The sequence below is a fragment of the Podarcis pityusensis genome (assembly GCF_964106645.2).
Source record: "Podarcis pityusensis genome assembly, chromosome: 4".
Classification (NCBI taxonomy): Eukaryota; Metazoa; Chordata; class Lepidosauria; order Squamata; family Lacertidae; genus Podarcis; species Podarcis pityusensis.
Genome location: NC_138027.1, coordinates 99,427,099 through 99,670,891, shown reverse-complemented (window position 1 = coordinate 99,670,891; position 243,793 = coordinate 99,427,099). Strand labels below are relative to the sequence as shown.

The 243,793-nt window shown below is 43.2% G+C and overlaps 1 protein-coding gene across 1 annotated transcript; it reads left to right on the top strand.

Annotated features, from left to right (window-relative positions):
- The first annotated feature begins 2,232 nt into the window (after window positions 1–2,232).
- Window positions 2,233–172,373, top strand: LOC308475815 (uncharacterized protein). The gene is made up of 2 exons (XM_081003231.1): window positions 2,233–3,322; window positions 172,349–172,373. Exon 1 carries the CDS (start codon window positions 2,268–2,270, stop codon window positions 3,312–3,314), a length of 1,047 nt encoding a protein of 348 aa, XP_080859357.1. The 5' UTR covers window positions 2,233–2,267; the 3' UTR covers window positions 3,315–3,322; window positions 172,349–172,373.
- Window positions 172,374–243,793: the final 71,420 nt, after the last annotated feature.

Below are 243,793 nucleotides of genomic sequence, written 5' to 3'. Positions count from 1 at the left end.
GCGGGGAGGTCGACAGGAATATCTGCCGGTGCCTACGCTTGTGGCACATTCCTCTGACCCAGGCAGAATTCCAACAGTGGCAGCCTTCGGATGGTTGCGATTCATCGGACATCTGCATGAGAGGCTGATGGATTGTCCTCCTCTGCTCCAAGGAGGAAGAAAAGCGTCTGAGAAAAGCCAGAGGCTCCACAGACAGCTGGTGGAAAGAAGAGGTGTTTTCCAGAGCAACAAAGTTCAAGGTATGCTGCATTTCGGGCTAAAAGAGTGAACGCAGGAAGATTAATTCCCTGGTTCACGGAGCTGCGTTTCAAAGAAAACAAAAGCTCCGGGAGAAGAGGCCTGCATTCCACAAATTTTTGTGGTAGATAAGATGTCCTCTTGAAATGCATTGTTGCTAGGTAACGGAAAGTTACTGGCAAAGGGGCTGGACTCTGAGTGTAAGCCTGGGAAAGCGAAACAAAACCAGAGAATGTTTTGGCTACAAGTTTACGAGCTCTTGGAAGGGACTTTTCAATAGCAGCCTGAGTTTAGCTGCCAGGTGCAAAGAGCGTAAACAATTTGCAGTTTGCTGCGTGAGAAAGAAAAAAACAGCTGTTGGATTTTGCAGCTTGTTTGGAGGTGAGAGAGGCTTGGCTTCAAGATGGATGCCAAGAAAGGAGCTTTGCCTTGCCCACCTCCCTTGACCAATAACAATTATGCATCTTGGTCTGTAAAGATGAAGGCCCTGCTGCAGAATCAGAGGCTTTTTGATGTAATTGAAAACCCCATCCCTGCAGCACCAACCAGAGGTTGGGAGTCACGGAATGTAAGGGCCAGGACTGCTATAATTCTGTGTGTCTCAGATGATCAGTTGGTGCATGTTCAGCATTTAGAAAATGCGAAAGAGGTATGGGACACGCTGCGTACAACGCATCAGAGAGATGCTGGTTCTTCAGCGTTGCTGTATTTTGAGAAATTGACCAATCTGAGACTTGCGCCTGATGGAGATGTTCAAGCGCACCTGACAGAAATGAAGTTTCTGCGTCAACAGATGGTGGAACGCAATTTCCGTCTTCAGGAGGAAGTGTTTTGCTTCATGATGATAAACAGCCTTAGCCGCACCTACAAGGTTGTTGCCAGTCAGCTTGGTTCCCTACCGGCCGCGCAGCTGACCGCGGAGAGAGTTTGTGCTGTGGTCCTGAATGAACACGACAGACTTGCTGCACTGGAAGAAAAAGACAGGGGGAGGGAAGAACAGAGTTCTAATTCCCCCACTGCTGATGCTACTGGAGAGCATGGTGTAGCATTGAGTGCTGTCCGATGCTACAATTGTGGACAGACTGGGCATCTACAGCGAAACTGTAAGAAGCCGCGCCAGTCAAGAGGAGCAAAGAGCAGCTCTACGAAGCCTCAGGCGTCAGGCAAAAGCCGTACCAAGTGCCAGGTGAAACCTGCAAAGGCTATGATGGCGAAAGGAACCACGCCAGATGTTGGGAACTCGTTCATAATTGACACGGGCGCCACGGTTCATATGTGCCCGCACAGAGGACTATTTTCGACGTTGAAGAAGCAAAGCTTCACTGTGAAACAGGCCAACGGTCAGGAGTTGGAAGCGACTGGAATTGGGACTGTGTATCTTGAGAGTCTGAACTTGACTATAAGCAATGTTTACCTGGTTCCAGAACTGAGATTTAATCTGCTGAGCGTGTCGCAGATTGCAAAGAAAGGACTGAAACTGTCCTATGATGCTAAAAGCTGCAAGATCTACAAAGATGGAGAACTGTTTCTTACTGCCAAAGAGAAAGATGGACTGTATTTGTTGACTTTTGATCAAAGTGATTACATGAAATGTAATTCTTCTGATGTTTCTAACGAAATCTCTCTCGCAGGTGTGACCAGTGTGAGCACCAGGAAGGTGACTAAGACGAAGAAGGTCGACAGAGCATTTCAGCGGGTGTATGCTGATGTGATTGGTCCTCTAGAACCATCTAGAGGCAGTGCACGATTTTACCTTTTGTGTGTGGATTGTTTCACTAATTATTCTTGGGTTTATATGATGGAGAAACCACAAGAAACTTTAGAAAAGTTTCAGGAGTTTTGTGACAAGGTTAAAAGTATGCATGATGCTAACATTGATTGTCTTTTCACAGATGACAAACAAGTTTTTCTGTTACAGAAGTTTCAGAAGTTCCTGGATGGAAAAGGGATAAACCACAAAGTGGCAGTTTCGCAAGAAGCGTGGAACAGGGGGGGTCTGTGTAAAAGTGAACAAAGAATTGCAAAAGGGGATGAATGCGCAATTGCTGAGTTCACATTTGCCACATGAATATTGGGCTGAATCGCTAGCGTCCTATCTTCATGTGTGGCTGAGAAAAGTCTCAACAGAGTTGGGATGTTCTCCTTTTGAGAAGCTGTTCAATAGAAAACCTTCTGTTGCCTATTTTAAGGTTTTCGGGTCTCCTGTGAGAACAGAAGCTCCAGGTGGAGTAAAGAATGCCAGAGGCATTTTTGTGGGATATGAAAAAGGTCTCTACAGAGTAATTTTGTCTGAATCTGGTCAGGTGATTCTCACAAAGTTCCTAGAGAGTGCTCCAAAGCAAGAGCGGATAGTACAGACATTTCCCACAGGAAACGATTCTGATGATGATGATGATGAGTTTGATCTTATTGAGTTCAGTAGTACTGATGATGACAGCGATAGCTCAGACAGCTCAGTTGTCACAGTCATTGAGAGGAAATCTCACACAATGGATAGACCTTCACAGGTGAAGGAAGAACCACTGATTGCTACTGGTTCTCAACAGAGTCCAAAGGGTGAACCAGTGAGCACAGAGGATCAGAACCTCATACGTAGGTCTGAGAGAGCAACGAAGGGTGTACCACCCAAGAGGTATTCAAAGGAGTTTGCTAACCTTGCATATGTTGCTATTGTAAACGACCAAGGACAGATTGAAGCTGTGTCTAAGTCAGAGACAAAGACACAACAGAGGGTAGCTAGCCAAGGTAATGCAGAAGCACTCATTCCTTGGAAGCCAGACAACCAGAGAGGTACATTGGTTAAACCAGTGGCGGGTAGTTCCAAGGGTGGAACTGAAACAACAGGGGAATGTTATAAATATAACAACTGTTTGTTTTCTTCTCTGGATGACGCTTTGCTCGCAGCACACATTGATACTTTAGGGGGAGTATGTTACCATAAAGCACCAATGCTGCAGCAAGCAAAGGCTTTAGCAGCTCAGCCAGCTGCTTGTGGCTGGAAAGCCAGACAGGATGTTTGTGACTGTTGCCATGGGAACAAAGGGGCAGTCCATTCTGTACTGAGCACCGGATGTTAGCTCAGTGTGTGTGTGTGTCATATGACCCGTACTGGAAGTACTTGGGAGGAGTTTCTCCTTGCTGTTGTTGAGTGCAGACATGATTCTCTGTACTGATGTAAGAGGCAGAAATAAATGATGTAAATAGTTTTCTGTCTGCTTCTTTCCCCTCCCTGGGGACACCAAAGGGGAGAGAGGAAGAACGGTGTGTTCCTCTCATACATCTGAGAAGAATCGCCGGACCTCGCCTGCTTATCAGCAGAGGTTGGGAGACGCGGGGAGGTCGACAGGAATATCTGCCGGTGCCTACGCTTGTGGCACATTCCTCTGACCCAGGCAGAATTCCAACAGAATGTTGTCGCAGTTCTTTTGAAATTTATAGACAAGTTTTGATATAGTAATAGTATTAGGAAGAAATCTGTAGCCTACTTTAATCCAGTTATTGCATCGGTCTCATCATTGCCCCCACAGACTCTCTTTCCTGAAACCCTGGAGACCTTCTGCTGCCTTTCGGTGTAGACAACACTGAGATCAACAGACCAGTGGACAGGACTGGTATAAGGCAGGTTCCCACGTTCTTGATTGTGGGCTAGATTTTGCTTGAAGTGAAATCATAAAGATGATGTGGAACTTTTTGATTGTGCAAAACATCTGAGTGGCTTCAAGAGAGGTGGTGGGTGGTGAGTTGCTGCAAGGTTTCACTTAGGACAGAATTTCAAGGGCAATTTGCACGTTCCTGCTCAGGCAAAATGTCGAAGGACTTCTGGGAGGAAGAATAAAGAGCTTGTGTAAGATTACCTAAGATTACAAAAAATACTCAGGGGGCTTCTTCCTATTCCTTGTCTGAATTTAAATCTGTGTATAAATATCTGAGGATCAGCTGCTATATGCAATAAAATTATATGGACATTTTGCAACGCTTACAGCTGTCTATTAAATTGCACCTTTTTTTCTTTGCACCTTTTCTCTTGGACCTTTTCCATTATTAAACATACTAGTGCAAATGGGAAACATTTGGCACATGTGGGGTTGTGAAATCTAGGGACTTATTTATTTATTTATTTTACAGTTGAAAGATGTTCGTTGCACATTTGTTGTTCAAGTTTGAGGTCGTACAGTTTGCCTGTCAAATTGACATTCACCAGGAAATTACCCAGGTTGGAGGTCAGGAAATGTTTAATGGGGCCTCAGTCCTGCATTTACTATGCAGTAAGTAAATACCTTGCTCAGGACTAGGCTGTAATAAGTACCTTGTAATTGTTCCTTCCACTGCCTGCCATGTCAGAGCCACAGGAATGGCAGGAACAGTCACAACCTCGGAGTCAACTGGCCTCGGCAGGCGTGGAAGTCATTGAAAATGTCTGGGACTTCATCAGGGCAATCGTACTTGAGGAATCATTAGTCTCCATCTGAGCTCTCTCCGATTGCTGCCAGTGCACTGGGAGTTCATAGTGAAAGGAAGGGAAAGGATGAAAGGGATATAGAATAACAAAGTCTTTGGCTGTAACAATCCACCCAAAATAAAATGAGAATTGAAATGGTAACTTAATGCTCGGGGAAGGTGACTTTCAGAGTCTGATGCAGATGTTTTATTGTCCTTCAGCATGACTCACACACAATGTTGGTTTATTTATAACAGCATTGCCATGTTCTGTGGTAATGTAAATCCTTATAATAAAAGAGAGGGGTCGGGTGGAGGAATGAAGCAGAGCTGGCTCCACTCTTCCACACATTTCTTTAATAAGGCGGATGGGGAGGGTGGCTTGGGATGTCGTAACTGCGCCAGTGACTGGCGACGGGGTACGGAGGAGCACAATTAGACAAACTACTTTTCAAATGCTGAGTGACATCCAAAACAACAACAACTTAACACTTGAATGATGAGAAAAAAGATTTGTATAGTGATTAAGTGCTTCAAAAGGCCACTGGGAAAGTACCAGCCTTGTAGTATTTCTAAGCTCTCCTTAAAAAGGAAAAGGGAAAAAAGATGGACACATGAAAGAAAATGGGGAAAATATGTGTGTTTTATACAATCCAGAGAGAAGAGGACAAACATAAGGATAGAGTTTTGATAAATATGGCTTGTGTGCCCGTAACCTCCAGGAGAAATATTTGGGGGCAGAGGTTCTAATTCCCTCCATTTTAAATACGCCTAGCATTTCATGTCACGTCAAGAGCCAAAATCTACTTTTTAAAATGCTGGTGCTAAAACAACAATTTGACCTTAATATTCTGAATGTACTTGTGGGGAAGGGTGGGTGAGTAAAGCTGAAGGGATTGTATGCCTCTGGATATTTTTGAGTAGTTCATTTTTATGTCATGGAGTTCAGCAACTGGAGGTCATTGGCAGAGGATACTTATTTCAGGCATCCCAAGCGAAGTAAGCAGTTAGGCCGTGCTTTTTAGCACTTGTAGGAATATGAGCTTCACTTGGCTGAGGGCCACCACATAGGCCACCCCATCTGCTGATCTTTCACCAAAAGTGACCTCCTGTTGTCATATTCCCATTATCAGAATTAAGACGTGGCAGCCCCAGCAACCTGGCTGAGGTGTTGAGGAGATACAAGGGCCACCCCATATCACTCTTGTAGCCCAACACCTGTTAATTTCTCATTACCAATATAGAATTGAATTGAATTGAATTTACTTTATTACGGTCACAGACAGCAGAAGCAAAACATCTCAATAAATAGCATAGTATGAATCTAAGCGGATAATTGTTAAATAAATGGGAGCAGGAACCAAATGTAAATTAAAACATATACATAGAATACTTGATTAAGCATAAATAATGGATGGGTAAAAAATGATAAGAAAAAATTTAAAAAAGACCAGTTAAAACAGCTATGTGGGGTGGGGCTTAAGAAGTGTGGATCTAACAAAATGGGCCTTCAATTTAGGACTGATTGGTAGCATAGACCATCCTTCAACAAATATCTATCATGGCAGCACAAAATCTGGCGACTGAATATGTGACTACTGGGCTTTCGTCTTGTAGTAATATGGAGATGTTGTGTTGTGCTGAACTCCCAGGAACTTATATAGGATGGGCTGGATAAACCTGGCTCAAATAATGGCAATGAAGAAGGGCATGCTCCATTGTTTCCTGCTGCCCTTTGCCAATATATTTGGCTCACAGTTTGTAGATAAGAGACAACTGTAGATAAGCACAACTGAAGCAACTTTTCAACAGTTCCTTCATCCAGGGCAGACTTCAAAGACTCAGTAATCACCCAAAATACAAAGGATTTGGGAGTATCAAAAGACAACACCACAGTAAAAAATGAATGGAGTATATCCAGGCAAGGCTGCTCAAAGAATTTAGACCAGTTTTCAGATGAAGAGCAGCACCAGCAACACATTTTGGTGCACAAAAATACATTTTATGTAAAGTATGTTTATAAAATGCATTGATAAGCATTAACAGGTACATATTTTATGTAAAAAGTATGTACAACATATGTGCAATTTAAATATGGACTTTTGTAAAATCAAGTCAGCTTATGCTGAACAACTGGGCTCACAACCTTGAAATGTTAGATTTAATTCCTTCCTTTAACATTTTAGTCCTACATTTTGAAACTCACAAAGAGAGTCATGGGAGAGATTGTTTCCAGCTATGGCCAAATTTAAATTTTTGGTGAAGGGTCTTGGGGGCTCTTAGAGGGATCACTCTGAGAAAGAAGGTGTCTGTTTGCTCATCCCTAATTATCCTGCGCCTAAGCTGAAATGTGACCATTTGGAAGAAATGAGTCAGTAGGGAAGAGCATTACTGATACCTGGCAATAGCTCTTAGGAGTTAAAATGGTTCTTAGAAGTGTCACTGAATGGAAGAGAAATTGCAGTGCAAACTACACAAAGCAGAATAGCATATTGTGTTGCATTTATAGCTCTCTTTTGTGCAATGACCTTCCACACTGATTAACTGAACGATTCTGTCATTGTCACTTTGTGGCCCAGAGTGCAACATCTATGATGCTATTTAATAAGACGGATAACCTTCTTGCCTGCTTGTTCTTGTTGCTACTGTTGCATGGAGGGGGTACATACAGATCATGATGACTATGCAACTGGATCAGGTCAAAGGAAATAGGCACTCCAAAATACTTTTACTGCTAGACAAAAACAGTGTTACACTCGCTCCAGTTTACGAAGTACTTAGAAGTTCCATCAGTACAGTGCTTATGTTGATTTGATTCTTCCTTATGTGGAATTCCAGAAGTAACACAAAGGATGTGTGGAAGCTCTGTGAGAAATTCAGCTAGATTTCTTACTAACTGTCCAAATTCACTTTGAATTTCATTTTAGGCAAAATCTGATGCATCCATCCAAAAGAAATATTACTAAATTTTACCCCAAGTTATCTGTGTTTCCTTGCAAATCCTCAGATTTGTTGTTTAAGGAGGCATCCCCAAATTTGATTATTGCCCATATTCACCAAAAAAGCCAAAAGTCCTTTAACAAAAAAAAAGATTACACCATCAGATAACTGTAAATCCTCTAGTAGCAGCAATCTATGTCCTGAGGAAGTTTCTAATAGGCTTGGTAGCAGCATAGTAACTGGTTGAAAGGGAAGAAGTTTGGGGTACCTTGAGCACCTGTGTCCTGCTCAGCTGTATTGACCACTTGCTCTCCTGCCCTCAGATTAAATTGCAGGGGGGAGAAATGGCTCCTCTTAGGTCTCTTGCTCTTTGCTCACTGCTCATTTGCAAAAAACAAACATTTGCCATGAAGACATAACTGCCAATTTAGCCTAACGAAGACAAATGGGATAATGAGACGGATGGCAGCTCAGAGTTGAGAAATCCATCAGAATGCCCAGTGCTAAGTGGAAAGCTTCCCTGCCAGAAGGTCTATATGCTAATGCTTACTTGATTTGCCAGCCTTGGCCCCACAATGTTAGACAGAATAGCCGAGCATCCCAGTGCGTTACTGATGTGACAGTAATTTGGACGTAAACCAGAACTAGATCCAAAGATCTGGTTCAACAGAGCATAATTTGAAGTGGGATAGAAAATGACATGATGTCTTCCAAAAATCCCACTGGGGACTATGATTCAGTAAGGTCCTCAAACACGCACCTGAGGTTGTGTAAGAGTGTGTCCCTTGCTATTGTGGCTCCAGTGGTGCTCCTTAGTTTCCTTCATCCCTCCTCTGGCTTGTAAACTGTAGTTAGAAATCCCATTTGGCTTGTGATTTCTCAGAGTGTCCAGATACAAAAGCCATCCACACTATCCCTAGCATACATGTAACAGGCTTGAAATGTCATGGCCAGGAGATCTAGGGCAGGTAGATTCAAGAGCAGCAACGGAAGGGAATAGCAGTAGACAATAACAACCCCCGCTCCCCTATTTCATTGTCCAGGTTTATTTTATTGTTTATATTACATCACAAATATTATAAACATGTTTTCTTTATTGCAACTGTATTTGCCAGCCTTTGTGCAGCTCAGATTAATAGGCCTGTTCTGGCTGAAACAAGCTTCCTTTGTCCTGTATAATAGTTGTGATATATAACATACATGGGCAAAGCGATCCAAACTATCGGAAGCCAACGTGATTTATGGTAGGGTAATTTATGCTGGTGTAATTTACCCCTATTCCAAACTCCATTCAGGCTGCTTTTCTATAGTAGGTGATAATGCAGCTTTTGAACAGGAGTCGAGCTCAGCCCCCATCCACTTTGGCTGTCTGCCATTTTAAGTTTGCCAGCATGTAATGGTGTGGCCCATAGATCTACGAAACTTGTTGGCTATAGAACTATGAACTCTATCAGTTTCAAAATCTGCATGCCAATGCATTGCTTATTGAGTAACTGGGTGATCAGCACAAATGGAAGTCAGCTTACCTTCCATTCAAAAATTCCACCACTGTCCACCACAGAAGCATGTCTGGGTTCTTGGTGAAGGCAGTAAGTAGTACGGCTGCCAAAGCAGTGCTGGTCTCAAGAGAAAACAAGTGGTGGCTGTAGATTGTTCTGGCCACAAGGATAAGGTTACCAGATTTTTTTCAATGAATCTGAGGACACTTTTCAACTTCAATGGATTTTGTATGGGGATTGGTTTGTAAATCCAGGGACTGTCCCTGGGAAACGGGGACATCTGGTAACCTTACACAAGGAGGGCTAGGTCCTCCCCAGATGGGGGGTGTCACTGGCACCATGCCAAGGGCCTCCTAGTCTGGCCCTGGGCTAAGGCTAGCCTCTTCTTGTCCTGTACCCATCTCTCTTCCACATTCATCAGTTAAACTATTAACCAGCAACAGTAAACACTACCAGATCAGTTTAATTTATTCTGAGAGCAATTCAGCTATTGTCTCAGTGCAGAATATCTGCACTCTTCAAAAGTCTAAAGTCATCAGTCTGTGGCTGGCTCAGTAGCATCAAAGATGCTATTGCATCAGGATGTATGTTGCTTTGGAACAATTTATGAGTTATTACACCAGTTATGGTTGCCGGTTGTAACCACTTATGGCAGTGTAGTTCCTCTAGAGCTGTCACCAGATTTTGCCATGGAAGAATTCAAGGTCATTTGGAATGTGTCGCTTGAGGAAGGCATGTAGGAAATTTGAATTTCAGTAGCATGAATGAAGTACCTTAGGAGGGTTTCAGACATCTGTGTGGACCATTAGCTCTAAGCATTATTGGGAAAGACAGTACATAGGCATTAAGTGAGAGAGACAGAAAGAGACAGAGGCACAGAGAGAGAGAAATGTAGATTGGGAGAGGGTATAACAAAACGTTGGGTAAAAAAGAAAAAGGGAAAATAGAATTACCATATTGGCCTGAATATAAGCCACACTCCCCCCCCCCCCAATTTTGACCATGAAAAGTTAAAGTGTGGCTTATACTCGAGACCTTACGGTATGCAGCCAGGAGCATGGGGAAACAGTGGCAGGAGTGCGGCAAAGCGGCGCCTGTCCCATGCGTAATCCCCCGTCCTCTCCTCCAAGGCCGGGAAGGGAGAGAGCGAGGAAGGGGAAAGGCCAGCGGCAATGCAGCAAGGTGCCCCCCCCCCCCCAGTATTCATCCAGGAGCAGCGAGGAATGGAGTGGCTTATATTCGGGTATTTTTTTCTTTTTTTCACCCCCCCCCCTAAATTTGAAAGGTGCAGCTTATATTCAGGCCAATACAGTACGGCACACGTTTCTGGAGGAGGATGACCTGGCAATGCCACATGGCTCTTTATAACTTAAACTCTATAATTCTTTACATTCAGGCAAAACTTGAGAACTGATCATAGGACAAACTAAACCTGTGCTTTTGGTAGTGTTTTACACAAGTCAAACAAGGGTAACTGTCACAGAAATGAGCTGGGGAAACACCAAATGATGTCTTTTGAACAGGGGTAGCACCTGGGGATAAAGCCCATGCTATGTCCTTGATGGTATAGTTCATGTGAGATAATTCAAGATCTGCTTAGATAGCTGGAGACTGAACAAATAACTCTAATAGCAATGGGCACATTGCTGTTGAAAGCATCGTATGGATTTAAAAGGATGTCAGAAAAGGAATTCCAAAATAAGTGCACTAGCTAAAATGGGGGACAAAATGCTTTTGCTTTAATGTTGTTTCCATAGAGATTGTATAAAGAATTAATTCTCCTTACTATTCTGATGCTCTATTGGCAGTACCTTGATGTTGCTTCTGATGTGCCAGTGTAACACATTAAAAGTAGCACACAAGGCCACATTCATAATGAAGCGACAGACTTGTAGTCAGAAATGGTGTGCTGAGATACATGGCGGGGAAAGGGATAAATCAGGACAGCCTAGTATCTTATTTACTTGTGTGATCATTAACAGAAAATCATGCTATAACAATTAAAAAATAAGTGCCTGTTGTTTGTCATTTATCCCAGTGTCTATGTACTCACTGTTCAGAGGATTTTGCTTCTTACTAAAGTAGAGCCAAAATCTCCACCCCACATATTTCACTGTCCCATTTATGGGAGGCAAAATGGGGACGTTATTTCCAATGATTTTTCAGTGCCAGGACCATTTGCCATTAGTCTCACTGATTCTAGCCCTCTTCATATGTTAACCATTTAAAGAGGTACTGTGCGTGTAAAGGGAAGCAGGGCTGATGTGTTGTTTTCACACACTTGATACCCACGCAGAGTCCAAAAAGAAGAAGCCTTTGTGGATAGAGTTCTGCTTGCATAGTCTTCTGGTGTGAGTTGGAAGCTAGGGGTAGAGGGATAACAACAAATCTTTATTACAGTCATAGACCAGCATCAGGCGGAGGGAGAAGCCTATTTCTGGACCATGTTACTTATGTTCAGTCCCATATTCACACTGATTCTATGGTGTGTGTTTTTCTTTCTTAAAAAAATTCTGCATGAAAATCCATATTTAGATAGTATTTTCGATAATCACAAAATACTGTTTAAATAATTTTAGGGGACATGGGTGGTACTGTGGTCTAAACCACTGAGCCTAGGGCTTGCCGATTGGAAGGTTGGCGGTTCAAATCCCCATGACAGGTGAGCTCCCATTGCTCTGTCCCAGCTCCTGCCAACCTAGCAGTTTGAAAGCATGAAGTGCAAGTAGATAAATAGGTACCGCTCCGGCGGGAAGGTAAAACAGCGTTTCCGTGTGCTGCTCTGGTTTTGCCAAAAGTGGCTTAGTCATGCTGGCCACATGACCCGGAAAAACTGTCTGCAGACAAACATCGGCTCCCTCGGCCAGTAAAGCGAGATGAGCGCCGCAACCCCAGATGCGTCCGCGACTGGACTTAACTGTCAGGACTTAGCTTTACCTTTATGCATTTGTAAATGCATCTTATCTTAAAATATGCATTTTAATGCATTTCTTGAGGCAAGAACTGCATTGTGAAATTTGGAGATAGGGAAAATCCAATGGCTGTTCCAATCCATGTATCAGTCTGGATTGTTTCACTTGTAAGTGTTCCATTTTTCATGGATGCCTATGCATGTAGTGGGCATTCATGCTCAGTGAATGAATGTCAGAGAAGTGGCGGACAGAGAAGCTGCCAAACATGTCAGGGTGCATTTGTGGAACTTGCAGCATGTCCTACTTCTTGTTAATTGTGTGGAGCTCACTGCTTACAATTAATGTGTACGCGGAAGGGCCACAGCTCATTTTTAGAGCATTTAGGTCTCAGGTTCAGGCTCCAGCTTTTCCAGGTTCACACATTTTGCTAGAACAGAATCCTGTAAACTTGCTCCAAACTTAGGGGAAAATATGTGATAACTTAAGACATGTACAGGTTGCATAATGGTGATTCTACTGCATAACAGGTGTTGATTATTTTTCCTGTTATACATTACAGGATGTTCTTTTCTAATGTGGATTAGGGGAAAATTACTGTACTTATTCTACTGCTCATTCTTAAAGAAATATCCAGATTATTTCTAGTATGAAGGCAATTTTTATCTGTCAAGTAAATTAGCAAGAATACATGGGCTTTCTTTTGTGAAGGCATCATTTTAATGTCAAGCAACTACATGTGACCAATCAGCTGAAATATATTTCAACTGTAGAACATTTGAAAATTACTCTAAAAACACTGTATTTTTAGATGTATGCACATGAGTCACTATTTTAAAATATAACCTCTACAAAAAGGAGATTATACCAAGATCAAAGTCATAATTAAAAATGACATGAACATACAATAATCATAAATATTGGTCCGAATATTTTATGAATGTGTGCTTATTTCATATAATGTATATACTGCTTGATTGTAAAAAAACCCAACAACCTCAAAGCAGTTTACAAAAAAATAATAAAGCAATAAAACCAGTAAAAACAACTCTTTAAAACAGGCAAAGAATAATTAAAATCAGCAATATAGCAGACACGGAAAAGATTTTGAACACTGCCACAAGTGTGCAACCAGCACTCTCCAAATGCTACTCTCTGGATTCAGAACCAAAGGTAGGATTAGAACAACTGTAACACAATGTCCCCCAATCTGTGTTCCCTGGAGCAGACCCAGAAGCATACCATGGTCAATCATATCAAAAGCCAGAGACAGATCAAGAAGCAGGAGCAAAATCACACTCCCTCTGCCCTGCCAGGCCTGAACCCAGATTGGAATGTATCTAAATAACCTTGTGCTCCAAGAATGCTTGCAGCTGCCTCACCACAATCCTCTCCACTACCTTCTCCAAGAAGGAGGTATTGACAACTGGTCAATAGTTGTTCCAACTTAAGGAGTCCAGGGCCTGTTTCTCTAGGAGCTGTCACGCCATTTTCCCTTTCAAGGCAGCAGGCACACTCCCCTCACACTGTGAAGCCTTCACCAAGCTCTGGACCCAGCTGCTCAGACCCCCTCTGATAGATTAAGTAAGCCAAGAAGGACAGTCAAGAGAGTATGTATGGACACCAGGACCTTGGACACATCAGCTGACTTCAAAGCAGAAACAGATCCCACAACACGTCCTCAATTCTAGCACTGAGTACTTCAGCTAGGGCTCCAACAAGTGCAGAGTCAAGATCACTCCAAAGATGAGCGACTTTATCCTCAAAGTGTGTAGCTAGTTAGTTGGTGATGGCAGCTCCAGAGGCCACCACCACCACCAGTGGCAGTGAGCAACATTCGGACCACCCAAAATAACTCCAGTGGCCACCTACTAGAAGATGCAAAGCAAGGTACAAAAGAAGCCTTTTTTTGTAGCCCACACTGCCACATGGTAGGCATAATATGTGCCCCAGTCAGTGTTTGGTCAGCTTCAGAGTGAGACTTGTGCTGCTTTGTCGGGCTTATTTCACAGCCCACTGCTCCCCAGAATACCAAGGGGCCGCTCAGACAGGGTTCCATCCAACATTGCTGACCCACTGCTGTATCAGACTTTCACCAGAATAATGGAAATTCTCCCTCCTCTCCTCTCCCCTGCATACCCTCAAAACCTTCTCCAGAGTGTTGCAAGGTTCTCTGGGGCAGGTTTTGGGGGCCTGTGGGTAGAGGAATGGAAGGGGAAGTCCTATTCCATGTGTGGATCTCAAAAATTAGGGTCAAACTATGAGAGTTAGGGCCCACAGGGATGCAGATGCATAGATGGTAGTTGTGTTGCAAGCACTAGGCAGGAAGAAGAGGCTGCTGCTGCTGCTATAATCTGTTGCTATCAGTGTGGAGGAAAAGGGTGGAGAGAGAGAGAGAGAGAGAGAGAGAGAGAGAGAGAGAGAAATTAATTGCTGGAACAACACCTGCTTCAGGTTAGGGGTCTGGGAGTTCCAAGCTTACCTGCTGTCAGGTAAGGGATCTGGAATGGGTGCTCACAAATTGAGCTCCTCAGTATAGAACTCTCTGGAAAAGGGGCTATTTTTTCAAACTTTGCCTATGTTCACTTTTAATTTCCAGTCCCAGTCTGATTCAAACCTGGAGGAATCACTGTGTGGCTGGGTCTCCATGCCACTGGCAAGTCTCCCTGGGCATCTGTATAGAAGGGCTTATAACCACCCCTTTCACACTGGTCTTACCTAATGCAAGGATGTCACCCCATGTTCCTTCACAAAAATTGTGGTGTCTATAATCCCAATTGCTGGTGTCTGCCTCTTCATTCCTCCCAGTAAAGGCAGACATTTTAAAAATGAACACATTGAGGAAGACAAAGTCATTCGTGCCAAGCAACAAAGGTGAGCAGAGCAGACCAATACAGTGGTACCTCAGGTTACATACGCTTCAGGTTACAGACTCCGCTAACCCAGAAATAATACCTCGGGTTAAGAACTTTGCTTCAGGATGAGAATAGAAATCGTGCTCCGGCGGCGTGGCAGTAGCAGGAGGCCCCATTAGCTAAAGTGGTGCTTCAGGTTAAGAACAGTTTCAGGTTAAGAACAGACCTCCGGAACAAATTAAGTTCTTAACCCGAGGTACCACTGTACAGTGGAACAGATGACTATGCAAAGATGAGAAACTGGAAGCTTTGAAGGAAGTGCAGTGCAATAGTTAAAGCATTAGCGGAATGTTTGAAACCACTTTATGACACACACGATTAGTCATCTGGTTTATTGATTCTTGAAATATTGGGCAGTTACCCAAAGATGGAAGGTAAGCTAGGAATTGATCTGTCTATCACATGTGAATTAGTTATCCCTTTTCACTTGTGGCTATAATTTAAAACAAACATGTTACCATACCTAAAGTCTTCAGTATGAAATGTAATTATTTGTATGAACTCGGCCAGTGAGACTTGTTCTTGGAAGCCTTCAATTTCAGACTTACCATTCTCCCCCCGTCCCCCGCTACTTTTAGCCTAAATCCTCAAGAAAGTTGAATCAAATATGTCTGATCTTTATAGGCTAAAGACAGCTAAGACTGGAGACAGAAATTTATTTCAGAAAGTGGAAGGCAAGAGACACCCATGCTGTGGTATATATAGTTGCATTACCATTGTCTCTGAGAAACACAATTTGCAGATTTTTGTACAGCTTCAGAAGCCTGGAAAACCTGTTTGACCGGAGGCAATCAAAGGTAACTGTGCCTCTGTCATATCACTTTTGTCTCTCCTAAAAACTATTGTCTGTTGTTATTATTTCTAGAGTAACTGGCTGCAGTACATTACTGTAAATAAAGCCACAATTCCATAGCTCAAAGCCCTGCTGTCTAAAAGACACGCACAAAAAGGGGAGGGAGAAAGACAGAGAATGGAGAACAGTTTGTAAATGTCCGAGTAAGGATATGTGGTTCACCCCACTAAATGGGCATTTATTTTCTTTATTATATTTGCCAATTTCCTCCTGCAATAGGCCCAGGGCAACCTGCAATAAGCCATATTAAAACATCTGAACACGACCAAATACAAAGAATAAATGAATAAAACAAAACAGCTCGCCTGGGGTTGATCTGCTTGCCTGTCGGTGTTTTTGCTAGGGTACAGAGGTGGTGCTTGGGGGCAGATTGCGCTTTCCCTTGCATCTCAACAGGACAGCTGACAGTTGAGGCAGATTTCTCCCTGCGCCTTCCACCAGCTGTTGACCCTCTGGCTGATGGCTAGGACCAAGCGGAGGGCGAGAATATGCCTGCATTTGGTCTCTCTTGGTGCGACTGTAGAAATGCAATGGAATGAATATGAAAGCTGCCACAGTCATTCGTTCTGAAGCACAGATGCACTCCCAGCACTTCATTGTGGTCTATGTTGTCAACAGCCTTTAGCAAACAGCCACAAACTGTTCAGATGTTTTTGCTGTTGCCAGTGTAATCTGTACCTAACAAGATCTGGCTATACTTCTGGCACCACATATGCTTTGTATGTATGTAAAATATGCCACCACGCTGCTCTTCGATGTGCATATGCTTTCTGATGTTTCTGCTTTGGTGGCAAATGAATTTCCACTTTTCTGCGGGTGCCCATAGTGGGGAGCTATGTCTGGGGAGAGTTTGTGGAATTTAGTTAGTCATTTAGTTTTTATTCCACCACCACCCCTTCCTCCCCAAGGAGCTCAGGGTGCCAAACAATGAGTGATAAAAATAAATAAATATTAAAATAAAACCCAATACAAATGCAGAACCTTTCAGCTGATGAACTGTGCAAACAACAACATCTGACGGGGATATGAAAATGTTCACAATAAGGACAATCCAGTGGTTGAGACTTTCTTCGTACAATTATGGCAAGGAACTGCTAGTGCGTTTGAATGATTTCATGTAGTCTCCAGGGAGTCAAAGTAAATGTGTAGACTGGGCCATTCATGTCTACTCAAATGTAAGTCATAATGATTTCAATGGAGCTTGTCCCATATAAATTATTATTATTAAATTTCTATACTGCCCTTTGTCTGAGGATCACAGGGTGGTTTACAATATAAAAGTGCAAACATGCATATCATAGTAACAAACAAAAACAATAACTGCCCCCCACTAGTTTAAAAGGCCATAGATTGTTTAATCAGCCAAATGCCTGTGAATGTTTTTCCTGGCATCTGAAGATACGCAATGAGGGTACCAGGTGAGCCACCCTGGGGAGAGCATTCCACAAATGGGGAGCTACAGCAGAAAAGGCCTGTTCTCATGTGGCCACCCTCCAGTCCTCTCATGGAGGAGGCTCATGAAGAAGGGCCTCAGATGACGTTTGCAGGGTCCAGGTTGGTTCATATAGGGAGAGGCGGTCCTTGAGGTACTGCGGTCCTGAGCCACTTAAGACTTTTTGAATTGGGCCAGGAAATTAATTGGTAGCCAGTGTAGTTGGGCCAGGAAACCCACTTTGAAGGCTCCACAGAGCTGAAGAGCACTCTTGAAGCATCACCCTCTGGAAACAACCATCCAAGAAGGACCAAAACCACCCACTTGTAACTCGGACAGCCTCTCCAGGAGGATACCATGGTTGATGGCACTGAAAGCACTGAGAGGTTGAGGAGAATTAACATTTCCCTTCTCTCCCAACAGAGGTCATAATACAGGGTGACCATAGCAGTTTCTGTGTCAAAAGCAGGCCTAAACCCCAATTGAAATGGATCTAGAAAAAAGGGCATAGAGGATTGTGAATATTCATAACTTTTTCCATTCTGAAACTGTAGGGATGGATGTATCTTTGCTTGTTTTCATTGTTGTTGATAATATACATGCTGACTATTTTAATTATTCACTCTGTTTGTATTTGTGTTTTAAATTATTGCTTTGGATAGTATGTCCAAGCCAATGCACGCAGTGATGAACTTCTAAGGCATCTAATAGCCTTAGACAAAAGAGAAAATGCACTCTGGCATCCAAACAGTTAAGCTGGTTTGTATGATGTGAAAAGAGCAGAGAAAAGTGCTTAAATAAAACATCAGCATTGTCTTTTTTAATTATCTTCCTCCTTTGATCGTACCATTTGGAGACTTTTTATCCAAGCAGAAAAAAGTCACACAAAGCCTGAACTGTAGACTTTGCGCAAAATAAATATGAATATTTTAAAACAGCTTTGTACAAAGATACTTTCTGATTGGTTCTTCTGATTCTGAAAGTATAAATTAATTTTAGTAAATATCTTTCCTGGAGCAATCTGAAGTGTCAGCTCACACGGATCTGAGTTATTTGCTTTAAATAATTTATCTGTATGTAATGGTGGCATAAAGTTTAGACTAGCAATTAGCATAACAGAATTGCAGTAGTGAAATACTGCCATTGTTGGTAGTGTTGGATATGCTCACTTGAGATCTGTTGAGCCGTGCAACACTGCTGCACAGAGCAAGAATGCAGCCGGTGTGCCAGGGATTCACTGGCATTAGGTCTTGCAGTAGTTTGAATACCAGTGTTCAAATTCCCACTCCCCTATGTAGTTCCCTGAGTGAACGTGGACTAGGCACCATCTCACAGTCTAACATACTTCACACAGTTGTGAGGATAAAATGGGGAGGAGAACGTTTTATTAAATTAAAGATTGGGATTAAAAAAGTGGAAAAGAAACTGCTGGACAAACAATGTAGATTGGAATACAAAAGAGGGAGGTTTGAGGAAGTCCAGAAAATAAGTAATTTAAAATTGGAAATGGAAAAGAGAGTTTGTTTTTAATTGTTATGTTTTGTGTTTTTATTGTTAAGTTTTGTATTGTGTGTGTTGTTTTTCTTTTTTTGTTTGTTTAAAAATTTAATAAAAAATTATTGGAAAAAAAAATGGGGAGGAGAACTACATACACTATCTTGAGCTCCTTTGAAGAAAGATGTGACATAAATGTAATAACAACGCATGCACCACCTGAATTCTCTACACTGGGGGTTGTTTCATACATATTTGTGAGAAAGAGAAAGAGAAAGAGAAGCACATCCAAGCTCAAATGGCTACCAGTTGAATGTGTGTAAATGGATTCCTCTGCAAATCCTTGCACTGGTGGTGATGGAGGAGACATGAAAATTCTTCTTGGACCAACTGCATACTCACACCTGAAAATCATAATTTGATGCTGTGGTGATTTATCATGGTCTTACATGGTTTAGTGAGCCCTTAACATAGGTTGTTCCATAGAATGTTTTGGTGAAAACCATCAAAGATGACCAGTAAGCATTTATTTGAATCATCATCATTTTCAACATCAAAAATTAGAATTTGCCTTTTCCCCCTCTAACTCCTCCCCTATAACTTGAAATTTTGATTTTTTTTTTGGCTACATTAACCAACATTCAAACATAACTGCTAATTAGCCAGTTTCAGAAAGGGAAGAAACTCTTTCTTGGGTGTTCAAGAGTCTGAATGTAGAGTTGGATGCCAAAGTTTCTTGGGCCTTAGTCACTCTCTTACAACGCGGCATTTCTTGTTGTCTAGAAACATGCGGGTAAAAGACTATGATGGGGAACCAGAGGTAGGAAAGCTTTATAGGTTCAATGGAATTTTCATGAGGATTTTTTAAAATTGAAAATAGCTGCAGAAATGTGGAGAACTGAATTTACTGGAAAAAGGAGAAACTGAGAGAACCAAAACGGACAGAGCCTTCCATCCCCAGAAAGGAGAGTTACCGTAACATGATCCGAATGCAGAATTGGATAGAAAGCTAGACTGGGGACTGGGCTTCACATGGTCTGAATGCTGAGAGGTGAATGATTTCGGCAGCAAACTTCATAAACGTGCCTCTCTTATTCCTGCTAGTAGGTAAATTCAAAACAATTACACCGTGGATTTCTCTCTGTCTAATCCAAACGCAGACGCAACTGGCTGCCTGGGCCAGGCCCCCTGCCTCACATTCTAATTCAAATTTTCAAAAGCTCCACACAACAACAGCATGCAAACTGTGTCCAATGCTGCATATCTGATTTGTGTGCAAGAGATGCCAATTAGGGACTGTAGCTTTAGAAATTCTCCCCTTTGCTAAATTAGCTACAGAAGACAGCAGAAATGTACAACGTTATTCAGATCTGCTGGCTAATGACACACTTTTCATTATTTGCATTAGCATCAAAATGCATTACGTTTCCCTACTTGTGCTTCCTTCACATTCATGGTTCACTATAATATTTTTTATTTTATTTTATTTTGCATAATTTGGCTCATGGTGTGAACAAACATTACGTCTCTCTTACCAGGTGAATGCTGTCAGCTGCAGGTACAGCAGTTACTTTCATGGCCGCAAGTGATATTCAGTTTATTTCTTTCCGTTAGACATTTATTTGTCTAATATTTTTGATATATTTATCATTAGACATTTACTTGTCTAATGTCATTAATATATTTATGACTCTAATCTTTTTGCTGTATCTATATGCTGATAACTTTGGAATGCCCAATTTATTTGTTTAGTTGTTTAGTCGTGTCCGACTCTTCGTGACCCCATGGACCAGAGCACACCAGGCACTCCTGTCTTCCACTGCCTTCTGTGCCTGATTTATAGATTAACTTAATATGTGCTTGGGGGCTGGACCAGGGTGGGGTGGGGTGGGGAGAACCATGTTACTATGCCCCCTGCCATCACCACACTTGTAAGAACAAAAGACAATTCCTCCTGGATTATATAAAAGGTCCATTTAGTGCAGCCATTTTTTTTTCTCACAGTAGTCAACCAGACACCTATAGGAGCCCACAAGCAGGGTCTTAGCAGAACCACATTCTTCCCAAGTATATGCTTGAGAAACTGGTATTCCAATACCAGAGACAGTATATATGCATACTATCCAACATTTCTCAGATGAAAATAGGGACTTCCTATTCTACAACAGAAAGCTTTTCCTGTGTTTCATCTTGCCATAAGTATTTGCATCATATGCACATCTACATCAATTACCTTGAGCCAATTACAACCTCTCCACTGAACCTCCATTGCAGAAGTGTTGTAAAGGGGGGAAAAATGTATGAGAGAAGGGATCGTGTCCAACACCTTCCGCAGATAAATGGAAAGAAATAAAATGTCCACGGTAAGCTTCATTGAGTCCCTGTCAGGGAAAGAGGCAGGATATAGTAGTAGTAGTTAATAATAATGGAAACAGTGAGAATAATTAGGAACATAAAGGTAAAGGTACCCCTGACCATTAGGTCCAGTTGCGGATGACACTGCGGTTGCGGCATTCATCTCGCTCTATAGGCCGAGGGAGCTGGTGTTTGTCCGCAGACAGCTTCCGGGTCATGTGGCCAGCATGACTAAGCCGCTTCTGGCAAAACCAGAGCAGCGCACAGAAATGCCGTTTACCTTCCCGCCGGAGCAGTACCTATTTATCAACTTGCACTTTGATGTGCTTTCGAACTGCTAGGTTGGCAGGAGCAGGGGATGAGCAACAGGAGTTCACCCTGTCATGGGGATTCGAACTGCCGACCTTCTGATTGGCAAGCCCTAGGCTCTGTGGTTTAGACCACAGCACCGCCCGTATCCCTAATCAGGAACATACAAGAGAGTAAATCCTATTGAACTCAGTGGGACTTAGTTCTGAGCAAAAATGCTTAGGATTGCAGTGAAAGGCTGCCCAGTCTGTACCCAGTTACCTGGGAGTAAGCTCCATTGAATACAGTGGGATTTACTTCTCAGTAGATGGCTCAAGTTCCATTTACAAGAAAGGAATCAACACTCCACGTGTTTCCTAAGAAATGGCTGGCTGCTGAAGCATTGCAATGAAAGAATTTAAAGCAGATTGGTGACCTTTTCCTTATAGGAAGGGCTTTGTATGCCAGCTTCATCATTTCCTTAATTTGGTGCAGGAATATTATTTCGAGTATAAACAGGACTCCAGTTTTGCACCTCCACACACGCGTTCACACACATCACTTTTAATTCTTTTCTAAGAGGAGAATAAAGGAGAACCAGGAACTCAGCTACATTACTCATGTTCCAATGCTATAACTGTTATAAACATGCGACACCAGATGCTACTATAGAGCCCAAAACTTTGTCTATGAGATTTTATACAGAGTTGTTTTTGTTTTGGGATTTTTGTTATAATGATTTCATTTCTGACATATTTCTAGCAGGGTTTTTTTTTCTATGTGTAGATCCAGCCTGGGACATACTGGGATCAAATTAGAAACCGGGATGGCTTCTGTAATTCTGGGACTGTCCTTGGATAATTGATATATCCCCATCATACTTAATGAGAGCTGGAGGTATATGGAAACTTTCACATGTCTGGACATGGCAAAAGGAGATGGCTGGCAATTATGGTCTTCTAAGGCTCATGGACTTCCTAGGGCCACAAAGTTTGCCCCATGGGAGGATTAAGTGTGGGACTAATTGCTTAGTGATTGCAAAACAACAACGACATGCCCCAATTTTAAAAAATAGTATAATGTTATTGTGTCATTGTACATTTTATTGATTTTGTTGTAAGCTGCCCTAAGGTCTTTTTAGAAAGTTGTATGGTAGCAGTGGGATTATAAATAAATAAACCAAGCATATTTCTGCCAGGACCCATCAGGGAAGCAAAGGAGGGAGGGTTAGTGGTGTTAAGAGACACAGTCCTTTGGGGTTATGAGATTCTGGTGGTGTTGTGACATCAGCCCTGTTTCTGACTGCCCCCAGGTGAGGGCTGGTTATCAGTGTTCATTTGCAAAACAGGAAGTGACTGTGACTAGGAGAAAAGGGTTAAACTTCATCCAAAGGCTTTTGATATACATAGCCCTACAAGGTAAACTACCTTCGCTTCTATCTAATTTCTTCCAGGCCAGCCACTCACCTTTTTTATATCTCCCCAAATTCACCTGTGGGCAAACAGGATAAGAAGCACTCCGACTGACCCCATTACTGGCAAGGTATTAAATCACACATTATTAGCTTTATCAACACTTTAACACAATGCAGCAGGGCAGGAAGCAAAATATTTTGGATTAGCTACCTGTCAACCTCTCCCACTGCACCGGAGAACAGTTCTGTCTATTCACAAAAGCAAACCTGAGAACGGGGGCATAGAGCAGGGTGGCAGGCGGCAGTACTCTGCTGGCAGAACGTCTTCCCCCTGGGACGTTTTTAATGATGCAGAGTCAGTCCTTATGCTATGGGAAGGCAATGATGGGCTTTTTCCTGTGGTTTGTCCCATGATGCCCCAATAAGGTATGAGTGTACTGTATATATCACAGGAAGGAACCAGGAAGGTGTTAAACACGAAACGCTATTTGAGGCTAGAGTAGGAAGATCAGTGGTGTTTTTCTAGCTACACAGTTGCTCCACGCTCCACACGTAAATGACTCCTGCACAAACAAATCACAACATTTGAAAGATCTCACATTAGATACCACATTACAATGCCATATACTCCAACTTTTTCTACCCACAATCTGGGACAAAGCACCCTCCCCCATGCCGCTCCTCCTGCTGACTGCCGCTTTACCTTTACCGGGTCTCTCTCCACCTCCTTCTCCAAGGCTGTCGAGAGGCCTCTGAGGCCTGCAAGGCTGCCACGTCTTCTGCTGCTTACTGTTGCCGTGGCAGCAATGCCTGGCCGGCCTTTGCCACCACTTCTGCCACCAGCAGAACATGAGGACATGGGCTAAAAACCAGAAGTCGGCCATTCTGGATCCAGAATTCAAATCTCCAGGGCCAGATGAACTGCATCCAAGAGTATTAAAAGAACTGGAAGATGTGATCTCAGAACCACTGGCAGTCATCTTTGAGAATTCCTGGAGAACAGGCGAAGTCCCGGCAGACTGGAGGAGGGCAAATGTTGTCCCTATTTTCAAAAAGGGGGAAAGAGAGGACCCGCCCAGTCAGTCTGACATCAATACCAGAGAAGATTCTGGAGCAGATCATTAAGCAAACAGTCTGTGAGCACCTAGAAAGGAATGCTGTGATCACCAATAGTCAGCATGGATTTCTGAAAAATAAGTCATGTCAGACTAACCTGATCTCGTTTTTTGACAGAATTACAACCCTGGTAGATGAAGGGAACGCAGTGGATGTAGCCTACCTTGATTTCAGCAAGGCATTTGACAAGGTGCCCCATGATATTCTTGTAAAGAAGCTGGTAAAATGCGGTCTTGACTATGCTACCACTCAGTGGATTTGTAACTGGCTGACTGACCGAACCCAAAGGGTGCTCATCAATGGTTCCTCTTCATCCTGGAGAAGAGTGACTAGTGGGGTGCCACAGGGTTCTGTCTTGGGCCCGGTCTTATTCAACATCTTTATCAACGACTTGGATGATGGACTCAAGGGCATCCTGATCAAATTTGCAGATGACACCAAACTGGGAGTGGTGGCTAACACCCCAGAGGACAGGATCATACTTCAAAACGACCTTGACAGATTAGAGAACTGGGCCAAAACAAACAAGATGAATTTTAACAGGGAGAAATGTAAAGTATTGCACTTGGGCAAAAAAAATGAGAGGCACAAATACAACATGGGTGACACCTGGCTTGAGAACAGTACATGAGAAAAGGATCTAGGAGTCTTGGTTGACCACAAACTTGACATGAGCCAACAGTGTGACGCGGCAGCTAAAAAAGCCAATGCAATTCTGGGCCTCATCAATAGGAGTATAGCATCTAGATCAAGGGAAGTATTAGTGCCACTGTATTCTGCTCTGGTCAGACCTCACCTGGAGTACTGTGTCCAGTTCTGGGCACCACAGTTCAAGAAGGACACTGACAAACTGGAACGTGTCCAGAGGAGGGCAACCAAAATGGTCAAAGGCCTGGAAACGATGCCTTATGAGGAACGGCTAAGGGAGCTGGGCATGTTTAGCCTGGAGAAGAGGAGGTTAAGGGGTGATATGATAGCCATGTTCAAATATATCAAAGGATGTCACATAGAGGAGGGAGAAAGGTTGTTTTCTGCTGCTCCAGAGAAGCGGACACGGAGCAATGGATCCAAACTACAAGAAAGAAGATTCCACCTAAACATTAGGAAGAACTTCCTGACAGTAAGAGCTGTTCGACAGTGGAATTTGCTGCCAAGGAGTGTGGTGGAGTCTCCTTCTTTGGAGATCTTTAAGCAGAGGCTTGACAACCATATGTTACGAGTGCTCTGATGGTGTTTCCTGCTTGGCAGGGGGTTGGACTCGATGGCCCTTGTGGTCTCTTCCAACTCTATGATTCTATGATTCAGTTAGCAGAGACAGTGTGAATGCAGAGTCATGGAAGATGCCTGGATGGTTTTGCTATAGGAGCAGGCCCTTTCAAGAGAACAAAATGTACTACTATTATTGTATTTATTTATTTTTTATTGAATTTACATAGCGCCCTATACCCGGAGGTCTCAGGGCAGCTCAGAGAACAAACTACTACAAACTTTGTTGTCATTGTCATGTTGGTTGGTGGCAGGGTCAGCCGAAGACATTTTGGAATGTCTGAAGTGAAGCACAAAATGGTCTCCCCTACCCTGGCCAACCTACACTTGGAGCAATGTGTCCAGTTCTGGGTACCACAATTTAAGAAGACTGTTGACAAGCTGGAACATGTGCAGAGGAGGGCGACCAAGATGATCAGGGGTCTGGTCACCAAGCCTTATGAAAAACAGTGGAATGAATGTGGTATGCTTAGTCTGCTAAAGAGGAGACAGAGAGGAGATATGATAGCCATCTTCAAATATCTCAAGGGCTGTCACATGGAAGCTGGAATAAGCTTGTTTTCTCCTGCTTTGGAGGGTAGAAGAAGAAGAAGAGAAGAGTTTGGATTTGATATCCCGCCTTTCACTCCCCTTCAGGAGTCTCAAAGCGGCTAACATTCTCCTTTCCCTTCCTCCCCCACAACAAACACTCTGTGAGGTGAGTGGGGCTGAGAGACTTCAAAGAAGTGTGACTAGCCCAAGGTCACCCAGCAGCTGCATGTAGAGGAGCGGAGACGCGAACCCGGTTCCCCAGATTACGTGACTACCGCTCTTAACCACTACACCACACTGGGTAGGACTCAAACCAATGGCTTCCAGTTACAAGAAAGGAGATTCCGACTAAACATCAGGATGAACATTCTGCTTGACAGTGGAATGGACTCTGGAGGTTGTGGACTCTCCTCCCTTGGAGGTTTGTAAGCAGAGGTTGGAAGGCCTTCTATAATGTATGATCGAGCTGAGATTCTTGCATTTCAGGGGGTTGGACTAGATGATGCTCAGGGTACCTTCCATCTCTACAATTCTACGATTCTATGAAAAGAAGGATCTGGATGTGAGAGTCCTAGAATTGTGTATTGAACATATGCACCAGATTATATTTCATTGTCTCAATGTTGATGCAAGGCAACACATTACATGGAAGGAAACACATATTGCCCAATAGGCCAGTCAAAATAAAGCCCCTTTTGCCACTGGGCCAGTTACTGGAACAACTCTGAGGGAGTGGCAGCCATGCCATTCTGATAATGTAAAAGCAGCCCAAACTTTCCAGACATGGCACTGACTTCTCCGTTCCATTAAAAATAGAAGTTGCTTGTTCTTCCTGTAATTTCTAGCATATTGTCCTTGACATTTTCACTTAAAGAGTGGTGCTTTTGGGTTTTCTTTACTTAGCTTCTAAGCCAACAAAAAGCAGCAGCAGGCATCACTTACAGACAGGAAAGAACATGAATCATTCATAATTAACTACTTAGTGCTTTGTATGTCCCATATGATGTACAGCAAAGTACCGCATGTGCAATTCCTTTTCTGTGACTCAAGGCTATAGAGAACAGGCACCGTTCAAATGGAGGAGCGTTTTCCTCTGCTAGCTTATGTAAATGGAGGCTCCTGAGTCTATATTTCCCCCCTATTTATTTTCATGGAACAAAACTCTAGGAAGCACTGGGTACTTTGATCATGTGCTTCTGACAGGCAGCTTTTGTTTCTGTTTCCCTTGGAGCGAACACATTCTGTTGTGATATGTCACTACTGCTTGCATCAATCACAAGGCTCTGCCGTGCAGCAAGAAATGAAACGGGGCGGGGGACACCAAGCAGAAGAGCAGTTTAAAAGTTCAGTGTAAAACAGGAGGCTTTATTCCGCAGAAGAATGGCAGGTTACACTTCAACCCAGATGGGCTGATTTGAAATATCTCTCGCATATAGAGTAAGGCTGCATTTGAAATTCAAATGCTGTTGTTAGCACCCATTAGTGGAGGCAGATGTTGTAGCTGTAAAGTTGCGTTCACATCTGCCCTGCTCAGTGTGGGTCAAGGTGCTGGGAAAATATTTCACTCAGAGCTCCCGGAGAGCAACAGTAAACCACTTGTACAGACACGAACACCAAGACTAGGAAAAAGCCTTCCCTTCTGTTCAGGGACCGACTTGCATAAGAGCTCACCCTCCATGCCATAAAATGAAGTAGCAGGAAACATCCCAGTGTCTCTGCTGCGATATTGAGTCTCCTGTGCAAAAGAAATCAGGACTGGTAATGGGAAAGGGGGTGAGGAAAGAAACTGGTTGGATTGGCATAATCTGGCCACATTACCCCAGGTGGTCCCAGCACATCTGGCCTCAGTTCCGCTTGGGTAAGAGCTTTGGAAAGCCACCAGGCATGGCTTCTTCCAGTACGTTCTCTCCAAAGGCCACAGGCTTGATTCAACCATGAACAGTGTCTACCACCTGCAGCTCACGTGACTAGATATAACCCTCCCTAGGAACACAAGATCAAACGTATCCATTCTTAAGGAAATCAGCCCTGAGTGCTCACTGGAAGGACAGATCGTGAAGTTGAGACTCCAATACTTTGGCCACCTCATGAGAAGAGAAGACTCCCTGGAAAAGACCCTGATGTTGGGAAAGATGGAGGGCACAAGGAGAAGGGGACGACAGAGGATGAGATGGTTGGGCAGTGTTCTCGAAGCTACAAACATGAGCCTGACCAAACTGCGGGAGGCGGTGGAAGACAGGAGTGCCTGGCGTGCTCTGGTCCATGGGGTCATGAAGAGTCGGACATGACTAAACGACTAAACAACAAAGGAACACAAGGTCTTCTCCTAACTGCATCACAGCCTGGTTCAAGGCCCCGGAGGCTAGTTGCAAGTGTGGACAGTAATGCACATCTACTTCATAGACCCCAATGAAGGGGTCATTGAGATTAGGTTTCTGTATGTCTATAAATATTCTGCAGATGGTCTCTGAGATGTGAGGAAGTCTCTTATAGCAGCTTGCAGACAGAGAGCATGAAATTGAGAGTATGCTCCAAGGAAGCTAGCACATGAATATACCTGCCTCTTGAACTCATATGGACCTTGAGGAAGATACCTGTCGGAAACATATTGAACAAATTATATGTAATAATATTATTACTGTTCTCGAGTACCAACTTAAAGCTCCGCCTCCACATTTCCGTCAAACTTGGCCCCACTGCATTCAATTATTTCTAAGTAGACATGTATGGGACTGCGCCATTAGGTTGAAATCCTATGCAGTCAGTAAAGCCACTGAATACAGAGGAATGTGCCCCTGAACAAACATGCACAAGATTGCATTAAAAGGCAATAAAATGACCGTGTTCTCCTCCCCAACCCCCAATCCCACAATTTTTGAAACTCATGAACTTTGAGGGTGCCCCAAGTAACTCATCCAGCATTGATTCACTGTAAACTTGGACGAGGTGACAGTAAATTTTTGAATTGTCTCTGCAGTGCATTTTCTTGTTTCGGGGGCTGAATAGAATGTAGGTAGTAGCAGTAGTACATCACCAGAATTAGTTTCCTGGGATTAGCATAATGTTATTCTATGAATCCTCTTTTCCGTTTTACTGTTTCTGTATAGCTGTTTGCTTATAGAAAACCCTATCAATCATCTGGGTTCATTAAAGGACTGCCTAAACAGCAGAGTTCTGTATAATTTTTTTTTTAGCATCGTTTTTAAAACTCTTCATGGGAAAACCTGACCCAATGCAATTTTTTATTCAGTGTAACACTCTTATTTGAGAGGTAGAGTGGATTTACACTAAGACGGATTATACCAAGTTATGATCCAGTAGCCATAAAAATGTGGGGAAACAGCCACACTTTTCATTAGAAAGGAACATTTTGATACAGAAGAGTTGTTTTGGTATAGGGCAGCAAGACAATATTTTGCCAAAGTGATGTCAATTTAATGATATTCAAGTACCTTTTAACAACCCATTTCGATATGAACCTCTGGAAGGGTAATATATCAGGAAAGCTGGCTTCTTTATCTGTCATGTTAACAGGGCAGCACCAGGCTGCTACGAATAAAGCAGGACCCATTGAAGAAAGCAGCCTCTCCATCCAAGTAATTGAATTCATGATTTTCACCTGTTGTGCACCAGTTCCCATTAAATTCTGGCCTCTTACTAAAGCTATTCACTTATCTCTTTGATTTCCAAATTAGCATGTCTTTGAGGTCTAGGGTACTTTGGGGGGGGGGGGGGACTTGTAAAAAACTACCTAGTGACTTCTTTTATCAGTATGCTGTTAACATTGTCATTGAGTTATTATGGAGAAATATGTCTCCAGTCATTTGATTGTTCAGAATTTCTGCCTGTTCTAGGAGCAACATGTAGGCAGCTTCAAGGAACTCCCAAGTTGCAGTCTGGAACTACATCTACCCAGACACCTACCTGGCTCAACCCTGTAGTTATGCAAAACAATGCTTGGCATTGGGGGGGGGGCATCTTTGTTTATTTACTTCTCTGTGAAACTGGTGTGACCCTTTTAGAAGCCCCCTGTTTCTGCATTCATTGCATTACCAATGCAGCCGCTGGGAGAGATCATCAGGGGGTTTGGGCTGGGTGTTCATCAGTATGCAGATGACACCCAGCTCTACCTCTTTTTCAAATCAGAACCAGTGAAGGCGGTGAAGGTCCTGTGTGAGTGTCTGGAGGTGGTTTGAGGATGGATGGCAGCTAACAGATTGAGGTTGAATCCTGACAAGACAGAAGTACTGTTTTTGGGGGACAGGAGGTGGGCAGGTATGGAGGACTCCCTGGTCTTGAATGGGGTAACTGTGCCCCTGAAAGACCAGGTGCACAGCCTGGGAGTCATTTTGGACTCACAAGCAGTCCATGGAGGCTCAGGTCAATTCTGTGTCCAGGGCAGCTGTTTATCAGCTCCATCTGGTACACAGGCTGAAACCCTACCTGCCCACAGACTGTCTCGCCAGAATGGTGCATGCTATAGTTATCTCTCGCTTGCAATGCGCTCTATGTGGGGCTTTCTTTGAAGGTGACCCGGAAACTACAACTAATCCAGAATGTGGCAGCTAGACTGGTGACTGAGAGCGGCCGCTGAGACCACATAACACCGGTGTTGAAAGACTTACACTGGCTCCCAGTATGTTTCTGAGTGCAATTTAAAGTGTTGGTGCTGACCTTTAAAGCCCTAAACGGCTTCGGTCCAGTATACCTGAAGGAGCGTCTCCACCCCCATTGATCTGCCTGGACACTGAGGTCTAGTGCAGAGGGCCTTCTGGCGGTTCCCTCATTACGAGAAGCAAAGGCAGAGGGCTTTCTCGGTAGTGGCACCTGCCCTGTGGAACGCCCTCCGACCAGATGTCAAAGAGGAAAACAACTACCAGACTTTTAGAAGATATCTGAAGGCAGCCCTGTTTAGGGAAGCTTTTAATGTTTAATAGACTACTGTATTTTATTATTCTGTTGAAAGCCACCCAGAGTGGCTGGGGAAACCTAGCCAGAATGGTGGGGTATGTATAAATAAATAAATAAATAAATAAATAAATAAAATTATTATTATTATTATTATTATTATTATTATTATTATTATTTATTATACCAAACTTAGTTGGTGACATAAACAGCCTAATCCCTTGCATTATCCCCATGGAAATCTATATGTAAATTACAGAACAACAGCACACAACCTGCAGTTTTGTGTGTATACATGCATTATTTACATGGTTTTTCATATAAGTTCTGGTCTCTATCTTTTTGAGATTCCTGCATTGCAGGGGGTTGGACTAGATGACCCTTGAGATCCCTTCCATCTCTACAATTCTATGATTCTATGACACTCATTTTGTCACTCTTCCCAGTCTGCCACATGGTACAAGAAGTCTTATTGTGGCACCAATCCTGATGGCACATGAGTAGAACAGAGAGGAAAAAAATCTCTTTTTAACAAACATGAGAGAAAAAAAGTTAACTATTTTTTCTAAATCTACAAATACTCCTGAATATACACTTGTTCTATATGATAATTGTAAAATGACATTTTGTTTTATCCCCCCATTTCTGGTGTTGAATTCTTCTCGCCTTCTTGATTGTAAAGAAAGATTCAAATGACTTGTCCGCCGTCCAGAATTTTTAGTGTTGGCTGTAATTTGCTAGCATTATGTACCATCAAGGCAGTCAGAATGAAAATCCCAAACAACCATTAAAAGCCACTGAATGAACGTGAGAGATTAAGAGTTCAGAGATGCTCCCCATTAAAGAGTAGCTTCCCAGTTGAAAGTGCCTGCCTGCCTGCCTGCCTTTGTAACTGCTCCATTAAATGGGTCCATTGTAATGAGGCATTGCATAATAAGAAAAAGTCTTTGGATTCTTCTTCTTCTTCTTCTTCTTCTTTTGCGATCACTCATAGCCGAGTAAGATTGTCTTCCATAAACACGGTTTTAACAATGAGCCCGTAACTGACTGAGGAGGCCAATTCTGGATCCACATGTCCTTCCACAGTGGGGACATTGGTTTCCGGGTGGGAGTTGATCATGGTGCGGATTTGTCAAACATGCCTTCCTCTTCACACGTTTCTCCCGTGTGTCCTGAGTTCAAGTGTCTTCAAAGCCCATTACACCTTTGGTAAAGGCTGTTGTCCAACTGGAGCGCTCGCAGGCCAGTGTTTATACAACATTTTTTAAGATTTGCCTTGAGACAGTCTTTAAACCTCTTTTGTTGACCACCAGCATTACACTTTCCATTTTTAAGTTCAGAATAGAGTAGTTGCTTTGGAAGACAATAATCAGGCATCCGCACAACATGACCAGTCCAACGAAGCTGATTTTGAAGAATCATTGCTTCAGCACTGGTGATCTTTGCGTCTTCCAGTACACTGGTATTAGTTCGCCTGTCTTCCCAAGTGATGTGCAAAAATTTTGAGAGACACTGTTGATGGAATCTTCCAAGGAGCTGGAGATGGCATTTATAAGTGGTCCATGTTTCACAAGCATATAGTAAGGTTGGTAGTACAATGGCTTTGTAAACAAGCATTTCGGAACGAATTAAGTACTTAACCCAAGGTACCACTGTACATTATTTTAAATGTTTAACAAAAATATAATTTTGGATTCCCTTAATGTTTCTCAGGTGTTTCACCACAGGAATAAGGAATATCCAGTTTGGTTTAGGAGAAATTTTCGTGGCAACTCTTATAGTTGTCAGCAGTTGGTTATAATTAGCTAAATTAAATCCCACTGGAACTGACATGAAGGGATGAAGCCAGGATTTCTTTTGTGTGTTCATAAAAGTGAGCAGAAAATGGAGGAAGGGCCCTGTGCAACTCATGTACTGCTGTACTTTTAATTGTAAAATATATCTTTGGATATTTCTCTACATGTTTTAAAAATGCAAATAATTAAATGAACTTAAATGCAATGACTCATCATTTTGCATTATTCTACAGGAAGCTGGCTAACATGAGACATGCTTATACAATTCCAAAATCTGATTTTAGTAGACATTTAATATTTATACTGTTTGTTCCAGATCAACCAGGTCAGATTTCTTCTTTAGCATGTTTCTGTTTGTTGTGGTGAATTGTTTTTCACTCAATAAGATTGGAATTAAAAAGAGATACAGTACAACTTCTAAAAATGGTGTTTACTTTAAAAATAGCACACACAAATGAGAGAAGATAAGTAACATAGTGTATGCTTTGAAAGGTCTTGATCCCCTTTTATTAACTTTTAGAAACTAAAATAGAGATATAAAATAAGTTGTTTTCATCCTGTTGCACCCTGATAGGCAAATAAAGAGGCAGACACATAAGCTGCGGCTGAACTAGGCCACTTTTATTTAGACCCTACCTTAAAACCAGAAGAGGGGGATGACTATGGGGCAGGAACTAACTTAAATGGATAACTGTAGTCACTGGGTGACCTGCCCTTGCCTAAGGAATTGCAGCATGGCTCCCTATTCCTGGACCACACCGTGAAGGTGAGAAGGGAGGCCTTGCCTCATCACTACCACCCAGGACCGCAGAACCTCAAGTGGAAAAGGGAGTTTGACCTCAAGAAGACCCCTATCTCACCCCTGAACCGCAGAGGCTGAGATGTGAGCCTTGGGGCTGACCCATCTCCTGAAAGGTGCCTAAAGGGCATCACCAAGCTGAACCAAACTACTTCTTTTCCTGCACCTAAACTGCCACTGAAAGGGGGCAAATCTCTGTTTAGGCCTGTTTCTCCACCCCCACAAGGTACTCTTGCAGCCCCCTCTGCAGGTTGGTAGGAAGCATTGTTGGCTATTTGCAGTATAGTAACGCTGCAGAGAGCTTGCTGGGGAGACCATGCATTAAAAAGGGACTCAAAAATAGCTTAAACAAGGTTTTAATTACAAAAATAAAAACTCCTTATACACTAAATACATCAACAAACCAGACCCAACCACCAACCCATCCCCCAGGGTAATGGGAGAGCTAGGTGCTGCTCCTTATATACTACACCCAATTGCTGACACAGCTGAAGCAATACAACTCAGCAGCACCTGCTATGTTTCACAGCTGTAATGCTGGGTCTCGTTATTTTGCTCTGGCCCTTGCTTTGGCCCCTTAAAGACATACACATCAGGTGGAACAATGATGAACCTTTACATTTAAAGAAACCATTCAACAAGCATGAGTCTGAGAGTGAGTGGAGAGGGGCATCTCTGAATGCAATCCCAAAACTTCAAAAAGGTCTAGGAAAGTTTGAGGTAAATTTCACTCTTCAGTTATTCAATTAAATTTTGTTGAGCTGATCATCTTCTGGCCCTGTGCTTTTAGCAAGGAGGATTGTACTGCAGAAGCAACACACATGAAGGGGATAAATTACCGTATTTTTCGTCCTATAGGACGCTCCATCCCATAGGACGCACCTAGTTTTTTGGGGGGGAAATAAAGGAATTTTTCCCCCTTTATTTTCCCCCCAAAACCAGGTCGGGGAAACCGAACCAGGTCGAGGAACAGCGGGATGGCGGCGCTGCGCCTCCCTGCTGTCCCCCGAGCTTGTGGGGCTGGCCGATGTCTGCCCGGCGCGCGGGGCGCTCTGCTGCAGCGTGCCCTGCCCGCCGGGCGGCAGGCTGCTATCCGCAGCATGGGGAGCCCTGAGGGGAACTCCTGCAGGGCTCCCCACGCTGCGGATGTCTGCCTGGCGCGAGGGGCGCTCTGCTTCAGGGCGCCTCTCACGCCGGGTGGCAGGCTGCTATCCGCAGCGAGGGGAGCCCTGCGGGGAACACCTGCAGGGCTCCCCATGCTGCGGATGTCTGCCCGGCGCGAGGGGTGCTCTGCTTCAGGGCGCCTCTCGCGCCGGGCGGCAGGCTGCTATCCGCAGCGAGGGGAGCCCTGCGGGGAACTCCTGCAGGGCTCCCCACGCCGCGGATGTCTGCCTGGCGCGAGGGGCGCTCTGCTTCAGGGCGCTCCTCGCGCCGGGCGGCAGGCTGCTATTCACAGCCTAGACAGCCCTGCGGGAACTCCCGCAGGACTGCCTAGGCTGCGGATGTGTTCCCGAAGCACCGGGTGCTCTGGGAAGCAAGCTGCTATCCGCAGCCTAGACAGCCCTGCAGGAACTCCCGCAGGGCTACCTAGGCTGCAGATGTCTTCCTGAAGCCTGGAGAGCGAGAGGGGTCGGTGCGCACCGACCCCTCTCGCTCTCCAAGATTCAGCGAAAGCCTGCATTCACCCCATAGGACACACCCAGATTTCCCCTTCATTTTTGGAGGGTGAAAAGTGCGTCCTATAGGGCGAAAAATACGGTAACTAGTCTGTATTCTTTTCTTTAAAAAAAAATATGTAAAGGGAACATAGGAAAATCCAAAATCCCACCAAATGGTAGGGGGAGAAATTTATGGTGACATACATGAGAAATGACTGTGCTTTTAATCAGGCTAGTAAAAGAAATATTTTATGAATGATAACACATTTAATGAGCAAAATGGCATATTGGAAGAGCAAAGCTATTCTAGGAGTGAACAGTAAATTGGTCTTTTCAAAGGAGACTTGCAGGCATATTATTTATTTTCTGGTAATGAGGCCAATGTCTACAGAAGTGTCCAAATCATTCCATGCACCCAAGATGGACGTAGCTTTTGAGAAGGATAGCGCTTTTCCCAGGGTGCACAGAACATACATTTGAAAATGAAGGGAGCAGTAAAATTTATTCATTATGTGATTGAGTGGTCTGTTTATAAGTTTGGTTGTTGTTTTTTAAGCTGAAAATCACAAGCTTGTGGATCTGAAGTAGCTGTAAGGTAAAGGTACCCATGACCGTAAGGTCCAGTCGCAGACAACTCTGGGGTTGCACGCTCATCTCGCTCTATAGGCCGAGGGAGCCGGCGTTTGTCTGCAGACAGCATTTGGCCAGCATGACTAAGCCGCTTCTGGCGAACCAGAGCAGTGCACGGAAACGCTGTTTACTTTCCCGCTGCAGCAGTACCTGTTTATCTACTTGCACTTTGACGTGCTTTCAAACTGCTAGGTTGGCAGGAGCAGGTACCGAACAACGGGAGCTCACCCTGTCGTGGGGATTCAAACCGCTGACCTTCTTATTGGCAAGCCCTAGGCTCTGTGGTTTAGACCACAGCGCCACTCACGTCCCATGAAGTAGCTGCATCAAGCCACAAAAGATATTGTGGTTAGGATACAAAGCTTATGGATAATGTCTGGTCAGTGGCAGAACGTGTGCTCAACCCCTCTGACAGTTTTCCCACCAAACAACTGGTTGGTGGAATTAAAAACCTTTGGAAAGATCAACTGCTCTGCTTTTGACCATGTTATTAGGATACAGTATACAGTTCTGGTTGCCCCCCCCCCTTAATGTCACCTAGAGCAAAAACAGACACATAAAAGTAGCATTGGAGGCTCTGTGAGGCCTAGGACGCCACTTCTAAGGCCCCCCATGGCCTTGGATGGGACCCAGAAGTTGTGGCCAAGGCCCCCACAGAGTGGGTGCTGAGCACCCACAACAATTTTTTTGTGGGTGCCTGGGCAGCCAGGGCCCCCTGGAGTTGGTGCCAGTGCCATGCACCAACTCTGCTTCACATTGTCCTCAAGTGCTTTTGCCTGACTGGAAGGTGCCTTTGAATTGTGATCGCGTCTCTTGCTTGCCTTGATATACAGTAGTTAAGAGAGATGAGCATGACTGTGCGGTAATATGTGATTTTTTGCATGACTAGTTGTAGACTACTGTTAAGTCTGTTACTTTGCCCACTTTTGACTCTGGCCACATCCATTTGCCCTCTGGACACCTCTGACCCCACAGCCCCCGAAATTTTACCCGCAAGGGCATGAGGCAAGAAAGAATGATCTTACAGATAAATATGGACAGACGAATGTGGACTTTATGTAAACCTTCAGCACTTGGGCTTTACTGCAGTTTGCTACGTCCTCTGCCACAAGAAAGCTTCTACCCTTCCAGTTTTGCTGAAGTCATGCTCTGTGTACTCTTCTGCACTCTGGTCCCATATCCCATGTCATGTTCAAAATATCCCAAACTTGTTCTTGAATTTCCTTATCAATACTAGTTTCTTCTTCTTTTTTCTTTTTTCTTTTAGCAAAATGCAAGTCCACAGATGGCAAATTCAAGAGGGTTGTTGCCTTGTGGCTGCTTGTGAGCATTTGCAGATATCTGCTTGACCAGTGTCAGAAACAGAATGCTGTGCTAGATGAGGAAGAGGAGGATTTTATTATTTATTTATACCCCACCCATCAGACCTTGGTCTGATCCACCAAGGCTTTTCTTATTTGAACCAGTGGAGCTCCTTCAACTTCACTGTAATAGACTATCATCATGATTATTCTCAAGGCTCAACATAAAACACAATGAGATATAACCTGGAGAAGATAACAAAATGATTCAATTTAGGTTTAGAACACTGTATTTTAGGTCTGCACTGCATATTTTATACTTTGGTGTGAAAAATTTGTTTCGGGGAAACAAATATTTCCCCCTAACTCTTGTACTTCCAAGAACATTCAACTTATTTTAATCTTGCTTGGTGCTTCTGGTTACTACTTCTTTATTCTTCCTGGGTCAGATCCTGCCTACCATGGATCATGCAGTAAGGAGGATGACACTACTATATTAAATGGCCCATCTGATTTTGAATAAAGGATGCCACTTGGGGCAGATGATGCCATTTTAAGAGCATTTTAAGAAATTAAGAGCAAGGGAGTTAATGTGAATGAATGCACTTTTTATTGTTGTTGCAAATATCACTGAAAAATAATAAAGAGGGTATTTTTGACACTGCCAAATATTCCTGCAAGAGAGAATAATTTTTAACTTGATCGTAAACTTCTTCCCCTATTCAAACAAAAGCCTGTTTTTTTCTTCTTCTTTTACACACTGCATTTATTAGGCTTATTATTACTCTGCCGTACTGCTCCCAAATACTTTGCACATGACCTTTTATGACCTTTTTTTTAAAATAGGGAAATATTAGAGGGGAGCAAACCCTCCTACAGAGCTTTGACTCCTGGGTATTTTAAAGAATATTTGCAGAGTTGGCTTTTAGGATCATCTTTAGTCCTCTGGGTTTATTACATAATACGATGTCTCTCCACTTCTTCTCTGTATTGCTAATTTTAAAAGGAGTGCCATAGAGAGAAAAGTGCAGTTAACAAGCAATGGAAATCAGAAATAATTATGCACTCTGTAACTGCTGTATCTAAAGGTGTTCCTGCTGCCAACATGACCCTATCCATATGTCAGAGTTGAGCTCAGTAGCTCCAGAACACCTTAGCAATTATCTTTTACCACACAGTTATTTTAAGAGATGATACAGTATGACTTATGACTCAGGCATCCCATTTGATTACTTATTATTTTTTACCAGTGCTACTGGAGGCTTTTCTTCACCCAAAGAGTCCAATAAACATTGTTTACAGAGCCACATGCAGCCCTGTAAGTCGGATAATAGCCAAATGATTCATACCATAAGAGAATATGAAATGTGGTTGTGACTTAAAGAGGAGAAAGAATCATAGTATGCCCAAGTTAAAATTATGAGAAAGTAGATAACAGTATATTCAAATGAGATACCATGTTTAATTATTGGCATGAGATAGTGGTTAGGACAACGGAAGTGAAATACATAAACTTTTTATCTTCTTGACCATAAATTTGCCCTCAAAGTTTCTTTTGAAAAGCATAGACTGCCCTAAAGTCAGGACTGCTGCAGTTCTGCAGAAATAAAGGCAAGGGAACATTTAGAATAACATTGAGCGCAGGGTTAAACTTCTTATGTATCTCAGTTTTTTTGGGTTTTTTTGTTTTAAAAAAGGTTTTTAATGCTTGTGATTGAAAGTACTCATGCAATGAAATCTTAGAAGCCATTTTTAGCGACTGAAACTGCAATAACTTTGCTTCACTCCTTGACCTCCTGTATGATTAACTCAGAATGAAATATGAAAAATAGTAAAAACTTTTGAGTAAATTATTTGCAACAGTACAAATTATGCAATCTGTTCAATTCACGTGATTTATGCAGGCCACACAGCCTTGCCCTTGGGGCATATCAAGTCCACAAACTTCACTAAACGTTTGATTCATCTTGCATGGCTACGCTTCCTCATCTCCCATGATGAGGGCCCGGTCTTATTCAACATCTTTATCAACAACTTGGATGATGGACTCAAGGGCATCCTGATCAAATTTGCAGATGACACCAAATTGGGAGGGGTGGCTAACACCCCAGAGGACAGGATCACACTTCAAAACGACCTTGACAGATTAGAGAACTGGGCCAAAACAAACAAGATGAATTTTAACAGGGAGAAATGTAAAGTATTGCACTTGGGCAAAAAAAATGAGAGGCACAAATACAACATGGGTGACACCTGGCTTGAGAACAGTACATGAGAAAAGGATCTAGGAGTCTTGGTTGACCACAAACTTGACATGAGCCAACAGTGTGACGCGGCAGCTAAAAAAGCCAATGCAATTCTGGGCTGCATCAATAGGAGTATAGCATCTAGATCAAGGGAAGTAATAGTGCCACTGTATTCTGCTCTGGTCAGACCTCACCTGGAGTACTGTGTCCAGTTCTGGGCACCACAGTTCAAGAAGGACACTGACAAACTGGAACGTGTCCAGAGGAGGGCAACCAAAATGGTCAAAGGCCTGGAAACGATGCCTTATGAGGAACGGCTAAGGGAGCTGGGCATGTTTAGCCTGGAGAAGAGGAGGTTAAGGGGTGATATGATAGCCATGTTCAAATATATCAAAGGATGTCACATAGAGGAGGGAGAAAGGTTGTTTTCTGCTGCTCCAGAGAAGCGGACACGGAGCAATGGATCCAAACTACAAGAAAGAAGATTCCACCTAAACATTAGGAAGAACTTCCTGACAGTAAGAGCTGTTCGACATTGGAATTTGCTGCCAAGGAGTGTGGTGGAGTCTCCTTCTTTGGAGATCTTTAAGCAGAGGCTTGACAACCATATGTCAGGAGTGCTCTGATGGTGTTTCCTGCTTGGCAGGGGGTTGGACTCGATGGCCCTTGTGGTCTCTTCCAACTCTATGATTCTATGATTCTATGAGAATACGAAGAACTTTCAGTTGCACATCTCTTGAACCCCTCACAGAAACCTGGAGTTTCTAGACTTCCCTTGGGAGGGGGAATAATTATTACACCACCTTGAGGCTGTGATGTGTATGTAGAACACAAGCGTATTGATTTCTTATCTACTTATTTCACTGTATATGCCCATCATCGCATATTTATTTATTTTTAAGACTGTAATGCTTCGTAAGTCCTGCACTGCTACTTCACACTGGAACCTATATAATGAATCACTCTGGAGGTGAACCAGGAAGATTGATTTGCCATAGGACTATTGAAGGTCATATCTTTTGTGGCGTGAAATGCAGTAACAGACAGCACAAAACAATAAATCGGCACTACAGGGTTAAAATGCAAGGCACTAGGCATCACAGTAGGATTCAACTTTTGTAATAATGTTCTAGCTGTTTGCACACAGTTCCATCCGCCTGTTGGCCATCTACCTTCCCATCCTACTCTTCCTGATTTGCTTTACCTGTGCAAGGTTGGGTAAGGAAGAGAGGTTCTGCTAGAAAACTGGAGAGGGGGAGGAAGTGATCTACTAAGGGAAGAGAGAGAGAGAGAGAGAGAGAGAGAGAGAGAGAGAGAGAGAGAGAGAGAGAGATTATGCTTGAAATTTGGGGATGGCTGCTCCCACCTATCATGGCCCGCCTTCCTCCCCAATGAGCCACCATGAGGCAACTGCTGACATAGCAATTTTAAAGAAGTTTTAGCCTTTTGAGTCTGGGTATAGAAGGGCTGCTTAGGGATATTGCTAAAATACCTGTTGATGTACTTTATGCTCACTTAATCTTCCTTTGATGAACTTTAATGAATAGTTAATTAGCACTACATCATAGTGATAATTTCTATTATGTATTATGGTTATTGAACTATTCTGTTTATTTTTGGTTAACTCAGTGGTTCTCAAACTTTTTTCTCTGAGTCCCACTCTCAGAACTAAAATTTGCTTCTGCCATACTGACTTTTTTGTTGATAAGAAATACACTGGAAAGCAAAACAACAACAACAAGCACTACTTGATTTATAACATAGAACACAACTACTTTATAATATGGTCATGAGACATCCAGAAACTGCACAACAATGCAGCTAACTAAGAACATGAATCATTCCCAAAATATAATTATAATAAGCCTCTTACGTATGTACCTTAAATATGTACACACATTCAATGAGAGGCGTGAGCTTACTTTTGCTATGTAATTTCATTTATAATGGGTCTAATTTGAGACAAACAAACTCTCATCCCCTCATCAACACAAAGAAGCCTCTCTCTTTTCTGATCTTCCATATCTGTCAAAGTTGAAAATCTCTGTTCACAACAATATGTCGTGGCTAACCAGAAGATCAGACAATGCTCTAGCTAAAAAATAAAAATAAAAATAGTACTATACTATACTACACTGAAATGTTTAAATGTTTCTTTGATTGCCCTTAATTTTTTCCACCACACTTGTCATCCTCTCCTTCCACACCAGGATGGTGTACTACAGCCTTTAAGAATGACTGGGTTAACTGTTTTGAGCACAAATGTCTCTATGGAAAATGTGGTATATAAATAAACCAATTACAGCTATGAGTTGAACCTGGAACCTGGAACCTTTCACCTGGGAGACACACCCTCCAAATGCCCTGTCCAATAAGAAGCATGCAACAGCAGCAGCCAATAGACCAAACACCTATGTTTGATGTATTTCCATGTACAAAAATACTGAGCCAATGGTGGGATTAATAAAAGTGACTGATGTCCAAGAACCACTGCATTTCCGCTAAATACCACTGGCCTAGGAATCAGATACAGCAGAATAGGAATGAAGGGAAGAGGTGCAAGAGACAAGAGTTGTCTTCAGGAGTTTGCCTGAACACACGGAGGGTTAAACTGGGAACAAGGGTGCACACACAAGCCCCATCACTTCTGCTCACATCAGAAGAGTGTTTTTAAGCAATTTCCCTGCCATTGGAAATCCTGATAAACTAGAATTCTTGCTTCTGACAAGTTTTCTAAGCATGTTCAGTTGAATACATTGACCCCCCACTTTTTAGACCTTCACGCTAATCATGCAAAGTTCTGAAGAGCACCTCGGGGATGTTATCCCACTCCAGTTTAACCTTTTGCATGTTGCGGCAAATGCCTGAACAACACAGCTAAGGAGATGGAGATCAGTATGAATGAACAGAGGACAAAAACAGGAGTCAATGGAAAGAAAGGTGAGATGAAACTTTTTCAGAATGGGCAGTGACTCATGATACATTGCTCAAAGTGTGTGAATAGAATGGTCATAGTCACAGATTGCCTTTCCTGTGAAGTTGCCTCTGATCTAGATACTATGGGCTTTTGTTGCACATTCCTGTCCCTTAAGAAGATGCTTCGTTATTTCTGAATTCTGTCATTTTTGGAGCAATCTATGAAAAGAACATCAAGCTTAATGATGACCAGTAATGATGAATCACCCCAGTGTCAATTTCAGTGTCACACAGGTGGCTTATCTGATTAATTTCATCAGAGCAGTGGCCTGAGGCGATAATGCATTACTCAGAGGGAGGTAATTATTTTTAAAGAGAAGAATGAGCTTCAGTCAAAGTTTTATAATCAAATATTTAATTAGATATTCTGCAGTGTCATAGGATTTTTTTGGTGGAGGGATTTGTCCAATAAAAGTGAAGTTTTCCAAAAGTGAACAAACGTTCTTGAATTGCAGGCCATGTTTGTCTTGAGCAAAATCCAGGTGTTGACCCTGGTATATGCTCAGTGTCACTTAGTGAATAAGCTGCAGAAAGCGGCTTCCAGATTGGAGATGGGACCAGTGTGAGCTGTCAGTTTGCCAGCTCAGATGTGGAACAATCTCTCAGCTGCAAGAAAAACAAAGTGATCTGAATCTCTCCAAAAGGAAAGCTTGCATATTTGCTTACCTAAATATTTCACAATCCTTTTTGTAAAGAAACCAAGTACTTTTCTTTTTAAGTCATTTGGAACCTTTTTTCATCTTTGTTTTACTGCCAGCAGATGGATACTTGTTTGCTTTAACTTCTGGAAACTATGAGTAATACATTATCTTATTTACAAAACTAAGTCTCTGTGATTTATTCTAACCTAAGTATTTTTGTGGAGAACGTTTGTTTAAAGGTAGATGAGGGCAGATGTAAATCTAACCATGATTTAATGCACTTTGAGCAATCTCCATTGTGCTTAACTCTGCTACGAGAGAGTAAATATCTCTCTTCCAAACCTCTCTCTCCAACATCATTAACTGCAGACAAAATTTCATCACAGTAACCAGGTGCACCATATATCGGGCCAACACGTAATTCATCTTCTAATCTCCTATGCTTGCACAAGATCATTATTCCACAATACTAGACATTAAATAAATAACTAAAAAGAATCAAGAGGACGATCCTTGTGTGAATGCTCATAACTACAATGTTTCCTGGCTGGAGAAACACCAGGGTACATTAGAGGTATGACTACAGCCATGCAACTTTTCTCAGTTTGGACACAACTCACTATTAGTGGGGATAGGAAAACCCTACATGCACTCTCTAATAAGAGCAACATGTGAGAAAAGATGCAGACAAGCAGCTACAAATTCACTCTTGAAGACATCAGATCAAGCAGCAACTATACCACCATAGAAGGTAAGGGTGGAGAGGCCCTTGATCTCTGCCTGCTTCTAATGCACCTGGGCTAATCAACTCTCCTAGGTCCTGGAACTCTACCGGAAACCTGAGCTTCACATATGCAAAGGAAAAACAGGAAAAAATTACATGTTTGCGGTAAGGCAAATGATGAAGCATCCAAATGATGGAAAACATTACAAGGCGGAAAGTTAATCATTTGTTTATTCACATAGAGTTGACTCCAACAATGATTAAAAAAAAAAAAAGTTTGGCTTGATATAATGCCACTGTCTCTTCCTTCTTGTATCAAATTTAGACTGCTGCTTTTGTAAACTTTTATTTATTATGACAAGCCTTGTCAGTGACTGACTGACAGGTCATAACATTGGTTTGTTTTCCGCTGTGAGCCATGACTTGCTTGATGGAAGGAAGTGTGCAAATATACACTTCCTTCATGCAGTTGCAGCTGTGTGTTAGCACTCTGCAGTGGTGGTATTTACTACGACTGCTGCCTATAAAGCAGCTACAATTTTCTAAGCACTGCATAATATACTACTACTAATAAAATAATAATTAAAAAACAAGACTGTCCAGGCCCACAGACTCATGGGTCCTTTTGGACCTGGAAGAGGGTGGAGGGACATAGAGGGGAGGGGGATGCTTAAACATGCTGTGCTGACACACATGGGGTCCGGGAACAGAACCCCCCCCCCATGAAATGGTGGCCACCTGTAAATTACAGAATAGTATGTTTCTAAGAAGAAGGCCAGCAACATCCAGCTCTTCTCCCACTTGCCCTTGTTTGTATGTTCTTAGTAGAATGCACACTTCCTCCATCTACAGACACCTCTGTGGTCTCTTTACTTTTTACTTCCATGGATAAATCAGATAATCTTATTGTCTCTGGAGTGATATATGTGGGAGTATCTGAATATAAATTAATAAAACAATCATTAATAAAATGTTGATGACAAAGCGATGAATTCAGGGCTCCTGGCACTTCAGTTTTATCCGAAAAAGAGAACAATCTTACAAAGGCAATCAAGCAAGGACAATGAATAGGCTTAGAGAGGGCAAAATGATACTTTATCATTGTCATTTACATAAAAATTACACTACGGATGGATTTTCCATGTTCACACAACAAGCAATAATTTCATAGTCCAAGGTTTCTTTAGAATTTACCTAAATAGTCTGGATGGCTTGCAATGTAAAGGCTGCTTGACATTTTTGTTTTAGAGAGACCTGTTGGTTTCTTCCTCTTCTGATCCATATTTAAAAAGTGCTCAGATCTATCATTATGCTTGTTTTCATGAGAAGCAATCCATAGGACTAAAATGGTCATCATGATCATGCAAGTAGCAGGTGCTGCATTGTTGGCACCTGCGTTTCTCGAGAGACAATGGAGTATCCCTCTGGGGGTACTGCTGCTCCTAGATGGGCAACCTTCCCAGGTTGACAAGCCTCATGTGCTCCTCAGTTCCCTTTACAGCATGTGCAGAAACACTCAATCCACTGGAGCCTGTCTTTGCATGCAGGTGAAGTCCCTAACTCTCTGAGGGTTTAAGGCCCACCTGCAACAGGTATATACACCATAAGTACTGTATACACACCATTCATATGTAGATGCTTGTTTGTACAAGCACATCGGTATGGAAGTGAGAGATGGACCACAAAGAAGGCTGATCGCCGGAGAATTGATGCTTTTGAATTCTGGTGCTGGAGGAGACTCTTGAGAGTCCCATGGACTGCAAGAAGATCAAACCTATCAATTCTGAAGGAAATCAGCCCTGAGTGCTCACTGGAAGGACAGATCCTGAAGCTGAGGCTCCAATACTTTGGCCACCTCATGAGAAGAGAAGACTCTCTGGAAAAAACCTCTGATGTTGGGTAAGATGGAGGGCACAAGGAGAAGGGACAACAGAGGATGAGATGATTGGACAGTGTTATAGAAGCGACCAACATGAATTTGATGAAATTCCAGGAGGCAGTGGAAGGTTGGAGTGCCTGGCGTGCTCTGGTCCATGGGGTCACGAAGAGTCAGACACGACTAATTGACTAAACAACAACAACAACATTGGTTGAGTTTTGGCAACTGCATGTTGAATGCGGAACTGACTTGACCCCACAGACATTGTATTTATATTGACATTAAAAGATATGTATCCTGGCCCTCACAGCTCAGTTTTGGCCAAAGTATTTCATATGTAAATCAGAGGGGCACATAGGCAAGGCACAGGTTACAGCACACAACAGGTGTGCAAGAGGATTAGGTACATGGCTAGGCACAAGAAACGACATACCCCTTGTCCTTTCCGTTTGAAGGATAGGGAGGGGACAGTACTTAGCTCAGCAAGCGGCAGGCGGGGCTTGTGAGGTCTGTGTGTGCCGATGTTGGCATCTCCATGCTCTGGGAGACAGAGGTACCAACCTCCTATTTATTTTCTGTCACTTCTCCCAAAGGAGAGGACTCTGCACTGGCAAGAGGAGGCACCAGAGGCAACTCTGACTAGAGGTGTCTGATGTCACAGGGGTGGAACACTTCTCTGCCACTAATAATAATTTTATTATTTATATCCCGGCATCTGGCCACTCTGCTAGGTCCCTCAATAAGGTTCCAGCACTTCATTACTCAGGTTACTGCCCCCTTTCCCAGGCCCAGACACTTTCCCCAACCTGCTAGGACTTTCTCCAGGGTCATCCAGCTCATTGAACTCCTCCCAATTCTCCTCAGGATCTGACCATCCCCTCCATGACATCTCCACAGGGCTCATGACAATATGGAATGTTTGCTGCATGTTAGAACTCTGGTGGAATTTGCACATGCAAGTCACCACTGTAGACAACTAGAGAGGCACATGGATGTCTCCACCAGCCCTTAGGCTCTTCAAAATTCTGTTGACTTCAAAAAGTAGTATTTTAGTAGCCTCACAGTACTTAGGTTTAAACACCATTTGATTTTCAAACACTTAAAAAGCAAAGTGGTATTATACACTGAGCTAATGGAACTGTTGAAGTTACTTGAAACAAATAATCCCTTAGCACATAAATATTTTGCAATGAAAAGGCTTAATTGTTTGCAATGAACCCAACATGTGGTAACTTGTCAGTATGAGATTTGTGTATTCTCTGGAGCTCAGCTCCATAATTCTAAAGTAACTGCCCACAATGCAGACTTTCAAATGATTTAAAATGATTAAAAGATTTTCAACCCAAGGGTTAGATGTTAGGCTCTTCATAACTCAAGATTCACCGTTGAAAGGATTTCAGACAAATATCAGAGTTGTCACAAAGCTTTAATCCAGAGCTATTGTGATTGGGGGAGAAGGTTCAAATGTTCTAGAAACATTGCCTTCTGAATTAATTTAACTTCATGCATCTTTCTTTTCCCCATTTCCCCTCAAATATCTAAAGTAGATCCTTCTTTCCTACTGATCCTTACTAAACTGATCAACAGAAATGTTACAGTGCTATATTTTAATGTCCCTGTCTAATTATTTGTATTAATAGCAAAACATTGTTCTCCAAGAGCTGTGATTACATATATTACCAAAACGATTACCGTCTTCATCTTCTGAGCTACCTGACATTTAGCTTTTGTAGCTGCAGTGACTTCAGCTCCATATTCACCCAGGAATAATTGTTATCTGTCAAGAGCACAATGTATTTCTAATCATATTCCATCAATGACATGCATTTTAGATTGTTAAATCATTTTGGCTTGGGGAAGAAAAAAACCAGAGGCTAGAATGGAATATAAAAAGCGCATTCTTTCAGCTCCTTTGCATTATTCATAAATGCAGTACCTTGTCAGCACTTAGAGTGTAATCAAACTTTAAATGATGTAAGAATATTTTGTGTTCAAACTGCATGTAAGATGTTCCAGGGCTTCATAACACATTGTGTTGTTCTTCTTAACTGTACTATCTATTTTTTTGAGGGGTGGGAACAGTGTAAAATGTTAATTCTGCCTGCTGCAGCTTCTGTCAGGGTGAGAAATTCAAATACTTCTGCTTTGCTTTCCAATCTGAAGCAATCAGTCAATGTTTGTGTGTGTGTGTGTGTGTGTGTGAAGATAAAGACTCTATTATTTACCGTCTGTCTAATTCTCGGTATTATTCCATTAATGTCATTCCTTGGTATCATTTCTAGACTCATGTTGTTACTTTATAAAGTGACAAAGTAGTCTAAGACATTTGGAGATAAATAATATTATGAATAAATACATAACAGCATGACAGGATTCCCCCCCCCCCCTTCTTCTCTAGAAAGATTGGAAGGATTATAAAACATGACTTCTGGAACAGCTCAGAATCTCTGCCTCTGAATTAGAAGCAGCAATGAAACAAATCTCAAATGCAGCAGAAACTGGGAAGATTAAACAAGATTGCAATTAGTGCATATTTACATTTACACAGAAATTCAAATAGAATGTGGGGTTGGGATAATTGTCCCACCAGTGGACTTCTAATATTTGCTTTGGAAATCAAACATGTTGGATTATCGCAGCATCTCTAATTAAAACTCTTTGTGCTTCGTTCAGAATTTCCTTACATGTTTCACCTAGGAAGGGACCCCCTAAATGTACACCTCATTTTGCTTTCAATTAAATACAGTGACAACTAGTACTATAGAAAAAATGGTTAGGCTTTCCTTGAAATACCTTGGATGTTTTGCCTTTGGTGGGACATCATAAAGTTAAGGCAGCTTTAATGACAAGTAGCTACAATTAAAAAGGGAGATAGATAGTTGTATAGGTAAGGTAGCAATCTCACAGATAGCCATAGCTTTCAATGCCCGCTTTTAAAACTAAACAGGTGTGTGTCCTGCGCAGGCAGCCAGCTTGTAGATGCTATTGTCTGATCAGTGAGAATAAAGGAGCTGCTCAGGTTTTTGTTTTGTTTTTTAAAAAAGGAAAATGTTTCATTTCCCTCTTGCTGTTTCTGATGGCAGGAAAATCACATATATCAGCTCCAGGGCTGTTGCCCGTTTCCCCCAATTCTAGGCATGAGTGTTAGAGACCTGCTGCACAATATGCCTCTTTTGTGCCGTAATTGATATAAGCTTTGACATCAGTGGGCAAAAGTTGCAGAGGTCAGATCTCCTCATCCAAGGTCGGATTTTTCTCTCCACACTCAGGAGCAAGGTGGGTGGAGTGATACGAAACTTCCTATGGCTCCTGGAACACCTTCCTGGGTTTGCAGGGTCAGTGTACAAACAGTACAGAATGAAGCCAGTTATCCAATATCTGATGTGCAATATTGATTCAGATGTGTGTTAATTTACCCCTTTTAGCATGAGGGCTGTGATGCACAGTTGAAACCAATGATTTTGCAACCTGCGGGAGAATCAGCCTCATATAACCAACATGCTGAAGTCTAATTAGTGCATGAAGGGGTTATTGCTATAGAGTAAGCTGACCTGCCAGGCTCAGCTAGGTAGTCACCCTGGGAAGAAGGTAGTCAAGCCTTTTGTTCCCCTATCTGAGTTTAGCGTGTAAAGAGGTCTGAGCTGGTTGCTCCAAGCTCAGACTGAATGGCTCTTACAAGCCATTACTATGTTCCCATAACAATAATTGAGGAAATTTCACCATTGTAACTAAGCCAAATTTTAATGCCTGTGCAACCTTCCCTGACTGCTGTATGGGAAAACGCATGAATCTGACCTTTGGAGATTCTATAAGTAAATCAATTTTTAATTTACCAAAGATGTGGTCTTTGTCTATGCTGCAGTAAGTGGGGAATTTTGGAAGGAACTTAGAAGGGCTCATTTTAAAAGTCTAAGAGCCTATATTTCCATGCTTTACTTTGCTGCATATTTTGTGATTTTAAATCTCTGCTGGAGTACTCACCAAAGAGTACTTGCCCCAAACCTGGATCTTGGCACCCAGGAAATCTCCTTTTATATACCTATTTTTCCTAGCCACCAATACAACCAAGATGCAGTGACATGTAAAGACTAAATATGCTTTTGAATAGAAAGTACAACATGGAGTTTGGAAGATTATGCATGTGACGTGGATGACTCAGGTACACTTTCTGAAAATTTCATAACCATTTTTTTTCTAGGCAGCTATCCAAAAGGTACAATGTCCCAGTGTTGAAAGGTGTAAATATCCATATTTATATCTATAGCTGTATATATCTGAAGGGGCAGGATTTACACATCTCTAAGGCTAGAAAGCTAGCCAAGAACACTCAAAATCCAAGGCTTGGCACTTTGCTTTCTCACTACATGCCCTCCATTTGCAGAGGTTGTAGAAATGCAGTTTCTTGGGATAGACAAGTTGCTTCCCTACAGTTGTTGTTGTTGTTTGCTTTATTTGTGCTTACGCACCAACAAAATGCAAAAAAAGAAAGTATTTACGTCATTTGTTACAAATTACACCATTAACCAAAAAAGATAAATTTATATAATTGACAGTAAATCTTCTTGTAATTCATTGACTTCCCGTCTTCTCCATCTTCATTTCTAGTTTACTGACTTTTGCATAAACCTATCTATTCATTTTACATTAAAATATCATTTCTCCTGTATCTTTCTTTCTTTCTTGGTACAACTACAGAGGTAATTCAAAAGCAGCAACCAAGTTTAGACTTCCACAGTTGTTTTTAAGATATGCTTTAAGAGGTTCCCATTTTGTAATAAATACTTGTTTGAACTTATCTTCCATTCTTTCAGTTAACTTGGCTAATTCTGCATATTTGACTAGTTTCTGTAGCCATTCTGACCTCGAAGGGGCTTTATCACTTTTATCAGTTTCCCTACAGTTGTTGTGAACAAGTCCCATCATTCCTGACCATTGGCCATGCTGCCTGGTGAAATCCAATAGCATCTGGAGAGCAGCACATTGGCTGGCCCTGCTTTTGGTTTTCTCCATTATTTGATATTTCCCACCTCCTCCTGGAGTGATCCTCCACTAATTATTTGCCTCCTCTTAAAAGGCTGGAAAGAGAATGTGTGGGAGTTAGTATTGCCCTTCAAATGACAATTAGATACAAATGTAACTTCTCTACAGGAAGCCTGAAAGTAAAATTTGGACAAATTAGGTGGGCAAAGAGGATTATAACTAATTACAGAATTAGAAGAATAAGAAAGAATAAGATGTGTGTGCCCACATAACAAACTAATTTTGGTTGAGGAAAAAGTACAAATATTTAATTAGATACTACGGGAGCAAACTTGAAACCCTGAATGCTAACTTGTAGCTTTCAAAACCCCCTATTTTCAGATTTATGCTAAAAGCCAAGTTCTCCCTTTCTCTCACATACACAAAAACAACTGTTCCTGAACGTCAGTGCTCCAGATTCAGATGGAAGTTCATGTGGCTGAATGTTCCTCTTTAAATAAATCTTTGCACAAAGAAAACCGGCATGTTATGGAGGAGGGTTCTAGCTTGGCTCCCCCCCCCCATCCAGGCATTAGCATCAAGTGTAAGGAAAATATGGTGGGGGACGAGGATGAGACCCTATTATCTCTGCTGCCTTCCACCATCATTCCCATCACCCTTAACTCATGGAGCGAAATTGTGTGAGGTGCGGGTACCTTTTGGATCTGTGAAAGCTCCCGGCTTCACACAGTTGCCCTCAGTGAGTTGTGAATCATAGAAAACAAGACAAAGGAGATGGTGCTAGCATGCTCACCCCTGCTTCCTCCCCTCATGTGTTTCCCTCACAGGTAAAGATAAAAAGGTAAAGGACCCCTGACAGTTAAGTCCAGTCATGAACGACTCTGGGGTAGCGGTGTTCATTTCGCTTTACTGGCCGAGAGAGCCGACGTTTGTCCGCAGACAGTTTTTCAGGGTAATGTGGCCAGCATGACTAAGCCGCTTCTGGCAAAGCCAGAGCAGTGCACGGAAACGCTGTTTACCTTCCCGCCGGAGCAGTACCTATTTATCTCCTTGCACTTTGACGTGCTTTTCAACTGCTAGGTTGGCAAGAGCTGGGACCGAGCGACAGGAGCTCACCCCATTGCGGGGATTCAAACTGGCAACCATTTGATTGGCAAGCCCTAGGCTCTGTGGTTTACACCACAGTGCCACCCACATCTCATTTCCCTCACACGTGATGGTAATGCCAGAAGAGGGCACCTCATATGCTTCTTTTCTCATTTGTGTGGGGTTTTGCATGTGGAAGAGGATCCTATCCCCTCACCCCCTTGCAGCCTGAGGTTCTAAAGTCCAGAAAGAGGTTTACCTCTTCACCTGCTTTTTGCGAGAGCTAGGCCCAAGTGAATAGGTTGTGAAGGGTAGAGAGATTTGTATTCCATGTAAGCAGGCCTGTGCAAGCAGTGACCTGGTACGTCAGGCGTATATCCAGCAAACTGGGGAGCAAACAAAGACTAAGATTTGGGGTGGGGTAGCCAATGGTTCTTTCTTTGCCCAGGCAGGCACATTATGTGACCCATGAAAGTAGCAAATAACCAGACTGTACAATGCTGATGGGATAAAATCAGGCTGAATATTTCTTGACTGCAGCGGCCAGGGCAAGGGTTGGCATGGCATTGGGGCCAACATCAGCTCACTATTGGGCATGTAATGAGGCTTCTTTACATACAAACCAAAAAAACCCTTTGCTGTCAAGAGGACATTCATCTCCCTTGCCCCCAAAGTATTTGCAGTGCTTGTTACAGAAAGGCAGCCATGTCGCTGTGGACTAGGAAGGCTCTGCTTTTATTGGCAGAATGGGGGTGGGGGGAGGTAGGTTTTCAGCCACCTCATCTTGAAGACCACCCTCCAGTATTCATGGGTAATTTTTATCCCACTCCTTTGAACCTTACAATAATTGTTTTGAACCATCAGTAGCTGAAGCATCGGTATCCATGGTTGTTGGTTGGTTGGCGAGCCTGTCTTAGGGATAAAGACATTTCATACATTCTGAGATTGAAAACAGGATAATGTCTGTAATGTTGTGACTATATTCAATATGGGGAGGGGAGAGAAATTAACACTGCAAAGCACACACAATTGGGTGTTATGTTACATTTTTATGTTTGCAGTGTCTTATCATCCATTCCTTATTTTGCTAGTGAAATAATGTAATTTGCAATTATTTTCCTTGTATCTACCCCTCCCCCCATACCTGCAAACCGCAATAGTAATACTAAACCTTGTGTATGTTGGAATAATAGGATACGGTCTCTTCTTGATAGGTTATCTTTTAACAATGCATCACCTATAACTTTCACAGCAAGGGGCTGCTGACTGGTTATTTTTATAGATAGTGTGTTATTTCTGAAAACTGATTTGTATTGGATAGGATCAAGCTATATACACTGGAATTCAACACATCTAGCTTGTTTTTCCAGTATATTTAAAGAAAAAAGTTATACATAATTCATTGGGGGTGAAGAAGCACGTGCCTTTATGCATGTTTAGTACATGGATAGATAATTAGATTCCGTCAGTTTTTATGCATATATTATTTAACATAAGTCATAACAGCAACATGGAAATATACATTTGAACAGTTGCTGACTGTACAAAGCTTTGTTGATAATAATAACTTTAGGAGTAGGACTATGTCCCTTGAGATTCTGTGGATATATTGTGATCCAAGAACTCCTACTCACATCCCTCATTTTGAAGGAAAATATGAGAAACTGGGAGTGAGGGGGAGAAGAGGTTTCTCTTTTTTTCTTTTAATTTTACAGATAGCCAATTCAACTGTGTATGTTCATCATTGATTTTATATGACATTTAATTTAGCTTCCTTAGTGGCGTGTGGTCAGCTGCTTTGTGCTCCTAGTCTTGTGCTTGCTAGTTCGAATCCCTTTAGAGCTGCTGCCCATAGGGATGAGAGAGGCCTTCAATGTTTTAAGGGAAGGGCCGTGACTCAGTCTCAGAGCACATGCATAAGAAAATGGGAAGAGCTTCCTCAAACAGGACAGGGACCCATCTAGTCTAGTCTCCTGTTCTCACAGTGGCCAACCAGATGCCTCTCCTGGTATGTCCCACAGAGGACCCTAAGGTCCATGAATAATAATAGCTTAAAAGTCCCAGGCCCTAAGGAAGCCAGACTATCCCCCACCAGGGCCAAGGCTTTTTCAGTGACGGCTCCAACCTGGTGGAATGCTCTGTCCCAAAAGACTAGGGCCCTGCAGGACTTGATCTCCTTCCACGGAACCTGTAAGACAGAGCTATTCCGCCTGACCTTCAATTTGAATTAGCCTGATCCTCTATTCCCTTCTCCCTTTCCTCTTCTATGAAGAAACCCTTTCTGGGACCCCACATTTAAATTCTTCCCTGGTCTCCTTGCTGGCCCTTGTAGGACCAACTTGGCCAGTTAGCCCTGGTGATCATTTGATGTCTACTGACTGGGTTCCCCCCCCCCCCAAAAAAAAGACCCCTGAATTTTAGAATTTTATTGATATTGATGCTGCATTTTATGTTGTATTTTATGCTGTTTTTAAGTCACATTTTAATCAATGTTTTATATTTGCTGTTAGCCGCCCTGAGCCCAGTTTTTAAACTGGGAAGGGCGGGGTATTAATAATAATAATAATAATAATAATAATAATAATAATAATAATAATTTAACAGCACTCCCCTCCTGTGGTTTCCAGCAACTGATATTGAGAAGCATCCTACACCCTTGTGCAAATTAAATGAAACAAGCCCAGGGTGCTGTGTACCTGAATAAAGGTTGAATTCACATTTAATCACACACCCTTTTCAGATGTGCAAATCACCCTCAATTATGAAGACTAAGTAACTTGAGGTATTTCAGTTCAGTTTTGGGTTTTCTCAGGAGACTCCTCCACCACAAGATGGTGATTCAAAATTACCTCAACAGATAATTGGGAGAACTGGGCCCAAACCAAGAAAATGAATTTCAATAGGGGCAAATGCAAGGTTCAACACTGAGGCAAGAATAACCAGCTGCACAAATTTAAGATGGGGAAAATTGTTTCCCCTGTTGGTGGGGTGGCCATGTTTGTTACTTTTCAGAGGTGAATCCCCTCTTTGAAGAATAAAATATTTGAGGGCATCCGCTATTGGAAGGGCTACCCAGTCTTAAGTCCAGTCTAAATTTAAATAATTAGAAGGAGGGGCTTCAGAGACCTTGAATTTGCTCATCAATCCTGAGACGCACCAGCAGGACAGTAGATGCAGCAGGGACATAGGTCAGCCAGTCATGCCTGATCCCCACTATGGTGAAATATATTGGGTTTTTTCCCATTTAATTGTTACAATTATTTATAAATTAAATCTGTAGAAATAAATTATCACATGCAAATTTTATGCAAATCTGTATAATCTTTTTTTGTGATGCATCTCCTTTTTGGGTGAGAGCAATGCACGTTGGGCAGTAAGGAATGAAGTTGGCAGGGAGTGTCCTTCTGAGCAGACATACTTAGGATTGTGCTGTAACTTTCTTTAGTAAGGCAATCTCTTTCCTGCAGTGCACAGCATGGATGTAATCACTGGCGGAGGTATTACTGGATGTAATACTACTGAAATGTTTTACAAGGCTTTCGTATGCTGACTGCAGTAACGTGGAACATTTTTTTCTTTTTATGAAGAATACAACTAAACAATACAAAGCATTGTTATGTAACAACACAGGGCTTCTTTTTTATTTAATATAGTGTTGCAGAACATCATATGAGATTTAAAAAGTAGTGAACATTCAGTGGTGTGTGTGTGCAAATTCTTAAGAAAATGCCTGGAAGTAATAGATAGGAAGGTAGGTATAAAATCTCCCAGGTTTTCAATGTGTTTGGTTTTTTTTTATTTTTATAAAAAAAAGCCTGTCTACTTTGAATCATCTCTCCCTAAATAAATGGAAGGAAGCTGAGCCATGTTTTTGACCTTGGTCTCACCCTGGGATTGAATTTCCCCCTCACCTTGAGTTTTATTAGTGTCCTCACTGTGGGCTGCATTTATTCACAGCAAATACTATGCAGGAGGAGGAAAATGGATTTGTTTCAATCAAGATTTTGCAGGATGCTTTTGACACTATAGCTGGCTTTCAGCTTCCGTGAGATTTGGTAAGAAAGCAGTTTAGTACTTGGACTCTTTTCCAAATAATCTTATTTGTAGGTCACTCAATGAAACTGGTCGTAGGTAGAGACTCAAAAGCAAGCACTCACTTCTTCATACAAGGAGAGTTTGTTATTACAAGATGTAGTGATGGTTACAGAGGCTTAATGTTTTTTCAACCTCTGGTACTTTACAGAATCAGGTGGCAGGTGGCCTGAGTGCTGCTGCCTGAGAAGCATTAGATTAGAGTCTAAATGTTAGACCAGCTTTCCACAACCTGACATCTTCCAGATTCTTTAGACCACCCACAGTTCAAATATGATAGGAATTGTAGCCTAGAACATCTAGAAGCCCCCTGGTGTGCTGGATTAGACCCATTCGTAGAAGGTGGGCCTGTTGGTGGATATTAGTCATGCTCACTAAACCACTTCTGGTGCACATAACACCACGACGAGTGCCAGAGTGCACAGAAACACTGTTTAGCTTCCAGCTGCAGCGGTACCTATTTATCTACTTGCACTGGTAAGCTTTCGAACTGCTAGGTTAGCAGGAGCTGGGACAGAGCAATGGGAGCTCACCCCATCGCGTGGACTCGAACTGCTGACCTTACGATCGACAAGCCCAAGAGGCTCAGTGGTTTAGACCACAGTGCCACCTGCGTCCCCTAAAATGGGGCTAACGAGTATGTGTATGTACATCATAGCTGTCAACTTTTCCCTTTTCTTGCAAGGAATCCTATTTGGAATAAGGGAATTTCCCTTAAAAAAGGGAAAACGTTGACAGCTATGGTGTACATTTTGCCTGTGTCAAATGTGTGCATATTTGCACTGTGTGTCAATTGTGTGCATGTTTGCACTGTGTGAGAGTGTGTGTATGTTGTGTGATTGTGTGATTGTGTCTCTGCCCCCACTGCACTGTCCATTTAAAGCAGCATCGTATCACTTTAAACAGCCATGGTTTCCCCCAAAGAATCCTGAGAACCGGAGTTTAAGAGTGTTGAGAGTCCTGAGGAGACCCTGTTCCCCTCAGAGAGCAATAGTTCTCAGAGTGGTTTAACAATCAAACTCTCTTCTCAGGGAACTCTGGGCTATTACTGTAGAGCAACTTATTCATTGCCATGCCTGCTTTTGTTTCACTTCTGTCCATTGAGTGTTGATGTGCAGGCTCAATCCCTCCCTACAAGTTACCAGTTAAAGTCTACACATGGGCTCGAGTCCTGACACAGGAAATAATATGTAGAGGAAAAACCCATATTACTGGCCCTGCCCCAGTGGTTCTGGTATTCACACTGCTGTAGCAGTACTGGATTGTACCGCAATGAAACAGCAACAGTGCTCATAGATGTTTGCGTGAACAAGTGTCCAAGCAGTTACTTATTTTAATTACTCTCCCTTTAAAAATACGTCTTGCTCCCACTTGCCACAGCCACACAATGTATGATAATCAGAAGGTTTCAACGAATAACAAAAGAAACTGCAAGGCTCATTAAATATGTGGCATAGATTTAGATAAATCCTCCGAATGACAGGCTTATTGTGAATGTTTGGGGCAGGAGCAATGAAAGTCTATAGAAATTGTACAGAGGCAATTAAGTCATGCCTAGATGAATAATAGGAATACTGGTGTAATCATGTGTAATTAGTCTGAATGTGTATGTAATATCCCAATTTACCTGTAAGATAAGCTATGCAGTTACTATGCAATTTACCTATTTGTACACCAAAATATTATTTTTTTTGACATTGTCTTTGGGTCACCTGTGTGTACCACATAAGTCACTACAGTTTCAGGTGTGCATTTAAGATGTTTTAGTGTATACATAAGGGACGCGGGTGGCGCTGTGGGTAAAACCGCAGTGCCTAGGACTTGCCGATCGTATGGTCAGCGGTTTGAATCCCTGCGGCGGGGTGAGCTCCCGTCTTTCGGTCCCAGCTCCTGCCCACCTAGCAGTTCGAAAGCACTCCTAAGTGCAAGTAGATAAATAGGTACCGCTTTATAGCGGGAAGGTAAACGGCGTTTCCGTGTGCTGCGCTGGTGCTGGCTCACCAGAGCAGCTTTGTCACACTGGCCACGTGACCCGGAAGTGTCTCCGGACAGCGCTGGCCCCCGGCCTCTTAAGTGAGATGGGTGCACAACCCTAGAGTCGGACACGACTGGCCCGTACGGGCAGGGGTACCTTTACCTTTTAGTGTATACATGAAAATGCAAGGTCAGTGTGTGAGTACAACCACAGAGAGATGGGCTGGAGCTCCTTGTTGGGTGGAAACTCAGATCCCTTTTGAACATTCTGTTGGCATCCATCTAGCTCAAGGGACAATGGAGGGGTGAAGTCACATTTCTGCATCAGCAGCACCGAAGTGACCTCCCTGGGGCGCAGGCCTTGGCAGTGTGTATGGAGGTCCTGGGCTGCCCAGATGACAAGACCCCCACCAAGGCTATGCTCTTACTGGTTATACTTGATCATCAGTGGGCAGATGCACGCAAGAACTGGTCTTTGAAGTGAATTGAATGTTCTATCTGTGCTGTTCCATTCATGATGGCTCATTCACCTAAGCAAGTCATTGCTCCATGCTGCAGTCATCTAGTAATGAACCTGCATGTAGGAACTAACTTGGCTCCAAATGTCAAGCAGCTGAATGCTGGTTTCCTTCTTGCAGCTGCTGCTTTTGCTGCTCACTCCCCAGCATCTGACTGCCTCTGTGCCACATGTGTGCCTACATCTTGGCGTGACCTTGTGCCCTGTATCCTGTGCTGACAGCTTTGCAGCTAATTATTATGAGAAGCAGCTACTCCCAGGTGGAGCAAGAGAGCCCCAGGTAGGCATAATGTGGCCAGAGGGGAAAGGATATAGTGCCTTGTTCCTTCTGGCTTTTCCCAGCAACTAGAGCACCACAAAAGGGCATCCTTGAACCTTTTGGGCTGGCTCATCTCTCAGTGGCCCTACCCCTCTGCACATCCAGATGGTGGTGGTGCAGTAATGTCTGTCCTTAGATGCAGCAGTCCTGAGGTCCTGGACCCTTGGCCAGTGCCTGACCTGAGCCATTACTGCTGCCAGCTATGCCATTTCCCTCTCACCTGAATGCTCAAGGGGTGTGGGGGGTGTTAGGAGTAATTTGTCCACCTTTGGTGCTCACCCTGCACTCAGCCCTCACCTGTGGCTCCTAGATGCTATCAGCATGCGGCAGCAGCCACACCCCAGGAACAGCTTCAACTAACCGGTTACACTAGATGAGGGTAGCAGATGGGTCTCAAACCCTCAGTGAGTTAGGGACTTCCCTTACATATGAAGACAGGCTCCAGCAGATAGAGTGGACAAGACCAGTAGCAGGTCCAACCATAATATGCTGGGTTTATTGGTCTTGTGCTCATCGGCTGGCTCCCGCAAGAACTAGGGACCAAAAATTAGCGCCCCAATTTTAATCAGCGGGGTGTTGGAGGTTATGCAAATCCATTGTATGCATATTGATTTTTGAATGTATTATTATTGCTTCTTCTATTCTGATACTGCATTTCATTGTATTACCATTTGAATTCATATATATATATATATATATATATATATATATATATATATGAAATAAGAGAAGCAACAGAAATACAGCTGCCACCACAGGCAGAAAAAACCACTAAGTGGTCTGCCAAGGGCCTCAGCAATTTTCAGGTGGCGTGTGGGAGAAAAGGTTTGACAGCCACTGGTGCAAATAAAGCAGAACTAGATGGCTTAATGGTATAGTGCAGCCTTGTGTGGTTCATAAGGAAGTCAGGTGATGCAGATTCATGTGTGAACAGAGTCCAAGTAGCCAGCCATTTGATAAAAGCAAAACAATACTCTTCTTCACTAATGTCACGCGCAAGAGCTTTTCATCAAACAAAGTGAAAACACTTATTACCTATTACAATAATCGCCAACAATTATTATGACAAACATCTGTGACCGATTTCTCTTTCCTCTGAATGGGTGATTAGTCTTTTCACTAGTTTGTGAGCTAGCGTATATCTCCAGTAAAATCAGCTGTCACAGGAATTTATTTTCTTTTAACATTATTTATGTGAACTATTCAGTATGTGTCAACCTGAAAAGCTCGGTCAAAGAGAACATCTTTCTACAATACTTTAAATGAAGCATCTTTTTCAAGGTTATCAAGAAGCCTGCTTTTCTTTGAGGAAGACAAGGTGCTCCACCACCTCTATCAGGGAAGTTGCCTTAATTTGTGTTGTATGTCTCGATATCTACCTACACATAAAAATATGGATATAAGTTTGAATATGATGTGTCTTCACCAGTTTGAAGATAGGGATGCCCTCTTATCTGAAGCCATCTGTCTTAGTATTAAGATGAGATTAACATTCATATCTGCAGTTGATGTAGAAAGATGGCTGTCTGAAAAGGCAGATAAAGGACTCCTCAGGCTCAATGGAAGGGAGAGAGTGGGGAAAGGGGCAAATTTATTACCAGGAAAATAGCAGCTGTCATATGAAAGCTAAGGAAGAGGTGAGCGTAATTGGGGAAAGGAGGCGAAAGGGTATGAAATATTAAACAAATCATACTTTATTCTTCATAAGGATCTTCATAAGGATGCGTAAGATTTATTTTAAAAATGTGTGTATTTCATCACTGTGATAAAAGTGGCCTAAATGTGCATGTGAGTCTAACATGGAGGGAGAGATGGACATTTCTGTGCTGCTTTTTTTGCTATTTCCATAAGTACTTAATAAAAAGGAAAAAATATGTATTAGATGCAGAATTCGGTGGCCTGAGGGTATGGATTTATGTGTTATTAGCCTTCACTTATGCAGAATTGGGGCATGCACATAGCCCTGGTTTTAACTCATGGGATATTATCAGTCTTTAAAATCCTATCTTTTCTCCATGGAGCTCCATGTGATTCTTTCCCTCTGTTAAATAATAATTTAAAAAACCCTTTGAGGCAACCTAAGCTGAGAGAGTGTGACCAACAACCCAATGAGCATCATCCTGGCTGAGTTGAAATTTGAACCCAGGTCTCTCTAATCCTAGTCCCACACTCAACACTGCACTGTGAAAAATTTCTCCTCAACAAATGATTAGCTGTTGATCCGTATGTCCAATGGCAATAACAGAATTCCTTGCAAGTAAAAGGAATAGAATTAGCAGTTCATTATACTTTACAATGCAGTGCGTGTTACTGCTTGGTTTAACATGTATAATGTCAAAAAATTCACATAAAGTTAGAGATAATGGTTGCCGAAAGGTTAATAATGATAATTACAGAAATAAAGTGGGGCAGAACACCTTAGTTCCAGGAACTCCTGAGCAGCAGCTCAATTAATCGCCCCATTCCAAGAAGAAGAAGAAAAATCCTTCCTGCCATGTGCCAACAATATTGAAAGATAAATAGCTAAGTCGCTGGGAAAGACATGCACTTCTGATGGCTGGACAAATATGGGGAGGGGAAGGAGGGAGAGCGGCTCATTTTAAATGGCAAAAGTCCTATGGATTCACACCATTATGCAGAAGAAATATTAATCCAATGAATGGATATTTGATTTAACAGTGTATGGAGGCTTCAGACAGGTAAATGGAAAAAGGCAAACAGTCAATGACTGGGATTTTGAAAAGGGGACAGAGTCCAATATTTAAAATTTGTAAGAGTACACATTTGTACTCACAACCCAAATGCATATCCCACAAATGAGTGGGTGAAATTACAATGTTGTTAGTTTGACACACAGAAAAATAGGCTTGTGAGGCTGAAATTAACTTAAGGAACAGGAAAAGGGAAGACATGTTTTACCAGTACCAAGGACCAATTTTGTTTTTGCCACATATGTATCTTGAATATTTTGTGGGGCAGGGGAAACAACTTGGGGGGGGGCAAGGAAATCATTAAGCACCCGCTTCCCTCTTGCTGCTCCTGCACTGAGAATGTTTTCAATTCAAAAACGAAACATTGGAGCACTTTTACCTGCACAAAGAAAGTGTGCTTTGCCCCTGAAAATACCTTGGTAGATCTCACCCTAGGACAGAACTGGAGCCAGATTAAAATTGATCACAGCCCACAGAAACAGTTAGCAAAGAGAGTTATCATGTTGCTGTTTCATATACCATGGATAATGTAGACGAGGAAAGGGGTAAAGGAGAGCAGGGTGGCATCTGGGGTGCTGTCCTTGTCTTTGAATACATTTCATTTGGATGATGAATGGGCAGGCTATTTGATGCTTCTGTATGGGTAGAAAATTCATCTTCAACCATTGTTATTTACTCAGTGGGCACCTGGAGAAGAGGACAGAGCAAAGTCGTTCTTGTTCAGAGAGGAATCCTCTCTCTCCAATTTTGGCTTGTCTTAACTTGGTGTGACTATATGTTTGAAAGCAAACTTAGATGGCTTTTTTGTTGCTTTAAGATGCAAACATGTTACAGTGGGTGTCAGAATTATATTTGAGCACTGCAATTTTTACCCATCTGTTTAACTTGTAGTTTAATAATGTTTAACACAGGGGATAAGGAGCCTGTAGCTAGGTATGCTTTAATTTGGATTTCATTTGGTCCACATTTTAAAGCAAACTGCCCTGATTTGCACTTCCTGTACTAATATGTGGATTGGGACTCAGCTATGTCTTGGTTTTTGCATTTCTCTGAACTTTGCAATACAGTTCTTAGCTAAAGAAACATACCAAAATCAGTATAAAATGTGTATTTTACTTTAAAATGTGCATGAAACTGTATGCATCAGGATAAAATGCATGCAATTTGTATTTGAGTAAAGTGCATAAAAATGTTTATTTTGCAAAAAGATACGTTCAAAAAGAATCCTTTTTTGTTTTTAAAGTTACAAGTCAATGTAGCAGTTGGGACAGAACAGAGTGCAGAATGTGAGCACGTGGAAAATTGACACAGACCAGAAAAAGACCAGTCTGTCCATCCCTACCTGGGGTTCTCCATAAGTTGTTGAACTAGAACCCCCACCAACCCCAGCCAGCATAGTCAGTGGTCAGGGATGCTGGAAGTTGGAGTTCAGCAACATATGGGGGACCACAATTCTTCACCCATGCTTTAACTGCTGGGGACATGTTTCCCATTTTTCTAGGATCCTGTCCTTTGCTTGTTTTGCCTACACCATCATAGTATTTATTAACAACAGTCAGTGCTGCCACATATCACTTGCAATATATATTGCTTTCTCTGCTGTTGGCATGGCATCCAAAGTGATTCACAACAAATACCAAGGCTACAGTTCTAATCCTACTTACCTGGGGATAAAGCCCAGTTTAACTAAATTGGATTTCCTTCTGAGTAGCCATGGTTAGGATTGCACAGTAAAACACGCTACTCATTATACTACTATATCAGCTTCACAATAAAGAACAATAAAGCAACCCACTGAGATCTCCATCTTTAAAAACAACACAGCCGTTGAGCATAAGTTATGAGCAGTTTTGATTCTGATATGTTACTGCAAGTGGGGATGAAAAAATGTATTACGTTTGTCCTCTTTTGGCTAATGGTGACTGGAATATTTTGTAAATTAAAATGAAAATTATCATTTAATATATTAGAAAAGAAAAGGGCATTTACAACTCTTTCAAAGCAAAACTTTAGAAAGAAACCAAGGAAGTTAAGATCATTTATTTTTCTAAATAGTTGCACTAGCTCTATAAATTGGGTAGAGTAACATTAAATTCAGTAAGCAGTTAACTTAGTCACCTCATATAAAGTCAGACAACGTAAAGGAAGCCCTAACTGCTTTGCTTAAATCAATATCTTAGAGTTAGTCCAGAATGTTAAATTAGTGCATTTCCCTTAATATAAATCCACTGGTGGGATTGATTCTCTGTGTATGTAAATGCAGAAAAGCGGGATGACAGGGAAAGTATGGAAGAACCTCTATTTTGCTCTTTATGTCTGAAACATGTTTTTTAAGCCCCGTTAATTGGTACTGCTTTGGGCTTTTCAAGCTTCTGCTAAGGTTAACCACTTGGGTTAAGCCTCTTCATTACCAATTCTATACAGTTATCAAAACATGCCCATCACACACCAGTGACATATGATGCATAGCTTTGTGCTAGTTAAATTGTTTCTCGTATTCTTAATAAAACATGACTGCCATGCAAAATGCAATAGAAACTGCCTTCCCTCAATCCCTTGCTGAATTTGCCTAGATCGGGATAGCTGAAAACAAACCAAAATCCGAGCAAGTCATCACTGTTGTTTTATTTATAAAAGGGTAAAGCAGAGGCACATTTGCGGGACCCCTGATCATACCTTGCATAACAATAACTACAATGTGCAGTGCAAACCTATGCAGGTCTGCACAGAAGTAAGCCCCATTGAGCTCAATGGGGCCTACTTCCTTGGTGTGTATCAAGACTGCAGCCATAACTACCTGCCCCATTAGGATGGTTTGTGGGACTCTTACCATGTGATTTTAGAAGTGCAGAAATATTCGTGAATACATTATGTCAGAAGATTTGCCACCATCTAGCTCAGAATTGGCTAAATTGACTGCCAGCAGGTCTCGAGGGTTTCAGACGCAGTCCCTCCCAGCCCTACCTGAAGATGACAGAGACTGAACATAGAACCTTCTACATACAAAAGACACAGTTTTATGCAATATAGACACATTTTTTGCAAAGCACATTTCCCTAGCATAATACATTTATGTATGTTATTTTCACTACCATAATGTTTCCATTTTGATTCTTTTCCAGAAACTGCTGCTATGTAGCAAAGTATTGCCTTTGAACCAGGTTGAAGTGAAAGCTTAAAAAGAAGATTCCTCACATCTAGGGATGGAGGATAAATTTGATTCAGAATTCTGATTGCATTTTAAGCTGAAATCTGCACCTTCTGAAACAACATGTGAACCCCCCCAAAAAACCAGCCATCTGTTGACATTCACACTTGTCTGAATTTTGTGATGCAGTGCTCCACCCAGTGTTTACAAAACTGCATATGTTAGAGAGAAGTGTCCATAAAAATCAATATATTGGTGAAAATATGCAGGAGTGCATTATAGTAAGTAGAAATAGCTTGCAAAAATTTGAACATTAGTCAGAACTGAATACAAGAATATGTTTAGTAGGGGCAACAACCACTAAAATGCTAAAGAATTTTCATTAGGATGTAAAGTTAAAAATTTTAAAAAATCACAAATTGCTGCAGAAATGTAGAGGACTGAATTTAAGATGGATGGGGGGGGGGGGTTGAGAAACTTAGCAAGCCGAAATTGACAGAGCCTTCCATCCCTACTCAAATCCATCAGCTTCAAACACTTAGTATACATTTGTGTGTGGAGCTGTTTTGGAAATCCACTATCAGGAAGCAAGTAGCATCAGATCTTCTGATGGAGCAGTTTTGGTGGCTTTGTCAGCCTTTATTGTGGCAGAGCCAATCCAATGGAGCTGCTGGCTAGTAGAGGATTGGCAGGAATCATCCCTGCCTACATTTAGATGTCATCTGAAATTGGTGCTATTCAGAAAGACCTTTGTTTTTACCAACCAGTATTTATTGATGTTATTGTTATGTTGTTTTTGTGTGTCAGATTTCACCTTGCTGTGTTTTTTTTGAAAGTGCAGTCCTTAAATATTTAAATAAAATCAAATAAGGTTACCTGATCTTCTGTACACTACCCAAACTGGTGGGAGGATTTGAACCTAATTATCCTTCTGATTTTGTGCTTCCACAAATTTTGCAATGCAGAGCTTAGCTTAAATAAAAAAACCTAAAGAAAACTTAAGCTCACCCAAATGTGTATTTTTTGATAAAATAACTTAGAAATGTGTACTCTTGTGAGCTATGCACTCATGTCCTGTTTGTGGTCTTCCCATAAACATCTGGTTGGCTACTGTTGAGAACAGAATAATCGAATGTATCAGATTTTTTTAAAAAAGGAAGTCAGAGAAATGCAGAAATGGGATGGAAGAGACATATGAATGAACACATATGAAATTGACACAGACTGGAAGTGGACGGATCCATGCATACCTAGTTGACCTACAGCGTGTTTCATCTTTAAGATGTTCAGTCCAACTGTTTCCGAAGGAGTCTCATAAATAGTTAAGGCAGTATATATTAGCACAGGAGTGACCTGCAGTAGTATAATGTATTTTTATGATTCCTTCAATAATGGCATGGTTATAGTTTCTGTCGTCTGCAATTCATTTAAGTTTGCCTTTCTTTGAGTCATCACATTCTGCTATATTTGCTGATAGCAAATAACCTGCCTATAAGCCAGTCAAATGAACAGGCATGTCAAAATTCTACCCAGCACTGTTTAGGCTTGAATGACATTATAAAGTCATTAATGTCTACGTGACATGGCTTGTCAAGAGATTAATAGGAATAAAAATGAGCAAACACCATGACCAGATGGCATTCACCTACAGGTTATGAAAGAATGTCTTTATGAAATTGTTCAGCAAGTGTGGCCTGATTGAAAAATCTTTGCATGGCATAGTGTGCTGTGTCTGGCAAATGGTGTGTATCTACCCACAGATAATAAAAAACCAGAATTTTAGAGTCAGAGTTGGAAATAACCCTAGAGGTCATGGAGTTTGTTCCATCACCCAACAGCTCATACTGTCAAGATGTTTCCTAACATCTACCCAGGCATCAGCCCAGGGTTAGAGGGGTTCAGGTCCAAGACACTGAATGAGTCCAGGGTATTAAATGAGTCATCCAGGGCAATATTCCAAGCAATGATGTTACTGGTTCCAAGGAACCTGGCTTGACTTGGGTCCTTGGTTCTCTGCAGCCCTGTGTTATCAAATGCCTCTATCATCGTGTGCTCATCCACAACTGGATATTATGTAAAATATCACCTAAAGGTCTTGAGTCTGTGTTCTCATGACTGGGAGGGTCAGCGACAATCAAAATGCCATTTTTAACAAGCCCCACTAGGGTCTCAGTAGTGGCCTTGAGGCCTGTTACCTCCTTACAGAGCAGGGCCACACTTCCAAAGATTCCTTCAAGCATGTGTCAAGATAGAAAACAATGATTCTGTAGAGCCTTCCGCAGTTACAGGGCCCCACTCTCACCTGTTTGCTGTGGCAGGGGCCTCTTTGCCTCCAGCTGGCATAGTTTTAGCCTGTGGGTATTGATCTTGCGCAGGGTCATTGAAAACGTCACCATAAAGAGCTGGGTCCATGAACCAAATAATCATCTCATCAGCAGTGGCAGCATCAAATCTGTCCCCCACAGTATGGTGAGTCATACTGAAACCAGAGCTGTCAGAACTGTTGAAGGAGCTCACATGTCGATCTGGCAGGAGCTGATTTATGCCCAGGCGCCTTGTGTTTGCAGTTTCATTCCTGGTTGGCAAGTTGTTACCTGTCCCATAAAAGTCCAGTATAGATTTCTGCTGCTGACAGCATCCTGAGGCTTTCTGAGGAGCAGAGTGGATCCTGTGTGCTTGAGAGCGGGTGAGCACCATCCTGCCATTTTGTGAGCCTTTTATGAACTGTAAGCATGGGGAGAATATTCACAATTCCTTGGGCAAAGTTCTTCTTCTGGCTGGCTTTCTTCAAAGTTAGTTGATGACTAGAAGGCCTTATCTCCCAGATGCTGAGTCAACCCAGCAACTCTCTAGCACTGTCAAGATCAGATCAGATCAGATCTGTATGGTCATCTTTGGGACCGGCTATGTGTGATCAGGGTTCCTGGTCATGTGGAAGCCTATGCAGCAGTATTTGCGTGCCCCAGCATGTATGAGCAGGCTTCACTTTTCCTAGATGGGTATGGTGAACCAATGGATATAGCAGCAGGCCATGGTGGTAGGTCACTCTCACTCCCTGCCACGATCGACCCCACCTCAGGACACTCTCGCAAATTCTAGCTAAATCAGAATTCATCCCATCTCCATTTTTTTTTTAAAAAAAAACAAACCAAAAAGCTTTCAGACATACTTTTAAAACTGTTAAATGTAACCTACTTTATAGATTGATTATGAGGAAAAACCCAATACTGATTTAAGGTACCGTACTTTGGGAATTTAGGGACTGAGTCAACTAATGAGTCCCACTGCTAGAAGCCAGCAGAAGGTCTCCCACCTCCACAGTGGGGCTTTTCGGACACGACAAGGCTGCCCAATTTCCCCACTGCTTTTCATTTCGGTCCCGGAGGTTTTGCTAAATATGATTAGAAGGGACCACTTGATTAAAGGTATACAGGTCGGAGCTAAACAGTACAAACTGAAAGCTTTTGCAGATGATTTAGTATTGACGTTACAGGAGCCAGAATCTAGTACTAAAAGAGTTTTAGAATTGATTCAGGAATTTGGTCATGTGGCAGGATTTAAGCTGAACAAGTTAAAAACTAAGGTGCTTGAGAAAAATTTAATCACCGATTGAGAAAGAGAGGTTTCAGAAGGAGACAGGTTTAACATTGGTTAAGAAAGTAAAATACTTGGGGGTTAACATGACTGCTAAGAACTTAAACCTATTTAAAGACAATTATGAGAAATGTTGGTCAGAAGTGAAAAAGGATTTAGAGATATGGTCAAACTTGAAGCTTTCCTTGCTAGGTCGAATTGCTGTTATAAAGATGAATGTATTGCCAAGAATGTTATTCTTGTTTCAATCATTGCAAATTGTGGACAAAATGGACTGTTTCAAGAAGTGGCAGAGAGACATTTCTAAATTTGTCTGGCAGGGCAAAAAGCCCAGAATAAAATTTAAAATATTAACCGATGCAAAGGATAGAGGTGGATTTGCCCTGCCAGACCTCAAACTTTATTATGAATCAGCAGCATTCTGCTGGTTGAAAGAATGGCTGCTTCTTGAGAACACAGACATTTTGGATTTAGAAGGTTTCAACAATGTTTTTGGGTGGCACGCATATTTGTGGTATGACAAGGTCAAAGCACATAAAGCATTTAAAAACCATATTGTCAGGAAAGCATTGTTAAATGTCTGGATAAGATATAAGGACTTATTGGAAAATAAAACCCCTAGGTGGCTGTCACCGATGGAAGCAAAGGCTCAGAAAAGGCTCAATATGGAGGCCAAATGGCCAAAATATTGGGAAATTTTGGAACAAGAAGGAGACAAATTGAAATTGCAGAGTTTTGAAAAATTAAAAGATAAAGTGCGAGATTGGCTTCATTATTATCAGATAATGGAGGCATATAATTTGGATAAGAAAATTGGCTTCCAGGTGGAAAAATCAAAATTGGAAACAGAATTGTTAGAACCCAATACTAAGATTTTGTCAAAAATGTATAACTTGTTGTTGAAATGGAATACTCAGGATGAAACCGTGAAATCTGCTATGATTAAATGGGCACAAGATCTAGGATATAACATTATGTTTGCTGACTGGGAACAGTTGTGGACCACAGGCATGAAATTTACGGCATGTAATGCCCTAAGAGAGAATATTATGAAAATGATATACAGGTGGTACATGACACCAGTCAAGCTTGCAAAAAATTACCATGCGCCCGATAATAAATGTTGGAAATGTAAAGAAAATGAAGGTACTTTCTTTCACCTTTGGTGGACGTGCCCAAAGATTAAGGCTTTCTGGGAGATGATATATAATGAATTGAAAAAGGTATTTAAATATACCTTCTTGAAGAAACCAGAGGCCTTTCTCTTGGGCATAGTCGGCCAATTGGTGCCAAAGAGGGACAGAACTTTCTTTATGTATGCCACAACAGCAGCAAGAATACTCATTGCAAAGTATTGGAAGACACAAGATCTACCCACCTTGGAAGAATGGCAGATGAAGGTGATGGACTATATGGAATTGGCGGAAATGATTGGCAGAATCCGAGACCAGGGAGAAGAGTCGATGGAGGAAGATTGGAAAAAGTTTAAAGACTATCTACAGAAATATTGTAAAATTAATAAATGTTAGAATGATGTTGGATAGAAACTAAGTGAACTTTAGCTGAAAGGTTACAAGGAATATGAAAAAATGGATTATTAATATGTAAAAATCCAAAATTACAATACTTTATGATTAATGATTAGGATACATAAAGAGGGGAGGGATTTGCTGAACGAAATAATTGAACTGGAATACAAAAAAAGGGAGGTGTGAGGAGGTCCTGGAACTAAGCAAATGAAGGTTAAGTAATGGAAGGAATGAATTGTTTTTAAACACAGTGGGGCTTTTCACCACCTCACCTCCCTTTGGGCAACCCTGCATTCCCCATGGCTCTGGGGGGATATGCTTGATATCCGTAACACTTAGCAGAATTCCTTCCTTAAGTTGCTATGTAAATAATCCTGGGCGACTTCTGGTACTGAGCACTTGAAAAGGTCTGGTGTTGGAATCTGACAGATGCACCTGTTTTCTGACAGACAAGATGGCAAGAGAGGGATGGATCGATCTGCAGAATTCTTGGTGAATACTTGATTCTGACGATGTGAGCGGATTAATTGGGAAGAATCAATGATTACACATTATCATAAATCTTACCATTTTTGCCGGTTAGTTAGAAACAGTTCTTTATTTCCCCTACCCCACCCTCAGCAATTGTTTGTAGAAAGAAAGCAACTTTCAGCATAACAAATTTTCTAGAGAAAAGCTTGTATGTTGCTTGTTTACACATTCCTGGGAAAACTATACATTAAGCCTCTGGCAGATCAAGAATCTTTTATAATTTCCTGCACGTGCAGGAAGATAGCATCTTGCTGAACAACTCCAGGCACGCCTGGAAGAAGCGGACCATTTGGATCCCTTCCAGTCGGGATTCAGGCCTCATCATGGGACTGAAACTGCCTTGGTCGCACTGGTTGATGATCTCCGGCGGGCTAGGGACAAAGGTGAGAGCTGTTTCCTAGTTCTGCTGGATCTCTCAGTGGCGTTTGATACCATCGACCATAACATCTTCTGGACCGTCTTGAGGGGCTGGGAGCTGGGGGCACTGTCATACAGTGGTTCCGCTCCTTCCTCCTGGGCCGTGTTCAGAAAGTGGTGGTGGGGGATGAGTGTTCAGACCCCTGGGCTCTCACTTGTGGGGTGCCTCAGGGTTCTGTCCTCTCCCCCATGCTTTTCAACATTTACATGCAGCCACTGGGAGAGATCATCAGGAGGTTTGGGCTGGGTGTTCATCAGTATGCGGATGATACCCAGCTCTACCTCTCTTTTAAATCAGAACCAGTGAAGGCGGTGAAGGTCCTGTGTGAGTGTCTGGAGGCGGTTGGAGGATGGATGGTGGCTAACAGATTGAGGTTGAATCCTGACAAGACAGAAGTACTGTTTTTGGGGCACAGGAGGCGGGCAGGTGTGGAGGATTCCCTGGTCCTGAATGGGGTAACTGTGCCCCTGAAGGACCAGGTGCGCAGCCTGGGAGTCATTTTGGACTCACAGCTGTCCATGGAGGCACAGGTCAAATCTGTATCCAGGGCAGCTGTTTACCAGCTCCATCTGGTACGTAGGCTGAGACTCTATCTGCCTGCAGACTGTCTCGCCAAAGTGGTGCATGCTCTGGTTATCTCCCGCTTGGACTACTGCAATGAGCTCTACGTGGGGCTACCTTTGAAGGTGACCCGGAAACTACAACTAATCCAGAATGCCGCAGCTAGACTGGTGACTGGGAGCGGCCGCCGAGACCATATAACACTGGTCTTGAAAGACCTACATTGGCTCCCAGTACATTTCCGAGCACAATTCAAAGTGTTGGTGCTGACCTTTAAAGCCCTAAACGGCCTCGGTCCAGTATATCTGAAGGAGAGTCTCCACCTCCATCGTTCTGCCCGGACACTGAGGTCCAGCTCCGAGGGCCTTCTGGCAGTTCCCTCACTGCGAGAGGCCAAGTTACAGGGAACCAGGCAGAGGGCCTTCTCGGTAGTGGCGCCCGCCCTGTGGAACGCCCTCCCATCAGATGTCAAAGCGATAAACAACTACCTGACATTCAGAAGACATCTGAAAGCAGCCCTGTTCAGGGAAGTTTTTAATATGTGACATTTTAGTGTATTTTTCATCTTTGTTGGAAGCCGCCCAGAGTGGCTGGGGAAACCCAGCCAGATGGGCGGGGTACAAATAATAAATTATTATTATTATTATTATTGCTGATCATATAGTACTACTGGCATTCTGCCAAAGCCAGATAGAGATATTCAGCCCCAGAGAACTTGTGTGTGTGTGTGTGTGTGTGTGTGTGAGAGAGAGAGAGAGAGAGAGAGAGAGAGAGGTGTTCAGGAGATGATTAGTCTGAGTGATGATCATATGTTAGTAGAGCTGTAAAGTGCTGAAATAACTATGCTTCAGGTTGGAACCCAACAGACAGTCTGTATCCAGTTACTGCTTCTCAGTTCTCAGTCCTGCATATATTATACAGGCAATATAATACTGACCTACTGAACGAGTTTGCTGTAAGGATTACAAGGGCATGTATCTGAAGTGCTTCGGGAATTGGAAATTATTATAACCAGTGCTTTTTTTCCTGAAAAAAAATATGTTTAGGGGTATTCTCATTTTCCTACTCATATTGGAATACTGCTCTTCAATGAGGCCAAACTTAGATTCACAAAATGTTTAGGGATATGCGTACCCCTGCATCCTCCCAGAGAAAAAGTACTGATTATAGCAACGTATAATAATGATAGCAATAATTAAAGCTGTGTTCTCCCTGCATTGACTTACACTGGGAAACTAAAATGGCCATAACCTTTGTTGTTTTTACATGTAAATGCATGTATTTGGAGCCATGGTAGTCCAAAAAGAGGATATTAACCCTGCCAAATTGCAGACAGTTAGGTCCAGGGTTTTTATGCTAGCCATCTTTAAGATTTGCTTTTTCAAAAAATAAAATATGCATGTCCGCAAGCATGCACTTCTATCTTGAAAATGTCATGAACTGATGTGGGGTGAGTGGCACATATACCTCGGTTCTCTCACTGTCAACAATTTCAAGAAGTATCTCACGAACCTTTCTGGATCCAGCTTCATTCAGCTCACCTACATCTAATTGTCCACCATAGCCAGACAGGCACAATGTAAGGACATAGATTTCAAGATCCTGGAGAGATGAGAAGGCATATAATTACAGTTAGACTTCTGTTTTAATGAAAGCAGCACATTCTGTCCTTTCTATTTTATGTGCACCAATTCACTGCACCAATCCCTTTCCTACTTTTATTCTAATTTTCAATAAATGTATGCTCTGATGAATAAAAGATTGTGATAACATAATCACACCTTCTTCCCACAGAGATCTATTATTCCCCCTTTCCACTTCACTGTCTCATCATCATTTTAACCCCCCAAAGACTCCAAGAACTACTTAAATGAACATGAAATATGTTTTCTGTCTTTTAACCAATGTACTGAGGTCTGAGGACAATTGATATCAGCATGTCAGCAATGGTCAAAGCTGTAGATAAAGGAAGCAGATGGAAATTCATTTTATGTTTAGCCTTTAGAGATGGTGCAATTGATTTGGAGGGTGAGGGAAGAGACAAAATAAACCTCTGGCTATGCCGGTATTATATTAATAGGTAATAGGAGGAGACGCTTCATTTAGCTCAGCAATAACAACTTTCCCTCTTTGGATTAGCATACATTGTCTGGATCCTCGCATCTTCAAGGAGGCTAGATTATTGATGAAGGGAAAACAGAGTGTTCCTTAGGTAGCTCTAAATCACACTGTGATACTCAAACACTGTACAAAGGGGAACTGTGCGTTATAAGGCTTTAAGTGCCTGGTCCTGATTGGAGCGGCTGATTTAAGCACAGCCATTTTACACCGTTACAAGGATGCAGCCAAAGGAAAGGCAAATCTTTCACAGCCAGTCATCACTTCACCAGTATTCCTTCTCATATAATGTTTACACTTGTTTAAATACTGCTATTGATATGAGGGATAGGAGTCTAATTTATAAAGCTAAACTTCAAGACTCTCTGAAGGCATAATCACATATACATATAAAGTATCAGGGACTGGTTGGATGCAGAGGAATAGTGGGAGGACCCAGCTGGGGAGCCCCCAGGGGAAGAAGGCTCAGAGCCCAGGGAATGGTGCTGACAATGAGTGGTCACAGGGAGAAGAGGGGGAGAAGAGAGGAAAGACTGGGAAGAGGAGATGTTGGAAGGGGTAACAGGGCGTAGTGAGTTGGGAGAGTCTGTGGCCGAGAGAAGTCTGGAATCTGAGGCAGATACTGAAGCAGGAGGGTGGGAAGAGGGAGGCCAAGAGTCAGGCTGTTGAAGAGTCACAGGTGTCTACCCCTCCTTCAGCAATAAAGTTCCCCTCCCCCTTAGTCTCCCAGAACCAGAAGAGGCATGTAAAGGGCAGAGGGGAGATTGGTTGGGAGCAGATGCAGTCTCTGATCGCTTGGGGAAAACCCTGAAGTGGAGGGGATTTAGGCAGCTGTGGGGTAGTGGAGACCTTCAGTCTTGCAACTGCCTCATAGGGACACACCTACCAAAGAAGACTTGCTGTGCTCATTAGGCCTGGCATCCCTAATGGCATTTCTCTAATAAAAAGTTAACTTCCTAAGCGTGTGATGTTTTCTTTTTCTTTTTCTGTGTTTTCTTATTTTATTATGAATATGTTGGGTTTACAATCATGTGGTTTAGGCTGCAATCCTTTGCATGCTTTTCTGGAGAAAGCTTTCTTGAATGGCATTTACTTCTGAGCAAGCACACATGAGATTGTACTATTTATTCTTGTTGGTTTTATTGCCTTGAGCTGCCTGAAGGTAAGGAACAGCAGGATTAAAAAAAAATACTTCCAGTATATTAAATAAAGAAATAACCTCAGAGCATGGTGTGATTTTTAATATGCTTCTGAAAAATCAGCTGCCAACATCTGTCTGCTGCCTGTTGTCTCTAACAAAGTTGAAAAATTATATTATTATTTTTGGTACCATGCTGCATGCACATCATGTGAAGCAGATGAAGTGTGTTTTTGTTTTGTACTGCCCTTGCGATGAAGGGTGGGATGTAAATATCATGGACACATTTTAAAGGCCCACAAAAATGTAAGAGAAATAATATGTTTGCCAGCAGCAGCAGTATAGGAGTTGTCGAGTGGCTGGGTCAATATGTTATTTCTATTTCTACAATGCCCCAGAGCAAAGCTATCCTGAGGGCATTATGGGAAAAATATACATGGTAGCTAGACTTAAAGGGGGCTAGAGCAGGCACCCATAGTGGGTTCACCCACTACTGTCCAAGGATACTGGGTGCTGACGCAGGCTCTGGGCACTGACTTGGAGGAGAATGGGTGGGAACCATAGGGAAATAACTCGCCTCTTGCTGCTGGTAAGGAATGGATCATGCCAGAGTCAGTAGTTTGTTAAATAAAGAAACCACATTGCTTTTCCTACTGCTGGCAATTAGAATTTTTACAGAAACAAACATATTAGCTACCTATTCTATATAACTATCAATTTAATGAAGTTTTTAAAAAGGTGCCTTCTTAAATTGCCATGAAAAGGGCAGCTATAGCATCAAACAGAATTGCATATCATATCAATTATGTCTCTGCCCAGATTCCTAATATTAGACCAAAAGTCTTTGAAATAAGGTATCCCCACCAAATATGGGGATGATGTATTCTGATTCCTGCAACCCTAACATTAATCATTTTCAGATATTTTTTTAAGAACAACAATATGCATACACATTAAGAAAACAAAATCTACTTGTGATCAGGTTCCAGCATTTGTTAGTTTTATTGTGCTCGTTCTTCAGATTGACACATGGAGATGCTGAAAAAATGTACTGTAAAAACGTAGTTCTCCCAATTCCTCTGAACTGACTCTAACGGGCAACATTTCATTGCACTTGGGACTCATCAATACCCTTCCAACAGGGTTAGTCAATGTGATGTCTTCAACATGTTACTAGATTCCAGCTCCCATCATCCCTGGCCCTTGGCCATGCTGGCTAGAGATGAAGTCCAGCCAGGGGCAGATTTAGGGCTTTGTGAGTGGTGCTCATGCACTTGGCGCTGAGCCCTGTAAGGGAGGTGCTGGACTTTCAGAAGGAAGTGTGAGGCTCTGACTGGGTCCTAGAGTCCTCCCTCCTCCTTTCCAAAGCCTAGTTAGTGCTGTATCAGCTTTAGGAAGGAGGTGAAAGGGCTCTAGGACCCTGCCAGAGCCCTGCAACTCCTTCCCAAAGTTGGGCGCCTCCTTACCCACATTTTAGAAGGCAGTGTCAGGATAGAGGGGCAAATTTTGGCTTCACACAGGGTGCCATAGTACCCAAGTCCACCACTAGTCCAACTTCCTCTGCAGGGCACCAAGTTGGCTACCCCACCTTATGATATGCATGGCAACCTGTGACCATCCAAATGTTGTTGCACTGAATAATAATAATTCAACTTTCAATCTTGGAGTTTGCTGTTTTTGTAAATATGCACCTACATTGTTAATTAGCCATCTGGCAAGCCTTTTATTTAAAAGTAATAAAAAAGGAACTTGCAAGTCAAAGAACAGTTTGCCACACAGGTCTTTCCTTCCTGCCACAGCTGCCTTGAAGTGAAATCAGTGGGTTTCTACTACTAGGATGTGAAGCCCAACTCTCTTGTTTAGCCAGATGAGTATTTGCATCCTGCTGAAACTCCAGAGAAGGAACTGGCACATTCACAGCCACCTGCAAAAGAGCAGCAACTACATTAGAAAAGGAAGAGAACTTGCTGCTATGGGAGACTTATTCAGAGGGGGCTTCACTTTTCCTGCCTAGGAGCTGGTAAGCAAGTGGAAAATTCTTCTTTGAGTAGAAAATGCTATATGTGGGGTGAAGTGAGGTACAAAGAAAGCTTCATGACCCAAATGTATTATTTTCTCCCTTTTTATTTTTAATTCCCCAAACCTTTACAATTTAACTAAGCAACTGGAGAACAGAGGAAAAGAGAAGGGATGTTCAGGGAGTTTGAGGTCACGCATTTTGGAAACTAGGTCCAGGCCTACTGACTGATGCAGGTGCCTCTTAAACTACTATCCATGATACGTGAAGAACACACACTTGGTGGTAATATTAGGTAAGGCTTTGACAAAGACAGTTGTGCCTCTGGTCTTCCTCCCACTGGCAAAAGAACTGGAGGTTTAAACACTGCTAATACAACAGAAGAATATGAATTTATCTTGGCTGCCCCGCTCCATGGCTATTTTAAGCATTCTATGCCAAGAATAAAGTGTTGAAGTTTCTGCAGTTTGAATATTGGAAGTGGTGATGGTATTTCTATTCATTAAATGGCACAAGACTTCCCAAAGGGGGAATATACTTCACCGGCCATCTGTTAGGGATGCTGCCAGGCAGTTGGGGTTGGTATGGTGGGGTGAGATGATGGAGGGACACGTTTGGAGAGTTGCAAGTGCACTGGCAGGAGCACTGGGTTGCTTCAAAAAGCTCTAGGTCCAGGGGAGGCTGCCTGGAAACCCCGCATACTTTACCTTGAGTTTCAACATGAAAGAAAAGCGACTTACCATATTTGAATGTAATGAATAACATTAAAAGTTGATATGTTGTATCTTGTTACAATGGGCAGGCAATATAACAGATTCTATTCTATTCTATTTTATATCTGCTCCACTTCCCAGTGGGGAGGAGTTGCAGTGGACTGGGAGCAGGGGATGAAGTCCCGCATCACCTGGAGGTTCCAGGCCACATCATTGTCCAGCCAGCCAATCCGCTGGCTGGGTGTGTGTGGCTGGGCCCCATTTAAACTGAGGCGCAAGCCGGAGAGCTTCCTCTTGGCTCACTTCCTCAATCTCCCACCTGCTGACATCTCCATTCCACCTTAAGGAGCAGTTGTGTGGAATTGTTGCGTGTCACATGTCTGTTTACATTCCAGCACAGCTTGCTGGGAACTTCTGTTGGGTATAGCTTTTGCTTTTCCTGTTCTCTCTGTGATGACGACATGAGAGAGAGACGACATGTTTCTTTGTCCTGATTTATGATTAATAAATCTGTAGTTGTAGTATGCTTCCACAAGCCTCACGCCTATTCTGTGCGCGCAGTTCAATCTGCTGATAGTGTGCCCTGGCTCACTGATTTACATCAGGCAGAGGCCGATGGTCTTCGCAGCGGAAAGACTGGAAGGGAATGGCTCAACTGGGGCTAGCCAGCTGGCCTCGCGGCCCTCTGCATGCCGACACCACCCTCCTTTCCTATTTTCAAGTTTTGACATTGGCCTTCCTATGGACCTTGGTTGGTTGCCGTTGAGGGGCCTGGTAGGAATTGTTCCACTTGGCAAATGGGCCATTTGGTTTTCACCTACCTCGTAGCAATCGTCACAACTTTGTAAGGTTTGGCGGTTAGGCATTAGTTGAACTTATGATGGGGGAGGGGAGGTGTAGCCATCACCTGCTCCTCCAAGCTTAAGGGTATTCCGTTAAAGGAATCTGGGGGTGTGGATCTTGTCCGAAACCCAGGGCAGGGCTAGCGCCATGCCACAACCCCATCGGGAACCCAGGGGGAGCTTGAGTTGGTTTGCATTGATGGGGCTCCCCCTACCGGTGGTTGACCCTTACAGGACTCCCTGTATGATGGGCAGGAGTCAGATATAGTCGGGTCAGTTCCAATGCCTACGCCAATACTGCTCACATTCTGTAACCAAGGAAGTTGTGGCCTAAATTTGCCCAATAACCATTAACCTAATATCCGTGTCCTTGTGTCTTATTCATCAACGAGGGGGTGGCTTCGGGGTTTCGACACGCAATTATTTCGTAACAGGCTTGTCTAAAGAAAAATGGATTTAGCAGGTACCAAAAAGAGTACCGTGAAAGGCGCATGCCATGTATCAATAGGCAGGGCGTTCCAAAGTGTAGATGCTGCCACATTAAAAGGCTGAGCTCTTACGAATTCTGAACGGGTTGAATGAACTTTGTACAACTGCCTCATAAGGATATTACCATAATTATGTTGCTGCAAACTGCTTTATAGACTAGAACATCTGAGAATATCTATAAATTCAATAAGCTAGAATCTCTGGTCACTGCACAATTTGGGAATACTTTTCAGCTGGATAGGTGGCACCGGAACATCAAGAAATCCACTCCATCAAATACAACAATAAGATATTAATTACTTCACCCCAAGAATCTAAATTATGCTTGAGAATTGTGTTGCATTCAACATTTTTGAATAAACAAACTTCAATCAAACCGACACTTTCAGATTCATTAAAGTAGATGGCAACAAAAAAGCAAGAGAAATTTGAGTTTCTTCAAAAGGCACATTGACCTTGAAATCCTCCCAACTTTTACAGAATCAACATAACTAATTAGTATTTTGAAGAAGTGAAAGATTTGAATGGATGTGTAGGAAGAGTCTCTTCAAGTGCAAAGTATTCATTGCAAAGTATTTCATATTCACAAATCTCCTGCTCCTAAAATTTGATCGCCTCATCAACAGTATTCATGATTTCGGGCACAGTAAGAGCAGAGTTCGAGGGATTGCAGCTGACTGATCAGCAATCTATTTCAAAGAGAACATTTTGACTTGTCTTTCATTGCAGCTTCCATGATCCCCAAGTATAGCTGCTGTGATCAGACTGGGAGGCAGGGACACAGACCATTGTAGGTTTCATTGGGAGAAAAGGCTAGGAAAGATGGGTGAAAAGGCCAGGAAAATATTTACAGCAAGGAAAGGTATCTTCTTGGAGATATTTGAGTTTAAAATGTTTTTTTGTTTTGTTTTGTTTTGTGTTTGTTTGTTTTTTAAAGGCAAAAATTATTGTAACTTCTTCATAAATTATTAACCAGAAAATAATAATCACATGTGTACAGGCTGGGGAAAACGCCCATTCCCATGCTGTTTCCTGAAATAGACCCAAAAGTGATGATCCTTTAGCATCACACCTGCTGTGCATTACAGGAGTCGTGTGCTCCTTGAATCAATCTGACATAGGAAACCACTATTTCAATAGTTCATATAAACCTCCTTCGCTGGAGGTTTTTAAGCAGATGTTGGATGTCCACCTGTCAGGGATTATCTAGCTGTGATTCCTGCATTGCAAGGGGTTGAGCTAGATGACCGTCGGAGTTCCTTCCAGCTCCAAAATTATATGATTCTATGATTTCATGACTCAAAACATCCAATGTTGTCAACATAACCAAGAATGCATTTTGAGATCATCACCACTGGACTGTAAGTGTACAAGATCTGTTGATGTTGGCCATCCATGTGGATTTTCCAGGAATGTCCACTAGCAGGACATCATAGGGTTCAAATGATGAGCTCCAGATTTTCCTTGGGAAATGTGTATAGATGATCAGATATGAATTTCAGCACAATCTTATACAGGCAACCCCCCCCCCCCATTTATTCAGGAGTTCTGTTCCAAGGCCCTTCAATGAAATTGCATATATTTGAAACACTATTGGAAAAAGCCTGCAAACGCCCCGTTCCACCACAACCCGCCCATTCTGCCATGCCACACCCCACTCTGCCCCTTTTTGTCACTTCTGGGTTTGGCATGATGCGCCTTTGTACTGTCAGGCACATATTGAACATGCATAAATAGGAGATTGGATACACATGTCTAAGTGTCCATTGGGGAATAGTGCCTGGAGAGTATTGGATTGAATCCTTAGGCTTCAATGGGAAATCCTGTGCAACCTTCATGCACACAATGGGATTTTGTATTTCCTTTTTGTCCCTAAACTACCCTCATGAACAAGCACAACACTCCTGGAACATTGCATAAACTCCAGCTGATTGTTAGCAGATGCTGCCTGAAAGGGGGGTAGGGAGGTTAAATCCTAGTGCACACATACGTATGTTCTTCTGTACATCTGGCGAAATTCTTTGGATCACTGCCATAAGATTTTTCCATACATGATCTCTCTCTCTCTCTCCCCCCCCCCCCCATTCCCACTGTAAAGACAATAATGGCCCCTGCGATTTTTAGCCAGTAATTCATTGTGGGGCTGTTTCTCACAATGAAGTTGATTAGGTGTATATTCAAAATAGACAAAAGGAAGTATCTGTTCACATAAGGCATAATGAAAGATACGGTGATTGCCACTTTATAAAGTTTCTTAAATGATTTGATAGAGTCATGCAAGATTGGTCTATCAGTGGATAGCTGTAACAAGCCAGATGGAGCTTCTGTGATTATAGGGAGTGTACCTCTGATTGCTGGATGTGGAAACAGGGCATAGCTCTGCCCATGAGCTTCCCAGCTGAACACTGGAGTGTTTTATTGAAGTGAGAATTGAGTGGATGGAGTGATGGATTTCAGGAGAGTGTGATTGTTGAGTGATAGTGACTGTGGGGGTTGTGTAGTGTGATTGATTTTGATGACTGCATTATATGTGTTTCCTTTTGTAACATGAGCTTTTCATGATATATACTACCATTATTTTTCATTTTGATATTGTTTAATTACATTACTTAAAATGTGGTTTCCCCCTTTTTATGAATATTAGTATTAGCAGCACCAATAGCACATTAGTATTATTTGGTTTTGAACGTGGAATTCAGGTTGTATTTGTCCCGTTGATTCCTTTTTGTTTGGAGGTGTAACGTGCTTTGAGATTTCTATTGAAATAAGAAGCAGTTAATTAACTATAGCAACTGGCAATCCACTATTGGAAACAGATCACTGGCCTAGATTAGGGATGCTGGAGGAATCTGATGGTTGCAAATTCCAGTATGAAGTGACATGATTTGTACCTTGAGAGTAAGATGCAGATTGGCATTTAGGAACATTGTCTGCTTCCCTTTCTGCCCCGGTTGGTGTGCTGGTGTGAATGCGGTGATGGAAAGCGGTGGGCTCTCCTTCCTTGGAGAGGTTTTGAAGCAGAGGTTGGATGGCCATCTGTCAGGGATGCTTTAGCTGTGATTCATAGAGGGTTGGACACAGGTGGTACTGTGGTCTAAACCACTGAGCCTAGGAGTTGCCGATCAGAAGGTCGGCGGATCGAATCCCCGTGACAGGGTGAGCTCCCGTTGCTCGGTCCCTGCTCCTGCCCACCTAGCAGTTCGAAAGAACGTCAAAGTGCAAGTAGATAAATAGGTACCACTCCGGTGGGAAGGTAAACAGCACTGCTGTGTGCTGCTCTGGTTCGCCAGAAGCAGCTTAGTCATGCTGGCCACATGACCTGGAAGCTGTCTGCGGACAAACGCTGGCTCCCCCGGCCTATAGAGTGAGATGAGCGTGCAACCCCAGAGTCATCCGTGACTGGACCTGGCGGTCAGGAGTACCTTTACCTTTTAGAGGGTTGGACTAGATGACCCCAGGAACCTTTCCAAGTCTACAATTCTATGGTGCTATGGCTTTGAAGCTCTGCCATGCAATGTTACTGCATTGACAGAGTTTGGATTCTCCCATTAGTTATCCACCAGCTATGGCACTTTCCAGATGTTCCCATGCAGGTTTTGGCTCAATGTTAGAAATGCATATTTTAAAATAAAATGCATTTAAACTATGTATTTAAATGCAAAAAAGTCCAGGCTTCTTTTAAATTGCAGATTGATGTGCAAAAGTGACATTCAAATAGGCTGACTTGCCCATCCTTAGGGTCTTTTGTCTGATCCAGCAAGGCAATTTTTATATTCTTAAGATGTTATGTGGCCACTGTAAGCCGCAGAAATGCTATCATATTTTTCACTTCTTCAGCCACAAAGATTCTGCATGAAAAAGGCATGCAAATAAAAGCCCCTTTTCATGCCAAATGATGAGAACTTGTGGAAACAGTCTGAGGTAATTTCTTGTTCCTACGATGTTGACAGTACATTGAAGTTTCCAAGGTGTGATGCTCTTGCTCTTGTGTTTTCTTAATTCCCCCCTCATTAAATTGATTTGCACTATTCACATCAGTAGCAGAATATTTACCCGGAGAATCTTCCTTCTTTTCTCCCCGCCCCTACCAAAAAGGTATTCTGCATTATCTCTGATGCAGACTCCACAATATCTAATTCATGAATATTTCAAATGACAGGTTACCCTTGAACATCAAATAAATATCTAGTGAGAGGCTGGAATTAGAAATAGTGGAATGATTAAAGACATCTCCAGATAGTTAACAGATATATATTTATTTGGTGTTTTGCCTCTGAAAGATTCTAAAATAATTTTTTGGATGTGTTTAAACATAGTTTTTTGTGTGGGAAGAAGCTAAAATAGAAAGGCTGCTCACTGGAACCTAGCACTTTTTAAAATGATACTTTTTAAAATAGTAGAAGATATTGTTCAGCCTGGAAGATGTGTATTCTGAATCTTCATTCTACATCCATTTTAAGGATGCAGGATCTACCGTACATCCATGAGACTCTTAATTGTGGGTTTGAAGCGCAGCTTGGGCAAAAAAATTCCTGCACTGCAGGAGGTTAGACGAAATGACTCTCATGGTCCCTTCCATCTCTACAATTCTATGATTCTATGATCCAATGATCTTTGTATCTGATACAGTGATAGGCATTCAAAGCAGCAGACTGCCCTTGCAGTGCTATTCAGGAGTATCCGGCCCGGCCAATCCATCTGCCAGCACCCACCAAAGGCTTATGGCTGCCAGCTTTTGCTGAGTCAAGCATCTGTTCAGGAAGGGATGGTTTCTACCACCCTCCAGACCCTAAGCAGGTGATTACATACGGCAATGCCTATAATCTGTTGCAGGCTACAGATCACTGAGGTTCCTCTTCTTCACCTGGGATCCCAATGGGTCGGTTGGTAAGCCAAATAATATGGGCGCCTCGTTGCCCCAGCTTTTCCACTGAATGAGATCTGAATGAGTAATTTTCTCTTACCTTTTGGTAGAAGATGTAGCATGGAACCAGGAAGGGCACTTTCGTGCAACTCTAAAAATAAATGCTTAACAAATTATTTGATTTCATATCTCTGGAAACTTTCCTGTGAGATTGATGTTGACCTGCTGTAGGATACTGGGCATTGGTGAGGGTCGGGTGAAGCAAAGCCTAAGCAATGATATCAACAGAATACATTTTTTCCCCTCCTTAGGAAAGTAGGAAGGTTGGGTGTCTGGATAACAAATAGTCAAATACAGATGCACAAATTATTCACAGTTTAACTCTTTTTAATTTCTAACTCTGCGACAAGGTCCCTATTTCTATGTTGTTTCCTAGTTCATGGAAGATGAGCTGCAGGCTCATTCCACTGCTCACAAGGTATATAGTATGGGTTTGTATTTTGCTAATATAGACTTCTAAAATATTGCTGGAACCAACTCACATTATACCCAGGGCTTTTTTCAGCCAGAACTCACCAGAACTCAGTTCCGGCACCTCTCAGGTGGCCGCCATTGCCATTATAAGAGAACAAAGGAGAAATTAATGGTGAGCTCCAGCACCTCCTTTTCTAGAAAAAAACACACACTGGTCCTACCACAATAATCTTCATCCCAATAAATTGACTACTGTACCACACTTTACATGAGACTATCCTCAAAGATGGTCCAAAAACTGCAGCTAGTGCAGATTGCAACTGAAAAAGTTCCAAGGTAATTGGCAACCCATGAACATATAACATCCATTTGGAAGCATCTGTACTAGATGCCTATATATCACTGAGCCCAATTCAAGGTTTTGACTTTGGCATATAAAGCCCTGAACAACTTGTGACTGTGCTACAATCCATATATTGTCTTGCCCATGTGTTAGACTGACTCTGCTGAAAGTGCAACTACTAATAGAGGTTTGAGTGGGTGGAATCCAAAAAAGGGGTCTTCTTGGTAGTGGCCCCTCAGCTCTGGAACACTCCCCCTTGAGATTAGGCAGGTTTCAATGCTGGGTGGATTCCTATGTCAGGTAAAAATATTCCTTTTTCTTCAAACCTTTGAGGAACAAGTATTATTGTGTTGACACATAGTGACTGATACACTGCAATTTTTAATTGGGGTATTGATTTAATACAGTAATCTGCATTCTTGTTTTGTAGTTTGGTTTTATTGCAACTCACCCTGTGGTTAAGGGCCAATAAATATAGCCAATAAATAAAATAGAATAAATCCAAGGATAAAAAATAAACTCACAACCCACACAGTATAGAATTGCTGAAGGGTCTTTAAAAACAGCAGAAAACCTAGATGTTAATTTCTCCAGGAGATTTCAGCTCCTGTGCTATTTTCTCAGATAAACAAACCAGGCAGTTGACTTAATTAGGAAACACTCTGAAGAGAATAACTTGATGACTATTACTTTTTGAACAACAAGTTGTGTCACGGAGACCTACATCTCTTTCTTAATGCAATTATGAACCTGGTAGAGCAGGAACCGTTAATGTCACTTTAACTCGCTTAATACTTCACATTGTGGAAGAGATTCGCAAAGTGCTTAAGTGTCTGAGTATCAAAGAAAGAATCTAATGGGGGAAATATATTACATTATGGGTTTAGAATCTGAGCTGCTATATGCAACCATAAAGCACAAACAACCTAAATCCACGCATCCCCTAATTTCTGCACATTTTATTTGGCTATCTAGCAACTTGTTTTACCATCAAAGCAGCCATTAAAATTCCACATTAGCACATTTCTTCTCAAAACACATAGCCCCACCCCCCCCAGGTAGTTTCTATGTTCCTGTTAAAGTTTCTATTCCATTTCTACTGCTGCCTGCAGTCCTGCTAAGTTAATACTTTCTACAGGAAATCAGCAAAGTCCATTAACTTATTATTATTTCTCTAGCAGAGCAGAGGACAACACAAAGAGTTGAAGTTAGTTGTGGGTCTGGGGTGCTAAGAATCACCAATGTGTCTCCCAAATAATTTATCTCTTGCATCAACGCTGTCTCTCATTTCTTGGTTGGCGGCAGCAGCAAAAAAGAAAACAGGAGAGAAGAAACTTCAAACTGCCCCCTTTAATTTTGCTAACTTCCTCCCATTTTGGGATTTGGCTGGCCCTTCCTTATCCACGTCATGAGGAGAGGCACAGCATTTTAAAAGTTCCTCATTTATAATTCATCTCATGAAGTTATTCATAAGGTGGTTCTGCACCTCATGATCTAATCAATAAAATACAGCTTCAGTTCTATACACCTTTACTAGACAATAATTCCTATAGCACTCAATAGGGCTTGCTTTTCACTAAACACATACAGCCCCCGTTTTAGAAATTCTGGGTGCCTTTTAATACACACACACAATTGCTGCCTAAATTCTAAAGATAGGTATTGTAATCTGCTGTTGTATCAAGCTCCCACATGCTAGGATTTTGTCCAAAATTACCCTTTACTAGTAATACTATAAAGTTAATATGCTGCAATTATAATAGGAGCAATGAGAATAACAGAGGGGGGTAGGTGAGACGGTACTTTTGCCGTAGAGCTTTAAAGAAGCGATGGTTACTCTCAAGGAGCTGGAACTCTGTTTAACCAGGTGCTAATGAGATTAATTTTGAGCCCATCCACCTGCACTATTGCCCAATTGTCTTTGAATAAACTGTTGAGCTCCTGCACACCGATCAGACCAGGAAAGCCTTGTAAAGAGTAGCAATTGCACGTCGAGGTCCCCAAGACACCCCCCCCAAAGAAAAACACAATTGACACTTAATTTTTGTTTAAATTTTTTGGCATAATTTTGGCCACAACTTTATTCAAATTACAGCAATGTGAGTGGTTGCTTAGGCATTGGTAGCACTAACTGACCCCGCATGGGGACAGCTCTGACATTCGCACCCCCCGCGAAGTCAGCAAGGGTAAGTCACCTGGGGAGAGAGACGGGACTGGGAACCATGCCTCACCTCTCCCCAGATGCTCTCAGGGGCTCTTGCATGGCCCTAGCCCCTTGCCGGGGGTTTCGGACAAAAGCATGGGGAGCCCCTGGGTTCCTTTAACGGAAAACCCTTGAAGCAGCAGCAGCAGCATTTTGGAGGGGCAGGCACAGCCGAATCCATACCCCTCCACCAACCAATTCCAAGACCAATGCCTAACCGCAAACCTTACAAGTTGTGATGATTTGCTACGCACTAGGCAAAAACCAAGTGGCACACACTAATCAGCCAAATGGACAAAATTCCTACCAGGCCCCTGCCCCAACGCAGACGACCCCATGACAGGCATAGCAAGGTCAAGTAAACAGCCTAAAATTAGGGAAGGGAGGGCGGGTGATCCGAAGTAAGCAGCGAAAAGAGGAAGTTCCTCACGAGCATTGTATTTAACAAATAGGGCTGTCAATCAACATATGGCAACATCTAGATTTCCCCAGTAACAGCCCGCCCCTGCTTAAAGGATGGCCAAACCATTTGCCTAGTAACAGTGAGGTGTCTTGTCAGCACCGCCCGCAACCTGTGCTCTCCATGAGGGAGAACACACTTTCTCTGGGGACAGTTTCCTCGTCCAGCGCTCTAACCACTACACCACACTGATTCTTGATCTCCTGAGGTTCCATAGGTAAACTGCCCCATCCACAGGAAGGTGGGCTCAGAGCAGAGAACTCATCCAGAGCCCTTTGGCAGTGGCAGACATTGGGCTTTAAACTTTCAGTGGTGCCCTGTGTGACACCAAAGTTCAGCAGCTCCCTGCCTCTCGCTTTTTGTTATTCATCATTGCTGCAGTGCCTCTTGGTGGCATCCTCTTGACTGGATGCTCAGTGCAGGCAAACAGGTCACGCTCTCTTAAATCTCCCTCTGCCTTTGGCTAAGTTCGGACATTATATAAGAGCTTCCAGGAATCTGGCCATATAGAGTAGTCTCATGGAAGGTGCAGGAAATTCCTTGTAGCTTAGCCGGCTCAAAGACTCCACAGTTCCTCAGGGCCTGAAACCAGAAATATGGAAAATGTCTATTGGCCCCTCAGGGGGAGTGATAAAGCTGATATCAACCAATTGCTGCTGGCTTGGGAAGTTGTTTTAAGGTCTTTGTGTTAGATAGTTTTAGAAATTGTTTTCAAGCGGTTTTTATTGCGTAAGTGAATTTATGTTGTGTAAAGCCCATTTGAGAGCCCAATGGGCTAGTTTAAGCAGGGTATTCATTTTTAAAATATATATCTTCGCCTTTTGAAAACCTTCCTTTTGTTGTTGCTGTGTTGTTTATCTGTTCACTCCACTTTCTCTATCCAATGGAGAGAGAAAAATGTTGAATTTGATTTTCACAGTCACTGTGCATTGAGACTAACAAGTGTTAAATTGGCACTCTGGTGCCGGAGTGGGGGGGGGGGGGGGAGAGAAATCCACATGCACTCCCTCACAGTGTGGACACTGAAATGTAGAAAGAAATCTGACTTGACGTGTGGGATGACTACAGCTGGCACTTGATTGATTGATTACACCCTTTCACGGAAAGGGCCCCGAGAGCACCAAAATTAATTTAGATAAATACAAGGTAATAATACACTTAGGGAAATATGATACTGAGCTGGAGTACAAAATTGGCTAATGCTGGTTCGAGAGCAGGAACACGCAAGATGGTTAACAGGAAAGCAGGCATCACAGCATGATGCTGTTATAAAAATGTGGTTGCTATATTGGTAGCTTTATAAATAGGGATAGTTTGTTCGAGGACAAAAAAATGATTCATATGGATTTTTTCGGGGGGGTTGAAAGGAAAGGTGTGATGATCTATTTTGATTGACTGAATATAGGCCAAGTGTAGAATACTACGTGCAATCAGTGTTTTCCGTTTTACAACCTCAAAAATAATAGTTGAAGGGGGATCATGGAGGAAAATGAACAGGGAATTTATCCATTTTGCTAGGTGGTCAGTTTGAGAAGCAGTTGGAGTGTGAGGCTAAGGTTTTGCCCCTTGCTCACAAAGCAGCTTGATAAAATATCCAATACTTCTTTAAAACTTAGGTATTTATTGAAAATGTTTCTTCCATCTCTTCACTAATGGCTCAGAAGGTGGTTTGGAAAAGTCAAATATTTTAAACATAAACTATGCTAACAATATGTTGGCAGAGCATCACCATTGCAGCGCCATATCTTTCCTGAAAATGAACCTTTTCCATACAGCCTCGAAACGGAAGCATGTGTCACTGAGCCGAAGGTGCTTTCTAGACTTAACCATCCAGGGGTCCTTTAAATTTACCTTACGTTTTACTTCTGCCATGATGATCTCATGTTTGCTTGACATAACTACTCCCATTTTATATGAAAGCTTGGGGGAAAAACACTACTACTGTATATCCATGTATATTCATCCTTTGCTTAACCTTATCTGTCATATGCTGAGGTTAGGTTTTGTATTTGCAAAGCTTGAAAAAACAGTAGTGTTATTCAGTAATATGTTTGAAATCCTGACCTTCCTGGATTCATTCATGGCTCGACACAATTAATGGTGGGGCTGGCTCCGTTACAGGTGCTACATATTATTCGACCAAAGTAAGGAAGAGACACATTAGAAACAAAACTGGAATTTTATTTAAACACACTTCATGAGGGTTAAAGCTGAATGGTTACTCTGATAAGGCACAACACTTTGTTTCAGTCAGAATGCCTTTAGAGAAACAATTAAGAAGTTTACTTAAAACTTCTACTTTAAACCTATTTCTAATTAAACTGATTAGATAGCTCATTTGGTACAGCTTGAGACTCTTAATCTTAGGGTTGTGGGACTCTGAGCCCCACGTTGCACGAAAGAATCTGGCATTACACTAGGTGAGCCTTGTGGTCCCTTCAAACTCTACAAGTCTGTGGTTCTCTGATTCCTCCTAGAAAGGCTATTTGTGCTACTAAGGCAGTAGAACACTCCTACCCACTTCTAGGATATTTTCCTTCACTTCAGGGAAATAATCCAGGTTGCCCTGCCTTGCAAATCCTTAACCACCCAGCCCTAGCTGACAGTTCAACTGTCAGGTTCTGTCTTTTAAGTCTCCACACCGTCCCAGTTCACCCAGCCCAGGTTGGCTTCTAGGTATCCAAAGGTCACAGAGAGCATGATGGGAAAACTACTTGGCCCATGGCATCCATGTTGTGAGGTCCCACAGGGTTCCATTGTGTTCCCACGCTATCCAGCATCTCCATGAACTGCAGGGAAGGGTCATCCAAAGTTTTCTGACAGTGTAATCCATATACAGATGCCACCCAGTTTTGTTTCTGCCTGAAACAGGAGAGGTTGTGGAGGTGCTGGACCAATGCTAGAATAAAGCAGCAATGGGCTAGATGAGGGCCATTGATCTGAATCCCAGCAAGACAGTGGTTCTGGCAACTGGTGTCATAGGTCCAGAAATTAGGAAGGAGATGTATTCTAGATGGGATAGCCCTCACCCTGAAGGGGCAGGTGAACAGCTTGTGGGTTTTCCTAATTGTAACTAGAAATCCATGTGGACTTCTAGGATGGGATATGACACTAATAAATAAAGAAATAATAAGAGGAAAGCAACTTGCACAAGCAGTCTTCCTGCTCCCCTCCTTCAACTTCTGCCACTCCTGCATTCCAGCAAAAAGTCACACCAGGGATTTGGGGGCAGGATCACAGCAAACAGTGTGTTTTGCTGTTGTGTGGGACTGCTGTGAGATTAGGAATCACTTGAAACTGGGCAAAGGAAACGAGGGAAGTTCCCCTCTTGCAAGGTTCCTCCGCCTGATTTCAGGGCAATGAGGATGGGAAGAGAAAGATCAGTTGTGCAAGCTGCCTTTTGCTCACACAGCAATTGGATACAGCCTTTATTCATCAACTCAGTTTTACATTAAGTAAGGATCTATGTCAGCTGACAGCAGAACCAGCGACTTATAATAATGACAGAGGTCACTCAGATTTAACAGAATGATTATCAAATGGTCCTGGAAGCTGATATATGCATTTCCTCTCTACCAAATTCATCCTATCTATGCTTCTATGAAAATTACCTAAAGCCAGATCCACCAAGACTTTTGAGGAGCAGAACTCAGAAGCTTCACCCATCTGAACTCTATTTCTTTTCTTTTTGGAATACTCAGGATGAAACGGTGAAATCTGTTATGATTAAATGGGCACAAGATGTTGGTCATAACATAATGATGGCTGACTGGGAACAGTTATGGACCACAGGTATGAAGTTTACGGCATGTAATGCCCTAAGAGAGAATATTATGAAAATGATTTACAGGTGGTACATGACCCCAGTCAAGCTTGCAAAAATTTATCATTTGCCCGATAACAAATGTTGGAAATGTAAAGAAACTGAAGGTACGTTCTTTCACCTTTGGTGGACCTGCCCAAGGATTAAGGCTTTCTGGGAAATGATATATAATGAACTGAAAAAGGTACTTAAATATACCTTCCAGAAGAAACCAGAGGCCTTTCTCCTGGGCATAGTCGGTCAATTGGTGCCAAAGAAGGATAGAACCTTTTTTATGTATGCTACAACAGCAGCAAGAATACTCATTGCAAAGTATTGGAAGACACAAGATCTACCCACTCTGGAAGAATGGCAGATGAAGCTGATGGACTATATGGAACTGGCAGAAATGACTGGCAGAATCCGAGACCAGGGAGAAGAGTCGGTGGAAGAAGATTGGAAGAAGTTCAAAGATTATCTACAGAAATATTGTAAAATTAATGAATGTTAGAACGATGTTGGATAGAAATTAAGTGGTTTCTAGCTGTAATGCTTTAAGGGAATATGAAAAAGGGGTTGTTAAGAGGTAAAAATCTAATGTTACTATTTTAAGACCAAAGATTAGGATAAACAAAGAGGGTAAGGATTTGCTGAACCAACAAACTGAACTGGAATACAAAAAAGGGAGGTATGAGGAGGTCCGGGAAACAAGCTAAAGAAAAATAAGCAATGGAAAATCTGAGTGTTTTTAATCATTTTTATTTTGTATTTTTTTTTCTTTCTCATTTTTTATTGTAATATCTTAAAAAAAATCCTAATAAATATCTTATAAAAAAATAATGAACTCTATTTCTTTTCTTTTAAAAATTCTTCTCAAATCCCAGCATCTCTAAACATGAGATAAATGTAATTGGAAAATACATTGCAAACTACAGTTCTGAACTAGATCAAAATCAAAGAAAATCTCATGCCACTGAACACATATTGTTGTATTCCAAGTCTATAGCTTATTTTTAGCATTAGTAATTGTGTTTAAAGACCTGCAAATTTTGTGCACTTTTCAACTCTCCTTTCTGCTTTACAAGTACTTTTTCATTTTCTTTGTTTAGAATCTGACTCTGGTTTGACCCTCAGCAACTAGTCAGAAGGAAAAATCCCTGTTTTCTCTCCTGGAGGAGTTAGGGGTCACCAGATAAAATGGGTTCTCTGACTTACCTAGTGTGATTTCAATGTCTATATTGCAGTAGTTATTATTTCTACTGCAAGCTGTGTGATTGGTTACATTTCTAAGTTCCTCCTCAGAAATTTGGTTTATGCCCCCTGCTATTCAGCCATTTCTCTTGCTTAGATTCTTGAGTGTGAAATATTCAAAGGCTTGTATAAACTCTTCTGTTGAGAAATGACTGAAGACATGGATTTCACACCAGTCTGCTAGAGAAAAACATGCAGCAGGAGGAATTGCTAGAGATCTCCGAACTACAGGAATGTGCTACACAAGAGCAATAATTTATCCCCAGACTATTTGATGTGCTTGCTGAGGAGCAATGAAAGACACAAATGCCTGACTGGTATCATGGCACAGTTACTTTTCAGGGGCATTTTTTTTCCAAAACAGCTGTGAAAAGGAAGAAGTGATTCTGGCTCATTAGTCATGGTACAGAGCGGAAAGAGGGAAGTAACATTATGATTAGATTGCTAGACCTTGGGGTAGGGGGAAGTTTCAGATAGATAAGAATCAGTGCTTCATCTGCTCACAATGGGCAGTTATCATTTCAAATCCATTGAGAAATATTTTGCCTCTAGCCTGTACAATGTTATAAGACGGATGTTCAAACCTGGGAGATCTTGCTGGCCTTTTGCAACCATCCCTCACATATTTTACACTGAACTGTAACCTCCAAATTCATCCCACATTTTCCGTATTGGTAGAACGCTACTATCTGCTTCATACTTCAGGAGTGTAGCATGTTCCTGTTCTGAGGCCTCTACTGTCATAAGTGGGATGGTGACATCATTGTCCTCTTGTCACCACAGAGGAGGTCTCCTAGCAAGGGCTGAACAGGGCTTGGGGACATTCTCAGGTTCCTGAGGGTCTTCAGGACAAGCAGTGGCTGCATGAGGACCATGCTAATACACAGGAACGGCTAGTCCTTCCCTTGTATGTCCACAAGCCTGCAACATGGTGATGGCTCTAGGACTCTACCTGTCCCATACACCATAGGCTATGGCAACCTCTCATCCTATTTCTGAAACAGGGCTGGAAATCTGCCCAAAAGTGACAGGTCCTGCCTTGTCCTTGCAGTGTTTCTAACCTAAGCAGAACACTGTTCTTTCCCTTTCAGAAAGTAAATACTGCAGCAAGCACACTAGCAAAACACTGTCAGATAAGAAATTCTGTGTCAGCTGTCAGATACCGACAAAAACAAAATCTCGCAACATGTCAGCTATCAGCTGCTGTCAAATATCAGGTGTCATTGGATATCAAATACATATATAAAATATTCAAGCACTGAGATTATCTGCAGAATATTTCATGTCTATATTTGCAGAGGACAATTTCCGGGAAAGCAAAAACATTTTAGCTCTAAACTGGATGGTGAAACAGAATAATTTCATCCTATCGTCCAAAATGGCCTGGCAGGTTTCAGTCACTGGTGTGGGTCCTTGAAGAAGGTGACCAGCAAGCAGTGACCTGGTCCACACCTCCCAAACTAAAATGCAGGTAGGAACTTAGTTACCCACAGCTGTGACTCTTTAAAAGTGGTATCATAGCACTTTAACTGTACAGTTTGAATGTGGCTGCAGTCTCTCAGCCTAATGCAGACGCTTACACACACACACACACACACACACACACACACACACACACCCCAGACCCTCCAAGTGTCCTTATTTTCCAGGGACCTCCCTGATTTATAGAAGTCGACCTGTTTTCTGATTTGATCCCAGAATGTCCCGCTTTTCTTTAGAAAGTCCCTGTTTGCATCAGATAAATGTTGGAGGATATGCATGCTTGGAAATATGTGTTTTGAAAGAAAATTCATTTTAAAAATACAAAGTTAAGTATTTAAATGTGATTGATTTATTTTTTGGTCCTTTTAAAAAAAATCAGCAAAAATGCAATTGAAAGTAGAAGGAGCACAATATGGACGTACAGGTGAATGCATACTAGAGTAATTACAGATTGGAAAAACACTCATTTGCCCATTCCTATGCACAGCATGGTAGGATATTGTAAAAAAAATTGCTTCATAGCCTCTTGTGGGAAACAGGATTCTAGGCTCGATGGGCCTTTGGTCTAATCCGGCAGGGTTTATGCTCATGGAGGAGAGAGTTTATACAGAAACATTTTTGTTCCCTCTTATCACAGAATGCTGTTAGTCGTTCCTTGAAGGTTTGACTGTGCATTATACTGCTGACAAGGAATCTCACATATAAATGTGGTAATATATTCCTTGAGGATTTTTTTTAAAAAAACAACAACAACATACACACACAGAGAAAATTGAATGACCCTCATTTTTAATGCTAATTGTGAGGCATTGCATTTCTCTGTTTCTCTAATATTAATGTGATTTACAATGTATTCTTTGTCACCAACTGTGTTTCCAGATGCCAGCAGTTTGCACATATTTGGCCTTCTGGTTCCCGCCTACCCACCCCCTTCAGTCATGAGGAGCAGGATAATAACATTGTATGTGAGATAATGAAGTTGTTAAGTGAGAGGAAAATGCACAGTGACAGATTGGTTCACAGTTACACAGGTGTGAATCTAGAGTGGCACAGTTGAACATAATGTGAGGATATACTGCCATTGTACACTTGACGAATGCTGTTTTATTAAATCCTTTACCTGTCTCTGAAAGTGAGCTCTGAGAATTAGGTTGTTTCAGAGGCTGCATTTTGCAATGTCTTTTAGAGATTCCAGTTGTTCTAGCAAATGCATGAACACCTGCAAATATCAATGATAGCTTTCTGAACGAATTTAAGACAAAACAATAATTTCTGACCAGAAAGAAGATCTTGCAGGACATGCCCACATCATGTGTCTCATATGTTGATGCTTTATTCCAGCTATTGGAGTAGCATTGTGTGTGTTTCAGTGCTGACCTCAGAAGACAATGTGCGTATGTGCATGACATGAACTTGAGAAAGAGACTTAGTGGCATAGAGGAAATGAGTGGATTGAGAGTTAGTAAGAGGATTTTATTTAGGCAATGCATCTGGGGGGAAATACCGTATTTTTCGCCCTATAGGACGCACTTTTTCCCCTCCAAAAATGAAGGGGAAATCTGTGTGTGTCCTATGGGGCGAATACAGGCTTTCGCTGAAGCTTGGAGAGCGAGAGGGGTCGGTGTGCACCGACCCCTCTTGCTCTCCAGGCTTCAGGAAGCTATCAGCAAGCCTGGGGAGCCCGCGGGAGTTCCTGCAGGGCTCCCTAGGTTGCAGATAGCAGCCTGCCGCCCGGCGCGCGGGGCGCCCTGAAGCAGAGAGCCCCGCGCACCGGGCAGACATCCGCAGCCTGGGGAGCCCTGCGGGGGGGGGGAGGTTCAAAAAGTATCTACATGGTATTTAGAGAATAACTTGCACCTAAATATTAGCAAGACAAAGGAGATGGTGTTGGACTTTCAGAGGAAGAGAGGGGAACTAGCCCCCCTGTATATTGGGGGTGTGTGGAGAGTCTCTTCCTTTAAATTCCTGGGAATTTACCTTAGTAAAGACCTCACTTGGAAAAACAATATAACTCAGGTGCTTAGGAAGGCCCAACAGAGACTCTATTTTCTCAGGGTCTTGTGGAAGAACAATGTTAAACAACAATTGATGACCTCCTTCTACTGGTCCACAATATAAAGTGTCCTCTCATATTGTATCACAGTGTGGTACGTTGGCTTGACAGCCACGGACAGAAAGTCTTTACAGAGGGTGGTGAACACAGCACATGATATCATGGGCTGTCCCCTGAGCCCGCTAGATGATATTGCAAGGGATCGTTGCCTTAGAAGAGCGAGAAAAATTCTCAGGGACCATTCACACCCCGGCCAGCACCTCTTTAATCTTCTACCCTCCAGCAGGAGATATAAAAGTATAATCAGTCGTAGCAACAGGCTAAAAAACAGTTTCTATCCATGGGCTGTTAGGCTGCTGAACGGAAAATAATATAGTGCAACTGACTTTTGGGTTTGTGTGTTGTGCGACAAACACACAGAGTGCAATAAGACTGAGTGTTTGGGGGGGAGGGAGGCTCTGTTAATTTCAGTGTACACAGGTTGTACATTGACAATAAAGGTATTATTATTATTATTATTATTATTATTATTAGTTGGGAGTGATGTACCTATAGGTACACTATATTATCATATAATATACATACCGGTATATGTGCAATGTCAGTTCTTCTGTAGTAGCATGTAATATGCATGTGAAATAAAAGACTTGCAGAGGTGTGCATGCTATTTTCCCACATTATACTGTGCCCCACACATATTTAAGAGGTCCCTTTAGTGCCATGTTCCTGCGTATGTCACTGTACACATGTAAGTTATCATTTGATGCTGCGGCCATTCAGGGCTGGTCCACATTTCTGCTTGCCCTGTGCCTTGAAAGCATGGGTTCAAGACATTTTTGGGTTGTCCTGTGCTTCCTAGGCACAGGTCTGAGCAGTTTTGCATTTGCCCCACAATTCCCCCCACCCCAGAAAACCCTCTCTTTACTGCTGAATCAGAACAAACATCAATCTGCAGAAAACCTGATTGACCTTTGCTCTGATTCAGAAGTGAAAAGTGGGTTTTCCCAGGGAAAGCGGTGATGGAACTGCTTGTGTGACAAGCTTACCTTAAAAAAGGACAGCTGCATCTCCAGGAGAAAGGGCCTTAATTAACATTTGCACCTCTCCCACAGATTCTAGTGCCAAATTAAGTTAGGACTTGATAGAATATTAAAATCATTCTTCCCTTTTCCAGCAGTTGTCCAAAATAGTGCAAGAACAGGGAATACATTCAAAAGTAGAAGAGAAGGCATGTGCAGGAAGCATCACAGCTAAGAAGATGTATTTTGTGTGTGTGCTGTGGTATAACACCACTGTTTTTCTTAATTATTCTTGACATTTCGCCTATTATTCAGTAAGCTCCCTCAGAGCAGCGGGGAGGGGGAATGACAGTGCCTTTCAGAACAAAATGTGAAATAGGATTTTGCAGCATTGGCCCTTACAGTGAGATTCTGCCCTTTGATATGTAACCCCACAGTGCCATCTAACTTGCCAAATTAGCAACTACCCTTGGAGATGCCTATGCAGAAATTGGTTTTATAGTGTGAGCCAGGCCGAAAGATCAGCCCCTTCATTTTATACTGTGGTCACCACCTGGGCCAAGTCTTGACTTGCTCGATACAGATTTAAAAAGAGACTTCTTGCTTGTTTGAAAGTGATAAGTGAATATTGCGTGCGTGCCCCATTTCCCGTTTAAATAATATCTCTAATTAAATTACCAGAAAAAAGAGGGTTGTGGGTTTTTTTGTTTTTCATTGGTTTTATTTTTTTCGAAAAGCCTTCTGCTTTTCTGTTTAACTTCTTGAATTCAGCAGAAAGAGCTTACATTAATTTTTGCAGACACTCTGGGGGGCTGCTGTAAAACAAAGTGTGAACAAGGATTAAGAGACTGTTCAACTGAGGCGCTGAAAGGAGAAAATAGATGGTCATGATAAGGCTCCTAAAGGAAGAAGAAAAGCCCAGCAGTGGCATAGAAAAGTTATCTTCTTAATAAGGATGTGTTCACTCCACTGCCTTTTTATATTTCTATACTTCAGTGACCCATGAATTATGTTCGGGAAGCAAACTGCTAGCTAAAAAAGTAACACAGGAATTGACAATTACTTGTTTTGCTTAATAGAATACATTTTCCTGTATACAGAGGATTAAGCAAATTCTCTCTCTCTCTCTCTCTCTCTCTCTCTCTCACACACACACACACACACACAGACACACACACACAGACAATTAATTCCATTTGGGCTTCTTTCACAGCCAAGTGTTGTTTAGTTGCAAATGTTAGACTTGAACTGGGGAGACAGTATTTCAACTCTCTGCCATGAAGGCTCCTGGGTGACCTTGTGACCATCACTTCATGTCCTTCACTCCAACATGCCACCATAATTTGCATGTGTGAGTGAATCAAATTGGCCTAGTTCAAAAGGCAGATGTTTCAAATCATAGAATTAGTTTAATTATCTTAAAACACAAAGCTTTTCAGTAGTGCTAGTTCACACAGTGAGAGGTTCAAGTCACCAAAGTGGTGGTTGACCCAATACAATTACCTCTTGTAATTTTACCTCATGCACTCTTTGGAGGAAAGCCAGAGAACAGATGAGATTCATCTGACACCTCCATGCACACAATATTGGAGGGGTATGGGACTGGGCCTCAGAGATGTTCCTCTCATGGTTCTCCAGGAATGTATGAAATTAGGCCAGAGAAATTATAATGGCACATGCGTAGTCTTTTTAAAGTTGTAAGGACAAATTATGAATTGGGAAGAGCAAAAGATTAAACACATGCCATTCCAGTTTTGCCCTGTATGATTAGGATATTAAGGAACATTGTGTACATTTAGCATGTCACTGTTTGGTTGCAGCATCTCAACTGCTTACAAATCTGTGGGTGGTATTCAGTGAAATACTGTAGTTCCCTTAGCACAAGGACTTTACCTCCCTCTCCTTTCCAAATCTGTCCAACCCTCGAGAGCAGATCCGGGGAACATAAGGGGAGAGGAGCGTGTGGGGAGGTTCTATAGTTCAAATGGAAATCCTTGTGCTAATGGAACTAATTTGTTGTCTACTGCCCAGTATCTCCAACCCAAGCTGACTTTTGAGTTCTGTTCATGGGTTCCCCAGAAGTGAGACTCTGCCAGCGTGGCAATCAGATGTGGCATAATGTTGATTCAACATGGATAAAGGAAGGCACCTACCCCCATAAAAAACATGAGCAAGGTATCAATGTCAGGCAGACCAAGGACTCCATAGGGCTACTAATTCATCCCTAATAGAGGAAAATAACTTCCAACTGGATTTCTTTGTCTGATTTCAAATACTTTCCTACTCTGCCCTTTTTCTTCTTGGAACTGACCCACTTCATGCTGGGATCTTTGTAAAATGTAGGATTTTAAGAGAGCTTAATACAGAGAAGTTTGACATTGCTTTGGAGCCATGGATGCTGCTTTGCCACTTGCCTTATCAAAAAAAAAAAAAAAAAAATTCCCCTGCTGTGCTTGTACATACATGGCTAGGCCTGTGCAGCTGAGGTCAGGCTCAGACACTAAATTGGCAATTGCCTGCAAAGTTAAACAAGCTGTGATAACCCAGGAAGGAGGAGGCTCATGCAATAGAATTTGTTCGTGCTCTGTGGAAAAGAAAAGTGGCTTCCTTTAGCAGCATGTTCCTCATGTCCTTCAATAGGAATGGAAAGGTATTTTTTAAAAAATGCAGAGCTGCAATATACAGTCTCTATTCAGTACATGATTGGTTTCCATTCTGATTAATTTTTAAATTAGCAGGTTCCTTTTCTTCCCTTTGTCGGTAACAAAGTCTTCTAACTTCAGGGCTTCTTTGCCCTAGGCAAAGAGCTCTGAGTTTGATTTATCTTCTATGCTTGTCTTGCTTTTAACAATATATACTTTTTTTCAGAGAAGTGCAAATCTGTGTTTGACCCTACAGGGAAAAGTTTTCCTTTTGAAGAAATGTGTACAAAGTACTTAATAAGTTGTGTCACTCAGAGTTTTTACTATAGATTATATTCTCGGCAACTCCGGTTAACTTTCCCCTGTCCCCGAGATGCCAACATTTTAATAAAAACAAGACATTTTCAACAAAATGTCAGTAGCAGGGTGATCAAAGTGCTAGGGGAGCCGTTTGGCAACAGCCTGAGCTTTGAATTTCCTCTTCGCTTTCCAAAACATTCACTTAAAAAAGCATTTATTGAAGCTGAACTGCCTTTATCAGCCTGATCAGAGCTCCATAAAGAACATGCATGATTCAACTGCTTTCCCAAGCTTGGAAAAATATAACTTTGATATATGCTTCAGAAGTGCCGCACAATAGTTTTCATGCTCACGTTTGTTAAGATTTAGTGCAGCCATTAAAGAACAGAAGGGCTCTTTGGTGGCAATCCTCAGACATACCAAATATCCCAAAGCACAACCTTCTACAAATCAGAGATTAAGGCGCTGACAAAAATTTCCACTTGATTGCAGTTTTCCCCCTTCAACCTTATATCAGGAGTGACTATCTTTTCGATCAAATCTCTCGGGCAAGCAACTAGCAAGGGTTTTGTTCCCTCTTGGAGAAAAATATCAACAGAAAGATAAAAAGTGACATTTTATGTGCCTTGTCTAGGAGCCAGTCAATTTTACCCCCACAAATAATCCTCCCTCCCAGAAGAACCCACAACCCCTGGACTGTGTCTGACCAATACATGAGATTTGTGACATATCTCTTGTCAAGTATCGATTACACCAAGACGTTGCTGTTTGCCTGCTGCAATGTACCTAATAATCTTCTTTTATTTGGGTTTGTGCCTGTGAATTCTTATCATGGCCTGGACTGATTTCTCTGGGAGCTATTAGATCTCACTTCTGCTGTCTGAATGGGCTATGGAAATGAAAGCTGCTGGAGCACTCAGTCTGGGCAAACAGTCTTTGTTTTCTATCAGTTTAGGTGTCAAGTGTTTTGCATGCAGATAGAAGGGAGTTTGTGCTATCAGTCTTCCTGACTTTCTGAGACATGCCTTTCACCTCTACCTGGTTCAGCGAGAGACTCAAAGATATGGCTGAGCAATCAAGCTCTTCCTCGTGACCAGCATCCAGCCTGCTCATCCAGTACTTTGGGGCACTATTAGTACACACCGAGGATGGGCTTTCAACAATTCAGTGCTCATCTACTTCAGTCTGTTTTGCAATGCACCATAGCATCTATTCTCTAAACATTAATGCAATAACATACTGCATTGTCTGTCTCATCCTTAATAAGATATTTTTTTTTTCTTTTTTACTAAGGCTAACTTCTGCTAAAGTTCCTGGGACTTACTTCCAACGTCTTTAGACCATGCTTGCAATCATAAGTGTGTGATAAGGAAGCCGTTGCTTGAACCAGGAAGATCATAGCTCGGAACAAGCCAACTGAACTACGCAGGTCATGCACGCTCTCCTGCGCCGTGTGCATGTGCTACAGGCTCCTTTTAGGCACACAAAGGAATCTTCATTTACAATATCAGTCATTCTGATTGACAGACAGTATGAGGCCCCCAGATTGGCCTGCCATAATTATAGGAGCCTGGCCTTCTGCCCTTGCTCAATTGACAAAATAGAACTTACTGCCTGCTGTTCTATAACCTTCTGCTCCAGTTCAGCAATATAAGAGAATAAATGATGGAAAGAGGGAGCTGCAGCCCAAGATAGGAAGAGGTGGAAGGGAACACCTAGCTACTTCAAAGGAATTCAGATCTCCAGGGCCTGATGAGCTGCATCCAAGAGTACTAAAGGAGCTTGCAGATGTAATCTCAGAGCCTCTGTCTATAATCTTTGAGAATTCATGGAGAACAGGTGAGGTCCCTGAGACTGGAGGTGGGCAAATGTTGTCCCCATCTTCAAAAAAAGGGGGGTGAGGCGAACACCTAGGAATACAATACCATCAATACCAGGAATGGTCAGTCTGTGAGCACTTAGAAAAAATATGCTGTGATTACGAAGACTGCAAACAGCAGCAGCAGTAGTAATTTTATTATTTTCACCCTGCCCATCTGACTGGGTTGCCCCAGCCGCTCTGGGCACCTTCCAACAAATATAAAAGCATAATAAAACATCAAACATTAAAAACTTCTCTATATAGGGATGCCTTTGGATGTCTTCTAAAAGTTGTATAGTTATTTATCTCCTTGACATGTGATCGGTGGGCGTTCCACAGGGAGGTGCCACTGCTGACAAGGCCCTCTGCCTGGTTCCCTGTAAATTCACTTCACATGGGTTTCTGAAGAACAAGTCTTGCCAGACAAATATCATATAGAGAGAGGGGGTGGGGGGAGGGGAGAGAATTACAAGCTAGGTGCATCAGGGGAATATAGTGAGCATAGTGTAGCTTCATTTCAGCAAGGCTTTTGACAGTCCCCAATGTGGTAAAATGTGGGCTGGACAAGGTAACTGTTAGGTGGATTTGTAGCTGGTTGACTGACCAAACCCAAAGAATGCTCATTAATGCTTCCTCATCATGCTGGGGGGAAAGTGACAAGTGGGGTGACACAGAGTTCTGTCCTTGGTTCGTTGCTGTTCAATGTCTTTATTGACAACTTGGATGAAGGAATTGAGGGAATGCTCAACAAATTTGAAGATGACAGCAAGCTAAGAGGAGTAGTTAATGCCACAGAAGACAGAATCAGGATTCAAGACAACCTTAACAGATTGGAGAACTGGGACCAAGCTAACAAAATTAATGTAAGTAGGGACAAATGTAAGGTTCTACACTTAAGCAGGAATAACCAACTGGGGAAAACCTGCTTGCCATTAGTACAAGCTGGAATATGTGCCGAGGAGGGTGACAAAGATGATAAAGGGTCTAGAAACCAAGCCTTAAGAGGAATGGTTGAGGGAGTTAAGTATGTTTAGCCTGGAAAAGAGGCGGCTGAGAGGAGATGTGATAGCCATCTTCAGATGGGCTGTCAAATGGAGAATGGCGCGTGCTTGTTTTCTCCTGCGCTGGAGGGTAGGACCCAAACCAATAACTTCAATTCACAATAAATGAGATTTTGAATAACATCAAGAATAACTTTTTGATCTGTTCAACAGCGGAATGTATTTCCTTGGAAGGTGGTGGACTCTCCTTCACTGGAGGTTTTTAAGCAGAGGTTGGGTGGCCATCTGTCATGGATGCTTTAGTTGAGATTCCTGGATTGCAGGGGGTTGGACTAGATGACCCTTGGTATCCCTTCCAATTCTATTATTCAGTTCTAGATTACTAAGTTACTACAATCTCAAGTAAAGAAGTCATTCTCTACCCTGAAAAGAGAGATTCTTTCAACTTTTCAAATGCCTGAAGTTGAACCCAGGATCGCACACCCTTCCCAAATTATTCAGGGTCCAATCTGTATGAATTGGCTGGATCCACTCACAGTGCATGTGACCACGTCTGTCTATCCATCACTGGTGATCTGTTTATCTGCTTCTGTGTTTGAGATTTATATACTTACCTGTTTAGGTGACCACTTCATCATGCTTCATCAAAGCTTATGCCACTTAAAAATCTCTTAGTCTTTAAGGTGACATTAGACTCTTGTTTTATGAGGATTTTGTCAAATGAACAGTTTTTCCCCACATGGAACTGTCTTCAGTTTTGAGAGCTTTATTTCCTGGCTGGCTCTTGATGTCTGACATCTGACTATTGCTTTCTTGATGCTTGATACTGAACTCCTAACTCTTGCTACCTTTCCATTGGCCTCTGATATGGGAAGTGAAGTGTTTCACTCCGCTGTTGAGATCTAAGCTTTAATCTTCCAACACAATAACCCAGAGATGAATATTTTTTTCCTCTGCCAAGGGATGATGGGGAAGAAAGACAGAGACTTTTTACCTCTTATGAGCATGGAAATGATTAAGCTGCAGCTAGTGCCTAAATCAAGGAGAATGGGTATCTCTTAAGGCTATGCAAATTCATCTTCTGAAGTATCTGCACTTCTTTGCAGCTTTGTAACATTTATGAAAAAAAGAAAGGCAGTTCCCCTTTAAGAAGCAGAGGCCTGGGAAAGCACAATATGCTTTTATGTTCCAAGAAGGCAACAAAGATGGCTGAGTTGGATATAGTAAGCCAAACCAATTCCTTCAAGTATGTTTACATTTATAGATTAAAAAAATAAATCTTACATTAATTTAATCTCAATTGGGGGTCCCTGCAGCCACATTTACTACTACTACTACTGCTACTACATAGGACTACCAGTAACACATCCTCTGCTGTCCCATATAGATGTGGACCATGCTTGAGGGGCAGCTGCACTGGGATGCAAAAGTAAAATTCACAAGAGAAAGATGGAGGGGAGAACAGGAACAATGTGTGCTTTTGGTCCAGTAAACCATGGGTTATCAATGGTTTTAGATTTAAGGATTTAGATTTGGTGGACAGAGTGCCTGAAGAACTATGGATGGAGGCTCGTAACATTATACAGGAGGCAGCAACTAAGACCATCCCAACGAAAAGGAAATGCAAGAAAGCAAAGTGGCTGTCCAACGAGGCCTTACAAATAGAGGCCTTACAAATAGAGGCCTTACAAATAGCGGGGGAGAGAAGGCAAGCAAAATGCGAGGGAGATAGTGAAAGATACAGGAAATTGAATGCAGATTTCCAAAAAATAGCAAGGAGAGACAAGAAGGCCTTCTTAAATGAGCAATGCAAAGAAATAGAGGAAAACAATAGAATGGGAAAAACCTGTTCAAGAAAATTGGAGATATGAAAGGAACATTTCATACAAAGATTACCATAATAAAAGACAAAAGTGGAAAGGCCCTAACAGAAGCAGAAGACATTAAGAAGAGGTGGCAAGAATACACAGAGGAACTATACCAGAAAGAAATGGATATCTCGTATACCCCAGGTAGTGTGGTTGCTGACCTTGAGCCAGACATCCTGGAGAGTGAAGTCAAATGGGCCTTAGAAAGCACTGCTAATAACAAGGCCAGTGGAAGTGATGATATTCCAGCTGAACTATTTAAAATATTAAAAGATGATGCTGTTAAGGTGCTACACTCAATATGCCAGCAACTTTGGAAAACTCAGCAGTGGCCAGAGGATTGGAGAAGATCAGTCTACATCCCAATCCCCAAGAAGGGCAGTGTCAAAGAATGCTCTAACTACTGCACAATTGCACTCATTTCACACGCTAGCAAGGTTATGCTTAAAATTCTACAAGGCAGGCTTAAGCAGTATGTGGACCGAGAACTCCCAGAAGTGCAAGCTGGATTTCGAAGGGGCAGAGGAACCAGAGACCAAATTGCAAACATGCGCTGGATTATGGAGAAAGCTAGAGAGTTCCAGAAAGACATCTACTTCTGCTTCATTGACTATGCAAAAGCCTTTGACTGTGTTGACCACAGCAAACTATGGCAAGTTCTTAAAGAAATGGGAGTGCCTGATCACCTCATCTGTCTCCTGAGAAATCTCTATGTGGGACAAGAAGCTACAGTTAGAACTGGATATGGAACAACTGATTCGTTCAAAATTGGGAAAGGAGTACGGCAAGGCTGTATATTGTCTCCCTGCTTATTTAACTTATATGCAGAATTCATCATGCGAAAGGCTGGGCTGGATGAATCCCAAGCTGGAATTAAGATCGCCGGAAGAAATATCAACAACCTCAGATATGCAGATGACACAATCTTGATGGCAGAAAGTGAGGAGGAATTAAATAACCTTTTAATGAGGGTGAAAGAGGAGAGCGCAAAATATGGTCTGAAGCTCAACATCAAAAAAACGAGGATCATGGCCACTGGGCCCATCACCTCCTGGCAAATAGAAGGGGAAGAAATGGAGGCAGTGAGAGATTTTACTTTCTTGGGCTCCATGATCACTGCAGATGGTGACAGCAGTCACGAAATTAAAAGACGCCTGCTCCTTGGGAGAAAGGCGATGGCAAACCAAGACAGCATCTTAAAAAGCAGAGACATCACCTTGCCAACAAAGGTCCGTATAGTTAAAGCCATGGTTTTCCCAGTAGTGATGTATGGAAGTGAGAGCTGGACCATAAAGAAGGCTGATCACCGAAGAATTGATGCTTTTGAATTATGGTGCTGGAGGAGACTCTTCAGAGTCCCATGGACTGCAAGAAGATCAAACGCATCCATTCTTAAGGAAATCAGCCCTGAGTGGTCACTGGAAGGACAGATCGTGAAGCTAAGGCTCCAATACTTTGGCCACCTCATGAGAAGAGAAGACTGCCCGGAAAAGACCCTGATGTTGGGAAAGGGGACGACAGAGGACGAGATGGTTGGACAGTGTTCTCGAAGCTACAAACATGAGTCTGACTAAACTGCGGGAGGCAGTGGAAGACAGGAGTGCCTGGCGTGCTCTGGTCCATGGGGTCACAAAGAGTCGGACACGACTAAATGACTAAACAACAACAACAACAATCAATGGGCGATGTATGCATCCAGATTGGACCAATGACTATGAAGACAGTGGTGGAGAAGAAATGTGCATAATGGGTGCATGAACTTGGTGTGAATATAGGGTTGCTAAGTTACACAAATATCTATTTTCACATTGGAAATATTGGATGGTACCGGCATATTTAACTGCATGAATTTTGAAGGAGCCAAAATGAGATGCAACCAAACTGAAGCAGCCATATAAATCAACTCGTGGGTAGTTCTTAGGGCAAAACTCTTGCCTGTAAAATGAAGTTCACAGTTGTGCAACCCACTCCAGAAAGGAGTTTAGGGCAACCTTTTTTTTTTTTTTTTTTTTTTTTTAAAAGTATGAGAATAGTTATAATTAAACTAACTAAAATTACACTTGACAAGGGTTAAATGAAGATGCATGAACTCGGTGGTAAGTGGGTAGCTACTTAAGGGCTGGTTGTCTATATAATCCTGCAAAATGGTGAGGAGAATTTCACTATCCTAGTGTATGTGATCAGGAGTCTGAGAGATAATAGAATCATAGAATTGTAGAGTGGCAAGGGACCTCAAGGGTCATCTAGTCCAACCCTCTGCAGTGCAGGAATCTCAACTAAGGCACCCAGGACGGATGGCCAGCCAACCTCTGCTTCAGAATCTCCAGTGAAGGAGAGTCCACCACCTCCTCAGGGTGTTTGTTCCACTGTGAAACTGCTCTTACCATCAGAGAGTTATTTCTGATGTTTAGCCAGAGGCTTGATCTAGATGCATTGAAGAAGCGATTCAGTTAAATGCATTGTAAACTTCCTACAGGGAAGTTCCGTTGGCAGAAAACGGGACTCCACATTGCTGTCTTTCATCATAGTGTTATAGCGCATATAAAGCGCTTTATCTTTACAAATGTAGCTGAGTCTGTGATCTCCTTTCTTGAACTACTATAATTTTAAGTGGGTTGTGCTTAAGAGAATTAAATGAGACAGACAGTGGAATGGTTCAGAAATAAAGAAGCTATGGCTTTCTTTAACAGTAACTCCTCATTCTGTAAATAGTAAATACAGTGAATCTTGCCTTTATGGGCATCCTAGATTCTGCAAGTTATTAACACAAGAATAACACAATGTGTGCAGCAAGGTTCCCATTGGCCCAGCATTTCATTTAAAAGCTTTTATCAGTGTGGCAGCTGCTTTGCACAGACTAACACTGTGGGGGGGGGGGGGTTTCTCCCCCTCAACTGTAGCCTGCAAGCATACTAATAGTTCATGCACTGGAGCAGATGCACAGGTAAAAAGCATTTAAAGGAAGATGCTAGGCCCTGTGGATGCTTCTTTCATACTTTGGTTTCTAGAGGGGCTAAGCACAGCACCAACCGCAAACAATTTATGTTACTGTAGGCAAGTGTGAATTGACCCTGACAACTTGAATACTAGAATACATGCACACTGTGATAAATTATCGCTTAATGAATGATCGTCTGTATTCACTCTGGGTCCTGTAAATATCAACATCCAAGTAATCTTTGTCAAAACACCAGGGCAATAGTGTACTCTGAGTCTGCAAAAAGTTTGTACATTTTCTTTATGTGATACTGATAGTGTCACTTTGATTACTTCATTCCTCTGCACTGCTTCTTCCTCAGGCTTCCAACATATCAAATTTATTTAGAGATTCTCCTACTTATCTTTATCTCTGTTCCCCTGTTGTCTTCCACTTCTCTTTATGTCTGCTTTCTCTGACTCCCGAATCTCTTTATGTTACCAATTCCATCACTAAACACTGCATTTCAACCTTCGTTGTTTTTGACATCCGCCTGTCTCGGGATACAATGGAAGAGTCCGCCTTCAGGAGTGAAGTTAAACTGTTGGAGAGTTTGATTGCCTACTGTGTCTGTAGAGAATGATACAGGAGAGAGATGTTTTATTTCAGGTGGGGCAGATGAAGGTGTCTGGTTTTGCCGCTACAGGTGCACCATGGTATTTCTGCTCTCTGATTTCTCCCTGTATCTTCTTTAGGAGGAGAAAATATTGCTACATGCCACCCCACTCTCCGAGTGATGCTGGATTCTATGGAGTCCAGGCAATTACTCAGGGTTTGTGTTTCCTTTGGAAATGAGACACAGCAGAGACTGTGGTGTCTTTATAATATATGGTTTATTTACATATCTATACAACTGGAGCTTACAATGGAGGGGCACACAGGATTAATGCCCCAAGAGGTTCTTGCTTTTCTCATAGCCACAGCAGCCTAGGATTCAAAAAGACACCAGCCATTGCTCAGCCTCTCTCCAGCTTGCCGCATTTTACAACCTGCCACTATTTTCCTCCAACCCACATCATCCCCAACTGGAAAACTCTCCACTCTGCTTTGTCTCTGTTGACCATCTCAGAGCTCATGGAGGGGGCTCTACCCATTTGCCAGCTGGCATAGAGTCTTTGCTTTGCTGATCACCTATCTCCCTGTCCTTGTTCTCTGTTAATGTCCCATCTCTTAGTTGATCTCCTGAACACGAGAAGCTGAGTCCATCTATTAAGAGTCTGACTTCCTATTTAACTCCCCAACCATTAATTGAAGTCCAACACTTACTAAATCCAGGAACTATGTGTGTCTGGCACCCACAAACTCCTAACAATATAATTCTCTCCCCCTTGACATCAAACTCACTCCACCCAGCGTTCATTTTCAAGTTACCAATGTTTTTATCAACCTTCATGCCTGTGTCATTAACAGCAGCTTGATCTGAAGGCAGCAGCAGAAGCAGCAGCAGCAGCAGCAGCAGCTGATAATGCTTATCTTGCGGCTCTGAAAAATCTACCTATAGACCAAGCTGCTGTTAAAGCCACAGGAGCAGATCAGTCTGGTATTTTCATGTCACTTGGCAACAGTAGCTTCAAGAAAGTACATTCCTTTGCTCACTTCTTCCCCATATGCCAGGTCGAGGGAACTTGCTTCCCTCCAGATGTTGCTAGACTCTGACTTGTATCATCCTTATACTGTCTGGTGCTAAGGGCAGTTGGAGTCCAGCAACATCTGGAGGGCCACCTCTTCTCCAGTTGTGCCATATTATCGGCTTCCTCCACCCTGCTATTTTTCAGGCCCGTTCTATGCATGGGGAAGGATTATCATTTTGAGTCTGCTGAGGCACCTAGCCTCCATTCAAATGCTTAATGATCATAGCAGGAGTAAGGGAAGCAGCATGTGGCAATAATTTGCTCACACAAGTATTTGCAGGACCTTTCACTGCTTATAAAGAGTCTAGCCAGAGGGATGAGGGAGCCTTTTCTTGTTCCAGTACAATGGAATGATGTGCCAAAAGAGAATAAGAATAATAGATATATGACCTAGGATAAGAGAGATTTTTGTTTACCGAATGGTGATTAGGCTCAGTAGGTGCTGAGCTGAAATCAAATTTCTGTTAAATAGCCCCCCAAGAAATCAATTGTAACCAGCACTTAATGACGAGCTTGAAAACAGCTTGAGGCAAAGCCAAGGGCAGTTGAAATTCTGACAAATTAGTTGTTAGCTGCGCTAATGACTGATTTTGGGGGGATTATTGCTATTATAAACAGTAATCAATCCAGGTTTGCCACTGTGTCTTGGAAGATGTTTGCAGCCAAAAATATGCAGCTTTGCACTTCAAATTCTAGTTAATATGATAATCTGAATATTACACACTGCTCAATTCCCCTCTTAACTTCCCCAAACACAGGTTATATGGAAATTAGGCATACAGAGCTATCATTATTAATTCACAATATAGTGAAGTGCAACAAGTCCCAAAGCCCAGAGACTTGGCAATATGATATAGAGGATATTGTCTGCAGCTCATTTACTTCATAACAGACCTATTAAAGTCAAATGGGACTGTCTAGAATAAGTGGGTTGAAGATTATGGACACAGTAAAATAGCATTGGCTACGAGGGACGGCTCTGGGACAGGATCCATTGTTGTTTTCTCTCTGCATTTATAAGGAATCCTTGTTTCCTTGCCATTGTCAAGCCTATGTGACATGTCAGCTAGAACCTACTTGCAGGCAGCTCCTTCTCACAAATAGCATTCCAAAGCTGTTGCCTGTTCCATCTGCAGAAGTAGATGGAAGGGCAAGCTTTGGGATTTCAGGGCACGGCTGAGACAATGGATCCTTTGCTAGGCCTTTGGGGAAAACCAAGTGAATTCACTAGTTGCCTTAAAAGTGAGGCTTGGCTTTTGTGTGTTCCACACAAATAGGTGGAGGTTCAGGTTTCTGTGCAAAGGGGCTCTACACACGTGACAATGATCATATGAAGAACTCCAAGTGGAGAGAGAGAGAGAGTTCCTGGTCCAATCAGGGGTCCTCTTTCATTTGGTTGAGCACATTGGTCCACACATGGGTCTCCTTCACATGCTGACCCAATGCACAGCTGGCGGGATGTATGTGTAGCGCATCAGCAGCCAAGTATGACTCCCCTCTGGAATACTTTTCAACATGTGGAGCTGGGCATATGAATTCCCAACAGACAAAGGAGCTTGAATAGTATATGCAGCCCTTGCTCCAAAAAATGGAGACATTGTAAGATGGCCCAAAGACATCTGAGCCAATCCTCAAAATGCCCTGCAATGGCTTGCCTCCCTGCCTTCTTCCCCAAACCTCACAATTGTGAGGAAGAGGATAGCAGCAGAAGGAAGCATTTCTCATTATCGGGCAAGGCCTTTGTTCTGCCTCCGCAGCTGCCACAGGGAAAATTATTCATCTCTTTGAGCATGAGAGCAGCAAAGAAATTACAAACAAGAGCTATTTTATATATATATTACAAATACTACTACTAATAGCAGTAATCACATGTAAAAAAAAAAATTGACATTATATATATATATATATATATATATATATATATATATATATATGAGAGAGAGAGAGAGATTGAGAACAAGTCCATCAACAGCTTGGGGATGGTGTTATGGTGGCTCCATTTCTTCCGGTAGGTGATGGTGCTAGGGAACCCATGCTTGACACCTAGGCTTTTCACCTGTAGGATCCTGCAGTGACCTATTTTGTCACCCTGGCTGCTTAGTATCAACATGAAATTGCTGGGCAACATATCAGAGCATTTTGAGTTCAGTCCCATCAACATATAGACAATGCCCAACCCTATCTCTGCTTTCCATTTTGTTCCACAAAGGCTGTGGAGCTCCTAAACCAATGCAATGAACTGGGTGTGGGTAAAGGTAATTTGGAGGTTGTTCTGGAACAGCCTTGATCTTCGATTCCAATTGCACCTCTTCCTGGAGAAAGCAGACGCATGCCTTTACTAGATCACATCTATATTGTTGCAATAAGCTCTACATAAGGCTGCCTTTGAAAGTACTCAGAAACCAGTTAGTCTAGTATGCGGCAGCCAGATTGGTAACAAGGGCAGCACACTGGAAGGATGTAACTTCACTGTCTAAACAGTTGCACTGCTAATGACCTTTAAATCCCTAAATAGTTTAGGAGCAAGAAGTTTGAAGTACCATCTGCTCCTATATGAGCCTGTGTGTTGGGACCAGGGAGAATACCTTTTTCTGTGGCTCAGTCTCTCTTTAATGGCCTTTGGGAAGCTAGTAATATATCAACATAACTGTATGTCATACATCAACATATTTTGACTGTGCCCTAAGAATCCCTCCATGTGCCAAATGTTCTGTGAAATACAGAGAGCAGGTCTGCAGAATATGACAAACCAGCATTAGCAAATAAAAGCTGAGAATTCATGTAACAAAAAATGGTGACTAGGTGGCAGCAACAAAAGAATTATGTGCGTGCATAGCCTGGCTGGACTGGAAAAGATTTTACTATGGTTCTCACACTTTTAAGAGTCTTATCTCAGAGAGTACTAATGATATGTTTCAAAGCCACTGCAGCTGGGTATCAGTTAAAATGTTGTTTACTCTTCTGCCCTACTGTTCTTCTTGTATCTTATCATTTGTGTAGGATAGATATTTGTTGTTTCCCCTACCGCCATCCCGCCCAATTTCTCCCCTTACTGCAATGTGTTTTGCTAAAAAAACATTTTTTAAAAAAACAGCTCCATTGTTCTCAGGATAATTGTTCATGTGTATTTTTAAAAAAGAATGTTTCCTTCCTCCTTAAAAAAAATTATGTTAAATGCTGTGGAATAATGTTTTGTAATAATAGAGAGCAATGCTCCTCAAATTTCTGGTAGCTGAGGCCCTCCCCTTCCCCAATTAACATTGGCTGAATCTTTCATTCCTGTACATTTAAAAGCTTGCTTTCAGAGCAGTGTGTCAATCGTATGTGTAACACTCTAGTCTTGTTCTAAAGCCCACCTGGTGGCTTCATCTCAGGCTACCATTTGCAGATGGTTTCGAAGGTTTTGGATAATGGGGGGGGGGGTGGAGCTGTAATTCAAGGGTGGTGGACCTCAAGCCCTGGGGCTAAATGCAGCCCTCAGAGCCTCTCCTTTCAGATCTTGGGACTCTATGCCAGTCATGTCCCCTCCCCAAGCCACATCCTTCGCCACTCTGTCTCTGTGCTATCAAGTGTTTATACTTGGAAAATGACCCTCCAACTCTCCGAATGTCAATTGATTGTCCGGGTGAAGTATGGAGGTGTGTGTGTGTGAATCTCTTGCTTTTGCAAGGCTGGAATGTACAAAGCTAAGAGTCACATTCCTTGCTCCATCCACTTTTGCTTCTGGCTACACCCACCAATGACATACTCCCTCTGGAAGACTGCTCACCTGTGTGTGGGTAAAAAACATTGCTTGCCAAGGTAGCTTTTTCTTCTTAAGGTTCTGTTCAGCTAGAACTTGATTTGATGCTTTCAGGTAGCCCCATTGCTCCCAGACTTGATAAGATCATGTTGGGGGAAAAGGCCAGCTCTATTCTACATAATGATCTCATCTTTTTCTTTAACTTTTTAGACCCCCTACGGAAGTCTCTCTGACCAGGCAGCTACAACACATTTTAGTTACAATAGTCATATGCCATGGAAGGAGACTTTATCTCTTCATTCATTTCTTGTGGAACGCACATATGTTCCCTTGCAGCACACTAGCATCCCCAGCAGACAGTTTGGGAATTTCTGATTTAGGAGCAATTAAGGATTTAAAAGCAAGGCATGTGTATTGCTATTCAAATCTGCTTTAGTCCCCATTTTCCTTAACAAGATGAAGAGAAGCTTACACTTCTCGAGTGCACTGAAAAGGTCTCTATATAAAACGTAATGGATCAAGTGTTTTTAAAAGTTGTCACAGGAAGTCTCTTCAAGTTAAGGGGGTGAAAAACACGGAGCTTTTAAAAGACAAAGCAAAGACAAGGCTGCTGGGCTGAAGCCACTAGCCATTATTCATAGGACCTGAAGTAGAAAAAGAAAATAACGATCCCATGGCTATGGGGGGCATTCTTCCAGGACAGTGATGAGGAAAGTTCTCTTTATGGCTTTGCTATTAACAGCAAGTGAACAAAGCGAGAGAAAACCAAATCCCTTCAGAAATTTGTATGTGCCAGTTCTTTCTAGAGTAAAGAACCAATTCCAATCCCTCAGTTTACATTTTTGGGAACATACATACTTGGGTCACCACATAGACATCTCACATCTCCATTCTTTTTTGCTGTACCTGAAGAGGAATATATATATATATAAAACGTGAAGCAAAGATTACATATTACTTCATTTACAACAGCCAAAGGGACGCGGGTGGCGCTGTGGGTAAAACCTCAGTGCCTAGGACTTGCTGATCGTAAGGTCGGTGGTTCGAATCCCTGCGGCGGGGTGAGCTCCCGTCATTCGGTCCCAGCTCCTGCCCACCTAGCAGTTCGAAAGCACCCCTAAGTGCAAGTAGATAAATAGGTACCGCTCCAGCGGGAAGGTAAATGGTGTTTCCGTGTGTGACACTGGTGCTGGCTCGCCAGTTGCAGCTTCGTCATGCTGGCTACATGACCTGGAAGTGTCTTCGGACGGCGCCGGCTCCCGGCCTCTTGAGCGAGATGAGCGAGCAACCCCCGTACGGGCAGGGGTACCTTTACCTTTACCTTTACAACAGCCAAAAATACGGATAGCATCTGAATTAGTTTATACTAAATACTTTGACTTAAATAAACAAAAGAAACGAAAACAAAAGCTTAATTTCTAACATTTTTGCAAGTCACATTCCTTAAGAGGCTTATGGAAGCATGACTCCAGATTTCATGCACCTACATGAAACAACAACTTATGGGTTGTTGTTTTTTAATTTCCCAGTGCTCATCCATAGGATTTCTGAAGATTTCCCCCTGCCCTGCCACTCACCATGGACTGTGAGCCCAATCCAGTGATAAGCTCAGGTTGAGCCAAGTCTGGATCCTCCTGGGTCACAGCCATTCCAACATGCCAAATTTGGGGGCATTGGGGGGGTATGCATGCCCCTATGTTACATCTCAGTTCAGTGTGCTATGAAATTGATGTACAATAAAGGGGAGAACTAAATGTAACACTTAAATTTGATTTAATATTAAAGAAAAGAAAAATCAAAACACATCAATACACTTTTTATCCTTCAAACTGGTGGAGGTTCTAGTTAGAAAAGATCACACTCCTTCTGGCAGTACTTAAAGACAAGGACATCATCTTGGTAATAAGGGTACAGGCAATGAAAAGCTGCAGAAAATCCCAGATGCATCACTATTGACCAAAAAGCATGCCCCACCTCTGACTGGGTCAACAGGAGGGAGGGACGTTGCATGTTGGTGAGAAAGGTTAAATGAGCTATTTGTCAGTTGCAAACAATATTCTCTGCCCATTCTCTGAAAGTTGATCAATATTTACATGCACCTTTTTCAGTGTGAGGCTGAACTCTGCATCCAGATTTAATTGAGACAGGGGGAAATGAACCACCTGTTTTCTAGGTATTAGTAGTTTGGGAAACACTAGCCAATTAAAATGTGGGGGGACTGTTATAATTGTTATTATTTTATTATGCTGTAGGTTTTAGTATTACGCTGCATTAGCTATGTTCTTAATGTTGTATACTGCCCTGGGAGCTTTGGAGAAAGGAAACATTATTATTATTATTATTATTATTATTATTATTATTGGTAACCACGGTTTCTTTCTAAATTCTGAATTTTAAAATGTCCCCATAACCTACAAACAATTTCCCTACATCATCTGCAGGTATTTGGGGGGGGGGAGAATACCATCTTCAATTGTACTAGTATGGAACACCCAGGGGTTGAGGGTGGGGAAGATTTTGTAGAACTTCTCTCTGATGACCCTCTGGTATAGATAAATCAAATGATAAGCACAGCAGAGATTTAAGTCAAGTTCCCAAATTATTTATTTATTGCATCTCTATTCTAAGAATATCAAGGCTACAATAATAATAATAAAAACCTGGAAATAAGCTCCAATGAACATCTGAGTAGGCCTATCTAGGGTTGCGCTATAAGTCTTTAAGAACAGTGTATGGTCTTGAAAGCAAATTTGTGCTAATGTTTTTGGGAGAAGCTGTTCAAATGCCATTAAGGGTCTTAATATAGACTTTTCCTGCAGAGAAAGAATAAGATGTCAGAAATGATAGTATATTGGCCATTCAATCTCCATCTTGTCTACAATGTCATCATAAAATGAAAATATATTTCTTTGAAATCCTGCTAAATCCATGTTTTCCCATATGGCAAAATTTTCCATATCTCTAGCCTTCTTAAAATTCTGATATGGAGGGGAAATGACTGAACTGTCTAGATCACAGCTGCCAGCACTTCCCTATAGTTATCATACACTAAGGGGGCTGGTCCTATTGTTAGGTTCTTTCAGATATGATGTATGCGGTGCTTGACAAATCACAGTGCACTACCCTTTGATATGACTGTTTTGGACTGTTTAATCCCAACCAGCCAATACAGACCTGAGTGTACTTTATCCAGTTGAAATCATTTGATTGAAATCTATATTGGATGGTAGTCTGAAACTTTCAAGTTTAAAACGTATTTCGAAATAACCCCATGGATAGAGTGGGTGAGTTCTTGTTGCTGTTATTTCTAAAATAGCTGTATCTTCTGCCAATTCGGAATCCAACCTCTCCAAAAAAACTAACAAACCACCACCACCACCACTTAATATTAACAGCCATGAGAATGGGCATACATATCCCAGGGATGGGGAACCCCTAGCTCACCATATGTTCTTAGACTCCTAGCTTCTGGCTCCAGCCAGCTTGGACAATGGTCAGGGATGATGGGAGTCTTAGTCCAGCAACACCTGTAGGCTACAGGTTCTCCATCCCTAGGATATCTGGTTCACAGCAATGCAGTTTGGGTTGTATCCCTGTTTGGATGCACATCTGAATGAGTTGTGCAGTTTCGGTTTGCCATTCCCAATCCAGCAAATGCTACATGTACAAATAGGGCCTTTGTAGATTATTCAGTATGTTAAGGTCATTCACACACACAGACACCCCAAAAACTTGGCAGGGCAGTGTTCCAATGACTAAGAATAAGAATAAATGCCGCTCATTTGACTGGGTTGCCCCAGCCACTCTGGGCAGCTTCCAACAAACTGAACACACTAAGCACAGAAAACATCAGATATTAAAAACTTCCCTATACATGGCCTGCCTTCAGATGTCTTCTAAAAGTCAGATGGTTGTTTATTTCCTTGACATCTGATGGTAGGGCGTTTCACAGGGAGGGCACGACTACCGAGAAGGCCCTCTGCTACTTGGTACCCAATTCACTCTAACTGGGTACCAATGCTCATGTCCTTTTAATGAAATCCCCCCTCTGTCTATATAACAATAACAGCAGAAGAGGAGGAGGAGGCATTGAACGTTACAGAACAATGAAACCTTTTATTATAAGAGAATGCATAACATGGCACAGGCTTGCGGGTTTGTGAGGGGGGGTATAACATTTTTTAACAATCTGAAGTGTAGGAGGGTAACTTTTATTTATTATCTTACAAGGCTATTCACATGGAAAGGGTATAAATTAAAAATCTAATTTCCCTCTCTCTTCCATCTACTTTGGATTTCTAAGTCCCCAGTGCACTCCCTGTCACCATGTTGTTTGCTGATGAAGTATACACCATACATAGCTTGTCGGGGGGAATGAGAAGAGAAAAAGAAATAAAATGAGGTAAGTTGTTCAGGTAGTTCACAATGTAAATATAAGATTGCTGCACTTTTATAATTAAAAGAGCCATCCAAATATTTAATACCCTAAAGGTAACCCCCAGAAGAAGAAATCCGGAGTGAATCTCTGCATTTGGAATGAAAGTGCTGCAGGTAATTATGTAGCCAGTCTCTGAAGCGGAGATTACTTAACGCACTGGATGCTTGAATTAGTACCAGATAAAAGACTTTGGATGCCATCCAAAGACAGGAGCACAAAGGAATTGTATGGAAAATTTAGCTCTGATGACCTAAATAAGCTAACAAACAAGCTCGCATTGCAAAATAAAAGGGAGAAATTCAACCGCGGTTGAATATTTTCAAGCAACAAAGAACTCCTTGAAAGAGATAGGTCAACATGCACCTTTGAGTTATGAAAAGGATGGTGCTTGCAGGAGGTAGTCAAAAGCATGTGCTCAAAGTGTCCCTGGTAAATAAGTATTTGCTTTGCCTGGGGGGGGGGGTAGCTTGTTAAAATTTCTTTGTATATTGTTACAGCTGTCATTTCCCATGATTCTGCTCCTTCCTGAGGTTTCCTAGATGTTCAAACACAGTGGTACCTCGGGTTAAGTACTTCATTCGTTCCAGAGGTCCGTTCTTAACCTGAAACTGTTCTTAACCTGAGGTACCACTTTAGCTAATGGGGCCTGCTGCTGCCACGCCACCAGAGCACAATTTCTGTTCTATTTCTGGGTTAGCGGAATCTGTAACCTGAAGCGTATGTAACCCAAGGTACCACTGTAGCTGCAGGGTCACTATTTGTGTGTGTCACTCACACGTGGAATAAGGCCTTGTTGGGATGCATGGCTAGCCCCACATGTGCGTGCTTGACCCACGACTACCCCTTGCATAAAGGAAGTGCTCTACAGGCATACGTCAGCACGTGCAAAGTGCCTCTTCATGCGGTTGCCCAACACTTGGCTGGTGCAGGAGAGATGATCAGTAGCTGGACCAGTGAGAAGGGATAGGGCTGGACAATGTGGCCCCCATAAATCCCTCCTGTGTGCATATATGAATGAACGTATCTGACACCCATTCCCTGCCAAACTGTAGCATGTCACCTTGTGAGGGACTGCAGCAATTGCCTGCAGCAATTTCTGAGCTAGTGTTGTGTCCTCTGAGGACACAACTAACACGGAACTTTTAGTTAGTGCCGAACAGCCAAATGGCAACCAAGCTTGTTGGGATCAGGTACTCCCTGCAGAAAGCAGGACTTGACGTGAGCGCTGATCAGCTGATTGGTAGGGACATCAAGCCCCATGTGGATTGGCTTGGATCTTTTACATTGAACTCAAGCAGCTCTACAAAATTTAAAAAGGGGTTTGTTTGATGTCATGTTGGTCAGGTTCCTGGCCCCTCCCACCTCTCAAAGTGGTCCACTAGGGGGCGGAGGAACCCGGGATCCAATAATTCAGCTGGAAAAGGTTCCCCACCCCTGGGGACTCCCCCCCCCACAGTAACTCCTGCATCTTGCTGCTGGGAACCAGGTGCCAGGGTGAGGGAACCTGTCTCAGTGAGGGAGTTTTATCATCCCAGTTGTTTAAATGCAAGCAGCTCTGAGAGCTTGAGATGGGGGGTACAAAATATATCAGATAATTATATCAAAACAATATATTAACAAAGCAGTAGAGAGGGCTTAGGGCTTATGTAACTGTGATGCGGGATAGACTTGCACAATGGGCCAACAAGGCTGACTATTTGGGAACAGGAATGTTCTAAGCATGCCCCTATTTTCATTTTTGAAAAGTCTCCTGACTGATGTGTTTATTTGGAACATATTTATACCCCCCTTCATTAAAAAGTCCAAGGCAGTTTACAACAAACAAGATCAACTGAAAGACAATAAATGCAGTAAACAATACAATAGCCATACAGTTCCCATTGATGTTGTATCAGTGACCAACAAAGGCCTGAGTACGGTATGGATAGTTTGATCTTCTTGTTTTCTTTAAACTATAAATTATGGTCTATTTTATCCCTTTATCTGATTAGTTAAATGCTTTTGACATGCATAGAGTGGGTTAAATAAATATAACCACCTGAGTGTTGTCTGCATGTGATCTGCTTTCACTACTCCATCGTGCAACTGGATTCCAATAATCAAAAATTCAGACCTTCTCTGGCCCTGTTAGAACTTCTTAAAAAAAGAGAGAAAAATGCAAAAATAATCCTGACATGGTGCCTAATCTGAAATGAAAAATTGGTTCTGAAAGGCAAGCTCTAAATTCATTGAACTGAGAAAATGTGCATCTATAAATTTATTATGTATATGCTTAAAGCTGATAGTAGTTTGATCAAATGAATGATGTAGTTAAGCCAAGTAGCTGGATTATCTGTCTTCGGAAAGGTAAATTGAAGAGCTACTCAAGGCAACATTGGTTCCCTCACCCCCTTCTTGTCTTGTCCTAATTCAAAGTATTTTGACTGAGGATATTTTAATCCTTGAACTGTGTGAGACTACACACATATGCTTAAATATGTTGTAAATGTGGGCTGGCTGAATGAGATTCCTGAATCATATTTGAAGTTAGTATGTCTACTCACCTTCAATGGGGGGCGGTGTTGTGGCCAGGCTGCGACCACACCAAGGGACCTGGCAGTGGACAGCGTTGATTGTACTATGTACCTGTGTTTGTGACATGTCCTGTTTATCCATAATAATGTATGGAAATAGTTTTTAAAATGCTCTTTTTAATTTTTTTCTAAAACAAATGATCAGCTTGGCATTATTGTATTTACAAGTGTATGTAAAGCTCCTTATGTGTGTGTGTGTGTGTATTTCTTTTGTTTTACACACACACACACACACACACACAATACTTTTCTATGTGTGCCATATATATTTTTATGTAACCCATAGCCCTTTACCTCCTTTGCCGACCTGTTGTCATCTATGTTCTCTTTTTCTGTGCTGAAAAATTCTAATAAATGTATGTTGTTGTTGTTGTTGTTGTTTTTTAAAAAAAACCAAACTTCTTTCTACTTGGAGGGATGAAAGTAATTTCCTCCTTTATTGAAGCTGTCCACACCACACAGAACTTCTTGGGGGGAAATGCAATGGTCTTATGAAAATTATCTGGGCTTCCCTCAGAATTCCTTGGGCATTTAGCCCGAGGAAGAGACTCTAAATTCACTATGAAATTCACTTTAAGCAACATCCAATGTCAACCTAAATCAGTAAATACATCAATCTCGGGATATTCAGTGCTCCCCAAAGAAATCTCACTAGTTTTGCCTATTTGACACATTTTAAGACATTTTTGTTTTTATGCGTAGCAAATGCCTTGATGAAGTTCCCTTCACTAGACTTCTGGGTTCTCTCAGAATTCCTCAACTTTTTCAGCCTGTGGAAGACCCTTCAGATTTGCCTTGCCCTTTGAAGTATGTTGCAGGCAAAATCCAATGACAGCCAAGGCTGTGCAGAAATCCCCTGAGAAATGTTGCTAATTATGCCAAACTCTTTTCTCTCTTCTTCTTACAATTCATCATAAGCACAAAAGAAGAGCCTTCTAGATCAGAACAGAAGCCAATCTAGTCTAGCATACTGTGTCCCAAAGTGGCCAACTACATGCTTATGTGAATCCTGAAAACAGACTAAGAGGGCACAATTGCTGGGATTTCTGTAGAGACGCTAGCTAGCATTCTCAGAATTGCCAACAAATCCTTCGGGGGAAACTTAATTGACTAACACCACCCCCCTATTAAAGAAGTATCACTAACCATCAATGCCAAAAGACAATCCATAACATATGGGCACAGAGTATGAGGCCACACCAAGCTTGGGCTCATAATGTCTTGAGAAGAAGAATGGCGACTTACTTCATAGGGCCATTGTTTTGAGGATGAACGTTTGCGAAGTTGGGCATTTGTTAGCAATGAACAGTTTTTCTGTACATCATTGCATACATCATTGTGCCTCCTGAAGTGTCTCTCCACCTTTGTTAAAACCTGAACATATTTCTTAATATAGCGGTTCCTTTGAGAAATCTTTTTAATGTGAATTTAATTAAATCAGTAATCTCTTTTCTGCCTTCCTACTTAGAAGAAAAAGACAGAGAGAGAGAGAGCTGGTTTATTCAGGATTCAACATTTTTGAGAGTCCTACTTTTTTTTTTTTACTGAGGTCATTTCAGGAGACTGAAAGCAAAAATTGAGTGATATATAGGATGCCTTACATCTGAACATCCTGTGGCTATTGTTCTAGTGGATTAAATTATTATTTATTTCCAATAGCTGCTCTTTTGGCAAATGTTGTTTGCTTTGTTTGTACAGTATTCCTTCTTTTCCTGTTTTGGTGCTTTGTCTGTTATACAGTCTCATATACAGGATCCGTCATTGGAGGCAATAAAGAATGGAAGATCAGTTGCAAGCAGTGCCTGATAGTCTTGGGCTCTGAAGACATTCCACTTTACTTTGCACCCATGCACACCGATTTGGGAAGCGCTGTACACAACAGCACACATCTATCCTGTTTCTCTCCTGTCATTTCTAGGGAAGTACTGCATTTTGGTGCATTTTCCCTCAAAGCGGCTTCAATCCAAATTGAGAAAAAGAATGACCTAGCTATGTCTTAAGCTGGTAATGTGTGCTCAGCTTCCGTCTACATTTTCTCTTTGGACATGCCTGCTCATATATAAATGTAACTTATGTTACAGAGATTGAGCTGGTTGGGGGGGGGGGGGGAATGTTGTTAGCCGTGTTCCTCTGCCTCCCCTGCACCAACCTCCACTATGCTTATAATCTGGTGGCTTTTCAAAATGGAAAGTGATGAATTACTATCAACTCAGGACAGCTTTTTTGATGTGTCCTCTTGTGTACAAGAAGCTGGGCTAAGACCACCTGAACTCATTTCTCTCAGGATTCTGTAGAACTATAAAGAATGGTTTTGTTTTGGACTTGGTAGGCCCCAGAAATGAAAATGCCAGTATATCGAGGACAACACATCAATCTAATTTGCTACCTGGGCTCCCAATCGTATCCTTGCCCTAGCAAAAACTACTGAACAATATGAGTCATGAGAACAGCCACTCTTCAGTAGGAAAGTGATGTTTTCCTTAAAAAGCAACTGTTTAATCTTTACGAAACAACTTGGAAACCAATAACTATGCTGCAAAATATTAAGAAAGAGCCCAAATTAGGCATGGAATGTCACATTTAGGGAGAACGCTCAATCTGAAAAGTGGCAGTCAAGCCATAGTCTTAAATGTATGAACCTGTGACCTTTTACATTTGAGAGAGCTGTTCAAACTTATCCCTTTGTGATTTGAAGTAATACTTGAGAAATAAGAAGGGATGAGCCCTACATATTTTAGGAATCCACTGCATTCATAATCACCTCACTTATTTCTCAGGAAAACTCTGCACGGGGGTTTTTAGTTTACAGCAAGTAGAGAGGGGAAGCAGGAGGGTGAGGTTATGGTGGACTTCCAGGGACTTCTAGTACAGAAGGAAAGGGGAAGATAGGGAAGAGGAAGAGGTTTGTCAAATGTTCAGAAGGCAAAATGAAGAAAATCTGTAAGAGAAGAAGTGGGGGAGGGGAGTGGACAAGTACCTGAGATACAAGGGTAGGAGTGTGGGTTAAATAAAGCAGTTCAAAGCAGAGGTAGACGTGTTGTTGGGAGCTGATGACCAGAACTGTAGCTAGGTGATCTTGCACCCCTGACAGACCCATCCAGATTGCGCCCCCTAGCCATGGACAAATTAGCTCTTCCTTCCACCTCTCCTCCAACCCCCCCCCCCATTCAATTCACTCTCTATGAAACACTTTTTCTTATGAGGCAATAACTGACATTTTTATTTATAGACATATTTATGGACATATTTTTAGCTGATTTTGCATCCCCTCTCACCTGCACCCATGGTGGGGGCCCACCTCACCACCCCCTGGCTATGGCCCTGCTCATGACATCTGGGGAGAGCATGCTGGCCATCCCTGCTATATGCCATAAGCACTTTTGGAGGAGGGGGGGAACCTTCTATCCTTAATGGGAAACAAAAGGTGACGACATCAATATAACAGGAATAATCATATCAACTGAAATGCCTCCAAATTCTAGGACAAAGCATGCCATAGATTAGTATTAGGAATATTATAATAGTTATTGGATTTGAACTACAGACACCACAGCAGTAGGTAAAAAGTAATTTGTAAACAATTCTGGGAGGCCCTGTGCAGTCTGTTGCCCTACTGCCAGCATAATCCCTAACATTAGGGGACTAAACAAATACTTATTTGTTTCAGACATAGCAATAAACCTTAAAACGACTGGCTTGGATGAGAAATGTAAACTGGAAGGAGGAATTAATTGCACATTAGGCTGAAAACATGCTCCATTCCACCGAGAACATCATGAGCCGTAAAGGGTCGTAACAATTAGTCTCTGTTAACAAATACTGAAACAGATATGGTTTCAATAGCAATTTATTACAGAATCTGCTGGAGAAGAATGAACTTGGCGACTAACATAATGAACATTTAATGGAAAAGACAGAAAACGAAAGTCAGGCCCTGAAAGTGCCTATTCTGTCAGCATGCGTAATGTTAAGAAACAGAAGCATAATATCATCTCTGAAATGTTTGAATACATTCAGTATGAAGTAATTAATATCCTGTTCACCAAACAGCTTTTCCAATAAGCACAATACAAGTCATTATTTTGAGTCTTGCATTTAATTTAAAACACATGTACGTGCACAATGAGCTTACCAGCAAGAAAGCCTTCCTTGTGTTTTGAACAATTATTTTTGGAAATCTATCTTGGCGGGGGGCGGGGGGAAGTAATTGTCTGCCACAAGCATTTAACCTGGGCCATGTAACTATCACACCGCCAGACATATATGGATGCCTCCCAAGATTTTCAAATTGTTTTCGTTTCTCAGTTATTCGGATATATTACAATGATACATTTTCTTCCTTCTTCCTTCAGCATCTAGTGCTCTGCTATACGATTTCGTTTTTAGAATGTTGTAGATCATATCATTCCATTGATTACTTCAGGATCCCTGGTGCCACATTGTCCAGTGACGTATGGCTAATTTATCCTAGGCTTTGAGCTAATTTATGCTGAGGCTGAAACTGATCTGGGTGTTGCACATACAGTTTCCCTCTCTATTCCAACAGCAAGGTCTGCAGACACGGCACCCTGTCCAAGAAGCTGTCGTCTCATTCAGAAGAAGGAGCACATAACTAGATCCACCCCACCCTTGCCAAACAGTGGGTCAGCATTTTTAAAGGGACTGGGGGCCCTTAGCACTGGCTAAGCATTTAGCACTGGTTGGGGGAGCCCCTGTATCAGATGCAGAAAGAGGGAGGAGGAAGGGGAAGTCTCATTGTGCAACGTTGACCCTGTGACTTCAGCAAGATGACTTGTCAGAGGCCTGCCTCTGCCTGCCTCCCCTGGTGACACTGAGCCCATATAGATCATACAAATTGTACCACATTTTACCACACTTTTGGATTCAATATGCCATAGCATTCTCTCTTCCACTTGGTAGGATGATTCAGATGCCTTATCCTGGAGTACTTTGGTCATCTTCATGGGCTCTTTGTCATTCATGATAGCCCAAGAAGCCCAAAGAAAGATGTTGGATTGACCTGAACTGAAACTGGAAGGACTGCAATGGAGGCATCAGGGATTGTGCCAGGATTCACTATCTTTGTCCTGTCATGGGACAGAGCATTTGCTTTGCATGGAGAAGATCCAAAGTTCCATCTCCAGGTAGGATGAGGAGAAAACACTGTCTGAAATCCTGGAGATACTCTACCAGGATTTCAGACAGTTGTAGATCAGGCATGTCCAACTGGTTGATCGCGGGATCCTGATGCTGACACTTCCCCTGAAAAAGCTCGACAACTTTGGTCAAACCCAATCAATGGGTAGATCACTGCCAGGTTTTTTTTATAGTGGGAGTAGATCACAGTCTCTTGTGAGTTGGACATGCCTGTTGTAGATGATACAGAGCCAGAAGGACCAAGGATCTGATTCAGTATATGGAAGCTTCCCATGTCGTTCTCCCATTCTCATTCTCTTTTCACTGTGATGGTTTAAAAATCACAGTTTTTAAATGTTTGTGTAATGTTGATGTTAAACCAACCAGCAAATGCTATTCTGCAGCTATAAGCAGCTGCCAGTATTCTTCTTGGAGGCGGCTGTTGGCAGTAACAGCCATGGACACAGAGAGTTGGAAATACTATAGTTCAAGCGCACATCTGCTGTTTCTCTCCTAGGTCCCCATGGTCACTATTAGCCCACAGTCTTTAAAAGCAAAGCAATGCTGAGATGAAAACAAAAAGGCAACATCCTTCAATAATATGGGCAAAGATGAGCCCGAGTTTGCCTGCTGCCTTCATTTCTATGTGGTATGAGTTTACAAATGAACACAGAACAGTGCATGTCATAGGTTCAGCAGTGAGAAATTGTTTTCAGTTTGCCCCTACAATGAATAGGAGATGGGATTATAAAACACTAGACATAGAATCTATCAGATTTCATGTGGTCCCCCCCCCCTTTAGAACAGCATCTATGTTTTTCGTTTTTTTTAAAAAACTGTTGTTTATTTCATTTTTTTGTACCAATGAAACTGGCTTTACCCAGGGTGATGGTTTAATTTTATTCATTTATTAAGTATACCTATACCCCATTTTATATCCCTGTGAGGCCCCTAAAGCAGTCTTCCCTTGATACCAGTCCCCCACCCCACAGACTTTCTACTGAACTACTTGAATCATTTTGCTTAGGTGGGAGTTTTCCTCTGTGTCTGGTGTGCCTTTTAAAATTGCTTTTAACCCCCTCCCCCATTTCTATCTGTCTGAAATACGTCAGATGTGTTACCTTAGAGAAGGGTGACAGTTTAGAAGGATGCCTAAAAAGTTTGTGCCAATTGGATAAAAGCCACTGAAGTTTCAGGCAGCAGGAAAGCAGCCTGGGAATGACAAAAAGATGTGAAATTGTGATGAAACAATGCCATCCTAACAAATTTAGAACAAAATAAGTTTTTGATGGTGAAACTGATATATCTTTAATTGCTGCTCATGTCTAATTTCTATATTGGTTCAACAACAAAAGATTAAAACTGAATGTTGAAGAACCTAAGCAGAAGCTTTTGTCACTTCCCAGTTGGAGAATAAACCAGTTTTTGCCATCCTGGAGCCCCCTGAAGTTTTGGACTACAACTCCTGCCAGCCCAAACAAACAGGCAAACACAGAACCTAATTAGTCACTAAGTCAGCTAAAAGCCAGTTAGAAGGCAAGAACTTCTTCTCATCAGACAATGCACTCCATAGCTCAGTTGCTATAGTACTATAAATCCTGCTTCTCACTGACGTTGCTCTGTTCTGAAGCAGAGAGTAAGCGGAGCTCTGCTTATCTGACCATAACTGACAAGCAGGCTGATATAATATGGCGTTGTTGTTGTTGTTGTTGTTGTTGTTGTTGTTGTTGTTGTTATATCTCATCTTTCCTCCAAGGAGCTCAAGGTGGAGTATATAGTTTTCCCCCTCACCACTTTATCTTCACAAAAACTCTTTGAGGTAACATAGGCTGGGTGACAGAGACAGGCCCAAGGTCACCCAGTGAGCTTCATGGTTGAGTGGGGATGTTTCCCACATCGCAGCCTGAGACATTAGCCACCACACCACCACACTGGCCTTACCTCAGCCAACACACTTCGTCATCTTTGAAGTTGTTTTGAAATTTCTTTATTTTTCACTTATTTATTTAGGTATACCGCTTTTCGCTGAGAAAAGACTGCAAAGTGGTTTGACAGATCCATTAACAAATCTAACATTCTAATATAAGAAACACAATTAAGCAGTCAAAACTAAAAATAAAATATGATCATAAACCTGAGCAAAGCATCCTAAAATGTTAAAGCACACAATTACTCAGAAGTCCAACATAGGTCTGTGATAATAAAGATGTATTGATTTGGCAATTAGGGAAAGAGGATAGGAGAATTCAGGCAGAAATGGAAATGGAAGCAGAAGTTGCCAATACGTCTGGAACAATGAATACAATCCGTATTAGCTGTGATTGTTGTTTTCAGCCCACAATTGAGATGTGTTTGTATACTTCCCACCATTTGCGTTGTATTTCTTCTTCATCGAAATGAACAGCTTTTTCATTGAAATGAATGGTGTGGAGTATTCTGATAACATAACTATGTAAAATTCTGCTACAGCAGATCGCAAGACAAAAAACATAGTTCCTTTCAGAAGCTGAACTGCAGCAGAATGGAAATAGTGTTGCATGCCATGAGCATGGGTTGAAATGGCAATTGATGCCTACTTACGTCCCTGTTGGCAATAGAAGATCATCAATGATGTATCTGCCTGTGCCACTAGGGGAACGGAGTCCAATGGCCATGGAACCACTATCAAGAAAGCCCAATCTCATGTTCCCATACAATGAGCAACACTTGTTGGGGAGACAACAAGCAAGGCTTCCTCCATCTTGGGGCATGGTGATGTTGGCATTGCTGTTTCAGATACATCCATCCCACGTTATTCAGTGCTCTATACATACATAAGGGCTCTTATATAGGGCCCAATAAAATATAGGCAGTCAGTGCAGAGCCCACAAAACAGGTCTTATGTGACAGTCCATCAAATTGCCTGTCAGCAGCATTGTGCAGCAGCTGCAGTTTCTGAACTGTCTTCAAAAACAACTCTATGTAGAGGATATTACAATGGTCAAATCAGGATGTTACCATAGTGTAGAAAACTCTAGCCAAACTATCCCAGTCCAGGAAAGTCTAGCACTCGTGAACCATCTGGAGAGTAAATGGAGAAGAAGCTAGTATGTATAATGTATTATTGTTTTCTGTTCTGCTTTGCTGTTTCTATCTGCATTCATCTTGTTCTCCGGTTTGTGCCTGAGGTGCTCACCACACATTACACACAAATGAAGGTGCTAAGAGCCTCAGTATGTTGTCAACAACAACAACAACAACAACAACAGCAACAACTGCTGCTTCCAAAGGTGGTGATTGAAGTGAGAATGGTTGGGGATGTAGGGGAGACATTTAAGCTACACCTGCAAAGAGTAGTTATCCTGTTATTCAGTCCTGACTCCTGGCTTTTTCCTCCTAAGTAACATCAGCTTCTACCTTACACAGGCTTCTCCCAAAGAGGCAGTGAAGATGCACCGAAGTCCTAAATTGCACTGCTGATATTGACAGCACATTTTTATGGATCAGGGCTGAGTTTCGCTCCAGGAAGAAACAGCTTGCTGATAAAAACAGACAGATATGCAGGCAAACACAGAAATCAAGACACAAAATAAACAAGACGAGTACAAACAGGTGAATCACCTTAACCAACCAATACAGAATAATCAAATTAAATTTCAGGCACTGAACCTGTATCAAGAAAATCAAGTACACAAAAGCACTGAGGAAAGGACTTGCATGCTTTTTATCGTCCAACCCTGCTGTGATTTTTTATTTATTTATTTTAATGGGGAGAAAATGGGCAGCTGGGTAAGAATTTCATAGAAGAATGGCTTGTTGAGTTGTGATACTACCATCTTTCAGATCCTTATAAACTAAGCCTATAACAGCACTCCTTGATAACCTGCAGGGTTTTCAGAAGAAAAGTGATTTTTGCAATCAAATAGGAAGCAACCTTTTTTTTTTTTTTTTTTAGTTAGACAAGTTCATATTCCTATATAGACTTATAAAGGTCCTACTTTGAAGTTTCAGAAGGACGGCCAATTTGGTGTTGTATAGCCAAGAGCAGCTATAACAACTTGAAGGTGAGTTTTCCTTTTCTATGACTTGGTTTACCTTTGTCATTTGCTCATTCCATTAATATCATGGTTCAAATAAGGACTGTGATATGCTATGCTTTTTTAAAAAAAAAATGGTCTATTTTATGGCAGTGCAATTAAGGGATGTGGCAATTGAAAGAATCAGAGTCACAGTAATAAGACTGCAAAAAACCCAAATGTCTCAGAGAAACAGACACTCATCAATTGACCAGATGCAGAATGTGTCACAAATAAAGCAGACAGATTTCAGAATGGCACCTGCAAAGCAAACAGCTAACCAATAACCAAGCCACACATTATGAAATTTTAGGAACTCTTCACTCCCACCCACCAAATATAACTTGGGTAGAAATACTATGAACAGTGAGGAATAAGTCTGGCTGTACATATTTATGTACATCTAAATAATCTTTCATATGGGCAGCCCATAAAACAGTTAAACCTGTGAGTCTTACTTATCATAACCTCTCAATTCAACCTTTTATTTTTTTAAAAAATCATAAGCTCTTTTCATGCTTTTAAATTGCTGCTGGTGGTTTTATCTCTATTTTTCCCTGCTTTAAAATTAGTCTTAAAATAATTTTAATTGTGATGAGGATGGTGAATGTGTGTGTGTTTTGTTCACCCCTCATAGTATATTCGTTTTTGGTGAAGGATACAAAATGTTGTTAATAAATAAACTTTCCCACTCAGAATGCATTATGAAGGTGGGGGCAGACTTCACATCTTGCGCTAATTGTTAGGGAATGAGAAGAATCACTGTGACAACCATCCTCTCTTCAAAGGTTTTAAGGTCCGTCCCCCCCCCCGTTAAGATTTTAACAGGTCCACATCACTTGACTCCCACTCAGTTTCCCTTCATGCAGATTGAGTGATATTATTACCTCACCCCCATTTCAATAAACTTGCTATATGTTTTAAGTTACAATGATTTTCTAGCAGATATAGACCTTAATATTTCTTTATTGACTACAGTGACATTCATTAACTGCTGCTTCTGTTATGAAATGCTGGTAATATTTAAATGTGTTTGTACATTGCTTCCTTTTTTGTGGATATGTCTTTCATGTCTAATACTCTTTACCCCCAACAAGATTTGGCAGTCTACCAAAAGTATTCTGCTAACCTATGATTTCCCTCTGCAAAATAGCTTACTGTACCAGTTGGTGAAATTAGATGTTACTTAATGAATCTAATTTAAGAGAGACGTCATATTCTTCAACATTTCACAAATGAAAATGGGGAAATGTTTGTGCTCTTGCAACACTCCTATTCTTAAACGATGGGTCTGGCGCACACATCAGAAACACACACTCTGTTAAATGTTGGTGACAGTTTAGTCTTCTGTTACTTTATTCTGTCATAGTCTATTCTGATCTGATTTCTGAAGTGGAGCACGTGAGCAAACTGACCACAACAGCTTATTCAACAACAGTAAACCATTAAAAATATGGGACGTGGGTGGCGCTGTGGTCTAAACCACACAGCCTAGGGCTTGCCGGACAGAAGGTTGGCAGTTCAAATCCCCGCAACAGGGTAAGCTCCCATTGTTTGGTCCCAGCTCCTGCCCACCTAGCAGTTCAAAAGCACATCAAAGTGCAAGTAGATAAATAGGTACCACTCCAGCGGGAAGGTAAACGGCATTTCCATGCGCTGCTCTGGTTCACCAGAAGCGGCTTAGTCATGCTGGCCACATGACCCGGTGCTGTCTGCTGACAAATGCCAGCTCCCTCGGCCTATAGAGCGAGATGAGCGTGCAACCACAGAGTTGTCCGTGACTGGACCTAACGGTTAGGGGTACCTTTAAACCCTTAAAAATGATTAACAAAACATTTAAGCTCATAATAGAGCTCATTGCACTTATTAAACAACACCTGCAACTTAAATCTGTTTGAAGAGGGAAAGTCCACTGGCATTTCAAGCCATGTGCATTTGTGAGTGTGAGAACAGAATGTGGATTGTTAGTAGACCACTGTTCAGATTGGGTTCCGGGTGTGCACCTTTGCTTTATGGACAATGGAGATTCTAGGTAAAGAGCAGACCGGAGGGAGAAAACCTGTAACCCTCCAAATTATTTGGAGGACTCCAGCCCCTATCAAACCCACCTAGCATTGCCAAACATCATGGGAGTTGTAGTCCACCAACATCTGGCAGGTCACAGGTTCTTCTGGAGTAGACTGTGAAAGACTGACATCAGCCCATTAAACCTGTGCTTAAGCAGACACATATATGCAATCCTCTCTTACACACACACACTTCTAGACAGACTGAGAAGTAACTTCAGTGGTTTCAAAAGACCACTAGCTGTTCTGGGGAAAGTATCCTAACAAATCTATAAGTCTCCTAGAAATGAGGAACCCCATGCATCAGACATTGGCTGCCTGCACTACTAGGAGTGCTGGTCAGAAGGGAGAACTATCGGCAGTCACACAACAGCACATACTCATCCTGGCTTGGGTTGACACAATAGGGTCAATCCAGTGCCACTTGCTGATACAAAGTTTCTTAGATCTGCTGCTTTCTCACCAAGTCTAGTAGTGACCCTGAGTCAGATGCTGCAGTGTCATTGGTTAAGGGCCAACAATGGACTCCTGGCTCTGAACCTGATCAGAAGATCCTGAGATCAAGGCTGGAAGGCATGAGCCCACTGAAACATATGCCACAGGGCCAGGGTCATAAAGCCAGGATTCACCCCCCTCAATTCTCCAAGCTAAGGGAGTGCACCAGGCAGGAAGTCATTGAAAGTGGAAAGTCCTGATGGGAGACTCTACTTCTCCAGCAGGAGGCAGATTCTAAGAGAGGTGGAAAGGAGGCAGAAGCTCACTTTCAAATCCTTTTGGAGAAAGTTGTTCTCTAGGAGCTCTCCGTGGTGCTGTGACCCACTTTGCCTCATTGCCCCTTAGGCTCCTCCATGTGATTAGAACAGCATAGTCTGTCTGCCAAGGTAAGCGCAAAACTTTAGACCTGCCCACCTGACATATACATATATATTTATACCAGCTTCCTCCACACAGGAGGCTCGTAAATTTCCCTTCTGCATCATTAACAAAAAAAAGCTCTTCAGCCATTTTTGACAACAACAACAAAAAATTAATCCTTTCCTTTCCTTTGTTGGTTTTCTTCAGTACTATGATCTTCTGTGGAAGATTAAATCAAATGACTAAATAAATGCTTTGAAATGCATTGTGCCAACAAAATTTTTAATTACTTGTACTTACATAGTTTCCGTATTATAATTAACACATTGGAATTCATTCTATTTGAGACGGCACTACTGCTAGCCACTAATTGGATTCCAAAAGTCTCCACTGGTCAATTACTTTTTCTTTATGTCAAGTTCCAAATACCAAAGACAAGTGATTTTCCTACCTCCTACATTCCCGGCTGATCTATCAGGCCAAGCGGGTTTCCTTGAGCTGCCATTGCAGTGAGAAAGCAATCTTTGAGGGTGGGGATAAAATGTTGGCTTAATATATTGATGAAATACTGCAGAATATTTCTTCTTAGGTTCATTTCTCCTATCTTCAGCAAAGTTTATTGCATTCTGATTGCTTCTGTGTAGTTCTCCATTTTGAATAAGAATTGAATCCAGCAGGTACTTGGCAGGCTAGGGTTTATTTACTTATTTTAGAAATATAAAAAGTCTCTGCTTCTCTGAACATGGCTTTCTTGGTCAGTAGACTAAGTGCAGAGTTAGGGGTCCATCTGCAATCTAAAAGTGCCTTTTTCAATAAAAGTGGGCCTAAATATTACTCTGATGGGTTCCATTATAATTCCCCATAGAGCTTACTGAATCTCCAGCAGTTCTGTATTGTAATTCTTTGAATCAAATCTTTTTTTAAAAAAACTCAGTCCAATTTATTTGCCGAGAAGCAATGGTCACCACGATGTCAAAATAATCAGGCATCAAATAATTCTATCATCCAATGATTTCAGCATCAACTTCAGATAAATAATCTCCAGAGCAAGACAGAACATCAATCTGTAGCAGCTTAAATTTGATTTTCATTGCCATTACCACATAGAATGTTGCTTTGTGCATGACATCTTTTTTGTGATCTGACTCTCCTATGCTTACCATTGGGTAGCCCTCAGTAAGAGAGCTGCTGAAGGAAAGATGGCTTTCAGAAACTTCTTGTATTCTCATACTATTGCTACGCAGTATGCTGATACAACTGAACCCTAATTTGCAACGTACCAGTTCTGACACATGGAGGTGCAGAGAGGGCTAATATATTTACCGTATTTTTTGCTCTACAAAACGCACCAGACCACAAGACGTACCTAATTTTTGGAGGAGGAAAATAAGAAAAAATAATAATCTGAATCTCAGAAGCCAGAACAGCAAGAGGGATCGCTGCGCAGTGAAAGCAGCAATCCCTCTTGCTGTTCTGGCTTCTGTGATAGCTGCGCAACCTGCATTCGCTCCATAAGACGCACACACATTTCCCCTCACTAAAAGTGAGTCTTATAGAGCAAAAAACACGGTATATATAAATGCACAATGCACTTATGGTTACTCTGCAGCTCAAGACACATTGGTTTGAATTCAAAGTGACCTTCAACAAATGAAAAGGATGCCTCCAATTCCAAACTCTCTTTAGTGCTGCAAAAAATTTTGCTCTCCGTTGGGGTTTGGGGTTAAGGATCCTACTTTTGTTTGGCCAGGCCACGCCATATTTACATCATCTATTTGATTCCCACCAATGTAGAGTATTTCCCCTTGCAAGATTTAATGTCATGCCATCTGTGATCCTGCAAGGAAGATTCTCAAAAAATCCATATTTGAAAAGGCATTGTCCTTGTGGTATAAAGCAGGTCAAAGCCATCACACATGTTTTATTTCCCTGCCCATTTTACGCAATAATTTGCGACAAATATTTAAACCCTATGCTGAAAGAAAGGTTAAATTGTTCTGACTGCTCCCGGGTTTTCTTTCTACTGAACAGTCATAGGCATGATAGCAAGGAGAATGTAGCAAAATTTCTCAGAGATGTCATGAAACTACATCACTGTAAGCCTTGAGAGGCACTTTTTAACCCAACTTGTGCTTGTATTAGTTTTATGTGAAAGCACTTCCTTTTATAAACAGACTCCAGTTTTATGCTTTGACTTATGTATACTTTTGTATCCTCTGCATGTCAATAAAGGAGACTGATTGATTGATTGATTGATTGATTGGATGCCTCCAACTTAAAAACAGGGCATATGGAGTCCATGTCTTCAATTGCTTACAGTTTAAATCACTTCTAAGTGCACAACACATGTAGTTCCTATTTGGAAAGCATTTGCAGCAGCTGCAAATCCTAAACTCTGAATGCTAAAGCAAGTCTTCCTTTCAAGGGCGAACTATCTGCACTCCAGCAACGATGGCTTGCTTTCTAATGGGAAGCTGCCAGAACTGTGTGTATGGACATGTTGTTGTGCACAGCTCCAGATTCTTAGTGGCTTCGGCACACTTTTCAGTGTTAACAGTGCTAATGGGTGAATTCTTTCCTTGTATCTAGTCCATTGTTCCTTCTCTGAGTGCCTCTTGGCTGGACTATCAGTGCCAGGAATGCAAGCAAGTACTGCTACCAGAGATCTTCCACGCCAGCTCTGTATGTGTAGCCGCAACTGTTGTTGTTTTTCTTTTGTGCTAGCCTATGAGATGAGCCTGGCAGCTGGCGTTTATATGGCTATATGTGTCCTTATGATGCATGGTGTGTGTGCATATATGTCCATGCACAGAGGATTTGTGTTTTCAAAGCTGTCTGGAGCTTAGAGAAACATTTTGTGGCCTGTATCGAAACTGGAGGGAAGGTTTTGCCCTCAGATCAAACATATCCCCATTGTCGCTTCTCATGAGGGTGAATGACACTGTTCACTTATACAGAAGAAAGTAACAGTGGATGCCACAAAGCAAAACCCCACCACAGCCCTGCCTTTTTATCTGCATGTAGCCCCATCCTGGGTTCTATTTCTTGGTCACAAATGTCTCACTGAGGGCCAAGTTAGATGTTACTTTTATTGTGCAGTTATATAAAGAAAAAATGTAGAAGTTACAGCTTCACTCCCCCTCCAAATTTTCATTGAGACCACCGTGACTGGGAAGGAATATTTAACTTTTCCTTCTGTCACATTTTTGGAGTCCCCCTTCCCATGCCTTTATATTTTGTAAGAATCCCAGACTCATTTGCTCATTTGCTATTCCTGGGAAGGAATATTTAACTTTTCCTTCTGTCACATTCTTGGAGTCCCCCTTCCCATGCCTTTATATTTTGTAAGAATCCCAGACTCATTTGCTAATCACACAATAAAATTAACATGCAGTTTGGCCCTGAGACTCGAGGGTAGATGTTTTCAGTCTATCCTTCCAGAAAATAGTTCAGGTGCTTGATGTGTGTTTTGCCATACACACTGAATCCCTTGTGACAGAACAGGCTCCACTCCAAAACAGCTTTGGAGCACAGCTACTCCAGCAAAGCACAAGAACTACATGAAGATGTTTAAGGTTTTTCACACACCACACATCTTCCTTTTGATTTTGTATGTAGCAGAAGAGTGGGGTAACGTTTTCTTTCTTACAACTGGAGAACATCCCTGCCCCACTTCCCCTCAGAAGTGCAACAACAGGCAATCGTTTTACCATACCCTCTTGATCAAAGTTTGCTTAGGGGGTATCAAGAGTCAGACTAAATTGCCTCAGGTTCTGGATGCAGTCTGTGGGCTGTGAGTTAGCATTCTCTGCTCTCGACAGAACCTTCAAGTCTGGGTTTTTCATGTATTGATTGATGATGCTAAGGATGGCAATAGAATGTTTTTTGTTCTTTTTCAGATACCACATTGATAATTAAATTTCTTATAAAAGACAGGAGTTGATGCTGGCAAATGCTCCACTACTTGGATAATAACATTGCTGATCAGTTACAAGTGATACTAGACAGTTCTTCAGAAACACCTTCTTTTTACTAGATATTGGAAAGTAGCCAAATAGCATTCAGTATAGCTTTTCATTGATTCCTACAGTGGTTTATGGGATAAATTGACCGAAACACTGAAATTCTGGTGCTATGTGGACGTGCAGTTCTCAAGAAGATTCTTATTTAAACCCCTTTTGATTTGTGTTTCTTTTACAGTTCATAACTTGTTAAAGAACCATTTCAAAATAAATTTTCAGTTACAAATATACATTTAATTAAACTCATTTGAGTCATAAAATACGTTTCCAATAACGACCAATTCAACATCAACAGATAAACACAGAAAAGTTCTGTTTACAAAATGGAAATGTGTTTTATGCAAATGTATGTCAATAATGTATTTATAGCTTCAGAAGTCAAGTTAAGGGCACCAAGCCTCTTTGCAATTTCTGTGTTTGTTCTATGTGTTCTTACTCTCATGAGCAATGCGAGCATTGATAACTTCCCAACATTCAAAGTTTTAAAACTCCAGTTTGGGGTAGTAGGAGTGATATGTTTATGCTAGTTGTTTGCTATTAAAATTGCACTAGCCAGGTGTGCTTTTCTGTTAGGGTGTGCAGCAGTTTAGGTAAATTCTGAACTGGCAGGGTGTTTCAGAGGCAGCAGGCAAAGATTTATCTTCCCACAGTACTAAGCTTAAAACAGTGGTGGCTGGTGGTCACTGGACCTGGTGGGGATGCTAGGAGGTCACAGAACTGTGGTCAAGGTGTTCTGGTTTTCTCCCCATCCTCCACCCTTACACAAATACTGTGGACACTTAAGCTTATGGCAGGATTCACCGAACAAACCCCAGTGACAGAAGCCCATGCAAGGGCTTCCACATTTATTATGGCATAAACATTCTTGGCCTAGAATCCGGTTCTGACTACCGTGTAATTGTGTTTATATATTTAATAACATTGCAAAGCATGACTGCTGTTAACTGTTTTACCTTCTCTGATAAGCGAATTTTCATGGACTATATTAAGAAAAATGTGTGGTTGACATTGTACACAGAGTACCATTGTCTACAATGAAATGTACTCCACGGTAAAATGGCACCACAACTTTGCATTAGATGGGGAGGAATCAGATGCCGAAATCTAATTTTCCTTCCAAGTCTTTTTTCAGAAGGCTTATTATCTTTTTAATGACATAACTTGGAAGCATGTATCTGATCAAGAGCAAGTCTCCTTTCCCTAGATTTCCCCTGCACTCAAGATCTTATGTAATATTTTAAGAAGGCTTTAGAAATCTTTGCAAAACAATAAACAACAAACCTTGAATATTTCTGGGAATTTAAATAGCCTTTGAATAAAACCAAAATTCCTATATGAAGCAGCATCTTCAAATGAGTACTTCAGGTCAAAGTGTGTGTGTGTGTGTGTGTGTGTGTTCATATTTGTGTAGAAGATGTAGATTTAAAAACCATGTAGGCAAAATAGAAGGACGATCACTCTCACTGTTCCACTCCTAACTTTTGCATTTTCAGGGGATTATGTGCTCATGCAGCCTGTTCAACTTGAATATATGTAAACTCTCTCCACATAACTGAGAATCCTGGGGAAAAACTGCATGCAGAAAACCTGAAATCACATGAAGGTTGAGAGCAGGGACAGCTCCACACACTTAGGTTTCTGATGTTGTGAAAACGTTAAGGGGCTTCTGACATTACATTTTGCAGTGGAGGAAAGAGCAAAGACACCCATTGCACAAAATATGAGAAAGGGCCCTCAGCAGATGGGAAACTGAGGATGTACTCAACACTGGTTACCACAGATAAGTCTTCTCCATTATGGGTTTCTAACTGGGCCTCTTTAATGCTAATGAATCCAGCACAAATGTGTTACTAGCTTTGACTGACAGTCTTGAGGGATCCATTAGGCTACAAATCTGAATAACCCTCTGTCAGGGCTGCCTCAAGTCTCAGCTCACAAAAGACCAACGCCTTTCTTTTCTTATATACAAAAGTGTTTATTGCAGTTCATTGTTTGCTTCAGATCCGAGGTGCGCAGCCCTACGTCTGCTAGGCTTAGACCGCTGAAGTCCCTTCTGAATCCGTCCCTCCCCTGCACCAGTTTAAGAGGCTTGCGCTGCTCCACCTCTTTCTCTCTTTCCTTTCCGCAGGGTCTTTCTGCCCGCTGGGGTTTCGCCCCTCCTGGATTCCTCTGACGCGGAATCAGACTGCTCTTGCCCCCTCCTGCGGGCTTTGGGACCTGGCCCCTCCTCCGGGCTCCCTGTACTTCCGCGCGCCTCTACATTTGAACTTGGCGCGCGCGCCCAACCTCTAACTTTCCTTTTGACAGCTACGCTACTCCCTTCACTACTCCCCTCCCCTTCCGGGAGGGTGGCTTGCTCCGACCTCCCTCCTTTCTGTACTGCCGGAGCCGCCTCCCCTGATACACTGGAACCTCCACCCCCTTCGCTGCACTCTGGCGGGGAGGCTGGTCCTGACGCCCAGCTCCCACTTTGGGATCCCCCGCTGGCCCCCTGCTCCTGACACGTCCCCCCTGGGGCTCCCCTGGCCTTGACCACCGGCGCCCCCTTCTGGGAATCCTCTGATTCGCTGGAAAGACTCATGGAATCTCTAGAGTCATTGTCATCCTCTTCCTCGCTGTCCTGGGATTCATCCCCATCGCTCTCCATCTCCTGCCTACCCTGTGCCTCTGTCCCTGAACCCCTGACACCCTCATATCTCATTTGTCTGATATTGCTACCACATTTTTCCCCCAACAGACATGCTGTAGATTGTCACTATGAGATTAGATTTAGGCACAAATAAAGAAGCCCTCAGCCCAACAAAATTATGTGCATGATAGATTTGATTATATTTATTATATTTCTAGGCCACTTTTCATTCAAACGAATCCCAAGGCAGCTTTGTGATGTTTTATTATTATTGTATTAACAATAACATGATAGAATATAATAAAACATCACAAATACAGCACAGATCATATAGATAGACCTTACTTCTTTCATAACATTACTTCTTATCCTACACAGAATTGAGCAAACCACTCCAAGGGACTATGGAGGCTGAAGCTGCTGGAAGGACTGCAGCCCCTTTTAAAAACTGTGAGGGGGGGGGATGAGATTTTGCTTTTCTTTCTTTTTTTCAAATGTTGTGACCCACCAAGTTGAATAAAACCCAACAGTTATCATGTGTGACAGCCCACTAGAGGGGTGTTGAATCTCCTATTTATGCTCCCTATCTGGTATTGCAAAACAAGGGGTTGTCAAAGACTTGTCAGGCCACAAAATGTTTTCAATAGACTCCATACAGTTTGCAGTTTACTGAGTCACACATTGTGTGGGCTTCTTTTAAAGTACGTGTTCCACTTTTGCTTTTCCACAATAAACATCCCACAGAATTTCCCAAAGAGCAACACCATGAAAGCTGAAAATATTTGTGTCTGATTACTAAATTGGTTGCAAAAACATAAAATCCAAATCAACCATGAGACGTATTTTCATCTGGAATTTCATCAGTCAATATCAACTAGATCTTTACAGGCAATACATAAACTTATTAACCTTTTTCTAAGTCTGCATGTTGCATAATCTCTGTTGTATGCATGGAATCTCTCATAACATTTTTTACAAATAAGAATGTTAAATGATACAATAGAGAACAAAATGGCAAGAATTACTCATGATGCAGGAGATTTTATGATTCCTTTACCCATCCAGTTCTGAGAGTCTCTCTTGTTTTGTTTAAACTAGAGAAGGTATATCTATATTTAAAACAGCAAAAATCATATTGCCTTTATAGTGAAAGGAGGTAAAAAGTGATGACAAGGATATGACAGAAAGAGGATTTGGGGGCCAATTCCTCTGGTTCACAATTTAAAAGAACCTGAGTAGATTTAGCTATCTACAGTGGAAAATTATATTATATTAGAAAGAGGGGGAAAGGGGGGAAATCTATCAATGAAGCCAAATAGTGCAAGGATCATTTTCCCTGAACTGGTGCATAAACCCATTGTTCTGAGATTGCAGCTGTTAACACTATTTTACATAATTCTCATACTGTGTTATAACATACCATTATCTCTGATAAGCACTTATATTAACACCTAGCAGCATTTTGCCCCTGTTCTCCTAACTGTGTGGATTTCCCTCCAGGGTTTTTAACATCCTACTAAGTGGGGAAAGATGCAGAACTGATAATAAGACTTAAATTAGTACCTGCAACAGAAAGCTTCGTAGACATACTTTTCAGTGCTGGCAAAACAGACCACTGCAGGATTGAGCGTCCTCTGTCGTCCCCTTCTCCTTGTGCCCTCAATCTTTCCCAACCTTAAAACTAGTTAAGTATTTATTGTCAAAGATAACAGAGTCACTTCTACAACTCTGGATATCTGTGCACACCAATCTAACAGCTAGGCAGCTATTTGCAGCTCCACACTCTATGGAGCAGTTGTAGCAACAAGGGACCACTCTCCCTTCCACCTGATGGGCTGCACATAAACTTTCTCTGTGCATGCCTTTCCAGTGCCCTCCTGGTTCTGAGAGACACTGGTGCAGGAGAGGGTAGGGAAGCACGTGGCTCTTCACTTGCCTGATCTTCCCCTTCTTCCTCCCTATCCTGCTCTCCACCCTCCAGCCATAGCTGTCAACCGTCCCTTATTTGGCGGAAAACTCCCTTATCCCAGCGCCGTGTCCCACTGCTGTCCCTTATTGATGATGTCCCTTAAATTTCCAGGGTTTCCTGCTCGCCCGGCTTGGGGGGGAAGCAGCGGCTCGGGGTCCTCCGCCTTGAGAGAGAGTGTGCACATGAGCTGCCGCGTCTCTGTCTCTCCCTTTTCCCCCTCAGGGGCACGTCGTGAGGAGACTGGTGGTGACGGGCAGGCAGGCAGCCCCTCTCTTGCGAGACTTCCGTCGCGCTGCCAGGGGAAGCCGGAGGCGGTGGCAGCGGCTGAGGAGACGGAAGAGGAGGGGATGGGGAGGGACGCTTCAGTGGCTGCCGCGGCGCCGCAACTGCCTCATGTCGAGCTCGTGGGTGGCGTGGGTGAGAGTCTCTCTCCCTCCCTCCCTCTCTCTTGGGCGGGGAAGGGCCAATGGAACTGCTCACGCCAGGACAACAGCAGCCCCAACGTGCTGCTTAGCATCCCCTCCGACCAATGCAGCATCTTAATGTAGTGATTTCTCCCTCTGCATCCCTTTCCTAACTCTATTTTTATAAATCATTTGTCCGTCCATAGTTCAAATTTTTACTACAAGTTTTCTGTCAATCCTACCAATGTATGTAACTCTTTACAATAGCTTTTCAACTAAATTATAAATGTTCCCCATTCTTTATTAAAGAGGTCCTCTTCCTGGTTTCTAATTCTGCCTGTAAGCTTTGCCATCTGGACGTCGTTCATCAGTTTTGTCTGCCACTCTTCTTTGGTTGGAGTTGTAGACCCTTAGGATCATCTAGTCCAACCCCCTGCAAAACACAGTCAGTCGCAGCAAAAGCAGCCTGGCTCCATCAGTGCTGGATTTCTGTATAAGCTAAGCAAAATCCCTTATTTTGGCTGCTGATCCCTTATTTTCGAGGCTGCTGGTCCCTTATTTTCAAATCTGTAAGTTGACAGCTATGCCTCCAGCTCTGAAGCTCCCCTTGCCTCTGATTCTTGCCTCCTGCCTGGTATAGGTCCCCACAAACCACTGCCTCCCTCTGGACTACAGCCAGTCCCCGACTGTTAACAGGGTAGCTAAAGTGCAGATGGGAAGTCAACATCATGTGCAATACTGACTCTTTTCTTGAAAGTAGAACAAAGTCCAAACACTTGTTGAAATATTCAAAAAGCTTTTACTTGCAGAACATATAGCTAAAGAAGAATGTATGCAAAGCGTTTCCATGCTTCTCCAAGCATGGGCTTAGTTCTTCTTAGTTGAAGATCACAGCTTCTTCCTGAAACATTCATACAAACTGAGTCCTTCTCTCTTTCCAGTACTTGCACTCAGGCTTCTGCACATGACCCAGCTTGGCCATGCAGTTCTTTCTGAGAAGTTTCCACTTTCTCCTTCCAGCAGACTTCTGTTGACTGCTTCTTTGGGAGAACATCAACTTTGTACTTCTTTCTGTCACATGCAGTCACACAGAAACGTCAGCAGTCCGCTCCTCTATTGCATTTAGAGAGTTATCCAACACTGTCTCTTCTTCAGTGCTCATGGAGATACAGCCATTACACTCAAGTCACTCACACAAAACAAAATGGAGAATGTAATAAGATACATCCTATATGACCAGAGTTAACCAATCACATGAAAGTTACTGGGCAGCATTCCTGAATAAAACACACAGTGATGCATTTAAGCATTCCCAACTTTGGTAAATTAAATCACTATACTTAATAATGACATCCACCATGGGTAAAGTCCAACTGTTAGGGTGAGGGTGTGGGTTAATGTTAGGGTTAGGGTTAATGTTAGGGTTAGGGTTAATGTTAGGGTTAGGCATAGCTGTCAATTTTTCCCTTTTTTGCAAGGAATCCTATTTGGAATAAGGGAATTTCCCTTAAAAAAAGGAAAACGTTGACAGCTATGGGGTTGGGGTTAGGGTTAGGTTTAATGCTAGGGTTAGGGTTAAGGGTTAGAGTTAGGACTTAGGGTTAGGGTTAAGGTTAGGGTTGGACATGGGTGGCGCTGTGGATTGAACCACAGAGCCTAGGGCTTGCCGATCAGAATTTGGCAGTTCAAATCCCCGCGACGGGGTGAACTCCCGTTCCTCAGTCCTTGCTCCTGTCAACCTAGCAGTTCGAAAGCACATCAAAGTGCAAGTAGATAAATAGGTACCGCTCCGGCGGGAAGGTAAACGGCGTTTCTGTGCGCTGCTCTGGTTTTGCCAGTAGCGGCTTAGTCATGCTGGCCACATGACCTGGAAGCTGTACGCTGGCTCCCTTGGCCAGTAGAGCAAGATGAGTGCTGCAACCCCAGAGTCGTCCGCAACTGGACCTAACGGTCAGGGGTCCCTTTACCTTTTTAAGGTTAGGGTTAGAGTATGGGTTTAGTGTTAGGATTTAGGGTATGGGTTGGGGTTAGGGTATGAGTTTAAGGTTAGCTGTTAGGGTTAGGGTTTAGGGTTTAGGGTATAGTGGTTAGGGTTAGGGTTAATGTTTGGGTTTGGGTTTAGGGTTTGGGTTTAGCGTTCAGGTTTAGGTTTTAGAGTTAGGGGTTGGGTTTGGGGTTTAGGGTTTGGGTCAATCTTAGGGTTAGGGTTCAGTGTTCTGGGTTGTGTTTAGGTTTTAGGTTTTAGGGTTTGAGGTTAGGGTCAAGGGTCAAGGAGTTAGGGTTTAGGGTTATGGTTTAGGGTTTAGGGTTTAGGGTTTATGGTTTAGGGTTAGGGTTAGGGTTAGGGTTAGGGTCAAGGGTTTAGGGTTAGGGTTAGGGTTTAGGTTTAGGTTTAGGGTTAGGGTTAGGGTTAGGGTTAGGGTTAGGGTTTGGGTCAATCTTAGGGTTAGGGTTCAGGGTTGGGTTTAGGTTTTAGGCTTTTGGGTTTGGGGTTTTGGGTTTGGGGTAGGGTTAGGGTTAGGGTTAGGGGTTAGGGTTAGGGTTAGGGTTAGGGTTTGGGTTTGGGTTTGGGTTAGGGTTAGGGTTAGGGTTAGGGTTCAGAGTTCAGGGTTCAGGGTTCAGGGTTGGCTTTAGGCTTTAGGCTTTAGGCTTTAGGTTTTAGGGTTTAGGGTTTTGGGTTAGTGTTAGTGTCAGGGGTTCAGGGACAGAGGCACAGGGTAGGCAGGAGATGGAGAGCGATGGGGATGAATCCCAAGACAGCGAGGAAGAGGATGACAATGACTCAAGAGATTCCATGAGTCTTTCCAGCGAATCAGAGGATTCCCAGAAGGGGGCGCCGGTGGTCAAGGCCAGGGGAGCCCCAGGGGGAACGTGTCAGGAACAGGGGGCCAGCGGGGGATCCCAAAGTGGCAGCTGGGCGTCAGGACCAGCCTCCCCGCCAGAGTGCAGCGAAGGGGGTGGAGGTTCCAGTGTATCGGGGAAGCAGCTCCGGCAGCAGAGAAGGGAGGGAGGTCGGAGCAAGCCACCCTCCCGGAAGGGGAGGGGAGTAGTGAAGGGAGTAGTGTAACTGTCAAGAGGAAGGTTAGAGGTTGGGCGCGCGCGCCAAGTTCAAATGTAGAGGTGCGCGGAAGTACAGGGAGCCCGGAGGAAGAGCCAGGTCCCAAAGCCCGCAGGAGGGGGGAAGAGCAGTCTGGGGATTCCGCGTCAGGGGAATCCAGGAGGGGCGAAACCCCAGCGGGCAGGAAGACCCTGCGGAAAAGGAAAGAGAGGAAGAGGTGGAGCAGCGCAAGCCTCTTAAACTGGTGCAGGGGAGGGACTGACTCAGAGGGGACTTCAACGGTCTAATTGTAACAGACGTGGGGCTGCGCGCCTCGGATGTGAAGCAAACAATGAAATGCAATAAACACTTTTGTATATAGGAAGAGATTGGCGTTGGTCTTTTGTGAGCTGAGACTTGAGGCAGCCCTGACAGTAAGTCTCCTCTCTGGAAACCGCAAATTTTTTTTTGCAAAGCTCACGAAGTTTGGCAGACATGACTACTGAGGAGCAGATAACGACCCTGCAAAATGCAGTCGCTGAACTCTCCGCTGCAGTAGTGGTCTCTCAGAAGACAGTTGCCGAAGCAGAAGCGCGATGCCAGGATCTGCAAGCCAGGTGGGATCATGCGTGCAAAGAGGGGTTCCCGGGGTCCAGATCAGAGGGAATCGGACTCGGACGGAGGGGGGGCAATTTAGTAGCCCACTTCGATGGAAACCTGAAGCATTATCCCAGTTTCAGAGCAGACGTCGTATACGCGCTGCATTTGCTTCGGAAAGACTTCAAAGATGAGGAGGAAAAGGTAGGCTTTATTGTGTCCCACTTGCATGGGGAAGCTAGAGCCTGGTTACGCAATTTGTGGCGCGAAGATGGTCCTGCCCGCAGGAACTCTGATGAATTTATCAAAGCCATGGACGCTTGCTTCCAATCTACAGTTGATGTTGATGTGGCGCGCCGGGAGATGCATGGATTGCGGCAGGGCAAGGCTACAGTGCGTCAGTACCATTCTCGCTTTTTTGCTTTGCTGAATGTGCTGGGCTGGGAAAAGAACTCACTGGCAGTGAGAGACTTGTTCTGGGAGGGGCTTCATGGCTCCATAAAAGATGAGTTGGCCAGGGGGGACAGACCTCAAACCCTAGCAGACGTCGTGCAGAGGGCACTCACGATAGGAGTGCGCCACGAAGAACGCCCTTGGCACAGTGAGGAGGGGCGCCAAGTCCGCGCACCAGCTAGAGCGCCTCCTTTTCTTGCCAGGGACCTGGGACGTACGCATCCCTCGCCTATGCTGAGGGAGGGGGAGGAACCAATGGAACTTGGTGGTGCAAAGGCTCAGACAGCTGCCGGAGCCTCAGCGTCAGGAGCAGTCAAGGCGAAGCCTCCTAGAGGGACCAGGAAGTGTTACATCTGTGACAGTGCACAGCACATGGCTAAAGAGTGTCCCCAGAGGCTCCAGAAGCACACTGCAGCTTTAGCAACAGTAACAGGGGCAGCGCTCCAAGGAGAGCAGTTTCAGGGAAACGACAATGCCTGGCTGGAAGCAGACATGCTGGGGCTCAGCCAGGCAAGTCAGTGAAGCAGTCCCCAGCGCTTTTGCAGCCTACAAATCCCTTACCACCCAAGCCAGTGGTGCAACTCACTGCTACTCTCCAGCTACCTAATGGACTCACCCTGGAAGTCCCCATTACGATTGACTCAGGGAGCAACGCAGACTTCGTGGGGGCGCAGTTCATCAAGCAGCATCGCATAGCGCTTCTACCAGCCATGCTGCCTCTGAACGTTGTCACGGTAGATGGCAGGAAGTTGCTGGGCGGGCAAGTGGTACAGCAGACGCCACCCATGCTGATGCAGATTGGGAATCATCGCGAGGTCATCAGTTTCAACGTCACCCGACTGTCAGACACGCCTATAGTGTTAGGCATGAGTTGGCTGGATAGACACAGCCCATCATTAGCGTGGTACCAGCGGCAGCTCACCTTTGGCTCGTCCTACTGCGCACAACATTGCATCCAGTCCGGCCAGGAGGAGGAGGGCCAGGAGGAAGGGCAGCAGTTGCATCTAGGCATGGTGCAGGCAGTGCCTCACAAGTACAAGGGGTTTTTGGAGGTCTTCTGCGAAAAGGAAGCTGACCAATTACCACCCCACCGGCCCTACGACTGTGCAATTGACCTCTTACCAGGGGCGACGCTGCCGACTGCGAAGCTGTATTCCATGTCTGAAGATGAGATGCAGGAACTCAGGGAGTTCATAGATCACAATTTGAAGCGGGGATTCATCCGAGAATCCAAGGCAGTGGGGGGCAGTCCTGTGTTTTTCGTGAAGAAGAAGGACACGCCCCAAAAAAGGCTCATTGTGGACTATAGGGCCATAAACTCGATGACAAAGCCCAAGGCCTTCCCCATGCCCAAAATTGACGACCTGCTCGCGACGGTGAGGAAGGGGAGGGTCTTCACCAAGTTGGATCTCCGCGGAGCATACAATCTAATACGCATGAGGGAAGGTGACGAGTGGAAGACGGCCATGTTCACGCCGCTGGGCACCTATGAATACAGAGTTATGCCGTTTGGTCTCCAAAATGGCTCCCACTGTTTCCAAGCATTCATGCACCACGTGCTAGCGGGACTCCTCTACAAGAAGTGCGTATGCTTCCTCGACGACATTCTGATCTTCTCAGAATCGCAGGAGACTCACGAGAGAGACGTAAAGGAGGTCCTGCAGAGCCTGCGGGAGCACAGACTCTACGCCAAACTGGAGAAGTGCCAGTTCGACGTGACGGAGGTGGATTTCCTGGGCTACCGGCTGTCCAGATAAGGGACTAGCCATGGACAGCGCCAAGGTCCTCACGGTGTTGGACTGGAATAGCCCGCGCAATCGGAAGGAAGTCCAGAGGTTCGTCGGCTTCGCCAACTTTTACCGCAAGTTCATCAGGGGTTTCGCGAAAGAGACGGCAGCTATCACGGACACCCTCAGTTCCAAGAAGAAAAAGTTCACCTGGACGGACCAGGCGGAGCAGTCCTTCAGGAGACTTAAGAGGCTCTTCGCGTCCGAAGAACAGCTGCTACACGTGAATCCTGGCAGGCCCATGCGGGTTGAGACTGACGCATCTGACAGAGCAGTGGGGGCCGTCCTCTTGCAGGAAGATCCACAAGGGAACTGGAGGCCCTGCGCTTTCTATTCCCGGAAGCTCAGCAAGTCGGAACAGAACTACACCACCTGGGACAGGGAGTTGTTGGCCATCCACGCGGCTTTCAAGGCGTGGCGGCACTTCCTCATCGGAGCCAAGCACACCGTGCAAGTCCGCACGGACCACAAGAACCTAGAGTATTGGCGCACGGCGAAGCTCCAGAGCCAGAGGCACATACGATAGGCGGAGTTTTTTGCGGATTTCGACTTCAGGATAGAGTATATCCCGGGAGACAACAACGTCATAGCGGATGCGCTCTCCAGGAAACCGCAGTATCTCGAGGAAGCGGCACCAGTGGCAGCCAAGCACATTTTCGCACCGCAGGCGTGGGCGTGCGCTTCCGCCGCCGTGGACCTGGACGCGGTGCGACGCGCGCTGCAGACGGATCCGTTCGCACAATCCAAGATGGAGGAGGTGCGCAGAGGGACAGCAAAGGACGACAAATTCCAGATACGCGACGGCCTGCTAACCCGCAAAGGTGCTCTCTACGTGCCGGGAGACGATCTCCGCGCGAAGGTTCTACAGCAGTTACACGACGCACCCAGCGCGGGTCACTTCGGCAAGGAAAAGACGGCGGACTTAGTAGCCAGGGACTTTTGGTGGCCCCAGATGCGAGGAGAGGTCGCGGATTACGTCGCCAGGTGTGACACTTGTCAAAGGTCCAAGCCAGTGCACAAGAAGCCAGTGGGCTTGCTGGAACCGCTGGAGACGCCACTACAGCCGTGGGAAAGGGTGGCGCTGGACTTTGTTACTGATCTGCCCAGTTCGCGAGGCAAGACGGCGGTGCTTGTGGTTGTAGACCTGTTCACCAAGATGGCGCACTTCATTCCTTGCGCGAAGGTGGCAACAGCGGAACAGACCGCCAAGCTGTTCATAGACCACGTGTTCCGGGTGCACGGCTTACCACGGTCCATCTTGTCCGACCGGGGTCGCCAATTCATTTCCAGTTTCTGGCAGAAGCTCCTGGGCATCCTGAATGTCAAGATCAACTTAGCGTCGGCGAGACACCCGCAAACCAACGGCCAAGCGGAGAGGGTCAACGCCATCATGCAGCAGTACCTGTGATGTTACGCCAATCAACAGCCTGCAACTTGGGTGGACTACTTACCGATGGCCGAGTTTGCCTACAACAACACGAAGCACGCGTCAACGGGGGTGACACCGTTCTTCGCCAACAATGGGCGACATCCCAGAACCTTCCCGGGGTTGGAGACGCCGACGCAGGGGGAGTCGCAGGGAGCTGAGCATTTAGCAGCAGAATTGCAGGAGGTCCACGAGGAGTTATGACGGCACTTGGAACTAGCTAAACACGCCTACAAGGTGCAGGCAGACAGGCACAGGAGGGCAGGAGAAGACATCCAGGTGGGGGACTGGGTATGGTTAGCAGCTCAGGCGGTGCCGGCCAAGTCGTTAGCTAAGAAGAAGCTAGGACACAGACAGCTAGGGCCATACCAAGTTGAGGGCAGGATCAACCCCGTAGCTTTTCGGTTGACACTCCCAGAAGGTTCCAGAATGCACCCGGTCTTTCATAGGTCGGTGCTTACACCCTACAAGGCCCCACACAGATTTCAGGAGCCAGGGACGGCACCAGACCCACGTAGAAAGTCACCGGGGGGGGGGAAGTCACCGAGGGCCCCGACACTCAACGAGGCCACGGAAATTCTGGACTCGAGATGGGGGGAGGAGGGAGTAGAATACCTCCTCGCCAGGGAAGGTACCCCGGCCAGCGCCAACAGTTGGGTGCCAGATTATGCTCTGGAGGAACCTCTTCTCAAAGACGAGTTCCATGCACTCTTCCCACACAGGCCCATGCCAGTGGAGTATTTTGACGACTGGCTTTTTACGCCCACACTTTCAGACAGCACCTTCCGGGGGTTCTCCTCCGCAGAGGGGACCACGCCGGAATCGAGCCCTCCAAGGGGATCGTGCTCGGGGGTGGACACGGACCGCTCTTATTGGTGGGACGATCAACCAGAAGTGGGGTGGCGACGGGAGCCTTGGCAAGCAGCATCGCCTGAAGTAACAGGGGGAGGGGAGGCCTTGGATGTGTTGGGGGAGGACCCTGGTTTCGAGCACTCATACACTGAACTGGAAGCAGAGGAGATCGACGTCGACGGACTGTATTCAGCATCTACCCCCGCTACAACGGAGCTCCCGGAACCTGCGCCTGAGCAGCGGGAGGGGGGAAGGGGGGCTTCGAGGGGGGGATGGATGTCAGGGGTTCAGGGACAGAGGCACAGGGTAGGCAGGAGATGGAGAGCGATGGGGATGAATCCCAGGACAGCGAGGAAGAGGATGACAATGACTCAAGAGATTCCATGAGTCTTTCCAGCGAATCAGAGGATTCCCAGAAGGGGGCGCCGGTGGTCAAGGCCAGGGGAGCCCCAGGGGGGACGTGTCAGGAACAGGGGGCCAGCGGGGGATCCCAAAGTGGCAGCTGGGCGTCAGGACCAGCCTCCCCGCCAGAGTGCAGCGAAGGGGGTGGAGGTTCCAGTGTATCAGGGGAAGCAGCTCTGGCAGCAGAGAAGGGAGGGAGGTCGGAGCAAGCCACCCTCCCGGAAGGGGAGGGGAGTAGTGAAGGGAGTAGTGTAACTGTCAAGAGGAAGGTTAGAGGTTGGGCGCGCGTGCCAAGTTCAAATGTAGAGGTGCGCGGAAGTACAGGGAGCCCGGAGGAAGAGCCAGGTCCCAAAGCCCGCAGGAGGGGGGAAGAGCAGTCTGGGGATTCCGCGTCAGGGGAATCCAGGAGGGGCGAAACCCCAGCGGGCAGGAAGACCCTGCGGAAAAGGAAAGAGAGGAAGAGGTGGAGCAGCGCAAGCCTCTTAAACTGGTGCAGGGGAGGGACTGACTCAGAGGTGACTTCAACGGTCTAAGCGTAACAGACGTGGGGCTGCGCGCCTCGGAGGTGAAGCAAACAATGAAATGCAATAAACACTTTTGTATATAGGAAGAGATTGGCGTTGGTCTTTTGTGAGCTGAGACTTGAGGCAGCCCTGACAGTTAGGGTTAGGGTTAGGGTCAAGGGTTTAGGTTTAGGGTTAGGGTTAAGGTTAGGGTTAGGGTAAGGGTAAGGGTAAGGTTTAGGGTTCAGGGTTGGGTTTAGGTTTTAGGTTTTAGGGTTTGGGGTTTTGGATTAGGGTTAGGGTTAGGGTTAAGGGTATAGGTTAGGGTTAGGGTTAGGGTTAGGGTTAGGGTTAGGGTTAGGGTTAGGGTTGGGTTAGGTTTAGGGTTTAGGGTTTAGGGTTCAGGGTTCAGGGTTCAGGGTTGGGTTTAGGTTTTAGGTTTTGGGGTTTTGGATTAGGGTTAGGGTTAGGGTTTAGTGTTAGGGTTATATATTATGGTTTGTGGTTTATGGTTTATGGTTTAGGGTTAGGTTTAGGGTTTATGGTTTAGGGTTAGGGTTAGGATTTATGGTTTAGGGTCAGGGTTTAGGATTCATGTTTAGGGTTAGGGTTTAGTGTTTCGGTTTTAGGGTTAGGGTTTATGGTTTAGGGTTTGGGTTAGGGTTTAGTGTTAGGGTTAGGGTTTATGGTTTAGGATTATGGTTAGTGTTTAGTGTTTGGGTTTTAGGGTTATGGTTTATGGTTTAGGGTTAGGGTTAGGGTTAGGGGTTAGGGTTTAGGGTTATTGTTTATGGTTAGGGTTAGGGTTTAGGGTTTAGGGTTTAGGGTTTAGGGTTTAGGGTTTAGAGTTAGGGTTTAGGGTTTAGGGTTTAGGGTTTAGGGTTTAGGGTTTAGGGTTCAGGGTTACGGTTAGGGTTAGGTTTAGGGGTCAGGGTTCAGAGTTGGGTTTAGGTTTTAGGGTTTTGGGTTAGTGTTAGTGTTAGGGTTAGGGTCAAGGGTTTAGGTTTAGTGTTAGGGTTTAGGGTTAGGGTTTAGGATTAGGGTTTAGGGTTAGGTTTATTTTTAGTGTTTGGGTTAGGGTTAGGGTTTAGGGTTAGGGTTAGGGTTTAGGGTTAGGGTTTAGTGTAGGTTTATCTTTAGTGTTTGGGTTAGGGTTAGGGTTTAGGGTTAGGGTTTAGTGTTAGGGTTTAGGGTTAGGTTTATCTTTAGTGTTTGGGTTAGGTTTATATCATCTCCTGTGGCTCTAGAGACCGATTTGGTAGAGACCCATATTTTTATAGGTGGGGCACATGAGCGCGTCTGGTTTTGCTGGTGCAGATGCACCATGTCCTGCTGTCAGAATGCAGGTGACAATCAAATTCATTCTTTGACTCTCCCACTGAGAGATCTCTGTTGGCTCCTGCCTTTTCACAAAAATATGTACTCTGTAAATGTACTGAAAAATATCAGCTCATCTGAGAATTGTATTGGCATGTGTGTGTCAATGGTCAGTCACAGATTTGTTGAAAAGTCTGAGGGAGGCAGGGACTTTGGACTATTTCACTGATGACTGAAATGGTTCGTTTGCCAATCCGAGCGTGTGGGCGGAAATCAGCTTTTGGGCCAGACTCCAGAAGTGCCATTAGATAATGAGAGACTATTTGCTTGAGAGAAAATATGCAGGTTATTTGTTTAGCTGACCAATAATCAGACTCTGATTCATAGTCAAAATTAGGTCCAGCGACAATGCTGAATGGCTAGCCTTTCATTGAAAACAATGTATGTCCTAGCTGGAATATATCTCCCCTTTCTTACACAAACAAGTCCAAGACAGAGTAAAGCATAAATCCATGTATGTCACTGGGCATGCTTAATTTTGTGTTGGATTATGGCCATTTAACAACAAATCTCAAATATTTATTTATCAATGAGATTTTTATCCTACCTGTTCAGGACATGAAATAGTTCTTCCAACATCACAATACTAATGTTTTAAATATTATTCTCATTGTTTGGAGAACCTTACTGAGAGATATTGCTAGTTTACCAAAGCCCTTCTGATTTCTTTCTAATGTTCACAGATATTTGGCTAAGGCAGAAATTTGTAAACTCACCTCAGATGCTCTGAACTACATTTAAGGAAAATGTTAAAAGGCACAAGAAGCATTATACATATATTCAGCCTTTACAAATCTGGGGATCATCTTTAACCCAAGCGTGTCCCTGTGAACTCACTTCTTAATTTATCATCCTATAGGACCAGCTATTTACATCCATGTTCTAATAATCGTACAAAATATGTCATTGCTAAATAATGTGATGGAGGTCTTGTCCTTTGATTCTTCTATATATAGGAAAATATCATGAGATTGTACTGTTGGGAACAATAGTTTATAACCAGCAGGTTGGCTGGTAGGTTCTAAAAAGACTGTTTCCTTTTATAGCATCAGCAATGTTATGAAAATAGTTTTGAGAACCTCCAAATAACCTTTTCTCTTAACACTGGAGGAAGTTCTTTGTAGCTAAATGTTAATACAGCTTTGCAGGCAAACTTGAAGCAGCCAGGGAAAACCAACAATAGAAATGTATTTCTTTTTTCAAAAAAAGTGTTAACCTCTGTCAGCACAGTGCTCTCTGCTAATTTTAATGTACTTTAGACAAAAATGTTAAATACCATTTGTCAGGTTTGATAGAAATAGGAATGTAATGATTTCATTAAGATTGGACAAATGATATCAAAGTCATGAAAGGGTGAGTTTGAGAAAAACATACAGTGGTTTACAATAATGAAAAACCCTGTTGCTTCTTGTGGTCCAATATCTCACTGCCAAGTTATAAAATAGGATAGGAGAAAAATAAGTTTTCTTGTTAGGCATGTGCAAAACCCCCAAAAATGTCAGATTTTTTCCTCTGAGGAAGCATCAAATGTTGCTTTAGGAAACCTCATTATGTACACACACACCGCATATAAATTTCATGAATCATATTCTTTGGGATAGCCTCAAAATTCCATGGAGATTTTATTGGAAGATCTCCAAATCAATAATAATTAATATGCTTTTTACTGCTGTGAAGTAGCTAAGACTGCAATCCTGTGCCCACTACCTAAGGGTAAAGCCCACTGAACTCATAAATAATCTGTGGAAATATGTTTTTATTTCATTTAAACTCTGAAAACCATTGCCACTCAGACTAGGCTCTGATAGGTAAATTAATCTGGCCAGCAACGTTCTGTGAATTTTAGTTAACTGAATGATTATTTATCTTTCATGTTTCAACCATCAGTTTCACAAAGTCCATGCCAACACATTTAATAATTACTCCCAAAAGTCATCTGCAGTCATTAATACATGTAAAACAATAAACAGCTGAACTAGGGGTTTATAGAACTTCATCCTTTTTCTTCTTCAGGCTAAAAGATTGTCACTGCCATGCTTTCTAGAAAAGCTGAAGTAGCTTTTTTAAGCAGTTGAGAAAGTCAATAGAGCCCCGTGCTGCAAAATCTGGATCCTTCATCTAAATTATTGGGTCATCCCATTTTAGAAGCCTTGAATGTTACTGAGCATGTGTGGTTTTAGACCTAAATGCACAGATAATTAGCCCTTGCCCATTATTACGGGTTTGCTTGAGCTGCTATCCTGGAATTAAATGCATGCTGTAGATGCTCAGAAGTTCAAGGTTGAGAATTGTTTCCCTTGCTCTGTGGGACTTTCAGTCTTCTGAATAAATTCCTCCTTGGTGTGGCCGTACTGGCCTGGGGTGGGTGGAAGCAGGCAGAACTGTGTATGCCATGAAACTTGCTCTGTGCCTCCTAAGATAATCTCCTACCCTCAGGTGCAGTGTGTGGGAATTATTGCTGGGTTGGGGGGCACACTCCCCGCCCACGGGCAGCCTCATCTGCCTGCAAGCGTGACCTTGGGGTGTGGAGCACACTCCCCTCACAGATAAAGCCACAGCTGTCTGAACATCTTGTCCTCTGTCTGACCTTTTGCGGTCTCAGTAGTCTGCCCTGTCCTGTCTGTGACCTTTGTCTCTGAGACCTTTGTCTCTTTCGTCATACATTGTGCAAGGGGAAGGAAAATGACACAGTGGAAACAGGTGCCAAAATAACTTTGTACCTCCCCACAATCTCGGGACTGGAAGATGTGTAAAGGTCACAGCCCAAAATGTATCGGCCTGGGTTTGCATATTGTGTCAATAAAAGGAACCTCAACAGAGCTAGCTAGCAGCTTGCTTGTGCACAGCTCACCTGCATTATCAGCTCCTGCCTCATGAACTTCACTTCATCGTGCAGGATACTATCTTAGTGTCCTATTGAAATAAATTCAGCTGCCACTCTGATCAGGTTTTGTACAACTAACAGGTTTCTCTTGGGCATTTTGAATGAAGATCTCCCAAATGCACTTCAAATTCCACTTTAGAAGAACTTTCAGTGACAAATCTAATTAAGGCTTTAGGTAGGGTGAAGTTTTATGAAGTTACTGATTTGAATTGGCATCCTGATTCACATACTTGGAAGATACCTAGAATGGGCAGAGCATGGGCCCCTGTGAACTAGATCAAGAGACAGAGCTTTAATTTTTTAAAAATAGCAATACTAAGGCTTTAGCCTGACCGAAAGCCCATATCCTCTGATACATTAAGCTTGGCCTTCACTTCCAGCTGCCTGTCACGATTGTCCTCTGGAAAGTCCTCTTTGCCTTAGGACCGTTGATGCTGCAAAATTCCTTGTGAGCTACTTAATCAGATAAAATAGCTGTAGCCAAGATAGTTATCTTCCGTCTACATTCCCCCCCCCACTCCAAATGAAGCTGAAGTCAGCAACATTGTATCCTCTATAATTTAATTTTGTTGACAAGAGATTCACATTGTGAATGTCTCAAATTGCAGCGTGTAGTGATAGGGCGAGCAGACTAAGGCCCAGAGTGCTGCTCATTTGTATACTGGACTCAACTCTTCTTATGGCTTAATTTCTCCACCATAATGCAAAGCATGATGCAAAGGACTTTGAAATATGATGGTCCTTTATTTTGCCTTTAAGAAACAAAAACAAAGAAAACAATAACTATGGTTCCCCCCCCCTTTTATTTCTTTTCAAAACCCTAATGAATAAAAGATAAAAATGTAAAGAAATTGACTTCAGTCAATCTTCATGTATTATTCAGTGCTTCTGTGTGTGCATGCAAGTATCTAGATACTCTTTAATTAGCTACCTTGGGCAGAAAAGACCTGGTTTAGATCGCTGAAAATAATAGCTTTCAGAGAGCAATTAAAGGCAAATACGGAATTAGGTTGTCGAGTGCAAGGTGACAACCACCTGGTTTCACTTCAGACATATTCCTATACATTATTTAATTGCACGTGGAGAAACAGTCAATAATGCAGCATTCAGCTGAACATTTTTAAAAATCCCCCTGCACTTCAGTAACCCATTTACAAAAAGAAGAAAAGGTTTGAACCTCTTGTTGGTGGGGGATACAGAAAAACCAATTCCCTAAATTAGTATCCCCATGATTTATATGCTACATATTTGCAGTCTACACTGGCCAAAATGTTTCTTCCAAAAGGATTTGAGATAACCACTTTTCAAGGGTGCTTGCAAACGATGGTTGGCAAAACCATGGTTAATGTCTGGATTTATATTTGCACCAAACCTAATGCCTACGACAGGCCCCAAACTTTTCTTTCTTTCTTTCTTTCTTTCTTTCTTTCTTTCTTTCTTTCTTTCTTTCTTTCTTTCTTCTCCTGCCTTTCAGGGGATTTTAGCCAGTGAGAGAGGTCAAAAGTGTGATAAATGAGTAAATAATTCCAACACCAGGCTATAAGAATTCCTGGGGTGCTAAAGATCTGCTGTTTCCCCTTCCCCTTATGTACATTTCTCTTTCCTGTTGTTCTTGGAATCCCCATAGTTATAAGTCAGGGGCCAGCAAACTTTTTCCGCAGGGGGCCGGTCCACTGTCTCTCAGAACTTGTGGGGCGCCGGACTATATTTTGGAGGGGGGGAAATTCCCCCGACTCTCCTTTCCCTTCTCCACAGCACCAGACGAGCCCTGGTGGCTGCTTACCTGTGCCTTGCGAGTGGCATGGGCTGGCGGCTATGGCGGAGGGATGATGAGAGGCACAAAAGGGCTGATTGAAATGGCGCTCAGCCAACCATGGCTCAACAAATCCCAGCCCCCTTCCACCTCTAGGCAGAGGGGGGAGAAGCCAGGAGGAGGGAAGGGGGCACCGCTACAGTGTGTGTTGGAGGGGGGGAATGGCGCAGCCCGAATGATCAGAATCCCCACGCTGATCCACGCGGCGATTCCCGGACCGTCTGCGGGCCTTAGTTTGCCAACCCATGTTATAAGCACTATATGCTTTCACTTTGTAACTGACGTATGAAACACTGTTTAGTTAACTACAATACAGTGGTCCACACAGCTACGCAGAAGTATTATAATAATAATAATAATAATAATAATAATAATTATTATTATTATTATTATTATTATTATTATATATACCACCCTTTCTCCAAAGATCACAGTGTGGTTTACAATATAAATATACAAAATGAGAACACAAAATACATAATAAAACAAAAGCAAACCAATAACCTCTCCCACAAACACATTTACAGTAAAAGGCCATACAATGTTAATCAGCAAAAAGCCTTGTTATAAACATTTTTGCCTGGTACCTAAAGATATGTAATGAAGGCACCAGGATAGCGTTCGACAAACGGAGAGCCACCACAGTCTGCACCTCTCGTGGAGGAGGCACACAGGGTCCAGTGAGGTTCATATGGGAAGAGGTGGTCCTTAAGGCATTGCAGCTTTGAGCCATGTAAGGTTTTATATCTCAAAACCAGCACTTTGAATGGGGCTCAGAAACTAATTGGGAGCCAGGTGTAGAATAGAAATAGTAGCTAGGTTCCCCAAAAAACCTGTGCAACTAGTTCCTCATAACTAGAGAGGTTTGGGTGTATATGTCTCAAAATTATCTGCCATGCTGGATACCACAACCATTGGTAAAAACAAGAGAACTTTCAAATGCAGACAAACTTCTACTGAGCATGCCAAACCCTTTGGGTTTGGCATTACTATCCCCTTTCCTCAAAAAAGGGAGGGGGGGAAAGAAAAAGAAAACCCACCCCTCACCCTTTTTCAAGATGGAGAGAGAAGTTATGCAAAACATCAAAACGCATTGCAACATGACCAGGAAAAATGTAAAATATTGGGGGGGGGGGTTTAATATCAATGCACCAATCATCATAGAAATGTATCCTTAGGATGTTTCCATCAATACAGTTCAATTTCTCCCTTGAACACGGAGAAATCAAAGTGCAACTTGAAATTGTATGTTTATAACATAATTCTCTATCTGGAGTTCAAACACCATCTTAAACATTATGATTTACTATTTATGGTGTTGTGGAAGCATTTCCTTCTTTTCAAAATAGGAAATAAGCATGTTTTCTTTCTTATCTGGACTGTAGTTCATTTATTGATCTACAGACTCTTTATTAGGGTTTTGAGGCAGCAAGCTATAATTTAATATCTGTTCAGTGGTTATTCTCATACCACACTGCACAGTAATTATGGTGTGATTTTTGAAACATGGGGTTTTGAAGGTTTATACTTCTAGACAAAAAGAGTTATGAACTGAAGCTATTGATTTTCATAATGTTGTTCCCTGAATGATTTGGCACTTGATATGAATTGATGTCATAATTATGAAATGTTGTATAAAGTGGATAAGATGGTATAATAATAAACATCAAAGTGCCATTGTGGAGTTTATGGATGTTTTATATCTTCAGTTAAAAGGAGACAGCAATTTGTCTTTCCTTGCCATTGTCTGGTGAACATGTGAAAGAATTTCATTTTGCCAGCACATAGAGCACATCTCACTTGTGTCAGAAAACATTGTTTCCCTTCAGCCCTCAAAAAGAACGATGTTTGCAGGCTTCCAGTGTCAGAAAATACAGAGTCTTTGGCTGTGTACACATTACCGTTTCTTCTGGCTCCTATGCTTTCCCACCACTGGCTTTTGGATTCATGTACACACAATGTTACCCATGATGTAGAGCTAGCTTGTAGTTCCTTGAGAAATGCTGCTGTCTGGTGTGTTTCCCTTCAAACCAACTTCAATCCAAAAATAAAACCTAAGACACATTCATTTTTCAGTTAAGCTGAGACACAGATACAGAAAAGTCCGCAAATAGAATGGCACTTCTGTGCAAGCGTGGAGCACGATAGAGTGCTTCTGCACATGTGTGAAGCATGCAGAACACTTCTGCGTGTGCGACGAAACCTGGAAGTATACACTTCCGGCTTTGCCACGTTTGCAACCCGAAGCAAACGCAACAAGAGGTATGACTGTATTTGAGGCAGCCATTATGCAGGCATGTCCGTGGACCAGGGGGACTAGGCTAGTCCCCTGTATGTTCCCCTTCCCAAAGCCAAAGACGGTAATGCACATTCTTCACTTAATTTATGAAGGAAGAATTCCCTCAGGTGTGTGGGGCGAGAACGAATGGTGCATCATTCTGTGGTAATGTCAGGAGAATGCATGGGCTGTGGGGATTGGGTGCATATGAAGGATGGGTAGATGCCCCAATGCTCATTCAAAACTCCTTGTTTTCTTCCTCTTTGAATTGATTTTATCTTTATTTCTGGCTGATATTGCCAGTCAGTATAGCAAGCTGGTCAGCATATTGCACAGTTCAAATCTGGAGTTAACTCTTTATTAGCGAAACACAATCTTCACAACCTGGCTGTGTTTCAGACCTAATGAGCACAGCAGCTCAGGCCCTGTGGGTTTTACTCCACCAAATCAGTTGCTAAGACTAAAAGTCCCCACCTCCCCATCACCATCTATGTCTCCTCCACTCCAGGGTTTCTTGTAAACAATCAGAGGATGCGTCTGCATGTAACCTGTCTTTGCTGCTCCCCTTTCATACCTCTTCTGGTACTTGGAGTCGGGGGGGGGGCAGCAGGGGAGAAAGACACCCGTGACCAGCCTGACTCAGCTCTGCCTCTGGACCTCCTTCTTCCCAATCAGCTGTTTCAGCTTCTGCCTCTAATTCTGGACTTCTCTCTGCCACAGACTCTCCCAGCTCACTACGCCCTGTTACACCTCCAGCTTCTGACATCTCCTCTTCCCAATCTTTCCCTTCTTCGTCCTGTGATCACTCATTGTCGTCCCACCACCACCACTCCCCGGGCTTTGAGCCTTCTTCCCTTGGTTGTTCCCCAGCTGGTTCCTCACACCCCTCAGCTGTGTCTATCCAGTCCATGACATCTATCTCCGAATTCACTTCAGAATAACCGCTTGTTAATAGATGCTCCTGGTAGCGAATCGTGCCCTGGGATGCAAGCGGAAGTCATGCAGTGGCAGCAGGAGGCCCCATTAGCAAAAGCGCGCCTCAGGTTAAGAACAGTTTCAGGTTAAGAATGGACCTCCGGAATGAATTGAGTTTGGTTTTTTTAAAAAATAAGATATTTATTAAGATTTTTTAAAAAATATTACAATACAAAATGAAAAAGAAAAAAAAGTACAAAATAAAAATGATTAAAAACACTCAGATTTTCCATTGCTTATTTTTCTTTAGCTTGTTTCCCGGACCTCCTGTTGATTCAAATGTTTTTTGTCTCATTTGTTTAATTTTCCATTCTATTTCCTGATTCATCATTTCCATATATTGTACTTGATATAACTTTATTTCTCTCAAAATCTCCTGCGACTTTGGTTTTGCTCTCAATTTCTTTTCACTTTCTTTTATTTTCCCCAAAATTTTATCTTTCTTCTCATTTTGACTTCTCTTCTTTATTGCATTCTGTTGTATCAGAAACCCTCTCATGACAGCTTTACTTGCGTCCCAGATTACTCTTTTTTCTACATTAGTATTCATATTTATTTCAAAATAGTCTCTCAAGGTTTTTTGGGCCTTTTTATACACTTCTTCATCTCTAAATAGGGTGTCATTCATCCTCCATCTGAAGGAGCCAGTTGATGTTAGCTTCAACTCCATCCTTACCGCATTATGGTTGGAGCAGGTTTTTGGGCAGATTTCCACTTTCTTTATCTTTGGTGCCATTCCTCTAGTTACCCATATTTGGTCAATTCTAGTCCATGTCATCTTAGCTTCAGAAAAGAACGTTCCCTCTCTTCCCAAGGGGTTCTTTGTTCTCCATGTGTCCACTAAATCTAAATTGTCTATCATCTCAAAAAATGTTTTCGGTAGTCTACCATCCTTGGTAACTACCTGTCTTTGTGCCTTATCCATGTTTGTAGATACTACTCCATTCATGTCCCCCATCAAAATCAGATTGTAATCCAAATAGTCCAATAAGGTCTCATGCAACTTTTTAAAGAATTCAGATTTCCCCTCATGAATTGAGTTTGTAACCGGAGGTACCTCTGTACTAGCAACTCTTATTTCAAATATTATCAGCTCCCCATTGTATGGAGAGTTCCTTTATCTATCCTGGACATGTGATGCTGGTGAGAGGCAAATGGTGCATGCACACACATTTCTTTCCACCCAGCTCAACACAACTCACAATCTAAATTAATGTTTCTTCAGGTCCCAGATGATTAGAACCTTGAGAGATATTGCAAATCATACTGCAACTTTTTTTCTTTGCTTCCCTCAGAATTCTTCTAACGCTTCTGCTGAGCGATAAACTATTCATTTATTTCAGAATTTCGGTTTTGGATATTCATTGGAAGCAAGAGTCATGTGCTTGGTAAAAGCCTGTTTCTTCCCAAACCTGAGCGTAAAATTGATCATATTTTTCTACGGTATTATCACTAAAATTAGACTAATGGCTGCTTTTATAGGTGAAAGGTTACCATTAAAAGATGCTGCCTAGCAAATAATGCATTTTGAACAAAACTCTGAACAATAGGGTATTTAAATCATATGTTGCAGTCTTTCCTCAAAGAAATGAAAGCATTTCCTTACAATCCTTTTGTTGTTGCCTTGGTCAAGCAATAATCACAGGCAATATGATTTAGGAATAGTTTTTAAGATTGTGTTTACACAAAAATAAAATGATTTTTTACTGGGGGGTTTCAGCTTCAAAGTGAAAGCTTTGGGCGGAGAATCATGGAAAGTGAAATGCTCTTATGAAAAGAAGAAAAAAGAAAAAACTCATCTTTGTTAACAGCAGGGTGCAAAAACATTGACAGATTACGTATTGCTGAAGTGCAGTAGCTTCAGACAAAAGACATTTTTCTATTTAAAAAATAAAATAAAAGTCCTCAGTAATAAAGATAAATTTATGATGCACAGATAACCAATTATCATGTTCTTTGGATTATTTTATATTCCAGCAGTGTAAGTAAAGTTTGTCATAGGATGAAGCGACAATTGAAAGACAGTTTGGGAGTGCTGTACTCTTGACTTATTTGGTGAACTGAGGGAAGCCTTTCAGACATTTTTATTTTACTGGGTCTTTAAATTAATGGATTTTAAACCACAAATTGACTCCTGATTCTAATCTGTTGGATTTAACTAAAATGAAAATTTATTGGAAATTGTTTTTCTTAGTGGTATGATTGCAAGCTATATTGAGGATAGGCTGTTGAAAGGCATGTTCATTTAGGGAGAGATGAATACACACCATTGAAAATTCTCTTCAAAATTCACCTTTGCAAATTTTGATGTCTGTCCTAAATCTGGATTGGATCTAAACTTAGTCATGCATAGAAACATTCATATCAATGGGACTTCGTATTAACTCCCAAGACTCTCCATTTTATTCCCTTCCAATAAGTGTGGTCCTGTGCTCTATTTGAACACATACTCTGTTTCGGGGGTTGGAGAAGCTTGTGCTAGTGGACCTAATTAGCCCAGGCAGTGGTCCTAATTTGGCCCGTGAGGACACTTTCTCCAAACCAGAACCACTTGCCCCACCTATGCCATATGTGACTTCAATTCGGAGGCAGGTAAAAATATGACCTTCACAGTGAAATGTGTTTTGAAGCTCATTCAGTAGAAACTGCTGGGAAATGCACTCTGAAGTCAATATTCCCTAGTGGTTCCTGAGAGACTGCACTCTGAATGGCATTTCCAAGCAGCTTCTATCTGAACTATTTGGATACTTACTCCAAATACATTGCTGTCACCTGATGTCAGGATGTCCACCTGTCAAATCTGGCCCACGGGGCTTGTGGAGATAAGGATATGATCTGATATAGGTATCGCATACCCTCCAACATTTCTCCGATGAAAATAGGGACGTCCCATTACATAATGACAATTTTACTATTTATACCTTTTACATCTTGTTGGGTTTCCTCAGCCACTCTGGCCAGCTATAGAAAAGCATAATAAAACATTAAACATTTAAAAAACACACTTCCAGATACAGGATTGACTTCAGATGGCTGGGGGGGGGGGGTCAGATAACTCCATACCCTCCAACATTTCTCCAATGAAAACAGGGACATCCTAAGGAAAAATGGGACATTCTGGGATCAAATCAGAAACTGGTACAGCTTCTCCAAATCAGGGACTGTCCCTGGAAAATAGGGACACTTGGAGGGTCCAAGTTATGTTTTAGTACATGGGGAAACTGCCCCATGTACTATTCATACTGCATCTCTGAACCAAAGTGACAAGATCACTGGGATTGTTCCTAATTTCTCACAATTTTAAAAACAAAGCAAACATTTTACAAGTTTCTGTCTAAAGCAGAAGCTGGGAAAGTTAATCTGCTTTGTGCTGCCCAGTCTGGCAGGTTGCCTCATATGTCAAACAGGTAGACTTCCACAGATGGTCTTGTATGTTGATGTTATGTGTTCCTATGAACTTAAATGTCTTTTGTCTTTACTTTTTCTGACCGAACAAGAAAGTCTTGTGAAACCTTAAAGACTAACAAATTGTATAATGGCAAAAACATTGGTGCTGATGCTGGGGTGTAGAAATCAGAAGCCCATTAAATGCATACAATACTGATTAGCAGTTGCATAATTAACACCAGCTGTTCACAAGAGTAGCTCACAACAAGCTTAGGAACTCCTCCTTTAGGTAAGGTTTATGTTTTAATTTCCAACCAGTGTCACATTTTGTTCATTTGTTAGACTTTGTGTTTTTTATTAGATTGACATGCTCTCAGTGACTGTGGTCAATGCTTAATGCATCATGCTTAATGGCATCACCAGGGGTTGCCCCTTGGTCTCAGGTTTAAGGCCTGAAATCTCAGGTACTGGGATGTCCCTGATACCTATGTATATGTATACCCTAGTGGTATACATTCAAGTCTTTGTGAGGCTAATTCTCATTGTGCATTTCATCTAAATCATGTCTGGGAGTAATTATAAGGTACAGTTGTGCTCCTTGGCCAGTCTGGAGATCTATATCTTAATCATATATTAATCCATGGCTTTGAACTTTCCTATCAAAAACTAACCTTGTTACTGAAAGAAACAATGAATATTTTCATATACCTATTTAAGCAGCCAGAGTTTTGTTGCTCATACACATTCACTATTCATAATCTCTAGTAATTCATTTATACTTCCACAAATTGAGCACTGCAATTTTTCATTTGGATTGAAAGTAAATTTCCCCTTATTACTTTCTCGCCCTCACTCTCCCATTCTTTCACTCATTTACAAACTTGTGGGTTTTTTTGTACTTTCTTACTGAAAAGGAAATTAAGGAGCAGTTTTTCCTCACCAAATGTTCTTTACTATGTGAAATGAGGTACAGCCCAACGTTAAAAGGATTAGGAACTCTTTACATATTTACCATATGCTGCTCAAAGATGCCTCAATTACTTTATATTAGTTTGGTAATACTCTGGGGCAGTTTTACTTTCCACAGGAGATTTTTCTTTCCTAAAGTTGCCCAATGATGTCATCACCACAGTCTGCATTGCACATTTTTGAATACAGACTCAAATGTTAAGCATTTTCACAATTTTCTAGTCTGGGGAGTGGCCACAGTCCCTAAGCGTTGCATCTGAAATTTGCTTTTCTCTGTGGCAGGCAATGTCACCCGTCACAATATAAGATAATCTTTGCTCACAGAAAAAGGAAAACCTTTCAAGGCCAGTACTTGTTTGCTCACCAGTAAGTATTTCAGTGGGTTTCAGTTCCCGGGCAAATGGACTTCCGGGGTGGCGCCATCGGCAATGGCGGACTCCCTCTGAACTGGAGGGACTAGCTCCGCGGGAAACGGGTCTTCTCCGCTATGGCGAAGTGGGGACCCTTTCAAAAATCACAGGCGGATGAAGCCTGTGACCATGGGACTCGGCGGGCACCTTTAGCGCCCCCCCAACTCGCTAAGGAACCCACTAACGGGCTCTGAAGTGAAGAGGGGGAAGTGGCGCGGTGCTGTGAGTCAACTGCTATTTCCGTGGAGCAAAGCTGCATAGCCGTTGCCGGAGAGCGCTGCCTTTTTCCTGGGACAATTTAGACTCTAAAATAAGCACCCGTGAGTACTTAGACTTTGAACAACTGGTAATTAGATGGGGACTTGCGAGCAGAAAGGAATTGGATCTTAAAAATCTATTTCAATTTGGTACGGAACGGGAAGGTCTAAACAGGAAGTCAGCCTTCCGTTCTTCTGTAGACAGAATAAAGCAAAGACAACGTAAACTAGAGCTCAGAAAATCGCTTTTAAAGGATTGGATTTCATCATTTAAAATTGTGGAACCCTCCTTCGACAGCAGGAGAAGAAGGGGGATCTTTTTTGGACTGTTTAAAGTGAGTTTAAAGTAAAGCAACTTTCCTACGTCCTGATCCTGGAGCGGGGTGTCAGGACTGACGTTTGAAGTTCATTGACCAGAGACAAACGTTTTTGACAGATAGCTAAAAGAAGAGAAACATAGTGATTCCACTGTTTCCCTTCGCATTTCAAAGGAACAAATATTGACAAAGTATCTCAAAAAGGGAAACTTTGTTGCAAGATCAAATAGAAGTTTTTCCCCTAGAGGGAGACTGTGAAACTGTAACCAACTCCAGGGAGCCGGCAGCTGTTTACAGATTACAATCGTGGGAATAGGCATTTGACCTTGCAGGACAATGTATTCAGAAGCTTTGTTGTGTGCTTTCTACAAAACAAATGCCCTACTGGAACAGTTACATGAGAAGGTGAATTTGATGACGACTTCGACTAGAAATTTTGAACAGGCAGTGGGAAATTTTGAACAGACAGTGGGAAAATATGTGGAGCCCACCCAGGAATTAAATCAGGAGTGTGTCCTGACAGAAAAGGCCCAACAGGAATATGAGTTTTCGGATTTGACAAATGAACCTGGAAAAAGCCAGATTTGGAAAGAAAAAGTTTGGTTTGGCTTGGAAATGGGGGGCTGGATTGACCCCCCTATGTTGGGATGTTTGGACTGTTCAAATCTGGCAATGGGCCGTGAGATGTTTGGGATTGTGGGGGCTCTTAATTTTGGAGGGTCTTTGAAACATGCTTTTAAATACCATATGGAATTCAGTGCTGAATATGGAAAAGGGGCTGATCTGTCGAGAAGGGTTAAAAATATTGCCAAGCTGGAGTTACCACGAGCAGGAGACAAGGGAAAATACAGTTACAAATATGAAGAAGAGCTGCGAAAGGGACATGGAAGAGACTTGAGGGCCTCGGATATAAGGTTGCCAGTTTAATGGGCCAGATCGATGGGATAATAAGGACTGACAAAACCTGGAACCAGGAGGAAGGGACGTTGGATGAAGATTGGATCTGTTTGTATTTCTTTTTTTTTTACCATTAGAACTGTTTTATAAAATTGATGAATGTCAGAAAAATGTTGGAATGAAATTACTCGGCTTTAGTAAAGATGTTTAAAGAATTATGAAAGAATATTATGGTTATGAGAAGTTGGTAAGGATAAGATTTAAGTTTTAAGCTTTAAGGTTTATTTTCTTATAGAAAGATAAGATTAAAACTGTTTAGGGTAATGTAATGACAGAATATTATGAAATATGGAAAGGATTTGCTGGGATAATTAATAACTAGGATACAAAGAAAGGGAGGAGGAGGAGGTCAAAGAAAGAAGGTAATGACAGTTGAGGATTCGAGAATAATGAATTTGTTTTTAAATGTTCTTAAATTGTATTTTTGTTTTTGTTTTTCCTGTCTTTTTTTCTTATTTTTGAATTTGTATTTTTATTTTGTATTTTCTTCTGCTTTTATTTTATGTTGTAACACTTTGAAAATTTCAATAAATATTTTATAAAAAAAAAAAAATCAGTTCCCGGGCAAATGAATTTAGAATTTCATCCTTAGGTCCTGGTTCTTGCACGGAGAAACAAACATGACATTGAAGTGCAGAATACCGTATTTTTTGCTCTATAAGACTCACTTTTTCCCTCCTAAAAAGTAAGGGGAAATGTGTGTGCGTCTTATGGAGCGAATGCAGGCTGCGCAGCTATCACAGAAGCCAGAACAGCAAGAGGGATTGCTGCTTTCACTGCGCAGTGATCCCTCTTGCTGTTCTGGCTTCTGAGATTCAGATTTTTTTTTTTCTTGTTTTCCCCCTCCAAAAACTAGGTGCTTCTTGTGGTCTGGTGCGTCTCATAGAGCGAAAAATACGGTATATCATTTTCCAGAAAATAGTGATTCTGACAATTAGCCCCCCAAAGCAGATAAATTGACCAAAGGAAAAAACCCTGAGCTAAATGCAGAATGGAAAACTGATGCAATTAATTTTCTAAGATAATTTATATCACATTTTTCATCATACAATAATCCCATGGAAAGTTTCCCTAGAAACAATAAAATCAGCTAAAAACAATTTAAATATAACAAAACATATCTAAAACAGACAACAGCAGTACAGCCATATAGTCATGTCAAAGATATCACAAAAACCTGGGTCTATAGATTGGGTTTCAGATGGCATAGAAAAACAGGGATGGTACAAGCCATCAGTGGGGAAGGCATTGCATAACCAAGGCATCAGTAACCATAAGGGCCGTTCCTGAATAATTATGCATGAATCATTACTCAGTGGTGGGATTATCAGGGCAGACTCTCCTACATCTCTTAATGCAGGTGTCTGGGTCCTAAATCGTTTAGGGACTTGCATGTTAAGATAAATGGAATGGTCATTAAGACTTATGACTGAAAAGAACTTCATATTCTATGTGAATTATTATCATCAGTTACCATAAAGGTATTTCCAAATAGCCAAAATCAGGTGATGGAGCTTCTCTGGAAGTTATTTCTGCATCGTGCATTTACTGTCAAAAGGGCAAACTTGTCAAGATGACGAATGGGTGAGGGTAATTTCTGCAGCAAGTTGCAGAACTATCAGCCTGTCCAACACCTGATCCTCGTATCAACATCTGTTTGTTATATATGCATAGGAAATAAAATCAGCCCAATCTCTGGGCTCATGAAAGAACCCTGACAACATGTCACTCCACAGAAATTTTTCAAAATGCCCATTCAAGCACTGACCTTGTGGCCAGTTCCAAGGCATATGTGTGTATTCAGCTCATGACTCACAGCTGCGGCCTGAGAGACTTACATTCATACACTGATACTTTTCAGCTGAAAAATACTTTCTAAATCATTGTCACAGTAAAACCAGCAAATCAATGTTAGGGCAATGTCAAGTGGAATTTAGCAGAATGACTAGCGGCTGTTAAAAGGAAATACTGATGCAGTGGATCAATGTAATATTAAGTACCCTATCACTAAAGAAGTTCATAGAGCAATCAATGCATTGGTTAACCAGCCATCTGTGCAAAGTTTTTAATAGGGTAAAAATTGTCGAACCCTCCACTTTTCAGGAGCAAGCTGGCAGCAGAATTTCTTACCAGCTGGAGCTTATGAAAAACCCAGTTGGGCAAGGAGCCAGCTAATAATATAAATTATCCCGTCTTCTTGAAACATTTAACACATATGAATAACTATTTCCAGGGCCTGCCTAAGAAGGGCTTTGACACAAGACGGACAGCATCAGCCAAAAATTGGATTTGGCTCAATAAGCAAGCAAGTTGATGAATCTTTATTAAGCGAATCTTAATTGAGAGGAAAAGAAGTTCTCTTTAATCAGGTAAATAGAAGTTTTGTCAGAACTTGCTAATGCATAGTCAAAGGTGAGGAAGCCTTGCGCTGATCTGGGCGACTCCTCTGGCGTTTTTTAATATGCTTGGAAGGGAGCAGAGAAGAATTTGGTCAAAGGAACAAAAAGTGAGCTGGAGCTGAACCGGAGGAGGGAAGTAAAAGCATTGTGTATCAGCTTATGGATCAAACTTTAATTTATGCCTGTATATAAATGGCATGATTTTTCAAATTCATTCATTATTATAGCAAAGGGGGAGTATCTTCTGAAATATTTATGGCAGGCAAATAAAAGTATGGATGGCTGAATGGAAAATGCATAATGATGAAGAGCAGCAAAATACTAAGCTCTTCAGTAAAAGTTTGATGATCTATAGCAGGCCAGCAAAACTTGTGGCCCACCAAGAAAAAAACATATGTGGCCAGCCAGGCATCTCACAGCCTCAATGTTTTTGCATTCTAGACAGGCAGCAAAAACAGGAGGACAGCTGAATCCATGGTGGGCCACTGTGCATCTCTATTAAGCTGCAACCCATTTGGTGCATCAAAAGTTGTGCAGGGCTCAGTTCAGGGTAGGAAAAGGGTGGAAAAGGCCTTTATTATGGGAGGAAGGCTTGAATCATGCTATAAACGAACTTAATATATGGATATATTCTGACTCAAAAGTGGGCAAGAGAGGAATGACATAGTGGGAAGTATTTTAGTGGAATGGTCAGTTTTGTTGGCATCACTCTGTCTATGGAGACAATGGAGGAGTGCGCCTTTGGGAGTGAGGTCAAGATATTGGAAGGTACAGAAGAGACTGATACAGGAGAGACATGGTTTGTTGCAGCTAGGGCAGATGCACCATGACTTTTCTTCTCTCTGTGGCCTTCCCAGCGGTCATGTCACCTACAACCTGTTTTCTCCAGGCACTGCGGTTGCCTGCAAGGGATTTCCTCATGGTGGGGTTGATATTGCCAGCCTTCAAGGCATGTTTGCAGACATCTTTGTAACACAGAGTTCGTTTGCCAGTGGTGCCTGAAGCCATCTACCCCTGGAGTATATGTCCTTGGGGATTCTGCCATCTTCCATTCGGTGGACATGTTCAAGCTAGTAAAGACATCACTAAGACAGGAGTGGGAAGGTGGGCTTGGGAGAGCACAATTTTGTTTGGAATTCTGTCCTACCATTTGATGCCCAAAATCCTCCTAATTCAGCGCATGTGGAAGGTGTTGAGTTATCCATGCAGTATTGACTGGTGGGGTAGCTATATAATAACTAAAGCAGGCGTATGTGATATAAGTTAGTATGAAACAACTGGGTAAACAAATATCATAGACTTGTGGAAGTTGGAAGGGTCATCAAGCCCAAGAAACTGCCCTACAGGATTCCCAACTAAAGCACCCATATTTAAGGCTGCTACCTTAAATGCACTTTAACAAGCCCCACTGAACAGGTGGGATTTATTTCTGAGTAAGTAAGCGTAGGATTGCACTGTAAATTCAATATATTGAATTCATTAAACATGTAATTTTAATTCATGTCAACACAATGGCTTGGCTCCTAACAGCCCCATAGCCAGGCTGTGGCACAAGCGTATACTTTGCCTCCACAGCTGTTGCCCTCCCCCATGGAATTCCCCCCCCCTTCTGGAAATTTTGGAAAAATTGAGCATAAATTGTGACATGACCGACAATGGCAACTTCCATTTCAAGAACGACAGCTTGTTTTCATAACAGGAGCAACTTGTATTCTTAAGTGCCTCAAAAAAAAAAATTGAGCGAAAAAAGGCAAAAGTCTCATCTGGTAGAATTCCCATGAAGTCTGCTTACTGAAGACTTTCCTGACCAAGGGTTGGTTTTTATGATCACAAACACCCTGTAGTTACATAAGTGACCCTGAAAAGAATCACTTGCTTAGCAGCATGACTCTTGAAGAGTTAACTATTAGAACTTTGTATCCATGGAAAACCTGTTTGCTCCTTCTTCCAATTCAGTGCTAAACTGTGGGCTTTCCCAGGGGAAAATGGTGGAGTGGCTGGAGGTGTAGGTGAGTCCTCAGACTCAGTGGCGTAGCGTGGGGGGTGCAGGGAGGGCCGGCCGCACCGGCCGCAACATCTGGGGGTTAGGGTTAGGGGGCGCAAATCCACGGGTTAGGGGGCACAAATTACTTGCCTTGCCCTGGGTGCTGACAACCCACGCTACACCACTGCTCAGACTCCATTTCTTGGTATTTCCTTGGCTCTTCCTTTTTGTGTCTGTTGTGTTCTCTACACAGCCAACAATAAATAAGCCTATTGTTTGCCCTGCTGTAAGAGGTAAGAGTTTTTTTATCCTGCAGTCATTACAATTAGTAGATAAGGACTGGGTGCTTATTGTTGAAAAGGTATTTTGTGAGCCTACCATTCAGAACGCTTTCTTGTATGTTTATCAAACATTTCATAAATTTAAGAAAAGTCTATTGTGCAGTAAATGTTTCACAAATTTAATGACACAATTTCATTGATTTCAACAAGATAGTTGTTTTTCTCCGCTCCTGAAATGCTTGACTGTTGTTGTACTGTAATGTGCTTTGACACTATTTCTAAACCAGTTTTTGTTTTGTTTTTTTCTACAGTGATACCTCGGGTTACATACGCTTCAGGTTACACACTCTGCTAACCCAGAAATAGTGCTTCAGGTTAAGAACTTTGCTTCAGGATAAGAACAGAAATCGTGCTCCAGCGGCGCAGTGGCAGCAGGAGGCCCCATTAGCTAAAGTGGTGCTTCAGGTTAAGAACAGTTTCAGGTTAAGAACGGACCTCCGGAATGAATTAAGTACCTAACCTGAGGTACCACTGTATTGTTGTCGCAATACAAGAGTAAAATGGAATTTTTGAGAAAAGAATCTCAAATTTTAATTTCTTCGTTACAGCATAAACGAATTTGTTTGCTTTAAATCTTTTCGTATTCCCTGGTTCACTGTATCATTAATACCATTTTTTCCCTTATGGGAAAAAACCCCGTTTTTCACTCACTTAGTTCCTGGTGTTCTTATTAATTTTCTGTTCACTTGACCTTTACACCTGTAAGTTAGCACACTCTATGAATGGAAGAGTAAGCAGGGAGGTCACTGTATTCTCCTTTTTAGGCCCCACCTAAAAAGGAAAGATTGCTGCTGTGCCTCTGTCAATGGAAGGGCTTGTCTCATTTGCAGATGGACCAAGTTTTGGCAGAGGATCCTGCTGGCAGGATACCCACTTAGGCAAGAAATTGGATTAAGAGGTACAGGAGACGAGAGTGGGCTGCCTCACCTTTTCTATTTCTTGTGTAGAAAACTTGAATTAGGATTTCTGTTTGTGGGAAATTTCCTTACACCATAGTATATCACATCCTTCATCCCAATACAGTGGATTGAGACACATTGAGATATTCCATGTGCCATTGTAGCTTTTCTATGGAGTGTAACACGAAGTGTCTAAGAGGCATCATACACAAAAAAGTAAATTTGATTCCCTCCCTTCCCCCTGATATTAATAATAATAATAATAATAATAATAATAATGTTTTTGCATTCTAGACAGGCAGCAAAAAGAATTGATGCCTCCCCAGCCACTCTGGACAGCTTCCAACAAAATATTAAAATACAGTAATGCATCAAACATTAAAAGCTTCCCTAAACATTTCTCATGAGATCTTTCCTTTATTTCTGCCTTATTTTATTACTGGAGATTTTTTTGTGATGTTAGCATATTCATTTTCTTCATGGAAATAATTTTCTGTTTATTCATTTATTTTTAATGTGGGAGGAAAGAGGAAAATAAAAACCAAATGGAGAAGACACACAGTTTTTCCTTCGACCACCTTTCAAAAATTTCTCAGTGATTTTCTGGGAATTTTCCAGGGGTAACTATTTGGTTGGTAAAGCCAGTAAATGTCCAGCTTTCAATACATATGAGGAAAGAAAGCTCACTTGAAATGGATCCAATCCTTTGTAACACGCCCCAGAACTGGCCGTCCTCAAGCATGCTTTCTCTTACACAGTGAGCAGCCGTAGAAGACATCTGAGCAAACTTAGGAATCCTGCAACGTTTTAAAAGTCGTTTCCTTTGCCCTTTCATCAGCTGATAGCCTTAAACGCTCTGCGGCATCCCTCAGATACTTGCTCCCACTGATTTTCAACAGTACATTTGATCGGACATTTCATTCTGTAACAGGTCACCTGCAGAGCACCTCCTTCCTTAGAGAAAGGACAGGGGGAAAATCTGTTCCTAAGGTGCGCACTTAAGAGCTTACACCAAATGTCTGCTGTGTGTTCTCAGTATGTGTTCCTTAATGGCTCTCAACACTTCAAAGCTATTTGTGCCAGGAAGGGCATCGTTTGTCGGGGAGGGTCATTTTCTTGCCACATTTCTCCACTGCTTTAGCAGATTTCCACAGGCTGTTGTAATTTAATGAAATAGTATATCCTGTGTCTTTGTCTTGCTAATGTAAAAACCCCAATAACGAGATTGTGTTTTTCTCAGACTTTTCTCCCCCGAGGTATCAGCCAATCCTGAGGAAATAAACTGTTAAATAAATAAATAAAAATCTGGAAAGCAGCGAAGAGCTATAAAAAGGATGGATAATCTAAAACAAACAAATGTAATCACAATATAACTCTGAAGTGTAATAGGATATTGTGATTGCCACGGTCTACCAGAGAACAGTTCATTGCTTCTTGATGGTATCTGTTTTTTGCTAAGTATGATGAAACAGACACACAGACTACAGCGCAGAGTTAAACGGAATTAACAATTATTGTTCCCAGCAAGGAACATACAATTCTATGGAGCTGGCTTAGGGGCAATACAACAAATAATTTTCAACACTCTCTCCAAACTACAATTCCCCATATTGTGTGGGGGGGGAGCCATTGCACTTAAACTGGTACATTCCACATGGGTCTTCAAAAACATTTGTTTAGATTCAAGAAAACACTGAAAGTTTTGTTAAGCTGAAGCCTTAGAGTTTAAAAACCTTGCATTGGGTAAAAAGTCTTAATTTAATACCTCGTGCTTGTTGGGAAAAAGCACCAAGGCAAAAGCCAGCTCCAGATGGCTGGAATGCAAAACAGGATGTTATGTTTTGCAGGTGTACTGTTGGAGAAAAGGTGGAGCCTATTCTCTGTACTGAGCACCGGATGTTAGCTCAGTGTGTCATCTGACCTGTACTGGAAGTACAGGGGAGGAGTTGAGACTCTTCTGATGGAGTCTGAAGGGAACAGTCACATTTCTCTGTACTGCTGAATGACAGGAATAAAAGGACATGTAAAAGGACTCCTGTCTGTCTTTCTTCCCCTCCCTGGGGGAGTGCAGGGAGGGAGAGAAGGAGGAGGGTGTGTCCTGCTCACGTTTGAGGAGGATCTCCGGTTTGTTTACCTAGCCTGCCGGAGGTCGCAGATGGACGGTAAACACAGTATCTCGCTCAATTGCCTCGGGGGAGGCCAGGTACCTCTGCCTGTGAGCTGAAGATACTAACAGTGCTTTGGGGGAGGGGGGAGGTTGAGGTGCCCATAGTCATATATAAAGTACCATGGGTGCCAGCACAAAAAAATAGGTGCTGATAATCTGTACTAGTAGGCACTGCCACAAACACACAAAAACCCTGCACTTTTCTTTTAAGTAGTTTGCACTACTTTTCATTAGAAATCAGAATGTTTCATTTAGGGGTGCAGTGAAATAACTGTGCACTGCTCCCTTAAGGACAATCCAGAATTATCTCCTTCCTCTTCCTTTAAGACTAGCAGGGCTAGGGAAGGCGACTTTCAGGGAGCTGTATATAATATAGTGTTCCCCCCCGCCCTTGCCGCTCCAATCTGCTCTCTGGAGAATCCCTCAACCCACTGGGGCAGATTTTGAGGGTGTGGTGGAAGTTGTCAGGGAGAGGGAAAATGGAAGTTCTGTAGACTGAGTGGAAGACTGTTGTGTGAGCAGAACAGTAGTAGTAAGAGTAATAGTAGTAGTAGTAGTAGTAGTAATAACTTTTATTTATACCCCGCCCTCCCCAGCCAAAACTGGGCTCAGAGTGGCTAACATCAATTATATAAAACATTAATTATATAACACATCAAGATAAAATCAAGCAATCAATTAAAATACATCCTAGTGGCACCTGCGCAAAATATGAGAGCGCAAAATATGGTCTGAAGCTCAACATCAAAAAAACAAAGATCATGGCCACTGGTCCCATCACCTCCTGGCAAATAGAAGGGGAAGAAATGGAGGCAGTAAGAGATTTTACTTTCTTGGGCTCCATGATCACCGCAGATGGTGACAGCAGTCACAAAATTAAAAGATTCCTGCTTCTTGAGAGAAAAGCGATGACAAACTTAGACAGCATCTTAAAAAGCAGAGACATCACCTTGCCGACAAAGGTCCGTATAGTTAAAGCTATGGTTTTCCCAGTAGTGATGTGTGGAAGTGAGAGCTGGACCATAAAGAAGGCTGATCACCGAAGAATTGATGCTTTTGAATTATGGTGCTGGAGGAGACTCTTGAGAGTCCCATGGACTGCAAGAAGATCAAACGCATCCATTCTTAAGGAAATCAGCCCTGAGTGCTCACTGCAAGGACAGATCCTGAAGCTGAGGCTCCAAGACTTTGGCCACCTCATGAGAAGAGAAGACTCCCCGGAATAGACCCTGATGTTGGGAAAGATGGAGGGCACAAGGAAAAGGGGACCACGGAGGACAAGATGGTTGGACAGTGTTCTCGAAGCTACCAGCATGAGTTTAACCAAACTGCGGGAGGCAGTGGAAGACAGGAGTGCCTGGCGTGCTCTGGTCCAAGGGGTCACAAAGAGTCAGACACGACTAAACGACTAAACAACAACAACAAGTGGCACCTGCCCTGTGGAACGCCCTCCCACCAGATGTCAAAGAGAACAAGAACTACCAGACTTTTAGAAAACATCTGAAGGCAGCCCTGTTTAGGGAAGCTTTTAATGTTTGATGGACTACTGTATTTTAATATTTTGTTGGAAGCTGCCCAGAGTGGCTGGGGAAACCCAGCCCAATGGGCAGGGTATAAATTATTATTACCGTATTTTTAGCCCTATAGGGCAGATCGGCCCATAGGGTGCACTTATTACTTTTGGGGGGGGGGGGATAAAGAAAAAAAATTTCCCTGACCCCAGCCCCCAGAACAGGTCTGGGAGCGATGGCGAGGTTGCGCTCAACCTCGCCATCGCTCCCGGAGCTTACGGGGCTGGGGGCGGGGGAAGCCCGAGCTTCCCCCGACCCCAGCCCCCAGAACGGGTCCGGGAGCGATGGCGAGGTTGCGCCCCGGCCTCTCCAGGCTTGCAGATATCTGCCCAAAGCCCGGGGCGCGCTGCTCAGTGCACCCCGAGCTTTGGGGTGCAGGCTGATATCCGCAAGCCTAGGGAGCCCGGCGGGAACTCCTGCCAGGCTTTCCAGGCTTGCGGATATCTGCCTGAAGCCTGGTGAGTGAGAGGGGTCAGTGCACACCGACCCCTCTCGCTCTCCAGGCTTCAGCGAAAGCCTGCATTCGCCCCATAGGACGCACACACATTTCCCCTTCATTTTTGGAGGGGGAAAAGTGTGTCCTATAGGGCGAAAAATACGGTATTCTTATTCTTCTTATTATTTTAGGACCAAATCAGAATCAGAGTAAAATCTAATCAGATGGCAACCCGCAGATTAGGGTTGGGGACCTTAAATGCTCACCAGGCCCAACTGTTTATGCTGATCTTATATGAGCCTGTGAGAACAAGTTGGGAGACCACTTTCATACAAGTTCTTATGGGGGAAAGGGGAGTCAGACTGAACCCCGACCAAAGGCCTGCCGGAACAGCTCCGTCTTGCAGGCCCTGCGGAAAGATGTCAAATCCCGCAGGGCCCTGATCACTTGTGACAGTACTGGATGCAACCCACAGCATTCCTGTTTTGGGAAGACCACTGATTGGGCTGTAGTTTCTGACCACTTTTAAACAACAACAAGGACTTTCACACTAGGTTTCCACTTTGTCCTGTAAAAAAGGTGTCTGAAGACTGATGAAGCAATGATAAGGGGTGCAACTGTTGAAGTGTTATAGCTTACAGTGGGTGGCTATTGCATGAAAATTCTCAGTCTGGAAGCATTCAAATGTGTGGAGGAAAGCTCAGCTTGGTTCTCATTTGGAATCATGTATGACATGCAAGGGCTGTAAAGAGTATGAACCACCAGGCCAGAATGGATCCCTAAACATGGGGCACACAGTTTGCCAATGGATCTTCAAATATCTTAAGGGCTGCCACATGGAAGAGGGAACATGCTTGTTTTCTCCTGCTCTGGAAGGTAGGACTCGAACCAATGGTTTCAAGTTACAAGAAAGAAGATTCCAACTAAACATTTGGAAAAACTTTCTGACAGAAAGAGCTGTTTGGCAGTGGAACAGTCTCCCTTGGGACTCTCCTTCATTGGAGATTTTTAAGCAGAAGTTGGATGGCCATCTGTCATGGATGTTTTAGCTGAGATTCCTGCATTGCAGGGGGTTGGAATAGATGAGTCTTGGGCTCCCTTCCAACTCTAAGTTTCTATGAATCTTCTGTTTTTGCTGTCTGCTTCTGGAAGTGTAGGTTGCTTCTAGCTGGCGAGCTACAATATATGGCTGATGTGTTGCATTGCACTGTGTGTGTCACAAGTTGTACAGAGCTGAAATTTGAAGAAATGTGTTGGCAAATCCATGCTGAAGGTGTGTTTCTCAAGGCTGGAGTCAACCACTGCCACCTGTTCCTTCCACCCGAAGAATGACCAGACTTTCCCATGACCAGACTTTCCTTGCTTTAACATTTGGACAGGCATATAGAGATATATATTTTTAAATTGCAGCTTAAAGTTTAAAACCCTGTAGAATTACAAAAAGGATAACAGGTTAGAAGATAATACTGAGAATGGCAAGAGTGAAAAAGGCAGGAGGAAATAACAAGAACATCCAAAAGCATGCCGGCTAAGTTCAGTAAGTGGGGGGGGGGGGGAGAGAAGAGACAATATGCTCTTGCAGACAGTAAAGAAGTACTTAGGATCAATAGACTCAAATAGTGCAAATAGATCAAGTAAACTTTAAACCATCGGAGAACCAAAGGCAGCAAGGAGGAATAACTCATTACAAGCCCTATTTAGCACAGTCTTGGTGCAGTGACCATGCACACAAAAACAGACTGGAAATTTTCATCTAGCTAGTTATGGCAGTAGTGGGACAGCAGCTGTACGCTAATGATCCTTTATGGATTCACTGCCAGGGAAAAAAAGGCTCACTATAAAATGCTAATTGGAAAAGGCTTTGATGGTTTATTATTTAAATAATATAGTAATCACTGCAAGGCCGCATAAAGTATCCTAGATCTTTAGACGCTGGTAGGAATATGTGCCAGAAAGGGCCTGCTAGGTAGATTTCTCCCCAGGGATTTTGTGGGCCTTGGGTCGTTGTACCTGATAGTTGCCAGCTTCTGAAAATCCACAAGACATTTAGCTCCTGCCTGTCACTTGAAGTTATGACCCCACACCTCCCACCTATTTCAGACGTATTAATTCAAATAAATTCACTTGAGCTTTATTCAGACATTGAAATCTGCCTACAAATGTAATGATTATGTGCAGCAATGACCAGTGTCACACTCAGTGGCACCCCACACAACAGTAATGTGCAGAAGTCTACCCATGTTGTTCTGGCGGTTTTAACATACCAGAACCTGGAGCAGCTCTAACCCAGGCTTTACTTAGGACTTGCTTTCTCTCTGTGGACAAATGAGACCAGGTCAGACATCTATGAAATATTCTGGCAGCCTCACTCTAAGTACTTGTTGATACCAAAGTTGTTTTAGTAAAACCATACCCTATCTTGATCTGTTCTCTGCATTTTCTGGGGTCCACAAGGAATCCTATAACAGCCCCATCACATTTCCAAGGGCATCACAGTAAAAGTAGACATGATGTTAAGTGTGTGAATGCAAAGGAAAATAAACAGCAGCTGCAGGGGTGGTGAAAAGGGTTAAACTCTTCAATAATCTTAAATTCTGCGGCTGTTCAGCCGTTTTTCACAGCTACCGTTATTATTTTTAAACAAACTTGCATGTTAATTACATTTACACTGTTATTTAACATCGTACCTAGTTTGGTCCTCATTTGCATTGAACATATGTGCATATGCGCAATCTGGATTTCCTCCCTGCAAAAGGGTACCACTTTTTCTCATAGGAACAAATTACAACCCTTCCTCTATACAAGTCCAGTGTTGAAGTTGCTGGCCAAATTTGCTTCAGGCCTCTAGTGACCCCAGTCACTGAGAATTAATCTTGTTCCTGATTTCTAGCTTTTTGCCATGTGAGGAGAGGAGGATCTCAGTCCCAAGGGCTGAATGTTCCCCTCCAGACCACCCAATCTGGCCCTCAAGCCTCTTCCCAGACCAAGTCCTCCATCTTCAGGCCTCCTCACCAACCCCACTCTGTGCAGCCTTCTTGAGCGCTTCTGCCTGGAGTGCTGGAATAGCTCAGTTGGTAGAGCAGGAGACTCTTAATCTCAGGGTCATGGATTCAAGCCCTGTGTTGAGCCAAGGATTCCTGCATTGCAGGGGGTTGGACTAGATGACCCTTGTGCTCCCTTCCAACTCAACAGTTCTCTGATTCTATGTATTCTTCAACTGTGATGATGACTCGCTTGCCTGGATGAGGGATGGAGAGATGTGCGGTGAGGGTGCAGAAAGCTCTGGTTTTTACCTGTTTCAAATGTATCCTACTGTGCATGTATACAGATGTAAGTCCCACATCTGTTGCCCTGCCCATTTGTGCTTGTGCCCCCCCCCCCACAGCAGACAAACCCCAGAAGCTTGCATATAAATGGAGATATCTATCTGCTTATTTTTTCTCACACTTTGGTGTTGTGCTGAGTTACTTCCTGGTGGTTCATCTATCAAGCAGTGTATCTCTGTAAGAGACACCCCCAAAAAGTTGCCTCTGGAAAGCAAACAAAATTCCTATACAGTGGTACCTTGGGTTACAAACGCTTCGGGTTACAGGCGCTTCAGGTTACAGACTCCGCTAACCCGGAAGTAGTACCTCAGGTTAAGAACTTCAGGATGAGAACAGTAATCGCACAGCGGCAGTGGGAGGCCCCATTAGCTAAAGTGGTACCTCAGGTTAAGAACAGTTTCAGGTTAAGAACGGACCTCCGGAATGAATTAAGTTCTTAACCCGAGGTACCACTGTACTGGAATACAGTTAGATGGCAACTCTTGAGGTCTATTTTTAAAGAATTGGCAAGTTCTCCCAGCTTGAGCTCCCAGTCTATGCTCCTTAACTCTTAGGATCTAAATCTTAGGTAAAAAGGTGAAAGATTTATATGTTCTGAAGAGAAACCACAGTCCGTGGTGGGTTTTTGAGACCCACTGAAACAGTTCAAGAGTAGGGAAGGGACGTCATCTTGTGAACTGAGGTATCATTGATTTCTGCTGGGTACAAGAACTGATAAAATGGTGTTTGGGTACAGTGGTTTTGAGGAAGGTTTAGAATTTGATTGCTGAGAGCAATTTTTATTTTATTTTTTGGCAAGTGTCTCCACACTCTCAAGGTATCTCTTATTATGGAGCTCTGCTTTCCTGTGTATGCTGCTGCAATATTCTCATTCACACAGTTGAGCAGTAGAGCAAGTTACAGTAAATGCTATATCGAACCTCAGACAGAGAATGCTCCTCTCATTCTTTCACACAGTGATGCCTCTTGTACTCCTTCTCCCTGTCAGAAGAGCTTTATACCTGAAATATACTCCATATTATTTCAAAAAACTGTGGCCTAGCCCCCAAACTGCACCATACTTTCTGTCTCAGTATAGCAGAAACAGTTCCTATATTGTGGTACCTAGTCCTAGTAAATTACTGCTTCAGCTTTGTCAGTCTTTTGTCTCTCTTGGAGATTTGGCAATTGACTTTTAAAAAATGTTGTTTGTATACCTAATTGCCTTTCCACAAAATCTGGCTCAGAATGTATACAATTTGCTGATTTTCTGCAATAAGGGCAACCACAACCAATGTGTGTTTGAACACTGCAGTAAAAATGCTTAAAGGAAGAAAATGTAATTGTCAATTTTAACAGGCCAGTGCAAGGACAAAGTACAAAGAGGAACACTGAGCAAAATTAGCAGCAGTGCTGGGCACAGTGACTACCATCAGTCTGGAGCTGTGGGCAAATGGCCTCCCTAGCTTCACCAGCCTCTTTGTGGGGAGCAGAAATTCCACATGGATGTGGAACTAGTGTCTTCCTTGTGTGGCTACTACTAAAGAAAAGAAAAGAAGATGACTTATTATTTGTGCCTTTGGTGGTGGAATTATGGTTGACTTGGAAGAGGGCCTTCTTAGTAGGGACATCCCACCTTTTGGGAACTCCCCCCCCCACACCTTTTGATCTGGCAAGCTCCTACTCTGAGTAGGTTCCAGCAGGCCTTTAGATGGAGCAAGAGGTTGTTTACTTTCAGATATGTGAGATATTTTGAAATGGGTGAAGTGTTGCTTATACAAAGATTTATTTTGGCATTGTGTAGTTTGTATTGTGTTATAAGCTGCCCTGTGGGCTTGTGATGAAGAGCAGAATAAAGGGTTGCATCCAGTGCCGTCGTCCTGCTTCCACAACAGACTCTCAGTTGCACAATGAAACTTCTCCCTCTTCTTCTCTTCCCTGTGTAGGGACCCTCCAGAGCACATTCGGAAGAAGCTGAGGAAGGGGAAGTCATATTGCACCAGTGGAACTATGTCCACACATGGGGTACAACCTCAATGCAATGAATAAGTTCACTCATTTTCTAGCAGGGTGAGAAAAAGGAAAAATTGAGATTATTATTTTTTTTAAGAAGAATGACTTATGTGAATTTTTGAACCAAGACCGTTTATTACGGTGTGAGGAAATAAATAGCCCTGTTTTCTTCAGCGAAGTGTTAGGAGGCATGTAACACTAGCACTGTTTTGAAATCTCTTTCGATGCTGTGATGTGGAGAAGGGAGAAAAAGGCTGGGAAGAGTAAACGCCACCCTGCTTCATTTTGCCTCACTCTGAGGAAGGCCTGAAGAGGTCCTTCTTCTGGACAGGCATTCTGGGCAAGGTACAACATTGGACGCTTCCACATATTGAGTCCATCTGGCTCCCCATCATCTGCACTGACAGACAGAGACTCTCCAAGATTGTAGACAGGAGTCTCTCTCCCATCCCTACTAAGAAGATGTCGGGGACTGACCCCAAGACTTTCTGCATGAAAATCACATGCTCTACAACAGAGCCAGAGCTGTTCCCCAGGATAATGCCTAAAGAGCAACTGCAAGTTGCTGGAAAGGTTTTTAAAACTTAGATTTTGTAAAAAATCTGATTTCCAAAAGCCTTTCTACCTGCCGCAGCAAGATAGGACAGTAGGAGAGGGAAATAATAATAATAATAATAATAATAATAATAATAATAATAATAATTTATTTGTACCCCGCCCATCTGGCTGGGTTTCCCCAACCACTCTGGGTGGCTACCAACAAAGATTAAAAATACATCAAAATGCCGCACATTAAAAACTTCCCTGAACTTCAGATGCTTTCTAAATGTCAGGTAGTTGTTTATCTCTTTGACATCTGATGGGAGGGTGTTCCACAGGGCAGGTGCCACTACCGAGAAGGCCCTCTGCTTGGTTCCCTGTAGCTTTGCATCTCGCAGTGAGGGAACCACCAGAAGGCCCTCGGCACTGGACCTCAGCGTCCAGGCAGAATGACGGGGTGGAGACGCTTCTTCAGGTATATTGGACCGAGGCCGTTTGGGCTTTAAAGGTCAACACCAACACTTTGAATTGTGCTCGGAAATGTACTGGGAGCCAATGTAGGTCTTTCAAGACAGGTGTTATGTGGTCTCAGCGGCCGCCCCCAGTCACCAGTCTAGCTGCCGCATTCTGGATTAGTTGTAGCCCCACATTGTTGTAGCCCCAGTTGTTAGCTTCAAAGGTAGCCCCACATAGAGCACATTGCAGTAGTCCAAGCGGGAGATAACTAGAGCATGCACCACTCTGGCGAGACAGTCTGCGGGCATGTAGGGTCTCAGCCTGCGTACCAGGTGGAGCTGCTAGACATCTGCCCTGGATATAGAATTGTACATTAGCCACCATCCATCCTCCAACCGCCTCCAGGCACTCGTACTGGCCATTTGTCCAGAATGCCTAGATCTACAGGACTACTAGGGCTCTTTCACAGTGCAAGGCAGAGAGGAGGAGGAGGAGGAGAAGCTACAGCGCTGCCACCACCAACGCAGCAGCAAATAATTTTTTAATTTTTTAGAAAGGGCAGGGGGGTGGCAGAGCTGCCACAGATTTCTGGTAGCACAATATTCTGAACTGGACCTGGTTCCCTGCCTCTTCTGCCTGTCATCTTGATCCCAGTTGACCCTTCCTTGCCCAACGGACCTCTTTTTCCCCCCTGTTTCCCAGCACCAAGCATGGGGTGGTTGGTTCTTATCTCCAAATTCTGCACCTTCATTTAGCAGCGTATCTAAAGCAGAGGAAAGCAATCTCTGCCCCATCCCCCATCCCCTTGTCCAGGGCTGCATTCTCTCAAGGAAAATCTGGCAGAGGGGAAGTGCTGGAGTTAGGTGAGGCCACAAATAGTAATAATAAAGGTAGGTGAGGTCACAAGCCCTTTTGCCACCCAATTGAAATGTTGGGAAGGACCTTGTTAAATTAATCAGGGGGGGGGGGCTGCAGTTGATCTACCCATTTCCCAGCATCATACACTGTTTCCAGACTACAGGAGATCTGTGGAAATGAGTCACTGTTGTACCCTACAAGGAGCTAGCACCAGCTGATTTCCTGCCTAGTTTCTAGCCAAAGTAAATCTTTCTCTTAAAAAATTGAATTCTAGAAACAGAAGGCTTTGAAAAATATATGTGTGGACGATTGGTTCTTTGAGAAATTACAGATTTTCTGACAGGGTGCTGGAGACATGTTACTTCACAAATTCATAAAGTAAAGAAGGGAACCTACTGTGGAGTGAAAAGAAAAGCATTTTTATTGTTCATCTGAAAGTCTCGGATTACTCTGAAAGCATTAGTTAATTAAACTTCAAAAAAGACCCCTATAAAATAAATACAGTCCTTTCCAGGTAGATTGAGGCAAATTGCAGTACTTAAACTACATGTGCATTTTAATTTGCTGAAAGGCTTGCCAGAGGTCAGAAAGCAAATTGACCTAGAAACAGAATCCAGGAGCCAGCCTGTATCAGTATAATGCCATTAACTTCCAATAGAGATTTCTTAACTTAAGACATCTGATGATATGGCCCCAGGAGTCCAGACTCATATTTCTAGCCACTGTTAGAAGCGTCTGCATTTAATTCTGCATTACGAAAGAGGATCCAATCAGTAGTTAATATAAACTAAACAAATTCCATGGCAATTGATGAGTGCGAATGGCCTCCACCACCCCAGTTTAGTATTGGAGAACACATCTGCAATGTAGATGTAAACAAGTGGACCCCATTGCATTGCAATGTTGACACTGCCATGCCAGCCAGCCCTGCTTTCTTCCAGGATATTCCATTCCCTTCCACTCCCCACTGGTTTTCCGCTCCTTTCCAGCAGATACTTGACATTCTGTGCCTACTGGGCATGCTCAGTCCTCTTTGTGCTCTTGTTGTTCCCCTCCTTTGTCCTTCCTGAATAATTTTCTATATCTGCAAACTTGGAATTCTCCCAGGGAAGCTAAAAACTCTATCTTGTTTCTCAGTAGCCCCCATTTCATCTGCATAGCCATCACCGGAGTGCAAGTATATGTGTGTATGTGTGCACACACAAACACACTGCTATTTTTCTAGAAAAAGATGTGCTGGAACTCAGCATGAAATAATAATAATAATAATAATAATAATAATAATAATAATAATAAATTTTATTTATATCCCGCCCTCCCCAGCCAAGACCAGGCTCAGGGCGGCTAACAACCAATAATAAAAACAAGTTGATTGACATACAACTTAAAAAACAAGATTAAAATGCAACATTAAAACAATTAAAACATTAAAATGCAGCCTCGTCAAAGGAGGAGAAAGGAAAAAAGAAAGGCGGGAGGGATTCAAATTGACTCCAAGCCAAAGGCCAGGTGGAACAACTCTGTCTTGCAGGCCCTGCGGAAAGAGATCAGATCCCGCAGGGCCCTGGTCTCATGAGACAGAGCGTTCCACCAGGCCGGGGCCAGTGTTGAGAAGGCCCTGGCTCTGTTTGAGGCTAATCTAACTTTCTAAGGGCCCAGGACCTCTTTGAAGGCCTCCTTTGTTCTGTTCTCTTCCAATGGCAATGTTGCCTACCAGAGAGGTGCCAGAACTGAGTTCCAGCGAGTTCCAGCTGAAAAAAGCACACACACACACACACACAGAATTATTTTTTTTCTAAAAAAATGTTTAGGGGTAAAGAAAGAGAGGGAGGGAGGGAGGGAGCCTTCCTCAGAATTGAGAATTCTTCTATTGTAATGTTTGAGAAGTTCCTGATTTGGGATTCGTCCAAACCTTTTACACAGTCCTAATTGTTGCTCTAAGGATTTAACCAGATGTCTAGTGTCTGCCCTGGTGTCCTATTACAGTCATACCTCATGTTACGTTTGCTTCAGGTTGTGCGTTTTCAGGTTACAAAAACGATGATAGCAACAAAAGGCCCTGTTGTCATATACCAGTTTTGAGTGGCTAGCATACAGCTATTTGAAAAAGGGACAAGAGAATTTGCATGCAACTCTTTGATAAACTTACCTGTGCTTGTGAAATGTGCTACTTTTCCTGGGTGACCTGCTATGTAGTAATTGCCCCTTCCCAAAAAGGAGGGGAAATTGTTATTGTATTCCACTCTTTCCATGCAAAGAAGGTGTAGCTGTAGCAACAGACAGGGGACTTGTAACTCTTGTAACCAATATAATTTCAGGGTCACCTGGGCAAGTAGTGCCAGGTGCTGAATATTTATTTCTGATAGTTATATGTCAGCCAATATTGAAACTTTTCTGGGTGACTTACAACTAAAAATATGACAATTTTCAAAAGTATTCAATTAAAATTATAGTGCCAGGAGTGTGCTTCGTAAATATATTTATCCCAATACATAAAAGGTTAGTCAAGCTTATGCCCCAATGAACTCAATGGGACAAGTTACCCATGACAAACTGAGGTCCATGGGAAGGTGACTGAGTGGTCCCTGGATACAGAGGAAGTGCCCCCCCATCAGCAAAGTGGTGCTCCAATGTTGTGACAGAAAGCTCTTCTGCTGTTGTTCTCCTGCTGCCTGTATCCCACTCATTTTGTTGTTTAGTCATTTAGTCGTGTCTGACTCTTCGTGACCCCATGGACCAGAGCACGCCAGGCACTCCTGTCTTCCACTGCCTCCCGCAGTTTGGTCAAACTCATGCTGGTAGCTTTGAGAACACTGTCCAACCATCTCGTCCTCCGTTGTCCCCTTCTCCTTGTGCCCTCCATCTTCCCCAGCATCAGGGTCTTTTCCAGGGAGTCTTCTCTTCTCATGAGGTGGCCAAAGTATTGGAGCCTCAGCTTCAGGATCTGTCCTTCCAGTGAGCACTCAGGGCTGATTTCCTTCAGAATGGAGAGGTTTGATCTTCTTGCAGTCCATGGGACTCTCAAGAGTCTCCTCCACCACCATCATTCAAAAGCATCAATTCTTTGGCGATCGGCCTTCTTTATGGTCCAGCTCTCACTTCCATACACAGGGACTTTCTGAGACATGTCAGGAGAGGCTGTGAATCTGCAAGATCTATATGCCCTCATTAACTCATAACACCCTCCCCCCCCAAAAAAAAAACAGGCCAGGAATTATCTAGAGCAGGAGGGGAAGGGAGAAAAGGCCCCCCCAAGACATACACACCAGCCACATCGAGCTGATAGACTGAGGAAGGGGTGGTAGCTCAATCATGCATTCTTTCCCCACACTTCGCACACACCTCCAAAAGACTGGAGTGACAGGCATGAAGAACCTGCCCTGTATTTTGGTCAATAGCTATGCACGGCTCAGAAAAAAAGTATACTTTCTTTTTGTAAACCAGACCAATCTGCCAACTGGAAATTTGAGGCTTTGAGAATCCTCCTAAAACAAATTCATGCGTGCAGCTGGCATAACAGGTCATTAATCAGGGGGAATGGATTTTTTTTAAAAAAAAGATAATTAAAGACACTCAAGAATTATATTGGGCTTTTGATTTGACCTAAAAATATCTAGTTTTCTGGGTCATGTTATTCTGTATTGCAAATGAACCTGACCTTCTTGAAACTCACCAAATGACAGTGGAAAGTACGTTTTCAGATACACTAATTACATGGAAAGAAAGGTTTGCCATATGATGGTATGCAGGGCGGCTGTTAAATGTGAAAGTGCCAGTCATAAACCTGACACTATCACTTCCTAAATCCAATTTTTACATTATCAGAATGGCATTAGTGACCCATTTAGAGCACAACACACTGGAAAATAGTCCAGAGCCACTTCCATTCACTTCCAGTGAGCTTCTTAGTTCAGGCAGCCCTTCGTTTACTTCTCATTTTTCTCATTTAAAAAATTCCTACAACATACCCTCCAACATTCCTCAGATGAAAATGGGGACATTTCTGACACACACTCACTCAACTCACCCTCCTCGACCCACCATTTTGTGTGTGTCCCACCCTGAGCATTTCCTGTCCGAAGAAAGTTGACTGCCACCACCACCACCACAGCAACAATGGGACACAGCATAAACACCCTCCACTCTTCTGAGAAAACCCCTTAATCCCAATTTTATTTTATTCTTTGGTAAATTCATCAGATCTACAAAAAGAAAAACACACATAAAGAAACAAATTTTAGAAAGGGGCAAGCGATGGATGCCCAGATCAAGACTCCTTGTGCTCTGCTCCGCTCCTCCCACCCAGATTGGCCCCACCCTCAGAGCTGGCGCGTCACATGGGGCTGGGCCTTGGGGGCAGCAGTTTCTTCTCTTTGCCCACTCTCCAGCAGTTGCTACGAACTGCCCAAGGGAGGAGGCTGGTGCCGGTGGCCATGGAGAGGCTGCGAGATGTTCCCCTGCAGCTGCCTGTAGTGGAAATGCGGAAGATGGTCAAGGAGGCGTATATGGCCTTGCACAATTAACCCTTCTTTTAAGGTCTCCTTAAGTCAGGCTTCCTCAACCTCGGCCCTCCAGATGTTTTTGGCCTACAACTCCCATGTTCCCTAGCTAGAAGGACCAGTGGTCAGGGATGATGGGAATTGTATTCTCAAAACATCTGGAGGGCCGAGGTTGAGGAAGCCTGCCTTAAGTCCTTGCAGGAGCACTTCTACCCTTGGGGATGGCCCAGCCGGGGCTTGATTACCCAGATCATGGGACTGGGAGGAGGTAAAAGTGACACTTATCCCTACAGGTGGAGGCTGTTGAGGCATTAAGCCTTGCCTGCCTGGGCTGTGTATGAATAACAGGGCTGGAGCCTAAATACAATAGAGCATGAATGTGGATCAATGTGGGTGATGTTGCCGCATTGCAAACCAGACAGAAGGTCCACTCTGTTGCTGTTTCTTAGGCTCCTTGCAGCTGTGAGGAGGGATGTAGGTTAGTGATCTGGTACTATATGTTGGTTATTTAGACAAATGTTTGTGGCGGCTTGTCTGTTTGTGTGCGTGTGTGTTAAAGTTCAGTCTTTTCCCTCGCTAAGTGGTTTGTTGTTTATCAAAGATCAATTGAGAAGAGAACCAGTTTGCATTTGGCAAAACACTGCCTCAGCCATCACCGTTGTCACTCGGGACAAGTGCTGGCTCATTCTCCTCCCTGAGTTCAGTGGTGCTGGTGAGGGAAATAGGGACATTCCGGGATGAAATCAGAAGCCCGGAAAATCGGGACACTTGGAGGGTATGTGTGACGTTAACATATGAGAGTGCTGGAGGTGAAATAGTTAAACAGGGTACCCAATCAGAACCCAGAGGGGTGGAGTCAGAGGGACTATAAAACCAGCTCTGGGAGGGGCGAAGGGGAAGAAGTTCGTTGGGAGTTGGGTGGTTGGTTGGAATGGGAGTGAATTGGGAAAGAGTCTGTGGGGAGGTTGAGTTAGTGTAGCGAAATAAGTTGAGTCAGAAACAGTTAGGAGCTAGGAAGACGAGTAAATATCTGAGAGGTGGGTTAGTGAGTGAGAGCAGGTAGTGGAAGTTATAGGTCTGGATAGGCACCCTATTATTGTAATTGACCAATACCATTTATGAAACCGCACGCTTGTTAAACTGCAATAAATAAACAGAAGTTTATGTTCCAATTTAACCCTGACTGGACTCAGTATTGTACCAGGTAGGGCCTGGGTGGTGGCAGCGAGAAATAAAGTGGTGGCACAGGGATCAATAGATGGTGAAACGTCCGGGGCCCTGTGTGATCGCCACAGTATGCTACAATGGTTTATTTGTTGGTGTCTGCAATCCACAACAATTCTAGTATGTGCTGGAATGGGCATATGGGCAACCTTTTTATTGAGCATTCATCCTGATTTGTTTGCACAAGGTTTGTGTGCAGATGATGAGACTTTCATGCTCATTTGTTCGCAGGGTGTTTATGTATGTGATGCTGTGTCAAGGAATTCCCACACTTTACAACACATTTCCTGTCACTTTGCTTAAGAAACAAAAAATAAAAATAAAAATCAGGGGGTTTTGTGTTTGGGGCAGAGGGGTCTGGTTTGTTGCGCAAGTTTAATTGTGCAACCTAAATTTGCTATAATGTATCAAATCACACCCATTAAATAGTAACAATCTGGAAGTGGCCACAGTTTAAAATGTCCATAGAACTCTGCATCTAAAAGTCCTGTGTTGGGTGAAATGGGCTTTCTGTGGTACTGAAAAGACATAACACTTGCTATCAGGTGATGTATTCTAAAAATAAAATAAAACACTGTCCTAACTTGAGTTTATGTGTATGTGGAGGGGGAGAAGTATGTGAAAGAATTAGCAAGTTAAGTAAGTGGGACTTGGGTTTGATTCTTAAGATAAGCAGAGATGTATTTATTGTAGGGGGAAGTTGAGCACTCTGGGGAAGGAGAAGAGAGTGATATTTTAGAAAGGTATGAGCCGAGTGCCACTGGCTTAAGAGATTTTTCTGCTTCTCTCAAAGCAGCCTATATAGCCCAGGAAGGTTAACATGGGTTAGGTGTAATGTTCCTTGTTCTTTATAGAACAATATTTATGAGCACAGGTATGAGTCATTTCCTGCTCTTATTGCAGATTTTTATTTGTCAGGAGAAATGGAGAGTATTTGTCAAGTGAGTTCTTGCCTATAAAAAGATCAAGAGAGTCAGAGGTACCACTGCTCGGAGGAAACCTGAGGTGAGTGAGTTTCAGTAATTCTTCGCTATTGCCAGAATCTCTTTTACAATGTCATTAATATTTGTGTGCCCTTTAGAAAGACCAGGCTTGGAAGGGAAGCAAGTGGGGATTTCAGAACATTGCCATGTAATCGATTTTTGAACAGAAATACAAAGGTTTTTTATTATTATTGGAAAGGGTTTCAACATTCTCAGGGACAGTATAATAGTGACAAAAACAAAAACAACCACAACTTATTTTCTGTGCTGCAAATTAGGCCTGTCACTCACTGATACAGGTTTAGCAGTGCATTTCTCCATTTAAGGCCAGGGTGGTAGAGAGTGACAGCTTTGAACGAAATGCTTTTATTAATTCTTCTTAATATGCAATTATTCAAGACAAGAGAGGTACATCTTAAACACATTGTGAAGGAATCCAAAAGGATATTGGCAAATTAAATTCAGAATGTTCAAAGGTATATAGAAATGATTATCTCAGATTTACATTTAGAATTAGTTAAATCTACTAGCAGTTCTGTTCATGGGATTTTATTGTATTATATTTTTATTTGTGGTACTTATAACAGACAGGCAATAGCAAAAGGGGTTGCACCGGCTGGTGTACACTATAAGCATGAGGAAGTTTCTCTGTTATAGAGATAAAGTGAAGATAATGAACTGTTTGCATCTATATGTGTATGCATATAAATCCTGGTCATGTGATCTGTCCATAGCAAAATATATTAAAGGCGTGAATCAGTCACACAATGAGGGTGTTGTATTGTTACACTGTGTAATGCTTTGTGGTGTATTCTCTGTTTTGTTGAATTTCTAAGTGGCCATATTGCTGCATTTTTAATAGTATTTTTTATATTAAAACAACAACAACCAATGAGGGTGTTGTAGAAGCCAGCATATTTAAGGACAGCCACACTCCAATCCAGTCCTCAAGGATCATCAGAATCAACAATGAGGTGGATGTTGAGAGATTGTGCTTTAAAAAACCCCTCAAAAGGTTAGGGATGCTGTAGAAGAGAGTCAGAGGTGTTTTCAGGTTTCCAGAAAGAACAGACACTGCAATTTAGTAATGGAACATCATTGTTTATTTTAATAAAAAGCACAGTTGAGTCTTACAGCCTCTAACAAGAGCCGGCCATTGAATCAGTAAAATAAACAACCACCACTGGGCCTTCCTCCCATGATGCCAAACCATCAGTGATTAACTGTTCACATTCACGGTGTTATAAGAATTTTAAGGTCATATATAAAATAAATGTATAAACCACATGCCTGAAACCCAACAGATAAAAGTCTTGAAACCATTTGTCTCTTCCAAATTGACCTCAAATATTTCTCTGCAAAGTCAAAGGAAATGGGTAGCCTCCCCATTGTCTCTTTGCTCACAAATCCTGTCTCGAGGGACATTTAAGCTATGAATAGGGTGAGCCTGTGACCTGGATTCAGGGACTGAGTAGTTATCATAACAAAAGAGTGGCCAGGATGCCCAGGTAATCCAATCAGGTAACCTGGAAGACAGGCTAAAAACAATGCACTCAGATTTCTGTTGTTATCCACCCCTTCCCTGGTGTACCATATGTATGATGTATGGAGGGGCAGTCTTGGGCTCCAGGGTGGGCAGTTCAAAAGTCTATATAAGGGCTTGCACACCTTTGTCCTGGGTCCTCCTCTTCTCCCTGTTGCAACAGCTTTAATAAAGATCAGGCTTACTAGCTGCTTTGCTTCTCAATATTCTCTGGTTTGCCTCTGTTATTTTCTCCTACCAATAGAGCAGGGGTCAGCAACCTTTTTCACCCGTGGGCCGGTCCACCGTCCCTCAGACCTTGTGGTGGGCCAGGCTATATTTTGAAAAAAAACAAATGAACAAATTCCTATGCCCCACAAATAACCCAGAGATGCATTTTTAATAAAAGGACACATTCTACTCATGTAAAAACATGCTGATTCCTGGACCATCCGCGGGCCAGATTGAGAAGGTGATTGGGCCGCATCCAGCCCCCGGGCCTTAGTTTGCCTACACCTGCAATAGAGAACCTTAAAAAGGACTCTATATGGGCTCTTGGGTACCCCATAAGGGAAAAGGAGCAGTCCCCCCCCCCCCCTTATAACAACGGTACAAGGCAAATTGCAGAAAACATGGTAATTGTTTTAAAATTAATACAGTGGCATTGTGAGAGCCCACAGAGCCCAGGGCGGTTGCGTTCAAACGCTGGGGGTGGGCATGGAGGGAGAAGGAGCTCACTGCAGCAGCCCCGTACACCCAGCGCACTGAGGGAAAAGCAAACTCCATTGAACCTGCATGGCACCGATGGGCGGTCACAGGGGATCACAGCATTTGGGGGACAGCGCTGCTGCCTCTCTGATTCTTCCACCCCTGCGTCAGCCTGACCCGGGAGTGGAGCAGCTGCTGCTGCTGCCCGCATCTCAGCCCTGAAGGCCAGCCCTGGAACAGCTTCCCTCAATGAGGGGACTATAGTGGGGGGCGCTTGGTTGTGCCCCTTCAAAAAATGTGCCCGGGGCAATGCCCTCTCCATGCTAAGCCACTCAATTAATAGTGTGCCAGTAATTTGAGGATCATGCATACTTCTGGGCCAGTTGAAGGGCCAGTTCACAGTCTGATAATTGTGGTTTTGTAACTTCTTCAGGGTAGGGGACTGATAAGAATGACCTGGAGCCAGGAAGCGGGCAGCTGATAGAGCCAGGCCAGAAACAGCAACTTCATGGGATCAGATGAAGCCACGTATCACCTGCCTCCTCCTGATACCCTCTGGCCATCTGCAGTAGTGTAGTAGCTAACATCTTTTCTGGCAAACGGACACAGTGACTCACCGTAAAATGCCTTGTTTTTCTGTTGCTCGGATCCACAATATGAGCCCACTGGTGCTTTATAAGAGGCGGAGAAAGAGAATTGTTAGGGAATTATTCTTTGGTGCAGAACAATGTCCTGACATTGCTACACAGGTTGTTGCATTTGCTGCCCAGCCTAATGTGACTTCCAAAGATTACTTATTTACACAATTGAAACTGGCCCAGACATGGCCCCATAAGGACAATCCCAGCTGAGGGACTGATTTTATCATGGTATACCTATTTAGCAATGCCTAAGAAAATCAATACACCCAATACAATTTTATACAACAGCATACCCACCAGCAAGTTGAATGAACCACAGAGTCTGGCTTTGAGATTCATTAGCAAGCATCACAAATTTTAACCTTCCTCCCCCTTACAAGTAAAGCAAGGTTTCCTAAATATCACAAATGCTGACACTTAGCAGCAAGGATGAAAATGCTTCTGGGCTTTTACTGGTTGCAACGTTCTTTAGCAAAATTTCAGGGCTGGGTTTTTTGTTTTGTTTTTTGCTGAGAGGAATAATTATCACTGTACAGTAAACTGGGGGTGGGGAGGAATCACGCTTAGAAATAAAAAATGCAAATTGCTGGAATTTGTTTGTTGAAATGTGATTAAAAATACAGTATCTGAAAGTCTGCATTTTCAGCCTGTGAGCTGGGAACAATTAATCTTATTTGTGAACATTTTTTTGTAGCGAAAACAGACGTGTTTGGGATTCTAATTTTTCTTCTCTAAAAGAGCGTGAAAAGGAATGCAGCAGAGCAGTGGATCTTCCTCCTGACAAACACAAAGAATGTGATCCACAGACTTCGGAATACAGCACATTTGCCATTAAATTGCCTTAGAACCAGTTCTAAAGTAACACCATCCACTGCTTTATATTGCAGATGTGAGAATTTACATGTGCATGCACACTCTAATTGCCTGGATTATTTGGATTTTTTATCAGGCATGACCCATGGCTTCAGCTGTGCGCGGAGTGGCTTCCATTATAGATTGTTTCCATGCGCTACTGGTAGGGCACTTGGAATTCCAAATTCATATCAATGTCAGTTGACGTCAGAGAACTAACTCAGACATTTGATCTGTACCTCAAATGGGTAATGTTTTCCACCAGAAGTTAGGGATGCGTCTGAGTGTTTTGCAAATTCCACTGGCAGGATCCTATACAGTACAAACAACGATAGCAAGGCTGGCATTGTTGTGTGGCAGCTTCCCTAGAAATAAAAGAAGATGCATTTAGGAGTGCATCCTGGCTTTGAAATAGCACACCTGTATATTGAGTTTTCTAGGTGGTTCTACTTTGGATACCATCACACAAACAGTATCCAGCTGGCATAGACTGATAAGCATCAAGAACAAGGCAAATTCATTGTGTTGAGATCATCCAAAAATGCTCTTTTGCAAGTGCTCCTATCAAGAAATACAGTGAAGGCACCCTAGGTATAGAAACCTCTGCCTGCTGGTTTTCAAGTGGCAAGTGGAGCTATGTTTATTTCAAAGGGCTTTTAATCAATTGAGGTGTTCTAACTTGAAGTCTTCTGTCATTTATTCCTTGCCTTTGAGTTTAATTTTAATTTTGTATAAGCTGTTTTATCATCAAATGTTCAGAGAGCATTGCAGTCCTGTACAAGACTTCTCAGAAATATAATGCATTGAGCCACCTTGACTGCCATTGAGCCGAGCTGCCCACTTGTCAGGAGCCTGACATCACATGACAAAAGATGATTCACTTTTGAACCTCTGACATGCAAATAATAATAATAATAATAATTTATTATTTATACCCCGCCCATCTGGCTGTTTCCCCAGCCACTCTGGGCAGCTCCCAATTGATTGTTAAAAACAATACAGCATTAAATATTAAAAACTTCCCAGCATTAAATATTAAAAACAGGACTGCCTTCAGATATCTTTTTTAAAAAGGATAGCTGCTTATTTCCTTGGCATCTGATGGGAGGGCGTTCCACAGGGCGGGCACCATTACCGAGAAGGCCCTCTGTCTGGTTCCCTGTAACCTCACTTCTTGCAATGAGGGAACCGCCAGAAGGCCTTCGGCCCTGGATCTCAGTGTCCCGGGCAGAATGATAGGGGTGGAGACGCTCCTTCAGGTATACAGGACCGAGGATATTTAGGGCTTTAAAGGTCAGCACCAACACTTTGAATTGTGTCCAGAAACGTACTGGGAGCCAATGCAGATCTCTTTAGGACCGGTGTTATGTGGTCCCGGCTGCCACTCCCAGTCACCAGTCTAGCTGCCGCATTCTGGATTAGTTGCAGTTTCCGGGTCACCTTCAAAGGTAGCCCCACATAGAGCACATTGCAGTAGTCCAAGTGAGAGATAACTAGAGCATGTACAACTCTGGCGAGACAGTCCGTGGGCAGGTAGGGTCTCAGCCTGCGTACCAGATGGAGCTGGTAGACAGCTGCCCTGGACACAGCATTGACCTGGGCCTCCATGGACAGCTGCGAGTCCAAAATGACTCCCAGGCTACACACCTGGTCCTTCAGGGGCACAGTTACCCCATTCAGGACCAGGGTGTCCCCCACACCCACCCTCCCCCTGTCTCCCAAAAACAGTACTTCTGTCTTGTCAGGATTCAACCTCCATCTGTTAGCCGCCACCCATCCTCCAACCGCCTTCACCGCCTTCACCGGTTCTGATTTAAAAGAGAGGTAGAGCTTGGTGTCATCTGCATACTGATGAACACCCAGCCCAAATCCCTTGATGATCTCTCCCAACGGCTCCATATAGATATTAAAAAGCATGGGGGAGAGGACGGAACCCTGAGACACCCCACAAGTGAGGGCCCAGGGGTCTGAACACTCATCCCCCAACACCACTTTCTGGACACGGCCCAGGTGAAAGGAGCGGAACTACTTTATAACAGTGCCCCCAGCTCCCAGCCCCTCTAGAAGGTCCAGAAGGATGTTATGGTCAATGGTGTCAAAGGAAGAATCTGGAGCATACTCTTTCTTCCTTGAAGACACAGCTTTAATTCAAGCCACACGTGCACCGGAATATTCTTGAATTGAAGCCATGTGTGAATAGAAGGACTTCTCATCTCCTGTTATGAGTTGTATTCAAGTTGCACCTGCAAAGGAAGAACCTTCCTTTGCTGTCATGGCTTGAATTCAAGAGCCCTTCAAAACAGAGGACTGATTTCTGATAAATAGGATTTATTTATTTACACCTGGGAAGGTGTATGTCTGATCCATCACAAGTAACTGGAGATATGCTGGAAATCTTCCTCTTCACTTCTATATAGACTTTACTCATGTGCACAGTCTTTGAATTTCTGTCCAGATAAAATTGTGAGTCTTTATCTACATTTAACCCAGTCAACTGGATGTGCAAGTATGTGCAGAAGATCTCACAGGCTTTGTGCTATAATATATTCATCATTGGAAAGATGTATTAAATATAGTGACATGATTGGATATGATCATCTGAAATTGATTTAAAGCTTTATAAGCAAGTTCAGTATTTGAAGCACATTCCTAAGGAATGTAAGGTGAGCTTCATTCTGGGTCATGGGTTTGTGGTGTGTCCTGAAAATGACAAAGTTGCATTGCATTCCCCATTGGGAGGCAAACAGTTTATGATAGGAAGCACAGAGTAACCTTCTCAGAGTAAGAGTTTCGCACTGTTATGCAAGTGTTTACACCTCCACGTACCCTTCAATTGTCCCAATTTCCACTGCAAGTGCCGCTGCCGCTGAGCTCACGGAGGAGGCTGAGCCAGTGCAGTGGCTGTGGAAGCGGCAGTTGCGAAGAAGCACCCCATTGCCTCTCCATGGCTGCTTCATGACGGCTGCCAGCCTCCTTCCTTGGGCAGTTCAAAGCGGCTGCTAGAGAGCAGGTGAGGAGGAGGAGGAGAGGCTGTGGCCACCGAGGCCCCGCTCCACCCCATGTGATGCATTGGCTCAGGAGCAGCCAGAGGGCAGGGCCGCCCTAGGTGGGAAGAAACGGGGATCAGAGCAAAGCGTAGAGTCTTGCCTTTTTTATTTTTAAAAATGCTTTGCGCATCCATATCTAATCTTTCTAAAATTTATTGATTGATGTGTTTTTCTTTTTGTAGATCTACCAAAGACTACGCTAAAATAAAATCTGAACTAATAGGTGTTCTCAGGATGGTGGAAGGTGTGTGTGTTGTTGTACAATTTGCCCTTCTACTGATAGGCAAAGCTCTGCAGGGGGCGGGGAGATGAAAAGGGGGCTGAGGAGGGTCTGTTGTGGGAGGGGGTGTGAGAAATGTCCCTATTTTCATCCGAGGAATGTTGGAAGGTATGTTTCCAGTTTCCACCAGAAATTGTGTCCTCCCTCAAAAAGGGCACATGTTGCGGTGAGACCTGGAGACTGACCTCCTGGTTGTGGGGGGGGGGGTCTATTGGATAGCCACAACACCCGATTGGTAGGTCCCTCATTGCTGGGTGTAATCTGGCCAATGGATGCAGTGTAAAAGGATTGAGGGACCTATATAAACCCATGTACGTGTCCCAGAGCTTCCTGTTTTGGCTTGTGCATTGGAACACCCGCCCACCTCTCCCTAACTTTAGGGCATTTTGCAATTGACCTTGATATGCCGTCGTGTGTCGTCTGTTGTTGGGACAGGGGCATGGCAGGAATTTCCTGCCTGATTGGCTGGTGCCATTTGGGTTTCGCCTGCCACCTAGCAAATCGTCACAACTTGTAAGGTTGCGGATAGGCTCTGGTTCAGGTGATAGGGTTGGGAGAATGCTCTCACCATCCCTATGTGAAGGGTATTCCGTTAAAGGAATCCAGGGACTCAACTTGGTTTGGTCAACCCCTGAAAGGGGGTTGTGCCCATGCCTGAGTCCAGGGGAGCATATGGGTAGTGAACAGAGTCTGTTCCCAGGCTTTTCACCTGCCTCAGGTGTTCACCCTTGGCTGACCTATGATAGAGCTCTGGGTCAGCGCTATCTGCAAGGGTGTAGGTAGCTAGTCGAACCAGAGCCTGCACAACCACTCACTTTTCTGTAATCAATAAAGCTGTGGCCTAAATTCTGCCAAAAACCAAAACTAAAATTTGAGTCGAGTGTGTCTTTATTTAAGGGGGAGGTCTCTGGGTCTGAACAAGCAAATAAAAACTTACAATATTCCTTAACCTGCCACTTATGTGAAATACTTTTCTGTAAAAGTGAGTGTGAGATTCAACTGGAATCTTCCTTTGATGGGGATTTATCTATAAACCACATAGATTTTGGAGGGCAGGTGTTTTGCCTTTGAAGGGTTAAGAGCAGTACTGAAATCAAGGCCATCTCAGTCTGTCCCTTAGATACTGAGTCATTTATTGCTTTGAAAGCACTCTGCAAAGAGCAGACAATGTCTTTAATTATTTACTTCACTGTTGATTAGAGAATGTGGAGTAAAAACTTGTAATTGAGGCACTTAAGTCTTTTCAGCTCCCCCTGCCCCACATTGTATCACAGTGATTTGTACTGTTAAAACATCATCTATGGAAAGAAGAAATGGTTTGGTACAGAGAAATATTTTGAATGCAAAATGCTTGTATATTGAATGTGAATATCGGAGTGAGAAACACTTTGACTAATATTAATGCACTATCCTTTGTTCCGTAACAGTAATTACCAAAGAGTGTTGTCCCTTTTTATTGAAACTAGCCAATTCAATTGTAGAATTTAGTTGTTATATATTAATAGACATTGCTCGGGCTGGCTAGGAATTGCAAAATAAAATAAAACAAAACAAAACAAAAAACAGGAAACAACCTTGAATAGAATACACAACTCCTGTGGAATAAACTCATTAACTGCATTAATTGGAGAGCAAAGGCAACACAATGCATTTGTCATTAGGGGGAAGTCAGAACAATTGTATTGTGCTGAGGGCCTGCTGTCTGTTGTATAATTGGCAAACGAAGCTTGCATTTGTATCTGAAAGCATAGATACATCTCTCTGGCTGCTGCTGGGATTCCCATCTCTCCAAATCTAACCTGATTCACATGTTTGAAGAAACAAGAGGACTCCTACAGGTGAATAGTTCATCCGTGTGGTAAAATGTTGTCTTCTGTGTAATTCTGTGTCTTCAGTTTGTTTCATAAGAGACTGCTGGATCAGGCCAATGGCCCATCTAGTCCAGCATCCTGTTTTCACAATGACCAGCTAGATTCCTGTGCCAAACCAGTGAGCAGAACATGAGCACCAAAGCCCTCTTCCCTCCCGTGGTTTCTAGCTGCTGGCATTTGAAAGCACTGCTGCCTCTAACTGCAATTTGTGGTGCATTTTACATTTCTGTACTTGTGTAAATGTAACCAGGCTAGCTTGAATCATAGAATCATAGAGTTGGAAGAGACCACAAGGGCCATCGAGTCCAACCCCCCTGCCAAGCAGGATGTGTACCAAATTTCAAGTTTCTACGTGGACGTGTCTCATTTTGTATACTTTTTTATGAGAGAGATGGCATTTATAAAAAGGGCATTTATAGAATCATAGTATTGTAGAGTTGGAAAGGACCCCAAGGCTCACTGAGTCCAACCCCCTGCAATGCAGGAATCTAAGAATTTCAGAATTTCTATATTTATTAAATTTATATCCCACCATTCCTCTTAATGGAGCTTGGGGTGGATAAAACAGAGTTTGACATATACTACTCCTTTTGTCAGTGTGGCTTTCACTGGATGGCTAGGTCATGTGATTCCTAGATCATGTTTTATGTAATCTTTCACAGAACACAAAAGCTAGTGGAATCCGGTGGATGCTTAGCACTCACTTCTAAGCTAATAGTTTCCAGAAGAAAACTATTTGCAACCCTGGTAATGCGCAAAAACATTGGAGTTTTGTGTTGTCATTCCACATTATGATATCTGGGGCAGTATCCTAGCATGTCATTCTTTCCTGCTGCTGAAAATTTCCTGAGACCTGAAAGTATATCAATCAAAACGCCACCATTTTGTAATGCAGCAGGTAATGCCGTGTAAAAGGAATGTCAAAATCCAGGATAGTAGCAGTTGCACATTAATGTAATAAAACTGTGTCTAAATGCTGCTTTTATTTTGCTCCCACCCAATGCTTGAATCATTGAATGGTACCAGGGTGAACCATTTATATTACTGTCATTCCCAGTTTTGACAAAATAATGAACTGTGGATACTTTTCCTTCTCATGACCAAGAAAGAAGGAGAGAACAGGTTTGTGCATGTAATGAACATGGGTCCTAAACAATTTTTTTATGTGTTTATTTAAATATAGCAGATTTAATTAGGCTTTTTCAGAGTCATACATGAAACAACGACACTGCGAGAAGTGAGGTTACAGGGAACCAGGTAGAGGGCCTTCTTGGTAGTGGCGCCTGCCCTGTGGAACGCCCTCCCATCAGATGTCAAGGAAATAAACAACCATCTGACTTTTAGAAGACATATGAAGGCAGCCCTGTTTAGGGAAGTTTTTAATGTTTGTTGTTTTATTGTGTTTTTAATATCCTATTGTTGGAAGCCACCCTGAGTGGCTGGAGAGGCCCAGCCAGATGGGCGGATTATAAGTAATAAATAATAATAATTACTCTTAAAAAGAAAACTTACCTGCCTGATGTGAAAAAGCATCTTGCTAGCTAGATGCTGCTTGGAAGATATCTATGAGCAAAGGACTACCAACCCTCAAACTCCTTCTGTTCCATTAATTGGTATAATTTATGTAATTTGATAAACATTGAAAAATTATGTCACACATTTTGGACACATTCCCACTTTTTCACACACCACATGTGCGAACTAGCTAAGTGAAAATTAAGTGGGAGAAAAAAGCTATAGAAAAATATGTGATGATAAACTGGAGTTGGATTAATCTTAATTTTTTTAACAACCAAACAAAACACCTGTTAATATTCCCAGTCTCATATTTAAAATATAAATAAAGTAATCACAGAGATGGAACAAGAAATATTCATTCTCAGCAAGACCCAATACTCTTCAGATAGATACATGATTTTAAAAGAATTGCATGCATACTGTATTGTTGTAATTACAACATTTCTGAAAACTGTTCAAGATTTTAAGGAGAGCAGACACCAAGTAGGCACAGGTGAATGTGTGTGTGTGTGTGTGTGTGTGTGTGTGTGTAATGTTGATGGAAAGTTGAAAAAGATTAAGTTGAAAATGTGTTGGAATGATGGATGGACTCAGAATGATTGACAGGTGGAGTATTATGGTTGAGAAGCAGAAGAATTAGAAGAGGTAGCTGAGGGGAGTCATGGAGACTGGGTGGGGGGCTGGGATTAAGACAGCTCTTAAAGGCTGGAAACAATTATTTAGGTTTGTATATTAAGCAGAACCATTATCTATTATTATTTATTAAAATTAGGTACTTGTTCTGGTGGTTATTTTCCACAGATAAATGTACATACTGATTTTAAGTCATGAATATGTTCTGAATTACTCCTATCTTGCAAATTTGTAGAAAACCACTTATTCAACAGTGGGCAACCCTACGACTATGCAACCCTTTCATTACAATCTTGAACTGAATTGGGATGATTTGTACCAATTTGTGCCGAATCTGGATTGGATTAAGGCAGCCCCATGTTGAGCAAAAGATTCCTGCATTGCAGGGGGTTGGACTATATGACCCTCACGGTCCCTTCCAGCTGTACAATTTTATGAGTCTATGAGCTATAAATAGCTACAGAGCAAAGCAGGTGGACCCAAATTGATTTGTAGGAATTTGTGTTAATCCAAAACTAACAAACTGTCTGTCTATCTATCTATCTAAAGCCAGACAGACTGTCTGCAAAGTGTTGCAATTATTAATTACAACACCCTCTAAGGAGAACACTAGGAGGGGGAAGAGGGGAGTTGGACTTTACTCATTGAAAGCTCTAACTTCCAATCCAAGACTAGAAACGTACTCAACCCTCTCCAATCACAGCACTTGGTGGTGGTGGGTCTGTCTGATCTGTTCATCTGCAACTTGATGCACCAGAAACAGTTGCACATTTGGGCTTTAAAATTTCAGCAGTGCAATGCCAAAATTCAGCACCACCCTGTCTCTTGCCTTCTGCTGTTTGTCATTGTTGCAGCATCTCTGCTGTGGCCCCTCGGCTTGATGTCCAGTGCAGGTGAATTGGTCATGCTTCCCTCTGCTGGAAATTTGGGCTATACTGGGAGGATGAGTCTAGAGCAACCTTAGGACACCCCCAATACTGTCTAAATCATGGCCCACAAGATTCTAGGATTGGTGTGGGTAGCCTCTGACCCTCCCAGTGTTGCTGAACTACCACTCCCATAACCTCTGTCCACTGAGCACACTTGCTGGGACTGATGGAAGTTGTAGTTCAGCAACATGAACAGGCAGAGGTTCCCTAAGAGCACTATTGAAACTGGAATCTATTCCGGCAATTTGGAAGAGTTAATAGATCCATTCGGCTATGTGCTGCCCCCCCCAAGTTGGAAACAAGTGGTTTCACCCATCCTTCTGGTGGACATATGACAGTTAAGCTGTTTAAACCTCACCCAAGCCTTTGGTGTCAAAGAAGCCTAATTTGTGCTCAGAATTTCAGCCCTAGAATGGTTCCACATAAGTTTCACAAAGCACCAAGGATGCAGGTAGATTCCGGTTTCATATTACAAAGAGCATAATCTGCATATGATTATATTACTCTAAAAAGAAAGTAAAGGTACATAAAATTCCCAATGAGAGTTTAAACACAAACGCAGAAAACTAGAAGTATTTTGCAATGTAAAGTGATGGGGGGGGTTGAAGAAAAAGTAGGTTGGCAAAGTGATCTCTCCCCACTCCTCACCATCTCAGAATCTGCCGTCTGAATCAAAATGAAAGGAAGTTTTAAAATGTGATTTTCCTATCTGGGGTCTGAAATTATACGGCCTGTTCTTCCGCCTCATTCTGCTCTGCATGTAGATAAGGCTTGTTTTGTTTTAAAAACACACAACTCACCCAACCTCCCTCGGACTAAGACATTGCGTTTCATACTGGGACAGAGAGGGTTGAGGTGGTGGGAAGTTTGCCATGCTGCGGATTTGCCAGCAGAGTCAGTCCAGGACTCCTGCAAGTACGACTGCAGCAGACCAGCCTTGCTGCTACTTTGCCCTGCTCCATTCCATTCCAGTATGCAGAAGTCACTCAGCCAGCATGGGGGGTAGTCAGGTGAGCAGCACAGTCTCACTGTGCCATCTGCAACTGCACTAAACCAGCTGTGGGGAGGAACAGCAAACTGGAATGAAAAGGCTAAGCATTTGGGGAATGATGAAGAAACATTTTGGACCCTCCCCAGCCCCCTTTATATGTCAAAAATGTATGGCTGTGAAATTCTGCCCTCATTAGAATCTGGTTTCACGATTAAAAGCAGCTCAATTAATTTCCCTCTCATTCCCCTTTTTTGAGCTGGGAAAGGAGAATCTCACTCTCAGATTTGTTTTCAAGACACCGAGTTGTATGATTCACCATCATATGCCTTTAGTGCCCACATGGTTCTATGAAGCCCCTTCTTTTCCAGCATAAATAAGATATCACACAAAGTGCTTCTGGCACCAAAGGAGTGGTTTGCCTTGAGGGGCAGAGTGGCAATTTAAAGAAAAACCAAAGGGCAAACTTAATGCTCTCTGTTACATCTGTATTTTTGCACAGATTGAAGGAGATGTCATGGTTTGATGCTCCCACGCATTCTGTTTCTCTCATTTGTTTTGCTGCATGGGATGACTGCCACTTCCTAATGAACCTGTTTATATTTTAAAACTGTTTTAAACCATTACCCGCATTCTTCTCAGGTCTGAAGAGTCTTCTTGGCATGTTGCTGTGCAGAAGTTTCCTTTGAAAGCCTTTTTCAAAATGCAGTGTGTATTTACATGCCTAGGTTGCTTCAAACTGCCATGTATCTGAGATTAAGGCTCTGATTTACAAAGTGCTCCGACAATGCAAAACCCAAACATTGGGCTATAAAATATTGTTTGTAGTCAGGAACTCATGCTGGATGACATCCTGATTCCTCTGATGTCTTTAAAAATCTGTGAGAGCTTCCCATAGATTGAGTAGATAAGATAGGGCTAGAAAATGAACCTATATATATATATATATATACCAACCTATTTATGCAAAAATGGAACTAGAAAATGAGAGGTTGCTTTTGGGCAGATGCAGTTTAGGGAGGATGGGGTTTCATCCCAATGTTTCAGACTGCAAGACAATATTCCTTAGGAGCTCCTATATGTCTTTCTTTTTTCTTTGTAAAAAATTCCCGTATTTCTGATCAACTTATTGACCCTATTGTGTCTAAGGGGCTGCCAATCAGAGTAGACAATACCAGGTAAATAGACAAATAAGGTTTATTCACAAAGCTGGTCTTCTCTTCTACAGCTACCTGAGTGTCTTCTCTTTCAGCCAACTAGATTATCATGTTGTGAAGTATCAGCCATAGCTAGCTTGACAAGTAGAGATCTTAAACAGCAACTTCTCCAAGCCAGAACACAGCCCAGATGGTGATAGGGAAAGAAAACATCAAAGCAGGCCCAATGGTGTTCACTTTTTGACACCTTTTAATTCAGACAGCTTGATATATTTTCTTTTTAAGGGGTAGGTGAAAGGATGATGGTCAGCTCAGGTGCCAGGACCAGTGTCAAGCATCATATTTTTTTAGACAGAAAGACAGTAGCTTCAACCAGAGTCTGGAGCTGTTATTAATGGCAAAATTGTCCAGCATCTCCTCAAAGAAAGCATATATTTTACAGTTAAATGGTGTATGTGGGACATTTCTAGAAAAGCAAACAAGGGGGTTTGGCTTGTCAAGATGTAAGAGTATACTATCTTCTGGAAGACAAGATATAAACATGTATTCCTGAAAAGGTCAACCACTGTGAATTTCTTCTTTTCCACAGATTTAGGATATTTCCTTAGTCTTAGCCCCATTCTCACCACCCGTAATCAGAGCACCGACAACTTGTTGGATATCCATTCTCTGGGAGAGTCACGTCCTTCCTCAAAACAAAAGGTTGGTTCACACAGCAGCATTGCATCTTAACGGAATCATAGGTATTTTCAGCCTGCAAATTCCCCAGAACTCATCAGGGCTGATCTTGTTCATGACCAGGAGAGAGTAGGCAAAATAGCTGCCACCACACAGGGGAAAAAAGGTGTTTGGCCATTTTCTCCCTCTAACCCACACACATGGAAAAACTGAGTCTCAACTAGTGGAAAAGTGAAGCAAGGAGTTGGCTGGAAGAGGCTTAGCAATACTTCTAGTGGCATTTTGGGTTTGAGATGGGGAGCATGTGTACATAGGATTTCATTAAGACTCTACTCCTATGCACACTTACCTAGGAATAGTCCCATTGAGCTCAACTATAAATACATGTGGTTTTCTTTGTTGTTGTTTAGTCATTTTCTGACTCTGCATGACCCCATGGACCAGAGCACACCAGGCACTCCTGTCTTCCACTGCCTCCCACAGTTTGGTCAAATTCATGTTAGTCGCTTTGAGAACACTGTCCAACCATCTCTGTTGTCCCCGTCTCCTTGTGTCCTCCATCTTTCCCAACATCAGGGTCTTTTCCAGGGAGTCTTCTCTTCTCATGATGTGGCCAAAGTATTGGAGCCTCAGCTTCAGGATCTGTCCTTCCAGTGAGCACTCAGGGCTGATTTCCTTAAGAATGGGTACGTTTGATCTTCTTGCAGTCCATGGGACTCTCAAGAGTCTCCTCCAGCACCATAATTCAAAAGCATCAATTCTTCGGCGATCAGCCTTCTTTATGGTCCAGCTCTCACTTCCATACATCACTACTGGGAAAACCATGGCTTTTACTATACGGACCTTTGTTGGCAAGGTGATGTCTCTGCTTTTTAAGATGCTGTCTAGGTTTGCCATCGCCTTTCTCCCAAGGAGCAGGCGTCTTTTAATTTCGTGACTGCTGTCACCATCTGCAGTGATCATGGAGCCCAAGAAAGTAAAATCTCTAACTGCCTCCATTTCTTCCCCTTCTATTTGTCAGGAGGTGATGGGACCAGTGGCCATGATCTTACTTTTTTTTGATGTTGAGCTTCAGACCATATTTTGTCCTCTCCTCTTTCACCCTCATTAAGAGGTTCTTTAATTCCTCCTCACTTTCTGCCATCAAAGTTGTGTCATCTGCATATTTTCTTATAGGATGCAATTTGAATTGCCAGAAAAAGTTGTTAACCTAGAATAGAGTTTTGAAAGAAATGTGTACATCCTATTGTAGAAACAAAAAGGTGACTTTTAAAGAAGAATGGTACAACATGGAGCAGGCAGTACTGAATCCACAACAGAAAATAAAGTGATAAGTGTAAAAATAATACCATAAAACAGTAGAAACTAGATTTTTTCAGGGGAAAGTGTGATTTTTCAGGGGAAAGTATATGATTTTTTTTTAGAATAATGATGGCATTATGTATCTGACTGCTAGTGATTCTTTTCAGGCACACATATTTGGACACAGTCAAGTGAGTGTTCAGCATTTTTTAAATCTTAATGATTTCAGTGGAAAGGTTCGGCATATGTGTAAACCTTTTCCATTGAAATCAGTGGTTTGGTCAGATAATGCTTTTGGGCTATTTTACAGATGGACAGTATGTCATAATCATGGCATGGCTCTTTTAATTGGCTCTATCTCCTTTGTTTAATGCTGACCCCTTTGTTGCTAATGAATAGTGAACTTTCTTTGGATCTGTGATGGTTTTCTATAGCTGTGCTGATTTCCCTTGAACTTTTATTTGAACCATACTGTCCTGAGCAAAACCAGCCCGAGGAAGACAAATGGCTGGTAGTTTAATTCTTTATTGACAAAGTATGAACTTAGAGTAGCTGCTAAGATGCACTAAACATGTGCGCGCGCACACACACACACACACACACACACTTCTGGTGGCTAGGTCATTAGTACCCTTCCCCAGCTTGTGCTCTGGGCTGGATTGTTGGATCAACTATCTGGCCACTCAAACTTAAGTACCCATGAACCTGCAACTTCTACACTGAAGTTGTTGCTGTTGCTGACTCTTTAAGCAGATCCTGGTCCTGGGGGTCAGCAAGGGGGACGGTAGGGATTCTGCCGAACCCCCCCCCCCCATCCTTTCAGGCACCACCTCTCCCTCAGTTCCTGGCACATCCCTCTCCATCTCTTGACTGCTCAGACCCCTCTCCATCCTCCAGATCTGGGTTTTGCATCACAAGAGGCACAAAACACCATAAATCACTATCCCCCTTCAACCCCCCCATCAGCCTCTGGTCCTGCTACCTCTTCCAACTACTCCGCTGAGCCCTGCCTGTCCTTGACAGATACCCTTTGTTTTGTTTTTGAAATAAGGCTTTGCAATGCAGTTGGACAATGGTGTCAGGATGCGGTCACTCCTGTAAGAGGGCTGAGAGGGGAAATTAGTTCATGAGAAGTGGAAAAGGCTGAGCTGGGTTAATGGAAGTGGGATGCTTAGAGGTGTGCACAAAACAACTGCCTAAAAGCAAGAAAAGGTGACTAATGGATGGCAACTCCACGGCTCCTCTATTACAGGAGACGCTAACCTGAAATAGTAACAAGGCAATTGCATTATTATTTTTTAAGGCTTCAAAGAATCATAGCCACAGGTTTCCATATACGCAGTGATTGCCCATCCTTAAAAAATAACTTGAACAAATTATGGGACAGGTATTTCTGCAAAATGAACAGGGGTGGGGAAGAAAAAAAGAGCCAATTCCTTGAAGCCTCACCCTCCCCTATTCCAGATTTATGATCACACAGCAGAATCTCAGCTGCAAATGAGTTAGTGGTACAATGCACTCCACTTACGTTAAATGTGCTTACCACTGTGTGTGCATGGTGTTTGCGAAGAAGGCTTCAACCTGAGGCTGCTTGTTGTACCGTGCAGCAGGCAGCAAGAGGAATTTACATAGGGGCCTTTTGCCTAAATATGAATGCAAAGCAATGTAAAAGGGATTCGAGCTGATTTTCAATGGTACAATTGTTTGGGTAGTGAAAGGAAAAGTTTTACCATTGAGGAGGAGAATGAAAGAATGAAATAGAGTTGTCACCAGGCATAGCGACACCATGGTGAGTGTTCAGGGCCTAAGAACCTGGACAGTTTCAATGCCTGCTCTGAGCCCATGTTACTTTTTAAAAATCTCTCCCCCCCCCCCCCAATACTCTGGTGCTGAGTGGGTTCTGACCATCACCTTGGATTTGCCCTTTCCTCAAGCCCTGGAAGTTAAGCTGCTCTAGAGGATTGTGAAAGCAAACAAATGAACAAGCACTGGCAGAGGAAGAGGGGGGTGGGGGGAGCGCACTGCCCCCGGCACCACGATCCCGGTGGGGAGCCATCATGGCTGCCCCTCCCTGTCCTGGGCCCCACGCTTCCACAGGCAGCACGTCACGCCCCCAGGACATGCATCGCACCCCTGTGGGTGGCGCACCATGCCCCCGGGATGCACACCATGCCCCTGCAGGTGGCACGCCACGCCCCCAGGGTGCGCGCGCGCCACACCTCTGCCTACTCTCCACCCCCGGTGCCGGAGCATGAAGCTTCGCCACTGTGAACAAGCATTCTTAACAGATCCCATGATTCTTTTTAGGGGTGTGCCATGACTGCTTAAAATGGTACAAAACTGTTTGAAATGTATACTGCAGATGGGGCCATAACAAGAATGACATATAATATGAAACAGTCTTTCTCTTGTATTCTGAAAAGAGAAAATAACTGTTTGTGAAGCTTCAAATGAACTCAGCTGTAATTCATTTTGTTGTTGTTGTTTAGTCGTTTAGTCGTGTCCGACTCTTCGTGACCCCCTGGACCAGAGCACGCCAGGCACTCCTGTCTTCCACTGCCTCCCGCAGTTTGGTCAAACTCATGTTAGTCGCTTTGAGAACACTGTCCAACCATCTCTGTCGTCCCCTTCTCCTTGTGCCCTCCATCTTTCCCAACATCAGGGTCTTTTCCAGGGAGTCTTCTCTTCTCATGAGGTGGCCAAAGTATTGGAGCCTCAGCTTCACGATCTGTCCTTCCAGTGAGCACTCAGGGCTGATTCATTTACAATAAGATAAATGTAGAAACATAAATTCAAATGTAATTTACTTAACCACTTTTCTAAAACTTACTGCGACGGCAATCATAACCTTCTGTTAAATATTTACTCAGGAACTCTTCTTCAAAGGGGTTGCATCCTGATCTTCGAAATGTCCAGATACATACATACATTTTTTTGAAGCTATGGTGCCTTGTCATTTGGCTTCTCTGTTATATTGCAAATAACTTGGTTTGGTAAGTTGTTGTTTTGGATCAGAGAAGAAAAGATGAAAGATTGGTGAGGTCATACATTGTGGCCACGCTAGTCAAGACAATTTAGAATGCACATTTGGCATATTAAAAGCTTGTGAATAAACTACAGTTTAATAATTCAGAATATTAATACAAGGGCCTTGAAATCAGTTCTGTAGCAGATGTTGTGTTCAAGAGTGAGCTTGAGGGCAGTTGCTACACCTCAGACTACCAACCAAGAGGGATCTTGTGGGGATCAAATGCACACAGTCTGAGTTCTTAAGGAGAATGGCAGGATACAAATGAGATAAATAAATGCATTTGTTCCATTAATTTCACGGAGCAAGATCTAGGAGATGTAAGGAATCTGATCCCACTTGAATGGATGATTCTATCTTTTTGGACATAGAATTGGGATTTTGAATAATCTTTGTTGTGATCTGAATATGTGCAAGTATGTCCCGCTTTAACAACATTCACTATGGGAAAATTCACTTATCCAAACAAGAGGAATTAGCACCCAAACCTCGTTATACACACCACAGATATCTGAACAGATAGTTTTTGTTTTTTACTTTTTTGCTTTTCTTTGGCTGGTTGACTGAGGAACAGAACTCAGCTGTAATAATCTGTGCTTTAGTAATGTTTCAGAGAGTTTTTTGTTTTTGTTTTTTGCTTTTGTAAGTCAAAATTACATGGTTGGGAACACAGTAGAATTTTCCCCATAGGAATCAATGGAAATGGTTGGCTTGTTATGCAAACACTTGTCTAATGGATGATTTCCAGCGAATTCTATGAGTTCAGATAGCAGGACCTGAACATAAACAAAACATAATTATTATTATTTTAAAAAATCTTGTTAAGAAGAAGAAGAAGAAGAGGAAGAAGAAGAAGAGGAGTTTGGATTTGATATCCCGCCTTTCACTCCCTTTAAGGAGTCTCAAAGCGGCTAACATTCTCCTTTCCCTTCCTCCCCCACAACAAACACTCTGTGAGGTGAGTGGGGCTGAGAGACTTCAAAGAAGTGTGACTAGCCCAAGGTCACCCAGCAGCTGCATGTGGAGGAGCGGAGACGCGAACCCGGTTCCCCAGATTACGAGACTACCGCTCTTAACCACTACACCACACTGGCTCTCTTGTTGAAGTTCTTTTAATAAGTTCCTTTAACGGTCAGTTTGAAACTTTGCTACATACTATGATATCAACAACCTCAGATATGCAGATGACACAACGAGATGGTTGGACAGTGTTCTCGAAGCTACTAACATGAGTTTGACCAAACTGTGGGAGGCAGTGGAAGACAGGAGTGCCTGGTGTGCTCTGGTCCATGGGGTCATGAAGAGTCAGACACGAGTAAACGACTAAACAACAACATGGTTTCATCCAGGACTGCACTGAATGTTGGTGCATTTCAGCTTTCAGGTCAAAGTAATGCTTTTGGGGAGGGGTAGAAACATTTTCTAATGAAACTCTTAAATGTTGGACACACATGTTCCGCCGCCATCATTGTTTAAATGGCTCAGCACCTCTCACCCAGGGTAGGGTCCTAGAGATATCCCAACCTATCACATAGTGAGCATGATGTCACAACACCATGTGCTCTATTGAGCTGTGACCTGAAGTCACTGGGGATAAATTAAGACTAGTCAGTGGTGAGATAATGCTTCCTAAGCATATTGGCCCCCTATCTCTGCAATGCTGAAATAAGGAGTCCGTTTAGTGATGACAAATATGTTAATGGATTCACCAAGTCCTAGTTTCTATAATCACAACAGGTTTATCAAACGTCTTGACATGTGCTAGTCTATGGCAGTGCTCTAATCTATTTCTCTAAAACCATATTTGGAAATATTAAAAAGTTTCACATTCCACCGGGAGTGTTATTTCTTCAGGATTCTCAGTGTTCTGCCACATGCATGTTAAGATGCTGCTAAAAGATCTACCACTTTACAAACATTTTGATTTCAAATGTTTCTTTCTGTCACTTGCTTGATTTGCACAGTTGGCACCAAGAACTGAAGGAAAAGCAATCATACTTTTTTAGAATGTGTTTATTCTATCTTTGTTGTATTTGTTGTTTTATTATTTTCTGTACCTATACCACACAGCCCAATTGTTTTAAACCAGTACCTTGCCCCCCTCTTTTCAAAGTTATCATCTTCCTCTGATGATGTGGCATGATCTGAAGATACAGTATGTAAATTTTATGAATTAGGCCACACCATTGCCAATTTCATTAATTAGCTAAAAGAACTACTTAATTTATATAATTTCCCGAGCAGAGTTTGGACTGGTTCAAGCAGTACTTAATTAGTACAAGAGCTGGTATTAAAGTTATATCCATGTTGACAAATGGATGTTGGTGGTGTGTCTCATTAACACATGTAAGTTAATTATAGAGTGACTTCTTAATGAGTGCCTGGTCTTCAGCTACTGCACAACAGGAAATTTGACTTAGCCTTTTTGTAAAGTTTTCACATGCTGCATTTGCCATTTGTTGTGTGGTAGTATTTGCAGAAAATAACTTCCAGGGAGTACCTGATCTCGGATGAACCCACCACAGGAATGATGCGTCTTGGTTGCTAGGGGACAAGGAAGAGAAACTATGGAGATTCAAAGTACTAGAAAAGGAGATAGAAGCCAAAGAATGCATTGGAGGGGAAGGGGAAGCAGCAGCTCTTTAGAACCCCAAGGACTCCATTAGCCTGGTGCCCAGACCCCTCATTCACCAACCACAGCTCTGACAATCACAGCTAAAATGTGGGAGCAGCCACTGAATGATTTCACAGAAATCAATTTAGAATGTTGCCTGCACAGTTTGCTTCATAACTTTCCTTCCAGAAGGGCTAAAGTCGTTGTCTTCTTCTTTTTCTTCTTCGTATTATTTTAAAATGAAAGCTCTGAGTTTTGGCTCCCTTACAGTCATGGACCCAGGTGCATTTGCTCCCACTGCGCCATTATAATTCCTGAAATGAAGGGGGTTGCTGAGCACATTGCAAGCACAAAGAACAGATCTAAACATCGCTCCCCATTGTACATCATGTTCACCCATTCAAAAACACAAACAAAATATATATTAATGCAAGCCTGAAACCTTGTGGAGCACTGCATGGGCAACTGGCGCAGTTTGTTCGACAGCTGCACAATTATGACAGCACCACATCCAATAATATTATGCAAATATCTGCTACCTGTTAGGGATATTTATTTGCTGCAGCAATTGCACTTTTTTAAAAAAAAGCTTTGAGAGTAGGAAGTCACTGCATCCTCTGACAAAACATATTTGAGTAGATGAGCAGTGAAAGTAAACTCATTCCCTTCCCTGACCACCTCCATCTTACTGCACTCAGTCAGGGGCCAGCCACAGTCTGTCCTTTAATTAGATTTGAAATGTTCAAAGCAATCAGTTCGGCTGCAGTTCTCCCTGAAGTTACTGAATGTAAAACAATTACTTCTCTTTGTCATTGCCAGCATGCCACTCTAGCCTCCTCAGGTCCCCTGATAGCTAATTGTTAAATTGTGCATGAACAAACTAAGTTGCTTCCGTAGCTAGTGCTTCAAGCGCCTGGCTCAATAACTTATGTGCAATGCACATTAGACTTTGGCATAAACAGATGGATCACACCCTTGCTTTTCTCCCACCCACCCACCCCGCCTCCATGCAACTCACCAGCAGTAAAACAAAGAAGTGTAAATTTCTATAGCGTATTACATATGCAGTGCAAGGCAGTTAGCTAGCTCAGTAGCCATCCATTTTTAGCATAGCTCTGCCCTCTAGATGTTTATGGAATAGTCTCCTGAATCTGCTGAAATTGCTCAATGTGGTTTGAAGAAAAACAAAAGCTCCCAGTTGTGCACATTCACAGACCTCATAAAGATAATATTTTACCCATCTTAGCATAGCATAGCAGACAGGTGTGGGTTAAGTGTAAATTTCCCTAGAGAGATATAATGATTTGTAGGTGACCCAAGATACCTCCTTGAGATGCACTAACAGTGTGGGTTAAATCATGGCAGATGATTTTTTATCTTGCTAGGTGTGTTAATTAGCTCTCCAATGCTAAGCTAAGTGTGTTGTAGATGACTGCTTCTGGTGATTGGTTTCCTGCCTCACTACAGTTGTTAATGTAATCATCTCACCAATGTAGAGTAAATTATCACCAATCTGGTCCTGTAAAACGTGTGCACCTCTTTAGAGTACATTTGAGCTTTGATTACCACTGAATGTAGCTTTTGCATCTCATTGCCATTCAACTTGTACAATTTTCTCTATTATGCCTGTCAACTGAGATCATGTGCCTATCAAATAATAATAATAATAATAATAATAATAATAATAAATAGCTTATGCTGTAATGCATGTATTTGTCTCTAAGGTGCCACAAGAACCTTTGCCAGTTTTACACACAATTCATTATGCTTGAAACATCCTGGAATTCTCTTTTTGGTCTTGACAATCAGGATAGAAAATCCGCAAGACTAATTCACAGTATTTATATAAGTAAACCCTGTTGTGCAAGCAACCCCTGTTTTAAGCACAACCAATATGGGTGCGATTGTGCACATGTACACAACACTGAACCCAGAAGAGACCTGGAAATGACTTAAAATATGTCACTAAAAGTGTGGAACAATGGGGGTGGGGTAGGGCAGAATGTGGTATTTCAGTTGCACACAATTCATACAAGCAATTCCTGGAATGCAATGCCTGCACAAATCGGGGGTTGTTTGTAATTCTCCTGCTGCCCCTAATTTGTTCTAAATCTATACTCGCTCTCTGTGCCCTCAATGAGCAGATTATATAATGCAAAAAAAGGAGTCTCCAAAACTACTTCTCCATTAATTCCCTTATTCTATTAGTGTTGGGGACCAAGTCTTTTTTGCCAATGAAAGGGCCTTGGAAATTGGTTCTGCATAAATGAAGCAATCCACTCCCTAAAACTCATTTCAATGGTGAAAGGCTCAAAAAATAAATGGGGGGGGGGAGACGGGGGCAGTCGGGGAGTACATCCCTGAAAGCCTGTTCTTCTACCTTCCATGATACCTTTGGAGTTCAAGAGGCTATCCTGCAAGAGTCATACATGCTTGCAGTATTGAATCTTTGCAAATCTTGTCCAAACTGAATGAGAACTTTCAGCTTTCACACTTCCTGAACGTTCTGTGGCAGCTTCATCTTTAAAAAAGTATCAAAATCCATTATACACACACACACGTGCGAAAACTCATACCAAGAACAAACTTAGTTGTTCTCTAAGGTGCCACTGGACAATTTTTTTAATATACAGTATATATTTCTACACACATGCATGCATGCACGGAGAAAATAGATTTTTTAAAAATATGTATTTTAATGTGGATTAAACAAAATGGTAGAAAACGGGGCAGAATGCATTTACCCCCAAACCCCGTCCAAAATAAATCACACAGGACACAAAATATTTGTTTAAGATTTTTTGGCATTAATTTGGCCACAACTTTATTGATTACAGCATGTGAGGGGTTGCTTAGGCATTGGTTCGGACTACCTGAACCTGCACCAGCAGGAACCTCCAGAGGTCAGTAAGGGAAAACATACTGGGGGAGCACAGAGGTGGATTTCCGCCTCTTAGTTCACCCCAGATGCTCCCAGGAACTCTGGCATGGCCCTACCCCTGAGAGGGGATCGGACAAAGCAAATCAAGCCCCTGGATTCCTTTAACAGAATTCCCTAGCAGCAGCAATGGAGGGGCAGGCACAGCCAACCACGTCCCCTCCAAATGCCTAACTGCCAACCTTACAAAGTTGTGACGTTTTGCTACACGGTAGGCAGAAACCAAGGGGCACCAGCCAATCAGCCAAGTGGCAAAATTCCTACCGGGCCCCTGCTCCAAAAACAGACGACTCCTAGACCGGCATAGCAAGATCAAAAATACAACCTTAAATTATAGGGAGGGCGGGAGATCCGCTGCACGATGTGAAAGAGAAAGTACTTCGCCTTGTACAGCTCCTTAAATGGCCCCTTAGTTGCCAATCAAACCCCAACTGACAGAAATTTGCCTCAGCAACAAAGGGGCAACCAATGAGGTGTGGAGGTCAACCAATTGGACCCACCCCAGCAATAAAAAGGCAGTTTGGTGATCTCACTGCAGCACGTGGCTCTCCATGATTTGGAGGACACAATTTATGGGTAAACATAAAAGAATGTGGGGATGTAATGAGATGAATCAGGGCAGTTTTTCATGTTACTGAGTCCAATCATGCACATAAGAAGGCATGTCAAGGTAGATAAGGGAGTGCCTGACCTTCTGTTGCCTCAGTTTTCCATTATTTTAAATTCATGACCATTTCCCCCTCCAATTTCCTTTCTGGGAAACAGCCCCAGGATGAATAAGAAAATGCACTGAGCTTGAGAGAGAAAGGGGTGGGGAAATTTAGGCTTTCCCACCCCGCCCCCACCCCAATGGACAACTGTAGCTTTAAATAGGAGCAAATTATTTTTCCCAGTGCACTCCAATATCAGGGATTTGAGGGAGGGTTTTTGAAGTAAACATGTGGGTCAGCCTTCTCGTCTGAGATTTGACTGTGAGACTGGAGCATCAGCAGACAATTGGGGGATCTGCTTCTTTCCCAATTGTACTTTCCCCTAACGCTTTCAAACAGCTCTTACCACCAGAAAGCGCTTCCTAATGTTACAGACACAAGACAAATCTTGTGACGGCTGCACACCCCTACATGGAAGTGACAGAAATAGACTGATCCTCTCATGCCTGTTAACAGTTATTTTGACAAATCAATGACTGAAAAATGGTCAAATTACGGGGGTGGGGGACTTATGAAAATATCTGAATTGTTCATGAAAAATATTGGTATATAAACACTAGTTGCGAAGGAAGGAAAAAAGAATCCAGACACATATCATATTTATTTATCCCTTTTATATCATGCCCTTCCTCCAACAAAGGGGTTGTGAAATTCTATCCTGACTACAGGCACATACTCCTCAACTGTCAGGACATCCTAGAATGACAGTTGCCTTCCCAGATTCTGATTGGATCCTGAAATGTCCTGTTTTGGCTCCCACAAGAATGTCACTCTGAAAGATGCCCATTTTTTTAGTACAAAAGACGCACATTTGATTTTCATCTTTGGTGTTTTGGAGGGTATGCAGGCACCTGAATAAGTTTAAGCTGAACAATAGTGATGCCAATGCCAACCTAATTAGCTTTAAGGCCAAGTGGGAGAAAAACCCGTTTTCCAAGTCCAAATTTAATACTCTATCTACTAGGGCTGCTAGATTTAAACACACACACATGCAACATATAACCTACCAGGACCCAGAACAAACTTATCTGAAGTGCTGTTTGATTCTCTCATTACTGTCTGCTATGTGAGTTTCAAATTTCCATTGTCATTGTAATATATCTACCAAGCTATCATTTCTAACACATGTACTAATATGAAAGCAACACATAGAGAGACTGCCTCTTCTAAAATAATGCTTGCTACATGTATGCATAACCTAGAACCAAAATATGCTTCATGCTTTAAAACAGGTGTTCTTACCCATATGGAAATTTTACACAACTTTAATCAATATTAATAAATTAATAAACAGAATGGTCATATGAATTCCGGATTAAATGTGGTTGCTGCCTTGCTATCTGGTTGCTGCCCTGGGCCTCTTAGGAAAGGCAAAACGTGAATTGAATTAGTAAACAAACAAACAAACAAAAGCAAACAAACTGTTTTGGACCACAGGTTAGCATGGTCTGTGCAATAGCAATAGTGAACCTTAGTCTCACAAACTTCCCTGCTCTCTCCTCCTGCTATCAGTCTCTTGTGCTCAGAAGCTGTAGCACATTCTATGTTGGGATGCGGATGCCTAACATTGGGGGGGGGGATGATGTGACTGAGAAAGGGGGGGTAAAGTTGTTTTATGTGTTGCACAAAATATGGCAATACACTGAGGCAGCAAGATACAGTGGGATGGGGCAGCTTTTCAGTGTTGGGTCAAAGAAGAAGAAGAAGAGGAGGAGGAGGAGGAGGCGGCGGCGGCGGAGGAGTTTCGATTAAATATCTCACTTTATCACTACCCAAAGGAGTCTCAAAGCGGCTAACAATCTCCTCTCCCCCCCACAACAAACACTCTGTGAGCTGAGTGGGGCTGAGAGACTTCAGAGAAGTGTGATTAGCCCAAGGCCACCCAGCAGCTGCATGTGGAGGAGCGGAGACGCGAACCCGGTTCCCCAGATTACGAGACTACCGCTCTTAACCACTACACCACACTGGCTTCCAGTCACCATGAGGAGGAGATCAGTGGGTGCAGCTGCAGGAGGGGAGGATTGGCTCTGCCCCTTGCCCGCACAGTGCCCACTCCCTGTGCATCAATGCCAGCACTGGGAAGCCAGGTAAGCTGGCTCTCTGATAAAATTCTGTGCTGAGCTGATAAAATTCTGGATGGAGCCACTTCAGATTGTACATGGAGAGACTAGTGTTTTAGTGTTTACGCTCATAAAAAAGTACCAGCCGGTAGAAAAGCTAACTATTACTATTTATTAGATGTTAGATATTAGATATTAGATTTATTAGATACTGTCATTCATCCAAAGATCACAGGGAAGTCAACGGAGCGTGTTCTCCCTCATAGAGAGCACGTGTTGAGTTGGGTCTGACAGGCCACCTCTCTGTTGCCAGGCAGGGTTGGGCAGTGGCAACTATTGGATGATTGGGTTGCTGGGGTAATTTCTATGTTTCCAATTTGGTGGGAGGGATCAAAGGTTTTATATTCTGTGCACGAAGCTTGGAGCTTTCTCTTTCGCTGCATGCCCCGGATCACCTGCCCACCCTCCCTAACTTCCAGGGGTTTTTGCGTTGACCTTGCTATGCCTGTCATGGGGTCGTTTGCTTTTGGGGCAGGGGCCTGGTAGGAATTTTGTCCATCTGGCTTATTGGCTGGGCCATTTGGTTTTTGCCTACTACGTAGCAAATCGTCACAACTTGTAAGGTTTGAGGTTAGGCATTGGTTATCAAATTGATTGGAGGAGGGGTAAGGATTGGCTGGGCCTGCCCCTCCAATGCTGCTGCTGAAAGGGAATTCTGTTAAAGGAATCCAGGGGCTTGCCATGCTTTCGTCTGAATCCCTGGAATGGGGCTAGGACCGGCAAGCCGCGGGGAGAGGTGAGGGCCTCTGGCTCAGCTCCATTTCTCCCCAATATTGTTTTCCCTTACTGGCTTTCGGTGGTGCCCAGAAGTCAGTTCTGTCCCCAGGCGGGAGGACAGATAGTCTTAACCAATGCCTAAGCAACCACTCATATTTATGTATTTTAATAAAGTTGTGGCCAAAATTATGCCGAAAACCTTAAACAAAAATTATGTGTGAGTTGTGAATTATTTGAGGGGTGGCTTGGGGACCTCGACACGCAACTAACACAGTGCAGAGAGCACTATGCTAAACTCTTCTGTCCGGTGTGCTATTTGTGATGAGTTCCATTGGTGTGCATGTCTGCTTTGCTTGGTTGAGCCTTCAACTGTAACCACTCTCTGACAACCATCGCCTGATGTTACGCCATCTAGAATTTTGTTAACCTCCCCTGGACGTTGGCCCCCCTAGAGCAACCGGGGTGCTGCCCCACCGACATCAGTCTGCCCTCAGCCAGCCCTCCACCTGTCTGCCTTCCTGCTTACAACCAGTCTAGGGGCTCCATGTTGCCTTTGTAGAACACAAAGGATGATGGAGGATGATGGCGACAAAACTAGAATTAATGGACTTGGCGTGTCACTGGCTCTGGCTACACCTGCTTTTGGTTGTCTTGCCTTCTGCCTAAGTTTCAATATGCACCTGCTGATGAGCCCAGGCTAGCCTGGGTGCCCTACACAACATGACTTCGCATCTCCCCACCACCAGAAGTTTCACATTCACGTAATAGATGTTGAGGGTTGCCTGTTAGTTATCTGCAAAGAAAAGATTGTAGTTTTTTTTCCAGGAAAATAAATCTAACAACCAGGGTGCTGATCTATTTTGAAACCAGCTCTCTTCCCTTTGTAAATTCTTCAGCTGAGGAAAGGAGGAATGTTATGAACCTTTGCACTTTTGAGGCAATTTAGTCAAGCCCTTGGGTCCACCACTTTCTAATGAGAGCAGCCGCCTTTTCCTTAACTACTGACCTTGTTCAGAAGAGGAGGGTCCAATTTCCCTTCTATAGATGACATTTGCTACAGTGAAATTATATCCTGCATATGCTCTGCTGCAAACAGCTGAGATAAGAGGGCAGGTTAATTTAAACCAGTCTTGGGTATAATTTATGCTTTAACCTTGTGTTTGGCATTTCTTGCCAGGCTACACTCCCTCCCTTTCCTTTACCAATGTGTTTAACCCAGCGGCCTTTAGGTAAAACAATGGCAGGGGAGGGAGTGGAGGTATATAAATTCATGACCATTTCGAAAACCTCAATTTGAGTCCTTTACCAAAGTACCAGAAAGTGGATAATAATCAGCTCAGATAATAATGCATAATAATTATGCATTCAGTAATAATGCCTGCAATTCAAATTCTTATTAATGACACTGTTGCCAATACTTTTTTCTGTGATGAATATAATGAACACACCGTTGGCTTCCCTTTGTGTCTTCAGCTGCTTGGGGTGAAACCCACTGATTAATGGGAGCTATTCAAGTTAATTAAATGGACAGGTCAGTAAGGCAAGGGACTTTCCAAATCTGTTTGATTGACTAGCAACAGGGTTATACATGTTAAAATCCAACTTACAGACCGCAGCTGTTAGCCTGACCTGGAGAAGTTGAGGTTGGAAAGCACTAAAGCAAAGATTCATCCATCAATACTGGGGTAGTGGAGCCAACAAAATAAATAAATAAATAAGCACCTAATATTCCAACTGCCAAATAAAAATTAGTTAGATGCATAAGGAATTTATAACAGCAATAATACAATTAACCAAGAAGATTGGAACGGATTGAGGCAGCCCTTATATGTAAATATAGCTGTTCTATTAAGTTAGTAGGGACGCGGGTGGCGCTGTGGGTAAAACCTCAGCGCCTAGGTCTTGCTGATCGCATGGTCGGCGGTTTGAATCCCCGTGGCGGGGTGCGCTCCCGTCGTTCAGTCCCAGCGCTTGCCAACCTAGCAGTTCGAAAGCACCACCGGGTGCAAGTAGATAAATAGGGACCGCTTACCAGCGGGAAGGTAAACAGCGTTCTGTGTGCTGCGCTGGCTTGCCAGATGCAGCTTGTCATGCTGGCCACATGACCCGGAAGTGTCTGCGGACAGCGCTGGCTCCCGGCCTATAGAGTGAGATGAGCGCACAACCCTAGAGTCTGTCAAGACTGGCCCGTACGGGGACTTCCGGGGTGGCGCCATCGGCAATGGCGGACTCCCTCTGAACTGGAGGGACCAGCTCCACGGGAAAAGGGTCTTTTCAGCTACGGCGAAGCGGGGACCCATTTAAAAATCACAGGCGGATGAAGCCTGTGACCATGGGACTCGGCGGGCACCTCTAGCGCCCCCCCAACCCGCAAAGGAACCCACTAACGGGCTCCGGAGCGAAGAGGGGGAAGTGGCGCGGTGCTGAGAGTCAACTGCTTCTTCCGTGGAGCGAAGCCGCACAGCCGTTGCCGGAGAGCGCTGCCTTTTTCCTGGGACAATTTGGCTTTTTAAAACAACCACCCGTGAGTACTTAAGTTTTTGACAAGTGGACTCTAAATAAGGATTTGCAAGCAGAAAGGAAAACTGGACTTAAAAGTTTAATTTTAATTTGGCACTGAAACGGGAAGGTCTAAACAGGAAGTCAGCCTTCCGTTTCTTTGTAGACAGATTAAAGCAAAGACACGGCAAACTAGAGTTCTGAAAATCGTTTCTAAAGGATTAACTTTCACCATTTAAAATTGTTGAACCCCCTTCGGAAGCAGGAGAAGAGGGGGGATTTTTTCCGGACTGTTTAAACCTGCAGAAGTGAGTGTAAAGTAAAGTAACTTTCCACCGTCTTGATCCTGGAGCGGGGGTCAGGACTGACGTTTTTTTGAAGCTCATTGACCAGAGACAAACGTTTCTGACAGATAGCTAAAGGAAGAGATACATAGTGATTCCATTGTTCCCCTTCGCTTTTTAAAGGAACAAATACTGACAAAATATCTGAAAAAGGAAACTTTGTTGCTAGATCTGTTTTTAAAAGAAAAGAACAAACAGAAGTTCTTCCCCTAGAGGGAGCCTGTGAAACTGTAACCAATTTTGAATCGGGGAGCCAGCAGCTGTTACAGATTACGATCGTGGGAATAGACTTCTGACCTTGCAGGACAATGTACGCAGAAGCTCTGTTGAGTGCTTTCTGTAAAACAAGTGCCCTATTGGAACAGCTACATGAGAAGACGGATTTTATGACTGATGCGATTAGACTGATGACTGATGCGATTAGAAATTTTGGACAGGCAGTGGGAAACTATATAGAGCCCACCCAGGAATCAAATCAGGAGTGTGCCCCGACAGAACAGATGAGGGAAGAGGATGCTGCTGAATCTTGGGCGCCAGAGATGGAGGGAGTTGCGGCCCAGCAGGAACATGAATTCTTGGACTTGACAAATGAACTTGGAAAAAGCCAGATTTGGAAAGATAAAGTTTGGTTTGGCTTGGAAATGGGGGGTTGGATAGACCCCCCCTATGCAGGGAGGTGTGATGGCCTGGGATTCCGATTCGGAGGATGAAACAGAGGAATCCCAGCCTGCACAGGAGTCCCCGCCTCCAGGGCCGGCTGAACTGGGGCAAGGCCTAGATGCTGAAGAGCCTGCACCTGTGGCAGTGCATCAGGAGCTGGCCCCAGGTGAAGCCCTTCTGGCCCCAGAGGGGCTTGATGACTCAGTGGCCACAGGTGAGCCTCCTCCAGGGCCCAGTAACCCTTCGGCCTCTCCTGATCTGCAGAGGCTTAGGGCAGAGAGGCGAAGGGAACTGGTTGCCCCCAGGAGGAGTGCTCGCCTTAAGGCCAGAGGAGGCGGGGCTCCTGGGGACCGGGACCGCCCCTGGCCTTAGAAGAGGATAAAAGCCCAGTCAGCCCGGCCCCAGGTTGCGGGAGCAACGTCGTTGTTGGCTTCGGACCTTCCTGTGTTCCTGATCCCTGCTCGGCTTCCTGTTCCTGACTATCCGGTACTCCTGTTCCCTGCTCGGCCTTCTGTTCCAGCGTTCCTGTTCCCCGCCCGGCTCTCTGCATCGGACCTCACCCCTCTTCGTGTGGACTCTGCTACACTCACGGTACCTTACCCCCGGGACCAGCACAGTTTGCTCCCGCCACACCCGCACTCCCCCTTCGTAGGGGTGCGTTCGGGAAGAGCCAGAGGCCATGGCTGACCAGGCGGCTACACTGGTGGCTTTGGCCCAGGAGAACCAGGCCTTGACTCACACCGTGCAGCAGCTCAGTGACGCGGTTGTGGCACTTCAGCAACGCTTGGAAGCCCTACCGGCTCCTGGGGCCGACGCCCCGGCTCCTGGCAAGTACCCAGTGGCTTTGCCTGAGAAATTTGATGGAGCCCCGGCCAGCTTTCCCATGTTCCTGGCCCAGGCCAAGCTGTATATTCAGGGGCGAGCCCGGAACTTTCCTGACGACCGCACCAAGGTGCACTTTTTGATTAGTTTGTTAAAGGACCAGGCGGCCAAGTGGGCGTTGCCGCTACTCAGGCAAGACTCCCCCTTGCTGGCAGACTATACGGGGTTTTGCAATCGTTTGGAGGCCGCGTTCGGCAACCCCCAGAAAGGGAGTCAAGCCAACCGGGCGATTCGGCGTTTGAAACAGGGCAAGTCCACGGTGGCCGCATATACCACGGAGTTTCGGCTGTTGGCACAGGACTTGACCTGGAATGATTCGGCACTGCGGGACCAGTATCTCGAAGGGCTTTCGGACGAGGTACTGGACCAGTTGGCCACAATGGAACGCCCCACCACGCTAGACACTCTCATTCAACGGAGTCTACAAATAGACGACCAGTTGGAGGATCGTCGTCAGGCCCGGGGTCGCCGACACTTCCAGTTCACGGCACCAGCTTTTTCCGGCAGCCCCACGGTCACAACTGATTTAACGGAGGAGCCTATGCAGCTCGGGGCAGTGCGGCCACGCCTTTCCCCCGCAGAGAAGGCGCGGCGTCGGGAGGGAAATCTCTGTCTTTACTGTGGCGGAAGTGGACACTTCGCTCGGTCTTGCCCTGAGAAACGCCAGCCGCAGGGAAACCGCCAACCCCAGTAGCTGATGGCCCTAGCTACCGGGGGTCCCAAACCGCGCAGAATGGGCCTGCATCAATGGACTTGCAACATCTTATGGTTTCGGTACGTTTATACCCTCCAGGTGGGCCCTGGATCCTCACCCATGCTTTGGTAGATTCAGGGGCAACCCGCTCTTATATGGACGCTGCTTTTGCCGCCCATCATCAGGTGCCACTTCGGAACAAGCCAGTACCGGTCCAGGTGGAAGCGATTGACGGACGACTTCTGTGTTCAGGTGCCGTTACTCAGGAGACCCAGCCCCTGGTCCTGTGTTTCCAGCAGCACCGGGAGTTGCGAACTTTGGACATTGCCTCTATGCCCCGCTTCCCCCTGGTGCTCGGGATGGACTGGCTGGAAGCCCACAACGTTCAGATTCACTGGGTCAAACGGACCGTGCACTTCCCAGACCCATGTTCCCATGCTCAATCCGGGACGCTGGCGGCCGCGCCCTCAGAGGAGGCAGCACCCACGCTCCCAGCCGTGTATCAGGACTACCAGGACGTGTTCGAGGAACGGGGGGCAGACCAGCTGCCGCCGCATCGGCCTTTTGACTGCGGCATAGACCTCCAACCCGGAGCGCCTTTACCAGTGAGTCGCTTATATTCTCTAACAGAGCCAGAGCGCGAGGCTTTGCAGGACTTCTTGCGCAAGAACCTGGAGCGTGGGTTCATTAGGCCTTCCACCTCGCCTACCGCGGCACCAGTGCTTTTCGTTAAGAAGAAATGTGGGGAACTCCGCCCTTGCCATGATTACCGAGCCCTGAACAAAATTACCGTCCCAGACCGATACCCCTTGCCCCTTATCTCGGAGCTGCTGGAGCGGGTGCAAGGGGCACAGGTGTTCACCAAGCTGGACCTCCGGGGGGCCTACAACTTGATTCGGATCCGAGCCGGGGATGAGTGGAAGACAGCGTTTGGGACCCGGTACGGGCAGTTCGAATATTTGGTTATGCCTTTCGGGTTGTGCAACGCGCCTGCTGTGTTCCAACGCTACATCAACCACGTGTTTCAGGACTTGTTAGACAAGTACGTGGTGGTGTATTTGGATGACATACTGATTTACTCCCGTGACCCGGCTCGCCATGAGGGACATGCCCGGACCGTGCTGCAGCGCTTGCGTGAGCACCGTTTGTACGCAAAGCTCAGCAAGTGCGAGTTCCATCAGCGGACTGTGGACTTCCTTGGTCACCGGCTCTCTCCGGATGGGGTGCAAATGGACCCGGGGAAGGTGACAGCGGTTCAAGAATGGGCGGCACCCCGGAACCGCAAGGACCTACAACGTTTCCTGGGGTTCGCCAATTACTACCGGACCTTCATCGCTGATTATGCTCATCGCACCACCCCGTTGACCCGGCTACTGCGCCCAAAGACGCCGTTTTCCTGGGACAAGGAGGCAGAGGAGGCGTTTCAGGGGTTGAAGGCCTGTTTCCAGAGGGCACCAATCTTACAACATCCTGACCCCTCTCGACCCTTTATGGTGGAGACCGACGCCTCCAGTACGGCTCTCGGTGCCGTCTTGTCTCAACAGATTGGTCCTGAAGCGCCACTCTTACCCTGTGCCTTCTATTCCCGCCAGCTCCTACCAGCGGAGCGTAACTATACTGTGTGGGAGCGGGAACTACTGGCCATCAAGGTAGCCTTTGAGGTCTGGCGCCACCATCTTGAGGGGGCACGACATCCGGTGGAGGTGAGAACCGACCACCGGAACCTGGAGTACCTCCAGACCACCCGCAAGCTGAACCAAAGACAGATCCGGTGGGCGTTGTTCTTTTCCCGGTTCCAGTTTCGGATCCGCTACATCCCTAGCTCTCAGAATCTGAAGGCGGATGCCCTGTCCCGGAAACCTGAAGACAACGCAGACACGGTACAGCAAGCAGAACCCACCACGATCCTACCTCCGGCCGCATTCCTGGCCACCCAGGAGGCGCAGCCACTGCAGGTTCGGGTGCGGGAACAGCAGCGGGTCGACGCTTGGGCCCAGGAACGACTCCGGGAGCTGGCTGAAGGGTCCAGCCCACAGTATCCGGGGCTGGTCCTGCATCAGGGCCTCCTGCTGCACCACGGTCGTCTGTACATCCCGCCAGGGCCACTGCGGCTGGAGGTTCTCCGGATGGCCCATGATGCCCCAGCAGCGGGGCACTTTGGACGGTATCGGACCACCCATCTGGTCAGTCGTGAGTTTTGGTGGCCCCGCCTGAAGGCTGACGTGGCTCGCTACGTTGCTGGTTGTGATGTCTGCCGGCGCGCCAAGGGACCTACCGGGCGACCCCCCCGGCCTACTTCAGCCATTGCCAGTTCCACCGCGCCCTTGGCACACAGTTTCGTTGGACTTTGTAGTGGACTTACCCTCGTCTCGTGGCTGTACCTGCCTTCTGGTTTTCTCCGACCATTTCACCAAGATGGTGCACTGCGCTCCCTGTCCATCTGTACCCACAGCCAAGGAAACTGCTCAGCTGTACCTTCAGCATGTCTTCCGCCTGCATGGACTACCTGAGCGCGTGGTATCCGACCGGGGCGTTCAGTTCACATCCCGCTTCTGGCGAGCATTACACCAGACCCTCGGGACAGAGGTCTGCCTCTCGTCAGCCTACCACCCACAGACCGATGGCCAGACGGAACGGGCGAACGCGGTGCTGGAGCAGTACCTCCGGTGTTACTGCAGCTACCAGCAGGATGACTGGGTCGACCACCTGGCATTGGCGGAGTTCGCCTATAACAACGCGGTGAATGCGTCCACCCAGCAGACCCCGTTCCAGGCCAGTTATGGTTATCATCCACGGCTGTTTCCAGAGGTGCTGCCGGCATCCGCGGTCCCGGCGGTGACGGAGTGGCTTCAAGAGCTCCAGTCCCAGCAACAGCTTTTGGTGGAGCAACTGCACCAGGCCAAGGAAGCGTACAAAGCCCAGGCCGACCGCCACCGCCAGGTGGGGCCGGAACTTCGCGTCGGTGACCTGGTTTGGCTCTCCACTCGCCACCTCCACCCCTCTCGACCTTCGCGGAAGTTGGACGCCCGCTTCACCGGCCCGTTCCCTATCGTAGACCAAATCTCTCCTGTGGCATTCCGTCTCCGGTTACCCGCAACCCTGAAGGTTCACCCGGTCTTCCACAGGTCCCTTTTGAGTCCGGTGGCCCCACCCGACGAGTTCCACCCGAACCGTCCCCGACCGCAGCCAGTGTTGGTTCGGGGAGAGCCTGAGTACGAGGTGGAACGCATCCTGGACTCCCGATACCGCAGGGGAAAGCTGCAGTATCTCATTGACTGGAAGGGGTACGGACCGGAGGACCGTTCCTGGGAACCAGCGGCCAATGTCCACGCACCTGCCTGCCTCCGAGAGTTCCATGCGACGTACCCCGGCAAGCCGGGTCCGGACCCTCGGTTGAGGGGGGGGGCCTGGGAGGGGGGATGGTGTGATGGCCTGGGATTCTGATTCGGAGGATGAAACAGAGGAATCCCAGCCTGCACAGGAGTCCCCGCCTCCAGGGCCGGCTGAACTGGGGCAAGGCCTAGATGCTGAAGAGCCTGCACCTGTGGCAGTGCATCAGGAGCTGGCCCCAGGTGAAGCCCTTCTGGCCCCAGAGGGGCTTGATGACTCAGTGGCCACAGGTGAGCCTCCTCCAGGGCCCAGTAACCCTTCGGCCTCTCCTGATCTGCAGAGGCTTAGGGCAGAGAGGCGAAGGGAACTGGTTGCCCCCAGGAGGAGTGCTCGCCTTAAGGCCAGAGGAGGCGGGGCTCCTGGGGACCGGGACCGCCCCTGGCCTTAGAAGAGGATAAAAGCCCAGTCAGCCCGGCCCCAGGTTGCGGGAGCAACGTCGTTGTTGGCTTCGGACCTTCCTGTGTTCCTGATCCCTGCTCGGCTTCCTGTTCCTGACTATCCGGTACTCCTGTTCCCTGCTCGGCCTTCTGTTCCAGCGTTCCTGTTCCCCGCCCGGCTCTCTGCATCGGACCTCACCCCTCTTCGTGTGGACTCTGCTACACTCACGGTACCTTACCCCCGGGACCAGCACAGGAGGTTTGGACTTTTCGAGTCTGGCAATGGGCTGTGAGATGTTTGGGGTTATGGGGGCTCTCAATTTTGGAGGGACTTTGAAACATGTTCTTAAATATCACATGGAGCTTAGTGTGGACTATGGAAAAGGGGCTGATTTGTCGAGAAGGGTCAAAAGCATTCTCAAGCTGGAGTTCCCAAGAGTGAAAGAACTAGGAGACAAAGGAAAATACAGCTATAAATATGAAGAAGAGCTGCGGAAGGGACATGGAAGGGACTTAAGGGCCTCGGATGTAAGGTTACCAGGTTAATGCGCCAGACTGATGGGTTAGAAAGGACTGACAAAACCCGGGTCCAGGAGGAAGAGACGCTGGATGAAGATTGGATTGTTATTCTTTCTTTTTTATTATGTTTTATAAAATTGATGAATGTTAGAAAGATGTTGAAACGAAATTATTTGGCTCTAGTAAAAATGTTTAAAGAATTGTGTAAGAATATTATGGTCATGAGAAATTGGTAAAAATAAGATTTAAGTTTTAAGTTTTAAGGTTTTCATAATAAGATAAGATTAAAATAGATTAAGGTAAAGTAATGACAGAATATTACGAAATATGGAAAGGATTTGCTGCGACAATTAACAACTAGGATACAAAAAAGGGAGGAGGAGGAGGTCAAAGAAAGAAGGTAATGACAGTTGAGAGTTGAGAATATTGGATTTGTTTTTAAATGTTTGCGACATATTTTTGTTTTTTAATTGTGTTGTGTTATTTTTTTATCTTGATTTTTATTAATCTGTATTGTTGGATTGTGGTTTGTCTTTTCTCTGTTTTTTCTTTCTTTCTTCTTTGTTTTCTTTTGTAATTCTAAAATTCTCAATAAATATCATTTAAAAAAAAAAAAAAAGACTGGCCCATACGGGCAGGGGTACCTTTACCTTTTACCTTTATTAAGTTAGTAGAACATGCACACGTCTTCTCTAAATCAGGGAAATGGGAGCAACAGACACCTTTGCTAAATTTCTTTTATTTACAAAAGCAGAGCATTTATCTCCTGTTTGGATGGTTGGTAAGTGGAGATCTTTGAAGGTGGTGGAGGTTTACTTTCTTTTTATGTAATCACATGTCATACTGCTGGGCTTGTGCACTGAATTTGGCTGAGGCCCAAACCCCAAGCAAAGTCAGACCTCTTTGGAAGGATCTGGGCTTCAAAAGAATAAGGTTGAAAGAGGCACCAATCACTGTGGGCCATGTTGGATGACCAAAAGGGATACAGGGCTGTCATGGGAGCAGGGCCTCAGGCAGGAAGGAGATGCATGCATTGGGCTTCCCATGAAAAGGCTGAGACCTCCCTGACTGCCAGCTGTGTCTTCTCAGGAGAAGGTGGAGCCCACTATAACCTGACTCTCCTTCCTGTCTGAGGCCATGAGAAAGAGATGATTTTGATCCTGAAAGGTGCAAGACGCTCCTTTGCAAATGGAAGCTGGCTGTGAAGCAGCAATATGCAGAATTGGTCCCCCTGCTCTCTGTCAGAAGGGGGAAAGAAGATGCAACATCTCCTTCCCCTGCCCCTCTTTTAAAAGCCATATTTTAATTAAGGTTTCAAAAAATCCCTTCCTTTTGTTCTGCTTTTCTAGGCACAGATCCTGGATTTCCAGCTCCATGTTCAAGGATTGATTGATTGATTGATTGATTGGTCCTAGCACTTTCCCCAGGAAAACCTATGCTTTATTGCTGAATGGGAGCAAATGGCAACTGGATTTTCTGTGGATTGACATTTGCTCCATTTCAACGGTGAAAAATAGGTTTCCCGGGTCTGACACAACGCACAGACACAGACCTGGAAATCCAGGATCCGTGCCTAGAAATGGAGTACCAAAAGGAAGTGTGGATGAACCCTGATAGACCTTGATGTTTGCTGCCTTCATGCTAGCTCTGCAGTCATCACTATTATATTTAAAAGAGAGAGGGGGAAAGGGAAACAGCCCTTCTTTTTTTGATGAAGGTATTCAACCTTGGATCAGGGAAAGAGTTCCCAAATGGCAATGTTTTAATATGCAAGAGTAAATACATAATTTACTCATGCTGCTGTTTGAAGAAAAATGTGTAATGCACAAATGACCCCAAGGAGGCAATATCTTGATTAATTTTGGGTTCAATATATTTTAGAAGATGTGATTTGGCTCCTCCTTGATTTGCATATGGATGTTGTATACAAAACTATATACTTTTGGAAATATCATCAGTTCATATCTTTTTCCAAAAAAAAGTTCTAAGAATCACCAAGCAGTGTGTGTCTCCGAGGGGGAGCATGTACAAGTTAATCAAGTTGTCAGATGTTTATTTCATGGAACTTAAGATGAAATATACCAGATATCTGCTGAAACCTTCAACCAATGAGCAGTGGGTAGAATGCTTGAAAAAACAAATTGATTTTGAAAATATTTTGCTCCTTATATATCACAACTATGGGATGCTAGTTAAGAAAGAGGTCATTTTACATGAATGATGTCTCTTGTGGAAAGTCACCTTCAAGTTAGTCTTAAATGTAGGGAGTAATATTTAACAGTATAGCGGAGGAATCTAGCTTCCCCTTTTCACTGGCTGGGGTTGGGGGGATTGGACAGAACAGAGGTATCCCTCCACCCAGCCAGCCTTTGCTGCTACCCTACTAGCCACCAGTCATGGAGTGATGCAGACGTCCCCTTCCACATGCTCAATGTGGAGTTGGCCAGCGAAATCCCCCCCAGTGTGGCATTCTGTGGGCAGAGAGGGAGAGGGGATGAACTGGCCTGGAATCTATCGGATCGTGAGGTGCCCAAGCGGTCCAAGCTGGTATAGAGGTCTACCTTTCCCCAATTCTGCCCAAGCTGCTTTGTGTGACAATGCAGATGTGATGCTAGCGTTGCCATATGCCCTCTTTTCCCAGGACATGTCCTCTTTTTCATGGGTATGTAAAATGAGTGTTGTCATAGCAATCCATAGTTAAAATGTGTCCTCTTTCCCCCTACTTCAAAATAGGTAGCCCAGGTAGCCCTACCCTCTGCTCAATCTCACCAGGTGGTGACTGGAGGAAGGGTCCCCCCTAAGGAAAGGCTGTAGCTGAATGTGAAAACGTCAACATTATTGCTATTATTATTTACTAACACAATTTCTATACAGTGGTCCCTTGGGTTAAGTCTTAATTCGTTCCAGAGGTCCGTTCTTAACCTGAAACTGTTCTTAACCTGAGGCACTACATTAGCTAATGGGGCCTCCCGCTGCCGCCGCATGATTTCTGTTCTCATCCTGAAGCAAAGTTCTTAACCCGAGGTACTATTTCTGGGTTGGCAGAGTCTGTAACCTGAAGCACATGTAACCTGAAGTGTATGTAACCCGAGGTACCACTGTACTGCCCTTAATTTTGAGGAGAAATAGCAAGGCAGTTCACAAACATGTAAAAGCAAGCAGCAAAATAACACGTATAAAATCAAATTCTATAAATATAGTTACCTAGAATTAGAACACACACAAAAAAACCCCTAGTAAAATGATTTCATCGATATAATGGTCAAGAAGTGCCCCTAAACTCAGATTTGTCTTCAAAAGTACTTTTGCCTACGCTCTGTTGTTCATGGTTTAACAGTGTATTCAAAAGTATGAGAGATATCCATGGCTTAATGTTTTGTTTTGTGCACAGTAGCTTGGACGATGCCGCCACGGCCCACCCCTCACATATTGCACTGCTGCAAAGCACTTCCTGGAGTTTCAGTGCTAATTTTGTAACAGAAGCTAACAGACCGCAATAGTTCATTCTGAGTTGCAGGACCTCCAGTTTGGGTTATCCTCACCCAAGATTACAAAAACTAACACTCCCTGGTACTATATTGTTTGAGGTAGATCATTTTGCATCTATAGTTTACTTGTGACTTGTGTGGTGTCATTAAGTGTGGCTTTGCCTACAGGAGACTAGATTCTCATTCGTGAATGGAAGTATGAATTTTCAAGAAATAGATTTATTGAAACATCAAATGGCCTTGCTGGGAACAAACACACAGCCATTAATGTTACAAAAAGACTACTGAACATGGTGTTACATTTAGTATACAAGTGGGTCAACTTTAGACAGAGAAGCACTACTTGTAAGAGGATAGTGATATATTACACAAATCAAAGGCTAATTCAGGCAAAATTATTCCTTCCTGTAGAGGCACGGGAAAGGGAGGGAGGGGAGGGGAGGGAATGGGTGGAAGTTACATGGTGACAAGTGCTGAATCAAGCAAATTCAGGTGCACATACTTAAATGTTATTTCATTTGGAGATGCGGACTTCAGCAATTCAGCCAAAGCATTCACAGAAGAAAGAGGTACAGTGGTGCCTTGCAAGACGAAATTAATTCATTCCGCGAGTTTTTTCGTCTAGTGAATTTTTCGTCTTGCGAAGCACGAAATCCCATAGGAATGCATTGAAATTCAATTAATGCGTTCCTATGGTCAAAAAAAGTCCAAACAAAGCCAAATTTGGTACAACAAGAGTTTATTAAGTGCTCTTTAAAGTCACACATACTGTAAAGAGCATTTCAAAAATTGAAGGAACAATAAATTAAGTTTCTAAACATGACAGGAAAAACATTTAAAAATCAACAAAGTGTACATTACATTTTCTAAGACTCTGGGGGACCACTCGAAGAAGGTTCCTCTTCCACTCTTTGCTTCTTGCTTAAGAACCTGTCCATGGTCTGCTGCTTCATCCACCTTTTCAGCACCTCCCTGAAAGGCGACATGACCGTCGTATCAAAAGTGTTCGCAAGGTCACGTGCCACGTGCTTGTTAGGGTGGTTCCGCTCTGCAAAAGCCTGCACATCCTTCCACTTCATGCAAATGTCCCTCAGTTCTTTGGAGGACAGCCGTTCCTCAGTTGCTTCCTCCTCTTCCAGCGAGGCCTGCTCCTGCGCAGCCTCTGCCTGCAGTTCGACCAGCTCCTGGGTGGTCAGCTCATGGTCGTGCTCCTCCACCAGCTCGCTGACGTCCTCCTCTGTGACCTCCAGGCCCATGGTCCTCCCCAAGGCAACAATGTCCTGCACCACTGTTGACTCTGGTGCATCAGAGTCACTTGGTGCCACACAGTCCGGCCACAGGCTGCGCCAAGCGCAATTCAAATTTCTCTGGCTGATCCCGTTCCAGGCTGTGGTGACGATGTCGAAGTGGTCCTTCCAGAATTCCCGCAGGGTGATGGTGGTGCAATCAGTCACCTCGAAGCATCGCCTGAAAAGCTCCTTGGTGTAGAGATTTTTGAAATTGGCAATGACCTGCTGATCCATCGGCTGGAGCAGTGGCGTGGTGTTAGGCGGCAGGAACATGATGTTGATGAAGCTGAACTCCTCCAACAAGTCCTCCTCAAGGCCTTTAGGATGAGCAGGAGCATTGTCCATCAGAAACAAAGCCTTCAGCGGCAGGTCATTGTCCAGCAGGTACTGTTTGACAGCAGGGCCAAAAGCAAGATTGACCCAGTCCACAAACAGCACACGTGTGACCCAAGCCTTACTGTTGGATCGCCACATGACACTCAGCTGCTCCTTGTCGATCTTGTGTTTCTTGAAGGCCCGTGGGTTCTCCGAGTGGTACACCAGCAGGGGCTTGATCTTCAGGTCACCGCTTGCATTGGCACAGAAGAGCAGGGTCAGACGGTCCTTCATGGGCTTGTGGCCAGGCAACTTGGCCTCCTCCTGAGTGATGAAAGTCCTTTTGGGGATCCTCTTCCAAAACTGCCCGGTCTCGTTGCAGTTGAAGACCTGCTGTGGAACGTAGCCCTCCGTCTTCACAGCCTCCAGGAACTCCAAGGCAAAGTCTTCAGCCGCAGGAACATCAGAACTGGCAGCCTCTCCATGCCTGACCACGCTGTGGATTCCAGATCTCGTCTTGAACCGGTCAAACCAGCCTCTGCTTGCCTTGAAGACTTCTGGCTCGCCTGAGGTTCCTGGCCCCGGATGAGGTCTGCATGCAAGGCCTTGGCCTTCTCACAAATCACGGCCTCAGTCACTGTGTCCCCTGCACGCTGCTTCTCTTCTAACCAGATGAGGAGCAACTTCTCGACCTCCTCCAGAACAGCTGGGCGGTTCTTCACGATCCTGGTGACTCCCTTGGCTGCATCAGTCGCAAGGATCTTCTCCCTTATCTTTAGGAAGGTGCCGATGGTCGATGGGTTCCTGCCGTACTCCCTGGCGAGGTCTGTCACACGCATTCCACCATCGTGCTTCCGGATGATCTCCTTCTTCATTTCCAGCATCACCTTCTCCTTCTTCCTCTCGCCGGCCTCTGCAGCAGCAGTCTTCTTGGGTCCCGTGGCAGCACAGCTCCTAGCTTCGTAAACTCAGAAAAAAAATAAAAATCAGTGATTCACACCCAAAAAATTCAAAAGCACCCAGCCACCCACCACACAGGAATTCAAACCCAGAACCAAGTCCTTGAATTCCAAGCACCCAACCCAAAATCCAAAAACCCCCCAAAAAGTTTTAAAAGTTTAACTTACGAAATGGCTGCAAATCACCAAAGTCTTCAAAATCCTCAAATGGCTGCAAAAGAAGTTTTGGAAAAGCTTTAAAAATCACCAAAGTCTTCAGAAACCTCAACTGTTCCCCCACCCACCCACCCACCACACAGAAATTGCAAACCCTTCCCCAACTGTTGCAAACCCCTCCCCAACTGTTCCAAACCCCTCCCCAACTGTTCCCCCAGCCACCCACCACACAGAAATTCAAACTCAGATTTTTTTTGAAAAACAACAACATGGCCCAATGGTCACAGAAAATCATAAAATTTCAATAAAAACCACACAAGCTCCCAGATTCTTGCAAACCCCTCCTCAACTGTTCCCCCAGCCACCCACCACACAAAAATTCAAACCCAGAATTTTTTTTAAAAAAAACAGCAGAGTGCCCCAATGGTCACAGAAAATCATAAAAATTCAAAAAAAACCCACACAAGCTCCCAGATTCTTGCAAACCCCTCCTCAACTGTTCCCCCAGCCACCCACCACACAGAAATTCAAACCCAGAATTTTTTTTTAAAAAACAGCAGAGTGCCCCAATGGTCACAAAAAATCATAAAAATGCAGAAAAAAACCACACAAGCTTTCAGATTCTTGCAAACCTCTCCCCAACACCAAGTCCTTGAATTCCAAACACCCCAACCCAAAATCCAAAAACCCCCAAAAAAGTTTTAAAAGTTTAACTTACCAAACGGCTGCAAAAGAAGTTTTGGAAAAGCTTCAAAAATCAGCAAAGTCCTCAAAAACCTCAGAAAAGGCTACCACACCACGTGCAATGTGTTGCTCCTCGAAGTCAAGTCACAATTGCACCTCTTCAAGCAATGCACCCTGGGTATTAACGGTTTTACGAAAAAGGAAACAAACTTGCAAGACGTTTTCGTCTTTTGAAGCAAGCCCATAGGGAAATTCCTCTTGCGAAGCAGCTCAAAAAACGGAAAACCCTTTCGTCTAGCGAGTGTTCCGTCTTGCAAGGCATTTGTCTTGTGGGGCACCACTGTAGTTTGGGGACTCGGATTTGTGGAAGAAAGAGGTGGTTCACAATTAGATGAATTTCGATGAGTTGCAATGTCATACAAGGGCAGTTGTGAAAATGACCTGGCGATAGTTCCTTCTGTTGGACAGCCTATTTGTATTCCAGCCAAAGCTCTTCCCATGATAGCAGCCTGGGAGGGCTGCTGAATCAGCACCAACATTGGCATGCCTGCTTTTGTTATTTCTGGAACAGTTCTCGCTGGCTCAATGTATCCTGGAGGAAGCCAACAATTTAAGTAGCTTGTGCTCTTGCCATCTCTGCTCCAACCACAGTAGAGCTCAGGTCCTCTTGAACAGAACCTTGGTTACTTCACTGTGGTGGGCTCAATTCACTCCTTATGAATGGGTGATCCGCAGCTTGGACTATGGATCTGGCTGAATTGGGAGTTGCAAAACTGATTTATGGTCCTTTATATTGGGTCAGTGGTCTCAGCAAAGAGTAGATTCAGGTGATGGTTCTTTGGGAAGCTAGCCTGGAGCCCAGTTCTTGAGCCACTGCAGGTTTTTAGGCCTCCTTGAAGCCATGTAGCTTTCAGATAGAATCAGAGAATCATAGAGTTGGAAGAGACCCAAGGGCCATCGAGTCCAACCCCCTGCCAAGCAGGAAACACCATCAGAGCACTCCTGACATATGGTTGTCAAGCCTCTGCTTAAAGACCTCCAAAGAAGGAGACTCCACCACACTCCTTGGCAGCAAATTCCACTGTCGAACAGCTCTTACTGTCAGGAAGTTCTTCCTAATGTTTAGGTGGAATCTTCTTTCTTGTAGTTTGGATCCATTGCTCTGTGTCCGCTTCTCTGGAGCAGCAGAAAACAACCTTTCTCCCTCCTCTATGTGACATCCTTTTATATATTTGAACATGGCTATCATATTACCCCTTAACCTCCTCTTCTCCAGGCTAAACATGCCCAGCTCCCTTAGCCGTTCCTCATAAGGCATCGTTTCCAGGCCTTTGACCATTTTGGTTGCCCTCCTCTGGACACGTTCCAGTTTGTCAGTGTCCTTCTTGAACTGTGGTGCCCAGAACTGGACACAGTACTCCAGGTGAGGTCTGACCAGAACAGAATACAGTGGCACTATTACTTCCTTTGATCTAGATGCTATACTCCTATTGATGCAGCCCAGAATTGCATTGGCTTTTTTAGCTGCCGCGTCACACTGTTGGCTCATGTCAAGTTTGTGGTCAACCAAGACTCCTAGATCCTTTTCACATGTACTGCTCTCGAGCCAGGTGTCACCCATCTTGTATTTGTGCCTCTCATTTTTTTTGCCCAAGTGCAATACTTTACATTTCTCCCTGTTAAAATTCATCTTGTTTGTTTTGGCCCAGTTCTCTAATCTGTCAAGGTCGTTTTGAAGTGTGATCCTGTCCTCTGGGGTGTTAGCCACCCCTCCCAGTTTGGTGTCATCTGCAAATTTGATCAGGATGCCCTTGAGTCCATCATCCAAGTCATTGATAAAGATGTTGAATAAGACCGGGCCCAAGACAGAACCCTGTGGCACCCCACTAGTCACTCTTCTCCAGGATGAAGAGGAACCATTGATGAGCACCCTTTGGGTTCGGTCAGTCAGCCAAGATCTTTGCCTTATTTTACCCATATGGTTATCCCTCTGTTTTCCTCGATTCCTAAAAAGTTTCTTCTTTCTGTTACACATTTTATGAATAATAAATGAATAGGTCACATTTCTGAGCAATGAATAAGAATTCAAAGCAAGTAGTAGCAGGCAATATCTGTCTAAGACTGCATCTACTACGTGCATCTCACAGACTCTGCTTCTTGCTCTGTCATAGACCGTTCCCACACTCCTTCCTGACCCTACAAATATTTCTTGTTTCCTTGGTCTTGCCAGCCCCTCTGCTTCTTTCTTCTTTCTTCTCTGTACCCACTGGCTGCTTTTGGAAAACAAACCTCAGCTTACCTTTCCAACCTATGAGCTTGCCCTCCCTTTCTTGAGGCATCCGCCTATGACCATTCATGAAGAGAATAGAAATGGGTGGAACTGTCAGCTTCTCTCAGTTTCTATTTTTCCCAATCTTAATTTCAGGACTCCACATTTCCACATCAGTGAGCATTTTATTGTGAGCTTCTTCTAATTACACATTTTTGTGTACAGCTTTGTCTAATACATTTTCTCAATGCATTTCCCCCTAATCTAATGCATTTTTGTATGTTATTTTAATCAATATATGAATTTTAATGCACATTTTGCCCTACTAAAGAATTTTTCTTCACATTACTTGCCTGGAGAACCACAGTACAAAATTCAAAGAAGTGTGGATTTCGAAAGATGGCTGTGTTTCAGTTCGGGAAATGTGAATCTTGTAGATTTGCCTTTAAACATGAATTGAATCAAATTTCTCCTCACCTCCAGCAGAGACTCAGGTCTTTCTTTTCTCTCTCTTTCTCCCCACCCCAGACTTTGACCCTGCAGGAAGAACAGGGCTCCACCAGGGCATGACATCTCATCTCTAGTTGAGAGCAGTACAAAACTTAGAGAGAAGCTGTTTTCTGCAACCAGAACAGCTCATATCTGCAATAACCTCTGCAGATGATGGTAATATGTGTAAATATATGATGATTTACTTGGGTTGCTTTTTCTTTCTTCACCTTGAAATCCCATGAAGGGTGGTTTAGAGAGGAGCTAGAACTCGAGCTGGTGCTGGATGAAGCTACACCACTTTGTAACTAGTAGGAATCATAGAAGCATAGAACTGTAGAGTTGGAAGGGACCCTGAGGATCATCTAGTCCAAGCTTCCTCAAACTCGGCCCACCAGATGTTTTTGGCCTACAACTCCCATGATCCCTAGCTAGCAGGACCAGTGGTCAGGGATGATGGGAAGTGTAGTCTCAAAACATCTGGAGGGCCAAGTTTGAGGAAGCCTGATCTGCAGTACAGGAATTTACATCAGTGCAGGAATATGCAGCTGTCCTATATGGGGATCAGACCTGCAACCTTGGTTTTATCAGAACCACACTCTAACCAACTGAACTATCCAGGCTTTCACGTTTAGGAGGATTGCAGTAAATTGCCATGGTTTATTTCTGGTGTGGATCCTGTTGTTCCATTGGTGTGGGCAATTATCGTGACGCTTCTGAATAGTTCAACTCTGGTTTTTATTTTCCACAGGCGGATCGGTGTAGAGGTACAAACTCTTGTACAATCATGTTGCGGAACAGAGGAAAATAGAGGCAGAATAAAATGCACATGTGTGTAGGTGCCTACCAGTAATGCCTTGCCATCAGTTGGATACGCCTTTCAACGGTCATTTGAACACATATTCCATAAGCGTAACTGGCAGACATGCATGAGCCTATCCACTGTTATAATGTGTGTGAGTTGATGCAAGAGCTTTTTCAAGGCATGTGTGTAAAAACTCCACAGGCACAGGTTATTTGAACACATGTAGCTTTCAAAGGCTTCCTGTGATTTTCTGAAAGCATGGAGAGATGGAATACTGCACAAAAAGAGAATGAATGTTTTCACATATTCCTAAAGTAGCTCTACTCAGAAACCTTTGATGATGCTTCACTTTGCAGGGTTTCAACTGTGAGATCCAGAAACATTCTACTTTTTCAGTTTAGACTCAAGGCAGTTTCGCACATTTTAGAAAGAGGAGGTTCATGACTTTGATATTACATTAAACTGCTGTAGGGTTAACATGTTTCTTCTTCTCTGTATATTTAAACAACAGGCCTAGCCATTGATGCTCACAGCATTAAGCCCCAGGATGCACATATATGTTTGCTTTTTCTGCTCCAAAATCAAAACACTTTCACACTATTATGGGTATTTGTCTCAAACAGACACTGGCTTTCTAAATGTCACATCATTCATTGCTGGGAGTGGGAGAAACAGTGTGTCCCTTTGCCTAAATATAAGTTAATACTGTGTCACCTGGGGCTACAATCTCACCCACGTTCCCTTGCAGTTGATTGTCAGAAAAATTACCGGTCACAAATGGAGAGTTTAGGATCCATTTAGAGAAAGGGGGGGCATTATTTTGCATTTGGTTATTGGGAAACTAATGTCTCAAAGGCTTCTTTTACAACTAAAAATATCTCAAATCATTATTATTTGGATACTGTGATGCTATTAGTCTGGTTGGCAGCCAAGTGCTGGTCTGAGGCACTACTCATATACAAACACAAAGTTTAATAATTGATTCTATCGAGGTTTCCATTTTTGGATAGCAATGAATGGAAGAAGAAAAAATAAGCCAAGGGGCAAATTCAATGACTTCAAACAAATACCCCATGAAAGAAAGAAATTACCACAATTTAGAAATGATTCTAAAATAATTGGTCAAAGGTTATTTTCCTTGAGGACAAAGTACTTGATGTGCTAGTCTTGTGTGGTTCTACTTATTCATTTATTTTTCCCAGAAGGACTGCTGTGGCTGCTTCGAAAAGACATGTGTTTTATTATTCTAAACCAGGGATTATGAGATGTTCAATATATTATGGATTATGTACTGAGGGAAGAGGCTTCCTTGTGCAAACAACTTCTCATTCTCTTCTTCCCAGGTTGATCGAAAACATGAGTGTGCAGGAATGTTAAAAAAAACAAAACTTGAATATGAGACGGTCATCTGTGAAGATCTAACCATTCCGGGGAACATGTTCGCATGTCACACTACTAGAAAATAGCCTGTTATGGCATTTCAACCTTTACTCTGAATATAACTGTGTAGACCCCATTTACTATAACAGTGGGATCAATAAGGTTGAACAAATACAGCTTGGACCTTGGAGAGGACTAATTCTGCTAGCTGCTGGTTTTCACTAGGCACTTCAACCTCTTGATTTACTCGAAACTAATGCACACATTTTTTGGCCAAATCACGCTACAAAAATTAAGGTGTGCATTAGATTTGATGGAACATTTACATTCACCAGTAAATACCCTTTTTGGTTTCAAGGTTCTGAAATTGAGGTGTGCATCCTGCCAGGCAAGGATACTGTTTGTAATTGTTCTGCTTTGCAGGCGGAGGGCACTGTTCTGAAATTAGTCTGGACAAACTAGTTTGTAATTAGTTTCCGAACATCTTGATTCCTTTCCTTTCCTTATTGAATATTTCAAATTTCAAAAATGAGGGGTGCTAAAAAGTTGTAACATGACTTGGGAATTCAAAAGATATTTGGGTTAAATTAATATAATTTATTTGCTTGATAAATAACCATATTAAAATATTGACTTTTTATGTTTTAATCTTGTCTTATTATTTTTGGGGGTAAAAATGTGGTAACATTGTATAAAAATCATCAAAAATGACTGCCAAACACTTACAGTTATATGATATATGCCTGAGCATAGCAGACATGTCAAAAAGCAAGAAGACGAGAGAAGAAGCCTTGAGAAGAAGCCTTGAAGGAAAGTAAGCAGAATGCTTCAATGCCAACAAATGAAATAATTTTCTCTGCTGATGAAAATAAAGAACAAATAGCTGATGCCCAAGATTGAACTGATGGAAGTTATGAATTGACATTAGGAAAACCAAGTACGCCTTCCACTTCAAATATATATAAAAAGTGTAGAACACATTAGAAATACGTAATGTTACTAGGCAAAGCATCAGAGATAGTACTGGCCACAGCTGCCACCACCATTACCTCTGTATTCATGCTGGCTTGATTACTGGAGAAGACGAGACATTTGTAGCAGATCACGATAAAGTCAAGAGGGCCCAAGGAAATGTTATGAAATCCCTAGGTCAGGAATTTGATGATATTTGTCAGAAGGCTGTATTTTAAAAAACTATTTTTATTAAAGCTTGAAAAACAAAGGAAAAATGATATACATAAGTCAACATCAGAGATCAAACATAAAAGCTTAATTCAATCCTTCCTTTACTTTGCAAACGCAACAAGAAGGAAAAGAAAAGAAAAGTAAAGAAAAAGAAGGGTGAAATTGACTGCATCTTCTTTGATGGTCGTGAAGCTACAACTAAAGTTATGCTGAAATCAGATAATTCAGATCTGCAGTTCCCCAGCCTCATCACAGAACAGCATTCTTCTGTGTACAGTGAGCCAGTTGGAAGATATGTTTACCACTTCAGTCCAGAGAACGGCTACCCCCCAATACACTCCTCCCATCCACCTACTGGTTGCAAATCTGCAGGTAGGATGTCCTTCCTCCTTCTCTCCATGTTCCTATCATATTATATCAGGCTTTAAAGCACCAGGGAAGAAGATAGCAAGCAGGGTGGGTGGGTGAGAGAGAGACAGCCTTTCTTCCTTACCTGCTGCAGAAACAGTTGGCACTGGTGCTCCTGCAACATCAGTTAAGGAAATCTGGGATATTATGACATGGGAGATCTCACAGGGTGTGACTGGGGGCTCAAGAGGGGCTAGGGGAAAGATTCAGACTATGTCATTAGCAGCTTGAAGGACTGGGCTTGAATTTAACTAGGTTATTTTCCCTTTTTAAAAAATAAGTGGTAGTTGAAGCTCAATTAACCATACCTAATTCTAAAGCAGATTACTTGAAGAAGTATTCAGTTGAAGAACATGGTGTTTGTTTTTCTTTCTCTTACTGGGTCAGTTTGGGCCTCTGTCTATTCTCAGCTTGGACTCCAGCCCTCCCACTTGGATAGAAGTGAGGCGTTAACAGGGTCATTATTCAAATTAATTTGGTAGCTAGTTATTTCTTTGCTATACGTTTTGGTGGTTCTCTCTCTCTCCTCCCCCATCCCTTTAATTCTTCTGCTGCAATGGAGTTAATTTGTCAATGCAGAAGGAAGCGGAAGGGAACATAAACTTTTTTAGCTTGCTAGAAGTGCAGAAACATCTGCTGAAGTCATAAGTGGCTTGCTGGCTGAGTTCAGCAGGGGAAAAGCTGGCAATTAATCTGAAGTGTCAGTGTGTGAGATGGAAGTGGTGGTGCCGAGTTTCTGGGGACAAAAAGGTAGCGTCGGCAGCCAAAGGCTGCATATGTTTCTGTAACTTAAAAAAAGAAAGGAAACCTAAAAGGTGCTTTGTTGTAGCAGAACAAACTCTGCCCCAAGAATGCTGCTTAACCTGTGGAGCTGAATCAAACGGACCTGCACTATAAAAGTGGGCATGGAGTAATGTCTTCTACTGGGCTGCATTAACAATCCTTTGAGCTCTGGGTCCAAAGACTGTTCCTATCCTCCTTGCATCCCATGAGGAGTGTTACCAAATTTCACCCCAGCTATATGCCAACTAGGATGAAAACATCTCAGCAGGTTATGGATACATTTTTAAAATGATGAAAAGCCCCTAACATGGAGAGGGGCCAGCGGGAACACCAGCTCCACGCAGCACTGAAGGTTTGAGATGTGCATGGCCATGAGCAGTCTGGAATTATCTAAAATGTGTTATATGGTGCTGCTCAAATAGAACAATCTCAAGTGTGGTCGGAGGGTTTTCACTGATTTCTTCAGCATCGGAAGGGCTTGAATGTGCCTGATTGTGCAATCCACTCAAGGTTCCACAATCTGCTCCAGTGTTCTGGCCAAAGTGGAACCATTCTACTCTCCAAGGTTTCTTCTTTTCTTCCAGAGGTGAACAACTTGGCACAAATCACCCCTACAGTCCATTTTCACCAGTCCTGTATTTGTACTAAAGTTCCAGAACTGCTGAGCAGATCGGACAATAGAGAATTTTGCTTTTATTTGTGCCAACTTGCATTTCAAAGGCTCAAAACATACTGAAAAACTCTACTGAAAAACTCTATAGATAATCTGGGATAACAAATGACTGGTGGATAAAAGATGTCCATACACGTTTCTGTAATCATAGTTTCAGTAAGTAAAGTATCAGATTCTGAGAGATAACTGAAAACAGAGCTTGGCACCTAGAATAAATCAGGGACTTAAGAGTTAAGTAATCCAAGGACCAGAAAAACATACAGAAGAGATGTAAATGGATCAGTGGGAGCAAAGAAGATCAAAGAGTATTTAATCTTGGCACATAGAAAGCAGTAATGTGGAAGAGAGAAGAATGCCTGTCCAGGGGGACAGACGCAGGGAATAGCAAATGCAGTTAAAATAAAAAGCAAGTAACCATAAACAATCTAGAACTAATGAAACAAACAGAGAACAAAAGGTAAGAAACCGCACAAGGGGGAATGCATTAAAAATAGTGTACAAAGGAGAAGAAAATCACAAAGGAATCGCATAACAATAACTTATTTTTAGATTATGTTTGCCTCCCAGAAGATGCTTGCAAACACCTTCCCTCATTCCAACCATACTGTATTTGAAAACATTTATTTATCTGGTGTTTTTCTCCCCAATCCAAAGCACATGGAAAAAAACAGTTTTCCCACGTTTACTGGGGTGAAAGTCCTTTTGATTTAAATCAGAGACTCACCATTAAGGTGGCTAAGCATTGCAGTCCTACAGTGCCAGCCCATGTTTACACAGAAGTAAGTCTCACTGAAATCTGCTGAATTTATGGCCTAGTAAATGTGTTTGGGGTTGCAGTGTTACAGCTCTTTTAGACATAACACCTCCCCCCCCCCCAAAAAAGAGAGAGGAATGGACCAGATTTCCCTGTGCTTGCGCTTCTTACGCAAAATCAGAGGCGAATATAGGGGGTACCAATGCACCAGACCCTCAGGCAATGGGGCCACAGGATTCTAACTTAAGTAGGTGGTCTGGAGTGCAGACTGGAACCCCCATATGACACCTCCCCATATGCCCAAATTACACATGAAGAGGTCACAGCCCCCCCCCCAGGCTAGTCCCAGCCTCACACACCATACTCCATGCATTCTTCACATGTGACAAGGGCCTTAATAGACACACTGATGTATGAACAGACATCCCCTTCATGGGTGGGGATCTCTCATATGGAGGGTCCTTTGCCTTCACAGCCTATGGAGTATGCAGACTGTGGGGTGCATGGCCAGCAGTGGGTGGAGCTAACTTGAAATATATATGAGTGTGTGTGTGTCTGAACCTCCTCCTTATAAGTTCCCAGTAAGGGGGGGGGGATATTATAAGAATTTTAAGGCCTTATATAAATGTACCAAGCAAGCACATACATAAATGTATAGACCACATGTCTGAGACCCAAAGAAAAAGTCCTGAAACCATTTGTCTCTTCCACATTGACCTCAAATATTTCTCTGCAAGGTCGAAGGAAATGGGTAGCCTCCCCATTGTCTCTTTGCTCACAAATCCTGTCTCAAGGGCACAGTTAAGATAGGAATAGGGTAAGCTGTGACCTAGATTCAATAACTAAGTAGTTATCATAGCAAAAGAATTGCCAGGATGCCCAGATAATCCAATCAGGTAACCTGGCAGACAGGATAAAAACAACGCACTCAGATTTCTGTTGTAGTCCGCCCCTTCTCTGGTGTACCATATGTATGATGTATGGATGGGTGGTCTTGGGCTCCAGGGTGGGCAGTTCAAAAGTCTATATAAGGGCTTGCACAGTCTATATAAGGGCTTTGTTCTGGGTCCTCGTCCTCTCTCCTGCATGTGGGGGAGCACCCTGTTGCAACAGCTTTAATAAAGATCAGGCTTACCAGCTTCTTTGCTTCTCAATATTCTCTGGTTGGCCTCTGTTATTTTCTCCTACTGATGGAGAACCTACAAAGGACTCTTGTGTACCCCATAAGGGAAAGGGAGCAGTTTTTGTTTACAACAGGGGGCTTTTGCGCATCTTCATGCTAGGGGAAGTACTGTCGACAAAATCAACTCCGAATGAAGTGAAAAGGGCAGGCAGGCAATGGTGAGTGCAAAGCAACTGGGAACTGTTCTTCCATTCCCAGTCCCCTTACATCACATCCCAAACAGTGCTTGGCTGGGGCTTATGATTTCCTAGAATCATATAATTTTAGAGTTGGAGGGACCACGAAGGTCATCCAACTGTATAATCCAGGAGTGGACCAGAAGAGAGACATTCCCTCTCTGGTCAACTCCCCAAAGGCCAACCGGCATAGGCATGGCCGTGCCATGGAGCACTATTCTTGCCCTCCAACCATCTTCCCCACCCATGGGGCACACATGGGGATAATTCATTTGTACCTTAACAATTGATGTAAGGCATCTTGTAGAGCATTTTGACATAAAGGTGGCCTATGACTGTTTTGTATTTATTGCTTATTTATTATCAGGATTTATATCCCAATCACATTTCTTTGGTGGCTGAATAAATAAAACAAGCATTACCTAAAATGTATACCACATCCCTCCTCTTCAAGGCACAGACAGTAGTGTATAAATTAATGCCGATCTGAATCATTCTGCCATTGTCTTGAGTGCCCCACAACTTGTGCATTTCTTGAAACGGTGATTAGGAGTAGGAAATCACAGCTATTCATGGCACCCCTAGTTTCAAAGTGCACCTATCCAATAACTTGGCACAAAAGAAAGTCTGGATTCCCATAACATTTGTGTATGCATTTATGTAAGCATTTAAAATACCTGCT

Excerpts from the sequence above, each read along its gene's own strand:
- LOC308475815 (XM_081003231.1), top strand. The coding sequence starts at position 2,268 with ATGAATGCGCAATTGCTGAGTTCACATTTGCCACATGAATATTGGGCT.